Below are 230,222 nucleotides of genomic sequence, written 5' to 3' on the forward strand. Positions count from 1 at the left end.
TACAGCTCCCATAGAGATACATTATACATTCTACCTGCAGTCACCACTAGGGGGAGCTCACAGCACACAGTGTATACAGCTCCCATAGAGATACATTATACATTCTACCTGCAGTCACCACTAGGAGGAGCTCACAGCACACAGTGTATACAGCTCCCATAGAGATACATTATATATTCTACCTGCAGTCACCACTAGGTGGAGCTCACAGCACACAGTGTATACAGCTCCCATAGAGATACATTATACATTCTACCTGCAGTCACCACTAGGGGGAGCTCACAGCACACAGTGTATACAGCTCCCATAGAGATACATTATACATTCTACCTGCAGTCACCACTAAGGGGAGCTCACCGCACACAGTGTATACAGCTCCCATAGAGATACATTATACATTCTACCTGCAGTCACCACTAAGGGGAGCTCACCGCACACAGTGTATACAGCTCCCATAGAGATACATTATACATTCTACCTGCAGTCACCACTAAGGGGAGCTCACAGCTCACAGTGTATACAGGTCCCATAGAGATACATTCTACCTGTTGTAACCACTAGGGGGAGCTCACAGCACACAGTGTATACAGCTCCCATAGAGATACATTATACATTCTACCTGCAGTCACCACTAGGTGGAGCTCACAGCACATAGTGTATACAGCTCCCATAGAGATATATTATACATTCTACCTGTAGTCACCACTAGAGGGAGATCACAGCACACAGTGTATACAGCTCCCATAGAGATACATTATATATTCTACCTGCAGTCACCACTAGGGGAGCTCACAGCACATAGTGTATACAGCTCCCATAGAGATATATTATACATTCTACCTGTAGTCACCACTAGAGGGAGATCACAGCACACAGTGTATACAGCTCCCATAGAGATACATTATATATTCTACCTGCAGTCACCACTAGGGGAGCTCACAGCACACAGTGTATACAGCTCCCATAGAGATACATTCTACCTGTTGTAACCACTAGGGGGAGCTCACAGCACACAGTGTATACAGCTCCCATAGAGATACATTATACATTCTACCTGCAGTCACCACTAGGTGGAGCTCACAGCACATAGTGTATACAGCTCCCATAGAGATATATTATACATTCTACCTGCAGTCACCACTAGGGGATCTCACAGCACACAGTGTATACAGCTCCCATAGAGATACATTATACATTCTATCTGCAGTCACCACTAGGGGGACCTCACAGCTCACAGTGTATACAGCTCCCATAGAGATACATTATACATTCTACCTGCAGTCACCACTAGGTGGAGCTCACAGCACATAGTGTATACAGCTCCCATAGAGATATATTATACATTCTACCTGTAGTCACCACTAGAGGGAGATCACAGCACACAGTGTATACAGCTCCCATAGAGATACATTATACATTCTACCTGCAGTCACCACTAGGAGGAGCTCACAGCACACAGTGTATACAGGTCCCATAGAGATACATTATACATTCTACCTGCAGTCACCACTAGGGGGAGCTCACAGCACACAGTGTATACCGCTCCCATAGAGATATATTATATGTTCTATCTGCAGTCACCACTAGGAGGAGCTCACAGCATACAGTGTATACAGCTCCCATAGAGATACATTATACATTCATGCAATGATGGGGTCCTGGGGTCACAAAATAGTGGGTGCTGGGGTCCCTCTTCCTCCTCCACTCTTCTTCTCACACCCCACCCTTCCTCTCCCCACCACCCTCTCCCCACACCCCCTCCTCTCTCCACAGATGATCATATGTTATACCCATCACCCCAAGCATTGTGTTGGCTGTGTCTGATCATCGCCCATCTGACTTCTGGTCTCAGATGAATACGGGGGTTTAACAGAAAATTAGAGGAAAGAGTTCACTGGATGTATCACCAATGTTGCACATTATTATATTATCTGCTGTACAGTAGACTGCCTCTCCATGCTGCACAGTCTTGTATTATCTGCTGTACAGTTGATTTATTCTCTGCCATGAATCTGTAATCTTTACAATTTCACTGTTTTCCTTTACACTGGAGTATTTAGAAGACTACATTTCCCAGGATCCTGTGGTCCTCACTGGCCTGTGCACCACTCTCCTCCCTTCCCCCAGGCGACACCTTTCCTCTGCCCGAACTCCACTGCAGACTTTCCGCTGAGGTTTATCTACAGTTTCAAAGTGGAAGCTGTGAACCAAACACCGTCACTAATAAGCCTCATATGTCGCCGCCCGGAGCTGCGCTGAGTTCTGACCCAATCATCATCTGCAAGATTGTCCGGAGCTGACACCAGTGTGAGGTCTGGATGGAAACAAGGATCAGATAGACAGTCACCACTAGGGGACACTCAAAACACACAGTGTATAGAGATACATTATATATTATACCTGCAGTCACCACTAGGAGGAGCTCACAGCACACAGTGTATACAGCTCCCATAGAGATACATTATACATTCTACCTGTAGTCACCACTAGGGGGAGCTCACAGCACACAGTGTATACAGCTCCCATAGAGATACATTATACATTCTACCTGCAGTCACCACTAGGGGGAGCTCACAGCACACAGTGTATACAGCTCCCATAGAGATACATTATACATTCTACCTGTAGTCACCACTAAGAGGAGCTCACAGCACACAGTGTATACAGCTCCCATAGATGCATTATACATTCTACCTGCAGTCACCACTAGGGGGCACTCAAAACACAAAGTGTATACAGCTCCCACAGAGATACATTATATATTATACCTGCAGTCACCACTAGGTGGAGCTCACAGCACACAGTGTATACAGCTCCCATAGAGATACATTCTACCTGCAGTCACCACTAGGAGGAGCTCACAGCACACAGTGTATACAGCTCCCATAGAGATACATTATACATTCTACCTGCAGTCACCACTAGGGGGAGCTCACAGCACACAGTGTATACAGCTCCCATAGAGATACATTATACATTCTACCTGTAGTCACCACTAGGAGGAGCTCACAGCACACAGTGTATACAGCTCCCATAGATGCATTATACATTCTACCTGCAGTCACCACTAGGGGGCACTCAAAACACACAGTGTATACAGCTCCCATAGAGATACATTATATATTATACCTGCAGTCACCACTAGGTGGAGCTCACAGCACACAGTGTATACAGCTCCCATAGAGATACATTATATATTATACCTGCAGTCACCACTAGGAGAAGCTCAGCACACAGTGTATACAGCTCCCATAGAGATACATTATACATTCTACCTGCAGTCACCACTAGGGGGAGCTCACAGCACACAGTGTATACAGCTCCCATAGAGATACATTATATATTATACCTGCAGTCACCACTAGGAGAAGCTCAGCACACAGTGTATACAGCTCCCATAGAGATACATTATACATTCTACCTGCAGTCACCACTAGGAGGACCTCACAGCACACAGTGTATACAGCTGCCATAGAGATACATTATACATTCTACCTGCAGTCACCACTAGGGGGAGCTCACAGCACACAGTGAATACAGCTCCCATAGAGATACATTATATATTATACCTGCAGTCACCACTAGGAGAAGCTCAGCACACAGTGTATACAGCTGCCATAGAGATACATTATACATTCTACCTGCAGTCACCACTAGGAGGAGCACATAGTGTATACAGCTACCATAGAGATACCTTATACATTCTACCTGCAGTCACCACTAGGGGGATCTCACAGCACACAGTGTATACAGCTCCCATAGAGATACATTATACATTCTACCTGCAGTCACCACTAGGAGGAGCACACAGTGTATACAGCTCCCATAGAGATACCTTATACATTCTACCTGCAGTCACCACTAGGGGGATCTCACAGCACACAGTGTATACAGCTCCCATAGAGATATATTATACATTCTACCTGCAGTCACCACTAGGAGGAGCTCACAGCACACAGTGTATACAGCTCCCATAGAGATACATTATACATTCTACCTGCAGTCACCACTAGGGGGAGCTCACAGCACACAGTTCATACAGCTCCCATAGAGATACATTATACATTCTACCTGCAGTCACCACTAGGAGGAGCTCACAGCACACAGTGTATACAGCTCCCATAGAGATACATTATGCATTCTACATGCAGTCACCACTAGAAGAAGCGCACAGCACAGTTTATACAGCTCCCATAGACATACATTATACATTCTACCTGCAGTCACCACTAGGAGGAGCTCACAGCACACAGTGTATACAGCTCCCATAGAGATACATTATATATTCTACCTGCAGTCACCACTAGGGGGAGCTCACAGCACACAGTGTATACAGCTCCCATAGAGATGTATTATACATTCTACGTGCAGTCACCACTAGGAGGAGCTCACAGCACACAGTGTATACAATTCCCATAGAGATACATTATACCTTATATCTGCGGTCACCACAAGGAGGAGCTCACAGCACACAGTGTATACAGCTCCCCTACAGATACATTATATATTCTACCTGTGGTCACCACTAGGAGGAGCACACAGCACACAGTGTATACAGCTCCCATAAAGATACATTATACAGTTTACCTGCAGTGACCACTAGGAGGAGCTCACAGCACACTGTATACATCTCCCATAGAGATACATTATATATTCTATCTGTGGTCACCACTAGAAGCTCACAGCACAGTGTATACAGCTCCCATAGAGATACATTATACATTCTACCTGCAGTCACCACTAGGAGGAGCGCACAGCACACCGTGTATTCAGCTCCCATAGACATACATTATACAGTCTACCTGCAGTCACCACTAGGAGGAGCTCACAGTATACAGTGAATACAGCTCCCATAGAGATACATTATACCTGCAGTGACCACTAGGAGGAGCTCACAGCACACAGTGTATACAGCTCCCATAGAGATACATTATACATTCTACCTGCAGTGACTACTAGGAGCTGACAGCACACAGTGTATACAGCTCCCATAGGAGATACATTATACATTCTACCAGTGGTTACCACTAGGAGGAGCTCACAGCACAGTGCATTCAGCTCCTATAGACATACATTATACATTCTACCAGCCGTCACCAGTAGGAGGAGCTCACAGCACACAGTGTATACAGCTCCCATAGAGACGCATTATACATTCAACCAGCAGTCACCACTAGGAGGAGATCACAGCACACAGTGTATACAGCTCCCATAGAGATACATTATACATTCTACCTGCGGTCACCACTAGGAGGAACTCACAGCACAGTGTATACAGCTCCCATAGAGATACATTATACATTCTACTTGTGGTCACCACTAGGGGGAGCTCACAGCACACAGTGTATACAGCTCCAATAGAGATACATTATACATTCTACCTGCAGTCACCACTAGGGGGAGCTCACAGCACACAGTGTATACAGCTCCAATAGAGATACATTATACAATCTACCTGCAGTAACCACTAGGAGGAGCTCACAGCACACAGTGTATACAGCTCCCATAGAGATACATTCTACCTGCAGTAACCACTAGGAGGAGCTCAGAGCACACAGGTTATACAGCTCTCATAGAGATACAGTATACATTCTACATGTAGACACCACTAGGAGGAGCCCACATCACACAGTGTATACAGCTCCCATAAAGATACATTATACATACTACCTGTAGACACCACTAGGAGGAGCTCACATCAAACACACTGTATACAGCTCCCAAAGAGATACATTATACATTCTACCTGCAGTCACCACTAAGGGGAGCTCACAGAACACAGTGTATAAAGCCTCCATAGAGATACATTATATAGTCTACCTGCACTCACCACTAGGAGGAGCTCACAGCACAAAGTGTATACAGCTCTCATAGATATATATTATATATTCTACCTGCAGTCACCTGTAGGAGGAGCTCACAGCACACAGTCTATACAGCTCCATTAGAGATACATTATATATACCTGCAGCCACCACTAAGAGGAGCTCAGCACACAGTGTATACAGCTTCCACAGAGATACATAAGACATTTTACCTGTAGTCACCTCTAGAGGGAGCTCACAGCACACAGTGTATACAGCTTCCATAGATATACATTATACATTCTACCTGCAGTCACCACTAGGGGGAGCACACAGTGTTTACAGCTTCCATAGATACATTCTACCTCCAGTCACCACTAGGTGGAGCTCAGAGTACACAGCTCCCATAGAGTACTGTGTTGATAATGTATAATATGATTTTTAGTTTTTCCCTGTTAGCACACATACTGTGGGCTCTGACCCCCCTTCTCTCTGTGTTTCTGCTTGCTGAGATGTGCATATGTGGATCCCAATTCCCTCATTCCCTCCCACCACAAGATTTTTTAGACTTCTGTAGCTGCAATGCACAATTCTCTCATCTAGTACCAGCTGAAACTGGTCTAGTCTCTCTCAAAAGACATGAGGTTCTTTGTTCTATTATAATAAGATATTGGGCCACCGATTTGGGCTAGAAAAATAAGGAGTATATATTGCTAACTGCCATCGGTAGCTCTGTCAAACACTGTAAGCGCGAGCAGCTACACACAATGAGTACAAAGTGCGGACTTCTCCGAAACCGTGTGGAACAACTAGGACAAATTTAAAAACTGTGAGCTGCTCCTAGTAGTGACTGCAGGTAGAATGTATAATATTCCAATTTCATACAAAAGAGAAAAAGGAGAACCTCCGCACCGCTGTATCTTAGCTAGACTCTGTTTTTTGGAAATCACCCTTTACTAAAAAGCCGATATTAAATCCTTTTTATACAACGGGGTGCATCTTGCAAGTAATACATAACAGTCCATAAAAAGTGAAAAAAGTGCACTTACCCGTGTATGCAAAAATCACAATTTTATTCGGACATAATTACAACAGAAGCAAGGGAGCATTTTTCTACACTCTCCCTTGCTTCTGTTGTAATTATGTCCGAATAAAATTGTGACTTTTGCATACACGGGTAAGTGCACTTTTTTCACTTTTTATGGACAGAATATATAATATATCTCTATGGGAGCTAGGGAGCTATATACACTGTGCTGTGAGCTCCTCCTACTGGTGACTGCAGGTAGAATGTATAATGCATCTCTATGAGAGCTGTACACAGTGTGTGCTGTGAGCTCCTCCTAATAGTGACTGCAGGTAGAATGCATAATATATCTCTATGGGAGCTGTATACACTGTGTGCTGTGAGCTCCCCCTAGTGGTGACTGCAGGTAGAATGTATAATATATCTCTATGGGTGTGTAATAATTATAGGGAATAATGCAGGAGACTCTTTGCGTGGAACAAGACAACAGGACACAGTTTTACAAGTGGTAAAGTTTATATTATCACACGGTGATTCAAGCAGGTGCAGAGAGAAACTCAAGTCCACAACACTTGGTGCAAATAATAAACGCAGCTTAGCAGTCTATAGGAAACTTCAGAGGTAGATGCAAACAAACAGAAAGTCTATGAAGCACAGTTATTCTTGAGGAAACTTGACACGAATAGATCCTTGACTTAGTCCAGACACAGATAGATATGCTATTAGGCAGTTCAAATCATATCTTAGCTCAACCAGGGAGGCCTGGTTAATAGTCTCAGGTTTTGCAGAGCAGCAACAGCTTACATGTCCAGCAAATGCAGATGGAAGTAACACGAGCAGCAGATGAAGGAGGATTACTGAACACTGGTGTATGCAGCAGGAACTCAGAGCAGAGTGGCAGGATCTCCAACACAGGTTCACAGGAGCAGGTGCAGGTGCAAGGCCAGGGAGTAATCAGGAGCTGGATGCAAGGCAGAATACTCTAGCACAGACTGAAGGCTGGGGTGGTGTTTTATTGCAGGAAGACAAGTGCACATGAGACCAAAGACGCCATGTTGGAAAAGGGCAGTAATGCACAAAAGGTAAAAAATGTTCAGAGTCCTGACATTACTCCCTCCTTAGAAGTGGCCTCAGGACGATCCTGGACCTGGTTTCTCAGGGAATCTCTGATGAAAACGAGAAATCTTCTGTTGGGCATTGATGTTTTTCACAGGTTCCCAAGAGTCTTCCGCAGGGGGATATCCCTGCTATCTTATCAGATATTGGAGCCGATTCCTGCGAATCCTGGAATCAATAATTTCCTCCACCACGAATTGTTCTTGCCCATCAATCACCACAGGCTGTGAAGGTGGCACAACACGTCCCTGGAAGGTATTAGGAGATACAGGCTTTAGTAAAGATACATGAAAAACTGGGTGTACCTTCATTGTCCTAGGCAGCTTCAGCCGGCAGGCCACAGAGCTCACAATACCGTTGATCTTGAAAGGGCCAATGAATTTCTGTCCAAGTTTTTGTGAAGGAACATTTAACTTCAGATTCTTAGTTGCTAACCACACGGAATCTCCTACCTTGAACATGGGTGCAGGTTTACGGAATCTATCAGCCGATCTCTTATAACGTTCTTGAGCCGTGGTCAGGGATTCCTTCAGAACCTCCAGATTTTGTCTCATCGCAGTCAGCCTTTCCTCCACTGCCGGAACCGGAGAATTAATTGGAGACCTAGGTAAAATACACGGATGATAACCCAGATTGGCAAAGAAAGGTGTAAATTTAGTGGAGGCGCTCTGAGAATTATTATATGAAAATTCGGCTAACGGCAACAACTCCAACCAATCATCCTGGAGATGGCTGACATAGCATCTTAGATATTGTTCCAGCGTCTGGTTGGTACGCTCAGTCTGACCATTTGTCTGGGGATGGTAAGCAGAAGAGAGACAGACATTAATATTGAGTGCAGAGCAAAACCCCTTCCAGAATCTTGAAGTGAACTGTACTCCACGGTCAGAGATGATCTCATCCGGCACCCCGTGCAACCGAAAGACATTCTGTATAACCAAGTTCACTGTATCTTTAGCAGAGGGGAGGCTGGTGCACGGAACAAAATGAGCAGCTTTAGTCAGGCGATCAACTACCACCATGATTGTATTCATGCCCCCCGATTTAGGCAGCTCCACAATAAAGTCCATTGATATAGACCCCCAAGGGCGGGATGGAACAGGTAATGGTTGTAGAAGACCCACATGAGGAGTCTTGTAACGGGCACATACCTCGCAAGAGAGAACATAGTCCTTGGTATCCTTCAGGCAAGTTGGCCATCAGAAGAAACGGCTCAGGAACTCTTGTGTCTTCTGTACCTCCCTGTGACCAGCCAACTTGGAGTCATGTACCAACTTGAGGATCTGCAGACGGACGACCTCCGAGACGTAGATACGTCGATCTCTGAACCACATGCCACCCTTAAAGACAAGATTAATATCCACAGGTGGGTTGGCCAGAAATACATCACCTTCATAGGCCTCCCTGCACTCCTTCCACAAGTCCTGATCGTGGATAACTCCGATGAAATTGGCATCAGATAGAATGGTCTTGGACGGGGCTCCAGGTACGGAATCCGCAGCATGGATTCGGGATAAAGCATCAGCCTTCCCATTACGAGAACCTGGACGGTACGAGATAACAAACTTAAATTGATTTAAGAATAAGTTCCAACGAGCCTGACGAGGAGAAAGACATCTAGCGGATCTAAGGAACTAGATTGCGATGGTCAGTTAGCACTATGATCTGCTGTGCAGCTTCTTGCAGATGATGCCTCCATTCTTTGAAAGCCGCAATAATAGCCAGCAATTCCTTGTCTCCCACGTCGTAATTCTTCTCTGCTGAGGTTAGTCTACGGCAGTGATGGGCAACCTTTTGAGCTCGGTGTGTCAAAATTCGCCAAAAAACCGAGCATAACTTGGGTGGTGTGTCACCTTGATAAAAAAACATAATTTTGCGACATGTATAGTTTAAATAACAAATATGTATAATTAGAATTAACTTACCTGCTTAGTGACTTCTTTGTTCATCTGTCAGTTGGTTTCTTTTGTTGGTCTTGCTATTATTTAACTTGTGTGGGGTGCCGTGAACTAAGATAAGTGAGGGGGAGGGGGAATTCTTCCAGTGATGGCGAACCTGTGGCACTCCAGCTGTTGCAAAACTACAATTCCCATCATGTCTTTACAGCCAAAGCCTTTGCTTTGAATGGCCAGCCATGATGGGAATTGTAGTTTTGCAACAGCTGGACTGCCACAGGTTCGCCATCACTGATGCCTCCCTCTCACTTATCTCAGTAATGGCCAATGACACCCCACAGTTCACTGGATGATGGTTGCTGTAGTAGTCACAGGGCCTGAGTCCAGACAGCAATCACAGGGCCTGAGTCCAGACAGCAATCACAGGGCCTGAGTCCAGACAGCTATCACAGGGCCTGAGTCCAGACAGCAATCACAGGGCCTGAGTCCAGACAGCAATCACAGGGCCTGAGTCCAGACAGCAATCACAGGGCCTGAATCCAGACAGCAATCACAGGGCCTGAGTCCAGACAGCTATCACAGGGCCTGAGTCCAGACAGCAATCACAGGGCCTCAGTCCAGACAGCAATCACAGGGCCTGAGTCCAGACAGCAATCACAGGGCCTGAGTCCAGACAGCAATCACAGGGCCTGAGTCCAGACAGCAATCACAGGGCCTGAGTCCAGACAGCAATCACAGGGCCTGAGTCCAGACAGCAATCACAGGGCCTGAGTCCAGACAGCAATCACAGGGCCTGAGTCCAGACAGCAATCACAGGGCCTGAGTCCAGACAGGTATCACAGGGCCTGAGTCCAGACAGGTATCACAGGGCCTGAGTCCAGACAGCTATCACAGGGCCTGAGTCCAGACAGCTATCACAGGGCCTGAGTCCAGACAGCTATCACAGGGCCTGAGTCCAGACAGCAATCACAGGGCCTGAGTCCAGACAGCAATCACAGGGCCTGAGTCCAGACAGCTATCACAGGGCCTGAGTCCAGACAGCTATCACAGGGCCTGAGTCCAGACAGCAATCACAGGGCCTGAGTCCAGACAGCTATCACAGGGCCTGAGTCCAGACAGCAATCACAGGGCCTGAGTCCAGACAGCAATCACAGGGCCTGAGTCCAGACAGCAATCACAGGGCCTGAGTCCAGACAGCAATCACAGGGCCTGAGTCCAGACAGCTATCACAGGGCCTGAGTCCAGACAGCTATCACAGGGCCTGAGTCCAGACAGCTATCACAGGGCCTGAGTCCAGACAGCAATCACAGGGCCTGAGTCCAGACAGCAATCACAGGGCCTGAGTCCAGACAGCAATCACAGGGCCTGAGTCCAGACAGCTATCACAGGGCCTGAGTCCAGACAGCTATCACAGGGCCTGAGTCCAGACAGCAATCACAGGGCCTGAATCCAGACAGCAATCACAGGGCCTGAGTCCAGACAGCAATCACAGGGCCTGAGTCCAGACAGCTATCACAGGGCCTGAGTCCAGACAGCTATCACAGGGCCTGAGTCCAGACAGCAATCACAGGGCCTGAGTCCAGACAGCAATCACAGGGCCTGAGTCCAGACAGCTATCACAGGGCCTGAGTCCAGACAGCTATCACAGGGCCTGAGTCCAGACAGCAATCACAGGGCCTGAGTCCAGACAGCTATCACAGGGCCTGAGTCCAGACAGCTATCACAGGGCCTGAGTCCAGACAGCAATCACAGGGCCTGAGTCCAGACAGCAATCACAGGGCCTGAGTCCAGACAGCAATCACAGGGCCTGAGTCCAGACAGCAATCACAGGGCCTGAGTCCAGACAGCAATCACAGGGCCTGAGTCCAGACAGCTATCACAGGGCCTGAGTCCAGACAGCAATCACAGGGCCTGAGTCCAGACAGCAATCACAGGGCCTGAGTCCAGACAGCTATCACAGGGCCTGAGTCCAGACAGCTATCACAGGGCCTGAGTCCAGACAGCTATCACAGGGCCTGAGTCCAGACAGCAATCACAGGGCCTGAGTCCAGACAGGTATCACAGGGCCTGAGTCCAGACAGCAATCACAGGGCCTGAGTCCAGACAGCTATCACAGGGCCTGAGTCCAGACAGCAATCACAGGGCCTGAGTCCAGACAGCTATCACAGGGCCTGAGTCCAGACAGCAATCACAGGGCCTGAGTCCAGACAGCTATCACAGGGCCTGAGTCCAGACAGCAATCACAGGGCCTGAGTCCAGACAGCAATCACAGGGCCTGAGTCCAGACAGCTATCACAGGGCCTGAGTCCAGACAGCTATCACAGGGCCTGAGTCCAGACAGCAATCACAGGGCCTGAGTCCAGACAGGTATCACAGGGCCTGAGTCCAGACAGCTATCACAGGGCCTGAGTCCAGACAGCTATCACAGGGCCTGAGTCCAGACAGCTATCACAGGGCCTGAGTCCAGACAGCTATCACAGGGCCTGAGTCCAGACAGCTATCACAGGGCCTGAGTCCAGACAGCAATCACAGGGCCTGAGTCCAGACAGCTATCACAGGGCCTGAGTCCAGACAGCTATCACAGGGCCTGAGTCCAGACAGCAATCACAGGGCCTGAGTCCAGACAGCAATCACAGGGCCTGAGTCCAGACAGCAATCACAGGGCCTGAGTCCAGACAGCAATCACAGGGCCTCCAGACAGCAATCACAGGGCCTGAGTCCAGACAGCTATCACAGGGCCTCCAGACAGCAATCACAGGGCCTGAGTCCAGACAGCTATCACAGGGCCTCCAGACAGCTATCTCCTCAGGCCTCAGAAGTGCAGCCTGGGACTTCTGGTCGGTGCAGCCTGGGACTTCTGGTCGGCGCAGCAGGGAGCAGCGCAATGTCGCCCAAACAACACAGATCCGACGCAGAGGCCTGGGACTTCCGGGAGCTGCGCCTGGCCTACCGGAAGTCCCAGGCCTAGACGCTCTGCACCGGAGCTCTGTTGTTTGGACCCACAGACCCTCCTGCATGGCATCCGATCCGATAAAAAATCGGATCGGATGCCATTGTTTAGTATTCCGATACCGCAAGTATCGGGTATCGGCCGATATTTGCTGTATCGGAATTCCGATACCGAGATCCGATACTTTTGTGGTATCGGGTATCGGTATCGAAACAACATTAATGTGTGTAAAATAAAGAATTAAAATAAAAAATATTGCTATACTCACCTGTCCGACGCAGCCTGGACGTCCGCGAGGGAACCGGCAGCGTTGTTTGCTTAAAAATCGCGGTTTTCCTTCCTTACTTGAAGTCCCGGCTTGTGATTGGTTGCGTGCCGCCCATGTGACCGAGACGCGACCAATCACAGCAAGCCGTGACGTAATTTTAGGTCCTTCAGGATTTTAAAATTACGTTCCGGCGTTGTGATTGGTTGCGTGCGGTCACATGGGCGACGCAACCAATCACAACGCCGGAACGTAATTTTAAAATCCTGAAGGACCTAAAATTACGTCACGGCTTGCTGTGATTGGTCGCGTCTCGGTCACATGGGCGGCACGCAACCAATCACAAGCCGGGACTTCAAGGAAGGAAGGAAAACCGCGATTTTTAAGCAAACAACGCTGCCGGTTCCCTCGCGGACGTCCAGGCTGCGTCGGACAGGTGAGTATAGCAATATTTTTTATTTTAATTCTTTATTTTACATATTAATATGGTTCCCAGGGCCTGAAGGAGAGTTTCCTCTCCTTCAGACCCTGGGAAAGAAGCAATTTCTATGGGGCCGCGGCCGGCGGCCGGCGTGTCACTGAAAATGACTACGCGTGTCAGCACTGACACGCGTGTCATAGGTTCGCCATCACTGGTCTACGGGAAAAGAAAGCACAAGGATGTAGCAGACCCTTCTCTCCAGTTCTTTGGGAGAGAATAGCCCCCAAAGCATTATCAGAAGCGTCCACCTCCACAATGAAAGGATGTGTTGGATCTGGGTGTATCAACAGCGGTGCTGATGTGAAACAGATCTTCAGCCGATCAAAAGCTTCTTGAGCCTGTGATGACCACTTAAAGGGCTTTTCCTTCTTTGTCAAGGAAGTAATGGGACGGACAATATCAGAAAAATTTCGAATGAAGCGTCTGTAGAAATTTGCAAAACCAATGAAACGTTGGACCTCCTTAACGTTCTTGGGTGCCGGCCAGTCAAGGATAGCCTGAATCTTACCAGATTCCATGTTCAGCCCCTGGGGAGAGATGATATAATCCAAGAACTGTATCTTAGAAAGATGGAACTCGCATTTCTCCGGCTTGACATACAGTTGGTTCCCTTTCAGACGTCTTAAAACAGTTTTGACATGTTCTTCATGTTCCTGTAGAGAGTCAGAAAAGATTAGTATTGTCACGATATGGTATGAAATATATTAGTTTAGTTTCTCTGCCAGCACCCATAGGGTGGGCGCTGACCCCCCCCTTCACTGTGTTTTAGCTTGTCTTGTCAATGAGTGTAGAGATTTTATGGCCTCTAGCTCTGAGAGCTGAGGTATTTACGACCGGTTTCCTGCAGTGTAAACTCTTCTCCAGCTATAACTGGATTAGAAACTTCCAGAATCCATGAAAGTCCTTTGTTCTGTATTTGTAAGATATTAGGCCAACCATTTAAGATAGGAACACGAAAATATATATTCTTAATCTCCATCGGAGCATCTATCCAGCACTCTAAACATGAGCTTCTAACTCCATCAGGTAAAGAAGTAGGGATTTCTCTGTAAATATACATCCCAAATAGGACATATTTGATCTCACTAGAATGCCAGCGATAATACGAGATGAATGCTGGGTGTGGTATGATTATGACATGTTCTGTAGCGAAGTTACGGGCATCAGATATATTTAATGCACAGTTAGTAAAACTGAAGAGGTAGGAGGGTTTGGAAAAGCCAGCCCTTTCTGTGATGTCACAGGCTGTAGGTTTTAAGTTTCAACCAGGCTTCCAGGAGTCAGTTTTCAGTTTTTACCTGAGCTGTCTGTCTGCGGTCTATCCAGACCTACTGATGCATTTTGACGTATGGGAACTCCACTAGCCTGGTTGCCTGCAATGCTTTGAACACATGTAAGTGTTATTCTCATGTAATCCTTGTTTTCTTTTATATAATTACCTTGTACATATTTGCAATTGTCTCATTTGTAACATCTTTGTAAAATATTTTGATAAAGCATTGCCTAAATTTTGTGGGGTATAATATTTAATACTAGTTCTTTCTCCATGCTCTAAAATGTACCCTAAGTCTCCTGAAGGGAATTACGCTACTGTGTTGGGTTAGCTTCTGACCCGTTTAATCGGGGCTGGTGGCAGCAAAAACGTGTGCACTGGACCTTGGGTGATGTTGTAGCGACTGCGGGGTTAATAATTATTGTTCCTGCCTGAGTGGGAGTAGTTATTGCGTTGCTGCAGCGTGTTCCATAGCCAGTACATAGCAGGTAGCCGTTCTGGCGACTAATTACTCTAGGTGCAGTACCTAATCTGACCTGAGAGTAAGGGGGGCGCCAGAGAGCTGCAAGTGTTAAGTGGAACTGTAAGCGGGATACATAAGTCCCTGCAGTTCGTGGTATATAGAAGAGCAGTGGGATACCTAGAATAAGCCCCTGCTGTAAACTAAGAGGTCAATAGCCTCATGTGTGTCTTTTTATCACATTGTGGAGTGGAGGAATAATGAAGATAAGCCCCCCTGCACATGTGATAGCCGTCTGTTGGCCTAAAGTCACCCCGATCCGTGACGGGGTGACGGTCACGGTGTGGATCCCTGACATATTGGTGGAAGCGGTTAGGGGTTCGTGACAAATTGGTGGCAGCGGTCAGGCCTCCCTGACAAATTGGTGGGATCTAAGAGCATTAGTGATTTGGTTTGAGTGATCATTCCTCTCACTAAAAACTTGCAAAGTTCTTGCGAGGACTCTGCGCAAATAAGTTTGGAGAACGAACTCAGTGTTTATTAGTCTTGAGACAATTGTGTACTGGTAATTATCCCCTCCCTTTCTCTTCGTTTTTCTATCCTATCTTTTATTTGGCAACCGTGGTTGTGCTGGGAGAAACCTTTTATGAGCAGCAGACCAAAGACACCTTTGTGGCCTTATGCAAGTCACAGCACATTGACTTTGCAGGCAAAAACAAAAGCCAACTGGTCGCAGTTCTGGTGCAATGGGAAGCCGCTCTAGACCACTCACAGAGCCCAGAGGCCGCAGAAGCCAGCACCAGCGAACATGGTGCTGCAGCAGAGGTCCAACCACTGAATGCTCGCCCTGTTAGCAATCCGGGCGAATTGGACCCCCACCTGCAGGCGGCCTTGAAAGAATTCCCCACTGACGACCATGAGGGACGTCGGCAGCTGATTCAGCAATACCGGCAGGAAACCGAGGCCCGAGCCGAGCGACAGGCCCAGCGAGCCGAGCGAGAGGCCCAAGCGGAGCGGGAGTACCAGCTGCAGATGGCCCGACTGCAAATGCAGGGGTTGTCCCAGTCCAGCCGTGAGCCCAGCAGCGCTCAGATACCAAAGCCCCGGCCCGATCACTTCCTTGTTATGGAAAAGGACGGGGACATGGACACTTTTCTGCGGGCCTTTGAGAAAGCCTGCAGACAGTACCGACTGCCTACAGATGAATGGGCACGATACCTGACACCAGGGCTGTGAGGCAAAGCTCTGGAGGCGTTTGCTGCACTCCCTCAAGAACAAGATGGTGACTATGAGGCCATCAAGCAGGCCCTCATAGCCAAGTACCAGCTTACACCCGAGGTGTACCGTAAGAAGTTCCGGACCCTCCAACGTGGCCCACACGACAGTTACAGTGATGTGGTGCATGGACTGGGGACCCACTTTAACCAGTGGACCCAAGGACTGTCAGTGACCACTTTTGCACAGCTGCGAGACCTGATGATCAAAGACCAGTTCTTCCATCTTTGCCCAGCTGAGGTGCGAGTTCGTGATGGACAGAGAACCCAAAGACGTGACGAAAGCAGCGCAGATTGCCAATGCCTAGGAGGCCAACCGTAGATCGGAAGTGCGGAAGCCAGTCACCACCAGCTGGAGAGGGGGTAAGCCTGCAACCAACGCCAGTACCCCTGCCAGCCAACACACCAGAGGTCCTGCCCCCGTGGCCAACAGCACCAGACCTACCACCGAACTTCGCCAGTGTTACCACTGCAGGCAGCCTGGTCATATCAGTCCCAACTGTCCAGGCAAGCAGAAGAACCCCTCATCCAAGGCCCCAGGGCCTAATGCAGCAGTTCTTTTGGTGGGTGGTGTGGTTGGGAGGGTGTGTGACAACGTACAGCCTCACCGTGGGAGGCCATGTTGCTACAGGCCTCAAGGTCACCGGGGCTGAACGAATCCTCATCCGACCCGAACTGGTGGCCCCTGAAGAAATCATTCCGGGGAAAACCCTGTCACTGGGATTGGGGGCATCAGTTGTCCCTTACCGATGGCCCGGGTTTATATTGATTGGGGTGCCAGGAGCGGGGTGAAGGAAGTGGGGCTGTCTGATAATTTGCCCACTGATGTTTTGTTGGGGACTGATTTGGGGAGGCTGGTTGCATACTACGTCCCTGACACCCCTCCCCAATCTACTAATGAGGGTAAAGTTAACCCTGATGATGATGATGATGGGAAATCGCATGTGTTACCTGACCATGCTTTATCTTGTAATGATGAATCTGTTAACCATTTTTTCCCTAGGATTGATGGTGAAAATGTTGTACCTGTGCCAGCTGAAGCTGATAATGATTTTTCTGCAAAGGTTAATGTGTCCATAGGTACAGGCGTGCTCAGCCATGTCGCTCTGCGGAGTGAGACGGCTGAGGAACCCCTAGCAGGGGCAAGTGTCGGTGCTACAGGAAATGGGGAAATGGATGGGAACCGTGAGAAAGGTGACGCTATGAAATTGACCAGTGCCACTGAGGAAGGTAACTGGCCCATAAGTAGCACTGCCCCTGAAGTGTTAGGGGTGGATGGGGAGGTAGAGCCCATAGCAGCGTCGGCTGATGGGTCTGTAGAAATCCTCGGGGAGACAGCCTACGTAGCTGCTGTCACCCGCAGTCAGAGTGCCCGGAACGCAGATAACTGTCTGCCTTCCAGACCCTCCTCAGTCATCACTGTGACTGAACCAGAGGTGGATCCAGAGCAGGTCCAAAAGGGTTCCCGTGGGGAAGGGACCCTGACGACGCTTCTGGCTTCCCCTAGCCAGGAGTTTCAGGCCGCTCTGCACACAGATGCGAGCCTAAAGAGTTTGAGACAACTCGCCGGGACGCACTTCTCCGAGACTGATAAGGAGAGGGTGTTCTGGGAAAGAGGAAGGTTGTACCGGGAGACAGTACCCGGAAAATCGCAAAAGGAGTGGTTGAGGGAAAGACAGCTGGTCGTCCCGCAGCAATTCCGGGGTGAGTTGTTACGGATTGCCCATGAGATCCCGCTAGCTGGACACTTGGGGATCAGCAAAACTAAGGCCCGGCTGTCTCAACACTTCTATTGGCCTAAGATGGGGACAGATGTGTCAAACTACTGCCGCTCCTGTGTCACCTGTCAAAGAGTGGGGAAGGCGGGGCCTGCTCTTAAGGCTCCCCTGATCCCTTTGCCAGTGATAGAGGAGCCTTTCCAGAGGATTGCGGTGGACATTGTGGGCCTGCTGGCCGTCACCAGCAGCTCTGGAAAGCAATATATTCTTACTGTGGTAGACTACGCTACCCGGTACCCAGAGGCAGTAGCTCTGTCGTCAACTAGGGCAGATAAGGTGGCGGATGCCCTGTTGGCCATCTTTTCACGGGTAGGATTTCCAAGGGAGATGCTTACTGATCAAGGGACCCAATTTATGTCTCACCTAATGGAGGCTCGCTGTAAGAGAATGCAGGTGAAGCACCTGGTATCGAGTGCGTATCACCCACAGACCAATGGCTTGTGTGAACGCTTCAATGGTACCCTCAAACAGATGCTACGCATGCTGGTTGAGACACAAGGGCGCGACTGGGAGCAGTACCTCCCACTAGGGTTGAGCGAAACGGGTCGATCATTTTCAAAAGTCGCCGACTTTTGGCTAAGTCGGCGTCTCATGAAACCCGATCCGACCCCTGTGCTTGTCGGCCATGCGGTACGCGACTTTCGCGCCAAAGTCGCGTTTCAATGACGCGAAAAGCGCCATTTCTCAGCCAATGAAGGTGAACGCAGAGTGTGGGCAGCGTGATGACATAGGTCCTGGTCCCCACCATCTTAGAGAAGGGCATTGCAGTGATTGGCTTGCTGTCTGCGGCGTCACAGGGGCTATAAAGGGGCGTTCCCGCCGACCGCCATCTTACTGCTGCTGATCTGAGCTTAGGGAGAGGTTGCTGCCGCTTCGTCAGAAGCAGGGAGAGCGTTAGGCAGGGTCCACTAACCACCAAACCGCTTGTGCTGCAGCGATTTCCACTGTCCAACACCACCTTCGGTGTGCAGGAACAGTGGAAGCTATTTTTTTTTTTTCCCCTCAGCGCTGTAGCTCATTGGGCTGCCGTAGAAGGCTCCGTGATAGCTGTATTGCTGTGTGTACGCCACTGTGGAAACCAACTGCTTTTTTCAAAGCACATATCCTCTTGTTCCTTTCTGCACAGCTATCTTTTTTGTTTGTCCACACTTTTTATTTAATTTGTGCATCAGTCCACTCCTATTGCTGCCTGCCATACCTGGCTTACATTACTGCAGGGAGATAGTAATTGTAGGACAGTCCCTGTTTTTTTTTTGTTTTTTTTGTGGGAGATTAAGATTGGCATTTCTGCTACAGTGCCATCCCTGTGTGTGCCATCTCTCACTGAGTGGGCCATAGAAAGCCTATTTATTTTTTCCGTGATTTGTGTTCTAAATTCTACCTCAACACAAAAACACTACATCAATCAGTGGTAGAAAAATATTGGCCTCAGTCAGGGCTTGTGTGCCACTGCTGTGTGTGCTATCTCTCATTCAGTGGGCTATAGAAAGCCTATTTTTTATTTATTTTTTTTTAATATTATTTGGTTTCTAAAGTCTCCCTGAAAAAAAAAAAAAAACCTAAAAAAACAGTGGGAGAGTAATATTGCCCTTTCAGCTTGTGTGCCAGTCTTGACTCCTGGGTGTGCCACCTCTCTCTCTCATTCAGTGGGCTATAGAAAGCCTATTTATTTTTTATTTTTTTTTTATATTATTTGGTTTCTAAAGTCTCCCTGAAAAAAAAAAAAACATAAAAAAACAGTGGGAGAGTAATATTGCCCTTTCAGCTTGTGTGCCAGTCTTGACTCCTGGGTGTGCCACCTCTCTCTCATTCAGTGGGCCATAGAAAGGCTATTTTTTTTTTTGTTTTTTTTAATATTATTTGGTTTCTAAAGTCTCCCTGAAAAAAAAAAAAATACCTAAAAAAACAGTGGGAGAGTAATATTGCCCTTTCAGCTTGTGTGCCAGTCTTGACTCCTGGGTGTGCCACCTCTCTCCCTTTCATTCAGTGCGCTATAGAAAGCCTATTTATTTTTTATTTTTTTTTTATATTATTTGGTTTCTAAAGTCTCCCTGAAAAAAAAAAAAACATAAAAAAACAGTGGGAGAGTAATATTGCCCTTTCAGCTTGTGTGCCAGTCTTGACTCCTGGGTGTGCCACCTCTCTCTCATTCAGTGGGCCATAGAAAGGCTATTTTTTTTTTGTTTTTTTTAATATTATTTGGTTTCTAAAGTCTCCCTGAAAAAAAAAAAAATACCTAAAAAAACAGTGGGAGAGTAATATTGCCCTTTCAGCTTGTGTGCCAGTCTTGACTCCTGGGTGTGCCACCTCTCTCCCTCTCATTCAGTGGGCCATAGAAAGCCTATTTATTTTTTTTTTTTAAATATTATTGGGTTTCTAAAGTCTCCCTTAAAAAACAAAAAATACATAAAAAAACAGTGGGAGAGTAATATTGCCCTTTCAGCTTGTGTGCCAGTCTTGACTCCTGGGTGTGCCACCTCTCTCCCTCTCATTCAGTGGGCCATAGAAAGCATTTTTTTTTTTTCCTTGATTTGTGTTCTAAAATCTACCTCAACACAAAAACACTACATCAATCAGTGGGAGAAAAATATTGGCCTCAGTCAGGGCTTGTGTGCCACTGCTGTGTGTGCTATCTCTCATTCAGTGGGCTATAGAAAGCCTATTTATTTATTTATTTTTTTTCTTATTATTTGGTTTCTAAAGTCTCCCTGAAAAAAAAAAAAAAAACTTAAAAAAACAGTGGGAGAGTAATATTGCCCTTTCAGCTTGTGTGCCAGTCTTGACTCCTGGGTGTGCCACCTCTCTCTCTCTAATTGTGGGCCATAGAAAGCCTTTTTTTTTTTTTTTTTTTTTTTTTTATATTATTTGGTTTCTAAAGTCTCCCTGAAAAAAAAAAAAACATAAATTAGGTGGGAGATTAATATTGACATTAGTGCTTGAGTGACAGTCCTGCGTGTGTGTCATCTCTGTGATTTTGTGCCACAGAAAACAGAGTGTGTAACATTGTGCCTGATTTTCCTTGTGGTCTCACCAACCTGTTAAGGGATATTGAAATCATACTGAAGTTATAGCTCACCGTGTAAGTTGTTTGACAGCAACAAATAAAGTTACTTTGGTTAAGATTTTAAAACAATGAGGAAGTCTGGTGCAAGAGGTCGTCGTGGCCGTTCATTGTCAGCTGGTAATGATGGTAATGGTAGTGGAGCATCAGGTGGTCGTGGGGATAAAAATATTCCACCTAAGTCTGGAGCTGTGGAGCCAGTTTCGTCGTCAGGCTACACAAGGCCTCGAACGCTCTCTTTTCTGGGAGTAGGAAAACCGCTTTTAAAGGCGGAGCAGCAACAGCAAGTTTTGGCTTACATTGCAGACTCAGCCTCTAGCTCTTTTGCCTCCTCTTCCGAAACTGGTAAATGTAAAAGCAGCGCGTCGCTTGTGGATGTTCACGGTCAGGGACAAGTCGCTTCCTTGTCCTCCTCAGCAAAAACTACAACAAGAGAGAAGGATGCAGCAGGCGACACAACGGGTCACTCCATGGAGCTCTTTACACATACCGTCCCTGGCTTAGAAAGTGAAACATTTAACAGGCCATGCCCATTACAAGTATATTCTGACATGGAGTGCACTGATGCACAGCCACAGCCAGAGTACTATGCTGCTCCTTTGACTCAGACCACCACATTGCCCTCTCAGGGTACAGATCCACAATCAGACCCTGATGAGACTATGTTGCCCCGCCACGAACGCTATACCACCGACCGACACAGTGACACAGACGAAGTTGCACATGAGCTCGAAGAGGAGGTAATAGATGACCCAGTTATTGACCCCGATTGGCAGCCATTGGGGGAACAGGGTGCAGGCGGCAGTAGTTCAGAAGCGGAGGTGGAGGAGGGGCCGCAGCAGGCATCAACATCGCAACAGGTTCCATCTGCCGGGCCCGTATCTGGCCCAAAACGCGTGTCAAAGCCAAAACCTGTTGGAGCACAGCGTTGCCATCCGGTTAAAGCTCAGTCTGCAATCCCTGAAAAGGGATCCGAGTCTAGGAAGAGTGCAGTCTGGCATTTTTTTAAACAACATCCAACTGATCAGCGCAAAGTCATCTGTCAAAAATGTTCAACTAGCTTAAGCAGAGGTCAGAATCTGAAAAGTCTAAATACTAGTTGCATGCATAGACACTTAACCACCATGCATTTTCAAGCCTGGACTAACTACCAAACGTCCCTCAAGGTTGTAGCACCCTCGGCCAATGAAGCTAGTCAGCAACGCAACATCCCTTCCGTCACTGTAAGGCCACCATTTTCCGCACCACCGGCAGTATCTGTGCAGGTTTCTTTGCCAGCCAAAAGCAGTCAGGGTCAGGGAATCACCAGTTTTGTAGGAGGAAATATTGCATCTAGGGCACCGGCAGAAACAATACCGTCTCCAACCGTCTCTCAGTCTGCCATGTACACCGGCACACCCGAAAGTTCCACGATCTCCAGCTCTCCAGTCCAGCTCACCCTACATGAGACTCTGGTTAGAAAAAGGAAGTACTTATCCTCGCATCCGCGTACACAGTGTTTTAACGCCCACATAGCTAGACTAATCTCGTTAGAGATGATGCCCTACCGGTTAGTTGAAAGCGAAGCTTTCAAAGCCCTGATGGAGTACGCTGAACCACGATACGAGCTACCCAGTCGACACTTTTTTTCCAGAAAAGCCATCCCAGCCCTGCACCAGCATGTTAAACAGCGCATCGTCCATGCACTCAGGCAATCTGTGAGTACAAAGGTGCACCTGACTACAGATGCATGGACCAGTAGGCATGGCCAGGGACGTTATGTGTCCATCACGGCACACTGGGTGAATGTGGTGGATGCAGGGTCCACAGGCGACATCAATTTAGGGACAGTTGTGCCTAGCCCACGGTCTAGGAAACAGTTGGCTGTAGGCGTTCGCACCCCCTCCTCCTCCTCCTCCTCGTCCTCCTGCAGAAGCTACAGCTCTTCCACAGAACGCAGTCTGCCAACCACTCCATCGGCAGATGACACTGTTGCACACCAGTTGTCCCATTATGGGCCAGCTACTGCCAAGCGTCAGCAGGCTGTATTGGCTATGAAGTGCTTGGGCGACAACAGACACACCGCGGAAGTTCTGTCCGAGTTCTTGCAACAAGAAACGCAGTCGTGGCTGGGCACAGTAGATCTTGAGGCAGGCAAGGTAGTGAGTGATAACGGAAGGAATTTCATGGCTGCCATCTCCCTTTCCCAACTGAAACACATTCCTTGCCTGGCTCACACCTTAAACCTGGTGGTGCAGTGCTTATTGAAAACTTATCCTGGGTTCTCCGACCTGCTCCTCAAAGTGCGTGCACTTTGCTCACATATCCGACGTTCGCCTGTACACGCCAGCCGTATGCAGACCTATCAGCGGTCTTTGAACCTTCCCCAGCATCGCCTAATCATAGACGTTGCAACAAGGTGGAACTCAACACTGCACATGCTTCAGAGACTGTGCGAACAGAGGCGTGCTGTTATTTATTTGTGGGAGGATACACGGGCAGGCAGTAGGATGGCAGACATGGAGTTGTCAGGTGTGCAGTGGTCTAAGATACAAGACATGTGTCAAGTCCTTCAGTGTTTTGAGGAATGCACACGGCTGGTTAGTGCAGACAACGCCGTAATAAGCATGAGCATCCCCCTAATGCGTCTGCTGATGCAAAGTTTGACGCACATAAAGGAGCAGGCGTCTGCAGCCGAGGAAGAGGAAAGCCTTGATGACAGTCAGCCATTGTCTGGTCAGGGCAGTGTACAGGACGAGGTAGCGGGCGAAGAGGAGGTGGAGGACGAGGAGGATGATGGGGATGAGTATATTTTTAATGCCGAACCTTTCCCGGGGGCACAGGAAATTGGTTGCGTGTCACGGCCGGGTTCTGGTTTTTTGAGGGACACAAGTGACGTAGATTTGCCTGCAACTGCCCCTCAACCAATCACAACCGGAGATTTGACAACTGGAACTTTGGCCCACATGGCGGATTATGCCTTACGTATCCTAAAAAGGGACACACGCATTACGAAAATGATGAACGATGACGATTACTGGTTGGCCTGCCTCCTTGATCCACGCTATAAAGGCAAATTGCAAAATATTATGCCACATGAGAACTTGGAACTAATATTAGCAACCAAACAATCAACTCTTGTTGACCGTTTGCTTCAGGCATTCCCAGCACACAGCGCACGTGATCGTTCTCACACGAGCTCCAGGGGGCAGCAGACTAGGAGTGTTAGGGGTGCACACATCAGAAGTGGCGTTGGACAGAGGGGTTTTCTGACCAGGTTGTGGAGTGATTTTGCTATGACCGCAGACAGGACAGGTACTGCTGCATCAATTGAAAGTGACAGGAGACAACATTTGTCCAGTATGGTTACTAACTATTTTTCATCCCTTATCGATGTTCTCCCTCAACCGTCATTCCCATTTGATTACTGGGCCTCCAAATTAGACACCTGGCCAGAATTGGCAGAATATGCATTGCAGGAGCTTGCTTGCCCGGCAGCAAGTGTCCTATCAGAAAGAGTATTCAGTGCTGCAGGTTCAATATTAACCGAAAAAAGGACTCGTCTGGCTACCCAAAATGTTGACGATCTAACATTCATTAAAATGAACCACAACTGGATTTCGAAATCTTTTGCCCCACCTTGCCCGGCCGACACCTAGCTTTCCTATGAAAAGCTCTTGCCTGTGAATTACTTTTCTAATGTCTAATTTGCTGCAGCTGATTGTACAGCATACGACATGTTTACACCTCCCTAAATGGCAAAACTCCCCACACGGGGCCGTGGTATCGCGACTTGGCGCAAGCACCCGTGAGACTGCTGTTTGTCTGAAGAGGTGGGTGTGCTCGCTTTTGGTTGACGGCATTGCTACTGGGTCCCTCATAGTACAATGTAGTGTCTCTGGCGGTGGTGGTGCGCACCCAACGTCAGACACACCGTTGTAACATGAGGGGCCCTGGGGCGGTCCCGCCGGCCTCAAGAGAGTTCCCCCCTACCCCAGCTCAAAATGTGCTCTACCACGTGCAAAATTATGTCGCACAGCTCCACCAATCTTTAGTCTATTCGCTGACATCATTCAATGTCTGGCACTGACAATACAAATTTGTAGACATCTACGATGCAACTTAAAGTAGTCTGTGTCTGTGTCCTATATTGGCACCATTAAATAGTTACTGCCAAATTACTATGTCAGAAACTCAGCAGATGAGCCCACCCCTGTACCTAAGTATGCCACCTTTTTTTTTGTTTTGGTTGTTTTGCGAGACATTAACATCTATTTATATTTTGGGAGTACTGGGACAGACACTCCTTGCACTACTCCTCCACTCACCACCAAGCTGCCCGTGTATCCATGTAACCGCTGTAAAACTGCCATGAGCCTATTGTTTGTTATTTTAGGCCTTTGAAGCCTGTCTGCGGTCCCTCCTTCCACTAGTCCTCCACTGACCAGACCACTGCTGCCCGTGTACCCCTGGAACCAATTATAAAGTGCCTACAGCCAGCCCATTTTTTTATGTTAGGCCTTTGAAGCCTGTCTGCGGTCCCTCCTTCCACTAGTCCTCCACTGGCCAGACCACTGCTGCCCGTGTACCCCTGGAACCAATTATAAAGTGCCTACAGCCAGCCCATTTTTTTATGTTAGGCCTTTGAAGCCTGTCTGCGGTCCCTCCTTCCACTAGTCCTCCACTGGCCAGACCACTGCTGCCCGTGTACCCCTGGAACCAATTATAAAGTGCCTACAGCCAGCCCATTTTTTTATGTTAGGCCTTTGAAGCCTGTCTGCGGTCCCTCCTTCCACTAGTCCTCCACTGGCCAGACCACTGCTGCCCGTGTACCCCTGGAACCAATTATAAAGTGCCTACAGCCAGCCCATTTTTTTATTTTAGGCCTTTGAAGCCTGTCTGCGGTCCCTCCTTCCACTAGTCCTCCACTGACCAGACCACTGCTGCCCGTGTACCCCTGGAACCAATTATAAAGTGCCTACAGCCAGCCCATTTTTTTATGTTAGGCCTTTGAAGCCTGTCTGCGGTCCCTCCTTCCACTAGTCCTCCACTGGCCAGACCACTGCTGCCCGTGTACCCCTGGAACCAATTATAAAGTGCCTACAGCCAGCCCATTTTTTTATGTTAGGCCTTTGAAGCCTGTCTGCGGTCCCTCCTTCCACTAGTCCTCCACTGGCCAGACCACTGCTGCCCGTGTACCCCTGGAACCAATTATAAAGTGCCTACAGCCAGCCCATTTTTTTATGTTAGGCCTTTGAAGCCTGTCTGCGGTCCCTCCTTCCACTAGTCCTCCACTGGCCAGACCACTGCTGCCCGTGTACCCCTGGAACCAATTATAAAGTGCCTACAGCCAGCCCATTTTTTTATTTTAGGCCTTTGAAGCCTGTCTGCGGTCCCTCCTTCCACTAGTCCTCCACTGGCCAGACCACTGCTGCCCGTGTACCCCTGGAACCAATTATAAAGTGCCTACAGCCAGCCCATTTTTTTATGTTAGGCCTTTGAAGCCTGTCTGCGGTCCCTCCTTCCACTAGTCCTCCACTGGCCAGACCACTGCTGCCCGTGTACCCCTGGAACCAATTATAAAGTGCCTACAGCCAGCCCATTTTTTTATTTTAGGCCTTTGAAGCCTGTCTGCGGTCCCTCCTTCCACTAGTCCTCCACTGGCCAGACCACTGCTGCCCGTGTACCCCTGGAACCAATTATAAAGTGCCTACAGCCAGCCCATTTTTTTATGTTAGGCCTTTGAAGCCTGTCTGCGGTCCCTCCTTCCACTAGTCCTCCACTGGCCAGACCACTGCTGCCCGTGTACCCCTGGAACCAATTATAAAGTGCCTACAGCCAGCCCATTTTTTTATTTTAGGCCTTTGAAGCCTGTCTGCGGTCCCTCCTTCCACTAGTCCTCCACTGGCCAGACCACTGCTGCCCGTGTACCCCTGGAACCAATTATAAAGTGCCTACAGCCAGCCCATTTTTTTATGTTAGGCCTTTGATAGCCTGTCTGCGGCCCCTACTTGCAATACTCCTCCACTGACCACAATGCTGCCTGGAGTGCCTGCCTGTGTATCCATGTAACCGATGTAAAACTGCCATGAGTGCCTACTGTTTGGTATTTTAGGCCTTTGATAGCCTGTCTGCAGCCCCTACTTGCAATACTCCTCCACTGACCACACCAATGCTGCCCGTGTACCCCTGGAACCTATTTAAAAGTTCATAGAGCCTAGTTATATATTTTATTTACTATTAATAAGGCCATGATGGACTACGCTGTACCACGCTACAAGCTAACCAGTCGACACTTCTTTTGCGAGAAAAGCCATCCCAACCCTCCACCAGCATGTAGAAGACCGCATTGTCCATGCACTCTGGCAATCTGTGAGTACAAAGGTGCACCTGACAACAGACGCATGGACCTGTAGGCATGGCCACGGAAGATTACGTGTCCATTACGGCGCAATGGGTTAATGTGGTGGATGCATGGTCCACAGGGGACAGCCTACTAAGTCTGTCTGCAGTCCCTAATTCAAATTGTCCTCCACTGTCTAAATTGGAGCTTCCACCTTCTGGCTTTCGGCCTATAGTATAAGAAATTAAACTGCATTTGGCCTTCAACTTTGGTTAGGGCCTACTAACGGCTTCTGCCCCTCCCTGGTGTTGCCCTCAACTAAATAAAGCTGAGCTTCAACCTTCTGCTCCAAATTACCATTTTAAAAAATGCAATAGGCTTTTCCGGCCTACTAAAGGTGTCTGTCTGTGTGCCCCTGCCTGGTGTTGCCCTCAACTAAATAAAGCTGAGCTTCAACCTTCTGCTCCAAATTACCATTTTAAAAAATGCAATAGGCTTTTCCGGCCTACTAAAGGTGTCTGTCTGTGTGCCCCTGCCTGGTGTTGTCCTCAACTAAATAAAGCTGAGCTTCAACCTTCTGCTCCAAATTACCATTTTAAAAAATGCAATAGGCTTTTCCGGCCTACTAAAGGTGTCTGTCTGTGTGCCCCTGCCTGGTGTTGCCCTCAACTAAATAAAGCTGAGCTTCAACCTTCTGCTCCAAATTACCATTTTAAAAAATGCAATAGGCTTTTCCGGCCTACTAAAGGTGTCTGTCTGTGTTCCCCTGCCTGGTGTTGTCCTCAACTAAATAAAGCTGAGCTTCAACCTTCTGCTCCAAATTACCATTTTAAAAAATGCAATAGGCTTTTCCGGCCTACTAAAGGTGTCTGTCTGTGTGCCCCTGCCTGGTGTTGTCCTCAACTAAATAAAGCTGAGCTTCAACCTTCTGCTCCAAATTACCATTTTAAAAAATGCAATAGGCTTTTCCGGCCTACTAAAGGTGTCTGTCTGTGTGCCCCTGCCTGGTGTTGTCCTCAACTAAATAAAGCTGAGCTTCAACCTTCTGCTCCAAATTACCATTTTAAAAAATGCAATAGGCTTTTCCGGCCTACTAAAGGTGTCTGTCTGTGTGCCCCTGCCTGGTGTTGCCCTCAACTAAATAAAGCTGAGCTTCAACCTTCTGCTCCAAATTACCATTTTAAAAAATGCAATAGGCTTTTCCGGCCTACTAAAGGTGTCTGTCTGTGTGCCCCTGCCTGGTGTTGCCCTCAACTAAATAAAGCTGAGCTTCAACCTTCTGCTCCAAATTACCATTTTAAAAAATGCAATAGGCTTTTCCGGCCTACTAAAGGTGTCTGTCTGTGTTCCCCTGCCTGGTGTTGTCCTCAACTAAATAAAGCTGAGCTTCAACCTTCTGCTCCAAATTACCATTTTAAAAAATGCAATAGGCTTTTCCGGCCTACTAAAGGTGTCTGTCTGTGTTCCCCTGCCTGGTGTTGTCCTCAACTAAATAAAGCTGAGCTTCAACCTTCTGCTCCAAATTACCATTTTAAAAAATGCAATAGGCTTTTCCGGCCTACTAAAGGTGTCTGTCTGTGTGCCCCTGCCTGGTGTTGTCCTCAACTAAATAAAGCTGAGCTTCAACCTTCTGCTCCAAATTACCATTTTAAAAAATGCAATAGGCTTTTCCGGCCTACTAAAGGTGTCTGTCTGTGTGCCCCTGCCTGGTGTTGTCCTCAACTAAATAAAGCTGAGCTTCAACCTTCCGGCTCTCATTAAGTGGTTTTTAAAAAAAAAAATGGTGGTTAGGGCCTACTAACGGCTTCTGCCCCTCCCTGGTGTTGCCCTCAACTAAATAAAGCTGAGCTTCAACCTTCTGCTCCAAATTACCATTTTAAAAAATGCAATAGGCTTTTCCGGCCTACTAAAGGTGTCTGTCTGTGTGCCCCTGCCTGGTGTTGTCCTCAACTAAATAAAGCTGAGCTTCAACCTTCTGCTCCAAATTACCATTTTAAAAAATGCAATAGGCTTTTCCGGCCTACTAAAGGTGTCTGTCTGTGTGCCCCTGCCTGGTGTTGTCCTCAACTAAATAAAGCTGAGCTTCAACCTTCCGGCTCTCATTAAGTGGTTTTTAAAAAAAAAAATGGTGGTTAGGGCCTACTAACGGCTTCTGCCCCTCCCTGGTGTTGCCCTCAACTAAATAAAGCTGAGCTTCAACCTTCTGCTCCAAATTACCATTTTAAAAAATGCAATAGGCTTTTCCGGCCTACTAAAGGTGTCTGTCTGTGTGCCCCTGCCTGGTGTTGTCCTCAACTAAATAAAGCTGAGCTTCAACCTTCTGCTCCAAATTACCATTTTAAAAAATGCAATAGGCTTTTCCGGCCTACTAAAGGTGTCTGTCTGTGTGCCCCTGCCTGGTGTTGCCCTCAACTAAATAAAGCTGAGCTTCAACCTTCTGCTCCAAATTACCATTTTAAAAAATGCAATAGGCTTTTCCGGCCTACTAAAGGTGTCTGTCTGTGTTCCCCTGCCTGGTGTTGTCCTCAACTAAATAAAGCTGAGCTTCAACCTTCTGCTCCAAATTACCATTTTAAAAAATGCAATAGGCTTTTCCGGCCTACTAAAGGTGTCTGTCTGTGTGCCCCTGCCTGGTGTTGTCCTCAACTAAATAAAGCTGAGCTTCAACCTTCTGCTCCAAATTACCATTTTAAAAAATGCAATAGGCTTTTCCGGCCTACTAAAGGTGTCTGTCTGTGTGCCCCTGCCTGGTGTTGTCCTCAACTAAATAAAGCTGAGCTTCAACCTTCCAGCTCTCATTAAGTGGTTTTTAAAAAAAAAAATGGCGGTTAGGGCCTACTAACGGCTTCTGCCCCTCCCTGGTGTTGCCCTCAACTAAATAAAGCTGAGCTTCAACCTTCTGCTCCAAATTACCATTTTAAAAAATGCAATAGGCTTTTCCGGCCTACTAAAGGTGTCTGTCTGTGTGCCCCTGCCTGGTGTTGTCCTCAACTAAATAAAGCTGAGCTTCAACCTTCTGCTCCAAATTACCATTTTAAAAAATGCAATAGGCTTTTCCAGCCTACTAAAGGTGTCTGTCTGTGTTCCCCTGCCTGGTGTTGTCCTCAACTAAATAAAGCTGAGCTTCAACCTTCTGCTCCAAATTACCATTTTAAAAAATGCAATAGGCTTTTCCGGCCTACTAAAGGTGTCTGTCTGTGTGCCCCTGCCTGGTGTTGTCCTCAACTAAATAAAGCTGAGCTTCAACCTTCTGCTCCAAATTACCATTTTAAAAAATGCAATAGGCTTTTCCGGCCTACTAAAGGTGTCTGTCTGTGTGCCCCTGCCTGGTGTTGTCCTCAACTAAATAAAGCTGAGCTTCAACCTTCTGCTCCAAATTACCATTTTAAAAAATGCAATAGGCTTTTCCGGCCTACTAAAGGTGTCTGTCTGTGTGCCCCTGCCTGGTGTTGTCCTCAACTAAATAAAGCTGAGCTTCAACCTTCTGCTCCAAATTACCATTTTAAAAAATGCAATAGGCTTTTCCGGCCTACTAAAGGTGTCTGTCTGTGTGCCCCTGCCTGGTGTTGTCCTCAACTAAATAAAGCTGAGCTTCAACCTTCCGGCTCTCATTAAGTGGTTTTTTTTAAAAAAAATGGTGGTTAGGGCCTACTAACGGCTTCTGCCCCTCCCTGGTGTTGCCCTCAACTAAATAAAGCTGAGCTTCAACCTTCTGCTCCAAATTACCATTTTAAAAAATGCAATAGGCTTTTCCGGCCTACTAAAGGTGTCTGTCTGTGTGCCCCTGCCTGGTGTTGTCCTCAACTAAATAAAGCTGAGCTTCAACCTTCTGCTCCAAATTACCATTTTAAAAAATGCAATAGGCTTTTCCGGCCTACTAAAGGTGTCTGTCTGTGTGCCCCTGCCTGGTGTTGTCCTCAACTAAATAAAGCTGAGCTTCAACCTTCCGGCTCTCATTAAGTGGTTTTAAAAAAAAAAAATGGTGGTTAGGGCCTACTAACGGCTTCTGCCCCTCCCTGGTGTTGCCCTCAACTAAATAAAGCTGAGCTTCAACCTTCTACTCCAAATTACCATTTTAAAAAATGCAATAGGCTTTTCCGGCCTACTAAAGGTGTCTGTCTGTGTTCCCCTGCCTGGTGTTGTCCTCAACTAAATAAAGCTGAGCTTCAACCTTCTGCTCCAAATTACCATTTTAAAAAATGCAATAGGCTTTTCCGGCCTACTAAAGGTGTCTGTCTGTGTGCCCCTGCCTGGTGTTGCCCTCAACTAAATAAAGCTGAGCTTCAACCTTCTGCTCCAAATTACCATTTTAAAAAATGCAATAGGCTTTTCCGGCCTACTAAAGGTGTCTGTCTGTGTGCCCCTGCCTGGTGTTGTCCTCAACTAAATAAAGCTGAGCTTCAACCTTCTGCTCCAAATTACCATTTTAAAAAATGCAATAGGCTTTTCCGGCCTACTAAAGGTGTCTGTCTGTGTGCCCCTGCCTGGTGTTGCCCTCAACTAAATAAAGCTGAGCTTCAACCTTCTGCTCCAAATTACCATTTTAAAAAATGCAATAGGCTTTTCCGGCCTACTAAAGGTGTCTGTCTGTGTTCCCCTGCCTGGTGTTGTCCTCAACTAAATAAAGCTGAGCTTCAACCTTCTGCTCCAAATTACCATTTTAAAAAATGCAATAGGCTTTTCCGGCCTACTAAAGGTGTCTGTCTGTGTGCCCCTGCCTGGTGTTGTCCTCAACTAAATAAAGCTGAGCTTCAACCTTCTGCTCCAAATTACCATTTTAAAAAATGCAATAGGCTTTTCCGGCCTACTAAAGGTGTCTGCCCCTCCCTGGTGTTGTCCTCAACTGAACAAAGCTGAGCTTCCACATTCTGGCTTTCGCCCTATACTATCAGATATTAAACTGCATTTGGCCTACTAGTGTGGTTAGGCCCTTGAAACAGTGTCTGCTGCTCTTGGGTTTGCTACTCCACTGAACAAAGCAATGCCGCCTGTTTAGTCCTGTTACCAATTTTGAACTGCATTTAGCCTACTTTATTCTTTGGCCCTATATCTGTTTCCTCCTCATCCTGCCCATTGCCCAGCCACTGCTAAATGAGTCTGCTGGTACATTGACCTAGACCACTACATTCCCCTTGTACTCTACACAGCCAGAATCTGACCCTGCTGAAAGTAAGGTTCCCCTTCCCGCATGTTATACCACCTTACACAGGGACAAAGAGGAAGGTGCAGATGAAAGTGCAGGTTCCTTCATCAGGTGGGGGGGCATACTCGTTGGCGACGTCACTGGCACAGGGCCCCTCAGAGTACGCAAAAGTGTCGCTGCTGGTGGGAGGCGCCCCCGCCATGCAAACACACCGCCGTACTTTGAGGGGCCCTGTGCCAGTGCCAATGCGAACGAGTGGGCCCCCCCCTGCTTGCTCAGGATCACAGCACTTGCAACGTTTAAATACTTACCTTTCCCTGCAACACCGCCGTGATGTAGTCCGCATTTCCTGGGCCCACGAAAAACTTGAGCCAGCCCTACTCCCCCCACAACTTTCCCCCAATTCCCTATGCCCAACTATTATTATACAGTTAATTAAGATTGGCAAGCTTCAGAAACAAGAATGGATGTTTTTGGCATTAAAATGGGCACTGTAGGTGTTTTCCTGGCCTCCACTCACTGCCGACTATGCTTCCCCATTGACTTGCATTGGGTTTCGTGTTTCGGTCGATCCCCGACTTTTAGCGATAATCGGCCGACTGCACTCGACTCGACTCTGGACAAAATCGGGTTTCCCAAAACCCTACTCGATCTTAAAAAAATGAAAGTCGCTCAACCCTACCTCCCACACCTGCTATTCGCTTACCGAGAGGTTCCACAGGCCTCGACGGGGTTCTCCCCCTTCGAGCTCCTGTACGGCAGGCGAGTGCGGGGACCCCTTGGGTTGGTAAGAGAATCCTGGGAAGAGGAGCCGAACCCTTCTGAAGTGTCCATAGTGGAGTATGTCATGCGCTTCCGTGACAAGATGCAGACCTTGACGCAGTTGGTGCATGACAACATGACGCAGGCTCAGGCTGATCAGAAGTACTGGTACGACCAGAACGCCCAGGAGCGGAACTACCACGTGGGTCAAAAGGTGTGGGTGCTGGTTCCCGTACCAACGGATAAGCTTCAGGCAGCCTGGGAGGGCCCGTACGTCGTCCACCGACAGCTCAACCCGGTAACCTATGTGGTCACGCTTGACCACGCTCGGGGTAGGAGAAAGGCCTTTCACGTCAACATGATGAAGGCTCATCACGAACGTGAACCTTTCGTCCTACCGGCCTGCAGCGCACCCGAAGACGGGACGGAAGACACCCTACTGGACATGCTGGCCCAAGCCAAGGCCGGTGGGTCCATCGAGGGCGTGGAGGTAAGCGCCTCGCTAGATGAACCACAGCGGTTGCAGTTGCAAACCACACTGGAACCCTTCCGGGTCGTGTTCTCCAACCGGCCTGGAAGGACTGAGTTAGCCGTCCACGAGGTGGACACCAGGAATCACGCCCCACTACGGCGAACACCCTATCGAATCTCTGACCAGGTGCAGCAGATTATGCGCCAGGAGATCGATGAGATGTTACAGCTGGGGGTGATTCGACGGTCAAAGAGCGCGTCGGCCTCACCTGTAGTTCTCGTGCCAAAGAAGGACCGGACCACCCGGTTCTGCGTGGACTACAGGGCGCTCAACGCCATTACAGCCGCTGACGTGCACCCAATGCCGCGCATCGAGGAGCTGCTTGAGAAGTTAGCTGGTGCAAAATACTTGACAATAATGGATCTGAGTCGAGGATACTGGCAGATTCCCCTGAGCCCCGAGGCGCAGGAGAAGTCCGCCTTTATCACACCCTTTGGACTGTACGAGTCCACGGTCATGCCCTTCGGCATGAAGAATGCCCCTGCCACTTTCCAGCGGATGGTCAACCTCCTGCTTCAGGGACTGGAGAAGTACGCCGTGGCGCACTTGGATGACATTGCCATCTTCAGTCCCTCCTGGGAGGAACACCTGCAGCATCTCGAGGAGGTGCTCAGGCGAATTCACCGAGCAGGACTGACTATCAAGCCGGGAAAGTGCCAGATGGGCATGAGTGAGGTCCACTACCTGGGTCACCGGGTAGGCGGAGGCACCCTAAAGCCAGAGCCTGAGAAAGTGGGCGCGATCGTGAACTGGCCCACTCCTGGGACCAAGAAACAGGTGATGTCCTTCCTGGGCACTGCAGGGTACTATAGGCGCTTTGTGCAGCACTATAGTAGCCTGGCAAAACCTTTGACGGACCTCTGTTATGATCCGGTGACCTTGGAGCCGCATGAGAGACTTTCTCAGGAGTAGGTGGTACCTGTACTTACCGCAAACCCTAAACTAACACCGCAACTAGAAGTAGCCGTGGGATGTACCCAACACGTCCTAGACACCTCGACACAGCCGGAGGACTAAATACCCCTATAGATGGAAATGGGAATTCTATCTTGCCTCAGAGCAGAACCCCAAAGGATAGGCAGCCCCCCACAAATATTGACTGGGAGTATAAGAGGAAAGACACACACAGGCAGAAAAACAGGATTTAGCAAAAGAGGCACTTCTAGCTAAATAGAAAAGGATAGGACAGAATTCTAAGCGGTCAGTATTAAAATCCTAAAAATATCCACAGCAGATAATACAAATATTCTACATCTAACTAAAGACATAGAAAGTATATCTGCATCTCCTGAGAATCCAGCATGACTGAAAAATCCAAACAAAGTCTAAGCTGGACAAAAACACAATGAATTGCACAGAATTGCAAAGCACACTGCAAGTGTGCACAGAGACAAAAAAACAGACACTTATCTTACCTGAATTGGCAGCAGGGCATGAGGAACCAGAGAGAGATGCAATCCCTCCAAGAACAATGGACAACTGGCAAGGACTCATGGATCCTGCACACCTAAATACCTAGTAGAGCTGCAATCAGCAGAAACACCTGCCCTGGATTACAACCCCAAGACAACTGCACTACCACCAACAACCACCGGAGGGAGCCCAAGAGCAGAATTCACAACAGTACCCCCCCCTTGAAGAGGGGTCACCGAACCCTCACCAGAGCCCCCAGGCCGATCAGGACAAGCCAGATGAAAGGCACGGACCAAGTCAGCAGCATGGACATCAGAGGCAAACACCCAAGAATTATCCTCCTGGCCATAACCCTTCCATTTGACAAGGTACTGAAGCCTCCGCCTCGAAAAGCGAGAATCCAAAATCTTCTCAACCACATACTCCAACTCCCCATCAACCAACACAGGAGCAGGAGAATCAACAGAGGGAACAATGGGCACCACATATTTCCGCAATAAAGATCTATGGAAAACATTATGGATGGCAAAAGAGGCCGGAAGGGTCAAACGGAAAGACACCGGACTGATAATCTCAGAAATCCTATTAGGACCAATAAACCGAGGCTTAAACTTAGGGGAAGAAACCTTCATAGGAACATGACGGGAAGACAACCAGACCAAATCCCCAACCCGAAGCCGGGAACCAACACACCGACGACGGTTAGCAAAACGCTGAGCCTCCTCCTGAGACAACACCAAATTGTCCACCACATGAGCCCAAATCTGCTGCAACCTGTCAACCACAGAATCCACACCAGGACAATCAGAAGGCTCAACTTGCCCCGAAGAAAAACGAGGATGAAAACCAAAATTACAAAAGAAGGGCGAAACCAAGGTAGCCGAACTAGCCCGATTATTAAGGGCAAACTCGGCCAATGGCAAGAAAGCCACCCAATCATCCTGATCAGCAGACACAAAGCATCTCAAATAACTTTCCAAAGTCTGATTAGTTCGCTTGGTCTGGCCATTTGTCTGAGGATGAAATGCAGAAGAAAAAGACAAATCAATGCCCAGCCTAGCACAAAAGGCCCGCCAAAACCTAGAAACAAACTGGGAACCTCTGTCGGACACAATATTCTCCGGAATACCATGCAAACGAACCACATGCTGAAAAAACAACGGAACCAAATCAGAAGAGGAAGGCAATTTAGGCAAAGGTACCAAATGAACCATTTTAGAAAACCGGTCACAAACCACCCAGATAACCGACATCCTCTGGGAAACCGGAAGATCTGAAATAAAATCCATAGAAATATGCGTCCAGGGCCTCTCAGGGACCGGCAATGGCAAAAGTAACCCACTAGCACGGGAACAACAAGGCTTGGCCCGCGCACAAGTCCCACAGGACTGCACAAAAGAACGCACATCACGCGACAAAGAAGGCCACCAAAAGGACCTACCAACCAAATCTCTGGTACCAAAAATACCAGGATGGCCAGCCAACACAGAACAATGAACCTCAGAAATCACTCTACTAGTCCATCTATCAGGAACAAACAGTTTCCCCACTGGACAGCGGTCAGGTTTGTCAGCCTGAAATTCCTGCAGAACCCGTCGCAAATCAGGGGAAATGGCAGAAAGGACCACCCCTTCCTTCAGAATGCCGACCGGCTCAAGTACCTCAGGAGAATCAGGCAAAAAACTCCTAGAGAGGGCATCAGCCTTAATATTCTTAGAACCCGGAAGATACGAGACCACGAAATCAAAACGGGAGAAAAACAGGGACCATCGAGCCTGTCTAGGATTCAGCCGTTTGGCAGATTCGAGGTAAATCAGATTTTTATGATCGGTCAAGACCACAATACGGTGCTTGGCTCCCTCAAGCCAATGTCGCCATTCCTCAAACGCCCACTTTATAGCCAACAACTCCCGATTGCCGACATCATAATTGCGTTCAGCAGGCGAAAACTTACGGGAAAAGAAGGCACACGGTTTCATAAAGGAACCATCAGAATTCCTCTGAGACAAAACGGCCCCTGCCCCAATCTCAGAAGCGTCAACCTCAACCTGAAACGGAAGAGAAACATCTGGCTGACGCAACACCGGGGCAGAAGTAAATCGGCGTTTAAGCTCCTGAAAGGCAGAGACAGCCACAGAGGACCAATTTGTTACATCAGCGCCTTTCTTCGTCCAAATCGGTCAGGGATTTAACCACACTGGAGAAGTTAGCAATGAAACGGCGATAAAAATTAGCAAAGCCCAAAAATTTCTGAAGGCTCTTCACGGATGTGGGCTGAATCCAATCATGAATGGCCTGAACCTTAACCGGATCCATCTCTATAGATGAGGGAGAAAAAATGAAGCCCAAAAAAGAAACCTTCTGCACTCCAAAGAGACACTTAGACCCCTTCACAAACAAAGCATTATCACGAAGGATCTGAAATACCATCCTGACCTGTTTCACATGAGACTCCCAATCATCGGAAAAAATTAAGATGTCATCCAAATATACAATCATGAATTTATCAAGATAATTCCGGAAAATACAGTATCATGCATGAAGGACTGAAAAACAGATGGAGCATTAGAGAGTCCGAATGGCATCACAAGGTATTCAAAATGGCCTTCGGGCGTATTAAACGCAGTTTTCCACTCGTCACCCTGCTTAATACGAACAAGATTATATGCCCCCCGAAGGTCAATTTTAGTAAACCAACTAGCCCCCTTAATCCTGGCAAACAAATCGGAAAGCAAAGGTAAAGGGTATTGAAACTTGACCGTGATCTTATTCAAGAGGCGATAATCAATACAGGGTCTCAAGGAGCCATCCTTCTTAGGAACAAAAAAAAATCCCGCTCCCAACGGTGAAGAAGATGGCCGAATATGCCCTTTCTCCAAAGACTCCTTAACATAACTCCGCATGGCGGTATGTTCAGGCACAGACAGGTTGAAAAGTCGGCCCTTAGGAAAGTTACAGCCTGGAATCAAGTCAATAGCACAATCACAGTCCCTATGCGGTGGAAGGGAACTGGACTTGGGCTCATCGAATACATCCTGAAAATCAGACAAAAACTCTGGAATTTCAGAAGAGGAAGAAGAAGAGATTGACATCAAAGGAACGTCATTATGAACCCCCTGACAACCCCAACTAGTCACAGACATAGACTTCCAATCCAACACAGGATTATGTATCTGCAACCATGGAAAACCCAGCACAATAGCATCATGCAAATTATGCAACACCAGAAAACGACAATCTTCCTGATGGGCTGGCGCCATGCACATGGCCACCTGTGTCCAAAACTGGGGTTTATTTTTCGCCAAAGGTGTAGCATCAATGCCCCTTAAAGGAATAGGGTTCTGTAAAGACTGCAAGGGGAAACCACAACGCCTGGCAAACTCAAAGTCCATTAAGTTCAAGGCGGCGCCTGAATCCACAAACACCATGACAGAAAATGATGACAATGAGCAGATCAAGGTCACAGATAACAGAAATTTAGGTTGTACAGTTCCGAAGGTAACTGAACTAGCGATTCTCTTTGTACGCTTTGGGCAGACTGAAATGACATGAGAAGCATCGCCACAATAAAAACACAACCTATTCTGACGTCTGAATCCTTGTTGTTCCGTTCTAGACAGAATCCTATCACACTGCATAGGCTCAGGCATCTGCTCTAAGGACAACGCCACAGTACGCACAGTTCTGCGCTCCCGCAAGCGCCGATCAATCTGAATGGCCAGAGACATAGAATCACTCAGACCAACAGGCGTGGGAAACCCCACCATAACATCTTTAACAGATTCAGAAAGACCCTTTCTGAAAATTGCAGCCAAAGCATCATCATTCCATTTAGTCAGCACAGACCATTTTCTAAATTTCTGACAATACAATTCTGCCGCTTCTTGACCCTGAGACAGGGCCAACAAGGTCTTCCCCGCTTGATCCACAGAATTTGATTCATCATATAAAATAATAATCCTAGAGCCTGAAAAAAGGCATCTACATTAAGCAAGGCCGGATTCCCAGATTCCAGGGAAAATCCCCAATCCTGAGGGTCGCCACGCAGCAGGGAGATGACAATTTTAACCTGCTGAATGGGATCACCAGAGCAACGAGGCTTCAGAGCAAAAAACAGTTTACAGTTGTTTTTAAAACTCAAAAATTTGGACCTGTCCCCAAAAAACAAATCAGGAGTAGGAATCCTAGGCTCTAAAAGCGGAGTCTGAACAATATAATCAGAAATACCCTGTACCCTAGCAGCAAGCTGGTCTACACGAGAAACTAATCCCTGAACATCCATGCTAGCACAAGACTCCTCAGTCACCCAGAGGAAAAGAGGGAAGAAAAGACAAAGCAGGCTACAGAAAAAAAAATGGCTCTTTCTTCCCTTCTTCTGAGATGCATTTAACTCATTGTTGGCCAGTTGTACTGTTATGATCCAGTGACCTTGGAGCCGCATGAGCGACTCTCTCAGGAGTAGGTAGTACCTGTACTGACCGCAAACCCTAAACTAACACCGCAACAAGAAGTAGCCGTGGGATGTACCTAACACGTCCTAGACACCTCGACACAGCCGGAGGACTAAATACCCCTATAGATGGAAATGGGAATTCTATCTTGCCTCAGAGCAGAACCCCAAAGGAAAAGCAGCCCCCCACAAATATTGACTGTGAGTATAAGAGGAAAGACACACGCAGGCAGAAAAACAGGATTTAGCAAAAGAGGCACTTCTAGCTAAATAGAAAAGGATAGGACAGAATTCTAAGCGGTCAGAATTAAAATCCTAAAAATATCCACAGCAGATAATACAAATATTCTACATCTAACTAAAGACATAGAAAGTATATCTGCATCTCCTGAGAATCCAGCATGACTGAAAAATCCAAACAAAGTCTAAGCTGGGCAAAAACACAATGAATTGCACAGAATTGCAAAGCACACTGCAAGTGTGCACAGAGACAAAAAAAACAGACACTTATCTTAGCTGAATTGGCAGCAGGGCATGAGGAGCCAGAGAGAGATGCAATCCCTCCAAGAACAATGGACAACTGGCAAGGACTCATGGATCCTGCACACCTAAATACCTAGTAGAGCTGCAATCAGCAGAAACACCTGCCCTGGATTACAACCCCAAGACAACTGCACTACCACCAACAACCACCGGAGGGAGCACAAGAGCAGAATTCACAACAGACCTCACCAGGAAGAAGCTACCCCACATCGTCAACTGGACAGATGGCTGTGAGGGGGCCTTCCAGGCGTTGAAAACCGCACTGTGCAACGCCCCTGTGTTGAAAGCAGTCGACCGTTCTTGGTACAGACTGACGCCTGCGAGTTCGGCCTCGGTGCTGTGCTCAGCCAGGTTGACTCGGAGGACCAAGAGCACCCCGTGTTGTATCTGAGCCGGAAAATTTTGCCGAGGGAAGTGGCCTACTCCACCATTGAGAAGGAGTGCCTGGCTATAGTCTGGGCCCTGCAACGCTTGCAGCCCTACTTGTACGGTCGCACCTTCACTGTGGTGACCGACCACGACCCTCTGCGCTGGCTAAACGCCATGTGTGGAACCAACGGCAGGTTGCTACGCTGGAGCCTTGCCCTTCAGCAATTTGACTTCACCATTGAACACAAAGCAGGCAGGGAGCATGGGAATGCAGATGGACTGACCCGCCAGGGTGAACCTACTGAGGTGCGCATGGAGGCATACCGTGGGGTTCTACCTCCCTAGCGCACTCCAAAAAAGGGAGGTGTCACGATATGGTATGAAATATATAAGTTTAGTTTCTCTGCCAGCACCCATAGGGTGGGCGCTGACCCCCCCTTCACTGTGTTGTTGCTTGTCTTGTCAATGAGTGTAGAGATTTTATGGCCTCTAGCTCTGAGAGCCGAGGTATTTACGACCGGTTTCCTGCAGTGTAAACTCTTCTCCAGCTATAACTGGATTAGAAACTTCCAGAATCCATGAAAGTCCTTTGTTCTGTATTTGTAAGATATTAGGCCAACCATTTAAGATAGGAACACGAAAATATATATTCTTAATCTCCATCGGAGCATCTATCCAGCACTCTAAACATGAGCTTCTAACTCCATCAGGTAAAGAAGTAGGGATTTCTCTGTAAATATACATCCCAAATAGGACATATTTGATCTCACTAGAATGCCAGTGATAATACGAGATGAATGCTGGGTGTGGTATGATTATGACATGTTCTGTAGCGAAGTTACGGGCATCAGATATATTTAATGCACAGTTAGTAAAACTGAAGAGGTAGGAGGCTTTGGAAAAGCCAGCCCTTTCTGTGATGTCACAGCCTGTAGGTTTTAAGTTTCAACCAGGCTTCCAGGAGTCAGTTTTCAGTTTTTACCTGAGCTGTCTGTCTGCGGTCTATCCAGACCTACTGATGCATTTTGACGTATGGGAACTCCACTAGCCTGGTTGCCTGCAATGCTTTGAACACATGTAAGTGTTATTCTCATGTAATCCTTGTTTTCTTTTATATAATTACCTTGTACATATTTGCAATTGTCTTATTTGTAACATCTTTGTAAAATATTTTGATAAAGCACTGCCTAAATTTTGTGGGGTATAATATTTAATACTAGTTCTTTCTCCATGCTCTAAAACGTACCCTAAGTCTCCTGAAGGGAATTACGCTACTGTGTTGGGTTAGCTTCGGACCCGTTTAATCGGAGCTGGTGGCAGCAAAAACATGTGCACTGGACCTTGGGTGATGTTGTAGCGACTGCGGCGTTAATAATTATTGTTCCTGCCTGAGTGGGAGTAGTTATTGCATCGCCGCAGCGTGCCCAATAGCCAGTACATAGCAGGTAGCCGTTCTGGCGACTAATTACCCTAGGTGCAGTACCTAATCTGACCTGAGAGTAAGGGGGGCACCAGAGAGCTGCAAGTGTTAAGTGGAACTGTAAGCGGGATACATAAGTCCCTGCAGTTCATGGTATATAGAAGAGCAGTGGGATACCTAGAATAAGCCCCTGCTGTAAACTAAGAGGTCAATAGCCTCGTGTTTGTCTTTTTATCACATTGTGGAGTGGAGGGATAACGAAGATAAGCCTCCCTGCACATGTGATAGCCGTCTGTTGGCCTAAAGTCACCGCGATCCGTGACGTAGGGGTGACGGTCACGGTGTGGATCCCTGACATATTGGTGGAAGCGGTTAGGGGTTCGTGACAAGTATATCGTCCAAATAGATCACCACAAACTGGTCCAACAAATCTCTGAAGATGTCATTAACAAGGTGTTGAAATGCTGCAGGGGCGTTACAAAGCCCGAAGGGCATCATAAGAGATTCAAAGTGTCCATATCGGCATCTGAATGCTGTCTTCCACTCATCCCCTGGACGAATACGCACCAAATTATAAGCCCCACGAAGATCCAGCTTAGAGAACACCTTAGCATGGCGGACACTTTCCAGTAATTCGGGAATCAGAGGCAAAGGCTAACGGTTTCGTATGGTTACCTTATTGAGTTCCCGATAGTCAACACAGGGTCTCAGGGTCCCATCCTTCTTCTTTACAAAAAAAATGGGTGCCCCTGCTGGTGAGGAAGAAGGACGTATGAAGCCTTTGGCCAGATTTTCATCAATATACTCCTTTAAGGCTTGAAGCTCAGGTGCCGCCAAAGGGTATACGTGACCAAAAGGAATATCTGCCCCAGGAAGCAACTCAATGGAACAGTCATAATGCCTGTGTGGAGGAAGCTGATCTGCATTCTTCTTGTCACAGATGTCAGAGAACTCTTCATATGCTGGAGGTAAAGAAAATACCTGTACATGTGGTTCCGTAGCCGTGGACTCAGGGACAGCTTCTGTTAACGCTGAGTTGCTCCTTGTTAGGAAGATAATCTCCTTGGTCTCCCAGTTGATAATTGGGTTCTGAGAACGCAACCAAGGAATGCCTAAAATCACAGGAAAATGAGAAGAAATTAGCAAGAAAGAAAGTTACTCCTGATGATTAGGCTCCAACAAAATTTCAAGGGGTACGGTCTCCTGATCCACAGGCCCAGAGATTAAAGGTGACCCATCCACTGTTTCCATGGTAATTGGAGAGGCTCTTTGCTGAATTTTAATACCATGTTCCTTGGCAAATGTGATATCCATGAAATTGCCACCTGCACCAGAGTCAATCATAGCTGAACTGGAAATCCACTTTCCTGAACACAGGATCTTAATAGGGAGAGAACAGTGAGAGTTCTTTTCCTTCAGCTCCTTGGGGGGTGAAGTCATAGAAAGTGAATGGAATACAGCGTTTAAAGGCAGGCTACATTCAGAGATGTCAGATTCATCATCACAGTTGTCATACTCCCCTACTGCTGCTAGCACCTTGTTAGGCCGTCTAGGACACTTAGGACAATTAATCAAGAAGTGGTCAGACTGGCCGCAGTAGAAACATAGACTTTCACGAAGGCGATGCTCCCGGCGCTCATTGATCTCGCGTCTCTGAACGGAATCAATTTGCATGGGCACCTCCTCCACCTCCCGAGAGGTTTTACCTGCAGGCTCTTTGGAAGGAAGGGAAAAGTTAGAAATACGGTTATATGCAGCAAATTTCTCCTGCCTACGCTCAGTACGGCGAATGTCTATGCGCACACAATGCTGTATAAATGTCTCTAGCTCTTGTGACTCAGAGCGGGCTAGTTCATCTTTTACAATACTAGACAGACCCCTTTTAAAAATAGGCAATTGTGCATAACTGTCCCAATTGGTATCTACCGCCAATCTCCTGAATTCAGTGGCATACTCAATAACAGAATGTTTAGCCTGGCGTAAAGACAACAAAGCAGATTCAGCGGTTGCACAGCGATTAGGATCATCAAACATTAATGCCATAGCGGCCAAGAAATCATCCAAGTCATTTAACCGTGGGTCACGAGACTCAATCATCGGATTCGCCCAGGCGAGCGCTCGTGAGGTCAGTAGCATTATTACACACAATACTTTGGATCTATCAGTAGGAAAACGGTCAGCATGCACATCAAAATATAGCATACATTGATTCACAAAGCCACGAAATTTGTTGCGATCACCATTAAATCTGAATGGGGGCAACTTAGGTGGGCTAGCTGGTGGCAGTTGCCCAGAGGGTAAAGTCACTTGTGCAGCTATTTGCGTGCTTATGTCCTGAAAAGCCCGTCCATACTGGGACTCTATGCCAGCAAGTTTGTTTTCCTGGGCTGCCATGCGATTGCTTAAGTCCTGCAAAGTTTGTCCAAACACTTGTTGATTGTGTTCAAAGCTTCCAAACTTCTTTTGCAGACCTTCCACATCTTTCTGCAGTGATCTAATTATGGAAAACACCTGCTCTAATCTGCTCTCTGCAGTCATTGTTCCAGCAGTCTCCTTTTTTTTTTTTTTATGGCTAGATTATCCTGTAATAATTATAGGGGATAATTCAGGAGACTCTTTGCGTGGAACAAGACAACAGGACACAGTTTTATAAGTGGTAAAGTTTATATCATCACACGGTGATTCAAACAGGTGCAGAGAGAAACTCAAGTCCACAACACTTGGTGCAAATAATAAACGCAGCTTAGCAGTCTGTAGGAAACTTCAGAGGTAGATGCAAACAAACAGAAATTCTATGAAGCACAGTTATTCTTGAGGATACTTGACACGAATAGATCCTTGACTTAGTCCAGACACAGATAGATATGCTATAAGGCAGTTCAAATCATATCTTCGCTGAACCAGGGAGGCCTGGTTAATAGTCTCAGGTTTTGCAGAGCAGCAAACAGCTTACATGTCCAACAAATGCAGATGGAAGCAAACACGAGCAGCAGATGAAGGAGGATTACTGAACACTGGTGTATGCAGCAGGAACTCAGAGCAGAGTGGCAGGATCTCCAACACAGGTTCTGTTGTGGATTCTGTTTGTGGGCTCCCTCTGGTGGTTACGGCTGGTACTGGGTGACTTTGGTGGGTTGCGGTTTCTGGTTTCCACCTGTCCATCAGAGGCTGGGTGTTTCCTATTTAGCCTGGCCTTTCTGTCATTTCCTTGCCGGCTATCAATGTATTCAGATGTGCTCAGTTTGGTTCCTGCCTACCTGCTCCCAGATCTTTCAGGATAAGCTAAGTGCTGATTTTCAGTTGTTTGGTTTTTTGTCCAGCTTGCTAATTATGTCTCTATGCTAGCTGGTAGCTCTAGTGGACTGAGGTTCTCCCCATGTGCCATGAGTTGGCACATGGGTTCTTGTAATCTCAGGATGGTTTTTTGATTAGGGTTTTTTGCTGACCGCTCAGACCCCTTTTGTATCATTCTGCTTTCTAGTTACAGCGGGCCTCTATTTGCTAAACCTATATATCATCTCTATGTGTGTGCCTTCCTCTCATTTCACCGTCAATACATGTGGGGGGCAACTATACCTTTTGGGGTTCATTCCTCTGGAGGCAAGTGAGGTCTTTATTTTCTCTGCAGTACTAGTTAGCTCTTAGGCTGGTGCGTGGCGTCTAGAACCAACGTAGGCACGCTCCCTGGCTATCTCTAGTTGCGTTTGTCAGGCGTAGGGCAGCGGTCAGCCCAGGTTCCATCACCCTAGAGCTCGTCCGTTATTTATTTGTACCTTGCTTGTCCTGTGCTATCCCTAGCCATTGGGATTCATGACAGTATAGCCGGCCAACAAAGTGTTAATTGTTTGGGCTGAAGCAGGAGAAAAAGAAGTGCTCTGGGGAAATTTTTTTTTTTTTTTTTTTCCTTTAGAGGTTTTGCTGCCTAGCCCTTAATTGCTGTCTAGCTGCTTCTTACCTCCTCTTAACCCTTGAATGGCTCTGACCTTAGCTGTTTAATATGGATGTCCAGAGTTTGGCTTCCAGCCTGAGTAATCTCGCTGTAAAGGTTCAAAACATACAGGATTTCGTTGTTCACACTCCCATGTCTGAACCTAGAATTCCTATTCCAGAGTTCTTCTCTGGAGATAGATCTACCTTCCTGAATTTCAGGAACAATTGTAAATTGTTTCTTTCTTTAAAATCTCGCTCCTCTGGAGACCCTGCCCAACAGGTCAAGATTGTTATATCTTTCCTGCGGGGAGACCCTCAGAATTGGTCATTTGCATTGGCACCAGGGGATCCTGCATTGCTCAGTGTGGATGCGTTTTTTCTGGCACTGGGATTGCTGTATGAGGAACCTAACCTGGAGATTCAGGCTGAAAAGGCTTTATTAGCCCTCTCTCAGGGGCATGATGAAGCAGAAATATATTGTCAAAAATTTCGGAAATGGTCGGTGCTTACTCAGTGGAATGAGTGCGCCCTGGCTGCTAACTTCAGAAATGGTCTTTCTGAGGCCATTAAGGATATTATGGTGGGGTTCCCTGCGCCTACAGGTCTGAATGAGTCTATGGCTATGGCCATTCAGATTGATCGGCGTTTACGGGAGCGCAAACCTGTGCACCAGTTGGCGGTGTCTTCTGAACAGGCACCTGAGACTATGCAATGTGATAGAATTCAGTCCAGAAGTGAACGGCAAAATTATAGGCGCAAAAATGGATTGTGTTTTTATTGTGGCGATTCAGCTCATGTTATATCAGCATGCTCTAAACGCACAAAAAGGGTTGATAAATCTTTTGCCATTGGTACTCTGCAGCCTAAGTTCATTTTGTCTGTGACTCTGATTTGTTCACTGTCATCCATTTCCGTTGATGCCTATGTGGATTCGGGCGCTGCCCTGAGTCTGATGGATTGGTCATTTGCTAAACGCTGCGGTTTTAGTCTAGAGCCTCTGGAAGTCCCTATTCCTCTGAAAGGAATTGATTCTACACCATTGGCTATGAATAAACCGCAGTATTGGACACAAGTGACCATGCGCATGACTCCCGTTCATCAGGAGGTGATTCGCTTCCTTGTACTGTATAATTTACATGATGTACTAGTGCTTGGTCTGCCATGGTTACAAACTCATAATCCTGTCCTGGACTGGAAAACAATGTCTGTGTTAAGCTGGGGATGTCAGGGGGTTTATGATAATGCACCTCTGATTTCAATCGCTTCATCTACTCCTTCTGAGGTCCCTGCGTTTTTGTCGGACTATCGGGATGTTTTTGAGGAGCCTAAGCTCAATTCGCTCCCCCCTCATAGAGATTGTGACTGTGCTATAGAATTAATTCCAGGCAGTAAGTTCCCTAAGGGTCGTTTATTTAATCTGTCACTGCCAGAGCATACTGCTATGCGGAATTATATTAAGGAGTCCTTGGAAAAGGGACATATTCGTCCATCTTCGTCCCCTCTGGGAGCAGGTTTTTTTTTCGTGGCAAAAAAAGATGGTTCCCTGAGGCCTTGTATAGATTATCGCCTTCTGAATAAGATTACAATCAAATATCAGTATCCATTGCCATTATTGACTGATTTGTTTGCTCGCATTAAGGGGGCTAGGTGGTTCACTAAGATAGATCTTCGCGGTGCATATAATCTTGTGCGGATAAAACAGGTTGATGAGTGGAAAACCGCATTTAATACGCCTGAGGGCCATTTTGAGTATTTGGTAATGCCTTTTGGACTCTCCAATGCTCCGTCAGTCTTTCAGTCCTTTATGCACAATATTTTTCGTGAATATCTGGATAAATTTATGATTGTGTATTTGGATGATATTTTGGTGTTTTCTGATGACTGGGAGTCTCATGTTCTACAGGTCAGGAAGGTATTTCAGGTTCTGCGGGCCAATTCTCTGTTTGTGAAGGGCTCAAAGTGTCTCTTTGGAGTCCAGAAGATTTCTTTTTTGGGGTACATTTTTTCTCCTTCTACTATTGAGATGGATCCCGTCAAGGTTCAGGCGATTTGTGACTGGACACAACCTACATCTGTTAAGAGCCTTCAGAAGTTCTTGGGGTTTGCTAATTTTTATCGTCGCTTCATTGCTAATTTTTCCAGTATTGTTAAACCTTTGACTGATTTGACTAAAAAGGGTGCTGATGTTGCTAATTGGTCTCCTGCGGCTGTGGAGGCCTTTCAGGAACTTAAGCGCCGGTTTTCTTCTGCTCCTGTGTTATGTCAACCAGATGTTTCACTTCCTTTTCAGGTTGAGGTTGATGCTTCCGAGATTGGAGCGGGGGCGGTTTTGTCACAGAGAAGTTCCAATGGCTCGGTGATGAAGCCATGTGCATTCTTCTCTAGAAAATTCTCGCCCGCCGAGCGCAATTATGATGTGGGTAATCGGGAGCTTTTGGCCATGAAGTGGGCATTTGAGGAGTGGCGTCATTGGCTTGAGGGTGCTAGACATCGTGTGGTGGTCTTGACTGATCACAAGAATCTCATTTACCTTGAGTCTGCCAGGCGTCTGAATCCTAGACAGGCTCGTTGGTCGTTGTTTTTTTCTCGTTTCAATTTTGTGGTGTCATACCTGCCAGGTTCAAAGAATGTGAAGGCAGATGCTCTTTCCAGGAGTTTTGTGCCTGACTCTCCTGGAGACTCTGGGCCTACTGGTATCCTTAGGGATGGGGTAATATTGTCCGCCGTATCCCCAGACTTGCGACGTGCATTGCAGGAGTTTCAGGCGGATAAACCTGATTGTTGTCCACCAGAAAGACTGTTTGTTCCGGATGATTGGACCAGTAGAGTCATCTCCGAGGTCCATTCTTCTGTGTTGGCTGGTCATCCTGGAATATTTGGTACTAGAGACTTGGTGGCCAGGTCTTTTTGGTGGCCTTCCTTGTCAAGGGATGTGCGCACCTTTGTGCAGTCTTGTGAAGTGTGTGCTCGGGCTAAGCCTTGCTGTTCTCGAGCCAGTGGGTTGTTGTTATCCTTGCCCATCCCGAAGAGGCCTTGGACGCACATTTCCATGGATTTTATTTCTGATCTCCCTGTTTCACAGAAAATGTCCGTTATCTGGGTTGTGTGTGACCGCTTTTCTAAGATGGTTCATTTGGTGCCCTTGCCTAAGTTGCCTTCTTCCTCTGAGTTGGTCCCTTTGTTTTTTCAGAACGTGGTTCGTTTGCATGGGATTCCGGAGAATATCATTTCTGACAGGGGATCCCAGTTTGTGTCTAGATTTTGGCGGACGTTTTGTGCTAAGATGGGCATTGATTTGTCTTTCTCGTCTGCATTCCATCCTCAGACGAATGGCCAGACGGAGCGAACTAATCAGACCTTGGAAACTTATTTGAGGTGTTTTGTTTCTGCTGATCAAGATGACTGGGTTGCCTTTTTGCCACTGGCCGAGTTTGCCCTTAATAATCGGGCTAGTTCTGCTACTTTAGTCTCTCCTTTCTTTTGTAATTCGGGGTTTCATCCTCGTTTTTCTTCTGGTCAGGTGGAGTCTTCGGATTGTCCTGGAGTGGACGTGGTGGTGGACAGGCTACATCACATTTGGAATCAGGTGGTGTGGACAATTTGAAGTTATCTCAGGAGAAGACTCAGCAGTTTGCTAATCGCCGTCGCCGCGCGGGTCCCCGACTTCTTGTTGGGGACTTGGTGTGGTTATCTTCTCGTTTTGTCCCTATGAAGGTTTCTTCTCCTAAGTTCAAGCCTCGGTTCATCGGTCCTTATAGGATCTCGGAGATTCTTAACCCTGTATCTTTTCGTTTGGATCTCCCAGCATCGTTTGCTATTCATAATGTGTTCCATCGGTCGTTATTGCGGAGGTATGAGGTGCCCGTTGTTCCTTCAGTTGAGCCTCCTGCTCCGGTGCTGGTGGAAGGAGAATTGGAGTATGTTGTTGAGAAGATCTTGGATTCTCGTGTCTCCAGACGTAAACTCCAGTATTTGGTTAAGTGGAAGGGTTATGGTCAGGAGGATAATTCCTGGGTGGTCGCCGCCGATGTTCATGCGACTGATTTGGTCCGCGCCTTCCATAGAGCTCATCCTGATCGCCCTGGGGGTTCTCGTGAGGGTTCGGTGACCCCTCCTCAAGGGGGGGGTACTGTTGTGGATTCTGTTTGTGGGCTCCCTCTGGTGGTTACAGCTGGTACTGGGTGACTTTGGTGGGTTGCGGTTTCTGGTTTCCACCTGTCCATCAGAGGCTGGGTGTTTCCTATTTAGCCTGGCCTTTCTGTCATTTCCTTGCCGGCTATCAATGTATTCAGATGTGCTCAGTTTGGTTCCTGCCTACCTGCTCCCAGATCTTTCAGGATAAGCTAAGTGCTGATTTTCAGTTGTTTGGTTTTTTGTCCAGCTTGCTAATTATGTCTCTATGCTAGCTGGTAGCTCTAGTGGACTGAGGTTCTCCCCATGTGCCATGAGTTGGCACATGGGTTCTTGTAATCTCAGGATGGTTTTTTGATTAGGGTTTTTTGCTGACCGCTCAGGCCCCTTTTGTATCATTCTGCTTTCTAGTTACAGCGGGCCTCTATTTGCTAAACCTATATATCATCTCTATGTGTGTGCCTTCCTCTCATTTCACCGTCAATACATGTGGGGGGCAACTATACCTTTTGGGGTTCGTTCCTCTGGAGGCAAGTGAGGTCTTTATTTTCTCTGCAGTACTAGTTAGCTCTTAGGCTGGTGCGTGGCGTCTAGAACCAACGTAGGCACGCTCCCTGGCTATCTCTAGTTGCGTTTGTCAGGCGTAGGGCAGCGGTCAGCCCAGGTTCCATCACCCTAGAGCTCGTCCGTTATTTATTTGTACTTTGCTTGTCCAGTGCTATCCCTAGCCATTGGGATTCATGACAAGGTTCACAGGAGCAGGTGCAGGTGCAAGGCCAGGGAGTATTCAGGAGCTGGATACAAAGCAGAATAATCTAGCACAGACTGAAGGCTGGGGTGGAGTTTTATAGCAGGAAGACAAGAGCACATGAGACCAAAGACTCCATGTTGGAAAAGGGCAGTAATGCACAAAGGGTAAAAAATGTTCAGAGTCCTGACAATATGATATGAACTGCCTTATAAGCATAGGAGTAAAACAAGGACTTATTCGTGTCAAGTATCCTCTAGAATAACTGTGCTTCATAGACTTTCTGCTTGATTGCATTTTCCTCTGAAGTTACCTATAGACTGTTAAGCTGCATTTGATATTTACACCAAGTGTTGTGGACTTGAGTTTCTCTCTGCACCTGTTTGAATCACCGTGTGATAATATAGACTTTACCACTTATAAAACTGTGTCCTGTAGTTGTCTTGTTCCACGCAAAGAGTCTCCTGAGTTATCCCCTATAATTATAACACTTGCAAATAAACTCCACACGTAAGTGATGAGAACCGACTTGTATCCATTGCGTCCACACATGACGTTCTCTGCACCCTGTGGTTCCTGGATTAAATCCAATCATGTGTTTGTGGCCTGTTATTCAAACTTTTGAAACTGGCGCAGCTCCTGTAGTTACGGTTTATTGTTGCGGTTATACATCCACTGTGGTTCTCTTCCCAAGGCAGAGCTGATGGGGTTGGACATAGTGGTGTCCAAAACCTGCTGTGTATGCCTCACCTATGGTGTGCTGATTCTGTCTATATATCTCCCTGGTTGTGGATACCATGGACAATATCTAAGAACAGCAGTTCCGCACAGCTCCACTGGATCCGCCAGGCTAAGTAGTATCCCACAGCTGCCACTAAAATGTGGAGACATGGGGGGTAAGTGGGTGTTCTAGTCCATTAGCCAAAACCGCATGGACCAGGGATCATACTACCAAATGCCCACTCTCCTTTTACCGTGGGCATAATACTACTCAGGCAACACAGGGTGAGGGTACAACAGTGTGGCAATACTTTATTCAACCACAAAACAGGCAGATAACATATAGAACAGTCCCAGCAAAACACCCAAGATGGTACACACCACAGATTCTCACCCTTCCATCGACTCGCCAGGATTAAAATCAGCTGTGATATCCAAGGCCAACTACCCCACCTGGGACAGCCACAGAGAGGAGGTTATGGCAAGCTTAGGAAGTTAACAGTCCATTGAGATAGAAGGCTAGATGACCAGAGGGTCACAAGCTGGCTTCTATCATCTCCATGCAGCCAGGTGACCGGTGGGTTCCAATCCTGGTTTTTACAAACGTATCCATAGGGATCGTGACTGGTTGGTCCAAATCCTGATTTCCCCAAATGTATCCATGGGTTCAGTGATGGTTAATAGAGCAGGTCTGTATTCTTTTTGAGCCAGGGCCATGATCCCCTCTGCTGGCATCCTGTAGAATGCCAAATCTGTGTCCCTCATGATGGAGCCATGATGTCCTGGGTTCTATCCTGTAGAGTGCTCCTGGCTGTGGTTTTGTAAAGAATCTCTGGTTCTCTGGATCCCCTTTATTTAATTCACAACTGTTGTACTTCAAGCCTGCATCCAGAGGTCAATAGGAAGATGTGATGAGATTAACTCAAATTGTTTGGCTATTTCATCAATTTGCATAGTTTTTACTCCTCTGTTTTGCCACAGGAGCCACACAATGGTCAATCAACATATTAAGCAAACATCCATTGTTGAATGATCCATAGCAGGCAATAAGATATAGGAGCTGATATAAGAGGCAAACATCAGCCATTCAGAAATATAAAAAAAAATCAATGTTTCAGACTGATATGACAGCAGTGTATGGTTCTTGACCAACTGAAGAACAAACGCATACATTCAAAAGTCAACATATACAGCTGTGTGAAAGTGTTTGCCCCTTCCTGATTTCCTGTTCTTTTGCATGTTTCTCACACTTAAATGTTTTCCAGCACCAAAAAAATGTAAATATTAGACAAAAATAAGACAAGCAATCACAAAATGCAGTTTGTAAATGAAGGTCTTATTATTAAGGGAATAAAAGAAATCCAAACCTACAGGGTCCTGTGTGAGAAAGTGATTGCCCCTAACCCTAATAACTGGTTGGGCTGCACCTAGCAGCAACAACCGCAATCAAGCATTTATGATAATTGGCAGTGATTTAGATTAATGTGGAGTAAATGCAGCCTGATTGCATATTGATCGTATTCCTATGCCGCAACTCGTTATAGTGTCACACGCAAAAACGAAAAGGGGATTATTCCCGGGGTAATTCCAAGGATTATTTCAGCGGTTATTCCAAGGGTTATTCCAAGGATTATTCCAGGGGTTTTTCCAGGGATTATTCCAAGGATTATTCCAGGGGTTATTCCAAGGATTATTCTAGCGGTTATTTCAGGGGTTATTCCAAGGATTATTCTAGCGGTTATTTCAGGGGTTATTCCAAGGATTATTCCAGGGGTTATTCCAAGAATTATTCTAGCGGTTATTTCAGGGATTATTCCAAGGATTATTCCAGGGGTTATTCCAGGGATTATTCCAAGGATTATTCTAGCGGTTATTTCAGGGGTTATTCCAAGGATTATTCCAGGGGTTATTCCAAGAATTATTCTAGCGGTTATTTCAGGGATTATTCCAAGGATTATTCCAGGGGTTATTCCAGGGATTATTCCAAGGATTATTCTAGCGGTTATTTCAGGGGTTATTCCAAGGATTATTCCAGGGGTTATTCCAAGAATTATTCTAGCGGTTATTTCAGGGATTATTCCAAGGATTATTCCAGGGGTTATTCCAGGGATTATTCCAAGGATTATTCTAGCGGTTATTTCAGGGGTTATTCCAAGGATTATTCCAGGGGTTATTCCAAGGATTATTCCATGGATTATTCCAGGGGTTATTCCAGGGATTATTCCAGGGGTTATTCCAGGGGTTATTCTAGCGCTTATTTCAGGGGTTATTCCAAGGATTATTCCAGGGGTTATTCCAAGGATTATTCCAGGGATTATTCCAGGGGTTATTCCAAGGTGTCACGCTCACGCCCTGACTGGTGGGCGTGAGCTCGGGGGGTTGGTGGGCCCACTGTGCCCCAAACCAGACTACCCTGGAAAGGGCGTGACTATGACAGCTGCCTGGGTTTTCACTGGAGCCTCTGATGGTGAGGTCAGGCTTGTGTAGCAGGCAGCTGCCAGGTGCTACTCCAGGGTGGTGTCTGGCTGTGGCTGCTGATCCCACTCGGGAGACAGGAACACCGGGATTGGTGCGGGCATCAGGCAGGACTGGCAGAAGAGCACGGCTGAAACTCAGATGAGTAGGCTGACACGGCTGTGACACAGGGCTGGTAGAGACACGGCAGAGAACACAGGGCTGGTAGAGACACGGCAGAGAACACAGGGCTGGCTGAGACATGGCAGGAACGACAGGACTGGCAGGAACACTGGATTGGAAGGCACGGCAGAGAACACAGGGCTGGTAGAGACACGGCAGAGAACACAGGGCTGGCAGAGACACGGCAGAGAACACAGGGCTGGTAGAGACACGGCAGAGAACACAGGGCTGGCTGAGACAGGGCAGAGAACACAGGGCTGGTAGAGACACGGCAAAGAACACAGGGCTGGCTGAGACACGGCAGAGAACACAGGGCTGGCTGAGACATGGCAGGAACGACAGGACTGGCAGGAACACTGGATTGGAAGGCACGGCAGAGAACACAGGACTGGTTGATGTGGCGTATGAAGGAACAGGTAAGGACCTGTTCACACTGGAGGTGCAGGTACGGATATGTAGTATGGGGGAACAGGCAGGGACCTGTTCACACAGGAGGTGCAGGAAAGGAAGCAAGCAGAAAGGAATGAGGTATGAAGGAACAGGTTGGGACCTGTTCACACAGGAGATGCAGTTACGGAAACAAGCCAGAAGGAATGGAGAAAGAAGGAACAGGTTGGGACCTGTTCACACAGGAAGAGAACCGCAAGGCTGCGGATAGGAATGGTAGAGCAGCAAGAGATAGTGTAGCAACAGAAGCTAAGCAGAGCGGAACCGCAAGAAATGTGGAGAGGAGCTGCAGCGAGAGATTACGGCAGCTGCAGAAGCTAAGCAGAGTAGAGAGGAGCAGAACCGCAGGAGTGAGGAGCAGAGGTAAAGCCACAAAGGTACAGAGCAGGCAGAGCCGCAAGAGCGCGGAGTGTAAGCAGACTGAGAACACGAGGAAAGACACAGCAGGGAAGGAAGCCACAGACAAGGAGACCGAGATAAGACTAAGTTCAGACAAGGAAATGGAACAAGACAAGAAACAAGGACAAAGACACAGGGACCAGGATATTCTGCCTCCTGGAGGGCGGACAACAAGATCAAGGCAATAACACAGAGAAAAGCCTCCAGAGAGGGAGTAACTCAGAGCAAGGCCTGGCAAACTCAGCAGCTAAACACAAACTCAGCTAACACATTGCACAGGCCCAGAACACTGGGTGGAGCTGCACTAAATACTGGAGGCCTCCTGCTAACTGGTCAGGAACAGATTAGACAGATGCACCTGATTCCTATAAGAACCAGAGAGTTCAGGCGCCGCCCCCCTATGCACACAGCCAGGAAGCATGCAGAGAGCAGAGACATAGAACATGGTGCTGGCAAGAAACAGAAACCACAACATGACCTGGAGCAGTGGGTAAGATAGTGTGAGAGATGAGAGGCCATGCCGTGATGCCAGCAGAGTTGTTACACAAGGATTATTCTAGCTGTTATACCAATGATTATTCCAGGGGTTATTCCAAGGATTATTCTAGCGGTTATTTCAGGGGTTATTCCAAGGATTATTCTAGCGGTTATTTCAGGGGTTATTCCAAGGATTATTCTAGCGGTTATTTCAGGGGTTATTCCAAGGATTATTCCAGGGGTTATTCCAAGAATTATTCTAGCGGTTATTTCAGGGATTATTCCAAGGATTATTCCAGGGGTTATTCCAGGGATTATTCCAAGGATTATTCTAGCGGTTATTTCAGGGGTTATTCCAAGGATTATTCCAGGGGTTATTCCAAGGATTATTCCATGGATTATTCCAGGGGTTATTCCAGGGATTATTCCAGGGGTTATTCCAGGGGTTATTCTAGCACTTATTTCAGGGGTTATTCCAAGGATTATTCCAGGGGTTATTCCAAGGATTATTCCAGGGATTATTCCAGGGGTTATTCCAAGGTGTCACGCTCACGCCCTGACTGGTGGGCGTGAGCTCGGGGGGTTGGTGGGCCCACTGTGCCCCAAACCAGACTACCCTGGAAAGGGCGTGACTATGACAGCTGCCTGGGTTTTCACTGGAGCCTCTGATGGTGAGGTCAGGCTTGTGTAGCAGGCAGCTGCCAGGTGCTACTCCAGGGTGGTGTCTGGCTGTGGCTGCTGATCCCACTCGGGAGACAGGAACACCGGGATTGGTGCGGGCATCAGGCAGGACTGGCAGAAGAGCACGGCTGAAACTCAGATGAGTAGGCTGACACGGCTGTGACACAGGGCTGGTAGAGACACGGCAGAGAACACAGGGCTGGTAGAGACACGGCAGAGAACACAGGGCTGGCTGAGACATGGCAGGAACGACAGGACTGGCAGGAACACTGGATTGGAAGGCACGGCAGAGAACACAGGGCTGGTAGAGACACGGCAGAGAACACAGGGCTGGTAGAGACACGGCAGAGAACACAGGGCTGGCTGAGACACGGCAAAGAACACAGGGCTGGCTGAGACACGGCAGGAACGACAGGACTGGCAGGAACACTGGATTGGAAGGCACGGCAGAGAACACAGGACTGGTTGATGTGGCGTATGAAGGAACAGGTAAGGACCTGTTCACACTGGAGGTGCAGGTACGGATATGTAGTATGGGGGAACAGGCAGGGACCTGTTCACACAGGAGGTGCAGGAAAGGAAGCAAGCAGAAAGGAATGAGGTATGAAGGAACAGGTTGGGACCTGTTCACACAGGAGATGCAGTTACGGAAACAAGCCAGAAGGAATGGAGAAAGAAGGAACAGGTTGGGACCTGTTCACACAGGAAGAGAACCGCAAGGCTGCGGATAGGAATGGTAGAGCAGCAAGAGATAGTGTAGCAACAGAAGCTAAGCAGAGCGGAACCGCAAGAAATGTGGAGAGGAGCTGCAGCGAGAGATTACGGCAGCTGCAGAAGCTAAGCAGAGTAGAGAGGAGCAGAACCGCAGGAGTGCGGAGCAGAGGTAAAGCCACAAAGGTACAGAGCAGGCAGAGCCGCAAGAGCGCGGAGTGTAAGCAGACTGAGAACACGAGGAAAGACACAGCAGGGAAGGAAGCCACAGACAAGGAGACCGAGATAAGACTAAGTTCAGACAAGGAAATGGAACAAGACAAGAAACAAGGACAAAGACACAGGGACCAGGATATTCTGCCTCCTGGAGGGCGGACAACAAGATCAAGGCAATAACACAGAGAAAAGCCTCCAGAGAGGGAGTAACTCAGAGCAAGGCCTGGCAAACTCAGCAGCTAAACACAAACTCAGCTAACACATTGCACAGGCCCAGAACACTGGGTGGAGCTGCACTAAATACTGGAGGCCTCCTGCTAACTGGTCAGGAACAGATTAGACCAGTGATGGGCAACCTTTTGAGCTCGGTGTGTCAAAATTCGCCAAAAAACCGAGCATAACTTGGGTGGTGTGTCACCTTGATAAAAAACCATAATTTTGCGACATGTATAGTTTAAATAACAAATATGTATAATTAGAATTAACTTACCTGCTTAGTGACTTCTTTGTTCATCTGTCAGTTGGTTTCTTTTGTTGGTCTTGCTATTATTTAACTTGTGTGGGGTGCCGTGAACTAAGATAAGTGAGGGGGAGGGGGAATTCTTCCAGTGATGGCGAACCTGTGGCACTCCAGCTGTTGCAAAACTACAATTCCCATCATGTCTTTACAGCCAAAGCCTTTGCTTTGAATGGCCAGCCATGATGGGAATTGTAGTTTTGCAACAGCTGGACTGCCACAGGTTCGCCATCACTGATGCCTCCCTCTCACTTATCTCAGTAATGGCCAATGACACCCCACAGTTCACTGGATGATGGTTGCTGTAGTAGTCACAGGGCCTGAGTCCAGACAGCAATCACAGGGCCTGAGTCCAGACAGCAATCACAGGGCCTGAGTCCAGACAGCTATCACAGGGCCTGAGTCCAGACAGCAATCACAGGGCCTGAGTCCAGACAGCAATCACAGGGCCTGAGTCCAGACAGCAATCACAGGGCCTGAATCCAGACAGCAATCACAGGGCCTGAGTCCAGACAGCTATCACAGGGCCTGAGTCCAGACAGCAATCACAGGGCCTCAGTCCAGACAGCAATCACAGGGCCTGAGTCCAGACAGCAATCACAGGGCCTGAGTCCAGACAGCTATCACAGGGCCTCAGTCCAGACAGCAATCACAGGGCCTGAGTCCAGACAGCAATCACAGGGCCTGAGTCCAGACAGCAATCACAGGGCCTGAATCCAGACAGCAATCACAGGGCCTGAGTCCAGACAGCAATCACAGGGCCTGAGTCCAGACAGCAATCACAGGGCCTGAGTCCAGACAGCAATCACAGGGCCTGAGTCCAGACAGCAATCACAGGGCCTGAGTCCAGACAGGTATCACAGGGCCTGAGTCCAGACAGGTATCACAGGGCCTGAGTCCAGACAGCTATCACAGGGCCTGAGTCCAGACAGCTATCACAGGGCCTGAGTCCAGACAGCTATCACAGGGCCTGAGTCCAGACAGCTATCACAGGGCCTGAGTCCAGACAGCAATCACAGGGCCTGAGTCCAGACAGCAATCACAGGGCCTGAGTCCAGACAGCTATCACAGGGCCTGAGTCCAGACAGCTATCACAGGGCCTGAGTCCAGACAGCAATCACAGGGCCTGAGTCCAGACAGCAATCACAGGGCCTGAGTCCAGACAGCAATCACAGGGCCTGAGTCCAGACAGCAATCACAGGGCCTGAGTCCAGACAGCTATCACAGGGCCTGAGTCCAGACAGCAATCACAGGGCCTGAGTCCAGACAGCTATCACAGGGCCTGAGTCCAGACAGCTATCACAGGGCCTGAGTCCAGACAGCAATCACAGGGCCTGAATCCAGACAGCAATCACAGGGCCTGAGTCCAGACAGCAATCACAGGGCCTGAGTCCAGACAGCTATCACAGGGCCTGAGTCCAGACAGCTATCACAGGGCCTGAGTCCAGACAGCAATCACAGGGCCTGAGTCCAGACAGCAATCACAGGGCCTGAGTCCAGACAGCTATCACAGGGCCTGAGTCCAGACAGCAATCACAGGGCCTGAGTCCAGACAGCTATCACAGGGCCTGAGTCCAGACAGCTATCACAGGGCCTGAGTCCAGACAGCAATCACAGGGCCTGAGTCCAGACAGCAATCACAGGGCCTGAGTCCAGACAGGTATCACAGGGCCTGAGTCCAGACAGCAATCACAGGGCCTGAGTCCAGACAGCTATCACAGGGCCTGAGTCCAGACAGCAATCACAGGGCCTGAGTCCAGACAGCTATCACAGGGCCTGAGTCCAGACAGCTATCACAGGGCCTGAGTCCAGACAGCAATCACAGGGCCTGAGTCCAGACAGGTATCACAGGGCCTGAGTCCAGACAGCTATCACAGGGCCTGAGTCCAGACAGCTATCACAGGGCCTGAGTCCAGACAGCTATCACAGGGCCTGAGTCCAGACAGCTATCACAGGGCCTGAGTCCAGACAGCTATCACAGGGCCTGAGTCCAGACAGCTATCACAGGGCCTGAGTCCAGACAGCAATCACAGGGCCTGAGTCCAGACAGCTATCACAGGGCCTGAGTCCAGACAGCTATCACAGGGCCTGAGTCCAGACAGCAATCACAGGGCCTGAGTCCAGACAGCTATCACAGGGCCTCCAGACAGCAATCACAGGGCCTGAGTCCAGACAGCTATCACAGGGCCTCCAGACAGCTATCTCCTCAGGCCTCAGAAGTGCAGCCTGGGACTTCTGGTCGGTGCAGCCTGGGACTTCTGGTCGGCGCAGCAGGGAGCAGCGCAATGTCGCCCAAACAACACAGATCCGACGCAGAGGCCTGGGACTTCCGGGAGCTGCGCCTGGCCTACCGGAAGTCCCAGGCCTAGACGCTCTGCACCGGAGCTCTGTTGTTTGGACCCACAGACCCTCCTGCATGGCATCCGATCCGATAAAAAATCGGATCGGATGCCATTGTTTAGTATTCCGATACCGCAAGTATCGGGTATCGGCCGATATTTGCTGTATCGGAATTCCGATACCGAGATCCGATACTTTTGTGGTATCGGGTATCGGTATCGAAACAACATTAATGTGTGTAAAATAAAGAATTAAAATAAAAAATATTGCTATACTCACCTGTCCGACGCAGCCTGGACGTCCGCGAGGGAACCGGCAGCGTTGTTTGCTTAAAAATCGCGGTTTTCCTTCCTTACTTGAAGTCCCGGCTTGTGATTGGTTGCGTGCCGCCCATGTGACCGAGACGCGACCAATCACAGCAAGCCGTGACGTAATTTTAGGTCCTTCAGGATTTTAAAATTACGTTCCGGCGTTGTGATTGGTTGCGTGCGGTCACATGGGCGACGCAACCAATCACAACGCCGGAACGTAATTTTAAAATCCTGAAGGACCTAAAATTACGTCACGGCTTGCTGTGATTGGTCGCGTCTCGGTCACATGGGCGGCACGCAACCAATCACAAGCCGGGACTTCAAGGAAGGAAGGAAAACCGCGATTTTTAAGCAAACAACGCTGCCGGTTCCCTCGCGGACGTCCAGGCTGCGTCGGACAGGTGAGTATAGCAATATTTTTTATTTTAATTCTTTATTTTACATATTAATATGGTTCCCAGGGCCTGAAGGAGAGTTTCCTCTCCTTCAGACCCTGGGAAAGAAGCAATTTCTATGGGGCCGCGGCCGGCGGCCGGCGTGTCACTGAAAATGACTACGCGTGTCAGCACTGACACGCGTGTCATAGGTTCGCCATCACTGGATTAGACAGATGCACCTGATTCCTATAAGAACCAGAGAGTTCAGGCGCCGCCCCCCTATGCACACAGCCAGGAAGCATGCAGAGAGCAGAGACATAGAACATGGTGCTGGCAAGAAACAGAAACCACAACATGACCTGGAGCAGTGGGTAAGATAGTGTGAGAGATGAGAGGCCATGCCGTGATGCCAGCAGAGTTGTTACACAAGGATTATTCTAGCTGTTATACCAATGATTGTTCCAGGGGTTATTCCAAGGATTATTTCAGGGGTTATTCCAAGGATTATTCAAGGGATTATTCCAGGGGTTATTCCAAGGGTTATTCCAGGGGTTATTCCAAGGATTATTCCAGGGGTTATTTCAAGGATTATTCCAGGGATTATTTATAGGATTATTCCAGGGGTTATTCCAAGGATTATTCCAGGAATCATTGCAGGGATAATTGCAGGGGTTATTCGAAGGATTATTCCTGGGACTATTCCAGAGGTAATTCCAGGGGTTATTCCAAGGGTTATTTCAGGGATTATTTCAAGGATTATTCCAGGGGTTATTTCAAGGATTATTCCAGGGTTTATTCCAGGGGTTATTTCGAGGATTATTCTAGGGATTATACCACTGATTATTCCAGGTATTATCCCAAGAAATATTCCAGGCATTATTCCAGGGGTTATTCCAGGGATTGATCCAAGGGTTATCCCATGGATTATTCCAGGGGTTAGTCCACGGATTATTCCAGGGGTTATTCAAATGATTATTCCTGGGACTTTTCCAAAGGTAATTCCAGGGGTTATTCCAAGGGTTATTCCAGAGGTTATTTCAGAGATTATTCCAAGGATAATTCCAGGAGTTATTCCAAGGAATATTCCAGGGGTTATTTCGAGGATTATTCTAGGGATTATACCACTGATTATTCCAGGCATTATCCCAAAGAATATTCCAGGGTTTATTCCAGGGATTAATCCAAGGGTTATCCCAGGGATTATCCCAGAGGTTAGTCCATGGATTATTCCAGGGATTATCCCAGGGGTTATTCCAAGGATTATTCCACTCCTCCCCTAATTCCACAATATGTCTCTGAGCTTGAATCTTACTGTGTGTTTTATGAGTGATAATGTTGAGTTGTGAAGTGCTGACGTCGGTGTATGTATTCGGTGTGATCGTGGTGATTGGTGACTGCACTTCATCGCTGTCCGGTGTGAATGTGCCCATCATTGAGGACAGCCTTTATGGTATAATGATTCTCATTCTGACATATGCTCGGGTCTCCTACTTCATGATTTCATCCATTTTTATGATACAATAACAAGCAGAATTCTGACGCATTTTTTCGTACATTGACAAATGAGGTTATGTCCTAATCTCATATCTTTTATACAGTTGATATAAACACGTTCTCACCACATAAGACCTCACCTCGGACTCGTCATCATGTCACGGAAACTTTCCCAGGACTCAGTTTTGTCTAAATTGGTCTACTTTGTGATATTTTGGCATCTCTATATCGTCTGCATCTTCAATTGTCTGCCAGGACACACAACCTCCAAATAACCACAATAATAATGGTTTTCTCTCCATTTATTTTGTGTCCTCTCTGGCTGACGGCCCTCCTGCCTGATTCTCACACCTTTGTCCTGTCTGTATTGCATGGACGATTGTTGTTTGTCCTCGCTGGCTGACAGCCCTCCTGCCTCATTCTCACACCTTTGTCCTGTCTGTATTGCATGGACGATTGTTGTTTGTCCTCACTGGCTGACAGCCCTCCTGCCTCATTCTCACACCTTTGTCCTGTCTGTATTGCATGGACGATTGTTGTTTGTCCTCGCTGGCTGACAGCCCTCCTGCCTCATTCTCACACCTTTGTCCTGTCTGTATTGCATGGACGATTGTTGTTTGTCCTCACTGGCTGACGGCTCTCCTGCCTCATTCTCACACCTTTGTCCTGTCTGTATTGCATGGACGATTGTTGTTTGTCCTCGCTGGCTGATGGCCCTCCTGCCTCATTCTCACACCTTTGTCCTGTCTGTATTGCATGGACGATTGTTGTTTGTCCTCGCTGGCTGATGGCCCTCCTGCCACATTCTCACACCTTTGTCCTGTCTGTATTGCATGGACGATTGTTGTTTGTCCTCGCTGGCTGACGGCTCTCCTGCCACATTCTCACACCTTTGTCCTGTCTGTATTGCATGGACGATTGTTGTTTGTCCTCGCTGGCTGACAGCCCTCCTGCCTCATTCTCACATCTTTGTCCAGTCTGTATTGCATGGACGATTGTTGTTTGTCCTCGCTGGCTGATGGCCCTCCTGCCTGATTCTCACACCTTTGTCCAGTCTGTATTGCATGGACGATTGTTGTTTGTCCTCGCTGGCTGATGGCCCTCCTGCCTGATTCTCACACCTTGGTCCAGTCTGTATTGCATGGATGATTGTTGTTTGTCCTCGCTGGCTGATGGCTCTCCTGCCTGATTCTCACACCTTTGTCCTGTCTGTATTGCATGGACCATTGTTGTTTGTCCTCGCTGGCTGACGGCTCTCCTGCCTCATTCTCACACCTTTGTCCTGTCTGTACTGCATGGACAATTGTTGTTTGTCCTCGCTGGCTGACAGCCCTCCTGCCTCATTCTCACACCTTTGTCCTGTCTGTATTGCATGGACAATTGTTGTTTGTCCTCGCTGGCTGACAGCCCTCCTGCCTCATTCTCACACCTTTGTCCTGTCTGTATTGCATGGACGATTGTTGTTTGTCCTCGCTGGCTGATGGCCCTCCTGCCACATTCTCACACCTTTGTCCTGTCTGTATTGCATGGACGATTGTTGTTTGTCCTCGCTGGCTGACAGCCCTCCTGCCTCATTCTCACACCTTTGTCCAGTCTGTATTGCATGGACGATTGTTGTTTGTCCTCGCTGGCTGATGGCCCTCCTGCCTGATTCTCACACCTATGTCCAGTCTGTATTGCATGGACGATTGTTGTTTGTCCTCGCTGGCTGATGGCCCTCCTGACTGATTCTCACACCTTGGTCCAGTCTGTATTGCATGGATGATTGTGGTTTGTCCTCGCTGGCTGATGGCTCTCCTGCCTGATTCTCACACCTTTGTCCAGTCTGTATTGCATGGACAATTGTTGTTTGTCCTCGCTGGCTGACAGCCCTCCTGCCTCATTCTCACACCTTTGTCCAGTCTGTATTGCATGGACGATTGTTGTTTGTCCTCGCTGGCTGACAGCCCTCCTGCCTCATTCTCACACCTTTGTCCAGTCTGTATTGCATGGACGATTGTTGTTTGTCCTCGCTGGCTGATGGCTCTCCTGCCTGATTCTCACACCTTTGTCCTGTCTGTACTGCATGGACAATTGTTGTTTGTCCTCGCTGGCTGACAGCCCTCCTGCCTCATTCTCACACCTTTGTCCAGTCTGTATTGCATGGACGATTGTTGTTTGTCCTCGCTGGCTGACGGCCCTCCTGCCTCATTCTCACACCTTTGTCCAGTCTGTATTGCATGGACCATTGTTGTTTGTCCTCGCTGGCTGATGGCCCTCCTGCCTCACTCTCACACCTTTGTCCAGTCTGTATTGCATGGACGATTGTTGTTTGTCCTCGCTGGCTGAAGGCTCTCCTGCCTGATTCTCACACCTTTGTCCAGTCTGTATTGCATGGACAATTGTTGTTTGTCTTCGCTGGCTGACAGCCCTCCTGCCTCATTCTCACACCTTTATCCAGTCTCTATTGCATGGACGATTGTTGTTTGTCCTCGCTGGCTGACGGCCCTCCTGCCTGATTCTCACACCTTTGTCCTGTCTGTATTGCATGGACGATTGTTGTTTGTCCTCGCTGGCTGACTGCTCTCCTGCCTCATTCTCACACCTTTGTCCTGTCTGTATTGCATGGACAATTGTTGTTTGTCCTCGCTGGCTGACAGCCCTCCTGCCTCATTCTCACACCTTTGTCCAGTCTGTATTGCATGGACGATTGTTGTTTGTCCTCGCTGGCTGAAGGCTCTCCTGCCTGATTCTCACACCTTTGTCCAGTCTGTATTGCATGGACAATTGTTGTTTGTCTTCGCTGGCTGATGGCCCTCCTGCCTCATTCTCACACCTTTATCCAGTCTGTATTGCATGGACAATTGTTGTTTGTTCTCGCTGGCTGACAGCCCTCCTGCCTGATTCTCACACCTTTGTCCTGTCTGTATTCCATGGACCATTGTTGTTTGCCCATCTACGCTGTTTGGACTCCGAGAAGTGTGTACATTATTTTTTGGTTTATTTGTTGCCTGTTTTGCTCTTATGTAAGATAGGCATTATTCTGGCATATCATTCATGTTTGCCAAATCTGGCCATTGTTCTGGTGAGACTAACTTCCTCCCCTCTGTGGTTCTACGCAAGGATCATCAGTCTCTGCCTTGATGAGACAGATGGATCTATGCACAAAAGCGATGTTCAGAGGAGCTCACTTACACAATTCCACATCAGCACCTACGCTGGACCTGTGAACTACCTCACTTACTTGTTGTGTATGGCTTCTTGTGCATCGCGGTAGGTGTGTACTTTTTGTTTTCCACTTGATTGGTGCGCTCTAGGGGCTTCTGTATCTGTACTCCTGGGGTACGCCTGCGCACAAGTCTATGTGACTACATGTGTCCGTGGTTTACTTATAGCGATCCCAGTGTATTCCATTGTGTCTCTTCACATTTACTACCAATGCTCCCAGTGCATTCCATGGTGGCTCTTCACATTTACTACCAATGCGCCCAGTGCATTCCATGGTGGCTCTTCACATTTACTGCCGGTGCACCCAGTGCATTTCATGGTGTCTCTTCACATTTACTGTCGGTGCACCCAGTGCATTCCACAGTGGCTCTTCACATTTACTGCCGGTGCACCCAGTGCATTTCATGGTGTCTCTTCACATTTACTGTCGGTGCACCCAGTGCATTCCACAGTGGCTCTTCACATTTACTGCCGGTGCACCCAGTGCATTTCATGGTGGCTCTTCACATTTACTGCCGGTGCACCCAGTGCATTTCATGGTGGCTCTTCACATTTACTGTCAGTGCACCCAGTACATTCCACGGTGGCTCTTCACATTCACTGCTGGTGCACCCAGTGCCTTCCATGGTGGCTCTTCACATTTACTACCGATGCGCCCAGTGCATTCCACGGTGGCTCTTCACATTTACTACCGAATAGCCTAGTGCATTCCACCGTGTCTCTTCACATTTACTAGCGATGCGCCCAGTGCATTCCACGGTGGCTCTTCACATTTACTACCGTTGTGTCTAGTGCAGTCCACGGTGTCTCTTCACATTCACTACCGATGCACCAAGTGCATTCCATGGTGGCTCTTCACATTTACTACCGAATAGCCTAGTGCATTCCACGGTGGCTCTTCACATTTACTACCGATGCGTCCAGTGCATTCCACAGTGGCTCTTCACATTCACTGCCAGTGCATTCCACGGTGGCTCTTCACATTTACTACCGATGCACCACGTGCATTCCACGGTGGCTCTTCACATTTACTACCGATGCGTCCAGTGCATTCCACAGTGGCTCTTCACATTCACTGCCAGTGCATTCCACGGTGGCTCTTCACATTTACTACCGATGCACCGCGTGCATTCCACGGTGGCTCTTCACATTCACTGCTGCTGCGGAAATAAAATAAGTGACCACACATCCGTCATCAGTCACTGACCGCACAGTCCGGGAATACAAGAAGTGATCACACATCCGTCATCAGTCACTGACCGCACAGTCCGGGAATACAAGAAGTGATCACACATCAGTCACTGACCGCACAGTCCGGGAATACAAGAAGTGATCACACATCTGTCATCAGTCACCAAGGTTTTTATCTGTGTCCCTGGTGGTCAGGACAATGATGGGGTTAATGTCAGCAGCATCCCTGCTGGTGTGGGCAGTGATCGGGTTATTGTAAGTATCCCTAGTGGTCTGGGGGCACTGATGGGCTTAATGTCAGCATTACAAGGGTCACCTGGGTAGCAGATCCTCTCGCTGTGGTTGAACCTTCTGTGAAGACTCCTGTAGTAATGGCTGGCACGTGGTTGTCAGCTGTTGCAGTACTAATTCAGGAAAAGGAAGTGTTAGCCCATCAGGGAGAAACCCTCCCTCCACCAGGACACACAGCAGCAGACCCCTGTACACACGACGCTTCAATAAAGTGATTGTCAGTAACTAACAATAAATTTCATAGAATATCCCAGAGCTGAAGAAAAGTCCTGGAACAGAAACTCACACACGCGTTCTTAACAAAACTCACACACAATCTCAGGGAAACTCACACATGATCTTCGCAAAACTCTCACACGATCTCTGCAAACTCAGGCAAGATCTCAGCGAAATTCACATGATCTCCACAAAACTAAAACAAGATCTCTGTGAATCTCACACATGATCTCAGCTAAACTAATACAGGATCTCAGCGAAACTCACTGAGAAGATCTGAGACTGTGGGTTATAAAGATCACCTAGGCAGGCTAACAATGCAACTATTTTTTATTTCATACATCCATGGTTGTACAACAAATCCGGGTAGATGGCCAACACACAGTGTCCTCAGTCCACAAGTTCCCAGTCTGATATCTATAGTTCCGCTGGCCCCGTACCAGGTGATACCCACTGTCTCCCAACTTTTGGTTGGCCCACAGCTTTTGGCATCTCCAGCTGGTATAGAGTGCAGTCACAGCCTATGTTCCTCCAGACGATGGATATCATGACTGTAGCTCATGGATACCCCTCCAGCCAACAATCAGTCTCCAAACCTCCATAGACCATCCATCCATCCCAGCTTCAAACCTTTCCCTTCGAAGTCCCTCCAACAACTGCCCAATTCAACCCCATGTCTTTTTCTCCTGCCCCTTAAACTATTTTCTTTAGTTCATAGAATAAAGCATATTCCATCACCTAAGATTGCATAGGAGACCCCCTGTGATGACGGCTCCCCTGGGTCTACTAGCTCCGTCTACACAACGGGCCTAGGCTGGTAGAACAACAGATTGATAGAATAATTGCTTTACATTTACCCTTAGCAGTCTACTGTCTGGCCATAAGATCCAGCCTGCTCCTCTTCCTCTGCTTACTGTCACTGAATGGAAATATTGATTTCTGAGAAAGAACTGATGAGCAAGAAAATCACTAATAAAACACAACAAAACCGGTACTCCGTGCTGGAAAATGTCTCTGTCGTAGAGGTGTGGACTCCACTCTACGTCCATTTGTCCTTTACTTTAGTAAGGGGCCATATCCTCACATACTCACGCGACCTCGGCTACACTCACGCGACCTCGGCTACACTCACGCGACCTCGGCTACACTCACGCGACCTCGGCTACACTCACGCGACCTCGGCTACACTCACGCGACCTCGGCTACACTCACGCGACCTCGGCTACACTCACGCGACCTCGGCTACACTCACGCGACCTCGGCTACACTCACGCGACCTCGGCTACACTCACGCGACCTCGGCTACACTCACGCGACCTCGGCTACACTCACGCGACCTCGGCTACACTCACGCGACCTCGGCTACACTCACGCGACCTCGGCTACACTCACGCGACCTCGGCTACACTCACGCGACCTCGGCTACACTCCATCTTAATCCCATTTAGCAGCCATAGTTGCACGAGGAGCAGCGTTACGTCGAAGCTAGAGTTCTTTTGCCTTTCTGGGTCTGTGGGATACAGCAGACGGGTGATGGTTAGACTTAGAACTGCTCTATCATGGCCATCTCGGGAGCAGAAGACACCTTACGCAGTTTGTTGGTGACGTCAGGGGGCGTGATTACATACTTCACTTTACTCTTCACCCTCTTAGTCCCATACTTCTCACAGGTGATGGGTTGTTACATTGTATGAGGGAAGGTAGCATACAGAGTGTTGGCATGAGGTACACAGGAGGCTGGACTTCATGACTATGCTATGTTGTGGTGGCGGTCATGTACGAGCGGATGGGCTGCAGGTCCACACACACAGGACCACACATGGACGAGGGATGTTGGAAATCGGTAGCTTTATTCCAAGTTTCAGATACAAAAACAAATGAGGAGAATCAGAATCTGCATCAAGTTACTGCAGAAATGGGGGAACAGGGCTCGAGAAAACTCCTCCCCCTGAAAATGTAGCACAGGCTCTGCAGGGGCGGGACTCTAGTAGACTCCACCCTCTGTTGTATGTAGGCAGCTCCTCTAGATGTAGAGTAGGCTCCGCAGGGTGGACACCGCCATGGACACCGTCACCAGGTATCCCACAAAGAAGGTGAGCGCTCGGCTGGGTTGCGGCAGAGGCATCAGGTAGGAGATGGTGTGCAGCACGCGACTGGCGGCAAAGACACGGAAATGCAGAAGAGCGAAGTACAGGTCAGGATTACTGAGCACGTAGAGGAGCCCCACCCCCACAAATGGGATGATGTTCTCTATGTCATTCAAGTGACACCTGCAAAGAGAGATGGACATTAGTACTACAAAACAGAGGCAACTAGAACTGGTGATTAATTGGATGAATGGAGGATGGGGGGACGGAGGGGGTGATTAAATGAGTAGGAGGTAAAGAGATGATTAGAGGAGGAGGGGGCAGGTTTGCATAGAGGAGGAGTAGATGGGTGACTACAGGAAGAGGGTGGATGGGGAACTACAAGATGATGGAGGATTACAGGGGGAAAGTGGAGCACTGACTAGAGCAGGAGGGGGGATGACTAGAAGAGGGTGGACTTGAGGAGGGGGTTGAGCGGTGACTAGAGGAGGGGAGTGAAGTGCTCACTAGAGGAGGGGGGTATGGTGGTTACTATAGAAGCAGGTGGATGGGGGTGGGCAACTGCTGTCCTCCAGTGATCATATGAAGTCACTGCACCTCCAACTGCAGGCGCTAGTCTATAGGAGCTTAGTCAGGCATTCTCTGTTGATTGCAGCCAGTCACATATAATGCCACCATATTGGGCAGCACAAGACGCCCCCTGCAGATGGAGGAGACCTCTAAAAAACGTTTTCACAGATGGGGAAGAGGCTCGAGGAGCCCCTCTACAGATAGAGGGGAGAGCCAAGGACGCCGTATACAGATGGAGGAGACACCCTGGGATTCCCTTTCACAGATAGAGGAAGGACAGGAGAAAGCATGAGACATGAGGATGCCCTACACAGATGGAGGAGAAATCCAAGGAGGCACTCCACAAATAGAAGAATGTTCGGACACCCTCCACATATGGAGAAAAGACCAAAGAACACCGTCGACAGGCAGGGAAGAGAATCGAGGACGCCCTCCCCACATGGAGGGGACACCCGAGGACGCCCTCCCCACATGGAGGAGACACCCGAGGACGCCCTCCCCACATGGAGGAGACACCCGAGGACGCCCTCCCCACATGGAGGAGACACCCGAGGACGCCCTCCCCACATGGAGGAGACACCCGAGGACGCCCTCCCCACATGGAGGAGACACCCGAGGACGCCCTCCCCACATGGAGGAGACACCCGAGGACGCCCTCCCCACATGGAGGAGACACCCGAGGACGCCCTCCCCACATGGAGGAGACACCCGAGGACGCCCTCCCCACATGGAGGAGACACCCGAGGACGCCCTCCCCACATGGAGGAGACACCCGAGGACGCCCTCCCCACATGGAGGAGACACCCGAGGACGCCCTCCCCACATGGAGGAGACACCCGAGGACGCCCTCCCCACATGGAGGAGACACCCGAGGACGCCCTCCCCACATGGAGGAGACACCCGAGGACGCCCTCCTCACATGGAGGAGACACCCGAGGACGCCCTCCCCACATGGAGGAGACACCCGAGGACGCCCTCCCCACATGGAGGAGACACCCGAGGACGCCCTCCCCACATGGAGGAGACACCCGAGGACGCCCTCCCCACATGGAGGAGACACCCGAGGACGCCCTCCCCACATGGAGGAGACACCCGAGGACGCCCTCCCCACATGGAGGAGACACCCGAGGACGCCGTCCCCACATGGAGGAGACACCCGAGGACGCCCTCCCCACATGGAGGAGACACCCGAGGACGCCCTCCCCACATGGAGGAGACACCCGAGGACGCCCTCCCCACATGGAGGAGACACCCGAGGACGCCCTCCCCACATGGAGGAGACACCCGAGGACGCCCTCCCCACATGGAGGAGACACCCGAGGACGCCCTCCCCACATGGAGGAGACACCCGAGGACGCCCTCCCCACATGGAGGAGACACCCGAGGACGCCCTCCCCACATGGAGGAGACACCCGAGGACGCCCTCCCCACATGGAGGAGACACCCGAGGACGCCCTCCCCACATGGAGGAGACACCCGAGGACGCCCTCCCCACATGGAGGAGACACCCGAGGACGCCCTCCCCACATGGAGGAGACACCCGAGGACGCCCTCCCCACATGGAGGAGACACCCGAGGACGCCCTCCCCACATGGAGGAGACACCCGAGGACGCCCTCCCCACATGGAGGAGACACCCGAGGACGCCCTCCCCACATGGAGGAGACACCCGAGGACGCCCTCCTCACATGGAGGAGACACCCGAGGACGCCCTCCCCACATGGAGGAGACACCCGAGGACGCCCTCCCCACATGGAGGAGACACCCGAGGACGCCCTCCCCACATGGAGGAGACACCCGAGGACGCCCTCCCCACATGGAGGAGACACCCGAGGACGCCCTCCCCACATGGAGGAGACACCCGAGGACGCCCTCCCCCATGGAGGAGACACCCGAGGACGCCCTCCCCACATGGAGGAGACACCCGAGGACGCCCTCCCCACATGGAGGAGACACCCGAGGACGCCCTCCCCACATGGAGGAGACACCCGAGGACGCCGTCCCCACATGGAGGAGACACCCGAGGACGCCCTCCCCACATGGAGGAGACACCCGAGGACGCCCTCCCCACATGGAGGAGACACCCGAGGACGCCCTCCCCACATGGAGGAGACACCCGAGGACGCCCTCCCCACATGGAGGAGACACCCAAGGACGCCCTCCCCACATGGAGGAGACACCCGAGGACGCCCTCCCCACATGGAGGAGACACCCGAGGACGCCCTCCCCACATGGAGGAGACACCCGAGGACGCCCTCCCCACATGGAGGAGACACCCGAGGACGCCCTCCCCACATGGAGGAGACACCCGAGGACGCCCTCCCCACATGGAGGAGACACCCGAGGACGCCCTCCCCACATGGAGGAGACACCCAAGGACGCCCTCCCCACATGGAGGAGACACCCAAGGACGCCCTCCCCACATGGAGGAGACACCCAAGGACGCCCTCCCCACATGGAGGAGACACCCAAGGACGCCCTCCCCACATGGAGGAGACACCCAAGGACGCCCTCCCCACATGGAGGAGACACCCAAGGACGCCCTCCCCACATGGAGGAGACACCCAAGGACGCCCTCCCCACATGGAGGAGACACGCGGACATGCTTCACCAACAGAGAAGAGCTCTGAGGACGCACTCCGCACATGGAAGAGACCTGAGGATGGCCTCCACAATGGAGAAGAGATCCGAGGACACGCTACACACATGGAGAAGAGACCTAAGGAGCCCTCCAAGACAAAGAAAAAATTCAAGAACGTCCTTTGCAAATGGAGGAGAGACCAGAGGATACCCTGTACTTATGGACACTTGATCATACCATACATTACTGGCACTTTTGGTAGGCAATAATTACCTGCGGACGCGCTCCACATCTTGGTCAGTTCGGAGGAATATCTTGATGTCACCTCCTTTGCTGTGAGCTGCAGCATCTTCAGGATTGGCAAAGACCTGTAACCAGAGAAGATATCTGACGTCATCATTGCATTGTAACGCACAGTGAACAGGGTATTGAGGGCCGAAGGAGGCACAGACATTGCTTTTCTACATGATGAGGAGTCATATACCCAGGTGTCATGGTGGTACTCAGCAGCCACGCTGAACTGGCCAGGATATTGAGATACAAGGCAAACACTCAAATGCACAGCATTTAACCAGTGGGGAAGACAGGAGATGTGATCCTGAGAGTTAACAGCAAAGTAGTGGAATAGAAAATACAACTGTGGAAGTGACTGGAGAATGACCACATGGTCAACTGTCAGCTCTGTAAATGAGAGATATCTCCAGAATCACTACAACTGTACCATGATACGTATCCCAGAGCCACCCTATACCAAGGCCTGGATCCCAGGGCCACCCTATACCAAGGTCGCCGTCTATCAGTCATAATCACATCCTGAGCACAGGTCACCATCTATCAGCCATAATCACATCCTGAGCACAGGTCACTATCAGCCATAATCACATCCTGAGCACAGGTCACCATCTATCAGCCATAATCACATCCTGAGCACAGGTCACCATCTATCAGCCATAATCACATCCTGAGCACAGGTCACCGTCTATCAGCCATAATCACATCCTGAGCACAGGTCACCGTCTATCAGTCATAATCACATCCTGAGCACAGGTCACCGTCTATCAGCCATAATCACATCCTGAGCACAGGTCACCATCTATCAGCCATAATCACATCCTGAGCACAGGTCACCGTCTATCAGCCATAATCACATCCTGAGCACAGGTCACCATCTATCAGCCATAATCACATCCTGAGCACAGGTCACCATCTATCAGCCATAATCACATCCTGAGCACAGGTCACCATCTATCAGCCATAATCACATCCTGAGCACAGGTCACCATCTATCAGCCATAATCACATCCTGAGCACAGGTCACCATCTATCAGCCATAATCACATCCTGAGCACAGGTCACCATCTATCAGCCATAATCACATCCTGAGCACAGGTCACCATCAGTCATAATCACATCCTGAGCACAGGTCACCGTCTATCAGTCATAATCACATCCTGAGCACAGGTCACCATCAGCCATAATCACATCCTGAGCACAGGTCACCATCTATCAGTCATAATCACATCCTGAGCACAGGTCACCATCTATCAGCCATAATCACATCCTGAGCACAGGTCACCATCAGCCATAATCACATCCTGAGCACAGGTCACCGTCTATCAGCCATAATCACATCCTGAGCACAGGTCACCATCTATCAGCCATAATCACATCCTGAGCACAGGTCACCATCTATCAGTCATAATCACATCCTGAGGACAGGTCACCATCTATCAGTCATAATCACATCCTGAGCACAGGTCACCGTCTATCAGCCATAATCACATCCTGAGCACAGGTCTCCATCTATCAGTCATAATCACATCCTGAGCACAGGTCTCCATCTATCAGTCATAATCACATCCTGAGCACAGGTCTCCATCTATCAGTCATAATCACATCCTGAGCACAGGTCTCCATCTATCAGCCATAATCACATCCTGAGCACAGGTCACCATCTATCAGTCATAATCACATCCTGAGCACAGGTCTCCATCTATCAGTCATAATCACATCCTGAGGACAGGTCACCATCTATCAGTCATAATCACATCCTGAGCACAGGTCTCCATCTATCAGTCATAATCACATCCTGAGCACAGGTCTCCATCTATCAGTCATAATCACATCCTGAGCACAGGTCACCGTCTATCAGCCATAATCACATCCTGAGCACAGGTCACCATCTATCAGTCATAATCACATCCTGAGCACAGGTCACCATCTATCAGCCATAATCACATCCTGAGCACAGGTCACCATCTATCAGTCATAATCACATCCTGAGCACAGGTCACCATCTATCAGCCATAATCACATCCTGAGCACAGGTCACCGTCTGTCAGTCATAATCACATCCTGAGCACAGGTCACCATCAGCCATAATCACATCCTGAGCACAGGTCACCGTCTATCAGCCATAATCACATCCTGAGCACAGGTCACCATCTATCAGTCATAATCACATCCTGAGCACAGGTCTCCATCTATCAGTCATAATCACATCCTGAGCACAGGTCTCCATCTATCAGTCATAATCACATCCTGAGCACAGGTCACCATCTATCAGTCATAATCACATCCTGAGCACAGGTCACCATCTATCAGTCATAATCACATCCTGAGCACAGGTCACCATCTATCAGTCATAATCACATCCTGAGCACAGGTCTCCATCTATCAGTCATAATCACATCCTGAGCACAGGTCACCATCAGCCATAATCACATCCTGAGCACAGGTCACCATCTATCAGTCATAATCACATCCTGAGCACAGGTCACCATCTATCAGTCATAATCACATCCTGAGCACAGGTCACCATCTATCAGTCATAATCACATCCTGAGCACAGGTCACCGTCTATCAGCCATAATCACATCCTGAGCACAGGTCACCATCTATCAGCCATAATCACATCCTGAGCACAGGTCACCATCTATCAGCCATAATCACATCCTGAGAACAGGTCACCATCAGCCATAATCACATCCTGAGCACAGGTCACCATCTATCAGCCATAATCACATCCTGAGCACAGGTCACCGTCTATCAGTCATAATCACATCCTGAGCACAGGTCACCATCTATCAGTCATAATCACATCCTGAGCACAGGTCACCATCTATCAGTCATAATCACATCCTGAGCACAGGTCACCATCTATCAGCCATAATCACATCCTGAGCACAGGTCACCATCTATCAGCCATAATCACATCCTGAGCACAGGTCACCGTCTATCAGTCATAATCACATCCTGAGCACAGGTCACCATCTATCAGTCATAATCACATCCTGAGCACAGGTCACCATCTATCAGCCATAATCACATCCTGAGCACAGGTCACCATCTATCAGTCATAATCACATCCTGAGCACAGGTCACCATCTATCAGCCATAATCACATCCTGAGCACAGGTCACCGTCTATCAGCCATAATCACATCCTGAGCACAGGTCACCATCTATCAGTCATAATCACATCCTGAGCACAGGTCACCATCTATCAGCCATAATCACATCCTGAGCACAGGTCACCATCAGCCATAATCACATCCTGAGCACAGGTCTCCATCTATCAGTCATAATCACATCCTGAGCACAGGTCACCATCTATCAGTCATAATCACATCCTGAGCACAGGTCACCATCTATCAGCCATAATCACATCCTGAGCACAGGTCACCATCTATCAGTCATAATCACATCCTGAGCACAGGTCACCATCTATCAGTCATAATCACATCCTGAGCACAGGTCACCATCTATCAGCCATAATCACATCCTGAGCACAGGTCACCATCTATCAGCCATAATCACATCCTGAGCACAGGTCACCGTCTATCAGTCATAATCACATCCTGAGCACAGGTCACCATCTATCAGTCATAATCACATCCTGAGCACAGGTCACCATCTATCAGCCATAATCACATCCTGAGCACAGGTCACCATCTATCAGTCATAATCACATCCTGAGCACAGGTCACCATCTATCAGCCATAATCACATCCTGAGCACAGGTCACCGTCTATCAGCCATAATCACATCCTGAGCACAGGTCACCATCTATCAGTCATAATCACATCCTGAGCACAGGTCACCATCTATCAGCCATAATCACATCCTGAGCACAGGTCACCATCTATCAGCCATAATCACATCCTGAGCACAGGTCACCATCTATCAGTCATAATCACATCCTGAGCACAGGTCTCCATCTATCAGTCATAATCACATCCTGAGCACAGGTCACCATCTATCAGTCATAATCACATCCTGAGCACAGGTCTCCATCTATCAGTCATAATCACATCCTGAGCACAGGTCACCATCTATCAGTCATAATCACATCCTGAGCACAGGTCACCATCTATCAGCCATAATCACATCCTGAGCACAGGTCACCGTCTGTCAGTCATAATCACATCCTGAGCACAGGTCACCATCAGCCATAATCACATCCTGAGCACAGGTCACCGTCTATCAGCCATAATCACATCCTGAGCACAGGTCACCATCTATCAGTCATAATCACATCCTGAGCACAGGTCACCATCTATCAGCCATAATCACATCCTGAGCACAGGTCTCCATCTATCAGCCATAATCACATCCTGAGCACAGGTAACCATCTATCAGTCATAATCACATCCTGAGCACAGGTCACCATCAGCCATAATCACATCCTGAGCACAGGTCACCATCTATCAGTCATAATCACATCCTGAGCACAGGTCACCATCAGCCATAATCACATCCTGAGCACAGGTCACCATCTATCAGCCATAATCACATCCTGAGCACAGGTCACCATCAGCCATAATCACATCCTGAGCACAGGTCACCATCTATCAGTCATAATCACATCCTGAGCACAGGTCACCGTCTATCAGCCATAATCACATCCTGAGCACAGGTCACCATCTATCAGTCATAATCACATCCTGAGCACAGGTCACCGTCTATCAGCCATAATCACATCCTGAGCACAGGTCACCATCTATCAGCCATAATCACATCCTGAGCACAGGTCACCATCTATCAGCCATAATCACATCCTGAGCACAGGTCACCATCTATCAGCCATAATCACATCCTGAGCACAGGTCACCATCTATCAGCCATAATCACATCCTGAGCACAGGTCACCATCTATCAGCCATAATCACATCCTGAGCACAGGTCACCATCTATCAGCCATAATCACATCCTGAGCACAGGTCACCATCTATCAGTCATAATCACATCCTGAGCACAGGTCACCATCTATCAGCCATAATCACATCCTGAGCACAGGTCACCATCTATCAGTCATAATCACATCCTGAGCACAGGTCACCATCTATCAGCCATAATCACATCCTGAGCACAGGTCACCATCTATCAGTCATAATCACATCCTGAGCACAGGTCTCCATCTATCAGTCATAATCACATCCTGAGCACAGGTCACCATCTATCAGTCATAATCACATCCTGAGCACAGGTCACCATCTATCAGCCATAATCACATCCTGAGCACAGGTCACTATCAGCCATAATCACATCCTGAGCACAGGTCACCATCTATCAGTCATAATCACATCCTGAGCACAGGTCACCATCTATCAGCCATAATCACATCCTGAGCACAGGTCACCGTCTATCAGCCATAATCACATCCTGAGCACAGGTCACCGTCTATCAGCCATAATCACATCCTGAGCACAGGTCACCATCTATCAGCCATAATCACATCCTGAGCACAGGTCTCCATCTATCAGTCATAATCACATCCTGAGCACAGGTCACCATCTATCAGCCATAATCACATCCTGAGCACAGGTCACCATCTATCAGCCATAATCACATCCTGAGCACAGGTCACCATCTATCAGTCATAATCACATCCTGAGCACAGGTCACCGTCTATCAGCCATAATCACATCCTGAGCACAGGTCACCATCTATCAGCCATAATCACATCCTGAGCACAGGTCACCATCTATCAGTCATAATCACATCCTGAGCACAGGTCACCTTCTATCAGTCATAATCACATCCTGAGCACAGGTCACCATCTATCAGCCATAATCACATCCTGAGCACAGGTCACCATCTATCAGCCATAATCACATCCTGAGCACAGGTCACCATCTATCAGCCATAATCACATCCTGAGCACAGGTCACCATCTATCAGCCATAATCACATCCTGAGCACAGGTCACCGTCTATCAGTCATAATCACATCCTGAGCACAGGTCACCTTCTATCAGTCATAATCACATCCTGAGCACAGGTCACCATCTATCAGCCATAATCACATCCTGAGCACAGGTCACCATCAGCCATAATCACATCCTGAGCACAGGTCACCGTCTATCAGTCATAATCACATCCTGAGCACAGGTCACCATCTATCAGTCATAATCACATCCTGAGCACAGGTCACCGTCTATCAGCCATAATCACATCCTGAGCACAGGTCACCATCAGCCATAATCACATCCTGAGCACAGGTCACCATCTATCAGTCATAATCACATCCTGAGCACAGGTCACCATCTATCAGCCATAATCACATCCTGAGCACAGGTCACCATCTATCAGCCATAATCACATCCTGAGCACAGGTCACCGTCTATCAGCCATAATCACATCCTGAGCACAGGTCACCATCTATCAGTCATAATCACATCCTGAGCACAGGTCACCATCAGCCATAATCACATCCTGAGCACAGGTCACCGTCTATCAGTCATAATCACATCCTGAGCACAGGTCACCGTCTATCAGCCATAATCACATCCTGAGCACAGGTCACCATCTATCAGTCATAATCACATCCTGAGCACAGGTCACCATCAGCCATAATCACATCCTGAGCACAGGTCACCGTCTATCAGCCATAATCACATCCTGAGCACAGGTCACCGTCTATCAGTCATAATCACATCCTGAGCACAGGTCACCATCTATCAGCCATAATCACATCCTGAGCACAGGTCACCATCAGCCATAATCACATCCTGAGCACAGGTCACCATCTATCAGCCATAATCACATCCTGAGCACAGGTCACCATCTATCAGCCATAATCACATCCTGAGCACAGGTCACCGTCTATCAGCCATAATCACATCCTGAGCACAGGTCACCGTCTATCAGCCATAATCACATCCTGAGCACAGGTCACCATCTATCAGCCATAATCACATCCTGAGCACAGGTCACCATCTATCAGCCATAATCACATCCTGAGCACAGGTCACCATCTATCAGTCATAATCACATCCTGAGCACAGGTCACCATCTATCAGCCATAATCACATCCTGAGCACAGGTCACCATCTATCAGCCATAATCACATCCTAAGCACAGGTCACCATCTATCAGCCATAATCACATCCTGAGCACAGGTCACCGTCTATCAGCCATAATCACATCCTGAGCACAGGTCACCGTCTATCAGCCATAATCACATCCTGAGCACAGGTCACCATCTATCAGCCATAATCACATCCTGAGCACAGGTCACCATCTATCAGCCATAATCACATCCTAAGCACAGGTCACCATCTATCAGCCATAATCACATCCTGAGCACAGGTCACCGTCTATCAGCCATAATCACATCCTGAGCACAGGTCACCGTCTATCAGCCATAATCACATCCTGAGCACAGGTCACCATCTATCAGCCATAATCACATCCTGAGCACAGGTCACCATCTATCAGCCATAATCACATCCTGAGCACAGGTCTCCATCTATCAGTCATAATCACATCCTGAGCACAGGTCACCGTCTATCAGCCATAATCACATCCTGAGCACAGGTCACCATCTATCAGCCATAATCACATCCTGAGCACAGGTCACCATCTATCAGTCATAATCACATCCTGAGCACAGGTCACCATCTATCAGCCATAATCACATCCTGAGCACAGGTCACCATCTATCAGTCATAATCACATCCTGAGCACAGGTCACCATCTATCAGCCATAATCACATCCTGAGCACAGGTCACCATCTATCAGCCATAATCACATCCTGAGCACAGGTCACCGTCTATCAGTCATAATCACATCCTGAGCACAGGTCACCATCTATCAGTCATAATCACATCCTGAGCACAGGTCACCATCAGCCATAATCACATCCTGAGCACAGGTCACCGTCTATCAGTCATAATCACATCCTGAGCACAGGTCACCATCTATCAGCCATAATCACATCCTGAGCACAGGTCACCATCAGCCATAATCACATCCTGAGCACAGGTCACCGTCTATCAGTCATAATCACATCCTGAGCACAGGTCACCATCTATCAGTCATAATCACATCCTGAGCACAGGTCTCCATCTATCAGCCATAATCACATCCTGAGCACAGGTCACCATCTATCAGTCATAATCACATCCTGAGCACAGGTCTCCATCTATCAGCCATAATCACATCCTGAGCACAGGTCACCGTCTATCAGCCATAATCACATCCTGAGCACAGGTCACCATCTATCAGCCATAATCACATCCTGAGCACAGGTCACCGTCCATCAGTCATAATCACATCCTGAGCACAGGTCACCATCTATCAGCCATAATCACATCCTGAGCACAGGTCACCATCTATCAGTCATAATCACATCCTGAGCACAGGTCTCCATCTATCAGCCATAATCACATCCTGAGCACAGGTCACCATCTATCAGCCATAATCACATCCTGAGCACAGGTCACCATCTATCAGCCATAATCACATCCTGAGCACAGGTCACCATCTATCAGCCATAATCACATCCTGAGCACAGGTCACCATCTATCAGCCATAATCACATCCTGAGCACAGGTCACCGTCTATCAGCCATAATCACATCCTGAGCACAGGTCACCATCTATCAGCCATAATCACATCCTGAGCACAGGTCACCATCTATCAGCCATAATCACATCCTGAGCACAGGTCACCATCAGCCATAATCACATCCTGAGCACAGGTCACCATCTATCAGTCATAATCACATCCTGAGCACAGGTCTCCATCTATCAGCCATAATCACATCCTGAGCACAGGTCACCATCTATCAGTCATAATCACATCCTGAGCACAGGTCTCCATCTATCAGCCATAATCACATCCTGAGCACAGGTCACCGTCTATCAGCCATAATCACATCCTGAGCACAGGTCACCGTCTATCAGCCATAATCACATCCTGAGCACAGGTCACCATCTATCAGCCATAATCACATCCTGAGCACAGGTCACCGTCCATCAGTCATAATCACATCCTGAGCACAGGTCACCATCTATCAGCCATAATCACATCCTGAGCACAGGTCACCATCTATCAGTCATAATCACATCCTGAGCACAGGTCTCCATCTATCAGCCATAATCACATCCTGAGCACAGGTCACCATCTATCAGCCATAATCACATCCTGAGCACAGGTCACCATCTATCAGCCATAATCACATCCTGAGCACAGGTCACCATCTATCAGCCATAATCACATCCTGAGCACAGGTCACCATCTATCAGTCATAATCACATCCTGAGCACAGGTCACCGTCTATCAGCCATAATCACATCCTGAGCACAGGTCTCCATCTATCAGCCATAATCACATCCTGAGCACAGGTCACCATCTATCAGTCATAATCACATCCTGAGCACAGGTCACCATCTATCAGCCATAATCACATCCTGAGCACAGGTCACCATCTATCAGCCATAATCACATCCTGAGCACAGGTCACCATCTATCAGTCATAATCACATCCTGAGCACAGGTCACCGTCTATCAGCCATAATCACATCCTGAGCACAGGTCACCATCTATCAGTCATAATCACATCCTGAGCACAGGTCACCGTCTATCAGCCATAATCACATCCTGAGCACAGGTCACCATCTATCAGTCATAATCACATCCTGAGCACAGGTCACCATCTATCAGTCATAATCACATCCTGAGCACAGGTCACCATCTATCAGCCATAATCACATCCTGAGCACAGGTCACCATCTATCAGCCATAATCACATCCTGAGCACAGGTCACCGTCTATCAGCCATAATCACATCCTGAGCACAGGTCACCATCTATCAGCCATAATCACATCCTGAGCACAGGTCACCATCTATCAGCCATAATCACATCCTGAGCACAGGTCACCATCAGCCATAATCACATCCTGAGCACAGGTCACCGTCTATCAGCCATAATCACATCCTGAGCACAGGTCACCGTCTATCAGTCATAATCACATCCTGAGCACAGGTCACCGTCTATCAGTCATAATCACATCCTGAGCACAGGTCACCATCAGCCATAATCACATCCTGAGCACAGGTCACCATCTATCAGTCATAATCACATCCTGAGCACAGGTCACCATCTATCAGCCATAATCACATCCTGAGCACAGGTCACCATCAGCCATAATCACATCCTGAGCACAGGTCACCGTCTATCAGCCATAATCACATCCTGAGCACAGGTCACCGTCTATCAGTCATAATCACATCCTGAGCACAGGTCACCATCTATCAGCCATAATCACATCCTGAGCACAGGTCTCCATCTATCAGTCATAATCACATCCTGAGCACAGGTCACCATCTATCAGCCATAATCACATCCTGAGCACAGGTCACTATCAGCCATAATCACATCCTGAGCACAGGTCTCCATCTATCAGTCATAATCACATCCTGAGCACAGGTCACCATCTATCAGCCATAATCACATCCTGAGCACAGGTCACCATCTATCAGCCATAATCACATCCTGAGCACAGGTCACCGTCTATCAGCCATAATCACATCCTGAGCACAGGTCACCATCTATCAGTCATAATCACATCCTGAGCACAGGTCACCGTCTATCAGCCATAATCACATCCTGAGCACAGGTCACCATCTATCAGCCATAATCACATCCTGAGCACAGGTCACCATCTATCAGTCATAATCACATCCTGAGCACAGGTCTCCATCTATCAGTCATAATCACATCCTGAGCACAGGTCACCATCTATCAGCCATAATCACATCCTGAGCACAGGTCACTATCAGCCATAATCACATCCTGAGCACAGGTCACCATCTATCAGTCATAATCACATCCTGAGCACAGGTCACCATCTATCAGTCATAATCACATCCTGAGCACAGGTCACCATCTATCAGTCATAATCACATCCTGAGCACAGGTCACCATCAGCCATAATCACATCCTGAGCACAGGTCACCGTCTATCAGTCATAATCACATCCTGAGCACAGGTCACCGTCTATCAGTCATAATCACATCCTGAGCACAGGTCACCATCAGTCATAATCACATCCTGAGCACAGGTCACCATCTATCAGTCATAATCACATCCTGAGCACAGGTCACCATCAGCCATAATCACATCCTGAGCACAGGTCACCGTCTATCAGCCATAATCACATCCTGAGCACAGGTCACCATCTATCAGCCATAATCACATCCTGAGCACAGGTCACCATCTATCAGCCATAATCACATCCTGAGCACAGGTCACCATCTATCAGCCATAATCACATCCTGAGCACAGGTCACCATCAGCCATAATCACATCCTGAGCACAGGTCACCATCTATCAGTCATAATCACATCCTGAGCACAGGTCACCATCAGCCATAATCACATCCTGAGCACAGGTCACCATCAGCCATAATCACATCCTGAGCACAGGTCACCGTCTATCAGCCATAATCACATCCTGAGCACAGGTCACCGTCTATCAGTCATAATCACATCCTGAGCACAGGTCTCCATCTATCAGCCATAATCACATCCTGAGCACAGGTCACCATCTATCAGTCATAATCACATCCTGAGCACAGGTCACCATCAGCCATAATCACATCCTGAGCACAGGTCACCGTCTATCAGCCATAATCACATCCTGAGCACAGGTCACCGTCTATCAGTCATAATCACATCCTGAGCACAGGTCTCCATCTATCAGCCATAATCACATCCTGAGCACAGGTCACCATCTATCAGCCATAATCACATCCTGAGCACAGGTCACCGTCTATCAGTCATAATCACATCCTGAGCACAGGTCTCCATCTATCAGCCATAATCACATCCTGAGCACAGGTCACCATCTATCAGTCATAATCACATCCTGAGCACAGGTCACCATCTATCAGCCATAATCACATCCTGAGCACAGGTCTCCATCTATCAGCCATAATCACATCCTAAGCACAGGTCACCATCTATCAGTCATAATCACATCCTGAGCACAGGTCACCATCTATCAGCCATAATCACATCCTGAGCACAGGTCACCATCTATCAGCCATAATCACATCCTGAGCACAGGTCACCATCTATCAGCCATAATCACATCCTGAGCACAGGTCACCGTCTATCAGCCATAATCACATCCTGAGCACAGGTCACCATCTATCAGCCATAATCACATCCTGAGCACAGGTCACCGTCTATCAGCCATAATCACATCCTGAGCACAGGTCACCGTCTATCAGCCATAATCACATCCTGAGCACAGGTCTCCATCTATCAGCCATAATCACATCCTAAGCACAGGTCACCATCTATCAGTCATAATCACATCCTGAGCACAGGTCACCATCTATCAGCCATAATCACATCCTGAGCACAGGTCACCATCTATCAGCCATAATCACATCCTAAGCACAGGTCACCATCTATCAGTCATAATCACATCCTGAGCACAGGTCACCATCTATCAGCCATAATCACATCCTGAGCACAGGTCACCGTCTATCAGCCATAATCACATCCTGAGCACAGGTCACCGTCTATCAGCCATAATCACATCCTGAGCACAGGTCACCGTCTATCAGTCATAATCACATCCTGAGCACAGGTCACCATCAGTCATAATCACATCCTGAGCACAGGTCACCATCTATCAGTCATAATCACATCCTGAGCACAGGTCACCATCTATCAGCCATAATCACATCCTGAGCACAGGTCACCATCAGTCATAATCACATCCTGAGCACAGGTCACCATCTATCAGTCATAATCACATCCTGAGCACAGGTCACCATCTATCAGCCATAATCACATCCTGAGCACAGGTCACCATCTATCAGTCATAATCACATCCTGAGCACAGGTCACCATCTATCAGCCATAATCACATCCTGAGCACAGGTCACCATCTATCAGCCATAATCACATCCTGAGCACAGGTCTCCATCTATCAGCCATAATCACATCCTAAGCACAGGTCACCATCTATCAGTCATAATCACATCCTGAGCACAGGTCACCGTCTATCAGCCATAATCACATCCTGAGCACAGGTCACCGTCTATCAGTCATAATCACATCCTGAGCACAGGTCACCGTCTATCAGCCATAATCACATCCTGAGCACAGGTCACCGTCTATCAGTCATAATCACATCCTGAGCACAGGTCACCATCAGTCATAATCACATCCTGAGCACAGGTCACCATCTATCAGTCATAATCACATCCTGAGCACAGGTCACCATCTATCAGCCATAATCACATCCTGAGCACAGGTCACCATCAGTCATAATCACATCCTGAGCACAGGTCACCATCTATCAGTCATAATCACATCCTGAGCACAGGTCACCATCTATCAGCCATAATCACATCCTGAGCACAGGTCACCATCTATCAGTCATAATCACATCCTGAGCACAGGTCACCATCTATCAGCCATAATCACATCCTGAGCACAGGTCACCATCTATCAGCCATAATCACATCCTGAGCACAGGTCTCCATCTATCAGCCATAATCACATCCTAAGCACAGGTCACCATCTATCAGTCATAATCACATCCTGAGCACAGGTCACCGTCTATCAGCCATAATCACATCCTGAGCACAGGTCACCGTCTATCAGTCATAATCACATCCTGAGCACAGGTCACCGTCTATCAGCCATAATCACATCCTGAGCACAGGTCACCATCTATCAGTCATAATCACATCCTGAGCACAGGTCACCATCTATCAGCCATAATCACATCCTGAGCACAGGTCACCATCTATCAGCCATAATCACATCCTGAGCACAGGTCACCATCTATCAGCCATAATCACATCCTGAGCACAGGTCACCGTCTATCAGCCATAATCACATCCTGAGCACAGGTCACCATCAGCCATAATCACATCCTGAGCACAGGTCACCATCTATCAGTCATAATCACATCCTGAGCACAGGTCACCATCTATCAGCCATAATCACATCCTGAGCACAGGTCACCATCTATCAGCCATAATCACATCCTGAGCACAGGTCACCATCTATCAGCCATAATCACATCCTGAGCACAGGTCACCATCTATCAGTCATAATCACATCCTGAGCACAGGTCACCATCAGCCATAATCACATCCTGAGCACAGGTCACCATCTATCAGCCATAATCACATCCTGAGCACAGGTCACCGTCTATCAGCCATAATCACATCCTGAGCACAGGTCTCCATCTATCAGCCATAATCACATCCTGAGCACAGGTCACCATCTATCAGTCATAATCACATCCTGAGCACAGGTCACCATCAGTCATAATCACATCCTGAGCACAGGTCACCATCTATCAGTCATAATCACATCCTGAGCACAGGTCACCATCTATCAGCCATAATCACATCCTGAGCACAGGTCACCATCTATCAGTCATAATCACATCCTGAGCACAGGTCACCATCTATCAGCCATAATCACATCCTGAGCACAGGTCACCGTCTATCAGTCATAATCACATCCTGAGCACAGGTCACCGTCTATCAGTCATAATCACATCCTGAGCACAGGTCTCCATCTATCAGTCATAATCACATCCTGAGCACAGGTCACCATCTATCAGCCATAGTCACATCCTGAGCACAGGTCACCATCTATCAGTCATAATCACATCCTGAGCACAGGTCTCCATCTATCAGCCATAATCACATCCTGAGCACAGGTCACCATCAGCCATAATCACATCCTGAGCACAGGTCACTATCAGTCATAATCACATCCTGAGCACAGGTCACCATCTATCAGCCATAATCACATCCTGAGCACAGGTCACCATCTATCAGTCATAATCACATCCTGAGCACAGGTCACCATCTATCAGCCATAGTCACATCCTGAGCACAGGTCACCATCTATCAGTCATAATCACATCCTGCGCACAGGTCACCATCTATCAGTCATAATCACATCCTGAGCACAGGTCACCATCTATCAGCCATAATCACATCCTGAGCACAGGTCACCATCTATCAGTCATAATCACATCCTGAGCACAGGTCACCGTCTATCAGCCATAATCACATCCTGAGCACAGGTCACCGTCTATCAGCCATAATCACATCCTGCGCACAGGTCACCATCTATCAGTCATAATCACATCCTGAGCACAGGTCACCATCTATCAGCCATAATCACATCCTGAGCACAGGTCACCATCTATCAGCCATAATCACATCCTGAGCACAGGTCACCATCTATCAGTCATAATCACATCCTGAGCACAGGTCACCATCTATCAGTCATAATCACATCCTGAGCACAGGTCACCATCAGCCATAATCACATCCTGAGCACAGGTCACCATCCATCAGCCATAATCACATCCTGAGCACAGGTCACCATCTATCAGCCATAATCACATCCTGAGCACAGGTCACCATCTATCAGCCATAATCACATCCTGAGCACAGGTCACCGTCTATCAGCCATAATCACATCCTGAGCACAGGTCACCGTCTATCAGCCATAATCACATCCTGCGCACAGGTCACCATCTATCAGTCATAATCACATCCTGAGCACAGGTCACCATCTATCAGTCATAATCACATCCTGAGCACAGGTCACCGTCTATCAGCCATAATCACATCCTGAGCACAGGTCTCCATCTATCAGCCATAATCACATCCTGAGCACAGGTCACCATCTATCAGTCATAATCACATCCTGAGCACAGGTCACCGTCTATCAGCCATAATCACATCCTGAGCACAGGTCACCATCTATCAGTCATAATCACATCCTGAGCACAGGTCACCATCTATCAGTCATAATCACATCCTGAGCACAGGTCACCATCCATCAGCCATAATCACATCCTGAGCACAGGTCACCATCTATCAGCCATAATCACATCCTGAGCACAGGTCACCATCTATCAGCCATAATCACATCCTGAGCACAGGTCACCATCTATCAGCCATAATCACATCCTGAGCACAGGTCACCATCTATCAGTCATAATCACATCCTGAGCACAGGTCACCATCTATCAGTCATAATCACATCCTGAGCACAGGTCACCATCTATCAGTCATAATCACATCCTGAGCACAGGTCTCCATCTATCAGCCATAATCACATCCTGAGCACAGGTCACCATCTATCAGTCATAATCACATCCTGAGCACAGGTCTCCATCTATCAGCCATAATCACATCCTGAGCACAGGTCTCCATCTATCAGCCATAATCACATCCTGAGCACAGGTCACCATCTATCAGCCATAATCACATCCTGAGCACAGGTCACCGTCTATCAGCCATAATCACATCCTGAGCACAGGTCACCATCTATCAGCCATAATCACATCCTGAGCACAGGTCACCATCTATCAGCCATAATCACATCCTGAGCACAGGTCACCATCTATCAGTCATAATCACATCCTGAGCACAGGTCACCATCTATCAGTCATAATCACATCCTGAGCACAGGTCACCATCTATCAGTCATAATCACATCCTGAGCACAGGTCTCCATCTATCAGCCATAATCACATCCTGAGCACAGGTCTCCATCTATCAGCCATAATCACATCCTGAGCACAGGTCTCCATCTATCAGCCATAATCACATCCTGAGCACAGGTCACCATCTATCAGCCATAATCACATCCTGAGCACAGGTCACCGTCTATCAGCCATAATCACATCCTGAGCACAGGTCACCATCTATCAGCCATAATCACATCCTGAGCACAGGTCACCATCTATCAGTCATAATCACATCCTGAGCACAGGTCACCATCTATCAGTCATAATCACATCCTGAGCACAGGTCACCATCTATCAGTCATAATCACATCCTGAGCACAGGTCACCATCTATCAGTCATAATCACATCCTGAGCACAGGTCACCATCTATCAGTCATAATCACATCCTGAGCACAGGTCACCATCTATCAGTCATAATCACATCCTGAGCACAGGTCTCCATCTATCAGCCATAATCACATCCTGAGCACAGGTCTCCATCTATCAGCCATAATCACATCCTGAGCACAGGTCACCATTTATCAGCCATAATCACATCCTGAGCACAGGTCTCCATCTATCAGCCATAATCACATCCTGAGCACAGGTCACCATCTATCAGTCATAATCACATCCTGAGCACAGGTCACCATCTATCAGTCATAATCACATCCTGAGCACAGGTCTCCATCTATCAGCCATAATCACATCCTGAGCACAGGTCTCCATCTATCAGCCATAATCACATCCTGAGCACAGGTCACCATTTATCAGCCATAATCACATCCTGAGCACAGGTCTCCATCTATCAGCCATAATCACATCCTGAGCACAGGTCACCATCTATCAGTCATAATCACATCCTGAGCACAGGTCACCATCTATCAGCCATAATCACATCCTGAGCACAGGTCTCCATCTATCAGTCATAATCACATCCTGAGCACAGGTCTCCATCTATCAGCCATAATCACATCCTGAGCACAGGTCTCCATCTATCAGTCATAATCACATCCTGAGCACAGGTCTCCATCTATCAGCCATAATCACATCCTGAGCACAGGTCACCATCTATCAGCCATAATCACATCCTGAGCACAGGTCACCATCTATCAGCCATAATCACATCCTGAGCACAGGTCACCATCTATCAGTCATAATCACATCCTGAGCACAGGTCACCATCAGCCATAATCACATCCTGAGCACAGGTCTCCATCTATCAGCCATAATCACATCCTGAGCACAGGTCTCCATCTATCAGTCATAATCACATCCTGAGCACAGGTCATCATCTATCAGCCATAATCACATCCTGAGCACAGGTCACCATCTATCAGCCATAATCACATCCTGAGCACAGGTCACCATCTATCAGCCATAATCACATCCTGAGCACAGGTCACCATCTATCAGTCATAATCACATCCTGAGCACAGGTCACCATCTATCAGTCATAATCACATCCTGAGCACAGGTCATCATCTATCAGCCATAATCACATCCTGAGCACAGGTCACCATCTATCAGCCATAATCACATCCTGAGCACAGGTCACCATCTATCAGCCATAATCACATCCTGAGCACAGGTCTCCATCTATCAGCCATAATCACATCCTGAGCACAGGTCACCATCTATCAGTCATAATCACATCCTGAGCACAGGTCACCGTCTATCAGCCATAATCACATCCTGAGCACAGGTCACCATCAGTCATAATCACATCCTGAGCACAGGTCACCATCTATCAGTCATAATCACATCCTGAGCACAGGTCTCCATCTATCAGCCATAATCACATCCTGAGCACAGGTCTCCATCTATCAGTCATAATCACATCCTGAGCACAGGTCTCCATCTATCAGCCATAATCACATCCTGAGCACAGGTCACCATCTATCAGCCATAATCACATCCTGAGCACAGGTCACCATCTATCAGTCATAATCACATCCTGAGCACAGGTCACCATCTATCAGTCATAATCACATCCTGAGCACAGGTCACCATCTATCAGTCATAATCACATCCTGAGCACAGGTCACCGTCTATCAGTCATAATCACATCCTGAGCACAGGTCACCATCTATCAGCCATAATCACATCCTGAGCACAGGTCACCATCTATCAGCCATAATCACATCCTGAGCACAGGTCACCATCTATCAGTCATAATCACATCCTGAGCACAGGTCACCATCTATCAGTCATAATCACATCCTGAGCACAGGTCACCATCTATCAGCCATAATCACATCCTGAGCACAGGTCACCATCTATCAGCCATAATCACATCCTGAGCACAGGTCACCGTCTATCAGCCATAATCACATCCTGAGCACAGGTCACCATCTATCAGTCATAATCACATCCTGAGCACAGGTCACCATCTATCAGCCATAATCACATCCTGAGCACAGGTCACCGTCTATCAGCCATAATCACATCCTGAGCACAGGTCACCATCTATCAGCCATAATCACATCCTGAGCACAGGTCTCCATCTATCAGCCATAATCACATCCTGAGCACAGGTCACCATCTATCAGTCATAATCACATCCTGAGCACAGGTCACCGTCTATCAGCCATAATCACATCCTGAGCACAGGTCACCATCTATCAGCCATAATCACATCCTGAGCACAGGTCACCATCTATCAGCCATAATCACATCCTGAGCACAGGTCACCATCTATCAGCCATAATCACATCCTGAGCACAGGTCACCATCAGTCAGCCATAATCACATCCTGAGCACAGGTCACCATCTATCAGCCATAATCACATCCTGAGCACAGGTCACCATCTATCAGCCATAATCACATCCTGAGCACAGGTCACCATCTATCAGTCATAATCACATCCTGAGCACAGGTCACCATCTATCAGCCATAATCACATCCTGAGCACAGGTCACCATCTATCAGCCATAATCACATCCTGAGCACAGGTCACCATCTATCAGCCATAATCACATCCTGAGCACAGGTCACCATCTATCAGCCATAATCACATCCTGAGCACAGGTCACCATCTATCAGCCATAATCACATCCTGAGCACAGGTCACCATCTATCAGCCATAATCACATCCTGAGCACAGGTCTCCATCTATCAGTCATAATCACATCCTGAGCACAGGTCACCGTCTATCAGCCATAATCACATCCTGAGCACAGGTCACCATCTATCAGCCATAATCACATCCTGAGCACAGGTCTCCATCTATCAGCCATAATCACATCCTGAGCACAGGTCACCATCTATCAGCCATAATCACATCCTGAGCACAGGTCACCGTCTATCAGCCATAATCACATCCTGAGCACAGGTCTCCATCTATCAGTCATAATCACATCCTGAGCACAGGTCACCATCTATCAGCCATAATCACATCCTGAGCACAGGTCACCATCTATCAGTCATAATCACATCCTGAGCACAGGTCACAGTCTATCAGCCATAATCACATCCTGAGCACAGGTCACCATCTATCAGTCATAATCACATCCTGAGCACAGGTCACCATCTATCAGCCATAATCACATCCTGAGCACAGGTCACCATCTATCAGCCATAATCACATCCTGAGCACAGGTCACCATCTATCAGCCATAATCACATCCTGAGCACAGGTCTCCATCTATCAGTCATAATCACATCCTGAGCACAGGTCACCATCTATCAGCCATAATCACATCCTGAGCACAGGTCACCATCTATCAGTCATAATCACATCCTGAGCACAGGTCACCATCAGCCATAATCACATCCTGAGCACAGGTCTCCATCTATCAGTCATAATCACATCCTGAGCACAGGTCACCATCAGCCATAATCACATCCTGAGCACAGGTCACCGTCTATCAGTCATAATCACATCCTGAGCACAGGTCACCATCTATCAGCCATAATCACATCCTGAGCACAGGTCACCATCAGCCATAATCACATCCTGAGCACAGGTCACCATCTATCAGTCATAATCACATCCTGAGCACAGGTCACCGTCTATCAGCCATAATCACATCCTGAGCACAGGTCACCATCAGTCATAATCACATCCTGAGCACAGGTCACCATCTATCAGCCATAATCACATCCTGAGCACAGGTCACCATCTATCAGCCATAATCACATCCTGAGCACAGGTCACCGTCTATCAGCCATAATCACATCCTGAGCACAGGTCACCATCTATCAGCCATAATCACATCCTGAGCACAGGTCTCCATCTATCAGTCATAATCACATCCTGAGCACAGGTCACCATCAGCCATAATCACATCCTGAGCACAGGTCACCGTCTATCAGTCATAATCACATCCTGAGCACAGGTCACCATCTATCAGCCATAATCACATCCTGAGCACAGGTCACTATCAGCCATAATCACATCCTGAGCACAGGTCACCATCTATCAGTCATAATCACATCCTGAGCACAGGTCACCATCTATCAGCCATAATCACATCCTGAGCACAGGTCACCATCTATCAGTCATAATCACATCCTGAGCACAGGTCACCATCTATCAGCCATAATCACATCCTGAGCACAGGTCACCATCTATCAGCCATAATCACATCCTGAGCACAGGTCACCATCTATCAGTCATAATCACATCCTGAGCACAGGTCACCATCTATCAGCCATAATCACATCCTGAGCACAGGTCACCGTCTATCAGTCATAATCACATCCTGAGCACAGGTCACCGTCTATCAGCCATAATCACATCCTGAGCACAGGTCACCATCTATCAGCCATAATCACATCCTGAGCACAGGTCACCGTCTATCAGTCATAATCACATCCTGAGCACAGGTCACCGTCTATCAGCCATAATCACATCCTGAGCACAGGTCACCGTCTATCAGCCATAATCACATCCTGAGCACAGGTCTCCATCTATCAGCCATAATCACATCCTGAGCACAGGTCACCATCTATCAGCCATAATCACATCCTGAGCACAGGTCACCGTCTATCAGCCATAATCACATCCTGAGCACAGGTCACCGTCTATCAGCCATAATCACATCCTGAGCACAGGTCACCGTCTATCAGCCATAATCACATCCTGAGCACAGGTCACCATCTATCAGCCATAATCACATCCTGAGCACAGGTCACCGTCTATCAGTCATAATCACATCCTGAGCACAGGTCACCGTCTATCAGCCATAATCACATCCTGAGCACAGGTCACCATCTATCAGTCATAATCACATCCTGAGCACAGGTCACCATCTATCAGCCATAATCACATCCTGAGCACAGGTCACCATCTATCAGCCATAATCACATCCTGAGCACAGGTCACCGTCTATCAGCCATAATCACATCCTGAGCACAGGTCACCATCTATCAGCCATAATCACATCCTGAGCACAGGTCACCGTCTATCAGTCATAATCACATCCTGAGCACAGGTCACCGTCTATCAGCCATAATCACATCCTGAGCACAGGTCACCATCTATCAGCCATAATCACATCCTGAGCACAGGTCACCATCTATCAGCCATAATCACATCCTGAGCACAGGTCACCGTCTATCAGCCATAATCACATCCTGAGCACAGGTCACCATCTATCAGCCATAATCACATCCTGAGCACAGGTCACCATCTATCAGTCATAATCACATCCTGAGCACAGGTCACCATCTATCAGCCATAATCACATCCTGAGCACAGGTCACCATCTATCAGTCATAATCACATCCTGAGCACAGGTCACCGTCTATCAGTCATAATCACATCCTGAGCACAGGTCACCATCTATCAGCCATAATCACATCCTGAGCACAGGTCACCATCTATCAGTCATAATCACATCCTGAGCACAGGTCACCATCTATCAGCCATAATCACATCCTGAGCACAGGTCACCGTCTATCAGCCATAATCACATCCTGAGCACAGGTCACCATCTATCAGTCATAATCACATCCTGAGCACAGGTCACCATCTATCAGTCATAATCACATCCTGAGCACAGGTCACCGTCTATCAGCCATAATCACATCCTGAGCACAGGTCACCATCTATCAGCCATAATCACATCCTGAGCACAGGTCACCATCTATCAGTCATAATCACATCCTGAGCACAGGTCACCGTCTATCAGCCATAATCACATCCTGAGCACAGATCACCATCTATCAGTCATAATCACATCCTGAGCACAGGTCACCATCTATCAGTCATAATCACATCCTGAGCACAGGTCACCATCCATCAGCCATAATCACATCCTGAGCACAGGTCACCATGTATCAGCCATAATCACATCCTGAGCACAGGTCACCATCTATCAGCCATAATCACATCCTGAGCACAGGTCACCATCTATCAGTCATAATCACATCCTGAGCACAGGTCACCATCTATCAGCCATAATCACATCCTGAGCACAGGTCACCATCTATCAGCCATAATCACATCCTGAGCACAGGTCACCGTCTATCAGCCATAATCACATCCTGAGCACAGGTCACCGTCTATCAGTCATAATCACATCCTGAGCACAGGTCACCATCTATCAGTCATAATCACATCCTGAGCACAGGTCACCATCTATCAGTCATAATCACATCCTGAGCACAGGTCACCATCTATCAGTCATAATCACATCCTGAGCACAGGTCACCATCTATCAGCCATAATCACATCCTGAGCACAGGTCACCATCTATCAGCCATAATCACATCCTGAGCACAGGTCACCATCTATCAGCCATAATCACATCCTGAGCACAGGTCACCGTCTATCAGCCATAATCACATCCTGAGCACAGGTCACCATCTATCAGTCATAATCACATCCTGAGCACAGGTCACTATCAGCCATAATCACATCCTGAGCACAGGTCACCATCAGCCATAATCACATCCTGAGCACAGGTCACCATCAGCCATAATCACATCCTGAGCACAGGTCACCATCTATCAGCCATAATCACATCCTGAGCACAGGTCACCATCTATCAGCCATAATCACATCCTGAGCACAGGTCACCATCTATCAGTCATAATCACATCCTGAGCACAGGTCACCATCTATCAGCCATAATCACATCCTGAGCACAGGTCACCATCTATCAGCCATAATCACATCCTGAGCACAGGTCATCATCTATCAGCCATAATCACATCCTGAGCACAGGTCACCGTCTATCAGTCATAATCACATCCTGAGCACAGGTCACCATCTATCAGTCATAATCACATCCTGAGCACAGGTCACCATCTATCAGTCATAATCACATCCTGAGCACAGGTCACTATCAGCCATAATCACATCCTGAGCACAGGTCACCATCTATCAGTCATAATCACATCCTGAGCACAGGTCACCATCTATCAGCCATAATCACATCCTGAGCACAGGTCACCATCTATCAGTCATAATCACATCCTGAGCACAGGTCACTATCAGCCATAATCACATCCTGAGCACAGGTCACCGTCTATCAGTCATAATCACATCCTGAGCACAGGTCACCGTCTATCAGTCATAATCACATCCTGAGCACAGGTCACTATCAGCCATAATCACATCCTGAGCACAGGTCACCATCTATCAGCCATAATCACATCCTGAGCACAGGTCACCATCTATCAGCCATAATCACATCCTGAGCACAGGTCACCATCTATCAGCCATAATCACATCCTGAGCACAGGTCACCATCTATCAGTCATAATCACATCCTGAGCACAGGTCACCATCTATCAGTCATAATCACATCCTGAGCACAGGTCACCATCTATCAGTCATAATCACATCCTGAGCACAGGTCACTATCAGCCATAATCACATCCTGAGCACAGGTCACCATCTATCAGTCATAATCACATCCTGAGCACAGGTCACCGTCTATCAGCCATAATCACATCCTGAGCACAGGTCACCGTCTATCAGCCATAATCACATCCTGAGCACAGGTCACCATCTATCAGCCATAATCACATCCTGAGCACAGGTCACCATCTATCAGCCATAATCACATCCTGAGCACAGGTCACCGTCTATCAGCCATAATCACATCCTGAGCACAGGTCACCATCTATCAGTCATAATCACATCCTGAGCACAGGTCACCGTCTATCAGTCATAATCACATCCTGAGCACAGGTCACCGTCTATCAGCCATAATCACATCCTGAGCACAGGTCACCATCTATCAGCCATAATCACATCCTGAGCACAGGTCACCATCAGCCATAATCACATCCTGAGCACAGGTCACCATCTATCAGTCATAATCACATCCTGAGCACAGGTCACCATCTATCAGTCATAATCACATCCTGAGCACAGGTCACCATCTATCAGCCATAATCACATCCTGAGCACAGGTCACCATCTATCAGCCATAATCACATCCTGAGCACAGGTCACCATCAGTCATAATCACATCCTGAGCACAGGTCACCATCTATCAGTCATAATCACATCCTGAGCACAGGTCACCATCAGTCATAATCACATCCTGAGCACAGGTCACCATCTATCAGCCATAATCACATCCTGAGCACAGGTCACCATCTATCAGTCATAATCACATCCTGAGCACAGGTCACCATCAGTCATAATCACATCCTGAGCACAGGTCACCGTCTATCAGCCATAATCACATCCTGAGCACAGGTCACCATCTATCAGCCATAATCACATCCTGAGCACAGGTCACCATCTATCAGTCATAATCACATCCTGAGCACAGGTCACCATCTATCAGCCATAATCACATCCTGAGCACAGGTCACCATCAGCCATAATCACATCCTGAGCACAGGTCACCATCTATCACTCATAATCACATCCTGAGCACAGGTCACCATCTATCAGCCATAATCACATCCTGAGCACAGGTCACCATCTATCAGCCATAATCACATCCTGAGCACAGGTCACCATCAGTCATAATCACATCCTGAGCACAGGTCACCATCTATCAGCCATAATCACATCCTGAGCACAGGTCTCCATCTATCAGCCATAATCACATCCTGAGCACAGGTCACCATCTATCAGCCATAATCACATCCTGAGCACAGGTCACCGTCTATCAGCCATAATCACATCCTGAGCACAGGTCACCATCTATCAGCCATAATCACATCCTGAGCACAGGTCTCCATCTATCAGCCATAATCACATCCTGAGCACAGGTCACCATCTATCAGCCATAATCACATCCTGAGCACAGGTCACCGTCTATCAGCCATAATCACATCCTGAGCACAGGTCACAATCTATCAGCCATAATCACATCCTGAGCACAGGTCACCATCTATCAGCCATAATCACATCCTGTGCACAGGTCACCATCTATCAGCCATAATCACATCCTGAGCACAGGTCACCATCTATCAGTCATAATCACATCCTGAGCACAGGTCACAATCTATCAGCCATAATCACATCCTGAGCACAGGTCACAATCTATCAGCCATAATCACATCCTGAGCACAGGTCACCATCTATCAGCCATAATCACATCCTGAGCACAGGTCACCATCTATCAGCCATAATCACATCCTGAGCACAGGTCACCATCTATCAGCCATAATCACATCCTGAGCACAGGTCACAATCTATCAGCCATAATCACATCCTGAGCACAGGTCACCATCTATCAGCCATAATCACATCCTGAGCACAGGTAACCATCAGCCATAATCACATCCTGAGCACAGGTCACCATCTATCAGCCATAATCACATCCTGAGCACAGGTCACCATCTATCAGCCATAATCACATCCTGAGCACAGGTCACCGTCTATCAGCCATAATCACATCCTGAGCACAGGTCACCATCTATCAGCCATAATCACATCCTGAGCACAGGTCACCATCTATCAGCCATAATCACATCCTGAGCACAGGTCACCATCTATCAGCCATAATCACATCCTGAGCACAGGTCACCATCTATCAGCCATAATCACATCCTGAGCACAGGTCACCATCTATCAGCCATAATCACATCCTGAGCACAGGTCACCATCTATCAGCCATAATCACATCCTGAGCACAGGTCACCGTCTATCAGTCATAATCACATCCTGAGCACAGGTCACCATCAGCCATAATCACATCCTGAGCACAGGTCACCGTCTATCAGCCATAATCACATCCTGAGCACAGGTCACCATCTATCATATATAATCACATCCTGAGCACAGGTCACCGTCTATCAGTCATAATCACATCCTGAGCACAGGTCACCATCTATCAGCCATAATCACATCCTGAGCACAGGTCACCATCAGCCATAATCACATCCTGAGCACAGGTCACCATCTATCAGCCATAATCACATCCTGAGCACAGGTCACCGTCTATCAGTCATAATCACATCCTGAGCACAGGTCACCGTCTATCAGCCATAATCACATCCTGAGCACAGGTCACCATCTATCAGTCATAATCACATCCTGAGCACAGGTCACCATCTATCAGTCATAATCACATCCTGAGCACAGGTCACCGTCTATCAGCCATAATCACATCCTGAGCACAGGTCACCATCTATCAGTCATAATCACATCCTGAGCACAGGTCACCATCTATCAGCCATAATCACATCCTGAGCACAGGTCACCATCTATCAGTCATAATCACATCCTGAGCACAGGTCACCGTCTATCAGCCATAATCACATCCTGAGCACAGGTCACCATCAGCCATAATCACATCCTGAGCACAGGTCACCGTCTATCAGCCATAATCACATCCTGAGCACAGGTCACCATCTATCAGCCATAATCACATCCTGAGCACAGGTCACCATCAGCCATAATCACATCCTGAGCACAGGTCACCATCTATCAGTCATAATCACATCCTGAGCACAGGTCACCATCTATCAGTCATAATCACATCCTGAGCACAGGTCTCCATCTATCAGCCATAATCACATCCTGAGCACAGGTCACCATCTATCAGCCATAATCACATCCTGAGCACAGGTCACCATCTATCAGCCATAATCACATCCTGAGCACAGGTCACCATCTATCAGCCATAATCACATCCTGAGCACAGGTCACCGTCTATCAGTCATAATCACATCCTGAGCACAGGTCTCCATCTATCAGCCATAATCACATCCTGAGCACAGGTCACCATCTATCAGCCATAATCACATCCTGAGCACAGGTCTCCATCTATCAGCCATAATCACATCCTGAGCACAGGTCACCATCTATCAGTCATAATCACATCCTGAGCACAGGTCACCATCTATCAGCCATAATCACATCCTGAGCACAGGTCACCATCTATCAGCCATAATCACATCCTGAGCACAGGTCACCATCTATCAGTCATAATCACATCCTGAGCACAGGTCTCCATCTATCAGTCATAATCACATCCTGAGCACAGGTCTCCATCTATCAGCCATAATCACATCCTGAGCACAGGTCTCCATCTATCAGCCATAATCACATCCTGAGCACAGGTCACCATCTATCAGTCATAATCACATCCTGAGCACAGGTCACCATCTATCAGTCATAATCACATCCTGAGCACAGGTCTCCATCTATCAGCCATAATCACATCCTGAGCACAGGTCACCATCTATCAGCCATAATCACATCCTGAGCACAGGTCACCATCTATCAGTCATAATCACATCCTGAGCACAGGTCACCATCTATCAGCCATAATCACATCCTGAGCACAGGTCTCCATCTATCATATATAATCACATCCTGAGCACAGGTCTCCATCTATCAGCCATAATCACATCCTGAGCACAGGTCTCCATCTATCAGCCATAATCACATCCTGAGCACAGGTCTCCATCTATCATATATAATCACATCCTGAGCACAGGTCTCCATCTATCAGCCATAATCACATCCTGAGCACAGGTCACCATCTATCAGCCATAATCACATCCTGAGCACAGGTCACCATCTATCAGTCATAATCACATCCTGAGCACAGGTCACCATCTATCAGCCATAATCACATCCTGAGCACAGGTCACCATCTATCAGTCATAATCACATCCTGAGCACAGGTCACCATCTATCAGCCATAATCACATCCTGAGCACAGGTCACCATCTATCAGCCATAATCACATCCTGAGCACAGGTCACCATCTATCAGTCATAATCACATCCTGAGCACAGGTCTCCGTCTATCAGTCATAATCACATCCTGAGCACAGGTCACCGTCTATCAGTCATAATCACATCCTGAGCACAGGTCACCATCTATCAGCCATAATCACATCCTGAGCACAGGTCACCATCTATCAGTCATAATCACATCCTGAGCACAGGTCACCATCTATCAGCCATAATCACATCCTGAGCACAGGTCACCATCTATCAGCCATAATCACATCCTGAGCACAGGTCACCATCTATCAGCCATAATCACATCCTGAGCACAGGTCACCATCTATCAGCCATAATCACATCCTGAGCACAGGTCACCATCTATCAGTCATAATCACATCCTGAGCACAGGTCACCATCTATCAGCCATAATCACATCCTGAGCACAGGTCACCATCTATCAGTCATAATCACATCCTGAGCACAGGTCACCGTCTATCAGCCATAATCACATCCTGAGCACAGGTCACCATCAGCCATAATCACATCCTGAGCACAGGTCACCATCTATCAGCCATAATCACATCCTGAGCACAGGTCACCGTCTATCAGCCATAATCACATCCTGAGCACAGGTCACCATCTATCAGCCATAATCACATCCTGAGCACAGGTCACCATCTATCAGCCATAATCACATCCTGAGCACAGGTCTCCATCTATCAGCCATAATCACATCCTGAGCACAGGTCACCGTCTATCAGCCATAATCACATCCTGAGCACAGGTCACCATCTATCAGTCATAATCACATCCTGAGCACAGGTCACCATCTATCAGTCATAATCACATCCTGAGCACAGGTCACCATCTATCAGCCATAATCACATCCTGAGCACAGGTCACCATCTATCAGTCATAATCACATCCTGAGCACAGGTCACCATCTATCAGTCATAATCACATCCTGAGCACAGGTCACCATCTATCAGTCATAATCACATCCTGAGCACAGGTCACCGTCTATCAGTCATAATCACATCCTGAGCACAGGTCACCATCTATCAGCCATAATCACATCCTGAGCACAGGTCTCCATCTATCAGCCATAATCACATCCTGAGCACAGGTCACCATCTATCAGCCATAATCACATCCTGAGCACAGGTCTCCGTCTATCAGTCATAATCACATCCTGAGCACAGGTCACCGTCTATCAGTCATAATCACATCCTGAGCACAGGTCACCATCTATCAGCCATAATCACATCCTGAGCACAGGTCACCATCTATCAGCCATAATCACATCCTGAGCACAGGTCACCATCTATCAGTCATAATCACATCCTGAGCACAGGTCACCGTCTATCAGCCATAATCACATCCTGAGCACAGGTCACCATCTATCAGCCATAATCACATCCTGAGCACAGGTCACCATCTATCAGCCATAATCACATCCTGAGCACAGGTCACCGTCTATCAGCCATAATCACATCCTGAGCACAGGTCACCATCTATCAGCCATAATCACATCCTGAGCACAGGTCACCATCTATCAGCCATAATCACATCCTGAGCACAGGTCACCATCTATCAGCCATAATCACATCCTGAGCACAGGTCACCATCTATCAGCCATAATCACATCCTGAGCACAGGTCTCCGTCTATCAGTCATAATCACATCCTGAGCACAGGTCACCGTCTATCAGTCATAATCACATCCTGAGCACAGGTCACCATCTATCAGCCATAATCACATCCTGAGCACAGGTCACCATCTATCAGCCATAATCACATCCTGAGCACAGGTCACCATCTATCAGTCATAATCACATCCTGAGCACAGGTCTCCATCTATCAGCCATAATCACATCCTGAGCACAGGTCACCGTCTATCAGCCATAATCACATCCTGAGCACAGGTCACCATCTATCAGCCATAATCACATCCTGAGCACAGGTCACCATCTATCAGCCATAATCACATCCTGAGCACAGGTCACCATCTATCAGCCATAATCACATCCTGAGCACAGGTCACCATCAGCCATAATCACATCCTGAGCACAGGTCACCATCAGTCATAATCACATCCTGAGCACAGGTCACCATCTATCAGTCATAATCACATCCTGAGCACAGGTCACCATCTATCAGTCATAATCACATCCTGAGCACAGGTCACCGTCTATCAGTCATAATCACATCCTGAGCACAGGTCACCGTCTATCAGCCATAATCACATCCTGAGCACAGGTCACCATCTATCAGCCATAATCACATCCTGAGCACAGGTCACTATCAGCCATAATCACATCCTGAGCACAGGTCACCGTCTATCAGTCATAATCACATCCTGAGCACAGGTCTCCATCTATCAGCCATAATCACATCCTGAGCACAGGTCACCATCTATCAGTCATAATCACATCCTGAGCACAGGTCACCATCTATCAGCCATAATCACATCCTGAGCACAGGTCACCATCTATCAGCCATAATCACATCCTGAGCACAGGTCACCATCTATCAGCCATAATCACATCCTGAGCACAGGTCACCATCAGTCATAATCACATCCTGAGCACAGGTCACCATCTATCAGCCATAATCACATCCTGAGCACAGGTCACCATCAGCCATAATCACATCCTGAGCACAGGTCACCATCTATCAGCCATAATCACATCCTGAGCACAGGTCACCATCTATCAGTCATAATCACATCCTGAGCACAGGTCACCATCTATCAGTCATAATCACATCCTGAGCACAGGTCACCATCAGCCATAATCACATCCTGAGCACAGGTCACCGTCTATCAGTCATAATCACATCCTGAGCACAGGTCACTATCAGTCATAATCACATCCTGAGCACAGGTCACCATCTATCAGTCATAATCACATCCTGAGCACAGGTCACTATCAGTCATAATCACATCCTGAGCACAGGTCACCATCTATCAGTCATAATCACATCCTGAGCACAGGTCACCATCTAGCAGTCATAATCACATCCTGAGCACAGGTCTCCATCAGTCATAATCACATCCTGAGCACAGGTCACCATCTATCAGTCATAATCACATCCTGAGAACAGGTCTCCATCTATCAGCCATAATCACATCCTGAGCACAGGTCACCATCTATCAGCCATAATCACATCCTGAGCACAGGTCACTATCAGCCATAATCACATCCTGAGCACAGGTCTCCATCTATCAGCCATAATCACATCCTGAGCACAGGTCACCATCTATCAGTCATAATCACATCCTGAGCACAGGTCACCGTCTATCAGCCATAATCACATCCTGAGCACAGGTCACTATCAGCCATAATCACATCCTGAGCACAGGTCTCCATCTATCAGCCATAATCACATCCTGAGCACAGGTCACCATCTATCAGTCATAATCACATCCTGAGCACAGGTCACCGTCTATCAGCCATAATCACATCCTGAGCACAGGTCACCATCTATCAGTCATAATCACATCCTGAGCACAGGTCTCCATCAGCCATAATCACATCCTGAGCACAGGTCTCCATCTATCAGCCATAATCACATCCTGAGAACAGGTCTCCATCTATCAGCCATAATCACATCCTGAGCACAGGTCACCGTCTATCAGTCATAATCACATCCTGAGCACAGGTCACCATCTATCAGCCATAATCACATCCTGAGCACAGGTCACTATCAGCCATAATCACATCCTGAGCACAGGTCTCCATCTATCAGCCATAATCACATCCTGAGCACAGGTCACCATCTATCAGTCATAATCACATCCTGAGCACAGGTCACCGTCTATCAGCCATAATCACATCCTGAGCACAGGTCACCATCTATCAGTCATAATCACATCCTGAGCACAGGTCACCATCTATCAGTCATAATCACATCCTGAGCACAGGTCACTATCAGTCATAATCACATCCTGAGCACAGGTCACCATCTATCAGTCATAATCACATCCTGAGCACAGGTCACCATCTATCAGTCATAATCACATCCTGAGCACAGGTCACCATCTATCAGCCATAATCACATCCTGAGCACAGGTCACCATCTATCAGTCATAATCACATCCTGAGCACAGGTCACCATCTATCAGTCATAATCACATCCTGAGCACAGGTCACCATCTATCAGCCATAATCACATCCTGAGCACAGGTCACCATCTATCAGTCATAATCACATCCTGAGCACAGGTCACCGTCTATCAGCCATAATCACATCCTGAGCACAGGTCACCATCTATCAGCCATAATCACATCCTGAGCACAGGTCACCATCTATCAGTCATAATCACATCCTGAGCACAGGTCACCATCTATCAGCCATAATCACATCCTGAGCACAGGTCACCATCTATCAGCCATAATCACATCCTGAGCACAGGTCACCATCTATCAGCCATAATCACATCCTGAGCACAGGTCGCCATCTATCAGCCATAATCACATCCTGAGCACAGGTCACCATCTATCAGCCATAATCACATCCTGAGCACAGGTCACCATCTATCAGTCATAATCACATCCTGAGCACAGGTCACTATCTATCAGTCATAATCACATCCTGAGCACAGGTCACCATCTATCAGCCATAATCACATCCTGAGCACAGGTCTCCATCTATCAGCCATAATCACATCCTGAGCACAGGTCACCATCTATCAGCCATAATCACATCCTGAGCACAGGTCACCATCTATCAGCCATAATCACATCCTGAGCACAGGTCACCATCTATCAGCCATAATCACATCCTGAGCACAGGTCTCCATCTATCAGCCATAATCACATCCTGAGCACAGGTCACCATCAGTCATAATCACATCCTGAGCACAGGTCACCATCTATCAGTCATAATCACATCCTGAGCACAGGTCACCATGTATCAGCCATAATCACATCCTGAGCACAGGTCTCCGTCTATCAGCCATAATCACATCCTGAGCACAGGTCACCATCTATCAGTCATAATCACATCCTGAGCACAGGTCACCATCTATCAGTCATAATCACATCCTGAGCACAGGTCACCATCTATCAGCCATAATCACATCCTGAGCACAGGTCACCATCTATCAGCCATAATCACATCCTGAGCACAGGTCACCATCAGCCATAATCACATCCTGAGCACAGGTCACCATCTATCAGTCATAATCACATCCTGAGCACAGGTCACCGTCTATCAGTCATAATCACATCCTGAGCACAGGTCACCATCTATCAGTCATAATCACATCCTGAGCACAGGTCTCCATCTATCAGCCATAATCACATCCTGAGCACAGGTCACCGTCTATCAGTCATAATCACATCCTGAGCACAGGTCACCATCTATCAGTCATAATCACATCCTGAGCACAGGTCACCGTCTATCAGCCATAATCACATCCTGAGCACAGGTCATCTATCAGCCATAATCACATCCTGAGCACAGGTCACCATCTATCAGTCATAATCACATCCTGAGCACAGGTCTCCATCTATCAGCCATAATCACATCCTGAGCACAGGTCACCGTCTATCAGCCATAATCACATCCTGAGCACAGGTCACCGTCTATCAGCCATAATCACATCCTGAGCACAGGTCACCGTCTATCAGCCATAATCACATCCTGAGCACAGGTCACCATCTATCAGCCATAATCACATCCTGAGCACAGGTCACTATCTATCAGTCATAATCACATCCTGAGCACAGGTCACCGTCTATCAGCCATAATCACATCCTGAGCACAGGTCATCTATCAGCCATAATCACATCCTGAGCACAGGTCACCATCTATCAGTCATAATCACATCCTGAGCACAGGTCTCCATCTATCAGCCATAATCACATCCTGAGCACAGGTCACCGTCTATCAGCCATAATCACATCCTGAGCACAGGTCACCATCTATCAGCCATAATCACATCCTGAGCACAGGTCACCGTCTATCAGCCATAATCACATCCTGAGCACAGGTCACCGTCTATCAGTCATAATCACATCCTGAGCACAGGTCACCATCTATCAGTCATAATCACATCCTGAGCACAGGTCTCCATCTATCAGCCATAATCACATCCTGAGCACAGGTCACCGTCTATCAGCCATAATCACATCCTGAGCACAGGTCACCATCTATCAGCCATAATCACATCCTGAGCACAGGTCACTATCTATCAGTCATAATCACATCCTGAGCACAGGTCACCATCTATCAGTCATAATCACATCCTGAGCACAGGTCTCCATCTATCAGTCATAATCACATCCTGAGCACAGGTCACCGTCTATCAGCCATAATCACATCCTGAGCACAGGTCACCATCTATCAGTCATAATCACATCCTGAGCACAGGTCACCATCTATCAGCCATAATCACATCCTGAGCACAGGTCACCGTCTATCAGTCATAATCACATCCTGAGCACAGGTCACCGTCTATCAGCCATAATCACATCCTGAGCACAGGTCACCGTCTATCAGTCATAATCACATCCTGAGCACAGGTCACCGTCTATCAGCCATAATCACATCCTGAGCACAGGTCACCATCTATCAGCCATAATCACATCCTGAGCACAGGTCACCGTCTATCAGTCATAATCACATCCTGAGCACAGGTCACCGTCTATCAGTCATAATCACATCCTGAGCACAGGTCACCATCTATCAGTCATAATCACATCCTGAGCACAGGTCACCATCTATCAGTCATAATCACATCCTGAGCACAGGTCACCATCTATCAGCCATAATCACATCCTGAGCACAGGTCACCATCTATCAGCCATAATCACATCCTGAGCACAGGTCACCATCTATCAGTCATAATCACATCCTGAGCACAGGTCACCGTCTATCAGTCATAATCACATCCTGAGCACAGGTCACCATCTATCAGCCATAATCACATCCTGAGCACAGGTCACCATCAGCCATAATCACATCCTGAGCACAGGTCACCATCTATCAGCCATAATCACATCCTGAGCACAGGTCACCATCTATCAGTCATAATCACATCCTGAGCACAGGTCACCATCTATCAGTCATAATCACATCCTGAGCACAGGTCACCATCTATCAGCCATAATCACATCCTGAGCACAGGTCACCGTCTATCAGCCATAATCACATCCTGAGCACAGGTCACCATCTATCAGCCATAATCACATCCTGAGCACAGGTCACCATCTATCAGCCATAATCACATCCTGAGCACAGGTCACCGTCTATCAGCCATAATCACATCCTGAGCACAGGTCACCATCTATCAGTCATAATCACATCCTGAGCACAGGTCACCATCTATCAGTCATAATCACATCCTGAGCACAGGTCACCATCTATCAGCCATAATCACATCCTGAGCACAGGTCACCATCTATCAGTCATAATCACATCCTGAGCACAGGTCTCCATCTATCAGCCATAATCACATCCTGAGCACAGGTCACTATCAGCCATAATCACATCCTGAGCACAGGTCACCATCTATCAGTCATAATCACATCCTGAGCACAGGTCACCATCTATCAGTCATAATCACATCCTGAGCACAGGTCTCCATCTATCAGTCATAATCACATCCTGAGCACAGGTCTCCATCTATCAGCCATAATCACATCCTGAGCACAGGTCACCATCTATCAGTCATAATCACATCCTGAGCACAGGTCACCATCTATCAGCCATAATCACATCCTGAGCACAGGTCACCATCTATCAGTTATAATCACATCCTGAGCACAGGTCACCATCTATCAGCCATAATCACATCCTGAGCACAGGTCACCATCTATCAGTCATAATCACATCCTGAGCACAGGTCTCCATCTATCAGCCATAATCACATCCTGAGCACAGGTCACCATCTATCAGCCATAATCACATCCTGAGCACAGGTCACCATCTATCAGTCATAATCACATCCTGAGCACAGGTCACTATCAGCCATAATCACATCCTGAGCACAGGTCACTATCAGCCATAATCACATCCTGAGCACAGGTCACCATCTATCAGCCATAATCACATCCTGAGCACAGGTCACCATCTATCAGCCATAATCACATCCTGAGCACAGGTCTCCATCTATCAGTCATAATCACATCCTGAGCACAGGTCACTATCAGCCATAATCACATCCTGAGCACAGGTCACCATCTATCAGCCATAATCACATCCTGAGCACAGGTCACCATCTATCAGTCATAATCACATCCTGAGCACAGGTCACCATCTATCAGTCATAATCACATCCTGAGCACAGGTCACTATCAGCCATAATCACATCCTGAGCACAGGTCACCATCTATCAGCCATAATCACATCTTGAGCACAGGTCACCATCTATCAGTCATAATCACATCCTGAGCACAGGTCACCATCTATCAGTCATAATCACATCCTGAGCACAGGTCACTATCAGCCATAATCACATCCTGAGCACAGGTCACCATCTATCAGCCATAATCACATCCTGAGCACAGGTCACCATCTATCAGTCATAATCACATCCTGAGCACAGGTCACCATCTATCAGTCATAATCACATCCTGAGCACAGGTCACCATCTATCAGTCATAATCACATCCTGAGCACAGGTCACTATCAGTCATAATCACATCCTGAGCACAGGTCACCATCTATCAGCCATAATCACATCCTGAGCACAGGTCACCATCCATCAGCCATAATCACATCCTGAGCACAGGTCACTATCAGCCATAATCACATCCTGAGCACAGGTCACCATCTATCAGTCATAATCACATCCTGAGCACAGGTCACCATCTATCAGTCATAATCACATCCTGAGCACAGGTCACCATCTATCAGTCATAATCACATCCTGAGCACAGGTCACCATCCATCAGCCATAATCACATCCTGAGCACAGGTCACTATCAGCCATAATCACATCCTGAGCACAGGTCACCATCCATCAGCCATAATCACATCCTGAGCACAGGTCACTATCAGCCATAATCACATCCTGAGCACAGGTCACCATCTATCAGCCATAATCACATCCTGAGCACAGGTCACCGTCTATCAGCCATAATCACATCCTGAGCACAGGTCACCATCTATCAGCCATAATCACATCCTGAGCACAGGTCACCATCTATCAGTCATAATCACATCCTGAGCACAGGTCTCCATCTATCAGCCATAATCACATCCTGAGCACAGGTCACCATCTATCAGTCATAATCACATCCTGAGCACAGGTCACCATCAGCCATAATCACATCCTGAGCACAGGTCACCATCTATCAGCCATAATCACATCCTGAGCACAGGTCACCATCTATCAGCCATAATCACATCCTGAGCACAGGTCACCATCTATCAGCCATAATCACATCCTGAGCACAGGTCACCATCTATCAGTCATAATCACATCCTGAGCACAGGTCACCATCTATCAGCCATAATCACATCCTGAGCACAGGTCACCATCAGCCATAATCACATCCTGAGCACAGGTCACCATCTATCAGCCATAATCACATCCTGAGCACAGGTCACCATCTATCAGTCATAATCACATCCTGAGCACAGGTCTCCATCTATCAGCCATAATCACATCCTGAGCACAGGTCACCATCTATCAGTCATAATCACATCCTGAGCACAGGTCACCATCTATCAGCCATAATCACATCCTGAGCACAGGTCACTATCAGCCATAATCACATCCTGAGCACAGGTCACCATCTATCAGCCATAATCACATCCTGAGCACAGGTCACCATCTATCAGTCATAATCACATCCTGAGCACAGGTCACCATCTATCAGTCATAATCACATCCTGAGCACAGGTCACTATCAGTCATAATCACATCCTGAGCACAGGTCACCATCTATCAGCCATAATCACATCCTGAGCACAGGTCACTATCAGTCATAATCACATCCTGAGCACAGGTCACCATCTATCAGTCATAATCACATCCTGAGCACAGGTCACCATCTATCAGCCATAATCACATCCTGAGCACAGGTCACCATCTATCAGCCATAATCACATCCTGAGCACAGGTCACCATCTATCAGCCATAATCACATCCTGAGCACAGGTCACCGTCTATCAGCCATAATCACATCCTGAGCACAGGTCACCATCTATCAGCCATAATCACATCCTGAGCACAGGTCACCATCTATCAGCCATAATCACATCCTGAGCACAGGTCTCCATCTATCAGCCATAATCACATCCTGAGCACAGGTCACCATCTATCAGTCATAGTCACATCCTGAGCACAGGTCACCATCTATCAGTCATAGTCACATCCTGAGCACAGGTCACCATCTATCAGCCATAATCACATCCTGAGCACAGGTCACCATCTATCAGCCATAATCACATCCTGAGCACAGGTCACCATCTATCAGTCATAGTCACATCCTGAGCACAGGTCACCATCTATCAGCCATAATCACATCCTGAGCACAGGTCACCATCTATCAGCCATAATCACATCCTGAGCACAGGTCACTATCAGTCATAATCACATCCTGAGCACAGGTCACCATCTATCAGTCATAATCACATCCTGAGCACAGGTCACCATCTATCAGCCATAATCACATCCTGAGCACAGGTCACCATCTATCAGCCATAATCACATCCTGAGCACAGGTCACCATCTATCAGTCATAATCACATCCTGAGCACAGGTCACCATCTATCAGTCATAATCACATCCTGAGCACAGGTCACCATCTATCAGCCATAATCACATCCTGAGCACAGGTCACCATCTATCAGCCATAATCACATCCTGAGCACAGGTCTCCATCTATCAGCCATAATCACATCCTGAGCACAGGTCACCATCTATCAGTCATAATCACATCCTGAGCACAGGTCACCATCTATCAGTCATAATCACATCCTGAGCACAGGTCACTATCAGTCATAATCACATCCTGAGCACAGGTCACCATCTATCAGTCATAATCACATCCTGAGCACAGGTCACCATCTATCAGCCATAATCACATCCTGAGCACAGGTCACCATCTATCAGCCATAATCACATCCTGAGCACAGGTCACCATCTATCAGTCATAATCACATCCTGAGCACAGGTCACCATCAGCCATAATCACATCCTGAGCACAGGTCACCATCTATCAGCCATAATCACATCCTGAGCACAGGTCTCCATCTATCAGCCATAATCACATCCTGAGCACAGGTCACCATCTATCAGCCATAATCACATCCTGAGCACAGGTCACCATCTATCAGCCATAATCACATCCTGAGCACAGGTCACCATCTATCAGTCATAATCACATCCTGAGCACAGGTCACCATCAGCCATAATCACATCCTGAGCACAGGTCACCATCTATCAGCCATAATCACATCCTGAGCACAGGTCACCATCTATCAGCCATAATCACATCCTGAGCACAGGTCACCATCCATCAGCCATAATCACATCCTGAGCACAGGTCACCATCTATCAGTCATAATCACATCCTGAGCACAGGTCACCATCTATCAGTCATAATCACATCCTGAGCACAGGTCACCATCTATCAGCCATAATCACATCCTGAGCACAGGTCACCGTCTATCAGCCATAATCACATCCTGAGCACAGGTCACCATCTATCAGCCATAATCACATCCTGAGCACAGGTCACCATCTATCAGTCATAATCACATCCTGAGCACAGGTCACCATCTATCAGTCATAATCACATCCTGAGCACAGGTCACCATCTATCAGTCATAATCACATCCTGAGCACAGGTCACCATCTATCAGCCATAATCACATCCTGAGCACAGGTCACCGTCTATCAGCCATAATCACATCCTGAGCACAGGTCACCATCTATCAGCCATAATCACATCCTGAGCACAGGTCACCATCTATCAGTCATAATCACATCCTGAGCACAGGTCACCATCTATCAGTCATAATCACATCCTGAGCACAGGTCACCGTCTATCAGCCATAATCACATCCTGAGCACAGGTCACCATCTATCAGCCATAATCACATCCTGAGCACAGGTCACCATCTATCAGTCATAATCACATCCTGAGCACAGGTCACCATCCATCAGCCATAATCACATCCTGAGCACAGGTCACTATCAGCCATAATCACATCCTGAGCACAGGTCACCATCTATCAGCCATAATCACATCCTGAGCACAGGTCACCATCTATCAGTCATAATCACATCCTGAGCACAGGTCACCATCTATCAGTCATAATCACATCCTGAGCACAGGTCACCATCCATCAGCCATAATCACATCCTGAGCACAGGTCACTATCAGCCATAATCACATCCTGAGCACAGGTCACCATCTATCAGCCATAATCACATCCTGAGCACAGGTCACCATCTATCAGTCATAATCACATCCTGAGCACAGGTCACCGTCTATCAGTCATAATCACATCCTGAGCACAGGTCACCATCTATCAGCCATAATCACATCCTGAGCACAGGTCTCCATCTATCAGCCATAATCACATCCTGAGCACAGGTCACCATCTATCAGCCATAATCACATCCTGAGCACAGGTCACCATCTATCAGTCATAATCACATCCTGAGCACAGGTCACCGTCTATCAGCCATAATCACATCCTGAGCACAGGTCACCATCTATCAGTCATAATCACATCCTGAGCACAGGTCACCATCAGCCATAATCACATCCTGAGCACAGGTCACCATCTATCAGTCATAATCACATCCTGAGCACAGGTCACCATCTATCAGCCATAATCACATCCTGAGCACAGGTCACCATCTATCAGCCATAATCACATCCTGAGCACAGGTCACCATCTATCAGCCATAATCACATCCTGAGCACAGGTCACCATCTATCAGCCATAATCACATCCTGAGCACAGGTCACCATCTATCAGCCATAATCACATCCTGAGCACAGGTCACCGTCCATCAGCCATAATCACATCCTGAGCACAGGTCACCATCTATCAGTCATAATCACATCCTGAGCACAGGTCACCATCTATCAGCCATAATCACATCCTGAGCACAGGTCACCATCTATCAGTCATAATCACATCCTGAGCACAGGTCACCATCTATCAGCCATAATCACATCCTGAGCACAGGTCACCATCTATCAGTCATAATCACATCCTGAGCACAGGTCTCCATCTATCAGTCATAATCACATCCTGAGCACAGGTCTCCATCTATCAGTCATAATCACATCCTGAGCACAGGTCACCATCTATCAGCCATAATCACATCCTGAGCACAGGTCACCATCTATCAGCCATAATCACATCCTGAGCACAGGTCACCATCTATCAGCCATAATCACATCCTGAGCACAGGTCACCATCTATCAGCCATAATCACATCCTGAGCACAGGTCACCATCTATCAGTCATAATCACATCCTGAGCACAGGTCACCATCTATCAGCCATAATCACATCCTGAGCACAGGTCACCATCTATCAGCCATAATCACATCCTGAGCACAGGTCACCATCTATCAGTCATAATCACATCCTGAGCACAGGTCTCCATCTATCAGTCATAATCACATCCTGAGCACAGGTCACCATCTATCAGCCATAATCACATCCTGAGCACAGGTCACCATCTATCAGCCATAATCACATCCTGAGCACAGGTCTCCATCTATCAGCCATAATCACATCCTGAGCACAGGTCACCATCTATCAGTCATAATCACATCCTGAGCACAGGTCTCCATCTATCAGTCATAATCACATCCTGAGCACAGGTCACCATCTATCAGCCATAATCACATCCTGAGCACAGGTCACCATCAGCCATAATCACATCCTGAGCACAGGTCACCATCTATCAGTCATAATCACATCCTGAGCACAGGTCTCCATCTATCAGTCATAATCACATCCTGAGCACAGGTCACCATCTATCAGCCATAATCACATCCTGAGCACAGGTCACCATCTATCAGCCATAATCACATCCTGAGCACAGGTCACCATCTATCAGCCATAATCACATCCTGAGCACAGGTCACCGTCTATCAGTCATAATCACATCCTGAGCACAGGTCTCCATCTATCAGCCATAATCACATCCTGAGCACAGGTCACCATCAGTCATAATCACATCCTGAGCACAGGTCACCATCTATCAGCCATAATCACATCCTGAGCACAGGTCACCATCTATCAGCCATAATCACATCCTGAGCACAGGTCACTATCAGCCATAATCACATCCTGAGCACAGGTCACCATCTATCAGTCATAATCACATCCTGAGCACAGGTCACCATCTATCAGTCATAATCACATCCTGAGCACAGGTCACCATCAGCCATAATCACATCCTGAGCACAGGTCACCATCTATCAGCCATAATCACATCCTGAGCACAGGTCACCATCTATCAGCCATAATCACATCCTGAGCACAGGTCACCATCTATCAGCCATAATCACATCCTGAGCACAGGTCACCATCTATCAGCCATAATCACATCCTGAGCACAGGTCACTATCAGTCATAATCACATCCTGAGCACAGGTCACCATCTATCAGCCATAATCACATCCTGAGCACAGGTCACCATCTATCAGCCATAATCACATCCTGAGCACAGGTCACCATCTATCAACCATAATCACATCCTGAGCACAGGTCACCGTCTATCAGCCATAATCACATCCTGACCACAGGTCTCCATCTATCAGCCATAATCACATCCTGACCACAGGTCACCATCTATCAGTCATAATCACATCCTGAGCACAGGTCACCATCTATCAGTCATAATCACATCCTGAGCACAGGTCACCATCTATCAGCCATAATCACATCCTGAGCACAGGTCACCATCTATCAGCCATAATCACATCCTGACCACAGGTCACCATCTATCAGTCATAATCACATCCTGAGCACAGGTCACCGTCTATCAGCCATAATCACATCCTGAGCACAGGTCACCATCTATCAGCCATAATCACATCCTGAGCACAGGTCACCGTCTATCAGCCATAATCACATCCTGAGCACAGGTCACCGTCTATCAGTCATAATCACATCCTGAGCACAGGTCACCATCTATCAGCCATAATCACATCCTGAGCACAGGTCACCGTCTATCAGCCATAATCACATCCTGAGCACAGGTCACCGTCTATCAGTCATAATCACATCCTGAGCACAGGTCACCGTCTATCAGCCATAATCACATCCTGAGCACAGGTCACCGTCTATCAGCCATAATCACATCCTGAGCACAGGTCACCGTCTATCAGTCATAATCACATCCTGAGCACAGGTCACCATCAGCCATAATCACATCCTGAGCACAGGTCACCATCTATCAGCCATAATCACATCCTGAGCACAGGTCACCATCTATCAGTCATAATCACATCCTGAGCACAGGTCACCGTCTATCAGTCATAATCACATCCTGAGCACAGGTCACCATCTATCAGCCATAATCACATCCTGAGCACAGGTCACCATCTATCAGTCATAATCACATCCTGAGCACAGGTCACCATCAGCCATAATCACATCCTGAGCACAGGTCACCATCTATCAGTCATAATCACATCCTGAGCACAGGTCACCATCAGCCATAATCACATCCTGAGCACAGGTCACCATCTATCAGCCATAATCACATCCTGAGCACAGGTCACCATCTATCAGCCATAATCACATCCTGAGCACAGGTCACCATCTATCAGCCATAATCACATCCTGAGCACAGGTCTCCATCTATCAGTCATAATCACATCCTGAGCACAGGTCACCATCTATCAGCCATAATCACATCCTGAGCACAGGTCACTATCTATCAGCCATAATCACATCCTGAGCACAGGTCACCATCTATCAGCCATAATCACATCCTGAGCACAGGTCACCATCTATCAGCCATAATCACATCCTGAGCACAGGTCACCATCTATCAGCCATAATCACATCCTGAGCACAGGTCTCCATCTATCAGTCATAATCACATCCTGAGCACAGGTCACCATCAGCCATAATCACATCCTGAGCACAGGTCTCCATCTATCAGTCATAATCACATCCTGAGCACAGGTCACCGTCTATCAGTCATAATCACATCCTGAGCACAGGTCACCATCTATCAGTCATAATCACATCCTGAGCACAGGTCACCATCTATCAGTCATAATCACATCCTGAGCACAGGTCACCGTCTATCAGTCATAATCACATCCTGAGCACAGGTCACCATCTATCAGTCATAATCACATCCTGAGCACAGGTCACCATCTATCAGCCATAATCACATCCTGAGCACAGGTCACCATCAGCCATAATCACATCCTGAGCACAGGTCACCATCAGCCATAATCACATCCTGAGCACAGGTCACCATCTATCAGTCATAATCACATCCTGAGCACAGGTCACCATCAGCCATAATCACATCCTGAGCACAGGTCACCATCTATCAGCCATAATCACATCCTGAGCACAGGTCACCATCTATCAGCCATAATCACATCCTGAGCACAGGTCACCATCTATCAGTCATAATCACATCCTGAGCACAGGTCACCATCTATCAGCCATAATCACATCCTGAGCACAGGTCTCCATCTATCAGTCATAATCACATCCTGAGCACAGGTCACCATCTATCAGTCATAATCACATCCTGAGCACAGGTCACCATCTATCAGTCATAATCACATCCTGAGCACAGGTCACCGTCTATCAGTCATAATCACATCCTGAGCACAGGTCACCATCTATCAGTCATAATCACATCCTGAGCACAGGTCACCATCAGCCATAATCACATCCTGAGCACAGGTCACCATCAGCCATAATCACATCCTGAGCACAGGTCACCATCTATCAGTCATAATCACATCCTGAGCACAGGTCACCATCAGCCATAATCACATCCTGAGCACAGGTCACCATCTATCAGCCATAATCACATCCTGAGCACAGGTCACCATCTATCAGCCATAATCACATCCTGAGCACAGGTCACCATCAGCCATAATCACATCCTGAGCACAGGTCTCCATCTATCAGTCATAATCACATCCTGAGCACAGGTCACCGTCTATCAGTCATAATCACATCCTGAGCACAGGTCACCATCTATCAGTCATAATCACATCCTGAGCACAGGTCACCATCAGCCATAATCACATCCTGAGCACAGGTCACCATCTATCAGCCATAATCACATCCTGAGCACAGGTCACCATCTATCAGCCATAATCACATCCTGAGCACAGGTCACCATCTATCAGCCATAATCACATCCTGAGCACAGGTCACCGTCTATCAGCCATAATCACATCCTGAGCACAGGTCACCATCTATCAGCCATAATCACATCCTGAGCACAGGTCACCATCTATCAGCCATAATCACATCCTGAGCACAGGTCACCGTCTATCAGTCATAATCACATCCTGAGCACAGGTCACCATCTATCAGTCATAATCACATCCTGAGCACAGGTCACCATCAGCCATAATCACATCCTGAGCACAGGTCACCATCTATCAGCCATAATCACATCCTGAGCACAGGTCACCATCTATCAGCCATAATCACATCCTGAGCACAGGTCTCCATCTATCAGTCATAATCACATCCTGAGCACAGGTCACCATCAGCCATAATCACATCCTGAGCACAGGTCACCATCTATCAGCCATAATCACATCCTGAGCACAGGTCACCGTCTATCAGTCATAATCACATCCTGAGCACAGGTCTCCATCTATCAGTCATAATCACATCCTGAGCACAGGTCACCGTCTATCAGTCATAATCACATCCTGAGCACAGGTCACCGTCTATCAGCCATAATCACATCCTGAGCACAGGTCACCATCTATCAGCCATAATCACATCCTGAGCACAGGTCACCGTCTATCAGCCATAATCACATCCTGAGCACAGGTCTCCATCTATCAGTCATAATCACATCCTGAGCACAGGTCACCATCAGCCATAATCACATCCTGAGCACAGGTCTCCATCTATCAGCCATAATCACATCCTGAGCACAGGTCACCATCTATCAGTCATAATCACATCCTGAGCACAGGTCACCATCAGTCATAATCACATCCTGAGCACAGGTCACCATCTATCAGCCATAATCACATCCTGAGCACAGGTCACCGTCTATCAGCCATAATCACATCCTGAGCACAGGTCTCCATCTATCAGTCATAATCACATCCTGAGCACAGGTCACCATCAGCCATAATCACATCCTGAGCACAGGTCACCATCTATCAGTCATAATCACATCCTGAGCACAGGTCACCATCTATCAGCCATAATCACATCCTGAGCACAGGTCACCATCTATCAGTCATAATCACATCCTGAGCACAGGTCACCATCTATCAGCCATAATCACATCCTGAGCACAGGTCACCGTCTATCAGTCATAATCACATCCTGAGCACAGGTCACCATCTATCAGTCATAATCACATCCTGAGCACAGGTCTCCATCTATCAGCCATAATCACATCCTGAGCACAGGTCACTATCTATCAGCCATAATCACATCCTGAGCACAGGTCACCATCTATCAGCCATAATCACATCCTGAGCACAGGTCTCCATCTATCAGCCATAATCACATCCTGAGCACAGGTCACCATCTATCAGTCATAATCACATCCTGAGCACAGGTCACCATCTATCAGCCATAATCACATCCTGAGCACAGGTCACCATCTATCAGTCAATCACATCCTGAGCACAGGTCACCATCTATCAGCCATAATCACATCCTGAGCACAGGTCTCCATCTATCAGCCATAATCACATCCTGAGCACAGGTCACCGTCTATCAGCCATACTCACATCCTGAGCACAGGTCTCCATCTATCAGCCATAATCACATCCTGAGCACAGGTCACCATCTATCAGTCATAATCACATCCTGAGCACAGGTCACCATCTATCAGCCATAATCACATCCTGAGCACAGGTCACCATCTATCAGTCAATCACATCCTGAGCACAGGTCACCATCTATCAGCCATAATCACATCCTGAGCACAGGTCTCCATCTATCAGCCATAATCACATCCTGAGCACAGGTCACCATCTATCAGCCATAATCACATCCTGAGCACAGGTCACCATCTATCAGCCATAATCACATCCTGAGCACAGGTCACCATCCATCAGCCATAATCACATCCTGAGCACAGGTCACCATCTATCAGTCATAATCACATCCTGAGCACAGGTCTCCATCTATCAGCCATAATCACATCCTGAGCACAGGTCACCATCTATCAGCCATAATCACATCCTGAGCACAGGTCACCATCTATCAGCCATAATCACATCCTGAGCACAGGTCACCATCTATCAGTCATAATCACATCCTGAGCACAGGTCTCCATCTATCAGCCATAATCACATCCTGAGCACAGGTCACCATCTATCAGCCATAATCACATCCTGAGCACAGGTCACCATCTATCAGCCATAATCACATCCTGAGCACAGGTCACCATCTATCAGCCATAATCACATCCTGAGCACAGGTCACCATCTATCAGTCATAATCACATCCTGAGCACAGGTCACCATCTATCAGTCATAATCACATCCTGAGCACAGGTCACCATCAGTCATAATCACATCCTGAGCACAGGTCACCATCTATCAGCCATAATCACATCCTGAGCACAGGTCACCGTCTATCAGCCATAATCACATCCTGAGCACAGGTCACCATCTATCAGCCATAATCACATCCTGAGCACAGGTCTCCATCTATCAGCCATAATCACATCCTGAGCACAGGTCACCATCAGTCATAATCACATCCTGAGCACAGGTCACCATCTATCAGTCATAATCACATCCTGAGCACAGATCACCATCTATCAGTCATAATCACATCCTGAGCACAGGTCACCATCAGTCATAATCACATCCTGAGCACAGGTCACCATCTATCAGCCATAATCACATCCTGAGCACAGGTCACCATCTATCAGCCATAATCACATCCTGAGCACAGGTCACCATCTATCAGCCATAATCACATCCTGAGCACAGGTCACCATCTATCAGCCATAATCACATCCTGAGCACAGGTCACCATCTATCAGCCATAATCACATCCTGAGCACAGGTCACCGTCTATCAGCCATAATCACATCCTGAGCACAGGTCACCATCTATCAGTCATAATCACATCCTGAGCACAGGTCTCCATCTATCAGCCATAATCACATCCTGAGCACAGGTCTCCATCTATCAGCCATAATCACATCCTGAGCACAGGTCTCCATCTATCAGCCATAATCACATCCTGAGCACAGGTCACCATCAGTCATAATCACATCCTGAGCACAGGTCACCATCTATCAGTCATAATCACATCCTGAGCACAGGTCCCCATCTATCAGCCATAATCACATCCTGAGCACAGGTCTCCATCTATCAGCCATAATCACATCCTGAGCACAGGTCACCATCTATCAGCCATAATCACATCCTGAGCACAGGTCACCGTCTATCAGCCATAATCACATCCTGAGCACAGGTCACCATCTATCAGTCATAATCACATCCTGAGCACAGGTCCCCATCTATCAGCCATAATCACATCCTGAGAACAGGTCTCCATCTATCAGCCATAATCACATCCTGAGCACAGGTCACCATCTATCAGCCATAATCACATCCTGAGCACAAGTCACCGTCTATCAGCCATAATCACATCCTGAGCACAGGTCACCGTCTATCAGCCATAATCACATCCTGAGCACAAGTCACCGTCTATCAGCCATAATCACATCCTGAGCACAGGTCACCATCTATCAGCTATAATCACATCCTGAGCACAGGTCACCATCTATCAGTCATAATCACATCCTGAGCACAGGTCACCATCTATCAGCCATAATCACATCCTGAGCACAGGTCACCATCTATCAGTCATAATCACATCCTGAGCACAGGTCTCCATCTATCAGCCATAATCACATCCTGAGCACAGGTCACCATCTATCAGCCATAATCACATCCTGAGCACAGGTCTCCATCTATCAGCCATAATCACATCCTGAGCACAGGTCACCATCTATCAGCCATAATCACATCCTGAGCACAGGTCTCCATCTATCAGCCATAATCACATCCTGAGCACAGGTCTCCATCTATCAGTCATAATCACATCCTGAGCACAGGTCACCATCTATCAGCCATAATCACATCCTGAGCACAGGTCACCATCTATCAGCCATAATCACATCCTGAGCACAGGTCATCGTCTATCAGCCATAATCACATCCTGAGCACAGGTCACCATCTATCAGTCATAATCACATCCTGAGCACAGGTCACCATCTATCAGCCATAATCACATCCTGAGCACAGGTCACCATCTATCAGCCATAATCACATCCTGAGCACAGGTCACCATCTATCAGCCATAATCACATCCTGAGCACAGGTCTCCATCTATCAGCCATAATCACATCCTGAGCACAGGTCACCGTCTATCAGCCATAATCACATCCTGAGCACAGGTCACCATCTATCAGTCATAATCACATCCTGAGCACAGGTCTCCATCTATCAGCAATAATCACATCCTGAGCACAGGTCACCATCTATCAGTCATAATCACATCCTGAGCACAGGTCACCATCTATCAGCCATAATCACATCCTGAGCACAGGTCTCCATCTATCAGTCATAATCACATCCTGAGCACAGGTCACCATCTATCAGCCATAATCACATCCTGAGCACAGGTCACCATCTATCAGCAATAATCACATCCTGAGCACAGGTCACCATCTATCAGTCATAATCACATCCTGAGCACAGGTCACCATCTATCAGTCATAATCACATCCTGAGCACAGGTCACCATCTATCAGCCATAATCACATCCTGAGCACAGGTCACCATCTATCAGCCATAATCACATCCTGAGCACAGGTCACCATCTATCAGCCATAATCACATCCTGAGCACAGGTCTCCATCTATCAGCCATAATCACATCCTGAGCACAGGTCACCATCTATCAGCCATAATCACATCCTGAGCACAGGTCACCATCTATCAGCCATAATCACATCCTGAGCACAGGTCACCATCTATCAGTCATAATCACATCCTGAGCACAGGTCACCATCTATCAGCCATAATCACATCCTGAGCACAGGTCTCCATCTATCAGCCATAATCACATCCTGAGCACAGGTCACCATCTATCAGCCATAATCACATCCTGAGCACAGGTCACCATCTATCAGTCATAATCACATCCTGAGCACAGGTCTCCATCTATCAGCCATAATCACATCCTGAGCACAGGTCACCATCAGCCATAATCACATCCTGAGCACAGGTCACCATCTATCAGTCATAATCACATCCTGAGCACAGGTCACCATCTATCAGTCATAATCACATCCTGAGCACAGGTCTCCATCTATCAGCCATAATCACATCCTGAGCACAGGTCACCATCTATCAGCCATAATCACATCCTGAGCACAGGTCACCATCTATCAGCCATAATCACATCCTGAGCACAGGTCACCATCTATCAGTCATAATCACATCCTGAGCACAGGTCACCATCTATCAGCCATAATCACATCCTGAGCACAGGTCTCCATCTATCAGCCATAATCACATCCTGAGCACAGGTCACCGTCTATCAGTCATAATCACATCCTGAGCACAGGTCACCATCTATCAGCCATAATCACATCCTGAGCACAGGTCACCGTCTATCAGTCATAATCACATCCTGAGCACAGGTCACCATCTATCAGCCATAATCACATCCTGAGCACAGGTCACCATCTATCAGTCATAATCACATCCTGAGCACAGGTCTCCATCTATCAGCCATAATCACATCCTGAGCACAGGTCACCATCAGCCATAATCACATCCTGAGCACAGGTCACCATCTATCAGTCATAATCACATCCTGAGCACAGGTCACCATCTATCAGCCATAATCACATCCTGAGCACAGGTCTCCATCTATCAGTCATAATCACATCCTGAGCACAGGTCACCATCTATCAGCCATAATCACATCCTGAGCACAGGTCACCATCTATCAGCCATAATCACATCCTGAGCACAGGTCACCGTCTATCAGCCATAATCACATCCTGAGCACAGGTCACCATCTATCAGTCATAATCACATCCTGAGCACAGGTCTCCATCTATCAGCCATAATCACATCCTGAGCACAGGTCACCATCTATCAGCCATAATCACATCCTGAGCACAGGTCACCATCTATCAGTCATAATCACATCCTGAGCACAGGTCACCATCTATCAGCCATAATCACATCCTGAGCACAGGTCTCCATCTATCAGCCATAATCACATCCTGAGCACAGGTCACCGTCTATCAGCCATAATCACATCCTGAGCACAGGTCACCATCTATCAGTCATAATCACATCCTGAGCACAGGTCACCATCTATCAGCCATAATCACATCCTGAGCACAGGTCTCCATCTATCAGCCATAATCACATCCTGAGCACAGGTCACCATCTATCAGCCATAATCACATCCTGAGCACAGGTCACCGTCTATCAGCCATAATCACATCCTGAGCACAGGTCACCATCTATCAGTCATAATCACATCCTGAGCACAGGTCTCCATCTATCAGCCATAATCACATCCTGAGCACAGGTCACCATCTATCAGCCATAATCACATCCTGAGCACAGGTCACCATCTATCAGCCATAATCACATCCTGAGCACAGGTCACCATCTATCAGTCATAATCACATCCTGAGCACAGGTCACCATCTATCAGCCATAATCACATCCTGAGCACAGGTCTCCATCTATCAGCCATAATCACATCCTGAGCACAGGTCACCGTCTATCAGCCATAATCACATCCTGAGCACAGGTCACCGTCTATCAGCCATAATCACATCCTGAGCACAGGTCTCCATCTATCAGTCATAATCACATCCTGAGCACAGGTCTCCATCTATCAGTCATAATCACATCCTGAGCACAGGTCACTATCAGCCATAATCACATCCTGAGCACAGGTCACCGTCTATCAGTCATAATCACATCCTGAGCACAGGTCACCATCTATCAGCCATAATCACATCCTGAGCACAGGTCTCCATCTATCAGTCATAATCACATCCTGAGCACAGGTCTCCATCTATCAGCCATAATCACATCCTGAGCACAGGTCACCATCTATCAGCCATAATCACATCCTGAGCACAGGTCACCATCAGCCATAATCACATCCTGAGCACAGGTCACCATCTATCAGTCATAATCACATCCTGAGCACAGGTCACCATCTATCAGTCATAATCACATCCTGAGCACAGGTCACCATCTATCAGTCATAATCACATCCTGAGCACAGGTCACCATCTATCAGCCATAATCACATCCTGAGCACAGGTCACCATCTATCAGCCATAATCACATCCTGAGCACAGGTCACCGTCTATCAGCCATAATCACATCCTGAGCACAGGTCACCATCAGCCATAATCACATCCTGAGCACAGGTCACCATCTATCAGCCATAATCACATCCTGAGCACAGGTCACCGTCTATCAGTCATAATCACATCCTGAGCACAGGTCACCATCTATCAGTCATAATCACATCCTGAGCACAGGTCACCATCTATCAGTCATAATCACATCCTGAGCACAGGTCACCATCTATCAGTCATAATCACATCCTGAGCACAGGTCACCATCTATCAGTCATAATCACATCCTGAGCACAGGTCACCATCTATCAGTCATAATCACATCCTGAGCACAGGTCACCATCTATCAGTCATAATCACATCCTGAGCACAGGTCACCATCCATCAGTCATAATCAGATCCTGAGCACAGGTCACCATCTATCAGCCATAATCACATCCTGAGCACAGGTCTCCATCTATCAGTCATAATCACATCCTGAGCACAGGTCACCGTCTATCAGCCATAATCACATCCTGAGCACAGGTCACCATCTATCAGCCATAATCACATCCTGAGCACAGGTCACTATCAGCCATAATCACATCCTGAGCACAGGTCTCCATCTATCAGTCATAATCACATCCTGAGCACAGGTCACCATCTATCAGCCATAATCACATCCTGAGCACAGGTCACCATCTATCAGTCATAATCACATCCTGAGCACAGGTCACCATCTATCAGCCATAATCACATCCTGAGCACAGGTCACCATCTATCAGCCATAATCACATCCTGAGCACAGGTCACCATCTATCAGCCATAATCACATCCTGAGCACAGGTCACCATCTATCAGTCATAATCACATCCTGAGCACAGGTCACCATCTATCAGCCATAATCACATCCTGAGCACAGGTCACCATCTATCAGTCATAATCACATCCTGAGCACAGGTCACCGTCTATCAGCCATAATCACATCCTGAGCACAGGTCACCATCAGCCATAATCACATCCTGAGCACAGGTCACCATCTATCAGCCATAATCACATCCTGAGCACAGGTCTCCATCTATCAGTCATAATCACATCCTGAGCACAGGTCACCATCTATCAGCCATAATCACATCCTGAGCACAGGTCTCCATCTATCAGTCATAATCACATCCTGAGCACAGGTCACCATCTATCAGCCATAATCACATCCTGAGCACAGGTCACCATCTATCAGCCATAATAACATCCTGAGCACAGGTCACCATCTATCAGCCATAATCACATCCTGAGCACAGGTCTCCATCTATCAGCCATAATCACATCCTGAGCACAGGTCACCATCTATCAGCCATAATAACATCCTGAGCACAGATCACCATCTATCAGCCATAATCACATCCTGAGCACAGGTCACCATCTATCAGCCATAATAACATCCTGAGCACAGGTCACCATCTATCAGCCATAATCACATCCTGAGCACAGGTCACCATCTATCAGCCATAATCACATCCTGAGCACAGGTCACCATCTATCAGCCATAATCACATCCTGAGCACAGGTCTCCATCTATCAGCCATAATCACATCCTGAGCACAGGTCACCATCTATCAGCCATAATAACATCCTGAGCACAGGTCACCATCTATCAGCCATAATCACATCCTGAGCACAGGTCACCATCTATCAGCCATAATCACATCCTGAGCACAGGTCACTATCAGTCATAATCACATCCTGAGCACAGGTCACTATCAGTCATAATCACATCCTGAGCACAGGTCACCATCAGCCATAATCACATCCTGAGCACAGGTCACCATCTATCAGCCATAATCACATCCTGAGCACAGGTCACCATCTATCAGCCATAATCACATCCTGAGCACAGGTCACCATCTATCAGCCATAATCACATCCTGAGCACAGGTCACCATCTATCAGCCATAATCACATCCTGAGCACAGGTCACTATCAGCCATAATCACATCCTGAGCACAGGTCACCATCTATCAGTCATAATCACATCCTGAGCACAGGTCACCATCTATCAGTCATAATCACATCCTGAGCACAGGTCACCATCTATCAGCCATAATCACATCCTGAGCACAGGTCACCGTCTATCAGTCATAATCACATCCTGAGCACAGGTCACCATCTATCAACCATAATCACATCCTGAGCACAGGTCTCCATCTATCAGCCATAATCACATCCTGAGCACAGGTCACCGTCTATCAGTCATAATCACATCCTGAGCACAGGTCACCATCTATCAACCATAATCACATCCTGAGCACAGGTCACCATCTATCAGCCATAATCACATCCTGAGCACAGGTCACCGTCTATCAACCATAATCACATCCTGAGCACAGGTCACCGTCTATCAGCCATAATCACATCCTGAGCACAGGTCACCATCTATCAGCCATAATCACATCCTGAGCACAGGTCACCATCTATCAGTCATAATCACATCCTGAGCACAGGTCACCGTCTATCAGTCATAATCACATCCTGAGCACAGGTCACCATCTATCAGCCATAATCACATCCTGAGCACAGGTCACCATCTATCAACCATAATCACATCCTGAGCACAGGTCACCATCTATCAGCCATAATCACATCCTGAGCACAGGTCACCATCTATCAGCCATAATCACATCCTGAGCACAGGTCACCATCTATCAGTCATAATCACATCCTGAGCACAGGTCACCATCTATCAACCATAATCACATCCTGAGCACAGGTCACCGTCTATCAGCCATAATCACATCCTGAGCACAGGTCACCATCAGCCATAATCACATCCTGAGCACAGGTCACCGTCTATCAGCCATAATCACATCCTGAGCACAGATCACCATCAGCCATAATCACATCCTGAGCACAGATCACCATCAGCCATAATCACATCCTGAGCACAGATCACCATCAGCCATAATCACATCCTGAGCACAGGTCACCATCAGCCATAATCACATCCTGAGCACAGGTCACCATCTATCAGTCATAATCACATCCTGAGCACAGGTCACCATCTATCAGCCATAATCACATCCTGAGCACAGGTCACCGTCTATCAGTCATAATCACATCCTGAGCACAGGTCACCATCAGCCATAATCACATCCTGAGCACAGGTCACCATCAGCCATAATCACATCCTGAGCACAGGTCACCGTCTATCAGTCATAATCACATCCTGAGCACAGGTCACCATCAGCCATAATCACATCCTGAGCACAGGTCACCATCAGCCATAATCACATCCTGAGCACAGGTCACCGTCTATCAGTCATAATCACATCCTGAGCACAGGTCACCATCTATCAGTCATAATAACATCCTGAGCACAGGTCTCCATCTATCAGCCATAATCACATCCTGAGCACAGGTCACCATCTATCAGCCATAATCACATCCTGAGCACAGGTCACCATCTATCAGCCATAATCACATCCTGAGCACAGGTCACCATCAGCCATAATCACATCCTGAGCACAGGTCACCATCTATCAGTCATAATCACATCCTGAGCACAGGTCACCATCTATCAGCCATAATAACATCCTGAGCACAGGTCACCATCTATCAGCCATAATCACATCCTGAGCACAGGTCACCATCTATCAGCCATAATCACATCCTGAGCACAGGTCACCATCTATCAGCCATAATCACATCCTGAGCACAGGTCACCATCTATCAGCCATAATCACATCCTGAGCACAGGTCACCATCAGCCATAATCACATCCTGAGCACAGGTCACCATCTATCAGTCATAATCACATCCTGAGCACAGGTCACCATCTATCAGCCATAATAACATCCTGAGCACAGGTCTCCATCTATCAGCCATAATCACATCCTGAGCACAGGTCACCATCTATCAGCCATAATCACATCCTGAGCACAGGTCACCATCTATCAGCCATAATCACATCCTGAGCACAGGTCACCATCTATCAGCCATAATCACATCCTGAGCACAGGTCACCATCTATCAGTCATAATCACATCCTGAGCACAGGTCACCATCTATCAGCCATAATCACATCCTGAGCACAGGTCACCATCTATCAGCCATAATCACATCCTGAGCACAGGTCACCATCTATCAGCCATAATCACATCCTGAGCACAGGTCACCATCTATCAGTCATAATCACATCCTGAGCACAGGTCTCCATCTATCAGCCATAATCACATCCTGAGCACAGGTCACCATCTATCAGTCATAATCACATCCTGAGCACAGGTCACCATCTATCAGTCATAATCACATCCTGAGCACAGGTCACCATCCATCAGCCATAATCACATCCTGAGCACAGGTCACCATCTATCAGCCATAATCACATCCTGAGCACAGGTCACCGTCTATCAGCCATAATCACATCCTGAGCACAGGTCACCATCTATCAGCCATAATCACATCCTGAGCACAGGTCACCATCAGCCATAATCACATCCTGAGCACAGGTCACCATCTATCAGTCATAATCACATCCTGAGCACAGGTCACCGTCTATCAGCCATAATCACATCCTGAGCACAGGTCACCGTCTATCAGCCATAATCACATCCTGAGCACAGGTCACCATCTATCAGCCATAATCACATCCTGAGCACAGGTCACCGTCTATCAGCCATAATCACATCCTGAGCACAGGTCACCGTCTATCAGCCATAATCACATCCTGAGCACAGGTCACCATCTATCAGCCATAATCACATCCTGAGCACAGGTCACCATCTATCAGCCATAATCACATCCTGAGCACAGGTCACCATCTATCAGTCATAATCACATACTGAGCACAGGTCACCATCCATCAGCCATAATCACATCCTGAGCACAGGTCACCGTCTATCAGTCATAATCACATCCTGAGCACAGGTCACCGTCTATCAGTCATAATCACATCCTGAGCACAGGTCACCATCAGCCATAATCACATCCTGAGCACAGGTCACCATCAGCCATAATCACATCCTGAGCACAGGTCACCATCTATCAGTCATAATCACATCCTGAGCACAGGTCACCATCTATCAGTCATAATCACATACTGAGCACAGGTCACCATCTATCAGCCATAATCACATCCTGAGCACAGATCACCATCTATCAGCCATAATCACATCCTGAGCACAGGTCACCATCAGCCATAATCACATCCTGAGCACAGGTCACCATCTATCAGCCATAATCACATCCTGAGCACAGGTCTCCATCTATCAGTCATAATCACATCCTGAGCACAGGTCACCATCTATCAGCCATAATCACATCCTGAGCACAGGTCTCCATCTATCAGTCATAATCACATCCTGAGCACAGGTCACCGTCTATCAGCCATAATCACATCCTGAGCACAGGTCACCATCTATCAGCCATAATCACATCCTGAGCACAGGTCACCGTCTAACAGTCATAATCACATCCTGAGCACAGGTCACCATCTATCAGCCATAATCACGTCCTGAGCACAGGTCACCATCAGCCATAATCACATCCTGAGCACAGGTCTCCATCTATCAGTCATAATCACATCCTGAGCACAGGTCACCATCTATCAGCCATAATCACATCCTGAGCACAGGTCACCGTCTATCAGCCATAATCACATCCTGAGCACAGGTCACCATCTATCAGTCATAATCACATCCTGAGCACAGGTCACCGTCTATCAGCCATAATCACATCCTGAGCACAGGTCACCGTCTATCAGCCATAATCACATCCTGAGCACAGGTCACCATCTATCAGCCATAATCACATCCTGAGCACAGGTCACCATCTATCAGCCATAATCACATCCTGAGCACAGGTCACCATCTATCAGTCATAATCACATACTGAGCACAGGTCACCATCCATCAGCCATAATCACATCCTGAGCACAGGTCACCATCAGCCATAATCACATCCTGAGCACAGGTCACCATCTATCAGCCATAATCACATCCTGAGCACAGGTCACCATCTATCAGCCATAATCACATCCTGAGCACAGGTCACCGTCTAACAGTCATAATCACATCCTGAGCACAGGTCACCATCTATCAGCCATAATCACGTCCTGAGCACAGGTCACCATCAGCCATAATCACATCCTGAGCACAGGTCTCCATCTATCAGTCATAATCACATCCTGAGCACAGGTCACCATCAGCCATAATCACATCCTGAGCACAGGTCACCGTCTATCAGTCATAATCACATCCTGAGCACAGGTCTCCATCTATCAGTCATAATCACATCCTGAGCACAGGTCACCATCAGCCATAATCACATCCTGAGCACAGGTCACCATCTATCAGCCATAATCACATCCTGAGCACAGGTCTCCATCTATCAGCCATAATCACATCCTGAGCACAGGTCTCCATCTATCAGTCATAATCACATCCTGAGCACAGGTCTCCATCTATCAGTCATAATCACATCCTGAGCACAGGTCACCATCAGCCATAATCACATCCTGAGCACAGGTCACCATCTATCAGCCATAATCACATCCTGAGCACAGGTCACCATCTATCAGCCATAATCACATCCTGAGCACAGGTCACCATCTATCAGCCATAATCACATCCTGAGCACAGGTCACCATCTATCAGCCATAATCACATCCTGAGCACAGGTCACCATCTATCAGCCATAATCACATCCTGAGCACAGGTCACCATCTATCAGCCATAATCACATCCTGAGCACAGGTCACCATCAGCCATAATCACATCCTGAGCACAGGTCACCATCTATCAGCCATAATCACATCCTGAGCACAGGTCACCATCTATCAGTCATAATCACATCCTGAGCACAGGTCACCGTCTATCAGTCATAATCACATCCTGAGCACAGGTCACCATCTATCAGCCATAATCACATCCTGAGCACAGGTCACCATCTATCAGCCATAATCACATCCTGAGCACAGGTCACCATCTATCAGTCATAATCACATCCTGAGCACAGGTCACCGTCTATCAGCCATAATCACATCCTGAGCACAGGTCACCATCAGCCATAATCACATCCTGAGCACAGGTCACCGTCTATCAGTCATAATCACATCCTGAGCACAGGTCACCATCTATCAGTCATAATCACATCCTGAGCACAGGTCACCATCTATCAGCCATAATCACATCCTGAGCACAGGTCACTATCTATCAGCCATAATCACATCCTGAGCACAGGTCACCATCTATCAGCCATAATCACATCCTGAGCACAGGTCACCATCAGCCATAATCACATCCTGAGCACAGGTCACCATCTATCAGTCATAATCACATCCTGAGCACAGGTCACCATCAGCCATAATCACATCCTGAGCACAGGTCACCGTCTATCAGTCATAATCACATCCTGAGCACAGGTCACCATCTATCAGTCATAATCACATCCTGAGCACAGGTCACCATCTATCAGCCATAATCACATCCTGAGCACAGGTCACTATCTATCAGCCATAATCACATCCTGAGCACAGGTCACCGTCTATCAGTCATAATCACATCCTGAGCACAGGTCACCATCTATCAGCCATAATCACATCCTGAGCACAGGTCACCATCAGCCATAATCACATCCTGAGCACAGGTCACCATCTATCAGTCATAATCACATCCTGAGCACAGGTCACCATCTATCAGCCATAATCACATCCTGAGCACAGGTCTCCATCTATCAGCCATAATCACATCCTGAGCACAGGTCACCATCTATCAGCCATAATCACATCCTGAGCACAGGTCACCATCTATCAGTCATAATCACATCCTGAGCACAGGTCACCATCAGCCATAATCACATCCTGAGCACAGGTCACCATCTATCAGTCATAATCACATCCTGAGCACAGGTCACCATCTATCAGCCATAATCACATCCTGAGCACAGGTCACCGTCTATCAGTCATAATCACATCCTGAGCACAGGTCACCATCTATCAGCCATAATCACATCCTGAGCACAGGTCACCATCTATCAGCCATAATCACATCCTGAGCACAGGTCACCATCTATCAGCCATAATCACATCCTGAGCACAGGTCACCATCTATCAGCCATAATCACATCCTGAGCACAGGTCTCCATCTATCAGCCATAATCACATCCTGAGCACAGGTCACCATCTATCAGCCATAATCACATCCTGAGCACAGGTCACCATCTATCAGCCATAATCACATCCTGAGCACAGGTCACCATCTATCAGTCATAATCACATCCTGAGCACAGGTCACCATCTATCAGCCATAATCACATCCTGAGCACAGGTCTCCATCTATCAGCCATAATCACATCCTGAGCACAGGTCACCGTCTATCAGTCATAATCACATCCTGAGCACAGGTCACCATCTATCAGCCATAATCACATCCTGAGCACAGGTCACCATCTATCAGTCATAATCACATCCTGAGCACAGGTCTCCATCTATCAGCCATAATCACATCCTGAGCACAGGTCACCATCAGCCATAATCACATCCTGAGCACAGGTCACCATCTATCAGTCATAATCACATCCTGAGCACAGGTCACCATCTATCAGTCATAATCACATCCTGAGCACAGGTCTCCATCTATCAGCCATAATCACATCCTGAGCACAGGTCACCATCTATCAGCCATAATCACATCCTGAGCACAGGTCACCATCTATCAGCCATAATCACATCCTGAGCACAGGTCACCATCTATCAGTCATAATCACATCCTGAGCACAGGTCACCATCTATCAGCCATAATCACATCCTGAGCACAGGTCTCCATCTATCAGCCATAATCACATCCTGAGCACAGGTCACCGTCTATCAGCCATAATCACATCCTGAGCACAGGTCACCGTCTATCAGTCATAATCACATCCTGAGCACAGGTCACCATCTATCAGCCATAATCACATCCTGAGCACAGGTCACCATCTATCAGTCATAATCACATCCTGAGCACAGGTCACCATCTATCAGTCATAATCACATCCTGAGCACAGGTCACCATCTATCAGTCATAATCACATCCTGAGCACAGGTCACCATCTATCAGCCATAATCACATCCTGAGCACAGGTCACCATCTATCAGCCATAATCACATCCTGAGCACAGGTCACCATCTATCAGCCATAATCACATCCTGAGCACAGGTCACCATCTATCAGTCATAATCACATCCTGAGCACAGGTCTCCATCTATCAGCCATAATCACATCCTGAGCACAGGTCACCATCAGCCATAATCACATCCTGAGCACAGGTCACCATCTATCAGTCATAATCACATCCTGAGCACAGGTCACCATCTATCAGCCATAATCACATCCTGAGCACAGGTCTCCATCTATCAGTCATAATCACATCCTGAGCACAGGTCACCATCTATCAGCCATAATCACATCCTGAGCACAGGTCACCATCTATCAGCCATAATCACATCCTGAGCACAGGTCACCGTCTATCAGCCATAATCACATCCTGAGCACAGGTCACCATCTATCAGTCATAATCACATCCTGAGCACAGGTCTCCATCTATCAGCCATAATCACATCCTGAGCACAGGTCACCATCTATCAGCCATAATCACATCCTGAGCACAGGTCACCATCTATCAGTCATAATCACATCCTGAGCACAGGTCACCATCTATCAGCCATAATCACATCCTGAGCACAGGTCTCCATCTATCAGCCATAATCACATCCTGAGCACAGGTCACCGTCTATCAGCCATAATCACATCCTGAGCACAGGTCACCATCTATCAGTCATAATCACATCCTGAGCACAGGTCACCATCTATCAGCCATAATCACATCCTGAGCACAGGTCTCCATCTATCAGCCATAATCACATCCTGAGCACAGGTCACCATCTATCAGCCATAATCACATCCTGAGCACAGGTCACCGTCTATCAGCCATAATCACATCCTGAGCACAGGTCACCATCTATCAGTCATAATCACATCCTGAGCACAGGTCTCCATCTATCAGCCATAATCACATCCTGAGCACAGGTCACCATCTATCAGCCATAATCACATCCTGAGCACAGGTCACCATCTATCAGCCATAATCACATCCTGAGCACAGGTCACCATCTATCAGTCATAATCACATCCTGAGCACAGGTCACCATCTATCAGCCATAATCACATCCTGAGCACAGGTCTCCATCTATCAGCCATAATCACATCCTGAGCACAGGTCACCGTCTATCAGCCATAATCACATCCTGAGCACAGGTCACCGTCTATCAGCCATAATCACATCCTGAGCACAGGTCTCCATCTATCAGTCATAATCACATCCTGAGCACAGGTCTCCATCTATCAGTCATAATCACATCCTGAGCACAGGTCACCATCTATCAGCCATAATCACATCCTGAGCACAGGTCACCGTCTATCAGCCATAATCACATCCTGAGCACAGGTCACTATCAGCCATAATCACATCCTGAGCACAGGTCACCGTCTATCAGTCATAATCACATCCTGAGCACAGGTCACCATCTATCAGCCATAATCACATCCTGAGCACAGGTCTCCATCTATCAGTCATAATCACATCCTGAGCACAGGTCTCCATCTATCAGCCATAATCACATCCTGAGCACAGGTCACCATCTATCAGCCATAATCACATCCTGAGCACAGGTCACCATCAGCCATAATCACATCCTGAGCACAGGTCACCATCTATCAGTCATAATCACATCCTGAGCACAGGTCACCGTCTATCAGTCATAATCACATCCTGAGCACAGGTCACCATCTATCAGCCATAATCACATCCTGAGCACAGGTCACCATCTATCAGCCATAATCACATCCTGAGCACAGGTCACCATCTATCAGCCATAATCACATCCTGAGCACAGGTCACCATCTATCAGCCATAATCACATCCTGAGCACAGGTCACCGTCTATCAGCCATAATCACATCCTGAGCACAGGTCACCATCTATCAGTCATAATCACATCCTGAGCACAGGTCACCATCTATCAGTCATAATCACATCCTGAGCACAGGTCACCGTCTATCAGTCATAATCACATCCTGAGCACAGGTCACCATCTATCAGTCATAATCACATCCTGAGCACAGGTCACCATCTATCAGTCATAATCACATCCTGAGCACAGGTCACCATCTATCAGCCATAATCACATCCTGAGCACAGGTCTCCATCTATCAGTCATAATCACATCCTGAGCACAGGTCTCCATCTATCAGCCATAATCACATCCTGAGCACAGGTCTCCATCTATCAGTCATAATCACATCCTGAGCACAGGTCACCGTCTATCAGTCATAATCACATCCTGAGCACAGGTCACCATCAGCCATAATCACATCCTGAGCACAGGTCACCATCTATCAGCCATAATCACATCCTGAGCACAGGTCACCGTCTATCAGCCATAATCACATCCTGAGCACAGGTCACCATCTATCAGCCATAATCACATCCTGAGCACAGGTCACCATCTATCAGCCATAATCACATCCTGAGCACAGGTCACCATCTATCAGCCATAATCACATCCTGAGCACAGGTCACCGTCTATCAGCCATAATCACATCCTGAGCACAGGTCACCATCTATCAGCCATAATCACATCCTGAGCACAGGTCTCCATCTATCAGTCATAATCACATCCTGAGCACAGGTCTCCATCTATCAGCCATAATCACATCCTGAGCACAGGTCACCATCTATCAGCCATAATCACATCCTGAGCACAGGTCACCATCTATCAGCCATAATCACATCCTGAGCACAGGTCTCCATCTATCAGTCATAATCACATCCTGAGCACAGGTCACCATCTATCAGTCATAATCACATCCTGAGCACAGGTCACCGTCTATCAGCCATAATCACATCCTGAGCACAGGTCACCGTCTATCAGCCATAATCACATCCTGAGCACAGGTCACCATCTATCAGCCATAATCACATCCTGAGCACAGGTCACCGTCTATCAGCCATAATCACATCCTGAGCACAGGTCACCATCAGCCATAATCACATCCTGAGCACAGGTCTCCATCTATCAGCCATAATCACATCCTGAGCACAGGTCACCATCTATCAGTCATAATCACATCCTGAGCACAGGTCACCATCTATCAGTCATAATCACATCCTGAGCACAGGTCACCATCCATCAGTCATAATCACATCCTGAGCACAGGTCACCATCTATCAGCCATAATCACATCCTGAGCACAGGTCAGCATCTATCAGCCATAATCACATCCTGAGCACAGGTCACCGTCTATCAGCCATAATCACATCCTGAGCACAGGTCACCATCAGCCATAATCACATCCTGAGCACAGGTCACCATCTATCAGCCATAATCACATCCTGAGCACAGGTCACCATCTATCAGTCATAATCACATCCTGAGCACAGGTCTCCATCTATCAGTCATAATCACATCCTGAGCACAGGTCACCATCTATCAGTCATAATCACATCCTGAGCACAGGTCACCATCTATCAGTCATAATCACATCCTGAGCACAGGTCACCATCTATCAGTCATAATCACATCCTGAGCACAGGTCACCATCTATCAGTCATAATCACATCCTGAGCACAGGTCACCATCCATCAGTCATAATCACATCCTGAGCACAGGTCACCATCTATCAGCCATAATCACATCCTGAGCACAGGTCACCATCTATCAGCCATAATCACATCCTGAGCACAGGTCACTATCAGCCATAATCACATCCTGAGCACAGGTCTCCATCTATCAGTCATAATCACATCCTGAGCACAGGTCACCGTCTATCAGCCATAATCACATCCTGAGCACAGGTCACCATCTATCAGCCATAATCACATCCTGAGCACAGGTCACCATCTATCAGTCATAATCACATCCTGAGCACAGGTCACCATCTATCAGTCATAATCACATCCTGAGCACAGGTCACCGTCTATCAGCCATAATCACATCCTGAGCACAGGTCACCATCTATCAGTCATAATCACATCCTGAGCACAGGTCACCATCTATCAGCCATAATCACATCCTGAGCACAGGTCACCATCTATCAGCCATAATCACATCCTGAGCACAGGTCACCGTCTATCAGCCATAATCACATCCTGAGCACAGGTCACCATCAGCCATAATCACATCCTGAGCACAGGTCACCATCTATCAGCCATAATCACATCCTGAGCACAGGTCTCCATCTATCAGTCATAATCACATCCTGAGCACAGGTCTCCATCTATCAGTCATAATCACATCCTGAGCACAGGTCACCATCTATCAGTCATAATCACATCCTGAGCACAGGTCACCATCTATCAGTCATAATCACATCCTGAGCACAGGTCACCATCTATCAGTCATAATCACATCCTGAGCACAGGTCACCATCTATCAGTCATAATCACATCCTGAGCACAGGTCACCATCTATCAGTCATAATCACATCCTGAGCACAGGTCACCATCCATCAGTCATAATCAGATCCTGAGCACAGGTCACCATCTATCAGCCATAATCACATCCTGAGCACAGGTCACCATCTATCAGCCATAATCACATCCTGAGCACAGGTCACTATCAGCCATAATCACATCCTGAGCACAGGTCTCCATCTATCAGTCATAATCACATCCTGAGCACAGGTCACCGTCTATCAGCCATAATCACATCCTGAGCACAGGTCACCATCTATCAGCCATAATCACATCCTGAGCACAGGTCACTATCAGCCATAATCACATCCTGAGCACAGGTCTCCATCTATCAGTCATAATCACATCCTGAGCACAGGTCACCATCTATCAGCCATAATCACATCCTGAGCACAGGTCACCATCTATCAGTCATAATCACATCCTGAGCACAGGTCACCATCTATCAGCCATAATCACATCCTGAGCACAGGTCACCATCTATCAGCCATAATCACATCCTGAGCACAGGTCACCATCTATCAGCCATAATCACATCCTGAGCACAGGTCACCATCTATCAGTCATAATCACATCCTGAGCACAGGTCACCATCTATCAGCCATAATCACATCCTGAGCACAGGTCACCATCTATCAGTCATAATCACATCCTGAGCACAGGTCACCGTCTATCAGCCATAATCACATCCTGAGCACAGGTCACCATCAGCCATAATCACATCCTGAGCACAGGTCACCATCTATCAGCCATAATCACATCCTGAGCACAGGTCTCCATCTATCAGTCATAATCACATCCTGAGCACAGGTCACCATCTATCAGCCATAATCACATCCTGAGCACAGGTCTCCATCTATCAGTCATAATCACATCCTGAGCACAGGTCACCATCTATCAGCCATAATCACATCCTGAGCACAGGTCACCATCTATCAGCCATAATCACATCCTGAGCACAGGTCACCGTCTATCAGCCATAATCACATCCTGAGCACAGGTCACCATCAGCCATAATCACATCCTGAGCACAGGTCACCATCAGCCATAATCACATCCTGAGCACAGGTCACCATCTATCAGCCATAATAACATCCTGAGCACAGGTCACCATCTATCAGCCATAATCACATCCTGAGCACAGGTCTCCATCTATCAGCCATAATCACATCCTGAGCACAGGTCACCATCTATCAGCCATAATAACATCCTGAGCACAGATCACCATCTATCAGCCATAATCACATCCTGAGCACAGGTCACCATCTATCAGCCATAATAACATCCTGAGCACAGGTCACCATCTATCAGCCATAATCACATCCTGAGCACAGGTCACCATCTATCAGCCATAATCACATCCTGAGCACAGGTCACCATCTATCAGCCATAATCACATCCTGAGCACAGGTCACCATCTATCAGCCATAATCACATCCTGAGCACAGGTCACCATCTATCAGCCATAATCACATCCTGAGCACAGGTCACTATCAGTCATAATCACATCCTGAGCACAGGTCACTATCAGTCATAATCACATCCTGAGCACAGGTCACCATCAGCCATAATCACATCCTGAGCACAGGTCACCATCTATCAGCCATAATCACATCCTGAGCACAGGTCACCATCTATCAGCCATAATCACATCCTGAGCACAGGTCACCATCTATCAGCCATAATCACATCCTGAGCACAGGTCACCATCTATCAGCCATAATCACATCCTGAGCACAGGTCACTATCAGCCATAATCACATCCTGAGCACAGGTCACCATCTATCAGTCATAATCACATCCTGAGCACAGGTCACCGTCTATCAGTCATAATCACATCCTGAGCACAGGTCACCATCTATCAACCATAATCACATCCTGAGCACAGGTCACCATCTATCAGCCATAATCACATCCTGAGCACAGGTCACCGTCTATCAACCATAATCACATCCTGAGCACAGGTCACCGTCTATCAGCCATAATCACATCCTGAGCACAGGTCACCATCTATCAGCCATAATCACATCCTGAGCACAGGTCACCATCTATCAGTCATAATCACATCCTGAGCACAGGTCACCGTCTATCAGTCATAATCACATCCTGAGCACAGGTCACCATCTATCAGCCATAATCACATCCTGAGCACAGGTCACCATCTATCAACCATAATCACATCCTGAGCACAGGTCACCATCTATCAGCCATAATCACATCCTGAGCACAGGTCACCATCTATCAGCCATAATCACATCCTGAGCACAGGTCACCATCTATCAGTCATAATCACATCCTGAGCACAGGTCACCATCTATCAACCATAATCACATCCTGAGCACAGGTCACCGTCTATCAGCCATAATCACATCCTGAGCACAGGTCACCATCAGCCATAATCACATCCTGAGCACAGGTCACCGTCTATCAGCCATAATCACATCCTGAGCACAGATCACCATCAGCCATAATCACATCCTGAGCACAGATCACCATCAGCCATAATCACATCCTGAGCACAGATCACCATCAGCCATAATCACATCCTGAGCACAGGTCACCATCAGCCATAATCACATCCTGAGCACAGGTCACCATCTATCAGTCATAATCACATCCTGAGCACAGGTCACCATCTATCAGCCATAATCACATCCTGAGCACAGGTCACCGTCTATCAGTCATAATCACATCCTGAGCACAGGTCACCATCAGCCATAATCACATCCTGAGCACAGGTCACCATCAGCCATAATCACATCCTGAGCACAGGTCACCATCTATCAGTCATAATCACATCCTGAGCACAGGTCACCATCAGCCATAATCACATCCTGAGCACAGGTCACCATCAGCCATAATCACATCCTGAGCACAGGTCACCGTCTATCAGTCATAATCACATCCTGAGCACAGGTCACCATCTATCAGTCATAATAACATCCTGAGCACAGGTCTCCATCTATCAGCCATAATCACATCCTGAGCACAGGTCACCATCTATCAGCCATAATCACATCCTGAGCACAGGTCACCATCTATCAGCCATAATCACATCCTGAGCACAGGTCACCATCAGCCATAATCACATCCTGAGCACAGGTCACCATCTATCAGTCATAATCACATCCTGAGCACAGGTCACCATCTATCAGCCATAATAACATCCTGAGCACAGGTCTCCATCTATCAGCCATAATCACATCCTGAGCACAGGTCACCATCTATCAGTCATAATCACATCCTGAGCACAGGTCACCATCTATCAGCCATAATCACATCCTGAGCACAGGTCACCATCTATCAGCCATAATCACATCCTGAGCACAGGTCACCATCTATCAGCCATAATCACATCCTGAGCACAGGTCACCATCAGCCATAATCACATCCTGAGCACAGGTCACCATCTATCAGTCATAATCACATCCTGAGCACAGGTCACCATCTATCAGCCATAATAACATCCTGAGCACAGGTCTCCATCTATCAGCCATAATCACATCCTGAGCACAGGTCACCATCTATCAGCCATAATCACATCCTGAGCACAGGTCACCATCTATCAGTCATAATCACATCCTGAGCACAGGTCACCATCTATCAGCCATAATCACATCCTGAGCACAGGTCACCATCTATCAGCCATAATCACATCCTGAGCACAGGTCACCATCTATCAGCCATAATCACATCCTGAGCACAGGTCACCATCTATCAGTCATAATCACATCCTGAGCACAGGTCTCCATCTATCAGCCATAATCACATCCTGAGCACAGGTCACCATCTATCAGTCATAATCACATCCTGAGCACAGGTCACCATCTATCAGTCATAATCACATCCTGAGCACAGGTCACCATCCATCAGCCATAATCACATCCTGAGCACAGGTCACCATCTATCAGCCATAATCACATCCTGAGCACAGGTCACCGTCTATCAGCCATAATCACATCCTGAGCACAGGTCACCATCTATCAGCCATAATCACATCCTGAGCACAGGTCACCATCAGCCATAATCACATCCTGAGCACAGGTCACCATCTATCAGTCATAATCACATCCTGAGCACAGGTCACCGTCTATCAGCCATAATCACATCCTGAGCACAGGTCACCGTCTATCAGCCATAATCACATCCTGAGCACAGGTCACCATCTATCAGTCATAATCACATCCTGAGCACAGGTCACCGTCTATCAGCCATAATCACATCCTGAGCACAGGTCACCGTCTATCAGCCATAATCACATCCTGAGCACAGGTCACCATCTATCAGCCATAATCACATCCTGAGCACAGGTCACCATCTATCAGCCATAATCACATCCTGAGCACAGGTCACCATCTATCAGTCATAATCACATACTGAGCACAGGTCACCATCCATCAGCCATAATCACATCCTGAGCACAGGTCACCGTCTATCAGTCATAATCACATCCTGAGCACAGGTCACCATCTATCAGTCATAATCACATACTGAGCACAGGTCACCATCTATCAGCCATAATCACATCCTGAGCACAGATCACCATCTATCAGCCATAATCACATCCTGAGCACAGGTCACCATCAGCCATAATCACATCCTGAGCACAGGTCTCCATCTATCAGTCATAATCACATCCTGAGCACAGGTCACCGTCTATCAGCCATAATCACATCCTGAGCACAGGTCACCATCTATCAGCCATAATCACATCCTGAGCACAGGTCACCGTCTAACAGTCATAATCACATCCTGAGCACAGGTCACCATCTATCAGCCATAATCACGTCCTGAGCACAGGTCACCATCAGCCATAATCACATCCTGAGCACAGGTCTCCATCTATCAGTCATAATCACATCCTGAGCACAGGTCACCATCTATCAGCCATAATCACATCCTGAGCACAGGTCACCGTCTATCAGCCATAATCACATCCTGAGCACAGGTCACCATCTATCAGTCATAATCACATCCTGAGCACAGGTCACCGTCTATCAGCCATAATCACATCCTGAGCACAGGTCACCGTCTATCAGCCATAATCACATCCTGAGCACAGGTCACCATCTATCAGCCATAATCACATCCTGAGCACAGGTCACCATCTATCAGCCATAATCACATCCTGAGCACAGGTCACCATCTATCAGTCATAATCACATACTGAGCACAGGTCACCATCTATCAGCCATAATCACATCCTGAGCACAGGTCACCGTCTAACAGTCATAATCACATCCTGAGCACAGGTCACCATCCATCAGCCATAATCACATCCTGAGCACAGGTCACCGTCTAACAGTCATAATCACATCCTGAGCACAGGTCACCATCTATCAGCCATAATCACATCCTGAGCACAGGTCACCATCTATCAGTCATAATCACATACTGAGCACAGGTCACCATCCATCAGCCATAATCACATCCTGAGCACAGGTCACCGTCTATCAGTCATAATCACATCCTGAGCACAGGTCACCATCTATCAGTCATAATCACATACTGAGCACAGGTCACCATCTATCAGCCATAATCACATCCTGAGCACAGATCACCATCTATCAGCCATAATCACATCCTGAGCACAGGTCACCATCAGCCATAATCACATCCTGAGCACAGGTCTCCATCTATCAGTCATAATCACATCCTGAGCACAGGTCACCGTCTATCAGCCATAATCACATCCTGAGCACAGGTCACCATCTATCAGCCATAATCACATCCTGAGCACAGGTCACCGTCTAACAGTCATAATCACATCCTGAGCACAGGTCACCATCTATCAGCCATAATCACGTCCTGAGCACAGGTCACCATCAGCCATAATCACATCCTGAGCACAGGTCTCCATCTATCAGTCATAATCACATCCTGAGCACAGGTCACCATCTATCAGCCATAATCACATCCTGAGCACAGGTCACCATCAGCCATAATCACATCCTGAGCACAGGTCACCATCTATCAGCCATAATCACATCCTGAGCACAGGTCACCATCTATCAGCCATAATCACATCCTGAGCACAGGTCACCGTCTAACAGTCATAATCACATCCTGAGCACAGGTCACCATCTATCAGCCATAATCACGTCCTGAGCACAGGTCACCATCAGCCATAATCACATCCTGAGCACAGGTCTCCATCTATCAGTCATAATCACATCCTGAGCACAGGTCACCATCAGCCATAATCACATCCTGAGCACAGGTCACCGTCTATCAGTCATAATCACATCCTGAGCACAGGTCTCCATCTATCAGTCATAATCACATCCTGAGCACAGGTCACCATCAGCCATAATCACATCCTGAGCACAGGTCACCATCTATCAGCCATAATCACATCCTGAGCACAGGTCTCCATCTATCAGCCATAATCACATCCTGAGCACAGGTCTCCATCTATCAGTCATAATCACATCCTGAGCACAGGTCTCCATCTATCAGTCATAATCACATCCTGAGCACAGGTCACCATCAGCCATAATCACATCCTGAGCACAGGTCACCATCTATCAGCCATAATCACATCCTGAGCACAGGTCACCATCTATCAGCCATAATCACATCCTGAGCACAGGTCACCATCTATCAGCCATAATCACATCCTGAGCACAGGTCACCATCTATCAGCCATAATCACATCCTGAGCACAGGTCACCATCTATCAGCCATAATCACATCCTGAGCACAGGTCACCATCAGCCATAATCACATCCTGAGCACAGGTCACCATCTATCAGCCATAATCACATCCTGAGCACAGGTCACCATCTATCAGTCATAATCACATCCTGAGCACAGGTCACCGTCTATCAGTCATAATCACATCCTGAGCACAGGTCACCATCTATCAGCCATAATCACATCCTGAGCACAGGTCACCATCTATCAGCCATAATCACATCCTGAGCACAGGTCACCATCTATCAGTCATAATCACATCCTGAGCACAGGTCACCGTCTATCAGCCATAATCACATCCTGAGCACAGGTCACCATCAGCCATAATCACATCCTGAGCACAGGTCACCGTCTATCAGTCATAATCACATCCTGAGCACAGGTCACCATCTATCAGTCATAATCACATCCTGAGCACAGGTCACCATCTATCAGCCATAATCACATCCTGAGCACAGGTCACTATCTATCAGCCATAATCACATCCTGAGCACAGGTCACCATCTATCAGCCATAATCACATCCTGAGCACAGGTCACCATCAGCCATAATCACATCCTGAGCACAGGTCACCATCTATCAGTCATAATCACATCCTGAGCACAGGTCACCATCAGCCATAATCACATCCTGAGCACAGGTCACCGTCTATCAGTCATAATCACATCCTGAGCACAGGTCACCATCTATCAGTCATAATCACATCCTGAGCACAGGTCACCATCTATCAGCCATAATCACATCCTGAGCACAGGTCACTATCTATCAGCCATAATCACATCCTGAGCACAGGTCACCATCTATCAGCCATAATCACATCCTGAGCACAGGTCACCATCTATCAGCCATAATCACATCCTGAGCACAGGTCACCATCTATCAGTCATAATCACATCCTGAGCACAGGTCTCCATCTATCAGTCATAATCACATCCTGAGCACAGGTCACCATCAGCCATAATCACATCCTGAGCACAGGTCTCCATCTATCAGTCATAATCACATCCTGAGCACAGGTCACCGTCTATCAGTCATAATCACATCCTGAGCACAGGTCTCCATCTATCAGCCATAATCACATCCTGAGCACAGGTCACCGTCTATCAGCCATAATCACATCCTGAGCACAGGTCACCGTCTATCAGTCATAATCACATCCTGAGCACAGGTCACCATCTATCAGCCATAATCACATCCTGAGCACAGGTCTCCATCTATCAGCCATAATCACATCCTGAGCACAGGACACCATCTATCAGCCATAATCACATCCTGAGCACAGGTCTCCATCTATCAGTCATAATCACATCCTGAGCACAGGTCACCGTCTATCAGCCATAATCACATCCTGAGCACAGGTCACCATCTATCAGCCATAATCACATCCTGAGCACAGGTCACCATCTATCAGCCATAATCACATCCTGAGCACAGGTCACCATCTATCAGTCATAATCACATCCTGAGCACAGGTCTCCATCTATCAGTCATAATCACATCCTGAGCACAGGTCACCGTCTATCAGGCATAATCACATCCTGAGCACAGGTCACCATCTATCAGCCATAATCACATCCTGAGCACAGGTCACCGTCTATCAGTCATAATCACATCCTGAGCACAGGTCACCATCTATCAGCCATAATCACATCCTGAGCACAGGTCACCATCTATCAGTCATAATCACATCCTGAGCACAGGTCACCATCTATCAGCCATAATCACATCCTGAGCACAGGTCACCATCTATCAGCCATAATCACATCCTGAGCACAGGTCACCATCTATCAGTCATAATCACATCCTGAGCACAGGTCACCATCTATCAGTCATAATCACATCCTGAGCACAGGTCACCATCAGCCATAATCACATCCTGAGCACAGGTCTCCATCTATCAGCCATAATCACATCCTGAGCACAGGTCACCATCTATCAGCCATAATCACATCCTGAGCACAGGTCACCGTCTATCAGCCATAATCACATCCTGAGCACAGGTCACCATCTATCAGCCATAATCACATCCTGAGCACAGGTCACCATCTATCAGCCATAATCACATCCTGAGCACAGGTCACCATCAGTCAGCCATAATCACATCCTGAGCACAGGTCACCATCTATCAGCCATAATCACATCCTGAGCACAGGTCACCATCTATCAGTCATAATCACATCCTGAGCACAGGTCACCATCTATCAGTCATAATCACATCCTGAGCACAGGTCACCATCTATCAGCCATAATCACATCCTGAGCACAGGTCACCGTCTATCAGCCATAATCACATCCTGAGCACAGGTCACCATCTATCAGCCATAATCACATCCTGAGCACAGGTCACCATCTATCAGCCATAATCACATCCTGAGCACAGGTCACCATCAGTCAGCCATAATCACATCCTGAGCACAGGTCACCATCTATCAGCCATAATCACATCCTGAGCACAGGTCACCATCTATCAGCCATAATCACATCCTGAGCACAGGTCTCCATCTATCAGCCATAATCACATCCTGAGCACAGGTCACCATCTATCAGCCATAATCACATCCTGAGCACAGGTCATCATCTATCAGTCACACCCATGAGGTTAGAGGCGGCTAATAATGGTCGCCCTGATACATTCCATACAGAGCATAGTGACTGGTCTGGAGACATTCCCTTTAAATATGGTGGGCTCCAACAACAAACAACGACAGTGCGGACCCCGTGCCGGCCTCCAGTCCTCTCAGTCACCGGTGTAATAGAGCGGAGCAATGTCGCCGCTTATTACTAGGCTCCGGTAAATGGTAGCAGTCCCTGCCGAGCGCCCGTCCCCTCAGCGGAGCTGTCTGTGAAGCTTCTGCCGCCGTCACCACAGATGGACGCTCTCAGGGTGAGGTAATAATTCACTTCCGGTGAGTGGCACGCATATGAGGGAGTGAACTGCTGTTTCCGGTTTGCAGGAGCGCATAATTAGCATGCTGACACGCCCGCGTCATTTCCGGTCCTGCGCCCTCAGCTTTTTCTCCCAGCCGTTACCAAGGAGATGGCCAGACGCTGATTCGCATCGCCCGCCACATGATTAACCCCCTGGTGACCAGTCAGGGCCGACTGTCCAGCTTCTGAGGTGCGGACTGCGCTGCTGGTTTCCAGATGGGTTTGTCACCAGTGAGATGACACAGTGTAGGAGAGAGCGGAGCCGACGGGTGACGTATGGCGGCCAAAGAGACAACATGGCGGAAGTTTCCAAGGTTGTCCTGAGGCCACCTGTGGAGTCAGTGTTGCTGCATTAGAGGGTCCTCTGGGGGGTGTTGCGGCAGCCCAGATGTTACACTTCCCACAGGGGTCCCCAGGGGCTGAGACGGTGTAGCCGGAGAATAAACGGAGGAGACAAGTCTCCACCTGGTCCACCTGTGGGTGACAGGCCACAGTCCAGGGCTCCAGGCACGGGTGATGGTGGTCCGGCCGGCTCCAGGCACGGGTGATGGTGGTCCGGCCGGCTCAGAGGCACTGGATGGTGGTGGTCCGGCCGGCTCCAGGCACGGGTGATGGTGGTCCGGCCGGCTCCAGGCACGGGTGATGGTGGTCCGGCCGGCTCAGAGGCACTGGATGGTCTCTTTCCACAGTGGAGGTCCATGAGCCTTTCCTACTGGCGCCTCTCTAAGTGAGGTCCTCCAGTCTCCCCCTCTCCTGGGACAGGTACCTGCACGATGGGCAGCTTGAGCCTTTTTACAGGGACTCTCCTCCAGTGCTGGTGCGGGCAGGTGACGTGTACTGTCGTGCCCTCCGGTTCTGCTCTGTGTCCTAGAGTCCACAAAAGCCTCGGGCTCCCGGTTCTGCGCTTCAGCTCCAAGGGTGCCCTGCCACTGTTCCCCTCTGAGCTCCGTTCTTCTCCTGTGCTCCTTCCCTTCCGGCTACTCCACATACAACCCTTCCAGGTTATCTGTCCTTCCAGGGGCTGCAGCTCCCTCGTGGCTGCCAGGCCTCACTGTCTGCACTCCGTTCCAGACCTCCTTCTACTCACACATGGTTTCCCCAGCGGTGGAGGAGGGGGCAGCAGCAGCAGGGGCCGGGGGAGACAAGGTCGCTGCATACCTGCCCGGGCTGTGCTGGAGGCTGAGCATAAGGACCTGTGTGATGTCAGGAAGAGGGCGGGCTGGAGCATCACATGACGGCACAGAGCCCACCCTCTTCTGATGTCATCACACAGGTCCTTCAGCCTCCCCACTAGAATCTGCAGGCTTCCTCTTAGGACCTGTGCTGTGGAGAGGCAGGGAGGGCTCTGTGTGTGCAGTCATGGGAGGCTCCATGTGGCTGCCACGATTAAGAGGTTAGTCGCTACAACACACAATACAGCACTCTGCCACTCCCAGCATGCCATAGGATCTGCAGGACATGCTGGCAGTTATAGTTCTCCCAATGGGATCTTAAAGCAGCATTCCAGTGTTATTTTTCAGTACTGGAGTGGTGCTTTAAAGGGAACCTGTAACCCCCAAAATCGATGGTGAGGTAAGCTCACCGTCCTCAGGGGCTTATCTCCAGCGTTCTGTAATGCATTCTGTAATGGTGTAGATAAGCCCCCGATGTCACCTGAAAGAGGACAAAAAGAGGTCATTTTATACTCACCCTGGGCGGTCCGGCTGCGGTCTGCTCCGGCGCCTCCTATCTTCATTCCATGACGTCCTCTTCTTTGCTTCCTGCTCCGGTGCAGGCGGACTGATCTGTCCTGTTGAGGGCAGAGCAAAGTACTGCAGTGCGCAGGTGCCGGGCCTCTCTGACCTTTCCCTGCGCACTGCAGTACTTCGCTCTGCCCTCTACAGGGAATATAAGTACGCCGGAGCCGCGGCGCGGAGACCAGAAGAGGACGTCATGGAATGAAGATAGGAGGCTCCGACGCAGGCGTACTTATATTCCCTGTAGAGGGCAGAGCAAAGTACTGCAGTGCGCAGGTGCCGGGCCTCTCTGACCTTTCCCTGCGCACTGCAGTACTTCGTTCTGCCCTCTACAGGGAATATAAGTACGCCGGAGCCGCGGCGCGGAGACCAGAAGAGGACGTCATGGAATGAAGATAGGAGGCTCCGACGCAGGCGTACTTATATTCCCTGTAGAGGGCAGAGCAAAGTACTGCAGTGCGCAGGTGCCGGGCCTCTCTGACCTTTCCCTGCGCACTGCAGTACTTCGTTCTGCCCTCTACAGGGAATATAAGTACGCCGGAGCCGCGGCGCGGAGACCAGAAGAGGACGTCATGGAATGAAGATAGGAGGCTCCGACGCAGGCGTACTTATATTCCCTGTAGAGGGCAGAGCAAAGTACTGCAGTGCGCAGGTGCCGGGCCTCTCTGACCTTTCCCTGCGCACTGCAGTACTTCGTTCTGCCCTCTACAGGGAATATAAGTACGCCGGAGCCGCGGCGCGGAGACCAGAAGAGGACGTCATGGAATGAAGATAGGAGGCTCCGACGCAGGCGTACTTATATTCCCTGTAGAGGGCAGAGCAAAGTACTGCAGTGCGCAGGTGCCGGGCCTCTCTGACCTTTCCCTGCGCACTGCAGTACTTCGTTCTGCCCTCTACAGGGAATATAAGTACGCCGGAGCCGCGGCGCGGAGACCAGAAGAGGACGTCATGGAATGAAGATAGGAGGCTCCGACGCAGGCGTACTTATATTCCCTGTAGAGGGCAGAGCAAAGTACTGCAGTGCGCAGGTGCCGGGCCTCTCTGACCTTTCCCTGCGCACTGCAGTACTTCGTTCTGCCCTCTACAGGGAATATAAGTACGCCGGAGCCGCGGCGCGGAGACCAGAAGAGGACGTCATGGAATGAAGATAGGAGGCTCCGACGCAGGCGGACTGATCTGTCCTGTAGAGGGCAGAGCAAAGTACTGCAGTGCGCAGGTGCCGGGCCTCTCTGACCTTTCCCTGCGCACTGCAGTACTTCGTTCTGCCCTCTACAGGGAATATAAGTACGCCGGAGCCGCGGCGCGGAGACCAGAAGAGGACGTCATGGAATGAAGATAGGAGGCGCCGGAGCAGACCGCAGCCGGACCGCCCAGGTGAGTATATTATAACCTCTTTGTCTCCTCTTTCAGGATACATCGGGGGCTTATCTACAGCCTTACAGAATGCATTACAGAACGCTGGAGATAAGCCCCTGATGCCGGTGGGCTTACCTCACCATCGATTTTGGGGGTGGCAGGTTCCCTTTAAATCTAAGCCCTGTGCCCCCATCCTTCTACTCACCCTCCAGCGTCTTCACACAGTACTTTACAGCCACCACACCGGTCCCGCAGCTTCCAACATAATAACATACTATTATATATAATAACACCACATATAATAGTGTGTTATTTATGTTATTACATTTTAGCACTTTTTTTTTTTTTGCTTCAAATATTTTTTTCCCTATTTTCCACCTCTAAAACCTGGGTGCGTCTTATAGTCTGAAAAATCTGGTATTTTGTGCCTCTTACCTGATTTATTCCAATGATCTATTGCTCCACAAGGATTCTAACACGTTCTGCATATTCCACCCTACGCCCTTCCTCCAGGCGTCCCACATTGTGACATCTCTGCTTATTTTAATATTGTATTTTAATTGTTTAAAGTCATTTTTTATTATGGATCTCTTCTGTGTCCAACCCATTATTTGAGGGTGCGGAAAGTATTCAGACCCCTGTACATTTTTCACTCTTTGTTTCGTTGCAGCCATTTGGTAAATTCTATAAAGTTCTTTTTCTCATTAATGTTCACCCCATCTAGACTGTAGAAATGTGTGCCAATATGGCTAATATGTAAATGGTGTTTATATTCAGCCATGCACTCCGTGATTAGCCGTAGGTGAGGGTTCACACTGGGCAGTTAGGTCCAAAACGCACACACGATGATAGGCGGACAGGAAATAATAGGCGCAAAAAAATGTAACAAACAATGAAAAACAACGATGACATCTTCCCTGACGAAGCCTGGTCCGCCGGGCGATACGCGTGGGGCATCACTTCACCAGGTTGTATCTGTGTAGGAGGTTCTTCTCCTGTTTATCTTTTGTGACCAAGTGTTATTATCATACATTGGTGACCCATAGCCTCTTTGTCTGGCTCATCGTTTTTCATTGTTTTTTACATTTTTTTGCGCCTATTATTTCCCGTCCACCTAGCATCGTGTGTGCGTTTTGGCAGATTATATTTGGCGCGGTGCCATTCTTTATATTTTGTTGCTATACCCCATGAGCCATTGGGTCATTTTTGTGTCACTTTATTACACTGAGTCATGGTCCATTTTTCCTGTGTGTTATTGATGGTGCTTATATGTTTTTAATTATGTTTTTATTGTTTGTTGTGTGTTTCCTTTTGATCTGTCAATAAAATCAGCTCGTATTTTATGCTCATTGTTGTTCATTATTTAAGGTGTGCGAATCGCTGCAGTAATGCTTTTCTTCTTTGTATTTCTAGTATAGTTTTTATTACTGTTACCGCACCCGCACGTATATTTATATATAATATAGGGCAGTGCGCCCAAACCCCTAGTCTTGCTTAGTCCATAGTGGTCTGAGTGGTGGTCTTTGGTGGCATGACATGGTGGCCTGGTCCGTAGTCGTTTGGAATGTGTCTGTGGTGGCCTGGCCTGGTCTTTAGGGGTTTGGAGTGTACCGGTGGTGGTCTGGCATGGTCTGGCCTGGTCTTTAGGGGTTTGGAGTGTGCCTGTGGTGGTCTGGCATGGTCTGGCCTGGTCTGTAAAGGTTTGGAGTGTGCCTGTGGTGGTCTGGCATGGTCTGGCCTGGTCTTTAGTGGTTTGGAGTGTGTCTGTGGTGGTCTGGCATGGTCTGACCTGATCTATAGGGATTTCGAGTGTGTCTGTGGTGGTCTGGCATGGTCTTTAGGGGTTTGGAGTGTACCTGTGGTGGTCTGGCATGGTCTGGCATGGTCTTAAGGGGTTTGGAGTGTCTCTGTGGGGGTCTGGCATGGTCTGACCTGGTCTCTAGGGGTTTGGAGTATGTATGTGGTGGTCTGGCATGGTCGGGCCTGATCTTTAGGGGTTTGGACTGTGCCTGTGGTGGTCTGTCATGGTTTGGCCTGGTCTGTAGGGGTTTGGAGTGTGTCTGTGGTGGTCTGGCATGGTCGGGCCTGATCTTTAGGGGTTTGGAGTGTGTCTGTGGTGGTCTGGCATGGTCGGGCCTAGTCTGTTAGGGTTTGGAGTGTGTCTGTGGTGGTCTGGCATGGTCTGGCCTGGTCTTTAGGGGTTTGGAGTGTGTCTGTGGTGGTCTGGCCTGGTCTTTAGTGGTTTGGAGTGTGGCTGTGGTGGTCTAGCCTGGTCTTTACTGGTTTGGAGTGTGTCTGTGGTGGTCTGGCCTGGTCTGGTCTTTAGTGGTTTGGAGTGTGTCTGTGGTGGTCTGGCATGGTCTTTAGTTGTTTGGAGTGTGTCTGTGGTGGTCTGGCATGGTCTGGCCTGGTCTTTAGTTGTTTGGAGTGTGTCTGTGGTGGTCTGGCATGGTCTGGCCTGGTCTTTAGTTGTTTGGAGTGTGCCTGTGGTGGTCTGGCATGGTCTGACCTGATCTATAGGGATTTCGAGTGTGTCTGTGGTGGTCTGGCATGGTCTTTAGGGGTTTGGAGTGTGCCTGTGGTGGTCTGGCATGGTCTGGCCTGGTCTGTAAAGGTTTGGAGTGTGCCTGTGGTGGTCTGGCATGGTCTGGCCTGGTCTTTAGTTGTTTGGAGTGTGCCTGTGGTGGTCTGGCATGGTCTGACCTGATCTATAGGGATTTCGAGTGTGTCTGTGGTGGTCTGGCATGGTCTTTAGGGGTTTGGAGTGTGCCTGTGGTGGTCTGGCATGGTCTGGCCTGGTCTGTAAAGGTTTGGAGTGTGCCTGTGGTGGTCTGGCCTGGTCTTTATGGGTTTGGAGTGTCTGTGGTGGTCGGGCCTGATCTATAGGGGTTTGGAGTTTGTCTGTTGTGGTCTGGCATGGTCGGGCCTGATCTATAGGGGTTTGGAGTGTGCCTGTGGTGGTCTGTCATGGTTTGGCCTGGTCTGTAGGGGTTTGGAGTGTGTCTATGGTGGTCTGGCATGGTCTGACCTGATCTATAGGGATTTCGAGTGTGTCTGTGGTGGTCTAGCATGGTCGGGCCTAGTCTGTTAGGGTTTTAAGTGTGTCTGTGGTGGTCTGGCAAGGTCTGGCCTGGTCTTTAGGGGTTTGGAGTGTGTCTGTGGTGGTCTGGCCTGGTCTTTAGTGGTTTGGAGTGTGTCTGTTGTGGTCTGGCATGGTCTGGCCTGGTCTTTAGTGGTTTGAAGTGTGTCTGTGGTGGTCTGGCATGGTCTGGCCTGGTCTTTAGCGGTTTGGAGTGTGTCCTGTGGTGGTCTGGCCTGGTCTTTACTGGTTTGGAGTGTACCTGTGGTGGTCAGGCCTGGTTTTTGGGGTTTGGAGTGTGTCTGTGGTGGTCTGGCATGGTCTTTAGTTGTTTGGAGTGTGCCTGTGGTGGTCTGGCATGGTCTGGCCTGGTCTTTAGTTGTTTGGAGTGTGCCTGTGGTGGTCTGGCATGGTCTGACCTGATCTATAGGGATTTCGAGTGTCTGTGGTGGTCTGGCATGGTCGTGCCTGATCTTTCGGGGTTTGGAGTGTGTCTGTGGTGGTCTAGCATGGACGGGCCTGGTCTGTTAGGGTTTGGAGTGTGTCTGTGGTGGTCTGGCATGGTCGGGCCTGGTTTTTGGGGTTTGGAGTGTGTCTGTGGTGGTCTGGCATGGTCTGGCCTGGTCTTTAGGGGTTTGGAGTGTGTCTGTGGTGGTCTGGCCTGGTCTTTAGTGCTTTGGAGTGTGTCTGTGGTGGTCTGGCATGGTCTGGCCTGGTCTTTGATGGTTTGGAGTGTGCCTGTGGTCTTCTGGCATGGTCAGGCCTGGTTTTTGGGGTTTGGAGTGTGTCTGTTGTGGTCTGGCCTGGTCTTTAGTGGATTGGAGTGTGTCTGTGGTGGTCTGGCATGGTCTGGCCTGGTCTTTAGTTGTTTGGAGTGTGTCTGTGGTGGTCTGGCATGGTCTTTAGTTGTTTGGAGTGTGCTTGTGGTGGTCTGGCATGGTCTGACCTGATCTATAGGGATTTCGAGTGTGTCTGTGGTGGTCTGGCATGGTCGGGCCTGATCTTTCGGGGTTTGGAGTGTGTCTGTGGTGGTCTAGCATGGACGGGCCTGGTCTGTTAGGGTTTGGAGTGTGTCTGTGGTGGTCTGGCATGGTCGGGCCTGGTTTTTGGGGTTTGGAGTGTGTCTGTGGTGGTCTGGCATGGTCTGGCCTGGTCTTTAGGGGTTTGGAGTGTGTCTGTGGTGGTCTGGCCTGGTCTTTAGTGCTTTGGAGTGTGTCTGTGGTGGTCTGGCATGGTCTGGCCTGGTCTTTGATGGTTTGGAGTGTGCCTGTGGTCTTCTGGCATGGTCAGGCCTGGTTTTTTGGGGTTTGGAGTGTGTCTGTTGTGGTCTGGCCTGGTCTTTAGTGGATTGGAGTGTGTCTGTGGTGGTCTGGCATGGTCTTTAGTTGTTTGGAGTGTGCTTGTGGTGGTCTGGCATGGTCTGACCTGATCTATAGGGATTTCGAGTGTGTCTGTGGTGGTCTGGCATGGTCGGACCTGATCTTTCGGGGTTTGGAGTGTGTCTGTGGTGGTCTGGCATGGTCTGGCCTGGTCTTTAGGGGTTTGGAGTTTGTCTGGTGGTCTGGCCTGGTCTTTAGTGGTTTGGAGTGTGTCTGTGGTGGTCTGGCATGGTCTGGCCTGGTCTTTAGTGGTTTGGAGTGTGCCTGTGGTGGTCTGGCATGGTCTGGCCTGGTCTGTAAAGGTTTGGAGTGTGCTTGTGGTGGTCTGGCCTGGTCTTTAGTGGTTTGGAGTGTGCTTGTGGTGGTCTGGCATGGTCTGACCTGATCTATAGGGATTTCGAGTGTGTCTGTGGTGGTCTGGCCTGGTTTTTGGGGTTTGGCGTGTGCGTGCGGTGGTCTGGCATGGTCTGACCTGATCTGTAGGGGGTTGGAGTGTGTCTGTGGTGGTCTAGCATGGTCGGGCCTGGTTTTTGGGGTTTGGAGTGTGTCTGTGGTGGTCTGGCATGGTGTGGCATGGTCTTTAGTGGTTTGGATTGTGTCTGTGGTGGTCTGGCATGGTCTTTAGTGGTTTGGAGTGTGTCTGGTGGTCTGGCATGATCTGGCCTGGTTTTTGGGGTTTGGAGTGTGTCTGTGATGGTCTAGCCTGGTCTTTAGTGGTTTGGAGTGTGTCTGTGGTGGTCTTGCATGGTCTGACCTGGTCTGTAGCGGTTTGGCGTGTGCCTGTGGTGGTCTGTCATGGTCTGGCCTGGTCTGTAAAGGTTTGGAGTGTGCTTGTGGTGGTCTGGCCTGGTCTTTAGGGGTTTGGAGTGTGCCTGTGGTGGTCTGGCATGGTCTGGCCTGGTCTTTAGTGGTTTGGAGTGTCTCTGGTGGTCTGACATGGTCTGACCTGGTCTCTAGGGGTTTGGAGTATGTATGTGGTGATCTGGCATGGTCTGACCTGATCTATAGGGATTTCGAGTGTGTCTGTGGTGGTCTGGCATGGTCTGGCCTGGTCTTTAGGGGTTTGGAGTGTGTCTGTGGTGGTCTGGCCTGGTCTTTAGTGGTTTGGAGTGTGCCTGTGGTGGTCTGGCATGGTCTGACCTGATCTATAGGGGGTTGGAGTGTGTCTGTGGTGGTCTGGCATGGTCTGGCCTGCTTTTTGGGGTTTGGAGTGTGCGTGTGGTGGTCTGGCATGGTCTGACCTGATCTATAGGGGGTTGGAGTGTGTCTGTGGTGGTCTAGCATGGTCGGGCCTGGTTTTTGGGGTTTGGAGTGTGTGGTGGTCTGGCATGGTGTGGCCTGGTCTTTAGTGGTTTGGATTGTGTCTGTGGTTGTGTGGCATGGTCTGACATGGTCTGTAGGGGTTTGGAGTGTGTCTGTGGTGGTCTGGCATGGTCTGGCCTGGCTTTTGGGGTTTTGGAGTGTGTCTGTGGTGGTCTGGCATGGTCTTTAGTGGTTTGGAGTGTGTCTGTGGTGGTCTGGCATGGTCTGGCCTGGTTTTTGGGGTTTGGAGTGTGTCTGTGGTGGTCTGGCATGGTCTTTAGTGGTTGGGAGTGTGTCTGTGGTGGTCTGGCATGGTCTGACCTGGTCTGTAGGGGTTTGGAGTGCGTCTGTGGTGGTCAGGCATGATCTGACCTGGTCTGTAAAGGTTTGGAGTGTGTCTGTGGTGGTCTTGCATGGTCTGTAAAGGTTTGGAGTGTGCCTGTGGTGGTCTGGCCTGGTCTTTAGAGGTTTGTAGTGTGCCTGTGGTGGTCTGGCATGGTCTGGCCTGGTCTTTAGAGGTTTGGAGTGTCTCTATGGTGGTCTGGCATGGTCTGACCTGGTCTCTAGGGGTTTGGAGTATGTATGTGGTGGTCTGGCATGGTCGGGCCTGATCTATAGGGGTTTGGAGTGTGTTTGTGGTGGTCTAGCCTGGTTTTTAGGGTTTTGTAGTGTGTCTGTGGTGGTCGGGTCTGGTTCTTGGGGTTTGGAGTGTGTCTGTGGTGGTCGGGCCTGATCTATAGGGGTTTGGAGTGTGTCTGTGGTGATCTGTAGGGGTTTGGAGTGTGTCTGTGGTCGTCTGGCATGGTCTGGCCTGGTTTTTAGGGTTTGGAGTGTGTCTGTGGTGGTCTGGCCTGGTCTCTAGTGGTTTGGAGTGTGTCTGTGGTGGTCTGGCATGGTCTGGCCTGTTTTTTGGGGTTTGGAGTGTGTCTGTGATGGTCTGGCCTGGTCTTTAGTGGTTTGGCGTGTATCTGTGGTGGTCTGGCATGGTCTGGCCTGGTCTTTAGTGGTTTGGAGTGTATCTGTGGTGGTCTTGCGTGGTGTGACCTGGTCTGTAGGGGTTTGGAGTGTGCCTGTGGTGGTCTGGCCTGGTCTGTAAAGGTTTGGAGTGTGCCTGTGGTGGTCTGGCCTGGTCTTCAGGGGTTTGGAGTGTGCCTGTGGTGGTCTGGCCTGGTTTTTAGGGGTTTGGAGTGTGTCTGTGGTGGTCTGGCATGGTCTTTAGTGGTTGTGCGTGTGTCTGTGGTGGTCTGGCATGGTCTGACCTGGTCTGTAGGGGTTTGGAGTGTGTCTGTGGTGGTCAGGCATGATCTGACCTGGTCTGTAAAGGTTTGGAGTGTGTCTGTGGTGGTCTTGCATGATCTGTCCTGGTCTGTAAAGGTTTGGAGTGTGTCTGTGGTGGTCTTGCATGGTCTGACCTGGTCTGTAGGGGTTTGGAGTGTGCCTGTGGTGGTCTGGCATGGTCTGGCCTTGTCTGTAAAGGTTTGGAGTGTGCCTGTGGTGATCTGGTATGGTCTGGCCTGGTCTTTAGTGGTTTGGAGTGTCTCTATGGTGGTCTGGCATGGTCTGACCTGATCATTAGTGGTTTGGAGTGTGTCTGTGGTGGTCTGGCATGGTCTAGCCTGGTTTTTAGGGTTTGGAGTGTGTCTGTGGTGGTCTGGCCTGGTTTTTAGGGTTTGGAGTGTGTCTGTGGTGGTCTGGCATGGTCTGGCCTGGTTTTTAGGGTTTGGAGTGTGTCTATGGTGGTCTGGCATGGTCTGACCTGGTCTCTAGGGGTTTGGAGTATGTATGTGGTGGTCTGGCATGGTCGGGCCTGATCTATAGGCGTTTGGAGTGTGTCTGTGGTGGTCTAGCCTGGTCTTTATGGGTTTGGAGTGTGTCTGTGGTGGTCTGTAGGGGTTTGGAGTGTGTCTGTGGTGGTCTGGCATGGTCAGGCCTGGTTTTTGGGGTTTGGCGTGTATCTGTGGTGGTCTGGCATGGTCTGACCTGATCTTTAGTGGTTTGGAGTGTGTCTGTGATGGTCTGGCCTGGTTTTTAGGGTTTGGAGTGTGTCTCTGGTGGTCTGGCCTGGTCTTTAGTGGTTTGGAGTGTGTCTGTGGTGGTCTGGCATGGTCTGGCCTGGTTTTTAGGGTTTGGAGTGTGTCTTTGGTGGTCTGGCCTGATCTTTAGTGGTTTGGAGTGTGTCTGTGGTGGTCTGGCCTGGTCTTTAGTGGTTTGGAGTGTGCCTGTGTTGGTCTGGCCTGGTCTTTAGGGGTTTGTAGTGTGCCTGTGGTGGTCTGGCATGGTCAGGCCTGGTCTTTAGGGGTTCGGAGTGTCTCTGTGGTGGTCTGGCATGGTCTGACCTGGTCTCTAGGGGTTTGGAGTATAGATGTGGTGGTCTGGCATGTTCGGGCCTGATCTATAGGGGTTTGGAGTGTGTCTGGCATGGTCTGGCCTGATCTATAGGGTTTGGAGTTTGTCTGTGGTGGTCTGTCATGGTCGGGCTTGGTCTGTAGGGGTTTGGAGTGGGTCTGTGGTGGTATGGCATGGTCTGACCTGATCTATAGGGATTTTGAGTGTGTCTGTGGTTGTCTGCCATGGTTGGGCCTGATCTTTAGGGGTTTGGACTGTGTCTGTGGTGGTCTGGCCTGGTCTTTAGGGGTTTGGAGTGTGTCTGTGGTGGTCTGGCCTGGTTTTGGGGGTTTGGAGTGTGCCTGTGGTGTTCTGGCATGGTCTGGCCTGGTCTTTAGTGGTTTGGAGTGTGTTTGTGGTGGTCTGGCCTGGTCTTTAGTGATTTGGAGTGTGTCTGTGGTGGTCTGGCATGGTCTGGCCTTGTCTTTAGTGGTTTGGAGTGTCGCTATGGTGGTCTGGCATGGTCTGGCCTGGTTTTTGGGGTTTGTAGTGTGTCTGTGATGGTCTGGCCTGGTCTTTAGTGGTGTGGAGTGTGTCTGTGGTGGTCTTGCATGGTCTGACCTGGTCTGTAGGGGTTTGGAGTGTGTCTGTGGTGGTCTGGCATGGTCTTTAGTGGTTTGGAGTGTGTCTGTGGTGGTCTGGCATGGTCTGGCCTGGTCTTTAGTTGTTTGGAGTGTGTCTGTGGTGGTCTGGCATGGTCTGGCCTGGTCTTTAGTGGTTTGGAGTGTGTCTGTGGTGGTCTGGCATGGTCTGGCCTGGTCTTTAGTTGTTTGGAGTGTGCCTGTGGTGGTCTGGCATGGTCTGACCTGATCTATAGGGATTTCGAGTGTGTCTGTGGTGGTCTGGCATGGTCTTTAGGGGTTTGGAGTGTGCCTATGGTGGTCTGGCATGGTCTGGCCTGGTCTTTAAAGGTTTGGAGTGTGCCTGTGGTGGTCTGGCCTGGTCTTTAGGGGTTTGGAGTGTGCCTGTGGTGGTCTGGCCTGGTCTTTAGGGGTTTGTATTTTGTCTGTGGTGGTCGGGCCTGGTTTTTGGGGTTTGGAGTGTGTCTGTGGGGGTCTGGCATGGTCTGGCCTGGTCTTTATGGGTTTGGAGTGTCTGTGGTGGTCGGGCCTGATCTATAGGGGTTTGGAGTGTGCCTGTGGTGGTCTGTCATGGTTTGGCCTGGTCTGTAGGGGTTTGGAGTGTGTCTATGGTGGTCTGGCATTGTCTGACCTGACCTATAGGGATTTCGAGTGTGTCTGTGGTGGTCTGGCATGGTCGGGCCTGATCTATAGGGGTTTGGAGTGTGCCTGTAGTGGTCTGTCATGGTTTGGCCTGGTCTGTAGGGGTTTGGAGTGTGTCTATGGTGGTCTGGCATGGTCTGACCTGATCTGTAGGGATTTCGAGTGTGTCTGTGATGGTCTGGCATGATCGGGCCTGATCTATAGGGGTTTGGAGTGTGCCTGTGGTGGTCTGTCATGGTTTGGCCTGGTCTGTAGGGGTTTGGAGTGTGTCTATGGTGGTCTGGCATGGTCTGACCTGATCTATAGGGATTTTGAGTGTGTCTGTGGTGGTCTGGCATGGTCGGGCCTGATCTTTAGGGGTTTGGAGTGTGTCTGTGGTGGTCTGGCATGGTCGGGCCTAGTCTGTTAGGGTTTTAAGTGTGTCTGTGGTGGTCTGGCAAGGTCTGGCCTGGTCTTTAGGGGTTTGGAGTGTGTTTGTGGTGGTCTGGCCTGGTCTTTAGTGGTTTGGAGTGTGTCTGTGGTGGTCTGGCATGGTCTGGCCTGGTCTTTAGCGGTTTGGAGTGTGTCCTGTGGTGGTCTGGCCTGGTCTTTAGTGGTTTGCAGTGTGTCTGTGGTGGTCTGGCCTGGTCTTTAGTGGTTTGGAGTGTGTCTGTGGTGGTCTGGCATGGTCTGGCCTGTCTTTAGGGGTTTGGAGTGTGTCTGTGGTGGTCTGGCCTGGTCTTTAGTGCTTTGGAGTGTGTCTGTGGTGGTCTGGCATGGTCTGGCCTGGTCTTTAGTGGTTTGGAGTGTGCCTTTGGTCTTCTGGCATGGTCAGGCCTGGTTTTTGGGGTTTGGAGTGTGTCTGTGGTGGTCTGGCCTGGACTTTAGTGGTTTGGAGTGTGTCTGTGGTGGTCTGGCATGGTCTGGCCTGGTCTTTAGTTGTTTGGAGTGTGCTTGTGGTGGTCTGGCATGGTCTGACCTGATCTATAGGGATTTCGAGTGTGTCTGTGGTGGTCTGGCATGGTCGGGCCTGATCTTTCGGGGTTTGGAGTGTGTCTGTGGTGGTCTGGCATGGTCTGGCCTGGTCTTTAGGGGTTTGGAGTGTGTCTGTGGTGGTCTGGCCTGGTCTTTAGTGGTTTGGAGTGTGTCTGTGGTGGTCTGGCCTGGTCTTTAGTGGTTTGGAGTGTGTCTGTGGTGGTCTGGCCTGGTCTTTAGTGGTTTGGAGTGTGCCTGTGGTGGTCTGGCATTGTCTGACCTGATCTATAGGGGGTTGGAGTGTGTCTGTGGTGGTCTAGCATGGTCTGGCCTGGTTCTTGGGGTTTGGCGTGTGCGTGCGGTGGTCTGGCATGGTCTGACCTGATCTGTAGGGGGTTGGAGTGTGTCTGTGGTGGTCTAGCATGGTCAGGCCTGGTTTTTGGGGTTTGGAGTGTGTCTGTGGTGGTCTGGCATGGTGTGGCCTGGTCTTTAGTGGTTTGGATTGTGTCTGTGGTGGTCTGGCATGGTCTGGCCTGGCTTTTGAGTGTGTCTGTGGTGGTCTGGCATGGTCTTTAGTGGTTTGGAGTGTGTCTGGTGGTCTGGCATGATCTGGCCTGGTTTTTGGGGTTTGGAGTGTGTCTGTGATGGTCTGGCCTGGTCTTTAGTGGTTTGGAGTGTGTCTGTGGTGGTCTTGCATGGTCTGACCTGGTCTGTAGCGGTTTGGCGTGTGCCTGTGGTGGTCTGTCATGGTCTGGCCTGGTCTGTAAAGGTTTGGAGTGTGCTTGTGGTGGTCTGGCCTGGTCTTTAGGGGTTTGGAGTGTGTCTGTGGTGGTCTGGCATGGTCTGGCCTGGTCTTTAGGGGTTTGGAGTGTCTCTGGTGGTCTGACCTGGTCTCTAGGGGTTTGGAGTATGTATGTGGTGATCTGGCATGGTCGGGCCTGATCTATAGAGGTTTGGAGTGTGTCTGTGGTGGTCTGGCCTGGCCTTTATGGGTTTGGAGTGTGTCTGTGGTGGTCTGACCTGATCTATAGGGATTTCGAGTGTGTCTGTGGTGGTCTGGCATGGTCTGGCCTGGTCTTTAGGGGTTTGGAGTGTGTCTGTGGTGGTCTAGCCTGGTCTTTAGTGGTTTGGAGTGTGTCTGTGGTGGTCTGGCATGGTCTGGCCTGGTCTTTAGTGGTTTGGAGTGTGCCTGTGGTGGTCTGGCATGGTCTGACCTGATCTATAGGGGGTTGGAGTGTGTCTGTGGTGGTCTGGCATGGTCTGGCCTGCTTTTTGGGGTTTGGAGTGTGCGTGTGGTGGTCTGGCATGGTCTGACCTTATCTATAGGGGGTTGGAGTGTGTCTGTGGTGGTCTAGCATGGTCGGGCCTGGTTTTTGGGGTTTGGAGTGTGTCTGTGGTGGTCTGGCATGGTGTGGCCTGGTCTTTAGTGGTTTGGATTGTGTCTGTGGTTGTGTGGCATGGTCTGACATGGTCTGTAGGGGTTTGGAGTGTGTCTGTGGTAGTCTGGCATGGTCTGGCCTGGCTTTTGGGGTTTTGGAGTGTGTCTGTGGTGGTCTGGCATGGTCTTTAGTGGTTTGGAATGTGTCTGTGGTGGTCTGGCATGGTCTGGCCTGGTTTTTGGGGTTTGGAGTGTGTCTGTGGTGGTCTGGCATGGTCTTTAGTGGTTGGGAGTGTGTCTGTGGTGGTCTGGCATGGTCTGACCTGGTCTGTAGGGATTTGGAGTGCGTCTGTGGTGGTCAGGCATGATCTGACCTGGTCTGTAGGGGTTTGGAGTATGTATGTGGTGGTCTGGCATGGTCTGTAAAGGTTTGGAGTGTGCCTGTGGTGGTCTGGCCTGGTCTTTAGGGGTTTGTAGTGTGCCTGTGGTGGTCTGGCATGGTCTGGCCTGGTCTTTAGGGGTTTGGAGTGTCTCTATGGTGGTCTGGCATGGCCTGACCTGGTCTCTAGGGGTTTGGAGTATGTATGTGGTGGTCTGGCATGGTCGGGCCTGATCCATAGGGGTTTGGAGTGTGTCTGTGGTGGTCTAGCCTGGTCTTTAGGGGTTTGTAGTGTGTCTGTGGTGGTCGGGTCTGGTTCTTGGGGTTTGGAGTGTGTCTGTGATGGTCTGGCCTGGTCTTTATGGGTTTGGAGTGTGTCTGTGGTGGTCGGGCCTGATCTATAGGGGTTTGGAGTGTGTCTGTGGTGATCTGTAGGGGTTTGGAGTGTGTCTGTGGTGGTCTGGCCTGGTTTTTAGGGTTTGGAGTGTGTCTGTGGTGGTCTGGCCTGGTCTTTAGTGGTTTGGAGTGTGTCTGTGGTGGTCTGGCATGGTCTGGCCAGGTTTTTGGCGTTTGGAGTGCGTCTGTGATGGTCTGGCCTGGTCTTTAGTGGTTTGGAGTGTGTTTGTGGTGGTCTGGCATGGTCTGGCCTGGTCTTTAGTGGTTTGGAGTGTGTCTGTGGTGGTCTGTCATGACCGGGCCTGATTTTTGGGGTTTGGAGTGTATCTGTGGTGGTCTTGCGTGGTGTGACCTGGTCTGTAAGGGTTTGGAGTGTGCCTGTGGTGGTCTGGCCTGGTCTGTAAAGGTTTGGAGTGTGCCTGTGGTGGTCTGGTCTGGTCTTCAGGGGTTTGGAGTGTGCCTGTGGTGGTCTGGCCTGGTCTTTAGGGGTTTGGAGTGTGTCTGTGGTGGTCTGGCATGGTCTTTAGTGGTTGTGCGTGTGTCTGTGGTGGTCTGGCATGGTCTGACCTGGTCTGTAGGGGTTTGGAGTGTGTCTGTGGTGGTCAGGCATGATCTGACCTGGTCTGTAAAGGTTTGGAGTGTGTCTGTGGTGGTCTTGCATGATCTGACCTGGTCTGTAAAGGTTTGGAGTGTGTCTGTGGTGGTCTGGCATGGTCTGGCCTTGTCTGTAAAGGTTTGGAGTGTGCCTGTGGTGATCTGGCCTGGTCTTTAGTGGTTTGGAGTGTGTCTGTGGTGGTCTGGCATGGTCTGGCCTGGTTTTTAGGGTTTGGAGTGTGTCTATGGTGGTCTGGCATGGTCTGACCTGGTCTCTAGGGGTTTGGAGTATGTATGTGGTGGTCTGGCATGGTCGGGCCTGATCTTTAGGGGTTTGGAGTGTGTCTGTGGTGGTCTGGCCTGGTCTTTACTGGTTTGGAGTGTGTCTGTGGTGGTCTGGCATGGTCTGGCCTGGTCTTTAGGGGTTTGGAGTGTGTCTGTGGTGGTCTGGCCTGGTCTTTAGTGCTTTGGAGTGTGTCTGTGGTGGTCTGGCCTGGTCTTTAGTGGTTTGGAGTGTGCCTTTGGTCTTCTGGCATGCTCAGGCCTGGTTTTTGGGGTTTGGAATGTGTCTGTGGTGGTCTGGCCTGGTCTTTAGTGGTTTGGAGTGTGCTTGTGGTGGTCTGGCATGGTCTGACCTGATCTATAGGGATTTCGAGTGTGTCTGTGGTGGTCTGGCATGGTCGGGCCTGATCTTTCGGGGTTTGGAGTGTGTCTGTGGTGGTCTGGCATGGTCTGGCCTGGTCTTTAGGGGTTTGGAGTGTGTCTGTGGTGGTCTGGCCTGGTCTTTAGTGGTTTGGAGTGTGTCTGTGGTGGTCTGGCCTGGTCTTTAGTGGTTTGGAGTGTGTCTGTGGTGGTCTGGCCTGGTCTTTAGTGGTTTGGAGTGTGTCTGTGGTGGTCTGGCATGATCTGGCCTGGCTTTTGGGGTTTGGAGTGTGTCTGTGATGGTCTGGCCTGGTCTTTAGTGGTTTGGAGTGTGTCTGTGGTGGTCTGGCATGGTCTGACCTGGTCTGTAGCGGTTTGGCGTGTGCCTGTGGTGGTCTGTCATGGTCTGGCCTGGTCTGTAAAGGTTTGGAGTGTGCTTGTGGTGGTCTGGCCTGGTCTTTAGTGGTTTGGAGTGTGCTTGTGGTGGTCTGGCATGGTCTGACCTGATCTATAGGGATTTCGAGTGTGTCTGTGGTGGTCTGGCATGGTCGGGCCTGATCTTTCGGGGTTTGGAGTGTGTGGTGGTCTGGCATGGTCTGGCCTGGTCTTTAGGGGTTTGGAGTGTGTCTGTGGTGGTCTGGCCTGGTCTTTAGTGGTTTGGAGTGTGTCTGTGGTGGTCTGGCCTGGTCTTTAGTGGTTTGGAGTGTGTCTGGTGGTCTGGCATGATCTGGCCTGGCTTTTGGGGTTTGGAGTGTGTCTGTGATGGTCTGGCCTGGTCTTTAGTGGTTTGGAGTGTGTCTGTGGTGGTCTGGCATGGTCTGACCTGGTCTGTAGCGGTTTGGCGTGTGCCTGTGGTGGTCTGTCATGGTCTGGCCTGGTCTGTAAAGGTTTGGAGTATGCTTGTGGTGGTCTGGCCTGGTCTTTAGGGGTTTGGAGTGTCTCTGGTGGTCTGACCTGGTCTCTAGGGGTTTGGAGTATGTATGTGGTGATCTGGCATGGTCGGGCCTGATCTATAGAGGTTTGGAGTGTGTCTGTGGTGGTCTGGCCTGGCCTTTATGGGTTTGGAGTGTGTCTGTGGTGGTCTGACCTGATCTATAGGGATTTCGAGTGTGTCTGTGGTGGTCTGGCATGGTCTGGCCTGGTCTTTAGGGGTTTGGAGTGTGTTTGTGGTGGTCTAGCCTGGTCTTTAGTGGTTTGGAGTGTGTCTGTGGTGGTCTGGCATGGTCTGGCCTGGTCTTTAGTGGTTTGGAGTGTGCCTGTGGTGGTCTGGCATGGTCTGACCTGATCTATAGGGGGTTGGAGTGTGTCTGTGGTGGTCTGGCATGGTCTGGCCTGCTTTTTGGGGTTTGGAGTGTGCGTGTGGTGGTCTGGCATGGTCTGACCTTATCTATAGGGGGTTGGAGTGTGTCTGTGGTGGTCTAGCATGGTCGGGCCTGGTTTTTGGGGTTTGGAGTGTGTCTGTGGTGGTCTGGCATGGTGTGGCCTGGTCTTTAGTGGTTTGGATTGTGTCTGTGGTTGTGTGGCATGGTCTGACATGGTCTGTAGGGGTTTGGAGTGTGTCTGTGGTGGTCTGGCATGGTCTGGCCTGGCTTTTGGGGTTTTGGAGTGTGTCTGTGGTGGTCTGGCATGGTCTTTAGTGGTTTGGAGTGTGTCTGTGGTGGTCTGGCATGGTCTGGCCTGGTTTTTGGGGTTTGGAGTGTGTGGTGGTCTGGCATGGTCTGACCTGGTCTGTAGGGGTTTGGAGTGCGTCTGTGGTGGTCAGGCATGATCTGACCTGGTCTGTAGGGGTTTGGAGTATGTATGTGGTGGTCTGGCATGGTCTGTAAAGGTTTGGAGTGTGCCTGTGGTGGTCTGGCCTGGTCTTTAGGGGTTTGTAGTGTGCCTGTGGTGGTCTGGCATGGTCTGGCCTGGTCTTTAGGGGTTTGGAGTGTCTCTATGGTGGTCTGGCATGGCCTGACCTGGTCTCTAGGGGTTTGGAGTATGTATGTGGTGGTCTGGCATGGTCGGGCCTGATCTATAGGGGTTTGGAGTGTGTCTGTGGTGGTCTAGCCTGGTCTTTAGGGGTTTGTAGTGTGTCTGTGGTGGTCGGGTCTGGTTCTTGGGGTTTGGAGTGTGTCTGTGATGGTCTGGCCTGGTCTTTATGGGTTTGGAGTGTGTCTGTGGTGGTCGGGCCTGATCTATAGGGGTTTGGAGTGTGTCTGTGGTGATCTGTAGGGGTTTGGAGTGTGTCTGTGGTGGTCTGGCATGGTCTGGCCTGGTTGTTAGGGTTTGGAGTGTGTCTGTGGTGGTCTGGCCTGGTCTTTAGTGGTTTGGAGTGTGTCTGTGGTGGTCTGGCATGGTCTGGCCTGGTTTTTGGGGTTTGGAGTGTGTCTGTGATGGTCTGGCCTGGTCTTTAGTGGTTTGGAGTGTGTCTGTGGTGGTCTGTCATGACTGGGCCTGGTTTTTGGGGTTTGGAGTGTATCTGTGGTGGTCTTGCGTGGTGTGACCTGGTCTGTAAGGGTTTGGAGTGTGCCTGTGGTGGTCTGGCCTGGTCTGTAAAGGTTTGGAGTGTGCCTGTGGTGGTCTGGTCTGGTCTTCAGGAGTTTGGAGTGTGTCTGTGGTGGTCTGGCCTGGTCTGTAAAGGTTTGGAGTGTGCCTGTGGTGGTCTGGCCTGGTCTTTAGGGGTTTGGAGTGTGTCTGTGGTGGTCTGGCATGGTCTTTAGTGGTTGTGCGTGTGTCTGTGGTGGTCTGGCATGATCTGACCTGGTCTGTAAAGGTTTGGAGTGTGTCTGTGGTGGTCTTGCATGATCTGACCTGGTCTGTAAAGGTTTGGAGTGTGTCTGTGGTGGTCTGGCATGGTCTGGCCTTGTCTGTAAAGGTTTGGAGTGTGCCTGTGGTGATCTGGCCTGGTCTTTAGTGGTTTGGAGTGTGTCTGTGGTGGTCTGGCATGGTCTTTAGGGGTTTGTTGTGTGTCTGTGGTGGTCGGGTCTGGTTCTTGGGGTTTGGAGTGTGTCTGTGATGGTCTGGCCTGGTCTTTAGTGGTTTGGAGTGTGTCTGTGGTGGTCTGTCATGACCGGGCCTGGTTTTTGGGGTTTGGAGTGTATCTGTGGTGGTCTTGCGTGGTGTGACCTGGTCTGTAAGGGTTTGGAGTGTGCCTGTGGTGGTCTGGCCTGGTCTGTAAAGGTTTGGAGTGTGCCTGTGGTGGTCTGGTCTGGTCTTCAGGGGTTTGGAGTGTGGCTGTGGTGGTCTGGCATGGTCTTTAGTGGTTGTGCGTGTGTCTGTGGTGGTCTGGCATGGTCTGACCTGGTCTGTAGGGGTTTGGAGTGTGTCTGTGGTGATCAGGCATGATCTGACCTGGTCTGTAAAGGTTTGGAGTGTGTCTGTGGTGGTCTTGCATGATCTGACCTGGTCTGTAAAGGTTTGGAGTGTGTCTGTGGTGGTCTGGCATGGTCTGGCCTTGTCTGTAAAGGTTTGGAGTGTGCCTGTGGTGATCTGGCCTGGTCTTTAGTGGTTTGGAGTGTGTCTGTGGTGGTCTGGCATGGTCTGGCCTGGTTTTTAGGGTTTGGAGTGTGTCTATGGTGGTCTGGAATGGTCTGACCTGGTCTCTAGGGGTTTGGAGTATGTATGTGGTGGTCTGGCATGGTCGGGCCTGATCTACAGGGGTTTGGAGTGTGTCTGTGGTGGTCTAGCCTGGTCTTTAGGGGTTTGTAGTGTGTCTGTGGTGGTCGGGCCTGGTTCTTGGGGTTTGGAGTGTGTCTGTTATGGTCTGGCCTGGTCTTTATGGGTTTGGAGTGTGTCTGTGGTGGTCTGTAGGGGTTTGGAGTGTGTCTGTGGTGGTCTGGCATGGTCAGGCCTGGTTTTTGGGGTTTGGCGTGTATCTGTGGTGGTCTGGCATGGTCTGACCTGATCTTTAGTGGTTTGGAGTGTGTCTGTGGTGGTCTGGCATGGTCTGGCCTGTTTTTTAGGGTTTGGAGCGTGTCTGTGGTGGTCTGGCCTGGTCTTTAGTGGTTTGGAGTGTGTCTGTGGTGGTCTGACATGGTCTGGCCTGGTTTTTAGGGTTTGGAGTGTGTCTTTGGTGGTCTGGCCTGATCTTTAGTGGTTTGGAGTGTGTCTGTGGTGGTCTGGCCTGATCTTTAGTGGTTTGGAGTGTGTCTGTGGTGGTCTGGCCTGGTCTTTAGTGGTTTGGAGTGTGCCTGTCGTGGTCTGGCCTGGTCTGTAAAGGTTTGGAGTGTGCCTGTGGTGGTCTGGCCTGGTCTTTAGGGGTTTGGAGTGTGCCTGTGGTGGTCTGGCATGGTCTGGCCTGGTCTGTAAAGGTTTGGAGTGTGCCTGTGTTGGTCTGGCCTGGTCTTTAGTGGTTTGTAGTGTGCCTGTGGTGGTCTGGCATGGTCAGGCCTGGTCTTTAGGGGTTCAGAGTGTCTCTGTGGTGGTCTGACCTGGTCTCTAGGGGTTTGGAGTATATATGTGGTGGTCTGGCATGTTTGGGCCTGATCTATAGGGGTTTGGAGTGTGTCTGGGGTGGTCTGGCCTGGTCTTTAGGGGTTTGGAGTGTGTCTGTGGTGATCTGGCATGGTCTGGCCTGATCTATAGGGTTTGGAGTTTGTCTGTGGTGGTTTGGCATGGTCGGGCCTGATCTATAGGGGTTTGGAGTGTGTCTGTGGTGGTCTGGCATGGTCTGGCCTGATCTATAGGGGTTTGGAGTGTGTCTGTGGTGGTCTGTCATGGTCGGGCTTGGTCTGTAGGGGTTTGGAGTGGGTCTGTGGTGGTATGGCATGGTCTGACCTGATTTATAGGGATTTTGAGTGTGTCTGTGGTGGTCTGCCATGGTTGGGCCTGATCTTTAGGGGTTTGGACTGTGTCTGTGGTGGTCTGGCATGGTCGGGCCTGGTCTGTTAGGGTTTGGAGTGTGCCTGTGGTGTTCTGGCATGGTCTGGCCTGGTCTTTAGTGGTTTGGAGTGTGTTTGTGGTGGTCTGGCCTGGTCTTTAGTGATTTGGAGTGTCTCTATGGTGGTCTGGCATGGTCTGGCCTGCTCTTTAGTTGTTTGGAGTGTGTCTGAGGTGGTCTGGCATGGTCTAGCCTGGTCTCTAGTGGTTTGGAGTGTGTCTGTGGTGGTCTGGCATTGTCTGGGCTGGTCTTTAGCGGTTTGGAGTGTGTCTGTGATGGCCTGGCCTGGTCTTTAGTGGTTTGGAGTGTGTCTGTGGTGGTCTTGCATGGTCTGACCTGGTCTGTAGGGGTTTGGAGTGTGTCTGTGGTGGTCTGGCCTGGTCTTTAGTGGTTTGGAGTGTGTCTGTGGTGGTCTGTCATGACTGGGCCTGGTTTTTGGGGTTTGGAGTGTGTCTGTGGTGGTCTGGCATGGTCTGACCTGGTCTGTAGGGGTTTGGAGTGTGTCTGTGGTGGTCTGGCATGGTCTGGGCTGGTCTTTAGCGGTTTGGAGTGTGTCTGTGGTGGTCTGGCCTGGTCTTTAGTGGTTTGGAGTGTGTCTGTGGTGATCTGGCATGGTCTGGCCTGATCTATAGGGTTTGGAGTTTGTCTGTGGTGGTTTGGCATGGTCGGGCCTGATCTATAGGGGTTTGGAGTGTGTCTGTGGTGGTCTGGCATGGTCTGGCCTGATCTATAGGGGTTTGGAGTGTGTCTGTGGTGATCTGTCATGGTTGGGCCTGGTCTGTAGGGGTTTGGAGTGTGACTGTGGTGGTCTGGCATAGTCTGGCCTGGTCTTTAGTTGTTTGGAGTGTGTCTGTGGTGGTCTGGCATGGTCTGGCCTGGTTTTTGGGGTTTGTAGTGTGTCTGATGATCTGGCCTGGTCTTTAGTGGTTTGGAGTGTGTCTGTGGTGGTCTGGCATAGTCTGGGCTGGTCTTTAGCGGTTTGAAGTGTGTCTGTGGTGGTCTGGCATGCTCAGGCCTGGTTTTTGGGGTTTGTAGTGTGTCTGTGGTGGTCTGGCCTGGTCTTTAGTGGTTTGGAGTGTGTCTGTGGTGGTCTGGCATGGTCTGACCTGGTCTGTAGGGATTTGGAGTCTGTCTGTGGTGGTCTGGCATGCTCAGGCCTGGTTTTTGGGGTTTGGAGTGTGTCTGTGGTGGTCTGGCACGGTCTGGCCTGGTCTTTAGTGGTTTGGAGTGTGCCTGTGGTGGTCTGGCATGATCTGGCCTGGTTTTGGGGGTTTGGAGTGTGCCTGTGGTGTTCTGGCATGGTCTGGCCTGGTCTTTAGTGGTTTGGAGTGTGTTTGTGGTGGTCTGGCCTGGTCTTTAGTGAATTGGAGTGTGTCTGTGGTGGTCTGACATGGTCTGGCCTGGTCTTTAGTGGTTTGGAGTGTGTCTGTGGTGGTCTGTCATGACTGGGCCTGGTTTTTGGGGTTTGGAGTGTGTCTGTGGTGGTCTGGCATGGTCTGACCTGGTCTTTAGGGGTTTGGAGTGTGTCTGTGGTGGTCTGGCATGGTCTAGCCTGGTCTTTAGTGGTTTGGAGTGTGTCTGTGGTGGTCTGCCATGGTTGGGCCTGATCTTTAGGGGTTTGGACCGTGTCTGTAGTGGTCTGGCATGGTCAGGCCTGGTTTTTGGGGTTTGGATTGTGTCTGTGGTGGTCTGGCACGGTCTGGCCTGGTCTTTAGTGGTTTGGAGTGTGTCTGTGGTGGTCTGGCATGGTCTGGCCTTGTCTTTACTGGTTTGGAGTGTGTCTGTGGTGTTCTGGCATGGTCTGGCCTGGTCTTTAGTTGTTTGGAGTGTGTCTGTGGTGGTCTGGCATGGTCTGGCCTGGTTTTTGGGGTTTGTAGTGTGTCTGTGATGGTCTGGCCTGGTCTTTAGTGGTTTGGAGTGTGTCTGTGGTGGTCTGGCATGATTGGGCCTGGTTTTTGGGGTTTGGAGTGTGTCTGTGGTGGTCTGGCATGGTCTGACCTGATCTGTAGGGGTTTGGAGTGTGTCTGTGGTGGTCTGGCATGGTCTAGCCTGGTCTTTAGTGGTTTGGAGTGTGTCTGTGGTGGTGTGGCATGGTCTTTAGTGGTTTGGAGTGTGTCTGTGGTGGTCTGGCATGGTCAGGCCTGGTTTTCGGGGTTTGGAGTGTGTCTGTGGTGGTCTGGCACGGTCTGGCCTGGTCTTTAGTGGTTTGGAGTGTGTCTGTGGTGGTCTGGCATGGTCTGGCCTGGTCTTTAGTTGTTTGTAGTGTGTCTGTGGTGTTCTGGCATGGTCTGGCCTGGTCTTTAGTGGTTTGGAGTGTGTCTGTGGTGGTCTGGCCTGGTTTTTGGGGTTTGCAGTGTGCCTGTGGTGGTCTGGCATGGTCTGACCTGATCTATAGGGTTTGGATTGTGTCTGTGGTGGTCTGGCATGGTCTGGCCTGGTTTTCGGAGTTTGGAGTGTGCCTGTGGTGGTCTGGCATGGTCTGACCTGATCTATAGGGGTTTGGAGTGTGTCTGTGGTGGTCTGGCATGGTCTGGCCTGGTTTTTGGGGTTTGGAGTGTGCGTGTGGTGGTCTGGCATGGTGTGACCTGCTTTATAGGGGTTTAGAATGTGTCTGTGGTTGTCTAGCATGGTCGGGCCTGGTTTTTGGGGTTTGGAGTGTGTCTGTGGTGGTCTGACATGGTCTGACATGGTCTGTAGGGGTTTGGAGTGTGTCTGTGGTGGTCTGGCCTGGTTTTTGGGGTTTGGAGTGTGTCTGTGATGGTCTGGCCTGGTCTTTAGTGGTTTGGAGTGTGTCTGTGGTGGTCTTGCATGGTCTGACCTGGTCTGTAGGGGTTTGGAGTGTGTCTGTGGTGGTCTGGCATGGTCTGACCTGGTCTTTAGTGGTTTGGAGTGTGTCTGTGGTGGTCTGTCATGACCGGGCCTGGTTTTTGGGGTTTGGAGTGTGTCTGTGGTGGTCTGGCATGGTCTGACCTGGTCTGTAGGGGTTTAGAGTGTGTCTGTGGTGGTCTGCGAAGGGGTGATGAGCTTTACCTTACGGGTGAGTCTGTAGAAAGCGGTCACCAGGCTCAATAACATCATTTTCAGAAGGACGATGGTTGCGTACGTGGCAAACGCCCGGAAAACATCATTATCTGCCAACTGCACCATCCTGCAGGAGAGAAGACACCGGAGCATGAGCACATCACCCTGACCCTGGGGGGCACAGCAGCTTCCTGCAAGAACCGCCCCAGTGATAACCCTAGTGGGGGAGGAGCCACCGACAACTTAAGGGTGACCCAGTGGGGAGAGGCAACTATATTATAGCTGCAACCAATCTATTACTGTCTGTTATCAGTCATTGATCTGAAGTACAAGACATGTAACAGCAGAATAGTGAGTGCAGCTCTGGAGGTGACTGGGAGGATAAGACATGATGTAACAGTAGAATAGTGAATGCAGCTCTGGAGGTGACTGGAGGATAAGACACGATGTAACAGCAGAATAGTGAGTGCAGCTCTGGAGGTGACTGGAGGATAAGACATGATGTAACAGCAGAATAGTGACTGCAGCTCTGGAGGTGACCGGAGAATAAGACATGATGTAACAGCAGAATAGTGACCGCAGCTCTGGAGGTGACTGGAGGACAGGTGCCCACAATCAGTCACACCCTGCTAGGAGCAGCACCTTTCTCGTGAGCTCCAGCACTTCCAGCAGGAGGCCCAGAGTCTGCATCTCTTCTCCCCAGGGAGAGGCAGGCTTCCTGGGAGGCCGGCATGGCTTCCCAGGCTTCTGTTCCCCGGTCTGTGCCGGGGGGGGGACAGAGAGCAGCAGCAGCAACCGGCCCAAGAGGGACTGAGGAGGTCGGGACGGGTGAGAAGAAACATACCCACCTACACCAACCCTGAGACGGCTCATCGTCCGCCCAGAGAGGGAGAAAGGGGCACCCCAGGCCCCAGGAACGAGAGCCCAGGAACATCCTGGGGGGAGAGGAGCTCCGGCGAGTCCACGAGTACCTTCTCCTCCCGAGTGGTCGCCATGCTACGTGAGTACGAGGATGCCGGCAAAGCACTGACCGGGCTGAAGGAGAAGCTGCGGGAGGCTCGAATCCTGAACACCCGAGCCTCTAACAAAGAGAAACCCGTGACCTCCCAGAGGTTCAGAGCCCTCAGAGATGAGGTGGCCCGGTTAGTGCTCCTCCGGGAGGGGATTGAGAAAAGCGCAGGTCCCTTCCTGGAGAGGTTTAAGAACCAGCGGCGGTTCTCAGAAATGAAGGGGTTAAATACCTCAGGAGAGCCGCCAGCCGGCGTCCTAAGCGACGAGGAGGAGGAGGACGACGACGTGGTTGTAACTGGAGTCCTACAAGCTGGAACCACCCGGGAGAGTGAGTCGCAGAGCCGACAACAGGGAAGCGGCCTCCCGGCACGGCAGAGGACTCCGACAGCACAGGCTGGAGTGTCAGCGGAGGAAGAGGAGGAGGGCGGTCTGCTACAGGAGATCAGAGAGCTGGAGTCTCCAGTGAACCTGGACCGCTTCTCCTTTGGTGAGGACAAGCCAGCAGAGGAAACAAAGAAGAGGAAGAAGACAACGAAGGAGACCGCACGGGAGGTGGTGAGTTACAGATATGTACTGATGGATGATGTGACACCTACCGCCTCCTGTGTAAACCCCACCAAACCTAAAGGCACGGGCTCTGCAGTGGGTCCGGGGCATAGGCAAGGTGGGGAGAGGAGGAGGACGTCCGGCGGTGCTGCCGTCTGTGCGGGGAACAGTGCAGGGGGCGAGGCTGTGGAGGTACTCACGGCGCCGGACATAGGGGACGCCGAGGAGTTTCCCTCCCTGCCCTCCGCGGCTAAGCCGGTTATCGCCGGGGCCAAGGAGGGCGAGGGGGATGTCCACGCCATTGCGAAAGGGGGACGGCGTGGGCAGACTCCATCCCTGCTCACTACGGCTGAGCCGGCCCACGCCGGGGCTGTGGGGGGCAGGTCCGAGAAACTTGGTGCGGTGAAAGGGGGGCGCACTGTTGTGACAGGGGCGCAGTGCGCCTCAACAGAGAAGAGGCATGCGGCTGCGATAGGGGAGCTGCGAGTCCAAAAAGAAAAAAAAAAGCAGGAAAAATCAGCTGCAGGGAACACTGGGCGCCCTGCAGTGACAGGAGGACAGTGCTCCAGCACCCAAATGTGACACCAGGACCCAGAAGTCTGTGGGTGCGGGGCAGGCGGTGCCCCCCAACATGCAGCGGGCCCAGAATAATAAAATACAAACTGCTGCAGTAGGGGGACAAGGAGCTCCAGAGAAACAACAGCACACCAATGAAGGGAAAACGGGTGTGGTGCTGCACCCCTCCCCCGGTCCAGCAGGTGTGAGTGCAGAGAAGCCAGACACAAGTGAGGAAGGAATGGATGTTACTGTGGAAGGTGAAGAGAACACTGGGACAAATGGTGGTGACAATACTGGTAATAAAGTGATGGGAAGTGGTGAGGGGAATGATGGGAGTAGTGGTGGAGTGAATGATGGGAGTAGTGGTGGAGTGAATGATGGGAGTAGTGACGTTGCCAATGATGGGAGTAGTGGCGGAGTGAATGAGGAGAGCTTTACTGGTGTTGGTGGAGGGGAAGCAGGTAGTGGTCCCGCTGCCCCCCCAGCAGTGGCGGGGTCTTCAGCCCCAAGCTATTCAGGGGCTGTCGCTGCTGGGGGTAGTAGTGCGCCCTTGTCTGGTGACCCTAAGGATGGTGACTTGCAACAGCGCTTCCTGGACGCCCTGAGGAAAGGGGAGAGTTCTATCAATGTAGAGGGGAGGGAGGTTGATCTGTCTTTCTGGATAGAGAGACACGGTCTTTCCGCCTTCTGAGATAGAGGGGCAGAGACTGGTCTATACCGACACCGGGGCAGAGGAGTAACCGTAGGAACGTGGCCCGTCTCCAGTGGGTAAGCAAGGATGCCTGTCCTGATCGGTCAAAAGTTGCTGAGCTCCTGCTGGGGATGGGCTTCGTGGCATATGACATCTTCACCTTGATCCATCCCTATGGGACCTCCTACTTCTATGTCAGCTTCGTGAGACCGGAGGGCCTTGAGCTTTTCTGGTCTCGCCATGAGCTGGCTCGGGGCCACCCCGAATGGCAGGGTTTCCACACTGTAGCAATATCCCGCCAGAATTCGGTCAGGAAGGTGACCATTTTGACCAGTAACGAGTCACTTTCCTGTGTCGACATCTCCACCTGGGTTGGACGATACGGCGACATCGTCGGTATTCCCGAGAAGAACCTCGATGAGCATGGTATCTGGTCAGGAGCCTGGACCTTCATGGTGAAATTGAAGGTTTCAGGAAACACCGTTACCCATATCCCTTCCTCAACATTTTTGGGGAGGGACAGGATCTTGATTTTCTACCGGGGGCAGCCTAAAGTCTGTCACAGGTGCGGCAGCCCCACACACTTCAGTGCGCAGTGTACCACCCAGAAATGCGCACTGTGTGGGGACCTCGGCCATCTTGCTGCTACCTGTGGCAGGATTAGGTGTAACCTGTGTGGTGACCTCGGTCACCCGTTCAGTCGCTGTCCGCGTTCCTTTGCCAATGCGGTCCTGAAAGCGGCGAGTGCGGGACAGGCGAAAGCCGGGACTAATCTCGCCGGTGAAGGGACCAGCAGAGGCGGAGGAGGCAGGAAACCGGTGAGGAGCAGGCTGCCGCCATCCAATATCAGGCGGCAGCAGCAGCGCCGTGGGAACAGGGGGCAGGGAGTAATGACCCTAAACTCTGACCCGGGTGCTTCACTTGCAGCTGAGGATCCTAAAGACGGCGAATTGAGCGAGGAAGTCAAGAGACTTGAAAGGGAGGAGCAAAAGGACGCCATGTCTGCCCAGGAACCTTCATCCGGTGACAGTCTGGATGAGGGAGAGGGGGAGTGGTCACAGCAAAAGAAAAAGGGTAACAGGAAAACAACTAAGGATAAGAGGGGGTCCAGGCCTCGAGCCTCCTCCTTGGAGTGCGACCCCTCTGACTCCGTATCCCTGAGCCAGGTGCCATTGGAAGGTCCAGCCGCCCCCCCTCTGGTGGATCTCTCTAACCGGTTCCGGGCCCTCCAGGACTCCCCTCCAGAGGGGGGCGATGGGGACCCGGGGCCGGAGGTTGCGGACAAGGTTGTTGGGGCTCAGGAGGTCGCTGGGTCTTCTTCTCAGGGGGCAAATACAAAGCCTTCTGGGGGGGGCTACCTCAGGACCACCAGACAAGGGCCAGAGTGTATGTAAGGAGAGAATGGATGAGTCTGTTTGTCTTAAGCGCACTAAAAACTCATCATTGTCAGAGGAAGAGGGTGAAACTGTTGGGGGTGGGAAGAAAAAGGCTATCTAATTCAATCAATCATGATGGCGGCACCCACACCGTTGACGCTGGCAACCATTAATGTTGCCAGCATAAAGTCAGATGTGGCAAGGTACACGGCCTTTCATTTTCTCGGCCAACTTGACGCCGACATTTTGTTTTTGCAGGAGACCAGGTTGACCGACCTATCAACCATGCATAAAGCAAGGCGGGAGTGGAGGCACGGGCCCTCCTACTGGTCTCTTGCGGCCGAGCCGTATAGTGGGGTGGCGGTCCTTTTTAAGACCGCAGCGGTTGAATGCAGACGATTGATCGAGTTAGAAATGGGGAGATGCTTGATCCTAGATGTCTCCATTGGGGGACAGGAGCTTCGGCTCATTAACATCTACGGTCCCCAGTCCAAGTGGGACCGCAAGTGTCTCTTCATGAAGATCAAACCTTTCTTATTTTCGAGTCGGCAGGTGGTCTTTGGAGGGGATTTCAACAACGTCACGAGACCCTGTGATAGAGGAGGTTCCGGAGACCGGCTGGCTTATGATTGCGTCGCGCTAAATAGGATAGTAAGTGAGGCACGCCTGGTGGATGTCCACATCCGGCACAACACAGGCCACGCGGGGTTCACCTTTTTTAGAGGTAGTCAGTGCAGGTCTAGGTTAGACAGGTTTTATTTGAAGGAGGATGCCGTCTCCTCGCCGTTGTCGGTTGTGGAGGTGGAATTCTCCGATCACTGTTTGATTATGTTTTCTCTGAGCGTTACAGAGACTCCTTGAATGGGAAGAGGTTATTGGAAGCTGAATTCGTCACTCCTTGAGGAAGAAGCTGTAAGACGGTCCTTTGAGGAATTTCTTCAGAGCCAGGTACCGCTGCTGGGCCTAAGTAACACTAAGTCTGAGTGGTGGGAGATGTTCAAACATCGGGTGGCGAGATTCTTCCGGCAACTCTCGAACCTCAGAAGCCTGAACAGGGATCGCCTGTATCAGAGCCTGAGGAGGAAACTCGAGCAACTTGTCTTGACTGGGGGTAGCCGCGAGGCGATCTCCAGTGTGAAATCCTTGCTAAAGAGGTGTCAGTACGATAGGCACGCATCTTTGGTTTTTGAGAGGGACTACGGGAAGTACTACTCGCCCGACCCTTACCGAAGCTGCAAGATGTCAGTGAATAGTAAGATAGTGACAGGGCTGATGGACAGTACGGGATCCCTGAGAAGGTCCAGATCAGGGATCTTGGAGGTCGTCAGTTCATACTACTCGCACCTCTTGGGAAGGAAGGAACTGGATCGTGACAGGATGTCGGCTTTCCTGGCTGAAGCTGTTCCTGAGCCAGGGGCTGACCTCTCGCTGGGCGGTTTGGCAGAAGCGATCAAAGAAGAGGAAGTGAGACCGGCGATCGATGGGCTCCGGCCCAAAAAATCGCCAGGTCTGGATGGCTTAATATCCGAGTTCTTTAAGACCTTTAGGGACTCCTTGGTCCCCCTCTTGACTCAGGTGTTTAATGAGTGTCTCTCCTCGGGCACTCTGCCGAGATCATTAAGGAGGTCGGCTCTGATCATTTTGTCAAAGGGTAAGGATCCGTCACGCATTGAGAATTGGCGTCCCATATCAATTCTCAATGTGGACAGGAAGGTTTTGGCTAAGATACTCTTCAATAGGCTGGTGAAGTTTGCACCGCGGCTCCTTTCGGAGGCCCAGCACTGTTGCGTTCCTGGCCGTAGCACTTTCAGTGCTGTTCTTACATAGTTACATAGTTATTAAGGTTGAAGGAAGACTGTAAGTCCATCTAGTTCAACCCATAGCCTAACCTAACATGCCCTAACATGTTGATCCAGGGGAAGGCAAAAAAAACCCATGTGGTAAGAGTAAGCTCCACCATGGGGAAAAAAATTCCTTCCCGACTCCACATACGGCAATCAGACTAGTTCCCTGGATCAACGCCTTATCAAGGAATCTAGTGTATATACCCTGTAACATTATACTTTTCCAGAAAGGTATCCAGTCCCCTCTTAAATTTAATTAATGAATCACTCATTACAACATCATACGGCAGAGAGTTCCATAGTCTCACTGCTCTTACAGTAAAAAATCCGCGTCTGTTATTATGCTTAAACCTTCTTTCCTCCAGACGTAGAGGATGCCCCCTTGTCCCTGTCTCAGGTCTATGATTAAAAAGATCAGCAGAAAGGTCTTTGTACTGTCCCCTCATATATTTATACATTAACATAAGATCACCCCTTAGTCTTCGTTTTTCCAAACTAAATAGCCCCAAGTGTAATAACCTATCTTGGTATTGCAGACCCCTCAGTCCTCTAATAACCTTGGTCGCTCTTCTCTGCACCCGCTCCAGTTCAGCTATGTCTTTCTTATACACTGGAGACCAGAACTGTGCACAGTATTCTAAGTGTGGTCGAACTAGTGACTTGTATAGAGGTAAAATTATGTTCTCCTCATGAGCATCTACGCCTCTTTTAATACATCCCATTATTTTATTTGCCTTTGTAGCAGCTGCCTGACACTGGCCACTGAATATGAGTTTGTCATCCACCCATACACCCAGGTCTTTTTCATTGACGGTTTTGCCCAGAGTTTTAGAATTAAGCACATAGTTATACATCTTATTACTTCTACCCAAGTGCATGACCTTACATTTATCCCCATTAAAGCTCATTTGCCATTTATCAGCCCAAGCTTCTAGTTTACATAAATCATCCTGTAATATAAAATTGTCCTCCCCTGTATTGATTACCCTGCAGAGTTTAGTGTCATCTGCAAATATTGAAATTCTACTCTGAATGCCCCCTACAAGGTCATTAATAAATATGTTAAAAAGAAGAGGGCCCAATACTGACCCCTGTGGTACCCCACTGCTAACCGTGACCCAGTCCGAGTGTGCTCCATTAATAACCACCCTTTGTTTCCTATCCCTGAGCCAGCTCTCGACCCACTTACACATATTTTCCCCTATCCCCATTACTCTCATTTTATGTAACAACCTTTTGTGTGGCACCGTATCAAAAGCTTTGGAAAAGTCCATATATACTACGTCCACTGGGTTCCCTTGGTCCAGTCCGGAACTTACCTCTTCATAGAAGCTGATCAAATTAGTCTGACATGAACGGTCCCTAGTAAACCCGTGCTGATACTGGGTCATGAGGTTATTCCTCTTCAGATACTCCAGCATAGCATCCCTTAGAATGCCCTCCAGGATTTTACCCACAGTAGAGGTTAAACTTACTGGCCTATAATTACCGACTTCAGTTTTTGCCCCTTTTTTGAATATTGGCACCACATTTGCTATACGCCAGTCCTGTGGTACAGACCCTGTTATTATGGAGTCTTTAAAGATTAAAAATAATGGTCTATCAATGACTGTACTTAGTTCCTGCAGTACTCGGGGGTGGATCCCATCCGGGCCCGGAGATTTGTCAATTTTAGTTATTTTTAGACGCCGCTGTACTTCCTGCTGGGTTAAGCAGGTGACATTTAATGGGGAATTTTTATCACTAGTCATTTTGTCGCCATGGGATTTTCTTTTGTAAATACTGATGAAAAAAAGTCATTTAGCATATTGGCTTTTTCCTCATCCTCATCCACCATTTCACCCAGACTATTTTTAAGGGGGCCAACACTGTCATTTTTTAGTTTCTTACTATTTATATAGTTAAAGAATATTTTGGGATTATTTTTACTCTCTCTGGCAATGAGTCTCTCTGTCTCAATCTTTGCTGCCTTGATTTGCTTTTTACAGAATTTATTTAATTTTCTGTATTTATTTAATGCCTCCTCACTACCTACTTCCTTTAATTCTCTAAATGCTTTCTTTTTGTCCCTTATTGCGCCCCTTACAGCTCTATTTAGCCATATTGGTTTCCTCCTATTTCTAGTATGTTTATTCCCATACGGTATATACTGTGCACAGGTCCTATCCAGGATGCTAATAAATGTCTCCCATTTTCTTTGTGTATTTTTGTGTCTCAGGATATTGTCCCAGTTAATTGCACCAAGATCCTCTCTCATCCGTTGGAAATTTGCCCTCCTGAAGTTTAGTGTCCTTGTCACCCCCCTTCTACCCATCTTATTAAAGGTTACATGAAAACGTATTATTTTGTGATCACTATTCCCCAAGTGACCCCCAACCCTTATATTTGATATGCGGTCTGGCCTGTTGGTTAATATTAGGTCTAGCAGTGCCCCCCTCCTTGTTGGGTCCTGAACCAGTTGTCAGAGGTAATTGTCTCTCATAGTTGTAAGACCCCGATTACCTTTGCTGGAACTGCAGGTTTCTGTTCCCCAATCTATTTCAGGGTAGTTGAAGTCCCCCATAATAATGACTTCTCCTTGAGTCGCAGCTTCATCTATTTGCTTTACGAGGATATTCTCCATTGCTTCCATTAGTTTTGGAGATTTATAACAAACCCCTATCAGTAATTTATTATTTTTCCCCCTCCCCTTATCTCCACCCACAGAGACTCTACATTTTCATTAGATTCACCTATATTATCACGCAGGATGGGTTTTAAGGTCGATTTTACATACAGACACACCCCACCCCGTCGCTTATCTGTACGGTCATTTCTGAACAGGCTATAGCCCTGCAAGTTAACAGCCCAGTCATGGCTCTCATCCAGCCACGTCTCAGATATCCCCACCATGTCATAATTATGCTCCAACAACATTAGTTCTAATTCGTCCATTTTGTTGGCGAGGCTTCTGGCATTAGTATACATGCACTTGATGTTCCGCTCTGTACCTCTATTCTTTCTTAAATTACTAACTGTTCTGGGTTTCCAAATGCACAACGTGCTCACATCTCGCACAGCAGTATGCACCCTCGACCGGCTGATCAAGGACTGCATACATGTGGCAAGATGTACACTGGATGGCATTAACAATTGTGGAGCACATTTCCTAATGGGGATTGCACCACACAGAAACGTTAATTAAAAATAAATACAAAGTATTAATTAAACCAAAAAAAAACAACAAAAAAAAAAAAAAAAAAACAGAAGCAATTCCTCCCTTGGAAACTCCCTGATTCCAAAGTCACTGAATCACAAGTCACACACTTACCGCCGTTCACACTTACGCTCAGGTCACACTCAGCTCGCTCACACTCGCTGTGCTGAAGATTTATAGATTTTTTTTTTTTTTCTCTCTATCTCCCCTCAACAGCAATCCACCTTGCTGTTCAGATGCACTTCCAAAAACCTGGGTGTCCGAGAGGCCGTGGAGCAAGGCAGGGCGGGCCTTTGGAAGGGGTTCTTGCTGACCCTGGATCAGGCAAAAGCCTTTGATCGGGTCGACCACGAGTACCTCTGGTCCACTCTTTTGAGGTATGGTCTGCCTGGAGGGTTTGTGGACTGGCTTAAGACCTTGTACGCAGGGGCTGAGACTTTCCCTCTGGTAAACGGGTGGATTGGACAACCTTTCGGGGTGGGATCTGGTGTCCGCCAGGGCTGCCCTCTTAGTCCTTTGCTTTACGCGTTTGCGATCGATCCCTTCCTCAGAAGGGTTGATTGTGGACCGTTGGCGGGGGTGAGGATGGGCGGGTTGGCGCCAGAGGCTATCCTGAGGGTAGTGGCCTACGCGGACGACGTTACTGTCTTGGTTTCTTCGCAAGAGGAGGCGATGGTGGTGATGTCAGAAGTGGAGAGCTACTCGGAGGCATCCGGGTCCAAGGTCAACCAGGACAAGTGTGAGAGTCTCTGGCTGGGAGGCGGGGATCCCACGTTTGATCTTCCGGACACCCTCCCCGAACCCCAAGAACATGCCAAAGTCCTAAGCATCGAATTTGGCCAGGGTGATTACCCCACGAAAAACTGGGAAGGCAGAATCAAGGGTGTCGCCCAAAAAGTGGACCAATGGAAGGGTTGGTCTTTGACCCTGAGGGAAAGGGTTGACCTGTGCAAAGCTTTCCTGCTCCCCTTGTTAATCTACCTGGGCAGCGTCTGTGTCTAGCCGGAGCCTCTCTGGACACGGATCTACAGTCTGTTCTTCCAGATGTTATGGGGGAATAGACTAAACCTAGTCAAACGGGAGGTCACTTATCGCACGAGGAGACTAGGGGGTTTGAATATGGTAAACCCCGTGGTGTTTCTAGTGAACACCTTTTTGAAAGTTAACGTGGCAAACCTCTGGAAAGAGAGGGCTCCTCCGTGGGTATTCTCCTGCAAAGGATGGTTTCAGCCTTTCTTCCAGGAATGGGAGACAGGGGGAAGATTGAAGGATCTTCGCACACCGCACGGGCATCTCCCGGCTTATGTTACCCCGGTTCTGAAAATGATGCGCCGGTGGGGTCTGGGAATGTGGGAAGTGAGGTCCCTCCCGAGGAAACTCCTCGACATGCGGGTCTTGCTTTCGCATTTTCAGAGACCATTGGTCCTCAGGGACTGCCCGAGTCGGGATCTAGAGGTTGGGTTAAGTTTGCTAAATTCTAGTAGGATCCCCAAGAAGTATTGGGACTTGACTTGGCGCTGCTTCCAAGGTAAGTTGTATGTGAGGGACAATTTGAAGCACAGGAGCTCCGTGGACAGGAATTGTCCCCGTGAGGATTGCGCTACCATGCTGGAAAGCATGGAGCACTTCCTGCTTCATTGTCCCTTTAATACAGAGGTGTACAACAGGGTGGGCGCTTCCATTGGTTGGCCGCGGCTGGCCACTCTGTCCTATGCCGAGTGGGCCTATGGAGCGTTCAGAGACCTCGGGAGAAGGGACCGAGTCACTTTATTCTTAGTCAGCGCAGTGGTCAGGTACTTCACGTGGAACGCACGAGTTTTAGTTACGACGCAGAGTAAAATCCTCCGTGTAGATGAAGTTTGTAGCAGCATCCTAGGTGCCCTGGTGAAGGTGCGCTCTCTGGAGTGCGAAAGACTGGGTGCCCGGAGGGCGGCCCATCTCTGGAGGGGTTTCTCCTTCGGGGTGCCTTAGTCCGTTAGCGCTCCTATATCCTGGTGGTGGGCTGATGTCTTTACACCCTAGATTTTTGTTTTGTATCTCTGTTCCCTGAATAGAAGGTTTGCAGGCATCGAACTTGAGCCTTGGGTGGTGAGTATGTAGGTTGTGTTCTGTGATGTTGGTTTTTGTATATATTGTATATAGTGTATTGTATATATTGTATATAGTGTGTATAATAGAGGGTCTTAGTTAGGTTGGGTGGGGGGATTGGGGGGATCAACGGCGGTGATAAGAGACTGATCTGGCCTGGCCCAGGCCCCGCCTGGGGAAAAACTTTGGGGCCTGATCCTAGCTCGGATAATTCCTGAACTTTGTGGCCAGAGCTGGATCAGGGGTGGCGGGATAGTTAGAGTAGGTGTGTGTTTATAAGTATATAAAAAAAAAAAAAAAAAAAAAAAAATTAAAAAAAAAAAAAAATAATAATAATAATAAAAAAAAATTTTGTACACTGTATTGTATTTAGGTTTGTTGTAGGGTGAATGTGGTGGTGTAAGGGGGGGGGGGGGCTGTAAGGTAAGGCAGTGGGACCAGTAGGGTTTTGTTGTGTTTGCGGTGTTGTAATATGTTCGGTTTAGTATAATGTGTTTATAGTGTATATATTGTATATAATAATGTATATAGGACGGTGTGAATGTAGTTGGGGTTGTATATAGTAGTATGAATGAAGCTGGGCCGGGGGTCTTATATGATTTTATACTATTTATTATGTAAAATTTTTTACAGGGGTATTCATGTAATTATGAGTATTTTGTTTGTTGTCTTTTAGCTTTGCTTTATTTTTATTGGAATTTTTGTTTCTCGGTCCTGATTTGTAGGTCATGAACTTTCTCCATTTTGGTTCCATTTCTGGTTTATTTCTTTGTGATTTTTGTCGTTTGTTGTCGTCTGATTGGAGCTTTGTTCTTATGTTTTGTTCTGTTGTGTTTTATTTGTAATGTACCTTGGTTATTGTCATGTAAAGTATTTTTATTTTATTTAATAAAAGACCTGGAGCTTTCAGAGACCTCGGGAGAAGGGACCGAGTCACTTTATTCTTAGTCAGCACAGTGGTCAGGTACTTCACGTGGAACGCACAAGTTTTAGTTACGACGCAGAGTAAAATCCTCCGTGTAGATGAAGTTTGTAGCAGCATCCTAGGTGCCCTGGTGAAGGTGCGTTCTCTGGGGTGCGAAAGACTGGGTGCCCGGAGGGCGGCCCATCTCTGGAGGGGTTTCTCCTTCGGGGTGCCTTAGTCCGTTAGCGCTCCTATATCCTGGTGGTGGGCTGATGTCTTTACACCCTAGGTTTTTGTTTTGTATTTCTGTTCCCTGAATAGAAGGTTTGCAGGCATCGAACTTGAGCCTTGGGTGGTGAGTATGTAGGTTGTGTTCTGTGATGTTGGTTTATGTATATATTGTATATAGTGTATTGTATATAGTGTGTATAATAGAGGGTCTTAGTTAGGTTGGGTGGGGGGATTGGGGGGTTCAACGGCGGTGATAAGAGACTGATCTGGCCTGGCCCAGGCCCCGCCTGGGGAAAAACTTTGGGGCCTGATCCTAGCTCGGATAATTCCTGAACTTTGTGGCCAGAGCTGGATCAGGGGTGGCGGGATAGTTAGAGTAGGTGTGTGTGTGTGTATATATATATATATTTAAAAAAAAAAAAATTTGTACACTGTATTGTATTTAGGTTTGTTGTGGGGTGAATGTGGTGGTGTAAGGGGGTGGCTGTGAGGTAAGGCAGTGGGACCAGTAGGGTTTTGTTGTGTTTGCGGTGTTGTATAATATTTGGTTTAGTATAATGTGTTTATAGTGTATATATTGTATATAATAATATTGTATATAGGACGGTGTGAATGTAGTTGGGGTTGTATATAGTAGTATGAATGAAGCTGGGCCGGGGGTCTTATATGATTTTATACTATTTATTATGTAACATTTTTACAGGGGTATTCATGTAGTTATGAGTATTTTGTTTGTTGTCTTTTAGTTTTGCTTTATTTTTATTGGAATTTTTCTTTCTCGTCCCTGATTTTGTAGGTCATGAACTTTCTCCATTTTGGTTCCATTTCTGGTTTATTTCTTTGTGATTTTTGTCGTTTGTTGTCGTCTGATTGGAGCTTTGTTCTTATGTTTTGTTCTGTTGTGTTTTCTTTGTAATGTATCTTGGTTATTGTCATGTAAAGTATTTTTATTTTATTTAATAAAAGACCTGGAGGATAAGACATGATGTAACAGCAGAATAGTGAGTGCAGCTCTGGAGGTGACTGGAGGATAAGACACGATGTAACAGCAGAATAGTGAGTGCAGCTCTGGAGGTGACTGGAGGACAGGTGCCCACAATCAGTCGCACCCTGCTAGGAGCAGCGCCTGTCTTGTGAGCTCCAGCACTTCCAGCAGGAGGCCCAGAGTCGGCCTCTCTTCTCCCCAGGGAGAGGCAGGCTTCCTGGGAGGCCGGCATGGCTTCCCAGGCTTCTGTTCCCCGGTCTGTGCCGGCGGGGGACAGAGAGCAGCAGCAGCAACCGGCCCAAGAGGGACTGAGGAGGTCGGGACGGGTAAGAAGAAACATACCCACCTACTCCAACCCTGAGACGGCTCATCGTCCGCCCAGAGAGGGAGACAGGGGCACCCCAGGCCCCAGGAAGGAGAGCCCAGGAACATCCTGGGGGGAGAAGAGCTCCGGCGAGTCCACGAATACCTTCTCCTCCCGAGTGGTCGCCATGCTACGTGAGTATGAGGACGCCGGCAAAGCACTGACCGGGCTGAAGGAGAAGCTGCGGGAGGCTCGGATCCTGAACACCCGAGCCTCTAACAAGGAGAAACCCGTGACCTCCCAGAGGTTCAGAGCCCTCAGAGATGAGGTGGCCCGGTTAGTGCTCCTCCGGGAGGGGATTGAGAAAAGCGCAGGTCCCTTCCTGGAGAGGTTTAAGAACCAGCGGCGGTTCTCAGAAATGAAGGGGTTAAATACCTCAGGAGAGCCGCCAGCCGGCGTCCTAAGCGACGAGGAGGAGGAGGAGGACGACGACGTGGTTGTAACTGGAGTCCTACAAGCTGGAACCAGCCGGGAGAGTGAGTCGCAGAGCCGACAACAGGGGAGCGGACTCCCGGCACGGCAGAGTTCTCCGACAGCATAGGCTGGAGTGTCAGCAGAGGAAGAGGAGGAGGGCGATCTGCTAGAGGAGATCCGACAGCTGGAGTCTCCAGTGAACCTGGACCGCTTTTCCTTTGGTGAGGACGAGCCAGCAGAGGAAACAAAGAAGAGGAAGAAGACAACGAAGGAGACCGCACGGGAGGTGGTGAGTTACAGATATGTACTGATGGATGATGTTACACCTACCACCTCCTGTGTAAACCCCACCAAACCTAAAGGCACGGGCTCTGCAGTGGGTCCGTGGCATAGGCAAGGTGGGGAGAGGAGGAGGACGTCCGGCGGTGCTGCCGTCTGTGCGGGGAACAGTGCAGGGGGCGAGGCTGTGGAGGTACTCACGGCGCCGGATATAGGGTACCCCGAGGAGTTTCCCTCCCTGCCCTCTGCACCTAAGCCGGTTATCACCGGGGCGAGGGGGGTGTCCACGCCCTTGCGAAAGGGGGACGGTGTGGGCAGACTCCATCCCTGCTCACTACGGCTGAGCCGGCCGACGCCGGGGCTGTGGGGAGCGGGTCCGAGAAACATGGTGCGGCGAAAGGGGGGCGTACTGTTGTGACAGGGGCGCAGTGCGCTTCAACAGAGAAGAGGCACGCGGCTGCGATAGGAGAGCAGCGAGTCCAAAAAGCACAGAGAAAGCAGGACAAATCATCTGCAGGGAACACTGGGCGCCCTGCTGCGATGGGAGGACAGAGTGCTCCAGCACCCAAACGTGACACCAGGACCCCGAATTCTGTGGGTGCGGGGCAGGTGGCGCCCCCCAACAAGCAGCGGGCCCAGAATAATAAAATACAAACTGCTGCAGTAGGGGGCAAGGCGCTCCAGAGACACTACAGAGCACCAGTCAAGGGAAAACGGGTGTGGTGCTGCACCCCTCCCCTGGTTCAGCAGGTGTGAGTGCAGAGAAGCCAGACACAAGTGAGGAAGGAATGGATGTTACTGTGGAAGGTGCAGAGAACACTGGGACAAATGGTGGTGACAATACTGATAATAAAGTGACGGGAAGTGGTGGCAATGGTAAGAGGAATGATGAGTGTAGTGGTGGAGTGAATGAGGAGAGCATTACTGGTGTTGGTGGAGGGGAAGCAGGTAGTGGTCCTGCTGCCCCCCCAGCGGTGGCGGGGGCTTCAGCCCCAAGCTATTCAGGAGCTGTCACTGCTGGGGGTAGTAGTGCGCCCTTGTCTGGTGACCCTGAGAATGGTGACATGCAACAGCGCTTCCTGGACGCCCTGAGGAAGGGAGAGTTCCATCAATGTAGAGGGGAGGGAGGTTGAACTGTCTTTCTAGATAGAGAGACACGGTCTTTCCGCCTTCCGAGATAGAGGGGCAGAGACTGTCTGGTCTCTGCCGACACCGGGGCAGAGGAGTAACCGTAGGAACGTGGCCTGTTGTGAACTCTATTTTTGGGCTCCCTCTAGTGGTCTCAAGCGGTACTGTGTAGTGTTGTCTTTCTGCAGGTTGGCAGCATCAGCTGGTTCGTTATCCTTGGTTGGTTTCTTATTTAACTCACCTGGATACTCAGTTCCTTGCCTGCTATCAATGTATTCAGTACTCTTCAGATTCCTGGTGTCTACCTTGCTCCCAGTCTCTCCAAGACAAGCTAAGTTTTTGTTGATCATTTTTTGATTATCAGTGTTCATTATGTTTTTAGTCCAGCTCGCTAAAATGTGATTTCCTCGCTTGCTGGTTGCTCTAGGGGACTGAGTTTCTCCCCCCACACCGTTAGTTGGTGCGGGGGTTCTTGAAATCTCAGAGTGGATATTTTGTAAGGGTTTTTTTACTGACCGCATAGATTCCCTTTTCTATTTTCTGCTATCTAGTATTAGTGGGCCTCATTTGCTAAATCTGCTTTCACCCCTGTGTATGTGCCTTCCTCTTACTTCACCGTTATTATTTGTTGGGGGCTTCTATATATTTGGGGATAATTTCTCTGGAGGCAAGAGAGGTCTTTCTTTCTCTCTAGGGGTAGTTAGTTCCTTAGGCTGGCTCGAGACGTCTAGGATTTTTTAGGCACGTTCACCGGCTACTTCTAGTGTGTTTGGATAGGTTCAGATTTGCAGTCAGTCCAGTTTTCCACCTCCCTAGAGCTTGTCCTATGTTTGTTACTTAGCTGGAGTAATTTGTGATCCTCAACCACTAAGGATCATAACAGTATAGCAGGCCAAAAAGAAGTGTTTAATGCATCGCAGAAGTGGGATAAAAAGAAGACCTGAGTACATTTTTTTTTTCTCCTCCCGCTTTTCCTTTGCTGCAGTTTGTTTAGCTTCTTTCATCCCCTTGAACTCTGGGTGGTTTTGAGCTCAGCTGCAGACATGAATGTTCAGACTCTGACTTCTAGCGTGGATCATCTTACTGCACGGGTGCAAAGTATTCAGGATTTTGTTATTCATAGCCCTATGTCAGAACCAAAGATACCCATTCCTGAGGTGTTTTCTGGAGATAGATCTAGGTTTCTAAATTTTAGGAATAATTGTAAGTTATTTCTATCTCTGAGACCTCGTTCCTCTGGTGATTCCGCTCAGCAAGTTAAAATTGTTATCTCCTTGTTGCGTGGCGACCCGCAAGATTGGACTTTCTCTCTGGCGCCAGGAGATCCTGCATTGTTTAATGTAGATGCATTTTTTCTGGCTCTTGGACTGCTTTATGAGGAGCCTAATCTTGAGAATCAGGCAGAAAAAGCGTTGCTGGCTATCTCTCAAGGTCAGGATGAAGCAGAGGTGTATTGTCAAAAATTTCGGAAATGGTCGGTGCTTACTCAATGGAATGAGTGTGCCCTGGCTGCAAATTTCAGAGAAGGTCTTTCTGAGGCCGTGGAGGCCTTTCGGGAGCTGAAGCACCGGTTTTCTTCAGCTCCAGTCTTATGTCAGCCAGATGTCTCCCCTTCCAGGTCGAGGTTGATGCTTCTGAGATTGGAGCAGGGGCTGTTTTGTCGCAGAGAAGCTCTGATGGCTGTGTGATGAAGCCATGTGCTTTCTTTTCAAGAAAGTTTTCGCCTGCCGAGTGGAATTATGATGTTGGTAATCGGGAGTTGTTGGCTATGAAGTGGGCATTTGAGGAGTGGCGACATTGGCTCGAAGGAGCTAAACATCGTGTGATGGTCTTGACTGATCACAAAAATCTGATTTACCTTGAATCTGCCAAGCGCCTGAATCCTAGACAGGCTCGTTGGTCGTTGTTTTTCTCCCGTTTCAACTTCGTGGTCTCATACCTGCCTGGTTCGAAGAACGTGAAAGCTGATGCACTTTCTAGGAGTTTTGTGCCTGACTCTCCGGGAGTTTCTGAGCCGGCTGGTATTCTCAGAGAGGGAGTGATTTTGTCTGCCATTTCCCCAGATTTGCGACGAGTGCTGCAGAAATTTCAGGCGGATAGACCTGACCGTTGTCCACCAGAGAGACTGTTTGTCCCGGATAGATGGACCAGCAGAGTTATTTCCGAGGTTCATTCTTCGGTGTTGGTGGGTCATCCTGGGATTTTTGGTACCAGAGATTTGGTGGCTAGGTCCTTCTGGTGACCTTCCTTGTCGCGGGATGTGCGGTCCTTTGTGCAGTCTTGTGGGATTTGTGCTCGGGCTAAGCCTTGCTGTTCTTGTGCCAGTGGTTTGCTTTTGCCTTTGCCTGTTCCGAAAAGGCCTTGGACGCACATTTCCATGGATTTTATTTCGGATCTTCCAGTATCTCAGAAAATGTCTGTCATCTGGGTGGTGTGTGATCCTTTTTCCAAGATGGTCCATTTGGTGCCCTTGCCTAAGTTGCCTTCTTCCTCCGATTTGGTTCCTCTATTTTTTCAGAATGTGGTTCGCTTGCACGGCATTCCTGAAAATATTGTGTCTGATAGAGGATCCCAGTTTGTGTCCAGGTTTTGGCGGACTTTTTGTGCTAAGATGGGCATTGATTTGTCTTTTTCATCGGCCTTCCATCCTCAGACTAATGGCCAAACCGAGCGAACTAATCAGATGTTGGAAACTTATTTGAGATGTTTTGTTTCTGCTGATCAGGATGATTGGGTGACTTTTTTGCCATTGGCCGAGTTTGCCCTTAATAATTGGGCTAGTTCTGCTACTTTGGTTTTGCCTTTTTTCTGCAATTCTGGTTTCCATCCTTGTTTTTCCTCGGGTCAGGTTGAGCCTTCTGACTGTCCTGGGGTGGATTCTGTGGTGGATAGGTTGCAGCAGATTTGGAACCATGTGGTGGACAATTTGAGGTTGTCACAGGAGAAGGCTCAGCGCTTTGCCAACCGCCGCCGCGGTGTGGGTCCCCGACTTCGTGTTGGGGATTTGGTGTGGCTGTCTTCTCGGTATGTTCCTATGAAGGTCTCCTCTCCTAAATTCAAGCCTCGCTTCATCGGTCCTTATAAGATCTTGGAAATCCTTAACCCGGTGTCTTTTCGTTTGGATCTCCCAGCATCGTTTGCCATTCATAATGTGTTCCATAGGTCTTTGTTGCGGAGGTATGTGGTACCTGTGGTTCCTTCTGTTGAGCCTCCTGCTCCGGTGCTGGTCGAGGGCGAATTGGAGTACGTGGTGGAGAAGATTTTGGATTCTCGTATCTCTAGACGGAGGCTTCAGTATTTGGTTAAGTGGAAGGGCTATGGTCAGGAGGATAATTCCTGGGTTGTCGCCTCTGATGTTCATGCGGCCAATTTGGTTCGTGCCTTCCACGCGGCTCATCCTGATCGCCCTGGGGGTCTTGATGAGGGTTCGGTGACCCCTCCTCAAGGGGGGGTACTGTTGTGAACTCTATTTTTGGGCTCCCTCTAGTGGTCACAAGCGGTACTGTGTAGTGTTGTCTTTTTGCGGTTGGCAGCATCAGCTGGTTCGTTATCCTTGGTTGGTTTCTTATTTAACTCACCTGGATACTCAGTTCCTTGCCTGCTATCAATGTATTCAGTGCTCTTCAGATTCCTGGTGTCTACCTTGCTCCCAGTCTCTCCAAGACAAGCTAAGTTTTTGTTGATCATTTTTTGATTATCAGTGTTCATTATGTTTTTAGTCCAGCTCGCTAAAATGTGATTTCCTCGCTTGCTGGTTGCTCTAGGGGACTGAGTTTCTCCCCCCACACCGTTAGTTGGTGCGGGGGTTCTTGAAATCTCAGAGTGGATATTTTATAAGGGTTTTTTACTGACCGCATAGATTCCCTTTTCTATTTTCTGCTATCTAGTATTAGTGGGCCTCATTTGTTGAATCTGCTTTCACCCCTGTGTATGTGCCTTCCTCTTACCTCACCGTTATTATTTGTTGGGGGCTTCTATATCTTTGGGGATAATTTCTCTGGAGGCAAGAGAGGTCTTTCTTTCTCTCTAGGGGTAGTTAGTTCCTTAGGCTGGCTCGAGACGTCTAGGATTTTTTAGGCACGTTCACCGGCTACTTCTAGAGTGTTTGGATAGGTTCAGATTTGCGGTCAGTCCAGTTTTCCACCTCCCTAGAGCTTGTCCTATGTTTGTTACTTAGCTGGAGTAATTTGTGATCCTCAACCACTAAGGATCATAACAGTGGCCCGTCTCCAGTGGGTAAGCAAGGATGCCTGTCCTGAACGGTCAAATGTTGCTGAGCTCCTGCTGGGGATGGGCTTCGCTGCATATGACATCTTCGCCTTGATCCATCCCTATGGGACCTCCTACTTCGATGTCAGCTTCGTGAGACCGGAGGGCCTTGAGCTTTTCTGGTCTCGCCATGAGCTGGCTTGGGGTCGCCCCGAATGGCAGGGTTTCCTCCCTGTAGCAATATCCCACCAGAACTCGGTCAGGAAGGTGACCGTTTTGACCAGTAATGAGTCACTTTCCTGTGTCGACATCTCCACCTGGGTTGGACGATACGGCGACATCGTCGGTATTCCCGAAAAGACCCTCGACGCGCATGGTATCTGGTCAGGAGTCTGGACCTTCATGGTGAAATTGAAGGTTTCAGGAAACACCGTTACCCATATCCCTTCCTCAACATTTTTGGGGAGGGACAGGATCTTGATTTTCTACCGAGGGCAGCCTAAGGTCTGTCATAGGTGCTGCAGCCCCACACACTTCAGTGTGCAGTGTACCACCCAGAAATGCGCACTGTGTGGGGACCTCAGCCATCTCGCTGCTACCTGTGGCAGGATTAGGTGTAACTTGTGTGGTGACCTCGGTCACCCGTTCAGTCGCTGTCTGCGTTCCTTTGCCAATGCGGTCCTGAAAGCGGCGAGTGCGGGACAGGCGAAAGCCGGGACTAATCTCACCGGTGAAGGGACCAGTAGAGGCAGAGGAGGCAGGGGACCAGTGAGAAGCAGGCTGCCGCCATCCAATAACAGGCGGCAGGAGCAGTGCCATGGGAACGGGGCAGGGAGTAATGACCCTAAACTCTGACCCGGGTGCTTCACTTGCAGCTGAGGATCCTAAAGACAGCGAATTGAGCGAGGAAGTCAAGAGACTTGAAAGGGAGGAGCAAAAGGACGCCATGTCTGCCCAGGAACCTTCATCCGTTGACAGTCTGGATGAGGAGGAGTGGTCACAGCAAAAGAAAAAGGGTAACAGGAAAACAACTAAGGATAAGAGGGGGTCCGGGCCTCGAGACTCCTCCTTGGAGTGCGACCCCTCTAACTCTGTAGCCCTGATCCAGATCAGAAGGTCCAGATCAGGGATCTTGGAGGTCGTCAGTTCATACTACTCGCACCTTTTGGGAAGGAAGGAACTGGATCGTGACAGGATGTCGGCTTTCCTGGCTGAAGCTGTTCCTGAGCCAGGGGCTGACCTCTCGCTGGGCGGTTTGGCAGAAGAGATCAAAGAAGAAGAAGTGAGACTGGCGATCGATGGGCTCCGGCCCAAAAAATCGCCAGGTCCGAATGGCTTAACATCCGAGTTCTTTAAGACCTTTAGGGACTCCTTGGTCCCCCTCTTGACTCAGGTGTTTAATGAGTGTCTCTCCTCGGGCACTCTGCCGAGATCATTAAGGAGGTCGGCTTTGATCATTTTGTCAAAGGGTAAGGATCCGTCACGCATTGAGAATTGGCGTCCCATATCACTTCTCAATGTGGACAGGAAGGTTTTGGCTAAGATACTCTTCAATAGGCTGGTGAAGTTTGCACCGCGGCTCCTTTCGGAGGCCCAGCACTGTTGCGTTCCTGGCCGTAGCACTTTCAGTGCTGTTCTGGGTGTCCGAGAGGCCGTGGAGCAAGGCAGGGCGGGCCTTTGGAAGGGGTTCTTGCTGACCCTGGATCAGGCAAAAGCCTTTGATCGGGTCGACCACGAGTACCTCTGGTCCACTCTTTTGAGGTATGGTCTGCCTGGAGGGTTTGTGGACTGGCTTAAAGGCCCCGTCTCACATAGCGAGATCGCTAGCGAGATCGCTGCTGAGTCACAAGTTTTGTGACGCAACAGCGACCTCAGTAGCGATCTCGCTATGTGTGACACGTACCAGCGATCAGGCCCCTGCTGCGAGATCGCTGGTCGTGTCGGAATGGCCTGGACCTTTTTTTGGTCGTTGAGGCCCCGCTGACATCGCTGAATCGGTGTGTGTGACACCGATCCAGCGATGTCTTCACTGGTAACCAGGGTAAACATCGGGTTACTAAGCGCAGGGCCGCGCTTAGTAACCCGATGTTTACCCTGGTTACCAGCGTAAATGTAAAAAAAAACAAACAATACATACTCGCCTTCTGATGTCCGTCAGGTCCCTTGCCGTCTGCTTCCTGCTCTCACTGACTGCCGGCCGTACAGTGAGAAGTGAGAGCACAGCAGTGACGTCACCGCTGCGCTCTGCTCTCAGTGTACGGCCGGATCTCAGTCAGAGCAGGAAGCGGACGGCTAGGGACCTGGACACCGAAAGGCGAGTATGTAGTGTTTGTTTTTTTTGGTAACCAGGGTAAACATCGGGTTACTAAGCGCGGCCCTGCGCTTAGTAACCCGATGTTTACCCTGGTTACCCGGGTGCTGCAGGGGGACTTCGGCATCGTTGAAGACAGTTTCAACGATGCCGAAGTCGTTCCCCTGATCGTTGGTCGCTGGAGAGAGCTGTCTGTGTGACAGCTCCCCAGCGACCACACAACGACTTACCAACGATCACGGCCAGGTCGTATCGCTGGTCGTGATCGTTGGTAAATCGCTTAGTGAGACGGGGCCTTAAGACCTTGTACGCAGGGGCTGAGACTTTCCCTCTGGTAAACGGGTGGATTGGACAACCTTTCGGGGTGGGATCTGGTGTCCGCCACGGCTGCCCTCTTAGTCCTTTGCTTTACGCGTTTGCGATCGATCCCTTCCTCAGAAGGGTTGATTGTGGACCGTTGGCGGGGGTGAGGATGGGCGGGTTGGCGCCAGAGGCTATCCTGAGGGTAGTGGCCTACGCGGACGACGTTACTGTCTTTGTTTCTTCGCAAGAGGAGGCGATGGTGGTGATGTCAGAAGTGGAGAGCTACTCGGAGGCATCTGGGTCCAAGGTCAACCAGGACAAGTGTGAGAGTCTCTGGCTGGGAGGCGGGGATCCCACGTTTGATCTTCCGGACACCCTCCCCGAACCCCAAGAACATGCCAAAGTCCTAAGCATCGAATTTGGCCAGGGTGATTACCCCACGAAAAACTGGGAAGGCAGAATCAAGGGTGTCGCCCAAAAAGTGGATCAATGGAAGGGTTGGTCTTTGACCCTGAGGGAAAGGGTTGACCTGTGCAAAGCTTTCCTGCTCCCCTTGCTGGTCTACCTGGGTGGCGTCTGTGTCTTGCCGGAGCCTCTCTGGACACGGGTCTACAGTCTGTTCTTCCAGATGTTATGGGGGAATAGACTGAACCTAGTCAAACGGGAGGTCACTTATCGCACGAGGAGACTAGGGGGGGGTTGAATATGGTGAACCCCGTGGTGTTTCTAGTGAACACCTTTTTGAAAGTTAACGTGGCAAACCTCTGGAAGGAGAGGGCTCCTCCGTGGGTATTCTCCTGCAGGGGATGGTTTCAGCCTTTCTTCCAGGAATGGGAGACGGGGAAGATTGAAGGATCTTCGCACACCGCATGGGCATCTCCCGGCTTATGTTACCCCGGTTCTGAAAATGATGCGCTGGTGGGGTCTGGGAATGTGGGAAGTGAGGTCCCTCCCGAGGAAACTCCTCGACATGCGGGTCTTGCTTTCGCATTTTCAGAGACCATTGGTCCTCAAGGACTGCCCGAGTCGGGATCTAGAGGTTGGGTTAAGTTTGTTAAATTCTAGCAGGATCCCTAAGAAGTATTGGGACTTGACTTGTCGCTGCTTCCAAGGTAAGTTGTATATGAGGGACAATTTGAAGCACAGGAGCTCCGTGGACAGGAGTTGTCCCCGTGAGGCTTGCGCTACCATGCTGGAAAGCATGGAGCACTTCCTGCTTCATTGTCCCTTTAATACAGAGGTTTACAACAGGGTGGGCGCTTCCATTGGTTGGCCGCGGCTGGCCACTCTGTCCTATGCCGAGTGGGCCTATGGAGCATTCAGAGACCTCGGGAGAAGGGACCGAGCCACTTTATTCTTAGTCAGCGCAGTGGTCAGGTACTTCACGTGGAACGCACGAGTTTTAGTTACGACGCAGAGTAAAATCCTCCGTGTAGATGAAGTTTGTAGCAGCATCATAGGTGCCCTGGTGAAGGTGCGTTCTCTGGAGTGCGGAGCACTGGGTGCCCGGAGGGCGGCCCATCTCTGGAGGGGTTTCTCCTTCGGGGTGCCTTAGTCTGTTAGCGCTCCTATATCCTGGTGGTGGGCTGATATCTTTACACCCTAGGTTTTTGTTTTGTATTTCTGTTCCCTGAATAGAAGGTTTGCAGGCATCGAACTTGAGCCTTGGGTGGTGAGTATGTAGGTTGTGTTCTGTGAAGTTGGTTTATGTATATGTTGTATATAGTGTATTGTATATATTGTATATAGTGTGTATAATAGAGGGTCTTAGTTAGGTTGGGTGGGGGGATTGGGGGGTTCAACGGCGGTGATAAGAGACTGATCTGGCCTGGCCCAGGCCCCGCCTGAGGAAAAACTTTGGGGCCTGATCCTAGCTCGGATAATTCCTGAACTTTGTGGCCAGAGCTGGATCAGGGGTGGCGGGATAGTTAGAGTAGGTGTGTGCATATATATTAAAAAAGAAAAAAAAAATAATAAAAAAAAAATTAAAAAAATAATAATAATAATAAAAAAATGTTAATGTTGTACACTGTATTGTATTTAGGTTTGTTGTGGGGTGAATGTGGTGGTGTAAGGGGGTGGCTGTAAGGTAAGGCAGTGGGACCGGTAGGGTTTTGTTGTGTTTGCGGTGTTGTATAGTGTTCGGTTTAGTATAATGTGTTTATAGTGTATACAGGTCCTTCTCAAAAAATTAGCATATAGTGTTAAATTTCATTATTTACCATAATGTAATGATTACAATTAAACTTTCATATATTATAGATTCATTATCCACCAACTGAAATTTGTCAGGTCTTTTATTGTTTTAATACTGATGATTTTGGCCTACAACTCCTGATAACCCAAAAAACCTGTCTCAATAAATTAGCATATCAAGAAAAGGTTCTCTAAACGACCTATTACCCTAATCTTCTGAATCAACTAATTAACTCTAAACACATGCAAAAGATACCTGAGGCTTTTAAAAACTCCCTGCCTGGTTCATTACTCAAAACCCCCATCATGGGTAAGACTAGCGACCTGACAGATGTCAAGAAGGCCATCATTGACACCCTCAAGCAAGAGGGTAAGACCCAGAAAGAAATTTCTCAACAAATAGGCTGTTCCCAGAGTGCTGTATCAAGGCACCTCAATGGTAAGTCTGTTGGAAGGAAACAATGTGGCAGAAAACGCTGTACAACGAGAAGAGGTGACCGGACCCTGAGGAAGATTGTGGAGAAGGACCGATTCCAGACCTTGGGGAACCTGAGGAAGCAGTGGACTGAGTCTGGTGTGGAAACATCCAGAGCCACCGTGCACAGGCGTGTGCAGGAAATGGGCTACAGGTGCCGCATTCCCCAGGTAAACAGCGGCAGAAGCGCCTGACCTGGGCTACAGAGAAGCAGCACTGGACTGTTGCTAAGTGGTCCCAAGTACTTTTTTCTGATGAAAGCAAATTTTGCATGTCATTCGGAAATCAAGGTGCCAGAGTCTGGAGGAAGACTGGGGAGAAGGAAATGCCAAAATGCCTGAAGTCCAGTGTCAAGTACCCACAGTCAGTGATGGTGTGGGGTGCCATGTCAGCTGCTGGTGTTGGTCCACTGTGTTTCATCAAGGGCAGGGTCAATGCAGCTAGCTATCAGGAGATTTTGGAGCACTTCATGCTTCCATCGGCTGAAATGCTTTATGGAGATGAAGATTTCATTTTTCAGCACGACCTGGCACCTGCTCACAGTGCCAAAACCACTGGTAAATGGTTTACTGACCATGGTATTACTGTGCTCAATTGGCCTGCCAACTCTCCTGACCTGAACCCCATAGAGAATCTGTGGGATATTGTGAAGAGAAAGTTGAGAGACGCAAGACCCAACACTCTGGATGAGCTTAAGGCCGCTATTGAAGCATCCTGGGCCTCCATAACATCTCAGCAGTGTCACAGGCTGATTGCCTCCATGCCACGCCGCATTGAAGCAGTCATTTCTGCCAAAGGATTCCCGACCAAGTATTGAGTGCATAACTGAACATTATTATTTGATGGTTTTTTTGTTTGGTATTAAAAAACACTTTTATTTGATTGGACGGGTGAAATATGCTAATTTATTGAGACAGGTTTTTTGGGTTATCAGGAGTTGTAGGCCAAAATCATCAGTATTCAAACAATAAAAGACCTGACAAATTTCAGTTGGTGGATAATGAATCTATAATATATGAAAGTTTAATTGTAATCATTACATTATGGTAAATAATGAAATTTTACACTATATGCTAATTTTTTGAGAAGGACCTGTATATTGTATATAATATTGTATATAGGGCGGTGTGGATGTAGTTGGGGTTGTATATAGTAGTATGAATGAAGCTGGGCCGGGGGTCTTACGTGATTTTATACTATTATTTATATTTATATTTTTACAGGGGTATTCATGTAGTTATGAGTATTTTGTTTGTTGTCTTTTAGTTTTTCTTTATTTTTATTGGAATTTTTGTTTCTCGGTCCTGATTTGTAGGTCATGAACTTTCTCCATTTTTGTTCCATTTCCGGTTTATTTCTTTGTGATTTTTGTCGTTTGTTGTCGTCTGATTGGAGCTTTGTTCTTATGTTTTGTTCTGTGGTGTTTTATTTGTAATGTACCTTGGTTATTGTCATGTAAAGTATTTTTATTTTATTTAATAAAAGACCTGGAGGATAAGAGAAGATGTAACAGCAGAATAGTGAGTGCAGCTCTGGTGGTGACTGGAGGATAAGACAAGATGTAACAGCAGAATAGTGAGTGCAGCTCTGGTGGTGACTGGAGGATAAGACTTCTTGTGAGATCAGTGCATGGTGCAAGGATTTGGTGACTCATCAGATTTATTATGTGAGGGGGGAGATACTTTTTCCTGTGTGATCTGGGGGTTGAGGACTTTGGCCATGTGATTGCAGCTCTATACAGGGGTGGGGGGGGCAGATACGTTTTCTTACGGTAGTTTAGTAGATGCCCCCCTCCCTGTAGGGAGAATTACTGAGGATACGGAGCCCTATAACCCTTCAGGGGCCCAACTGCAGAGCAAAGAGCAGAGAACGACTGCAGAGCAAACAGAGCAGGGCACAACGCCAACCGCAGCACAGAACCGCAGAGCATGTACAGCAGAGCCTAATCATAGAGCAGAACTGCAGGGCATGTAAAGCAGAGCCTAATCACAGAGCAGAACCGCAGAGCATGTAAAGCTGAGCCTAATCACAGAGCAGAACCGCAGAGCATGTAAAGCAGAGCCTAATCACAGAGCAGAACCGCAGAGCATGTAAAGCAGAGCCTAATCACAGAGCAGAACCGCAGAGCATGTAAAGCAGAGCCTAAACACAGAGCATGCACAGTAGAGTCCAAATGCAAAACATAAGGACAAGATGCGGAAACCTAATGAATCTCACCTGAGAGCCGTGAGGGTCCTGGGACAGAAATCAATGTGGAGAACAAACTACTTCCTGCTTGTGTGAATGCTGGACTATGTCCTCCCTCAGATCACACCCTGTATAGTCACAAACTACACCTCCTGGTCCCCACCTCTAGGTACAATCCTTACCTACTGATCCTACCTGACCTCCCCTAGCCTTTACCAACCCTGATCCTCCCTGTCTAGCCCTCGCCAACCCTGATCCTCCCTGTCCACCCCCAGCACTCACCAATACTGATCCTACCTGACATCCCCTAGCCCTCACCAACCCTGATCCTCCCTGTCCACCCCTAGCCCTCACCAACCCTGATCCTTCCTGTCCTCCCCTAGCCCTCACCAACCCTGATCCTCCCTGTCCACCCCTAGCCCTCACCAACCCTGATCCTCCCTGTCCACCCCTAGCCCTCACCAACCCTTACCTACCCTGCCCTTCCCTAGCCCTCACCAATACTAATCCTCCCTGTCCACCCCTATCCCGCAGCAACGCTGATCCACCCTGTCCTACCCTAGCCCTCACCAATACTGATCCTACCTGACCTCCCCTAGCCCTCATCAATTCCGATCCTCCCTGTCCACCCCTAGACCTCACCAACCCTGATCCTTCCTGTCCTCAGCCCTCACCAATGCTGATCCTCCCTGTCCATCACTAGCCGTCACCAACGTTGATCCTCCCTGTCCTCACCTAGCCCTCACCAACCCTGATCCACCCTGTCCACCCCTAGCCCTCACCAATACTGATCCTTCCTGACCTCCCCTAGCCCTCATCAATTCCGATCCTCCCTGTCCACCCATAGACCTCACCAACCCTGATCCTTCCTGTACTCCCCAGCCCTCACCAACGCTGATCCTCCCTGTCCATCACTAGCCCTCACCAATTTTGATCCTCCCTGTTCACCCCTAGCACTCACCAATACTGATCCTACCTGTCCTCCCCTAGCCTTCACCAACCCTGATCCTCCCTGTCCACCCCTAGCCCTCACCAACCCTAATCCTTCCTGTCCTCCCCTAGCCCTCACCCAACGCTGATCCTTCTTGTCCTCACCTAGCCCTCACCAACCCTTATCATCCCTGTCCACCCTAGCCTCACTAATGCTGATCCTCCCTGTAAACCCCTAGCCCTCACCAATGCTGATCCTCCCTGTCCACCCCTAGCCTTCACCAACCCTGATCCTCCCTACCCTATCCTAGCCCTCACCAATACTGATCCTACCTGACCTCCCCTAGCCCTCACCAACGCTAATCCTCCCTGTCCACCCCTAGCCCACACCAACCCTGACACTACCTGTCCATCCCCCAGCACTCACCAACGCTGATCCTCCCTGTATCCATCACTAGCCCTCACCAACCTTGATCCTTCCTGTCCACCCCTAGCCCTCACCAACCCTAATCCTTCCTGTCCTCCCCTAGCCCTCACCCAACGCTGATCCTTCTTGTCCTCACCTAGCCCTCACCAACCCTTATCATCCCTGTCCACCCTAGCCTTCACCAATACTGATTCTACCTGACCTCCCCTAGCCCTCACCGACCCTGATCATCCCTGTCTACTCCTAGCCCTCACGAATACTGATTCTACCTGACCTCCCCTAGCCCTCCACGACCCTGGTCCTCCCTGTCCACCTCTAGCCCTCACCAACCCTGATCCTTCCTGTCCACCCCTAACCCTCACCAACCCTGATCCTTCCTGTCCTCCCTAAGCCCTCACCAACCCAAACCCTCCCTGTTCTCCTCTAGCCCTCACCAACCCTGATCTTCCCTGTCCATCCCTAGTCCTCACCAACGCTGATCCTCCCTGTCCACCCGTAGCCCTCACCAACCCTGATCCTCCTTGTCCTCCCCTAGCCCTCAGCAACCGTGATTCTCTCTTTACACCCCTAGCCCTCACCAACCCTGATCCTCCCTGTCCTCCCCTAGCCCTCATCAACCCTGATCTTTCCTGTCCACCACTAGCCCTCACCAACCCTGATCCTCCCTGTCCTCCCCTAGCCCTCACCAACCCTGATCCTCCCTGTCCTCCCCTGGCCCTCACCAACCCTGATCCTCCCTGTCCACCCCATCCCTGTTCCTCCTTGTCCTCCCATAGCCCTCACCAACAGTCATCCTCCCTGTCCTCCCCTAGCCCTCACCAACCCTGATTCTCCCTGTACACCCCTAACCCTCACCAACCCTGATTCTCCCTGTACACCCTTAGCCCTCACCAACCCTGATCCTCCCTGTCCACCCCTAGCCCTCACCAACCCTGATCCTCCCCTAGCGCTCACCAACCCTGATCCTCCCTGTCCTCCCCTAGCCCTCACCAACCCTGATCCTCCCCTAGCGCTCACCAACCCTGATCCTCCCTGTCCTCCCCTAGCGCTCACCAACCCTGATCCTCCCTGTCCTCCCCTAGCACTCGCCAACCCTGAATCTACCTGTACATCCCAAGCTCTTACCATCCATGACCCTCCCTATCCTTGTCCACCCCTAGTTAGTGACTGCAGCTCTGGAGGTGACTGGAGAATAAGACACAATGTCACAGAAGAATAGTGAGTGCAGCTCTGGAGGTGACTGGAGAGTAAGACATGATGTAACAGCAGAATAGTGAGTGCAGCTCTGGAGGTGACTGGAGGATAAGATGCAAACACAGCAGAGCCCGGCCATAGAGCAAACAGCAGAACCAAACCGTAGAGCATGCATAACAGAGCAGAGCAAAGTCCAATTACAAAGTCCAATCATAGATTATGCACAGCCAACTGCAGAGCATGTAAAGCAGAGCCTAATCACAGAGCAAGAATAGCAGAGCGCAACCATAGAACATGCATCATAGAGCAGAACCGCAGAGCATGCACAGTAGACTCCAAATGCAAAAGATAAGGACAAGATGCTGAAACCTAATGAATCTCACCTGAGAGCCGTGAGGGTCCTGGGACAGAAATCAATGTGGAGAACAAACTACTTCCTGCTTGTGTGAATGCTGGACTATGTCCGCCCTCAGATCACACCCTGTGCAGTCACAAACTACACCTCCTGGTCCCCTCCTCTAGGTACAATCCTGTCCTCCCCTAGCCCACACCAACCCTGATCCACCCTGTCCACCCCTATTCCCTCACCAACCCTGATTGTCCCTGTCCACCTCTTGCCCTCACCATTCCTGATCCTCCCTGTCCACCCCTAGCCCTCACCAACCCTGATACTCCCTTAGCCCTCCCGAACCCTGATCCTTTCTGTTCTCCCCTAGCCCTCAGGAACCCTGATCCTCCCTGTTCACCCCTAGCCCTCACCAACCCTGATCCAGTCCTCCCTAAGCCCTCACCAACCCAGACCCTCCCTGTTCTCCTGTAGCCCTCAACAACCCTGATCCTCCTTTTCCTCCCCTAGCTCTCAGCAACCCAGGTCGTCCCTGTCCACCCCTAACCCTCACCAACCCTGTTCCTCCCCATCCTCTCCTAGCCCTCACCAACCGTGATCCTCCCTGTCCTCCCCTAGCCCTCACCAACCCTGATTCTCCCTGTCCACCCCTAGCTCTCACCAACCCTGATCCTCCCTGTCCTCCCCTAGCGCTCACCAACCCTGATCCTCCCTGTCCTCCCCTAGCGCTCACCAACCCTGAATCTACCTGTCCATCCCAAGCTCTTACCATCCTTGATCCTCCCTGTCCTTGTCCACCCCTAGTTAGTGACTGCAGCTCTGGAGGTGACTGGAGAATAACACACAATGTCACAGAATAGTAAGTGCAGCTCTGGAGGTGACTGGAGGATAAGACATGATGTAACAGCAGAATAGTGACTGCAGCTCTGGGGATGACTGGAGGACAGGTGCCCACAATCAGTCACACCCTGCTAGGAGCAGCACCTGTCTTGTGAGCTCCAGCACTTCCAGCAGGAGGCCCAGAGTCTGCCTCTCTTCTCCCCAGGGAGAGGCAGGCTTCCTGGGAGGCCGGCATGGCTTCCCAGGCTTCTGTTCCCCGGTCTGTGCCAGCGGGGGACAGAGCAGCAGCAGCAACCGGCCCAAGAGGGACTGAGGAGGTCGGGACGGGTGAGAAAAACCATACCCACCTACACCAACCGTGGGGCGGCTCATCGTCCGCCCAGAGAGGGAGACAGGGGCACCCCAGGCCCCAGGAAGGAGAGCCCAGGAACATCCTGGGGGAGAAGAGCTCCGGCGAGTCCACGAGTACCGTCTCCCGAGTGGTCGCCATGCTACGTGAATACGAGGACGCCGGCAAAGCACTGACCGGGCTGAAGGAGGAGCTGCGGATGGCTCGGATCCTGAACACCTGAGCCTCTAACAAAGAAACCCGCAACCTCCCAGAGGTTCAGAGCCCTCAGAGATGAGGTGGTCCGGTTAGTGCTCCTCCGGGAGGGGATTGAGAAAAGTGCAGGTCCCTTCCTGGAGAGGTTTAAGAACCAGCAGCGGTTCTCAGAAATGAAGGGGTTAAATACCTCAGGAGAACCGCCAGCCAGCGTCCTAAGCGACGAGGAGGAGGACGACGACGTGGCTGTGACTGGAGTCCTACAAGCTGGAACCAGCCGGGAGAGTGAGTCGCAGAGCCGACAACAGGGAAGCGGCCTCCCGGCATGGCAGAGGACTCCGACAGCACAGGCTGAAGTGTCAGCGGAGGAAGAGGAGGAGGGCGGTCTGCTACAGGAGATCCGACAGCTGGAGTCTCCAGTGAACCTGGACCGCTTCTCCTTTGGTGAGGACGAGCCAGCAGAGGAAACCAAGAAGAGGAAGAAGACGACGAAGGAGACCGCACGGGAGGTGGTGAGTTACAAATATGTACCTATGAGTGATGTTACATGTCAGAATTCCTGACCGCTGCCACCAATTTGTCAGGATTCCTGACCGCTGCCACCAATTTGTCACGATTCACACCGTGACCATCACCCCTACGTCACGGATCGGGGTGACTTTAGGCCAACAGACGGCTATCACATGTGCAGGGGGCTTATCTTAGTTATCCCTCCACTTCTACAATGTGATAAAAGAAACACACACAAGGCTATTGACCTCTTAGTTTACAGCAGGGGCTTATTTTAGGTATCCCACTGCTCTTCAATATACCATGAACTGCAGGGATCTATGAATATCCCGCTTACAGTTCGACTTAAACCTTGCAGCTCTCTGGTGCCCCCCTTACTGTCAGGTCAGATTAGGTACTGCACCTAGGGTAATTAGTCGCCAGAAAGGCTGCCTGCTATGTACTGGCTATTGGGCACGCTGCAGCGACGCGATGAACTACTCCCGCTCAGGCAGGAACAATAATTATCAACGCCGCAGTCGCTACAACACCCAAAGGCCTGCACGGTAAGCTGCCACCAGCTTCGATTAAATGGGTCCGAAGCTAACCCAACACAGTAGCGTAATTCCCTTCAAGAGACAGGTTACGTTTTAGAGCAGGAGAACGAATCTAGTATTAAGTATTATACTCCATAAAGTTTAGGCAGTGCTTTATCAAAATATTTTACCAAGATGTTACAAAAAGAGACAATTGCAAATATGTACAAGGTAATTATAACATAAAAGGATTAAAGGAGAAAAGATAACACTCACATGTTCTCAGAGCATTGCAGGCAACCAGGCTAGTGGAGTTCCCATACGTCCCAGTGCATTAGGACTTGCTCAGGGCTCTTCAGGTAAAAAAAAACTGAACTGAACTGCCTGCTGGAAGCCTGCCAGAAACTTATAACCTGCAGCCTGTGACATCACAGAACGGGCTGGCTTATCCAGACCCTCCTCTCTCCAGTCTGAGTAATTCAACCTTAAATTTGTCTAATTTCTATAACTCCGTAACAAAACATGTCATAGTCATAACAAACCCAGCATTCATCTCGTATTAACGTTGGCATTCTAATGAGATCAAATATGTCCTATGTGTGATGCCTAATTACAGAGAAATCCCTACTTCTTTACCAGATGGAGTTAGAAGCCCGTGTTTAGATGGGCGGATGGATCCACCGAGGGAGATTAAGAATATATATTTTCCGGTTCCTAACTTAAATGGTTTGCCTAATATCTTACAAAAACAGAACAAAGGACTTTCATGGATTCTGGAAGCTTCTCTACCAGTTTAAGCTGGTCACTTTCCACTGCAGGGATGCCGGTCGTAAATACCTTGGCGAGGGAGATGAGGGGCTTTGGAGCTGAAAGTCAGGAATTTGCAGCTACCAGCCATAAAAGCTGTTGCAGAATCACACCAAGAAGGGCTTAGCCCACAGCATGCTAGCAAGAGAAACTAAACTTATATGATATTTCATACCATATCGTGACACCTCCCCCTTTTGGCGTGTGCTACGGAGGCAGAACCTCTCGGTATGCCTCCATGCACCTCAGTAGGTTCACCCTGGTGGGACAGTCCATCTGGATTCCCTTTCTCCCTGCCCGTTTTGTGTTCAATGGTGAAGTCAAATTGCTGAAGGGTAAGGCTCCAGCGTAGCAACCTGCCGTTCCACACATGGCGTTTAGCCAGCGCAGAGGGTGGTGGTCGGTCACCACGGTGAAGGTGCGACCGTACAAGTAGGGCTGCAAGCGCTGCAGGGCCCAGACTATGGCCAGGCACTCCTCGATGGCGGAGTAGGCCACTTCCCTCGGCAAAAGTTTCCGGCTCAGGTACAACACGGGGTGCTCTTGGTCCTCCGAGTCAACCTGGCTGAGCACAGCACCGAGGCCAAACTCACTGGCGTCAGTCTGTACCAAGAACGGTCGACTGCTGTTGACTGCTTTCAAGACAGGGGCTGTCATGATCTCCATGGCCAGAGAACTAGCATAAGCCTCTATAGGAACAAGCTCTTGGAAGATGTAACTATACTGACCATGAACTAAACCTACCGCATCATCTAGAAGTAGCCAGGTAGCATGTCCTACTTTTTATCCCTATATGCCCAGCGCCGGCCGGAGAACTAAATAATGCTAGCAGAGGGAAATATAAGACCTGACTCACCTCTAGAGAAATGCCCAAAAAAAAGGAGACAGAAGCCCCCCACATATATTGGCGGTGATATGAGATGAAACAACAAACGCAGCAGGAAAATAGTTTTAGCAAATTTGAGGTCCGCTTTCTAGATAGCAGAAGACAGAAAGCATACTTTCATGGTCAGTAGAAAACCCTAACAAAACACATCCAGAAATTACTTTAGGACTCTGGCATTAACTCATAATACCAGAGTGGCAATTCCTGATCAACAAGAGCTTTCCAGACACAGTAACGAAACTGCAGCTGTGAACTGGAACCAAAATACAAAAACAAAACATGGACGAATGTCCAACTTATCTAGTAGATGTCTGGGAGCAGGAACAAGCACAGAGAGGCTTCTGATAACATTGTTGACCGGCAAGCATCTAACAGAGAAGCCAGGTTATATAGCGACACCCAGATCTAATCAGAACAGGTGAACAGGGAAGATGATGTCACAAGTTCAATTCCACCAGTAGCCACCGGGGGAGCCCAGAATCCAAATTCACAACAGTACCCCCCCCTCAAGGAGGGGGCACCGAACCCTCACCAGAACCACCAGGGCGATCAGGATGGGCCCTATGAAAGGCACGAACCAGATCAGAGGCATGAACATCAGATGCAGTGACCCAAGAATTATCCTCCTGGCCATATCCCTTCCACTTGACCAGATACTGGAGTCTCCGTCTGGAAACACGGGAGTCTAGGATTTTTTCCACAACGTACTCCAACTCACCCTCAACCAACACCGGAGCAGGAGGCTCAACGGAAGGCACAACCGGTGCCTCATACCTGCGCAATAACGACCGATGAAAAACGTTATGAATAGAAAAGGATGCAGGGAGGTCCAAACGGAAGGAAACAGGGTTAAGAATCTCCAATATTTTATACGGACCGATGAACCGAGGCTTAAACTTAGGAGATGAGACCCTCATAGGGACAAAACGAGAAGACAACCACACCAAATCTCCAACACAAAGCCGAGGACCAACACGACGGTGACGGTTGGCAAAAAGCTGAGTCTTCTCCTGGGACAACTTTAAATTGTCCATCACCTGCCCCCAGATATGATGCAATCTCTCCACCACCGCATCCACTCCAGGACAATCCGAGGATTCCATCTGACCGGAGGAAAATCGAGGATGGAACCCCGAATTACAGAAAAACGGGGAAACCAAGGTGGCAGAGCTGGCCCGATTATTGAGGGCGAACTCCGCCAATGGCAAAAAAGCAACCCAATCATCCTGGTCAGCAGACACAAAACACCTCAGATATGTCTCCAGGGTCTGATTAGTCCGCTCGGTCTGGCCATTAGTCTGAGGGTGAAAAGCAGACGAAAAAGACAAATCTATGCCCATCCTAGCACAAAATGCCCGCCAAAATCTAGACACAAATTGGGTTCCTCTGTCAGAAACGATATTCTCAGGAATACCATGCAAACGAACAACATTTTGAAAAAACAGGGGCACCAACTCGGAAGAAGAAGGCAATTTGGGCAGGGGAACCAAATGAACCATCTTAGAAAAACGGTCACACACCACCCAGATGACAGACATCTTCTGAGAAACAGGCAGATCTGAAATAAAATCCATCGAGATGTGTGTCCAAGGCCTCTTAGGAATAGGCAAGGGCAACAATAATCCACTAGCCCGAGAACAACAAGGCTTGGCCCGAGCACAAACGTCACAAGACTGCACAAAGCCTCGCACATCTCGTGACAGGGAAGGCCACCAGAAGGATCTTGCCACCAAATCCCTGGTACCAAAAATTCCAGGATGACCTGCCAACGCAGAAGAATGCACCTCAGAGATGACTTTACTGGTCCAATCATCAGGAACAAACAGCCTATCAGGCGGACAACGATCCGGTCTATCCGCCTGAAACTCCTGCAAGGCCCGCCGCAGGTCTGGAGAAACGGCTGACAAGATAACTCCCTCCTTAAGAATACCTGTGGGGTCAGAGTTGCCAGGTGAATCAGGCTCAAAACTCCTAGAAAGGGCATCCGCCTTAACATTCTTAGAACCTGGTAGGTACGATACCACAAAATTAAACCGAGAAAAAAATAATGACCAGCGCGCCTGTCTAGGATTCAGGCGCCTGGCGGTCTCAAGATAAATCAAATTTTTGTGGTCAGTCAATACCACCACCTGATGTCTGGCCCCCTCGAGCCAATGGCGCCACTCCTCAAACGCCCACTTCATGGCCAAAAGCTCCCGATTCCCAACATCATAATTCCGCTCAGCGGGCGAAAATTTACGGGAAAAGAAGGCACAAGGCCTCATCACGGCGCAGTCAGAACTTTTCTGCGACAACACTGCCCCAGCTCCGATCTCAGAAGCGTCGACCTCAACCTGAAAAGGAAGAGTCACATCAGGCTGACGCAACACAGGGGCAGAAGAAAAACAGCGCTTAAGCTCCTGAAAGGCCTCCACAGCATCAGGGGACCAATTAGCAACATCAGCACCCTGTCTAGTCAAATCGGTCAATGGCTTAACGGCATCCGAAAAACCAGAAATAAATCGACGATAAAAGTTGGCAAAGCCCAAAAATTTCTGAAGACTTTTAAGAGAAGAGGGCTGCGTCCAATCACAAATAGCTTGAACCTTGACAGGATCCATCTCAATGGAAGAGGGAGAAAAAATATATCCCAAAAAGGAAATTCTCTGAACCCCAAAAACGCACTTAGAACCCTTGACACACAGAGAATTAGACCGCAAAACCTGAAAAACCCTCTTAACTTGCCGGACATGAGAGTCCCAGTCATCCGAAAAAATCAGAATATCATCCAGATACACTATCATAAATTTATCCAAAAAATCGCGGAAAATATCATGCATAAAGGACTGGAAGACTGAAGGGGCATTAGAAAGACCAAAAGGCATCACCAAATACTCAAAGTGGCCCTCGGGCGTATTAAATGCGGTTTTCCACTCATCCCCCTGCCTGATCCGCACCAAATTATACGCCCCACGGAGATCAATCTTAGAGAACCACTTGGCCCCCTTTATGCGAGCAAACAAATCAGTCAGCAACGGCAATGGGTATTGATATTTAACCGTGATTTTATTCAAAAGCCGATAATCAATACATGGTCTCAAAGAGCCGTCTTTTTTTGACACAAAGAAAAAACCGGCTCCTAAGGGAGATGACGATGGACGAATATGTCCCTTTTCCAAGGACTCCTTTATATATTCTCGCATAGCAGTATGTTCAGGCACAGACAGATTAAATAAACGACCCTTTGGGTATTTACTACCCGGAATTAAATCTATAGCACAATCGCACTCACGGTGCGGAGGTAGTGAACCAAGCTTGGGTTCTTCAAAGACGTCACGATAGTCAGACAGGAACTCAGGGATTTCAGAGGGGATAGATGATGAAATGGACACCAAAGGTACGTCCCCATGAGTCCCCTTACATCCCCAGCTCAACACAGACATAGCTCTCCAGTCAAGGACTGGGTTGTGAGACTGCAGCCATGGCAATCCCAGCACCAAATCCTCATGTAGATTATACAGCACTAGAAAACGAATAGTCTCCTGGTGATCCGGATTAATACACATAGTCACTTGTGTCCAGTATTGTGGTTTATTATTAGCCAATGGGGTGGAGTCAATCCCCTTCAGAGGAATAAGAGTTTCCAAAGGCTCTAAATCATACCCACAACGATTGGCAAAGGACCAATCCATAAGACTCAAAGCGGCGCCAGAGTCGATATAGGCGTCAGTAGTAATAGATGACAAAGAGCAAATCAGGGTCACAGACAAAATAAATTTAGACTGTAAAGTGCCAATGGAAACAGATTTATCAAGCTTTTTAGTACGTTTAGAGCATGCTGATATAACATGAGTAGAATCCCCACAATAGAAACACAACCCATTTTTCCGTCTAAAATTCTGCCGCTCGCTTCTGGACAGAATTCTATCACACTGCATGCTTTCTGGCGTCTTCTCAGTGGACACCGCCAGATGGTGCACTGGTTTGCGCTCCCGCAGACGCCTATCGATCTGAATGGCCATTGTCATGGACTCATTCAGACCCGCAGGCACAGGGAACCCCACCATAACATCCTTAATGGCATCAGAGAGACCCTCTCTGAAAGTAGCCGCCAAGGCACACTCATTCCACTGAGTAAGCACAGACCATTTACGGAATCTTTGGCAGTAAATTTCAGCTTCATCTTGCCCCTGCGATAGGGACATCAAAGTTTTTTCTGCCTGAAGTTCCAAATGAGGTTCCTCATACAGCAAGCCCAAGGCCAAAAAAAACGCATCCACATTGCGCAACGCAGGATCCCCTGGTGCCAATGCAAAAGCCCAGTCTTGAGGGTCGCCGCGGAGCAAGGAAATCACAATCCCAACCTGCTGTGCAGGGTCTCCAGCAGAACGAGATTTCAGGGACAAAAATAGCTTACAATTATTTCTAAAATTCTGAAAGCTAGATCTATTCCCTGAGAAGAATTCCGGCAAAGGAATTCTCGGCTCAGATACCGGAGCATGAATAATAAAATCTTGCAAATTTTGTACTTTCGTGGTGAGATTATTCAAACCTGCAGTTACACTCTGAAGATCCATTATTAACAGGTGAACACAAAGCCATTCAAAGATTATAAGGAGAGAGAAAAAAAAGAAAGACTGCAGCATAGACAGACTGGCAAGTGATCCAATTAAGAGCACAGAAAAAAAAAAAAAAAAAAAAACTCTCAGCAGACTTCTTATTTCTCTCCTTTCTCAGCCAAGGATTTTAACCCTTTAGTGGGCCGGTCAAACTGTCATGATCTCCATGGCCAGAGAACTAGCATAAGCCTCTATAGGAACAAGCTCTTGGAAGATGTAACTATACTGACCATGAACTAAACCTACCGCATCATCTAGAAGTAGCCAGGTAGCATGTCCTACTTTTTATCCCTATATGCCCAGCGCCGGCCGGAGAACTAAATAATGCTAGCAGAGGGAAATATAAGACCTGACTCACCTCTAGAGAAATGCCCAAAAAAAAGGAGACAGAAGCCCCCCACATATATTGGCGGTGATATGAGATGAAACAACAAACGCAGCAGGAAAATAGTTTTAGCAAATTTGAGGTCCGCTTTCTAGATAGCAGAAGACAGAAAGCATACTTTCATGGTCAGTAGAAAACCCTAACAAAACACATCCAGAAATTACTTTAGGACTCTGGCATTAACTCATAATACCAGAGTGGCAATTCCTGATCAACAAGAGCTTTCCAGACACAGTAACGAAACTGCAGCTGTGAACTGGAACCAAAATACAAAAACAAAACATGGACGAATGTCCAACTTATCTAGTAGATGTCTGGGAGCAGGAACAAGCACAGAGAGGCTTCTGATAACATTGTTGACCGGCAAGCATCTAACAGAGAAGCCAGGTTATATAGCGACACCCAGATCTAATCAGAACAGGTGAACAGGGAAGATGATGTCACAAGTTCAATTCCACCAGTAGCCACCGGGGGAGCCCAGAATCCAAATTCACAACAAGGGGCGTTGCACAGTGCGGTTTTCAACACCTGGAAGGCCCCCTCACAGCCATCTGTCCAGTTGATGATGTTGGGTAGCTTCTTCCTGGTGAGGTCCGTCAAAAGTTTTGCCAGGCTACTATAGTGCTGTACGAAGCGCCTATAGTACCCTGCAGTGCCCAGGAAGGACATCACCTGTTTCTTGGTCCTGGGAGTGGGCCAGTTCATGATCGCACCCACTTTCTCAGGCTCTGGCTTTAGGGTGTTTCCGCCTACCCGGTGCCCCAGGTAGTGAACCTCCCTCATGCACATCTGGCACTTTCCCGGCTTGATAGTCAGTCCTGCTCGGTGAATTCGCCTGAGCACCTCCTCGAGATGCTGCAGGTGTTCCTCCCAGGAGGGACTGAAGATGGCAATGTCATCCAAGTACGCCACTGCGTACTTCTCCAGTCCCTGAAGCAGGAGGTTGACCATCCGCTGGAAAGTGGCAGGGGCATTCTTCATGCCGAAGGGCATGACCGTGCACTCGTACAGTCCAAAGGGTGTGATAAAGGCGGACTTCTCCGGCGCCTCGGGGCTCAGGGGAATCTGCCAGTATCGTCGACTCAGATCCATTATGGTCAGGTATTTTGCTCCAGCTAACTTCTCAAGCAGCTCATCGATGCACGGCATTGGGTGCGCGTCAGAGGCTGTAATTGCGTTGAGCCCCCTGTAGTCCACGCAGAACCGGGTGGTCCGGTCCTTCTTTGGGACAAGAACTACAGGTGAGGCCCACGCGCTCTTTGACCGTCGAATCACTCCCAGCTGTAACATCTCATCGATCTCCTGATGCATAACCTGCTGCACCTGCTCGGAGATTCGATAGGGTGTTCGCCGTAGTGGGGCGTGATTCCCGGTGTCCACCTCGTGGACTGCTAAGTTAGTTCTTCCAGGTCGGTTGGAAAACACGACCTGGAAGGGTTCCAGGGTGGTTTGCAACTGCAACCGCTGTGGTTCAGTTAGCGAGGCGCTTACCTCCATGTCCTCGATGGACCCACCGGCCTTGGCTTGGGCCAGCATGTCCAGGAGGGCTTCTTCCTCGACGTCTTCGGGTGCGCTGCAGACCGGTAGGACGAAAGGTTCACGTTCGTGATGAGCCTTCATCATGTTGACGTGAAAGGCCTTTCGCCTACCCCACGCGTGGTCAAGCGTGACCACGTAGGGGACCGGGTTGAGCTGTTGGTGGACGACGTACGGGCCCTCCCAAGCTGCCTGAAGCTTATCCGTTGGTACGGGGACTAGCACCCACACCTTTTGACCCACGTGGTAGGTCCGCTCCCGGGCGTTCTGGTCGTACCAGTGCTTCTGATCAGCCTGAGCCTGCGTCATGTTGTCATGCACCAACTGCGTCAAGGTCTGCATCTTGTCACGGAAGCGCATGACATACTCCACTATGGACACTTCAGAAGGGTTCGGCTCCTCTTCCCAGGATTCTCTTACCAACCCAAGGGGTCCCCGCACTCTCCTGCCGTACAGGAGCTCGAAGGGGGAGAACCCCGTTGAGGCCTGCGGAACCTCTCGGTAAGCGAACAGCAGGTGTGGGAGGTACCGCTCCCAGTCGCGCCCTTGTGTCTTAACCAGCATGTGTAGCATCTGTTTGAGGGTACCATTGAAGCGTTCACGCAAGCCATTGGTCTGTGGGTGATATGCACTCGATACCAGGTGCTTCACCTGCATTTTCTTACAGAGAGCCTCCATTAGGCGAGACATGAATTGGGTCCCTTGATCAGTAAGCATCTCCCTGGGAAATCCTACACGTGCGAAGATAGCCAACAGGGCATCCGCCACCTTATCTGCCCTAGTTGACGACAGAGCTACTGCCTCTGGGTACCGGGTAGCGTAGTCTACCACAGTAAGAATATATCGCTTTCCAGAGCTGCTGGGGACGGCCAGCGGGCCCATAATGTCCACCGCGATCCTCTGGAAAGGCTCCTCTATCACTGGCAAAGGGATCAGGGGAGCCTTAAGAGCAGGCCCCGCCTTCCCCACTCTTTGACAGGTGACACAGGAGCGGCAGTAGTTTGACACATCTGTCCCCATCTTAGGCCAATAGAAGTGTTGAGACAGCCGGGCCTTTGTTTTGCTGATCCCCAAGTGTCCAGCTAGCGGGATCTCATGGGCAATCCGTAACAACTCACCCCGGAATTGCTGCGGGACGACCAGCTGTCTTTCCCTCAACCACTCCTTTTGTGATAATCCGGGTACTGTCTCCCGGTACAACCTTCCTTGTTCCCAGAACACCTTCTCATCAGTCTCGGAGAAGGGCGTCCCGGCGAGTTGTCTCAAACTCTCTAGGCTCGCATCTGTGTGCAGAGCGGTCTGAAACTCCTGGCTAGGGGAAGCCAGAAGCGACGTCAGGGTCCCTTCCCCACGGGAGCCCTCTGGGACCTGCTCTGGTTCCACCTCTGGTTCAGTCATACTGATGACTGAGGAGGGTCCGGGAGGCAGACAGTTATCTGCGTTCTGGGCACTCTGACTGCGGGTGACAGCAGCTACGTAGGCTGTCTCCCCAGGGGTTTCTACAGACCCATCAGCCGACGCTGCTATGGGTTCTACCTCCCCATCCACCCCCATTACCTCAGGAGCATTGCTACTTATGGGCCAGTTACCTTCCTCGGTGGCACTGGTCAATTGCATGGCATCACCTTCCTCACGGTTCCCATGTATCTCCCCATTTCCTGTAGCACCGACACTTGCCCCTGCTAGGGGTTCCTCAGCCATCTCACTCCGCAGAGCGACGTGGCTGAGCACTCCTGTACCTATGGACACATCAACTTTCACAGAAAAATCATTATCAGATTCAGTTGGCACAGGAACAACTTTTTCACCATCGATCCTAGGGAAAAAATCGTTATCAGATGCATCATTACAAGATAAAGCATGGTCAGGTAACACATGCGATTTCCCATCATCATCAGGGTTAACGTTACCCTTATTTGCAGATTGGGGAGGGGTGTCAGGGACGTAGTATGCAACCAACCTCCCCAAATCAGTCCCCAACAAAACATCATTGGGCAAATTATCAGAGAGCCCCACTTCCTTCACCCCGCTCCCAGCACCCCAATCAATATAAACCCGGGCCATCGGTAAGGGACAGCTGATGCCCCCAATCCCAGTGACAGTTAGGGTTTTCCCCGGAATGATTTCTTCAGGGGCCGCCAGTTCGGGTCGGATGAGGGTTCGTTCAGCCCCCGGTGTCTAAGGCCTGTAGCAACATGACCTCCCACAGTGACGTTCTGTACATTGTCACACACCCTCCCAGCCACACCAACCACCAATAGAACTGCTGCATTAGGCCCTGGGGCCTTGGATGAGGGGTTCTTCTGCTTGTCTGGACAGTTGGGACTGATATGACCAGGCCGCCTGCAGTGGTAACACTGGCGAGGTTCGGTGGTAGGTCTGGTGCTGTGGGCCACGGGGACAGGACATCTGGTGTGTTGGCTGGCAGGGGTATTGGCGTTGGTTGCAGGCTTACCCCCTCTCCAGCTGGTGGTGACTGGCTTCCGCACTTCCAATCTCCGGTTGGCCTCATAGGCATCGGCAATCTGCGCTGCTTTCGTCACGTCTTTGGGTTCTCTGTCCATCACGAACTGTCGCACCTCAGCTGGGCAAAGATAGAAGAACTGGTCTTTGATCATCAGGTCTTCCAGCTGCTCAAAGGTGGTCACTGACAGTCCTTGGATCCACTGGTGAAAGTGGGTCCTGAGTCCATGCACCACATCACTGTAACTGTCGTGTGGGCCACGTTGGAGGGTCCGGAACTTTCTACGGTACACCTCGGGTGTAAGCTGGTACTTGGCTATCAGAGCCTGCTTGATGGCCTCATAGTCACCACCTTGTTCTTGAGGGAGGGCAGCAAACGCCTCCAGAGCTTTGCCTCTCAGCCCTGGTGTCAGGTATCGTGCCCATTCTTGTGTAGGCAGCTGGTACTGTCTGCAGGCTTTCTCAAAGGCCCGCAGAAAAGTGTCCAAGTCCCCATCCTTTTCCATAACAGGGAAGTGATCGGGCCGGGGCTTCGGTGTCTGAGCGCTGCTGGGCTCACGGCCGGACTGGGACGCCCCCTGCATTTGCAGTCGGGCTAACTGCAGCTGGTACTCCCGCTCCGCTTGGGCCTCTCGCTCGGCTCGCTGGGCTTCTCGCTCGGCTCTCTCAGCCTCCCGCTGGGCCTCTCGCTCGGCTCGGGACTCGGCCTCCTGCCGGTATTGCTGAATCAGCTGCCGACGTCCCTCATGGTCATCAGTGGGGAATTCTTTCAAGGCTGCCTGCAGGTGGGGGTCCAATTCGCCCGGATTGCTAACAGGGCCAGCATTCAGTGGTTGGACGTCTGCTGCAGCACCATGTTCGCTGGTGCGGGCTTCTGCGGCCTCTGGGCTCTGTGAGTGGTCTAGAGCGGCTTCCCATTGCACCAGAACTGCGACCAGTTGGCTTTTGTTTTTGCCTGCAAAGTCAATGTGCTGTGACTTGCATAAGGCAACAAGGGTGTCTCTGGTCTGCTGCTCATAAAAGGTTTCTCCCACCACAACCATGGTTGCCAAATAAAAGATAGGACAGAAAAACGAAGAGAAGGGAGGGGATAATTACCAGTACACACAATTGTCTCAAGACTAATAAACACTGAGTTCGTTCTCCGAACTTATTTGCGCAGAGTCATCGCAAGAACTTTGCAAGTTTTTAGTGAGAGGAATGATTGCTCAAACCAAATCACTAATGCTCTAATATCCCACCGCCTTGCCACCAATTTGTCAGGATTCCTGACCGCTGCCACCAATTTGTCAGGATTCCTGACCGCTGCCACCAATTTGTCACGATTCACACCGTGACCGTCACCCCTACGTCACGGATTGGGGTGACTTTAGGCCAACAGACGGCTATAACATGTGCAGGGGGCTTATCTTAGTTATCCCTCCACTGCTACAATGTGATAAAAGAAACACACACAAGGCTATTGACCTCTTAGTTTACAGCAGGGGCTTATTTTAGGTATCCCACTGCTCTTCAATATACCATGAACTGCAGGGATCTATGAATATCCCGCTTACAGTTCGACTTAAACCTTGCAGCTCTCTGGCGCCCCCTTACTGTCAGGTCAGATTAGGTACTGCACCTAGGGTAATTAGTCGCCAGAAAGGCTGCCTGCTATGTACTGGCTATTGGGCACACTGCAGCGACGCGATGAACTACCGCTCAGGCAGGAACAATAATTATCAACGCCGCAGTCTCTACAACACCCAAAGGCCTAGATGTGGATCACAAGGACCCAGAGAAAACGACCACAAAGTCCATATAAATGGTGTATCAAAAAGAATTTTATTGACTATAAAAACAGTTTTAAGACAATACAAAACAGGTGTGGTAGGATACCACACAGTGTGTACCAATACCGCACCAATGTATAAAAATGCCACAGGCGAACGGAGCCAAGGGAAGAAAACACATGTATATATATAGGCAGCTTTATAAAAAAGCATGCAAAAACCAAAGAATAAATGGTAAAAATGGTAAAAATTCCATACACATAGTTATGCCATCACTGACAAGTCTGTAGCTGCACAATGCTCAAAATAACCCATGGCCATATGTGCCACATAACGGCCTTGATAGATGACCAGTATAAAAATAGAGCATGGAAAATACGTTACCTCCAAATGGAGAACAATGTGTTTAGACTTCCCCCGGGCCCGCATGTCCACCCCGACGCGCGTTTCGGTCGCACACCTTCCTCAGGGGGCGTAGTGAAAAGGTGCCGAAGGTATGATTTTATATCATTCCGTCCCGGAAGTGATGTCTGGTAACCCGGAAATACCCCGCCGTCACCATAGAAACAAATACGCGGTCCACATTCCAATATAGCGGCCAGAATGAATAAAATGTATGAAAGAAACAATTCCACAGCCATATCCGTAGGCGCCTGCGCTGCACACGCCAGCCGCACGACAACCACAGGGCCCTGCGGAGTCGAGCTTCGGACGCGCAGCCAGACCAGGCGCCCGGCAGAGCAAAAGAAAGCGCGCATGCGCTAACATAGATAAAGAAACCAAAACCGCCATATTGGAACAGGAAAACAAACGCCAGAAAAGGTAATAATAAGTGAAAGAAAAAACAAATATAATATCCAGCAAAAAATAACTATAAATAGACATATGGATGTTGCATATTCCTGGATCCCAGGAGTAAATGAACAAAGATATATAGTTATATACACAATATTACTGCGAACTCATATGGAGGTAAAAACCACATATGACAGACATAACTCACCATACTAGTTCAATCAAATATGTTAATTTAACCAATATATAACATTTATTGAAAGTTGAATGCATAGAGAGTTGTCACTCATCAAATTAGATTATGAAATATGTTCAGATGGTATATCCTCCAAGATGAAAAAAGAGTTCGATGGCAATGGTTATCAGATGAGAATCCGACGTATAATTAGCCAGCCAGCTTGATTGTTCATACATATTTCGGAACGCAGCTTCTTCCATATATCCATCAGGACATTCCATATACCCATCAGGACAGAATAGAACCTCATATAATGCAAACATTATTTACAACACCTAAAACACAAAAAAGTTGTTAATGAAAAGCACTAATACACGATAAAAAACGGATTAAAACCAAAATACCCAGTGCGGCATTGGAGTATAGAACACCATTTTTACAACGGGTGGTGGTCATAGGAAGGGTGAGAAGCTAAGATTTTCATTCAATCCATGTGGATGGACCGTGTCCAAGGTCCATATCCAACGAGACTCTAACTGAGCCAATCGTTGGGAGATATTTCCTCCGCGAATACCCAAGTCGATGGCATCAATACCTCTAACCCGTAGTTCTCTACTATTACTCTTATGATGGAGTCTAAAGTGTCTGGGTAATGTTTTAAGAAGGTCTACATCCACGTCGCCACTGGCCGCCTGAATGCCCCGTACGTGCTCCCTGACCCTGATCTTAAATTGGCGTGTGGTCAAGCCGACATAGATCAGGGAACACGGACAAGTGGCATAATAAATCACATTAGTGGTCGTACACGTGATTGATTTCTCAATCTTAAAGTTCTTACGACCAGAAGAGTCTGAGAATGAATCAGTACGATCAATGTTAACACAGGCGACACAGTGGCCACAAGGCCTGCAGCCTCCTCTAACAGGTATACCGCCAAGAAATGTCCTATCAGGACCACCATTGTAATGACTGCGTACCAAACAGTCACGTAAATTCTTGGAGCGCCTAAACGTGATGGCCGGACTAGGAGGTAGGATTTTAGCGATAGTTGAATCAGTCATGAGAATTGGCCATGCTTTCGCAAGGGTAGACCGTATTGAATCAGAGCAGGTGTTATAATTGGTAACGAATCTCACTACTCCAGACTCCCTAGTGCCAGTGGTATTCCGATATAATAATGTGTTCCTGTCAGACCATTTCGCTCTGTGATAAGCCCTCTTTATGGCTCGACGGCTATAACCTCTCTCAATGAATCGCTGTTTAAGTTTATCGGCTTCCACTTCAAAAAGAGTTTGTGTGGACCAAATGCGCCGAAGCCGCAAAAATTGCCCCACAGGTACAGAGCGAATCATATGGGCCGGATGTGAGGAGGAGGCATGTAGTAGCACGTTAGTGGACGTTGGTTTTCGGTAGATATTGGTGCAGATAGCACCACCCACATCCCTCCGAAGGACAACATCTAAAAATTCAATTTCATCCGGGTGATGCTTAGTAGTAAGCCGTATGTTCAATTTGTTGTTATTAACTACCCTGAAAAACTGATCAAGAGCCAAAGAGGTGCCCTGCCAGATGAGGAAGACGTCGTCGATGTACCGCGTCCAGGTGAGGACGCAGTCCACCGACGACGGCCGCTCATCCGACAGGAAGAGGTCCCTCTCCCACAGCCCCAGGAATAGATTTGCATACGAGGGGGCAAAGGCCGCCCCCATAGCAGTGCCCTGGAGCTGCAGGTAGAGGGACCCCTTAAAGGTGAAAAAATTATGTGTTAAAGTGAACTCCAACATCTCAAGTACCAAGGCCCTGAAGGCAGAGGAGTAATCAGACGAATCCAAGAAGAATTTAACAGCTCGTAATCCGTCACTATGGCGAATACTAGTGTATAAGGATTCGACATCAGCTGTTACCAGGAGTGTGTGGGTGGTGCTATCTGCACCAATATCTACCGAAAACCAATGTCCACTAACGTGCTACTACATGCCTCCTCCTCACATCCGGCCCATATGATTCGCTCTGTACCTGTGGGGCAATTTTTGCGGCTTCGGCGCATTTGGTCCACACAAACTCTTTTTGAAGTGGAAGCCGATAAACTTAAACAGCGATTCATTGAGAGAGGTTATAGCCGTCGAGCCATAAAGAGGGCTTATCACAGAGCGAAATGGTCTGACAGGAACACATTATTATATCGGAATACCACTGGCACTAGGGAGTCTGGAGTAGTGAGATTCGTTACCAATTATAACACCTGCTCTGATTCAATACGGTCTACCCTTGCGAAAGCATGGCCAATTCTCATGACTGATTCAACTATCGCTAAAATCCTACCTCCTAGTCCGGCCATCACGTTTAGGCGCTCCAAGAATTTACGTGACTGTTTGGTACGCAGTCATTACAATGGTGGTCCTGATAGGACATTTCTTGGCGGTATACCTGTTAGAGGAGGCTGCAGGCCTTGTGGCCACTGTGTCGCCTGTGTTAACATTGATCGTACTGATTCATTCTCAGACTCTTCTGGTCGTAAGAACTTTAAGATTGAGAAATCAATCACGTGTACGACCACTAATGTGATTTATTATGCCACTTGTCCGTGTTCCCTGATCTATGTCGGCTTGACCACACGCCAATTTAAGATCAGGGTCAGGGAGCACGTACGGGGCATTCAGGCGGCCAGTGGCGACGTGGATGTAGACCTTCTTAAAACATTACCCAGACACTTTAGACTCCATCATAAGAGTAATAGTAGAGAACTACGGGTTAGAGGTATTGATGCCATCGACTTGGGTATTCGCGGAGGAAATATCTCCCAACGATTGGCTCAGTTAGAGTCTCGTTGGATATGGACCTTGGACATGGTCCATCCACATGGATTGAATGAAAATCTTAGCTTCTCACCCTTCCTATGACCACCACCCGTTGTAAAAATGGTGTTCTATACTCCAATGCCGCACTGGGTATTTTGGTTTTAATCCGTTTTTTATCGTGTATTAGTGCTTTTCATTAACAACTTTTTTGTGTTTTAGGTGTTGTAAATAATGTTTGCATTATATGAGGTTCTATTCTGTCCTGATGGGTATATGGAATGTCCTGATGGATATATGGAAGAAGCTGCGTTCCGAAATATGTATGAACAATCAAGCTGGCTGGCTAATTATACGTCGGATTCTCATCTGATAACCATTGCCATCGAACTCTTTTTTCATCTTGGAGGATATACCATCTGAACATATTTCATAATCTAATTTGATGAGTGACAACTCTCTATGCATTCAACTTTCAATAAATGTTATATATTGGTTAAATTAACATATTTGATTGAACTAGTATGGTGAGTTATGTCTGTCATATGTGGTTTTTACCTCCATATGAGTTCGCAGTAATATTGTGTATATAACTATATATCTTTGTTCATTTACTCCTGGGATCCAGGAATATGCAACATCCATATGTCTATTTATAGTTATTTTTTGCTGGATATTATATTTGTTTTTTCTTTCACTTATTATTACCTTTTCTGGCGTTTGTTTCCCTGTTCCAATATGGCGGTTTTGGTTTCTTTATCTATGTTAGCGCATGCGCGCTTTCTTTTGCTCTGCCGGGCGCCTGGTCTGGCTGCGCGTCCGAAGCTCGACTCCGCAGGGCCCTGTGGTTGTCGTGCGGCTGGCGTGTGCAGCGCAGGCGCCTACGGATATGGCTGTGGAATTGTTTCTTTCATACATTTTATTCATTCTGGCCGCTATATTGGAATGTGGACCGCGTATTTGTTTCTATGGTGACGGCGGGGTATTTCCGGGTTACCAGACATCACTTCCGGGACGGAATGATATAAAATCATACCTTCGGCACCTTTTCACTACGCCCCATGAGGAAGGTGTGCGACCGAAACGCGCGTCGGGGTGGACGTGCGGGCCCGGGGGAAGTCTAAACACATTGTTCTCCATTTGGAGGTAACGTATTTTCCATGCTCTATTTTTATACTGGTCATCTATCAAGGCCGTTATGTGGCACATATGGCCATGGGTTATTTTGAGCATTGTGCAGCTACAGACTTGTCAGTGATGGCATAACTATGTGTATGGAATTTTTACCATTTTTACCATTTATTCTTTGGTTTTTGCATGCTTTTTTATAAAGCTGCCTATATATATACATGTGTTTTCTTCCCTTGGCTCCGTTCGCCTGTGGCATTTTTATACATTGGTGCGGTATTGGTACACACTGTGTGGTATCCTACCACACCTGTTTTGTATTGTCTTAAAACTGTTTTTATAGTCAATAAAATTCTTTTTGATACACCATTTATATGGACTTTGTGGTCGTTTTCTCTGGGTCCTTGTGATCCACATCTGGGTTTTGTGTTCATTAGCGACTAGTCCGTTTATATAGTCCTTCTATATTCAGCATATTGGACATATATATTGATGCAATTATTTTGTCTTACTATGCTGAGTTTTGTTGTGTTTCTTGTTAAACACCCAAAGGCCTGCACGGTAAGCTGCCACCAGCTTCGATTAAATGGGTCCGAAGCTAACCCAACACAGTAGCGTAATTCCCTTCAAGAGACAGGGTACGTTTTAGAGCAGGAGAACGAATCTAGTATTAAGTATTATACTCCATAAAGTTTAGGCAGTGCTTTATCAAAATATTTTACAAAGACGTTACAAAAAGAGACAATTGCAAATATGTACAAGGTAATTATAACATAAAAGGATTAAAGGAGAAAAGATAACACTCACATGTTCTCAGAGCATTGCAGGCAACCAGGCTAGTGGAGTTCCCATACATCCCAGTGCATTAGGACTTGCTCAGGGCTCTTCAGGTAAAAAATAACTGAACTGAACTGCCTGCTGGAAGCCTGCCAGAAACTTATAACCTGCAGCCTGTGACATCACAGAACAGGCTGGCTTATCCAGACCCTCCTCTTTCTTCAGTCTGAGTAATTCAACCTTAAATTTGTCTAATTTCTATAACTCCGTAACAAAACATGTCATAGTCATAACAAACCCAGCATTCATCTCGTATTAACTTTGGCATTCTAATGAGATCAAATATGTCCTATGTGTGATGCCTAATTACAGAGAAATCCCTACTTCTTTACCAGATGGAGTTAGAAGCCCGTGTTTAGAGGGGCGGATGGATCCACCGAGGGAGATTAAGAATATATATTTTCCGGTTCCTAACTTAAATAGTTTGCCTAATATCTTACAAAAACAGAACAAAGGACTTTCATGGATTCTGGAAGCTTCTCTACCAGTTTAAGCTGGTCACTTTCCACTGCAGGGACACCTACCACCTCCTGTATAAAAAACCAAACCTAAAGGCACGGGCTCTGCAGTGGGTCCGGGGCATAGGCAAGGTGGGCAGAGGAGGAGGACGTCCGGTGCTGTGCAGGCAACAGTGCAAGGGGCGAGGCTGTGGAGGTACTCACGGTGCCGGACATAGGGGACCCCGAGGAGTTTCCCTCCCTGCCCTCTGCGGCTAAGCCAGTTATCGCCGGGGAGGGTGAGGGGGATGTCCATGCTGTTGTGAAAGGGGGACGGTGTGGGCAGACTCCATCTCTGCCCACTACGGCTGAGCCGGTCGACGCCGGGGCTGTGGGGAGCGGGTCCGAGAAACATGGTGCGGCGAAAGGGGGGCGCACTGTTGTGACAGGGGCGCAGTGCGCCTCAACAGAGAAGAAGCACGCGGCTGCGATAGGGGAGCAGCGTGTCCAAAAAGCACAGAAAAAGCAGGATAAATCATCTGCAGGGAACACTGGGCGCCCTGCTGCGATGGGAGAACAGAGTGCTCCAGCACCCAAATGTGACACCAGGACCCCGAAGTCTGTGGGTGCGGGGCAGGCGGCGCCCCCCAACAAGCAGCGGGCCCAGAATAATAAAATACAAACTGCTGCAGTGGGGGGGGGCAAGGCGCTCCAGAGACACAACAGAGCACCAATCAAGGGAAAACCGGTGTGGTGCTGCACCCCTCCCCCGGTCCAGCAGGTGTGAGTGCAGAGAAGCCAGACACAAGTGAGGAAGGAATGGATGTTACTGTGGAAGGTGCAGAGAACACTGGGACAAATGGTGGTGACAATACTGGTAAAAAAGTGACGGAAGTGGTGGCAATGGTAAGGGGAATGATGGGAGTAGTAGTGGAGTGAATGGTGGGAGTAGTGGTGGAGTGAATGAGGAGAGCATTACTGGCGTTGGTGGAGAGGAAGCAGGTAGTTGTCCCGCTGCCCCCCCAGCGGTGGCGGGGGCTTCAGCCCCAAGCTATTCAGGAGCTGTCACTGCTGAAGGGAGTAGTGCGCCCTTGTCTGGTGACCCTGAGAATGGTGACTTGCAACAGCGCTTCCTGGACGCCCTGAGGAAAGAGGAGAGTTCAATCAATGTAGAGGGGAGGGAGGTTGATCTGTCTTTCTGGATAGATACACGGTCTTTCTGCCTTCCGAGATAGAAGGGCAGAGACTGTCTGGTCTCTGTCGACACCGGGGCAGAGGAGTAACCGTAGGAACGTGGCCCGTCTCCTGTGGGTAAGCAAGGATGCCTGTCCTGATCGGTCAAGGGTTGCTGAGCTGCTGGGGATGGGCTTCGCGGCATATGACCTCTTCACCTTGATCCATTCTTATGGGACCTCCTACTTCGATGTCAGCTTCGTGAGACCGGAGGGCCTTGAGCTTTTCTGCTCTCGCCATGAGCTGGCTTGGGGTCACCCCGAATGGCAGGGTTTCCTCGCTGTAGCAATATCCCGCCAGAACTCAGTCAGGAAGGTGACCGTTTTGACCAGTAACGAGTCACTTTCCTGTGTTGACATCTCCACCTGGTTTGGACGATACGGCAGCATCGTCGGTATTCCCGAAAAGACCCTCGACGAGCATGGTATCTGGTCAGGAGCCTGGACCTTCATGGTGAAATGGAAGGTTTCAGGAAACACCGTTACCCATATCCCTTCCTCAACATTTTTGGGGAGGGACAGGATCTTGATTTTCTACCGGGGGCAGCCTAAGGTCTGTCATAGGTGCGGCAGCCCCACACACTTCAGTGCGCAGTGTATCACCCAGAAATGCGCACTGTGTGGGGACCTTGGCCATCTCGCTGCTACCTGTGGCAGGATTAGGTGTAACTTGTGTGGTGACCTCGGTCACCCGTTCAGTCGCTGTCCGCGTTTCTTTGCCAATGCGGTCCTGAAAGCGGCAAGTGCGGGACAGGCGAAAGCTGGGACTAATCTTGCCGGTGAAGGGACCAGTAGAGGCAGAGGAGGCAGGGAACCAGTGAGGAGTAGGCTGCCGCCATCCAATATCAGGCGGCAGGAGCAGTGCCATGGGAACGGGGCAGGGAGTAATGACCCTAAACTCTGACCCGGGTGCTTCACTTGCAGCTGAGGATCCTAAAGACAGCGAATTGAGCGAGGAAGTCAAGAGACTTGAAAGGGAGGAGCAAAAGGATGCCATGTCTGCCCAGGAACCTTCATCCGGTGACAGTCTGGATGAGGGAGAGGGCGAAGGATAAGAGGGGGTCCAGGCCTCGAGCCTCCTCCTTGAAGTGTGACCCCTCTGACTCCGTAGCCCTGATCCAGGTGCCATTGGAAGGTCCAGCCGCCCCCCCTCTGGTGGATCTCTAACCGGTTCCGGGCCCTCCAGGACTCTCCAGGGGGGGGCGATGGGGACCCGGGGCCGGAGGTTGCGGACAAGGATGTTGGGGCTCAGGAGGTCGCTGGGTCCTCTTCTCAGGGGGCAAATACAAAGCCTTCTGGGGGGCCGGGGACTACCTCAGGACCACCAGACAAGGGCCAGAGTGTATGTAAGGAGAGAATGGATGAGTCTGTTTGTCTTAAGCGCACTAAAAACTCATCATTGTCAGAGGAAGAGGGTGAAACTGTTGGGGGTGGGAAGAAAAAGGCTATCTAATTCAATCAATCATGATGGCGGCACCCACCCCGTTGACGCTGGCAACCATTAATGTTTCCAGCATAAAGTCAGAAGAGGCAAGGTACACGGCCTTTCATTTTCTCGGCCAACTTGACGCCGACATTTTGTTTTTGCAGGAGGCCAGGTTGTCCGACTTATCAACCATGCATAAAGCAAGGTGGGAGTGGAGGCACGGGCCCTCCTACTGGTCTCTTGCGGCCAAGCCGTATAGCATGGTGGCGGTCCTTTTTAAGACCGCAGTGGTTGAATGCAGACGATTAATCGAGTTAGAAATGGGGAGATGCTTGATCCTAGATGTCTCCATGGGGGGACAGGAGCTTCGGCTCATTAACATCTACGGTCCCCAGTCCAAGTGGGACCGCAAGTGTCTCTTCATGAAAATCAAACCTTTCTTATTTTCGAGTTGGCAGGTGGTCTTTGGAGGGGATTTCAACTACATCACGAGACCCTGTGATAGAGGATGTTCCGGAGACCGGCTGGCTTACGATTGTGTCGCGCTAAATAGGATAGTAAGTGAGGCACGCCTGGTGGATGTCCACATCCGGCACAACACAGGCCACGCGGGGTTCACCTTTTTTACAGGTAGTCAGTGCAGGTCTAGGTTAGACAGGTTTTATTTGAAGGAGGAGGCCGTTTCCTCGCCGTTGTCGGTTGTGGAGGTGGAGTTCTCTGATCACTGTTTGATTATGTTTTCTCTGAGCGTTACAGAGACTCCTCGAATGGAAAGAGGTTATTGGAAGCTGAATTCGTCACTCCTTGAGGAAGAAGCTGTAAGACGGTCCTTTGAGGAATTTCTTCATAGCCAGGTACCGCTGCTGGGCCTAAGTAACACTAAGTCTGAATGGTGGGAGATGTTCAAACAGCGGGTGGCGAGATTCTTCCGGCAACTCTCAAACCTCAGAAGCCTGAACAGGGATCGCCTGTATCAGAGCATGAGGAGGAAATTCGAGCATCTTGTCTCGACTGGGGGTAGCCGCGAGGTGATCTCCAGTGTGAAATCCTTGCTAAAGAGGTGTCAGTACGATAGGCACGCATCTTTGGTTTTTGAGAGGTACTACGGGAAGTACTACTCGCTCGACCCTTACAGAAGCTGCAAGATGTCAGTGAATAGTAAGATAGTGACAGGGCTGATGGACAGTACGGGATCCCTGAGAAAGTCCAGATCAGGGAGTTGGAGGTCGTCAGTTCATACTACTCGCACCTCTTGGGAAGGAAGGAACTGGATCGTGACAGGATGTCGGCTTTCCTGGCTGAAGCTGTTCCTGAGCCAGGGGCTGACCTCTTGCTGGGCGGTTTGGCAGAAGCGATCAAAGAAGAGGAAGTGAGACTGGCGATCGATGGTCTCCGGCCCAAAAAATCCCCAGGTCCGGATGGCTTAACATCCGAGTTCTTTAAGACCTTTAGGGATTCCTTGGTCCCCCTCTTGACTCAGGTGTTTAATGAGTGTCTCTCCTCGGGCACTCTGCCGAGATCATTAAGGAGGTCGGCTTTGATCATTTTGTCAAAGGGTAAGGATCCGTCACGCATTGAGAATTGGCATCCCATATCACTTCCCAATGTGGACAGGAAGGTTTTGGCTAAGATACTCTTCAACAGGCTGGTGAAGTTTGCACCACTGCTCTTTTCGGAGGCCCAGCACTGTTGCTTTCCTGGCCGTAGCACTTTCAGTGCTGTTCTGGGTGTCCGAGAGGCCATGGAGTGGGGCAGGGCGGGCCTTTGGAAGGGGTTCTTGCTGACCCTGGATCAGGCAAAAGCCTTTGATCGGGTCGACCACGAGTACCTCTGGTCCACTCTTGAGGTATGGTCTGCCTGGAGGGTTTGTGGACTGGCTTAAGACCTTGTACGCAGGGGCTGAGACTTTCCCTCTGGTAAACGGGTGGATTGGACAACCTTTCGGGGTGGGATCTGGTGTCCGCCACGGCTGCCCTCTTAGCCCTTTGCTTTACGCATTTGCGATCGATCCCTTCCTCAGACGGGTTGATTGTGGACCGTTGCCAGGGGTGAGGATGGGCGGGTTGGCACCAGAGGCTATCCTGAGGGTAGTGGCCTACGCGGACGACGTTACCGTCTTTGTTTCTTCGCAAGAGGAGGCGATGGTGGTGATGTCAGAAGTGGAGAGCTACTCGGAGGCATCCGGGTCCAAGGTCAACCAGGACAAGTGTGAGAGTCTCTGGCTGGGAGGCGGGGATCCCATGTTTGATCTTCCGGACACCCTCCCCGAACCCCAAGAACATGCCAAAGTCCTAGGCATCGAATTTGGCCAGGGTGATTACCCCACGAAAAACTGGGAAGGCAGAATCAAAGGTGTCGCCCAAAGAGTGGACCAATGGAAGGGTTGGTCTTTGACCCTGAGGGAAAGAGTTGACCTGTGCAAACCTTTCCTGCTCCCCTTGCTGGTCTACCTGGGCAGCGTCTGTGTCTTGCCGAAGCC

General features: G+C 49.0%; 1 protein-coding gene across 1 annotated transcript; it reads right to left on the reverse strand.

The window, feature by feature from the left end:
• Positions 1-69,210: 69,210 nt before the first annotated feature.
• MGST1 (microsomal glutathione S-transferase 1) lies at positions 69,211-201,347 on the reverse strand. The gene is made up of 4 exons (XM_077267275.1): positions 201,193-201,347; positions 173,876-173,993; positions 72,890-72,984; positions 69,211-69,649 (listed from the first exon to the last, which is right to left on the reverse strand). Exons 2-4 carry the CDS (start codon positions 173,990-173,992, stop codon positions 69,403-69,405), a joined length of 459 nt encoding a protein of 152 aa, XP_077123390.1. The 5' UTR covers position 173,993; positions 201,193-201,347; the 3' UTR covers positions 69,211-69,402.
• Between the last annotated feature and the right edge of the window lie 28,875 nt (positions 201,348-230,222).

Source organism: Ranitomeya variabilis, chromosome 5, assembly GCF_051348905.1.
Source record: "Ranitomeya variabilis isolate aRanVar5 chromosome 5, aRanVar5.hap1, whole genome shotgun sequence".
Lineage (NCBI taxonomy): Eukaryota > Metazoa > Chordata > Amphibia > Anura > Dendrobatidae > Ranitomeya > Ranitomeya variabilis.

Excerpts from the sequence above, each read along its gene's own strand:
- MGST1 (XM_077267275.1), bottom strand. The coding sequence starts at position 173,992 with ATGGTGCAGTTGGCAGATAATGATGTTTTCCGGGCGTTTGCCACGTAC. Across the intron at positions 72,985-173,875 it reads TCTACAGACTCACCCGTAAG|GTCTTTGCCAATCCTGAAGA; the intron begins GTAAAGCTCATC and ends CTCTGGTTACAG. Across the intron at positions 69,650-72,889 it reads GATGTGGAGCGCGTCCGCAG|GTGTCACTTGAATGACATAG; the intron begins GTAATTATTGCC and ends CTCTCTTTGCAG.